Source organism: Dendrobates tinctorius, unplaced genomic scaffold (genome assembly GCF_039654945.1).
Source record: "Dendrobates tinctorius isolate UK_male_01 unplaced genomic scaffold, ASM3965494v1 ptg000075l, whole genome shotgun sequence".
Taxonomy (NCBI): Eukaryota; Metazoa; Chordata; class Amphibia; order Anura; family Dendrobatidae; genus Dendrobates; species Dendrobates tinctorius.
In genome coordinates, this window is record NW_027361743.1 from 35162429 (window position 1) to 35450786 (window position 288358).

The 288358-nt window shown below is 45.3% G+C and overlaps 1 protein-coding gene across 2 annotated transcripts; it reads right to left on the reverse strand.

Moving 5' to 3' along the window:
• Nucleotides 1–14444: 14444 nt before the first annotated feature.
• Nucleotides 14445–241145, reverse strand: KATNAL1 (katanin catalytic subunit A1 like 1). Of its 2 annotated transcripts, none has more exons than XM_073583164.1 (11): nucleotides 240735–241145; nucleotides 185142–185313; nucleotides 174563–174723; nucleotides 165645–165810; nucleotides 81918–82045; nucleotides 65012–65117; nucleotides 64440–64598; nucleotides 54112–54238; nucleotides 46787–46921; nucleotides 20494–20620; nucleotides 14445–14924 (listed from the first exon to the last, which is right to left on the reverse strand). In XM_073583164.1, the coding sequence occupies exons 2-11, from the start codon at nucleotides 185301–185303 to the stop codon at nucleotides 14726–14728; spliced, it is 1470 nt and encodes a 489-aa protein (XP_073439265.1). In that variant the 5' UTR covers nucleotides 185304–185313; nucleotides 240735–241145; the 3' UTR covers nucleotides 14445–14725. The 2 variants fall into 2 exon arrangements, with proteins under 2 accessions (XP_073439265.1, XP_073439266.1); XM_073583165.1 differs by lacking the exon at nucleotides 240735–241145 and adding an exon at nucleotides 240406–240586.
• Nucleotides 241146–288358: the final 47213 nt, after the last annotated feature.

Below are 288358 nucleotides of genomic sequence, written 5' to 3' on the forward strand. Positions count from 1 at the left end.
TTCCATGTACCACGAAGAGGGTGTGGTCCCGGACTTGCCTTATCCTATGGTAATAGGTCTGGACTTGAAAGCACTGTGTGACTAGTGGATAAAGGGAGAAGCGTCTGTAGAGGTAATGTGTATAGGAGGTAATAACATGGAGAATGCACCATCTAGAGTCGACAGTCCTAAATTATGCATGACCAAGGAAAATGGTGGACCGGCCCAACTTAGTGACATGACGGTGGCAGCCATATCAGAAAGTACGACTGTTAGAAGGGGGGGTAGCTCCAGAAGAGGGGTCTAACACCCATTTGAGTGGGGACTGCCGGTTCCAGGATGACAAATTGAGTGGTGGTGACTCGCATTCAGACGGCAACGCAAGGGGAACAGAGTGCAGTAAGGTTCAACCGGGTACAAATGGCAAGTCTTCCTGCCGTCACCGGAGATGTAAAAGGTGCAAAAAGGCTGAACAAATTACTCCCTTTGAGGATATCAATAAAGAAAAAACAGTGACTTATGCTTTATTTCAAGATGTGAGTACTCTTCCAGACACTGAAGATGTCGGGAAGGAAGGTGACGAGTCATTGCCAGTAGCAACCGCTAGGGCTGAGTACGATGTGGTGCTGTCAAAAACACTGACGCAGTGTAACGGCAATGCTCCACAAAGGGAAGGCTCCAGAGAAACTGAGGCTGAAGAGCTGGAGAGTATGGAGTTCTCTGAAGTTCCAGAGAGTCGAGAGGTACCTAAGTGTGACTGGGCAGAGCCTCAAGAGAGGTTGAAGGTGTAGAGTATGGAAGCTGCCAACTCCGCGCAGCTGTATCAGGTGCGTCACCTGGAGTCCGAGCTCTCGGCAGTCAAAGCCCAGCTCAGAGAGAAGGAAGTACAGGAGCAGAAGCTGCTCCATACCATCCACTCCACCAAAAAGAAGCTGGGCTCTGCTTGGCGGGAAGACACAGAACTTGTGTCTCAGCTGGAAATGGCCTGCTGCAACAAAGAGCAGGAGTTCCAGGACTTTGTGAAAGAGTTGTCTCGTGAGAAGCAAAAAGTGACAGACTTACAGGCCGAATCAAAGCATCTGAAAGAACACTAATCTGAGGAAATAGCGGCTTTGGAGTCTGGGAGCAAGACCAGTGATTCTTCAGAGAGCCCAGCAGAGACCCTAGAGGCAGTTGAAGGTAATGGACCCAAGAGAAAGCTGAACCTGCTGATGAAGGAACAGGTAGAACTCTGAAGTGACAGAGTATGGGTGGGCAAGCTGGCCCACCTGAAAATATAATTAAAGAAGTTATGGTGTGACACGTGATAGCCAAAAGAGAACATGATCACAAAATAGAGATGCTTAAAGAGACAGTAAAAGTGCATGTCGAATGAGAGAACGTCCTGAGACAAGCGGCTGAGCACAGAGTGGATGAGCTGGAGAAGGAAGTCTCTGAGCTGAGGTCACCTGTCAAACCGTGAACAAGGCCATATTGGAAGATATGGAGCTGCATAGAGAAGCATTAGGAGGACTTCTGCAAGAGGAGATGGTGGTCGCAGACTTACAGCGGCAGTGCCAGAGTGGTAAGGAGGCGGAGCTGCAAATGCCCATCTTGGTGAAAGGGCTTGAAGAGTGTGAAGCTCAGGAAAAGCTTGCACTAAGAGCTGAACAAGACAATCACCCGGTCATGGCAGGTGACTTGAGGGACATGTCCAAGGCAAAGCAAGCGCCGTCCGTCCTTGAAGACCTCGCTCTTTAAATGCATGGTAGAGGTACCAGAGGACATGTGGGAAGCTTGTGCCAGGGAGGATGTGCACGAGGCGTTTAGAAAGGCGGTAGAAGCGTGTAGTGGGTACTGGGCACCCAAGACTCAGCAGTTGGTCATACTGTCGACTAGGGAAGTCACAGTGAAAAGGGTGGCTATCCTGGGGGATATGCACCTACAATGCCTACTATGCCTCCACATGAAACAGATGATCTTGTTGAGGAATAAGGAGCCGCTCGACGTCTAGAGCATGCGAGGAAAGCTCAAAGTCTGCTGGGCTTTATGGAAGACATAGTTCAAGTGCCCAGAAATTTGGTGAGGAAAGTCATTGGGAGACTCGGAAAAGTGATGCAGGAAATCGTGAATAAATCCGGTGTGGCGAGAGTGAGGATTCCAGCTGATGACGAAGCCCATGCAGCTTTTGAAGAGGGGATGGTACCATTCATCATTGTCGGCTCAATGGAAAGCCTTACGAATATCCGAATGCTCCTGGAATATTGGGTGACATACCTAAGGGAGATAGAGCAGCTAAGACTGGACATACTGCAGATTAATAAACAGCTGCAGGACATAAGTTAGCAGCCACCTTCATCCCAAGGTAAAGGGAACAGAAGGGGCCCTCCAAATAATGGAATTGCTGACAACCAAAGACATCCAGCAAGAAGAGGCCTTGGTAACTCAGCAAGTCAAGAAGGCCGAGAATCTGAAAGTGGCAGTTCTACTTAGCACAAAGCAGAGGGAACTGGACAGTAGCCCCTGTAGTGTACTAGGTGGGTCAGACTCAGACCAGACAGTAGGCTTGACTATAAGTGGGTCTCCTGACCGCACCAAATGTTGGAGGCGGCCATGGGGAGAAAGGTCAGGTGGAAGGGAATACTTGAGAAATGTGGAGACTAAAAAGGGTCTGATGACACAGACAGACTGTGATTTAAGGACCAAAGCTCAAGGCCTACATAATAACCGCTGGGGTGGGGGAAGGCCTAGCAAAGGTATGACGCTGAATGACGCTCAAAGTCGACTGAGACAATCCTCTCGACTGGTAGGGCAAGTTAACATGCGTGACCCATCTCGAGACCCCTGGTGTATAACAAGTGTTCAACCCCACAAGTTTGAACGTGGGGGATACGTGAGAGTCACTGGCACTGTTGTAAATGGCCAGTATGTGTCGCAAAGGAGGCTCTTTGTGCTGTAAGCCTAAAATGTTGCGCTGGGACCTGTAGTTCTATGAGCCTTGCTTTTGTTTACAAGGGGGTCTTACAGGGTTAGCCGGAGAGCTGGATGGGAGAGGCTAACCGCGCAAACCTCTCACCTATGGGGATGGTTTCAGCTACATAATGTGATTGTGGTTTGGTCACATGATCTATGTTGTAAGGTCCTGAATAGGACAGGTCTCTGTGCTGGAAGGTCCTGCAAGTGGACAGACTTCCTGAATAGCATGTGGTGAGACCGTATACTTCTAAGGGTCTGGACTGTCGGGTGGGGAGTTGCAGAGCAAGTCACGGGACAATGATCCTAGTAAGGCAGCTTCCCTGGGAACCGAGGACCAACAAGAAGTCAGCATGTCGAGCAGAGCTCCTGGAAGGTAACCCGGAGTATGGGGGACTGTGTGCACTGACGAGGGTCAATTAATGAACTGTGCGGTCACCCACGGTAACTGGACGGAGTAAGGTCCAGCGTGTTTAAAGACTGCAACCTAATGTCGTGGAGTTAAAGCCGTATGCTATGAAGTGCTATGGACTATGTGTTAGGCCTTTGATGTGTAACATGGCCTGCAGTGCTGAGTAAAATAAACCAAATAGACTGTTTTTGTGAGGAAAACGTGCCTGTGTGCCTTCATCCCTCTGCCAAGCGAATGTCTCCCAACACACTCAGTAAGCGCTGCATTACACAAGTGAACACATTACTTAATAGTACTGTAATGCTTACCTGCATAGATCTTCACTTCTGGGGCAGCAGGATCACAATGGGGCTAATACTCACCCACTTGCTGCCACTTGCTGATAAAGTCCCACCAATAAGCAACATAATGCTAAGTCTTGCCCCTAATCTAATGCCCCACAGGTACCTTTCATTATATTTTTATCCAGGCCTCTGCTGACAGTATTTATTTTACTCACTTATCCCCTTAGTGAGAGGGACAATTTTTTAAAATCTGACATGTGTCACTTTATGTACTATTAACTTTGCAATACTTCAACATATCCTATTGATTTTGAGAATGTTTTCTAGGGACACATCATACTTTATGGTAATGGTAAATTTAGGTTGATATCTTTTGCATTTATTTATGAAAATATCAGAAATTTGACAAATTTCCATAAAATTGCAATTTTCAAACTTTGAATGAGTATCCCTTCAATCCATACGGTCATACCACACAAACATTAATAAATAACATTTCCATAATGTCTGCTTTACATCAGCACCATTTGTAAAACAATGTTTTATTTTGTCAGCAGGTTTATATAATGCCATTAATTCCACAGCAATTTGCAGACATTATCATCACAGTCAGCTCACAATCTAGATTCCCTATCAGTATGTCTTTGTATTGTGGGTGGAACCCGGAGAACCCAGAGGAAACCCACGCAAGCAAGGGGAGAACATGCAAACTACTTGCAGATGTAGTCCTTAATAATAATCTTTATTTTTATATAGATATAGCGCTAACATATTCCACAGCGCTTTACAGTTTGCACACATTATCATCACTGTCCCCGATGGGGCTCACAATCTAGATTCTCTATCAGTATGTCTTTGGAATGTGGGAGGAATCCGGAGAACCCAGAGGAAACCCACACAAACACCGGGAGAACATACAAACTCCTTTCAGATGTTGTCCTTGGTGCGATTTGAACCTAGGATGCCAGCGCTGCAAAACATCAGTGCTAACCACTGAGCCACCGTATCGTCAGTATTGCCCAGATGGCAGCCCTGCTTCAACAATCCTTCAAATTAGTAGGAACTTTTGAAAGTAGACAACCCCTTTTGTGTGACAATGAGTTCAATAAGATTATACGGTCTTTCAGTAGTTAGCTCTATCAAAAACCTTGTATAAATCAGTATAAATAAGAAAAGTGCAGGTTTTATTCTAAATTTGAAAGATTATTGTGTCATTTCATGTGAATTTATGACATGTTGTATAATCCCAAACGGGGGAAGAATTGAAGTTATCATGTGTCCAGTTCAATCTGAAAAATTTAGTGAAAGAGCGTCATTAAAGGGAATCTGTCAATAGGATCAACCCTCCTAAGCCTTCTGTAGGTCATAGGAAGCGGAATAAAATGGTACATTGATATCTGCGATCCGATGTCTTATTCAAGAGAAATCCATGTTTTTTTTTTTAATATGTAGATGAGCTGCTCAGGACTATGGGCCAGACCCTGATTTGAATGAGAATTTGCCTCCAGTGATAATTTTATGATACCAGTGTGAGACATATATCAACACCGAACCATAGAAATTAAGTTTGCCTCATGACAAACACGTTAGTAGCTGCAGCTCTCACAGCTCTGCTGTATTACAACTATATTACAACCCTGTCTACCTGTGAATAGAGATGAGCGAATATGTTAGGAAAACAATCGCCCAATCCGAATGTGCCATATTTTTTACCATATCCGTGCCAAATTTATGATTGTTTCTGAACATATTCGCTCATCTTTACTTCCATTGACTCCAATGGCGTTTGGCTACGTTCAGCGAATATTGCACATATGGCGATCATAATCTGAACCGAATATTAAAATATTTGCTCATCACTACCTGTGATATGGAAGCTGAGAGGAACCCCCAGATGTGTCAGTTATAATCACACACAGCTCTGCAGTGAGATCAGTAGAGCAGAGAGCGGTTAGCCACTACATGTCTCACATGGTATTGTCCCCCTTTTATTTAAATTATGTTCCAGAGTCAGATTCCCAGGGAGATCTATGTCCAGCCCATAAATCTTAACAGTTCATTTACATGTTAAGAAAAATATGAAAAATATGGATTTCTCTGGAATAAAACATCGGATCACAGATATCAAATACAAAGGTGTATCAAAGGTGAGAGGTAGTCTGCACAATAAATGAAAAACAATGATAAAAAAATAATTCAAAACGAAGGCGCATCTGAAGAAATTGTATTTATATTGCATAACAGCAATTATATGGTTATCTAGGGTTAGACACCAACAATCTACATTCACACGTCATAGTGCCGTCCATTTGTCTCTCAGACAGCACAATGACTTATAGAGTGTTATTGATTTGCACACATCAGTTTCAAAAACAGGTCTATGTCTCCAGTCCGTGAGACTCAGAACATTAAAGCCTATGGAGATTCATGAGACACAGATAAAACACATAAGACAGACTTTGTGCTTCGACGTTTCATCCGTTGTTAACGGATCCATTATAAAAAGTCAATGGATAAAAAAAAAAAAAAAAAAAATTCACACAGTCCACCTGCTTTAGTGAAAAGGAGAGATGATAAGAAAAAATTCCTTGCTAATACTCTGATTATGTGATACTACCCCCCCCCCCACACAAGATCCCTAGCGATTAACTATGGGAAAACCTAGCAATAAGTGTTCGATTTCCTAGCAACACCGCCAAAGGGGTACACCAAGCATTACATAGTACTTATTTAATTCAGTAGGTCGTCTGTGTTGTGCAGAAAGGACAGATCTTCCAGAGTGAGAAACCCTCTTCATAACTACTCTTCTACTCTTCTCCACACTGGGCATTTAACAAACATGGGACATCCTGTCATATTGACTCAGAATTGCTTAAAAAGATTTATGAAACTGGATTTTCTACACTGTGGCAACCCGTTTGAATGTTTTCACACAATACTAAAGGACTGACCTTCAAATCCTCAACATGAAGGAGCTCCAGCAATAATCTGCTACCAATATAGATCTGTGTAGAGCTCCATGCATAGGAAGTGGCTAGAAATGTGGACATGCAGGGAATAAAGGTCCTCATAATAATTTTTATTTCTATAGCGCCAACCTATTCAGCAGCACATTACATTTCTTACACATTAGATTGCTGGTGGCAGAATGCTCTCTTAACTAGAGATGAGCGAATTTGGCTGGATTTTGGCCCCAAATCTGATTTTGACATATTCGGGCCATATTCATGCTGAATATATGTCTTATGATCGGTTCCGCACATATTCGGTAATTTCTACTCCCATTGACTCTAATGACGTTCGGCTGTGTTTGACGAATATTGCAAAAACAATATTCGATTCCGATCATATTCGGAATCGAATCCGAACAAATTCGCTTATCTCTATTCTTGACTCCCTCCCCATACATACTTAGGTAGGCCGCTCTGAAGCTCCTCTTAGGCTATGTGCACACGCTGCGGATTCACCCGTGGATTTGTATCTGTAGACGAATAAGGAGGCAAATCCAGAATATATAGGAAAGGTTCAGCCGAATTTGTTGGGTTCACCCAACTGGTGCCATTAAGCCATCAGTTCCATTTTTGGCAGCGTCCCAAAGATTGGATCCCCACTGGTGGTAATATTGAGAAGTGTCTTGAAAAAAATGTCATAAATGTACTAGATGGGAATAGCCCTGAGCATATTAGTAGTGGAATAAAGTAATATTGGACACAAGTTATCCTGCTCTTCCGATGAGCTCTTGGTGTCTTTGGTCCAACGTCGAAAGTTAAGCTACCATGGTGTACACACATTAAAACACGAGCTGCATCTATCGTTGTCTTCCACCATAAGCTGTTCCGTGTTGCGGGAATGAAATGTGTCAGTACTCCGGGAACGATGACAATCAGGGACTCAGTGGAGCGTAATTAAGCATCTCTGCAAGCCATATGTGACAGCTTTAACTAGGATCCTTTGTTTTATCATAACAGTGCAAATTGCATTTCATAAGCATGGCAGAGGTCAGAGAGAATCAGCTGCGACTGCCATATTTAATTTGTAAGTCACTGAACTACTGGGCAACAAATCTGCCACTCACATCTAATCAATTGCTAATTTGATCCACGGTTTCATCTAAGATTTCTAGACACATTACAGAAAAGTAAAGAGATGCAAAGATGTCTTTTTCTGTGCAGGTTCCACTCCTGGTGTTCGCTTACAAATGCGGATGGAAAACACTGACGAAAGATTTAGCAGGTAGCGTAATCTGCAATCTAACAACTGGACCTTGGTGGTCATCTCACCCTTACAGATGCAGTTTTGTGGTGTACTTTAAGGGCTTGCATATGCTATTACTAAAGGAATAAACCTGATAGAAACTTGCGCTAATTAAATGTGTCTTGGTTAAATAAAGATATCTTATGAAGAAATCTATTACCTTTACTGAAGCTAAAAACTGGCGAGGCAGGGAAAAAGGTCTTCAGAATGCAGGGTGGATTTCCAGGTCCTTTCCCAATAATACTCCCCGACACAGGTATATAAAAAGTTACTGGAGCTAAAGGGTGCTACCTCCTAGCATGCCGCCGTCCCGGCCGGTGACTGGGGCGCAGCTGGAGGTGTATATCGGCAGGCTGTAAGAGTACCAGCCGCCGCTTGCAAAAGCAGGCCTGCAAGGTCCGAAAAAGCTGAAGGACCTTGCGTGATGTCACAGTCACGTGATAGATCACGTGACAGGCAAGAAAGCCCTATGGGGCGCTGATGGGGCCAGAAAGCAATGGCAAATCCTACGCGTTGCGGAATTCACCGATTCCTTCTTCAGGGATGGCCCCATCAGCGCCCCATAGGGCTTGCAAGCGGCGGCTGGTACTCTTACAGCCTGCAGATATACACCTCCAGCTGCTCGCCAGTCACCGGCCTGGACGGCGGCATGCTAGGAGGTAGCACCCTTTAGCTCCAGTAACTTTTTATATACCTGTGTCGGGGAGTATTATTGGGAAAGGACCTGGAAATCCACCCTGCATTCTGAAGACCTTTTTCCCTGCCTCGCCAGTTTTTAGCTTCAGTAAAGGTAATAGATTTCTTCATAAGATATCTTTATTTAACCAAGACACATTTAATTAGCGCAAGTTTCTATCAGGTTTATTTATTATTATTATTTTATGGGGACAACTTGAGTGGTGTGTTGTCTTATTACTTGCTGCTTTGTGTTCTGTGGGTGTACGCTTTAGCGCCATTGGTATATACATATATTTATTACTAAAGGAACCATGCAGAATATTTAGAGCTAAAGATCCCCATCCAACTTTTTTCAAAGAGATGATGTAGGAAAAGAGAAGAATCCTTCAGAAGTAGGTTTAGTTACAACTAGGGATGAGCGGGGACCCGTAGATGATTGGGTTCGACCCAACCTTAGCCCAAAGTTCGGATCTGGTACCAGAACTCTACGCGAACGTTAACGCAACCCCCATAGAAGTCAATCGGAACCTGAAATCTATATCTCTATGGAGGGTTAGGGTCCTGCGGTGATCAAAAACTTTACAGTTCGGGTTTGCTCATCTCTAATTACAATGCTCTGTCATGCTGTTTCATCGAGATAAGCAGATGTGCCTGGCAGCAGTTCTTCAAACTGAAAACATATGATGGCTCATCTGAAAAAAATGTGCATGTGGTAGGGGGTCCAAAAATCACTTTAACTAGTTTGTATAGGCGCCTTAATTATGGCTGTACAACTTAGCCAATTTACACTCCCCTCACCACTCTTGTATAGCACCAATCCACCCAGAACAACTTCTTTTGGACAGGGTTTACATAAACCCAGCCCACCCAGAGAGAAGTACGCCTGCACAGGAGCATGATTGTTGGATATTGTGTGGATGACATAGGACGTATCATCCACACGAACCAGTGCAGAAGGATGGCGATCGCAAGAAGAGAAGAGTGGCCGAATCCAGACCAGCTATGCCCATTTGACCTGACCGCCTCCATAGGAGAGTGTACTAAAAAGCTCCTTTCTTGTCTTGCAGGCCGGATTGGGGTCATGTATACAGCATATTAGAATACTGTGTATGGGGCCTTACTTCATATGGGAAAAACCTGGTGTCAGGTTCCCTTTAATAACCAAGCTGCGGTACCAAAGAGCGGCCACTAATCAGTGTGCAGAGCTGTTATTATGGCCCCTAAACTTTCCATCTGGCCGCAACAATCTAATACTGATGACCTATTTCATCAATATGAACCAATCAATGGATGACAAGTGGACTATATAAGTACTGTAATAACTAATAAAACACACACATACAATTATTAGTATACTTTTATTAAATTAATGGTAAAATAATAAAACCTCTGTATTTTCTAGCACATTATGAGTGTACAATTCATCTGGTCAATAAATAAATTTAGTAACACAAATATTAGCAATGTGTCCCAGAGTAAAAATAATAGCAGTACCACCTATAATATTACAGTACTCGTTGTAGAGGTAAACGAAGAAATGCTTTAGTGGCATGGGTCATCCTACCCAGAGGAGGAAGTCATATTTCAGAAAAATCCACGGAGCGCCCACAAAAACTTGCAATTTTTTTTTGAGCTCCTGTAGAAATAACGGGAAAGTGCTGCGCATACGTAACAACCTCTTCAGCCTGGACCCATTCTCAAGTCCAATAGATGCAGATCCCGCATTGATCATCATGTCAGTATATTCCTGACATGTCCCAGATGGTAATACTTGATGTATGGGATTAAGCTGCAATGCCATGCACAACCTGTGAGTCAGAGTGGCGCTGTATCTTCGTAAAAAGAATTTACTTGTCAGTTCATTTCACTTTCCACCTATGGAAGTAAATGGATTATCAACGTAGATGTGAAGATTATTGCGCTGACCTCTAAATGTTAATGTGCTGGCAGCGCAAACCTAACAAATTAAACTTCATTAGTTGGTTACGTCTTGCAGGAAGTGTTAAGACTTATGTGTCTCTTGTGAAGTAATGCTGTTAAGTCGGAAAAAGAAAAAAAAAACAAAAAAAACTTCTCTGCCGGCACAGAACATCCTCGTCTCAAATTTTGCAGGAATGCTATTATAATTGGATTAGTGGCAAGAGTTTACCAAACAGGCAGAAATGTAATTACGCCTGTAATATCTGTACAACTGGAAGGATTTTAGCAGAGCAAATTGAATTATTGCCTTATCTTTGCTACAGAGGTTCAAATTGTATAATGGATCACAACAGGCGTGAAATATGATCTAATTGTGTCCCCAAGAAGGTTACTTTTGCATTTAAGGTTGGGTGAGAGAAAGGCTCCGCTCATAAGCATGTAAAAATAAAATAAAAATGGCTATAATACTCAGAAAATGCGCGGACCTGGAGTAATGTGATCAAGCGGAAATGGTCATGTAATAATTGTTCATGTACAGTAACGTAGTGAGTGAACGGTGGAAATAAACCCATCCTTTGTACGTAAAAATCAGCGAATAAAAGGAACACACAAAGCAAATTTACTGTACTGTTATACTAGTGCGGTGAGTCGGGGTGACATATGACAAAGGGGGTGAAAAGCTCCAAGCATAGAAGCCCTGCGGCGACCCATCAAACAGCAAGTATCTGTTTTACCAAATTTGTTTCTCTAAAGCGAACCGGTCGCCTGAAAAAAAAAAATGGGGTCAATCTGCAGGTTAATACCTTTGTGAATCTGCCCAGTGCCCGCACTTAGACCCCTGCCGCGAGGAGGAAATTAACTTTATTCCCACCCGGCAGAGTTCCAGGTTCAGTCACGTCTACGCGGCGTGGGTTCATTCACCTCTGTGTATAGAGCGCGGTGGCAGGAACTGTGCCACCTGCCATGACTGACAGCCAAACCTAATGCTGAGCCGGTCAGTCAGTGACGGGGGTGCGGTTACAGCCAATAATCTTTATACACAGATGGATGGCTGAACCCGCACGGCACAGTCTCCATGACTCATACCTGAACGCTGCTGGGGGGCAATAAAGTTATTTTCTCCCCAGCAGTGGTGGTCTAAGTGCCGATGCCGGGCAGGTTCATAGTGCTATTATCCTGCAGAATAACCCCATATCTGCAGGGAAATCGTGATTTTTCAGGTGACAGGTTGTAAATTATAAAGTACTAAAATAATGAATAAATTATCACAGAATGTTAGAATTCACTACCAGTTGTAAATCAGAAAAAAACATAAGGGTGTTTTTTTAATGTAATCATGAAATAATGTATAACCTTTCTTTAAAAGGAGTTTCCCAAATGTACATTTCAATCAATTGATCTTATAATAAAAATAAGTTCCACAATTGGATGTGTTAAAAAAAAAAAAAATGTTCCTGTGCTGAGATAATCTTATAAATGTGCCCTTGCTGTGCACTGTGCATTGTCTGTGTCTGACCGTACAGGAACATGGTCTGATCATACCACAGCTCCTGGGCAGGGGAAGAAGCAAAAGAGTATACAGACAGGACTGCACGGGATCACAGCTGATTTATTTTGTTAAGTAGAACATTTGCTGATTTTAAACAGGCGGCGAAATATTTTACCCACATAAACCAGAAGCTGTGATCCTGTGCTGTAATGTCTGTATACTCTTTTCCTTCCTCCCCTGCCCAGGAGCTGTGGTGTGATCAGACCATCTTCCTGTACGGTCAGGCACGGCCATTACACAGTACACAGCAGGGGCACATTTATAAGATTATCTCAGCTCAGGATCATTTTATGTAAATCACATCCAACAGAGGAAATTATTATTATTCCAATATCTATTGTTTAAAATCTATTTTAATCAATGCCGGAGTCTGCAAATGTGCTTATAAATCATTAGATTTTTATACTAAAAGTTAGAGACACATTTATATAATTTTAGACCCGATTCACTAAGAGCGTTGTGCATGCAAGTCTTAATGAAGGGCATGCATAAGTATGTGCATGTCACAAGTTCCATTAACATCCACTAGACGTGTACTCCAGCCAGTAACTGGAGTACATTTCTAGCAAAACGTACTTTTATAACTTCTCAGGAATTAGATGGGCGGGTTAAGCCCTTTCGATGAAACGGGCCAGGAATGGTGTGAAAACGACTAGAGTCGTAAAATGATGTACAACTTCCAGGTTGTACAAAGATTTGGAGACTTATTAAAGTGTTTTACTCCAGAAAATTGGTGAATGAATAGGGGCATTTGTAGTTCTCCAATGTCAAAATGAACAATGAAAAACTCTGCAAACTGTGCTGTGTATACAGCTCTTATGCAGACCAATGTGTCTCAATGGTGTATAGCCTGATCCTAACAAGCTCCAATTCATCAAGAGCAGCATTGTTCACACCTCTTAATGAATCAGCGGCATCTGACAAGTGGGGTGCACCTCAGTGTGCACCACACCACAAATCTTACTCCTGTCGGGATTGGGGTATGGAATGCTGCTGCTTGTTATGGATTCATGAGCTGGTGCTGCCCCCACCCACTTTGTCAGAGCTTGGCGAAAATGGAGTGAGAACACTATAAGTTGAAAAATTTGGTATATAGCAGCCTCTGGGGTAGAAGCTTTCGTGAATCTGGCCCAGATTGTGCACTACACTTTCTATATTCCTTCTTCTTGCCAATCTACAGATAGAAGTACAAGCCAGAAGTGGAGCATCACATTAGATGAGTTGCTTCGCCTCGGTGCTTCCCGATTGCTTTGGCAATCGGGGTAATGGTTTTTGGAATTGATGTCAGCTACGTAGTGTCTAAAAACACACCTGATATCAAGCCCTGGTGTTGGTAATGGAGAAGTGTCTATCGTGAAGAAGACTCCCCCACACTTTCTCTCGTTCATCACTTTATTGAACGGAAAAAGTCCCACGCAAGTCCGCTTTAGTCCACCGAATGTAACATAGTCCAACGATTCCGACAAAGGCTATGGAGCCTTGCCCTGCCGCTCTATAGCCTCTGCCTACAGCCACTGTTGGGTCCCACAGCACAGATCGAGACCCGGCGACTCTAAAGAGCGGTGACGTCAGTAACATTACCGTTCTTCACAGTCTCCGTGCCATGCAGCTCAGCAGAACCCAACAGTGGCTGAAGGCGTTTGTGGATTTTTTTCCTTTTTGAACAAAGTGGTGAATGAGGGAAAGTGTGGGGAAGTCTTTATTTCAATAGTTTTTTTTGTGTGTGTCTTTTTTTTGTTACCGGGTTAGTAATGGGGGTGTCTGTTAGACACCTCACCGTTACAAACACCAGGGCTTGATGCTAGCTGTGTTTTTGGTCACTACACAGCAGACATCAACCCAAAAAAAAACATTGCACTGGTGCTTTGTCAATCGGGGTAATCAGGAAAAGACAAAATATATCTGCCCAAATATTTAAAGAGGTATTTCCACCTGGGATATTTATAGCATTATTACAGGACAGGCCATAAGAGTCTGATATGTTTGGACACGCATCTATTACGGGAACATGAGTCCCATAGCACAGTTCCAAGCTGAGAAGTGGTTTCACATGTGTAGCTTTCACTTTTTATTTTTGAAGCCGTTCCTAAAACGTTTTTTACGTTTTCCTGCATTTTCAGAACTCCTCTAAAAGTTAATGCAGAGTTGCACATGCTTGGGAACCATTCCATTATGGACATTTATGGCACATGTTGTAGATATGCCATAACAGTCCCAGATGGAACAGCCTCTGCAATTAAAGCTCCTCAAAGCGGACATTGGAGTAGAAGTTCTAGACTCTAGAGGTAGAAAGTGGTTGGGTTTAAAGTGGACACAAAATAAGTTTCACTTATGTTTCTTAAGGCCATCCAGTTTGCAGAGAATGGGAGTTCAGTGAATTTCATAGACAAGAAGGGATCACAAGTTCAAAACCAAATGGATCTCAAAATATATATTTTCACATTATGTAAAAAGACTCAACAATCCTCAAGATAAATCTTAGCTACAAAGTGAAAACCCAATTAATGAATTTGGATACGTGCGTTCTGGCATTGTTTTTGCAAAGGATGGTCTCTGGTCACAAAAAGGGCCCCTTCCTATGGATATGTAATATCGTATGGCATCAAAGCAAAATTGTTAGGTCATACATGATTCATCTAAATTTTATTGTCTTCACAAGAGCTGAAAAATCTATTAATACAAAATACAGTAGATTTACTAAGCTGAACCAAATTCACCCATCCACTTCTCATACTTCTCCAAGTCTTGAGCTGAAACAGATTTTGAGATTTTCTTTAGTGTTAAGTCAAAGTCTGTCATTGTCACAGGCATCTGTAGCTCATCCTTGGACAAAGCCCGGATCTGTTCTGGTGTCAAGCCCTGGATACGTCGGCGCATAGCCATCATGGAGGCGTCCCTAAAAAACAAAACACAATGTTTATCTAGTCCCAAATAGCTAGAAAAATTGGAGAGAGGACTTCATGGACACCTAAATGAGTTAGACAGCTGTACTGTAAACAGTTGTGGATAAGGATTGACGTGCACAACTATAATAACCACATTAAAAAAGACATTTTTCAGAAATACAATGCATACAGTTTTCTTGCACTGGCTTTGGTTGTAATGTGCACTGTGTACAAACAGCTTGGAAGTTCTACAGTTTTTGATTCACAGTGTTCTTGTCATTTCAATTAAGTATTCTAAATACGCTTTCCTAAGTGTGAATATGAGAAGTCACCCTATTTTTATACTGCTTTTTTTCGCCAGATTAAACTTTGCAGGCTCTCTGTCTCTCCAAGGGAAAAGGCAGTCGGCCGTATAACTCAGACGAGGATAGCAACAACGCTTGGACTGGCCAGCGGCTCTCCCAACTTAAGCAAGGCACCTGCATTGAAATACATGCTGTCATGCTTGGGCCAAGAGAGCAGACGGCCAGTCTGATTACCGAGTTGCGATTCCCATTCAAGTTACACAGCTGTTTGACTCTTCCCTAATGTGCAGTTGTATCTGATCTAGTGGGTGGAGACTAGCTGCTATTCTTTCTCTGAAGCACTTGATCAGAGCCTGCAGTAGCATGGAAAACAATATATAGCTGTATTAATCTATGTGGCTGTGAATCCAGCACTGACGTAAAACAGGTTTTTCTAGAAGCTGCAGCTTGATCTGCATGCACACTTCTGGTCTCGCAATGTGCTGGGTGTTCTTCACTCCCCCTCTCAAGGACTGCGTCAGAATGGAGCATCTAGACATCAGATGATTCTCCAGGGGGTTCGGGTCCTCGGCAGGAATTCAAGCAGGCTGTAGAGGGTGCCAGCTGGTTTCAAATGAATGTGCGTCAAAGGACGCTCATTCAGCGGAAATGTATTTCAGTGCAGAAAGTCTGCACTCCAATAGTTAATATGGTCCTCAACCTATTAGATGCCGGTCGCAGATACCAGTGCACCTGTCACAGGCAGTGTATGAAATGCACCTTGAGGGTCGCATTGATGTTAGCCTCCAGCCTCTGATAGGTCGGTGGCCATTTTAACATGACCGTGCTGGATCTGAAGGGAGAGGATGCCGAGTAGCGCTAGAATCGCAGGCAGATAAGATGATTTTTTTTTCTTCTTCTGTGTATGCGGCATGATGTGGGTCCAGGACCAGAAACATGGAGTCAGGACCAGGGCCATCTTTTATCTTCATTAGTTTTTTTCTGAAAGCCTCAAAGAGAATGAATGGAGCTGTGGTCAGATATTCCACCAAGACTTCTCAGTTCTTCCAATTGGTGCTGTTTCCAATGGACAGACTCAAACGGTCAAAAAGTTATCCACTATCCTGTGGAGCCCATGGATCACTGTGGTTTAACCAAATAACCCCTTTAACGCAAACTACCGTAATTGTACATCCCAAATATGGTGGCGCACCGTAGATGTGCACGAGCCGCCTGTGTTTTACAGTCGATGCGCCACTATAACGGGGATAACGGCTAACAGGCATTTGCATATAGCTGTAGGGTGGACCCTAGGGTAAATTCCTCCAGTGGGCCCCAGACACCCCAATCTGATGCTGGTCAAGGACTACACACCATGTAACTCAACAACTCACTGTCCGCCTTGCTTTGATCAAAACAAACTTGAATAGTTTTTTTTCCCCAGAGTGTATGATAAGTTAAAGAGGTAGGAAGAAGTTGCGCACAACTGGAAAAAAAAAAGCATATTTCTCTTAAGATATATTACAAAGTTTCTTATAATCACTTGTAATATTGATGTATGCAAAATTGGTTGAAAACTACAGTGACCATTTAATTGTTAACAATAGTTGATAAAATTGTTCTCTTTTTATGCAATAAAATCTAACACTTTAACCCCTTAACCCCCAAGGGTGGTTTGCACGTTCATGACCGGGCCAATTTTTACAATTCTGACCACTGTCCCTTTATGAGGTAATAACTCTGAAATGCTTCCATGGATCCCGGTGATTCTGACATTGTTTTCTCGTGACATATTGTACTTGATGTTAGTGGTAAAATTTAATTCAAATAATTTGCGTTTATTTGTGAAAAAAGCAGAAAGTTGGCGAAAATTTTGAAAATTTCGCAATTTTCCAACTTTGAAGTTTTTTGCTCTTAAATCATAGAGATATGGCACACAAAAAACTTAATAAATAACATTTCACACATGTTTACTTTACATCAGCACAATTTTGGAACCAAAATTTTTTTTTTGTTAGGAAGTTATAAAGGTTAAAAGTTGACCAGCGATTTCTCATTTTTGCAACACCATTTTATTTTTATGGACCACATCACATTTGAAGCCACTTTGATGAGTCTATATGATAGAAAATACCAAAAAGTGACACCATTCTAAAAACTGCACCCCTCAAGGTGCTCAAAACCATACTCAAGAAGTTTATTAACCCTTCAGGTGCTTCACAGGAATTTTTTGAATGTAAAAAAAAAAAAAAAAAAAAAATGAACATTACTTCAGGTCCAATTTTTTTTTATTTTACCAAGGGTAACAGGAGAAATTGGACTGCAAACGTTATTGTGCAATTTCTCCTGAGTACGCCGATACCTGATATGTGGGGGGGAACCACTGTTTCGGCGCATGGCAGAGCTCAGAAGGGAAGGAGGGCCATTTGACTTTTTCAATGCAAAATTGGCTGGAAGTCAGATCGGACGCCATGTCACGTTTGGAGAGCCCCTGATGTACCTAAACAGTGGAACCCCCCGACAAGTGACCCCATTTTGGAAACTAGACCCCCCAAGGAACTTATCTAGATATGTGGTGAGAACTCTGAACCCACAAGGGCTTCACAGAAGTTTATAACGTACAGCCGTACAATTAAAAAATCATATCTTTTTCACAAAAATGATCATTTCACCCCCAATTTTTATTTTCCCAAGGGTAACAAGACCCTAAAAGTTATTGTGCAATTTGCCCTGAGTACGCTGATACCTCATATGTGGATGTAAACCACTTTTGGGCGCATGGCAGAGCTCGGAAGGGAAGCAGAGCACAGAAGTTTGTAACGCCCGGGCGTGAAAATAAAAAAATCATTTTTTCCCCACAAACATGATCTTTTAGTCCCCAATTTCTTTATTTTCCCAAGGGTAACAGGAAAAATTGGACCCCAAAGGTTGTTGTCCAATTTGTCCTGAGTACGCTGATACCCCATATGTGGGGTTAAAACACTGTTTGGGCACATGGCAGAGCTTGGAACGGAGGGAGCATCATTTGACTTTTTCAACGCAGAATTGGCTGGAATTGAGATCAGACACCATGTTGCATTTGGAGAGCACCTGATGTGCCCAAACAGTGGAAACCCCCAATTCTAACTCCAACCCTAACCCCAACCCTAATGGGAAAATGGAAATACATTTTTTTTTAATTTTATTATTTTTCCCTTACTAAGGGGGTGATAACGGGGGGTTTGATTTACTATTTATGGCGGTTTTTATGTTTGGCAGCTGTCGCACGCTAAAAGACGCTTTTTATTGTAAAAATAGTTTTTGCATCACCACATTTTGAGAGCTATAATTTTTCCGCATTTTGACCCACCGAGTCATGTGAGGGCTTATTTTTTGCGGGACGAGTCGACGTTTTTATTGGTACTATTTTCAGGCACATGACATTTTTTTTATCGCTTTTTATTCCGATTTTTTGGACGCAGAATGAACAAAAACCAGCAATTCAAGAATTTCTTTTGGGGGGGGTGCTTTTACACCGTTCCGCGTGCGGTAAAATTGATAAAGCAGTTTTATTCTTCGGGTCAGTACGATTACAGCGATACCTCATTTGTTTTTTTTATGTTTTGGCGCTTTTATGCAATGAAAACAATTTTATATAAAAATAATTATTTTTGGATCGCTTTATTCTGCGAGCTATAACTTTTTTTATTTTTTCGATGATTATGCTGTATGGCGGCTCGTTTTTGCGGGACAAGATGACGTTTTCAACGGTACCATGGTTATTTATATGCGTCTTTTTGATCGCGCGTTATTGCACTTTTTGTTCGGCGGTATGATAATAAAGCATTATTTTTTGCTTTATTTTTTAAGGGGTTCGCTAAGGGGGTTAATTAATGGGACAGTTTAATAGGGCGGGTCGTTACAGACGCGGAGATACCAAATATGTGTAATTTTATTGTTTTGGTTTTTTTATTTCCAAAATATGTATTTATTAGGGAATGTTTTTTTTTTTTTTATTTAGCGATTTTTTTTAGAAATTATTTTTACACTTTTTTTTTTTTTTTTTAAACTTTATTACATTGTCCCAGGGGGGACATAACTGTCATGTGACAGATCGCTTATCTGTCACATCACAGATTGCTGTGACAGATCAGCGATCTGTCACAGGCAGTGCTGCAGGCTTCCTCGTGCCTGCGCTTTTGGATCCGGGGACCTGCAGGGAGGGAGGCCCCCGGATCGGCGCTGCACATTGCGCTGCTGTGGGGGTCGCAGGGAAGCACGGAGGGAGCCCCCTCCCTCCCGATGCTTCCCTAAACCCCCGGTACACTGCGATCGTGTTTGATCGCAGTGTGCCAGGGGTTAACGTGTCGGGGGCGGTCCGTGACCGCCCCTGACACATAGTGCCGGGTGTCAGCTGTGATAATCAGCTGACACCCGGCCGCGATCAGCGGCGCTCACCATGTGGGCGCCGCTGATCGCTATGACGTACTATCCCGTCCCTGGGAATTAAGTCCCAGAGCACATGGACGGGATAGTACGTCATACGGCAGAAAGGGGTTAATAGTGGAAAATTTTCACTCTGAAGTCTACAGAATTATGAATACAGCTCAGAGATGAAAAAAATACAACGCATTTACAAAGTTACTGTGTATGGATTAATGGATTACTGTGCTTTAAATCACTGGTAAACTTTCATTCATAACTGTCCAGAACTTAGTCCCTTCATTAGGAACAGAACGTTTCAGAAAGTATGGCTCCCGGAGCTTCGTATTTTACCTTCTGCTCTAATAACCACAAATGCAATGCCAAATAATCCAAGGAAACTCAACATTAATGACAATGGACATTAATTGGGTAATTTAGTCTACTTTTGACACCATTTCAAGGTTTTGATGATACAAATTCACTTTGCTTTTCGAAAGCGGCGCTGATAAAAAGTAATTAGACAATCGAAAAAAGGCCTTCTCCAGATATTAAATCTGTAATTACATTTCTAAGGAGCTGAGAGCAGTTGATTAATTGAACGAGCAGAATGGCTTAAGACAGCTAACAGATTGCTAAATTATTTACGAAAGGTTAAAGGTTTTACCCAATGAGTCTGCACCTTATTAAAAAGGGGGAAGAATGGGGAATGACAGGAAAGAAAAAACAGGAATATTTTGCATCTTTTTTTTAACTCCTTGGCAACTGGACTAATGAGTGTAACATCCATTACATGACGGCAAACAAGAATATAAAAATACACAAAGAATAATCTAGATTTGCAGGGATTGTATCATCACATTAGGACTCAGATTCACGTACGTCTGTACTCTACCTGCAAACATTGGTGATGTCAGCGCCAGAATATCCCTCAATCTTCTCCGCAATGACCTCCAGGTTTACTGCTGGGTCCAGCTCAACTTCTCGGAGATTTATTTTCAGCAGCTCGGCTCTTCCATTAGCTGTCACGGAGAGAAAGAGCAGACTTAACTTTGTAGAGATTAACAACAGTAAGGTTTCCCAAAAGTACTGGAAACGTAAGGACGGGTGAAATTTTGCCAAGATTAAATCAATTAAATACAAATAATATTCTCCCGTGAGATTTCGCTTGGCAGTTGGGTGCGAAATCCTGATAAAATGCCGTTCCAAACTATCATTGCAGATTTAGCTGAACCTATGTTCATTGAATAAAAATAATAATAAAGGCAAAGATACTGATAGCCACATAATAGATGTTCTAGTGTTCTTAATTTTTATAAAGCAACAATTTCTAACTAAGTTATTATACCTAGACCACAACATGCTACATCCCTAAATAAACACCAAATGTAGAAAAATCACAAAAATTAAATATAAACAGCAATTAGACATTTTACCTTCTTACAAATGATCTCTCTTTAAAATAGTTGTCCACCCTAAGGCTACATGTCTGGAGTCACTGTATGCAAGGCCTCACAACTCAAGTATGTGATTTATATACATGTGGTCATGTGCCGACTAGTCGTGCGTGACCTTGCTCAACGCAAGTGTGTTGAGTAAGGCCAGACGCAGTCTAGTCGGAATGTGGCTGAAAGAATACAAACCGAATACTTGCGGTCACATGACTCTCAGCAACGGCCTCGGAGAATCCTCACAGCACGCGAGATGTGAGTATTCCCAAGTTTGCCGCCACAAAGTGCTCAGTCCGACTTAATTTTCGTCAGCATCCGCCTTTCTGAGCAGGCACAAAACTGCAGTCAATCACGTTTTGGTGCCCACCAAGAAAAAAAAAAAAGGAGAAAACTGCAAAAGGTCAGGTCAGACAGAGCACTAAGTGACTCCATCTGTTTTATTAATCAATGGCCTTACTCCTGAATCCTGTTTTTTAGGGCTTCTGAAGCCCTTATAGAGCCACTGTAGTGTGGCTAAAGCAACTGTAGTGGGAGCCTTGCCTCGCTGCTCATTCTGCTAGTATAAACCAGGTTTAAAAAGCTCTGCCTTAAAATATTTTACCTCTCAGCCACCTGTCAAATAAAAACTAAATGATCGCCAAAGATTTTCACAATTTTTTTTGCAATATTTCAACAAAATTCCTGATTTAAAGTTTTTATCCCAGAATTCTGTTGTAAGACACTTTCAAAAGTTGCCAAATTTTTGCACCATGCGAAGTTATGAGAAAATTGTGTGACTTTTTTCTGTCTTTACAACAGCTATCAAAGTTTTGTTAAAGTGTGTGGAGCTGGAGTGCTTTAGGGCGTTGTGATGCCAACTCAGCAAATTCATCAAAAGCGACGCCACTTTAGTGGATTATGTCTATTGATGAGTCGGGTGAGGCAAGTAGTGGCGCGTGCTGCTATGTGAACCCCGCCACAAATCTTACTCCACGATCTGCTGGAGTAAGATTGGTGGCATAGTGAAGGCCGCTATTCGTCATGAATTTGATGACCAGTGGGTGCCATGCCCCATCCTGCTCCCTTCCATTTTGTCGGTGCTTGGGCGAGAATGGTGTGAAAAAGCCAGAAGTCGCTTTTTTTTGTGCAATTACAAAAAAGTTTCAACTTTTCAATGCTAGAAAGCTTCTTTTTTTCTGCTAGAAATCTGGAGAAAAAGCTTAGATGAATTGACGCCAATGTTTATTCTAAAATGCCGCAGCATGAATCACCTGACAGGTTCCCTTCCAAATACATTAACCAGATACAAAAAGCTGTCATACAATTAACTGTCTTAATTCATAATGGGCTTTTACAATTTTTATTTTTTTTTAAAAAAATGTTGTAATCCAGTCTATTTCAGTTGTGACCCGCTAGCAGCCCGAGCCCCCAAAAACTAACCACCACATTTTTATTGAACTCTAGATTTATTTACTTTCCAACAAGCCCTTTTTCGGGGATTTTTCATTTCTGAATCACCATAAAATCAATTTTAAAATTGCATCACACATGGATGGTAAAAATGGACGGACGAAACTGGATCCAGCACACCGCTGAAAATTGGTCTTTAGTTGAGCATGAGAACAAAGTTGTGTGTTAATTAGGAATTACTCATAGATCTGAGCAGGAAAAGTACCCAATGTCAATATACCAGAATGAGTCCTGAGGCTTGGAGCTACACTACAGGCTTGGATTAGGTGTGGTGGCTGTGTGTGGGGAACCATTATACTGTGTGGAGTGGCCGTGGGGAGACCATCATACTGTGTGGAGTCGCTGTCGGGAGGGCATCATACTGTAAGGAGTGGCTGTGGGGAGACCTTTATACTGAGTAGGGTGGCTGTGGGGAGACCATCATACTGAGTAGGGTGGCTGTGGGGAGACCTTTATACTGAGTAGGGTGGCTGTGGGGAGACCATCATACTGAGTAGGGTGGCTGTGGGGAGACCATCATACTAATTACAGTGGCCGTGCAGAGATCATCACACTGTGGGGGATAGCTGTGGTGGATGAATGTGTTTCCTTTGATGGCACATACTGTATGTTAAGTCACAGCCAACGTATAGATTGAGAATGGGGATGGTTAGTTGCTGAAATGGGCCAGTTAGCCAACACCCTTCAGACAAAGACACATGCCAAAACAGGAAACGCTCTCCTGTGATCAACCAAAGCTGACAGTAGAACTGCCGCTACCAGTTCTCATATCTCAAGATTAGGGCATCTTACTGAATTCAAATCTAATTGTAAATTATAGATCTTCTATTTTAAACACATATAAAAAGATAATTTGAGCTTGACAACACCATTAATGATCTCAGTCCTGTCTCAACATTTCAAAATTTAAATTTGGCAGGATTCTCAAATGGTCTCAAACCGAGACCATGTAGTACATGGATGGGCCAGCTCTTTGCTGGTTATTGCTTTGGCTAAAAGATGAAATGGGTCCAAACCAATGGCTCACACGTAACATCGAAATAATGTATCTCCATGTGGCCCTCATAAAGTTGCAATGAAAGGAGAGAAGAGAACTGGGATGATGACGATAACGGGAGAAGGCGGTGATTGGATAATACAGTAAGACCTACAATGTGTAGAGCATATTCACTTACATCAAAATTAAACATTACATAGTTAGCAAGGCCGAAAAAAGACATTTGTCCATCCAGTTCAGCCTATATTCCGTCAGAATAAATCCCCAGATCAACATCCTTCTAAGAAACCTAATCACTGTAAGATACAATATTGTTACGCTCCAGGAAGACATCCAGGCCTCTCTTGATCGCCTCAACTGAGTTCGCCATCACCACCTCTTCAGGCAAGTAATTCCAGATTCTCACTGCCCTAACAGTAAAGAATACTCTTCTATGTTGGTGGGAAAACCTTCTCTCCTCCAGATGCAGAGAATTCCCCCTTGTGACCGTCACCTTCCTTGGTATAAACAGATCCTCGGAGAGATATTTGTATTGTCCCCTTATATACTTATACATGGTTATTAGATCGCCCCTCAGTCCTCTTTTTTCTAGACTAAATAATCCTAATTTTGCTAATCTCTCTGGGTATTGTAGCTCCCCCATCCCCTTTATTAATTTTGTTGCCCTCCTTTGTTCTCGCTCTAGTTTCATTATATCCTTCCTGAGCACCGGTGTCCAAAACTGTACACAGTACTCCATGTGCGGTCTAACCAGGGAATTATACAGAGGCAGTATAATGCTCTCATCATGTGTATCCAGACCTCTTTTAATGCACCCAATGATCCTGCTTGCCTTGGCAGCTACTGCCTGGCACTGGCTGCTCCAGGTAAGTTTATAATTAACCAGGATCCCCAAGTCCTTCTCCATGTCAGATTTACCCAGTGGTTTACCGTTCAGTGTGTAATGGTGATATTGATTCCTTCTTCCCATGTGCATAACCTTACCTTTATCAATGTTAAACATTAATACTAGAGTGATACGTTTGGGGGCGAGAGTCTACACATCAAGCCCATTTTCATCATAAAAGACGAATCTTTAAGATCTATCAGAATATCTTCTACACTTCTTAGTATTTCATTTGAAAAATCCTTTTTTTTTTCAAAGTCAACTTTAAAGCCCTTGAAAACCCTCCGAGTGTTCATTGTAATTCACTTTTTATGTGTGTTAAGTTATAAGTTCTCACAGCAGCAGGCAGCATAAAATACATGTATGAATAAATCTGTTCTAATGACATCACTTTCCAGGAAAAGCCAAAAAAAAGTCATATACTTCAGCCAAGTCCTCACTGGGATCAAATCTACTTTACATGCAGCCCGTACAATGCTCTAAATTGTTCCAGAAGCCGCAGCAATCCCATAATTCATACATCTATTCCAGTCTGGATGTAAATACCCTTGAGCTAGAAGATTGTTATCAGAAAGAGGATTAATACCGTCCTCAGTAATGTCTTTTGTCTGGATATTTGGTTAAGACAGAAGTCCTGGCAGAGACGTGCCGTTGTATCAGCACTGCAGACTGTACCATACGCACAAAAAATGTAGTAAGAAACTCTAAGGCTATGTGCACACGCGCGGAATTGCCGCAGAAATTTCCGCGGCAATTCCACCACTCCCTGCATAGTGTTTGACGAGTGTGACCAACTTTTTACTTTTGAGGCTGCCTATGCGGCATCAGTAGTAAAAAGATATATGAGGCCGAGTCACATGGGGAGTGGGAGGGAAGGGGAGAAGGGATAGGGTTGTTATGTTTGGATTTAAGACATAAGAAACTGTTGAAGGATGGGAGGAGGAAAACAGGAAGGAAGACTATATAAGGAGGAGGAGGTGAAAGAGGCAAATTGGAAGGATTATGTGAATTTATTGAGATTCCTTGATAACTATTACAACGTTTGATATATTTTTGTACGGTAATACTTATCCTTTCTATTCTATAATTTGTATATTTTATGTAAGAAAATCAATAAAAGGTTGTTTAAAAAAAAAAAAAAAAAAAAAAGATATAATGTTAAAAATAATTAAAAACATAAAAAATCGTCATATTCTCACCTTCCGGTGTCCCCCGCAGCGTCCCCAGGCCTCAGCGATGCTCCCGGAAACTCCCGCTCGCAGTGATGCCTTGTGACAATGACCCCAGATGACGTAGCATCTCGCGAGACCGCTACGTCCTCACAGGTCATTGTTGCAAAGCATCAGTGGGAACGGGAATTGGCGGGAGCATCGCTGAGGCCTGGGGACGCTGCGGGGGACACCGGAAGGTGAGAATATGACGATTTTTTATTTCAATTCTATTTTTTACAGGGATATGGTACCCACAGCCCGGGGGACAGTCTCCTCTCCTCCAGACCCTGGATACCATCCGCACATTTTCTGCTTAATTTACGCATGGTTGGCATAGCCACAAGTGGAAAGTAAGGGGAACAATGCATTCCTATGTGTGCGTAATTCCGCAAAAAGAATGAGCCTGCTGCGTATTTTTCCGCGATCCGACTCCGCCGCGGAAAAATACGCAGCATTAGCACAGTATGTGCGGAATGCCATTGAATACAATAAGTTGCTTATTTTATGCATTTTCTCAGCAAAAAAACACGGCAAAAACGCATAAAATCCGTAGGAATTCCGCACGTGTGCACATAGCCTAAAAGATGGAGAAGGTGGAGATTACATTAGAAGATCCCTCTTTAAAGACATAGGCGCAGTACTATGGAACTTCATGGCTGCTATTCATCTCCGCTGATGCAGAATACTTGAAAGTTCCAGATATAACCACAAAAACAATTGAAAATTGACTTAGAGCAAACTTATGAGAAATTTACATAGGCCTCTATGTTTATTTCACACTGCGTCCTGAAACTTCACCTAATAATAAAAAGAGCTCATGTGACATGCAGGACTCAAATTTTAAGGCGGTAATTTCTAAACCCATCCCTAATCCTGAAGTAAATGGTCCAGAACACCCCACAGATTGATGGAAAGCAATCTCCCACCACACAATGTTTACCATCCACCCTATTAGGATGTCTGTCAATAAACACTGTTCCGTCTCAAATCACTGACAGACTGAAACACGTTCTGATCAAGAGTATCCCTGTATTTCGCACCATCTATCTTACCCTTAACTCAGACCATTTTCCCTGTCACTACTGTTGAAAAACATCCCCACAGCATGATGCTGCCACCACCATGTTTTACTCTGGGGATAGTATTATTGGGGTGATGAGTTGTGTTGGTTTGGTGCCTGATATAGCGTTAAAGTCTTGCCTCATCTGACCACAGCACCTTCCGCCATACATTTGGGGAGTCTAATACATATCTTTGGGACAAACTCAAAATGCCTTTACAATTTCTGCGTGTAAGTAAAGGCTTTTTTTCTACCCACTCTTCGATAAAGGCCACCTCTATGAAGTGTATGGCTTATTGTAGCTGTATGGACAGATGCTCCAGTCTCTGCTTGGGAGCACCGCGGCTCCTTCAGGGTTATCTTTGGTCTCTGTGCTGATTCTCTCTGATTAATACCCTCCTTGCCAGGGCTGATAGTTTTGGTGGGCGGCCCTCTTTTGGCAGGTTTATTGTGGTACCATGTTCTTTCCATTTGATGATGATGGATTTGATGGTGCGCTGGGGGATCATTAGGGATTGGAGGTGAATACTTTCACAAGTCACTGTATTAATGAACCAGACACTTCAGCCTTCAACTGACTCATGCACCACTGATTGACAAGCTTAGGCCTAGTTATCAGTGAAGCCTCAAAACAGGTTTTGTTGGGCACACATACACAATATCTACAATCACCCGCTTGGAGCCAAACCACTCTTATCAGCTCCTCTCTGCCCTTTCTATTGTGGGGTAATGTTCCAACATCAAAATGCATACAATGATTTAAAAGGGATCTTCTTGAGCACCACAGAAAAGTAGTTACCGTACATCTTAGCCTTTAGTTCTATAAGATAAAAAAATGGCAGAATGTGCACATATTAAAAAAACCCATAATGCCAACGCGTTTCGGGTAGAAAAACCCTTGATAATAATCATGTGCTATGTAAGAGTTTTTCTAACTGAAAGGCATAAGCATTGGTTTTTTTTAACATGTGCACATTCTGACTTTTTTTATCCTATATGATTAAAGGCTACGCTATCACTACGGTACTTTCCTTCGGTGCTGGAGAACATCCCCTTTTGGACCACTGAGAGCTATTTGATTTGGAAGTCAGACCAGTGCATACTCCGTGCACCACACCCAGACCACAGACCGTCTACCCTAGAAGTATCCTGAGATACTTATCCCTAACACAGAAGGTGGAGAGCCGAACTGACAATTTTTCTATTTTTTAAATCAAAACACACATCCACAAACCTTCCGGGGCCCATACTAACACTTCCTACTGTAGCTGACAACTAGGAAGCCATCAATTCACCTAGCACTTACTGTGACAGGTCATAGTGCTGCTGCCGCTTACTGCAACCCACCATAATCAAGTCTACCGTACAATAACAATAAAATAACTTAAAAAGGGGTCTTGCCAGCTCAAAGATCCCATCCCATTATATATTAGGTGTAATAATAATAAAATTAGCAAACACCTCCAATTAGAAATGAAGTATAGTTCTTCTGATAAGCTGTTGCTTACCCCATGTGCTGCGTTATGTATCCATCGTTACGACCACTCATATAGTGACAGCGAGTTGATAGTGGTTGTAACCATGGATACCTAAGCTGCTGCAATGCCCTGCACATGGGGTTGGTGACCTAGTTTATCAGAAGAACTATACTGCATTTCTAATTAGAGGTATTTGCTAATATTATTGTTACACTTACTATATATTGGAATAGGATCTCGCAGATAGGAATACCGCTTTAACTTGAAGCTAACTGCATCGGGTCATAGCCATGAACGAGTCATACATATGTGATGAAACCATAATAGGAAAGGTGAGGCAGCTGCAGTCTGATGCAAGGGAAGTCTAGACTGTGCAGACACAGAGACCAACCATCGGTGAATTACAATGATCTGATTACAATGATCTGTGCCTCCGAGTGAAAAAAAAAAAAATCGAGACACATCTGTTCTTTCATGGAGAACAGTAGACTTTAAACACTGAACTTTTTTTTTTTTTTTTTTCTTTTAACAGTCTTTGTGGCAGCTCCCAGTGATGTTGCAATGATGTTCGGCAAAGATGCCCGACTGTGCCGGTAAATATTTAAAAGGAATTACAGATGTATTAACGTCTGTGAATGGCAAATAAGCCAATGTCAGGACTACCCTTTGGGAAGTTTGCCTTTCAGTGCTGCACTTTATATTTACATATAGATATATTTCTGCTTCGATAACCTGCAGTTCTTTGTTGGCTTACTTCATCTCCTTTATTTACTGTGTGTAAGGAGCAATGGGCACTCCCTCAAGACGCTGCCTTCCTTGGATGAATAATTCGTACACAAGAAAAGAATGAAAGCAGATCAAGTCTTTTTAAAAAGATAGGCACTACTTTGCTGAGCAGTTCTCCCAAATACTTAACCGAGCACAGCTATTAAAGGTAATCTGAGCGTAACATGATGTAGGTAGGGGCTGAGACCTTGATTCCAGTGATGTGTCACTGATTAGGCTGTGTGCTGTAGTTTCAATGAAATCAGCAGGTAATCACTGCAGGACTAGTTGTCTCCTGCCTCCTAGTCAACTGCTCTGTGTAACCCCGCCCCCACCACCGGTTAGCAGCTTTCTGTCGATATACAGGCTACAGCAAGCTGCCAATCAGTGATGTGGGTCTATGGCAAGCTGCCAATCAGTGATGTGGGTGGGGTTATACATGGCTCAGCATTCAGAGCACTGCTAAATCTGCAACAGAGAAAACTTATTTTATCTATAAAGCGTAAAGTTTAAACTAAATGATACATTGCCAGAATCAAGGTCTCTGCCCATACATCATGATGCTCTCAGATGAGGTAGCAAAAACCAGACGCCAGATTCCCTTTAAGTCTACACGCACACAAGAGAACCTCTGCACAACCACATATGGCACCATGATACCGGGTAACATCCTGTTTTCTATACCGCGGCTCTCCTCTTCTGAGAGATCATCGACATGAGCTTGTCCGGAGAACTGGTGCTATTGAATAATGTTGGGTTTGGCACCCTATTTAAATGGGAATGCAGGCCGTCGTACCTCTAGATTGAGGAACAATCCTTTCTCAGCTATTGTCGCTGTGTTTCGCCATCGCTGATTAATTCTGCATCTAACCCTGATCCCACTTTGTGCTGTTTGGCCTACGATAAAATCCATGTATAAAAGTTGGAACAGCAAAATATTACAACTTCGGGTGCACAGGCCTCTCCAGCAATTCATCACGGACTCGCCAAAAAGTCCATAAACAGGGAAAACTAAGGCAGCACTCCATATAATTTTAGGTGTAAGGCTATGTGCCCACGTTAGCGTTTTTAAACGCTCAGGAAACTGATCCCCTTCCCAGAAAACGCGTGTCTTTTTTCCGCGCGTTTCTTGCACGTTTTTTGCAAAAAAAGCCGCGTGTTTTTGATGCGTTTTTTGACGCGCGTTTTCTGGGAACATTAGGGAAGGCTAAAAACGCTCAGCAATGCGGAAATTAATGAGCATGCTGTGTTTTTAGCCGCTAAGCAATTCCTGAGCGGTTAGAAACGCATGCATTGGCACAAAACGCCAAAAATGCATGCAAATTAATTTGAAGCTTCTTTTAAGCGTTTCTGCAGCGTCTGAGCCGGCACAAACGCTGCGGAAACGCTTAAAAAAATGCAACGTGGGCACACAGCCTAAAAGGAGGCTTTTTATTCAGACCCACATGGCGTGGCGACATTTCGTCTCACACTGAGCCTTTTTCAAGCCCACCACACACATATATAGATAATTGTATGTAGAGGGGAGGAGGAGCTAGAGTTAGTGCGCCTTCCCCTGGGGTCCAGAGAATCCTATCACTAGAAACTGTCGTCTCCTATCAGCAGTGTAAGGCTACTTTCAGACTTGCGTTAGGACGCGCAGCGCAGGGCCGCCGCTATGCTCTGCCCCCGGCCGCGCCTCCTCCGGTCAGCTCCTCCTCTGGATGCATGACGCTGCATGGACCGGCGTACCCTTTATTTAGCGTTGGCCGTGCGCTGGTATGTTTTTGCCGGCGCATGCGCCCTTTTTGCGCTGCGCAGGCGTGCGTCAAACGCACCGTGTTTCATTTTTGTGCACTTGGCGCAGTGCAAAAAGGGCGCATGCTCGGCAAAAGCATACTAGCGCACGGCCAGAGTACCCAACGCTAAATATGGGGTACGCCGGTCGCATGCAGCGTCATGCACCCAGAGGAGCTGACCAAAGGAGGCGCGGCCGGGGGCGGAGCTTAGCGGCGGCCCTGCGCCTCCTATCGCAAGTCTGAAAGTAGCCTAACAACCTGTAGGTAGATTTTTCACCAGAATTCAGAATTTTGAGAATAAATGATCAGTCCAGGAGGAGAAAGAAGCAGATTTCTCTGATAAGATCTATTACAAGGTTTCTTATTTTCAAGTGTTTAATTGATTTATGAAATAAAAATTTCCATAATAGTTACTCTGGTGCATAGCTATATTGCTTGAGATCAGTGTAATATTGTCCAAAAATTCTATTGTTTTTCTTTAAAGGGAATCTGTCACCTCATTTTTCCCCTATGAGATCCGGCAACCGCCATCAGGGGCTTATCTACAGCATTCTGCAATGCTTGCGCAGGAGCCGCAACAGAAGCAAGGAGGAGGACGTCGTCGCTAGAAGATGGGAGGCGCCGGACCCGGACCGCCCTCCGGGTGAGTATAATCTAACTCATTTTTCTTACCTATCAGATTACATCGGGGGCTTATCTACAGCATTACAGAATGCTGTAGATAAGCCCCTGATGGCGGTCGCCAGGTGACAGATTCCCTTTAAAGAGGAAAGACAAGTCCAGCATTTCCAGTAGAGTCTGTACATTCATGTATAGTGAAAATACTGAACAGAAATAAAATGGTGAAGGATATTGTTATTCTTTGGGCTTTTTCTGTGGACTAATGATATCAACGGAGTTCATATGTGTATTTCTGTGCAAAACAAGAACACACTCTCTACAGAGTTAAAGGAAAACGCAAATCTCAAACCACAGGGATTATGGCTGAAGTATTCCGCCTGGAAAAATACTTAAACAGTAATCCTTGAGGTTTGAGACTCACTTTCTCCTTTAAGTCTGGAGAAATAGCAATGTACAAATGAACTGAAATGACACTGTTACTCATAGAAAACAGTCCAGCCGAGAGTAATACGGCTCTTACCATATCTCTACAAGTATTCACGATGGGACATTATTGTGGCCTACCCCTGAGAATTGTAATAAGGAGTATATATACCGCACTTGTCTAAAAAGAGGGCAATCAAAATAGTCAATAAATGTTAAAAAAAATATTGCTGCCTTTACCAATCGTTTTCAACAAATTCATAAAATGAAACACTTTAAGTTGTAAAATTTGGCGCAACTCTGCTCCAGCTCCCTCCCCTTTGTACTGATACTATGTACGCCATTGCTTTTTTATTGCAACATTGTTGTGAAATGTGCAACTTTTCCTGCAAAAAAGGTTGGAAACCAGTTAAAACTGTAAAAAACAAAACAAAAAAACGACAATTTGGGGCTTTAGGCAAGATTCTTGAATCACATGTTCCATTTTGATGAATTAGGTGTAAAAAAAAAACCGTCAGCGAAGACCACGTCAAAAAAGGGAAATGTCTATAAAAGAAAAACGCAGAATGATGAATTGGGCCCAAAGACTGTGGCTGCGAATGATAGATTATGGTTAACTGAGGATTAAAGAAGTTGTCCACTACTTTTTCATCATTGTTTGATCAGCCGGGGTTCGACACCCGGCACTCTCATCAATCAACTGCTATCGGTGTTAGCGGCCGCTGGCTGGAAGTACTCACTGCTCAGTCTTCTGATATTGGCCGAGGCTTGGAACTCCTGTTCAAATCAATAAGAGGCGGATATTCAGTACCCGGGTGCAGACACAAACAGAAGACGGTCAGCTCCACAAGTGAGTATTTCCGTCCACCGCCGTCGATAACAGCTGATCGGCAGAAGTGCCGTGCTGGGTGTCAGACTCCAGCCGATCAGACATTGAGGACTTATCCAAAAAATAGGTCATCAGTGAAAACGTAGTCTTCAACCTCTTTAATATACTTGCAGACACAAGCTCCAAGCCTATATGTTATACTCATGTGGCTGACGTATGGGACATTCTCCACATGAAATAGAGGGAAAGGGGCTGCATACTGAGGTGCGAAAGATGGTTCAGGAATGTGCATAGGACCATTCGGTGCGGTAGATTTTTGAATACACCGTTTGTGCAGACACATGCACATTTGTGGCCTGCTGGAGGTCATTTTGCAGGGCTCTGGCAGTGCTCCTCCTGTTCTTCCTTGCACAAAGGATGAGGTAGCAGTCCTGCTGCTGGGTTGTTGCCCTCCTATGGCCCCCTCCACGTCTCCTGATGTACTGGCCTGTCTCCTGGTAGCGCCTCCAGCCTCTAGACACTACGCTGACAGACACAGCAAACCTTCTTGCCACAGCTCGCATTGATGTGCCAACCTGGATGAGCTGCACTACCTGAGCCACTTGTGTGGGTTGTAGAGTCTGTCTCATGCTACCACGAGTGTGAAAGCAGGGCTGTGGAGTCGGTAAGCCAAACCTGCGACTCCGACTCCTCAATTTCCCTTACACCGACTCCACGACTCCGACTCCCACATATATTACTTATACTTAAGTGAAAAATTTATTGTAGTATAATGTGAACATCAGACATTTAATCATTTTTATGATACAATAATCAAGATATTTAGATAGAACATAATATATATTTATTGGAATACAACTTTAGAACACAAAAAACTGTAATAAATTGTAAATATATACAATATAAATATATAAAGGAATTGCCTCATGCACAGTCAGTTTTGATGAACGGTTGAATTTTTCTATTTCTTTGAGAGCAAGTGAAACATTTTGCCGAAATCTGGTCAATCTGCTTGCTATAGGAGACGGAGTGAAATCTTTTTCCTTGCGGCAACGCTTTGCCTGCTCCATGTCATCCAAATACTTGTCAAAGTCAAACTCCTTATCTGATGAGGATGAAGATATGGCAGCAGTAGCACTGTCACGACCCAAGTCCTCTTGCGCCTGGCAGTCCTCCTGTAGGCCACTCATCCTAACTGCTACCTCAGTCAGAGCTTCTTTTCCTTTAGTAAGCTGTTGATCATCAAGCAGTATACGATGATTTGGGTCCACATAAACAGCTGCCAGAAAAATTTTATTTTCCAATAGCTGTGTCTCTCTCCGTTTCATTGAAGCAGAAATGCCATCTGAGATTAAACCTCCTCTTTGGGACAGGCAAAATAGCAAGTTCTTCCACTCCCTTATGAAAATGCCAGGAGTTAAATCCTCAGCTTGTAATTTTTTAGTCACAGTAAATGGGTGATTAAGCAATTCCTTCAATTCAGCCACCTGTGTCCATTGACCTTCATTTAGGTTACCTCAGGGTTCGCCATATCTATAAGAAACGGTTTTATTTCAAGCAATCGCTCAATCATTGAATAAGTGCTGCCCCACCGAGTGGCATGATCAACAATTGCCCCTTTCCCAGCACGTCTCTTCAAGATGGAATCAATTTTAGGGGTTCTGGCGGCAATAACCAATTTCCTCACTTTTCCAATCAGATTTCCAGCATGTCCCTCTTGCAGACTATCTCTTATTGCCAGCTGCAGCGTGTGCACAACACAGCGCATGTGATGAATAGGAAAGTGTTTTAAAGCAGCTTCAACAAGATCATCTATTTCTAAAGCATAATTTTGCTGTTCTTCAGTTGTAATATCTGTTTGCTCCTCAGTTACATGAACAGCACTGTGGCCTTCCATCTCATACTGAATCCTAAATGTTCCTCTAGCTGTTGTTCATTACTCTCATTCATCAGTTTAATTGTACTTATGTTTGAAGCATTGTCCGTTACAATAGCAAGAACCTGTTCTTTTTTGAGTTCGTAATCTTACAGAACTTTTTCCACTAAGGCCTGGAGAAACTAGCTGCAGTGATGAGCTTTAGTATCTTTTACTGCCAGCGTGTTGGTAACAATTTCTTTGTTGTCACAAACATATCGAACATTGATGGCAAAATAGTTCACTCTGTGACGTGTGCAGGCATCCATTGTAAGAAACATGAAGCGACTTTTGAGTCTTTTTAAGATCTTCCTTTTGTTTAAGGGCTTCTTCAATCACTAATTTTCTAATACTTTCTCTTTCCAGTGAAACACCAATGGATAGATCCCAGCAAAGAGCAAACAGATGAACGGCATACTAGGGCACACAAATCACCACATTACCAGACGGAGCTATTTATCTGAAGTATTGCGGCATATAATTCAGTCAAAAAAATGGAGGTGCTTGCATGAAAAAACATGAATATTTCAATGTGAAGCGAAAAAAGAAGAAATATGCAGCACCTGGACCCGTAGAAGCGAGTAATCCTGTTATCTGGCACCTCCCTCCCCTAGCATTCCTCTACGTCCTGCATGTCCACACATTTGATGGAAATTATGTGAAATAAAGACTCACAGTTTTTCAGCTACATCGATGAGTGCTGCATAATTCTTCTTTTTTCGCTTCACACCAATGGATAGATAGAGCAGATTTCTAATCTGCTTTTGCTATTGAAAACATTATCTATGAACTCAAAAACCTTTCAGGTGATGCGGTTTTTTAAAAAGCTGATCTGCTTTTGCAGCTGAAAACCGTATCCTCAAAAAAGCACACGAAAAACGCTGTGTGTGAATGTAGCCTTCGATCAGGAATAGAACAGCCATTTATAGGACATTTCATAACTTTCCCAAATTCCTATGAAAAAATATTCAGCATATTCTGCATTGAACTACTGTACCCAATTTATTATATATTTTAGGAGTCGGAGTCGGACCATTTTATACAGACTCCACCAAAATGAGCACCGACTCCACAGCCCTGTGTGAAAGCACTACCAACATTCAAGTGACCAAAACATCAGCCAGAAAGCATTGGTACTGAGATGTGGTCTGTGGTCCCCACCTGCAGAACCACTCCTTTGAGGGTGTCTTGATAATTGACAATAATTTCCATCTGTTGTCTATTCCATTTGCACAACAGCATGTTAAATTGATTGTCAGTGTTGCTTCCTAAGTGGACAGTTTGATTTCACAGAAGTTTGATTTACTTGGAGTTATATTCTGTTGTTTAAGTGTTCCCTTTACTTTTTTTGAGCAGTGTATACATAAGAAAAAAGTTCACACTAAAACACCAAACCCTAAGAAATACAGGCTTCTACAGAAACAAAAAAAGGGCATATATTGTCCAGGACACAGGCTGGGCTGATAGCCTCCCTTGTTGTCTGGCTGGCCGCTAGCTTCAAATACAAATTTTACAAATATCCATACAGAACAGAAATCTATTACCGTGGAGCGGTTTCCCTGCAGTGCTGCCCTATGTCAGATATCACATTAATCTGCAGCCGACATCAGCAACACTGAACTGTAGAGCTAAACACAAATACTCTGTAGAATCCATCACGCAGAAGATGAAGCGGTGGGCACAAAACAACCTTATCTGAAAAGTTTAAGAAAAATGTGTAAGTGTCAAAAAGGGTCAGAGTTAGTGTAGCATTGTAATTCTGGAGTAAGCCATATCTTGCATTCGGCGCTGCTGAACTCCATGTTTAAAGGCAATGAAGAATTAAACAATATCGTTGTGCAGCGTCTGGTACGGTGACACAAGTAATTTCTCTGCTTCACTAGCAGCAAATTACTTGTCAGTCTGAGGACGAGCACAGACCGGTGACAGGGGATAAGACACTAAGGGCTCCATTTATTATTTTTTTTTTTTTTTACTTGTGGTTTTCGCTGTTGGTTTTTTTAATTAAACTCGTCAAAATGGCGCATGTGATTGATAAATTTTGTGCAAAGCCCACAATTCTTTGTTTTTTCCTGCTGAACTGTTTTTGCAACCATTTAGCGTAAAAGTTGCATGTTTTGCAAAACGCATCAAATTTTGCGAATTTTTTTTTAAAGTAACATTTGATTAATCTAACATTTGGAAGAGTCACGCTGAAATCTAATTGAATAATAAAAGACAACTTGAAAAAAGGTGCAAATTGTTTGAAAAATTTGTAGCAAATCAATAAATCACTCCAAAAAAATGGCAGAAATGCAATGCTGCATCGGGCTCTAAGTTTTCTAGAAAACTTCTCTTGGTATTGCCATCTGTGTTCCTTTATTTGGTCTATTATAATACTTGGTAATGTGGCATCTTTAGAGATCCAAACTGTAAAATTATTGTCAGATGTGAGCAGTAAGGTACTTTAACCTCTTAATACCTGGGTGATTTTTCCTTTTTCTTTCTTCCAGTTTATGTTGATGGAAAAATAAACAAATGGTTTGTTTGTTTTTGCGTTTTTTCCACAGGAACAGTTATTGTTTTAAATCGAGATGCAGTTCTTACAACGGCTGAGAATTAGGGTATGTGCACACGGAGTTTTTGGGATCTGCGGATTTTGTAGTAAAATCCGCAGGACTAAAGTCCTGCGGTTTATCTGCGGATTTGCCTGTGGTTTTGCCCTGCGGTTTCACACCTCATAATGCATGAGGTGTGAAACCGCAGCGGTTCTGCACAAAAGAATTGACATGCTGTGGATTGTAAACTGCGGAAAAATCCGCAGCATGTGCACAGCGTTTTTTTTTTTTTTTTTTACATAAAGGTACTGTACAACGCAGCAAAATCTGCTGCGGACCCACAGAGCCAAAACCGCTGCGCATCCGCAGCAGAATCCGCAGCGTGTGCACATACCCTTAACATCCACCTCCTCTCCACTCCTCACACAGGTACAATCTCTGCTACTGCTTCAATCCCTGCTTGCTGTCATCTAGTGCAACATTTCTTTTAATGGTACAATCTCTGCTACAATCCCTGTTTGCTGTCATCTAATGCAACATCTCCTTTAATCGTATAATCTCTGCTACTGGTACAATCCCTGCTTGCTGTCATCTAGTGCAACATTTCCTTAAATGGTACAATCTCTGCTAGTGCTACAATCCCTGCTTGCTGTCATCTAGTGCAACATTTCCTTTAAAGGTATATAACAGTGCCTACTGAATGTTTGCTAAATTCATTTGTTGCATTGAACTCAATACTTACTGCTGTATATCCATGTTGGGGCCAGTAGAGATATTATCAGGTGCAAGGTGTTAGTAGCATATGGATGTAGCCAGGCCCAGTGCCTTTGATTGTGTAACCTCCCCTGGTGTGCTAGGAAATTGGTAATTTAGCACAAATCAGTGCCCACAATCGCTCTCACCTGATCCTCCACTGAGTCCTATATACCGACATGCCTCCTAAGGGGGCACGTGTGCGGGGTCAGGCACGTGTCTCCCTGCAGTAAAAGTATCATGAAGATGCAGTTATTACAACGGCAGTTAGTCACGGTAGGAGTCAGGACCCCACACTATGGACCTGTCTCTTTTGGGTATGTCTGCTGAGTAAGCACTTTTTATTACTTGTATCTAGCTTTTCTATTCACCCTCCAACTCCTTCACCATGTTTACATATGCCCTCACAATGTTTGCTCCTTTAATCCTAACTCTCCTTCGCTATCCCCAAACCACAGCACCTTCTAACCAAATAATCATCTCCGCTTCCCTCTTTCCTCCCCACCTGACCTCCTCTGCTGAACTGCTCCTCAACCTCAAATCTGTCCTAATGAAACCTAAAACAAGCTGCCCACTCATCTTCTCGCATCTGCTCTCCCTTTCTCTGCTTCTCCCCACTGCTGGCGACATATCTCCCAATCCTGGACCCCCACAGCTCATAACCCCCATTACTACCCCTTCCTACAACTCCCTATCTAATAAAAACAACCGGAATCTTTCCAACTTAAAACCCGTGCCATTGACACCCAACCCTGTTATGAATGGGTCACCGAGGCGGATGGCAGGAACAGGCTAAGCCACCAGAAAACTAGAGAGGTTGGTAACTAAGCGGATTGCAGACCCCTGATTGTCATGAACTCATTTTCTGCTCCACCAGTTGAGAGTTCCCCTTCCGTTCTCCCTCTGGTGGTGACAGGAGGTAGTGTGGTTGGTTTAAGTGGTAGTGATCTGCCACCTGATGAGGAAGATAACGATTGGATCTCTGGAGTATCAGACTGGATATAAGACAGCCGACGCCCTATCCGGGTGCTGGTGATTCAGTCTGCTTCTCAGGTCCTGGACTTCAGCTCTCTTCCAGTCTTCTCAAGTTAAGTTTGTTTTTTGCTAATGTTCACACTTGCGCTTGTTGGTCAATTCAGTTTGTTGTGTAATCAGCCTGCCCCTGCTGGGGCTATGCTGAAATTCCACTCCTATTAATCAGTATTTGCAATCTGCTTTTTGTCCCTTATTAGATTGGCCTCTTTTTTCTCTGTCTCAGAATATTTCAGAGTGCTGATATAGGTTTAGAAGTCTAGTGACTTCAGGGTTAATTTTGCTATCAGAAGTGTTGGACAATATTTTTGTAGGGTTTTTTTGGCAGATTGCAGACAGTGTCTTTCCTTTTCTGTCCTTTTTAGTTAGCCGGGCCCCATCGTTTGCTCAGCCTATTTTCCTGCCTTTGTTTGTATTTTCATCTTGTTCACCGTCAATACATGTGGGGGGCTGTCTTTCCTTTGGGGTCTGCTCTGGGGCAGTTAGTTTTCCTCTTTTCCTGCTTTAGGCTTATGTAGTTCTCTGGTTGTGACGAGGCGTTTAGGACCAACGTATGAACGCTCCATGACTGCTGCTAGTTGTGCGGTTAAGATCAGGGATCTGCAATCTGCATAGTTACCATCTTCTCTGGTTTTCTGAGACTTAGCTTGTTGTCTTGTTTTTCCTCCTCGGTTTCCCATTCATAACAGGAAGGTATCGGGAGATTAGTTCAGAGACATATGGAGGAGCCAGGTTATAGATGGCCTTGTAGGTCAGTATTAGTAATTTGAACTGGATACGCTGAGGGAATGGAAGCCAGTGAAGAGATCTGCGGAGTGGAGAAGCGGAGGAGTAGTGAGGAGAGAGATGAATTAGTCGGGCAGCAGAGTTAAGGATGGACTGGAGAGGTGCGAGGGTGTTAGCAGGGAGACCACAGAAAAGGATCTTGCAGTAGTCGAGGCAGGAGATGATGAGGGCGTGCACAAGCATTTTGGTAGATTGAGGGGTTGAGGAAAGGACGGATTCTGGAAATATTTTTGAGCTGGAGGCAACAGGAGGTAGAAAGAGCTTGAATGTGCGGTTTGAAGGACAGGGCAGAGTCAAGGGTTACTCTGAGGCAGCGGACTTCCGGTACTGGGGAAAGCGTGATGTCATTAATTGTGATAGGTCAGGTAAGGAGGATCTGTGAGATGGAGGAAAGATGATGAGTTCAGATTTGTCCACATTGAGCTTGAGGAAGCGAGATGAGAAGGAGGATATGGCTGATAGACACTCCGGGATTCTGGGCAGCAGAGAGGTGACATCTGGGCCAGAGAGGTAGATCTGAGTGTCGTCAGCATAAAGGTGGTACTGGAATCCATGGGATTTTATGAGTTAACCCAGGCCAAGGGTATAAATTGAGAAGAGTAGGGGTCCTAGGACAGAGCCTTGGGGGACTCCAACAGAGAGGGTGGGATGAGGAGGTAGTGTGAGAGACGCTGAATGTGCGGTTTGAAAGGTATGAGGAGATCCAGGATAGGGCGAGGTCTTTGATGCCAAAGGAGGAAAGGATCTGTAGTAGGAGGCAGTGGTCAACTGAGTCGAATGCAGAGGACAGGTCTAGAAGCAGGAGTATAGAGTATTGTCCGTTTGCTTTGGCTGTAAGTAGATCGTTAGTCATTTTGGTCTGGGCTATCTCAGTGGAGTGATGGGGGCGGAAACCAGATTGTAGATTGTCAAAGAGCAAGTTAGATGAGAGGTGGGAGGAAAGTTCAGCGTCTATGTGCAGCTCCAGGAGTTTGGAAGCGAATGGGAGCAGTGATATTGGGCGATAGCTGGACATAGCCGTTGGGTCGAGGGTTGGCTTTTTAAGGATAGGCGTGATTGTGGCATGTTTAAAAGCAGAAGGGAAGGTACCGGATGTTAGCGATAGGTTGAAGAGGTGGGTTAGGGATGGGATAAGTGTGGTGGTGAGGTTGGAGAGGAGATGGGATGGGGTCAAGGTCACAGGTTGTGAGGTGCGATTTGGAGAAGAGGCGATTAAGCTCCCCTTCAGTGATGTTGGAGAGGGAGGTTATGGGGTTTGGGCATTGGTCTGGTATACAAAGGGGTTGTGGTGGTTGAGCAATGAAGACTTGCCTTGTTTGGTCGATCTTATTTTTGAAGTGTGTGGCAAAGTCCTCAGCAGAGATGAGGGAAGTTGGAGGGGGCAGTGGTGGGCGGAGGAGGGAGTTGAAAGTTTTGAATAACTGTTTGGGATTGTAGCATGGGGAAGATATGAGGGTTGTGAAGTAGGCCTGTTTAGCAGAGGTGAGGGCAGATTTGAAAGCGAGTGTTGCCTGTTTGAATGCAGTGAAGTCATCTTGCGAATTTGTTTTCTTCAAACGTCGCTCTGCAGCCCTGGACACTTGCCGGAGCTTTTTAGTGGTGTTATTGTGCCAGGGTTGTCTGTTGGTATGTCGCATTCTGCCATGAACGAGAGGGGCGACCGTGTCAATAGCTGATGCGAGAGTGGCATTGTAGAAAGCAGTGGCACTGTATGTGTCTTGGAGTGAGGATATGGACGCCAGTGGTAGAATAGAGTCAGAGAGCGCGTGGGTGTCTAGGTGTGCAAGGTTTCTGCGGGGGGTGCGCATGTTGCTGGACATTGGTGCCAGGAGAGGAGGACAGGGATGAGAAAGTGAGTAGATGGTGGTCAGATAGAGGGAGAGGGGAGGTTGTGAAGTTAGATAGGGAACAGAGGTGGGTGAAGATGAGGTCTAGTGTGTGTCCGTCTGTGTGGGTGGCTGAGGAGGACCACTGAGTAAGTCCAAAGGATGAAGTAAGGGACAGGAGTTTGGAGGCTGCTGACTGAAGGGTATCAGTGGGGATGTTGAAGTCACCCATGATGATAGTCGGGATGTCAGTTGAAAGAAAGTGAAGAAGCTAGGTAGAGAATTGGTCAATGAAGGCAGTGGTCAGACCAGGAGGTTGGTATATGACGGCCACTTGGAGGTTGGAGGGAGAGTAGATGCGGACAGAGTGGACTTCAAAAGAGGGTGGGATTGGGTTTAAAGGTGCAGTTGGAAGAAATGAGAAGACCCACTCCTCCACCGTGTCTGTTGCCAGGGCGAGGAGTGTGGGTGAAGTGGAGGCTGCCGTAACACAGTGCAGCAGGGGAAGCGGTGTCAGAGGGTGTCAGCCAGGTTTCTGTGAGGCAGAGAAAGGCAAGATTACGAGAGAGAAAGAGGTCATGAATCACATGGAGCTTACTGCAGATGGAGCGGGCATTCCAAATTGCTCCAGAGAGAGGAGCAGGGGGTTGTGTTGTGAATTCCCTGGCTCAGACTTCTGAGCCGAAGCTCCCCCTGCTCCCTCCGGTGGTTACTGGAGGTAGTGGAGCTGGCCAGATTGACAGATCTGACATTTGATGACGATGATGACGATTGGAGATCTGGGGATACGGATTGGAGTATTTAAGTCTGCAGACTTCCTGCAATCCCTGCTGGTGAATGCTTTCCTGTGCATTCAGAGGTCTGATGTCTCCTGCCCTGTTCCTACATTGTTCAGCTAAGTGATTCATTTGCTAATCCTTTGCATCAGATCTGGTTTTGTCTATCTCTGCTTGTTGTGCGGGTTCAGCTTGCTCCTGCTGTGGGCTGTGCTGGACCACCGCTCTATATGTTACTGCTTGTATCAGTTTGTTCAGGCCCCTGTTATATTGGTCTCTTTTGCTTTGCTTCCAGTTAATACCGGAGTGCTGATAAAGTGGGGGTGAAGTCGTGTGACTTCAGTGTGTTTTTGTACATCAGATGTGTTGGATTTTTCAGGGTTTTTTGCGTGATTGCAGACAGTGTCTTTTCTTTCCTATCCTATCTAGTCAGTTTGGGCCCCATCATTTGCTCAGTCTATTTTTCTGTCTGCGTTTGTGTTTCATCTTGTCTCACCGACAATGTATGTTTGGGGGCCAACTACTCCTTTGGGGTCTGCTCCGGGGCAGTTTAGATTTCACCTTTCATGCTTTAGGCTGTTAGCTCTCCGGCTGTGCTGAGGCGTCTAGGGCATCGTAGGTACGCTCCACGGCTACTGCTAGTTGTGTGGATAGGATCTGGTGTTATGAATGGGTAACCGAGGAGGAAAAAAAACAACAAGCTAAGTCTCAGAAAACCAGAGAAGTTGGTAACTATGCAGATTGCAGATCCCTGATCTTAACCGCACAGCTAGCAGCAGTCGTGGAGCGTTCCTACATTGGTCCTAGACGCCTCGTCACAACCGGAGAACTACATAAGTCTAAAGCAGGAAAAGAGGAAAACTAACTGCCCCAGAGCAGACCCCAAAGGAAAGACAGCCCCCCACATGTATTGACGGTGAACAAGATGAAAATACAAACAAAGGCAGGAAAATAGGCTGAGCAAACGATGGGGCCCGGCTAACTAAAAAGGACAGAAAAGGAAAGACACTGTCTGCAATCTGCCAAAAAAACCTACAAAAATATTGTCCAACACTTCTGATAGCAAAATTAACCCTGAAGTCACTAGACTGCTAAACCTATATCAGCACTCTGAAATATTCTGAGACAGAGAAAAAAGAGGCCAATCTAATAAGAGACAAAAAGCAGATTGCAAATACTGATTAATAGGAGTGGAATTTCAGCATAGCCCCAGCAGGGGCAGGCTGATTACACAACAAACTGAATAGACCAACAAGCGCAAGTGTGAACATTAGCAAAAAACAAACTTAACTTGAGAAGACTGGAAGAGAGCTGAAGTCCAGGACCTGAAGTCCAGGACCTGAGAAGCAGACTGAATCACCAGCACCCGGATAGGGCGTCGGCTGTCTTATATCCAGTCTGATACTCCAGAGATCCAATCGTTATCTTCCTCATCAGGTGGCAGATCACTACCACTTAAACCAACCGCACTACCTCCTGTCACCACCAGAGGGAGAACGGAAGGGGACCTCTCAACTGGTGGAGCAGAAAATGAGTTCATGACACCTTCCCTCACGTAATCTCCGGTCATCCCAAGACCTCCTTCTCTCCTCCACACTTATTCGTTTCTCATCCAACCGCCTCCAAGACTTCTACCGAATAGCTCCCATCCTCTGGAATTCTTTGCCCAAACATGTCCGACTATCAATCACATTCTGATCCTTCAGACGGAACCTGAAAACCCACCTCTTCAAGAAAGTCTACAGCCTGCAATGACCCCGCTGCCTCCTCACCACTAACGGAGATATCACCTCAACCAACACTGGAACTGCTGCAACCCACCAACCTACTGTCTCCTTCCCCACCATCCTGTAGCATGTAAGCCCGAAAGGGAAGGGTCCTCTCCCCACTATACCAGTCTGTCATTGTAAGTTTGTTTACTGTAAGTGATATCTGTAATTTATATGTAACCCCTTCTTTTGTTTTTCAGATACTTACTGTGCAATAAAAATGGCTCAACAACATGATTCTTCAGATTAGTACAATTGTGGCAATACCCAAATTGTATTAGATAGATTAGGATAGAAACAATTAGTACAATTATTAGAAAATGGAACAAGCATAAGATGACTGTCAATCTTCCTTGGTCTGGGGCTCCATGCTAGATCTCAACTCGTGGGGTAAGGATGATACTGAGACAGGTCAGGAATCAGCCCAGAACTACACGGTCAATGACCTGAAGAGAGCTGGGACCACAGTCTCAAATATTACCATTCGCAACACATTGCGCCATCATGGATTAAAAGTCTGCAGGGAACGCAAGTTCCGCCTGCTCACACTAGCACATGGCCAGACCCGTTTGAAGTCACCAGTGACCATCTGGATGATTCAGAGGAGGCATGCATGGGAGAAGGTCATGAGGTCAGATGAGACCAAAATAACTTTTTGGTATCAACTCCACTTGAGGTGTTTGGAGGAAAAAAGAAGGCCGAGTACAACCCCAAGAACACCATCCCAACCGTGAAACATGGTGGGGAAATCATCATACCTTGGGAAGCTTTTCTGCAATTGGGACAGGATGATTGCACCGTACTGGGTTCGGACCTGGACCCAATAGAAAATCTTTGGAGTGAGCTGAAACTCAATGTTGCCCAACGACAGCCCCGAAACCTGAAAGATCTGGAGAGGATCTCTATGGAGTTGGCCAAAATCTCTGCTGCAGTGTGTGCAAACTTGGTCAAGAACTACAGGAAACGTCTGACCTCTGTAACTGCAAACAAAGGTTTCTGTACCAAATATTAAAGTTCTGTTTTCTATTGTATTAAAGACCTATTTCATGCAAAAAATGCGAAGTATTTATGTAAAAACCATACAATGTGATTTTCAGGATTTTTTTTTTTTTTTTTTAAAGATTCTGTCCCACAGTCCAAGTGTACCTACAATAAAAATTGCAGACCTCTACTTTTACCAATGTGTGTGTGTGTTATATATATATATAAGGGAAACGGTACAATAAAATTAAATAAAGTGGACTTTATTGCCCAATGGCGTGGCAACGTTTCGGATATAGTATCTTTTCGCCCACAGGGTGGGCCTTTTATATGGATACACCTAAATAAAATGGGAATGGTTGGCGATATCAACTTATCAAATTCCTGATTGTGGCACATTAGTATATGGGAGGGGGGAAACTTTTCAAGATGGGTGGTGACCATGGTGGCCATTTTGGATCCAAATTTACTATTTTCAAGAGGGAAAGAGGATGGGAAGAGGGTCATGTGACACATCAAACTTATTGAGAATTTCACAAGAAAAACAATGTTGTGCTTGGTTTTAACGAAACTTTATTCTTTCATGAGTTATTTACAAGTTTATGACCACTTATAAAATGTGTTCAACGTGCTGTACATTGTGTTGGATTGTCAATGCAGCTCTCTTCTCCCACTCTTGTCACACTGATACCAACACTGCAGAAGAAATGCTTCCAGTGTCCGTTGTTTCAGATGCTGCACAACTCGTATCTTCACAGCATAGACAATTGCCTTCAGTTGACCCCAAAGATAAAAGTCTAAGGGGGTCAGCTCAGGAGACCTTGGTGGCCATTCAACTGGCCAACGACGACCAATCCACTTTCCAGGAAACTGTTCATGTAGGAATGCTCACACCTGACACCCATAATTGATGGTATGATGTGGTATATGGGGTACAAAGATAATGGGGCCATCCTTCATCAATGGAAACTTCAATGCCACAGGATATCTGAAATTGCTACATGATAATGTGTTGCCCTCTTTAGGCACTTAAGATTGCACGTTCCCTGAGTTTTTCTGTGCTCTGTCTTTCTCACCCCTGTGCCTGACTGTGTATAGAAGATACCACAGCTCCTGGGCAGGGGAGGAAGCAAAAGACAATACTGACATTACAGCAGGAGATTGCAGAGGATACATTTTGTGAGGTAAAATATTGTTTAAAAACAGTGAAATATTTTACCTCACAAAATGAATCCTCTGTGATCCCCTGCTGTAATGTCAGTATTGTCTTTTGCTTCCTCCCCTGCCCAGGAGATGTGGTATGCTCCGTACACGGTCAGATACAAACAATTTTTAAAATTAACTTTTGTTTGTGGGAAAACCCCTTTAATGTGACCAGTTTCCTCTGCCTGTAGACATGTCGCGTATCTGCCGCAGGGATCAGCCAAATAATTCACTGTGCCTGCGCAGAATTCACGCAGGCGCAGTTCGACGGTGTTCCGCTGGTGGTACTGCGCAAGAGGATGCGTGAGTGTGAGAGTGTGTGAGAGTGTGAGAGTGAGAGAGTGTTTGTGTAGTGCGTACGGCGTATAGAGTGAGTGTGTGTGTGCTTCCCTTTTAAAGTGTAAAGATTTCTAATAAGTGCTGATGGAAAATATAGAACTGTCAATGCCGCAGAATCTCATCAGACCAGAAATAGGTTGGTGCAGTTGTCCCACTTTTCTGATTTTGCACTAGATAAAAACTGGAATCCATTTTAAACTTGGACACAGATCTGGACATATGAAGTATGTATAGATATTTTTTTTTCACTTCATCTACATTTTTGGATTTAGTCGCCCTTTTAGACAATGGCCCCTGCTTGTATCAGATAGGTATCTCAATACCTGTAGGTAATGGAATGTAGATCCTCTTCTCTAATCTTCTCCGTAAAGCCTCATCAATGTCCCACGGGAAATTGGTCGCAGCCAAAACCATAACCATTTTTGAGGGATCATCATTTTCTAGGGCGCCTCCAACACCTACAATATTAGAACATGGATTATGAAGTTAGCAGAATTGAACTGACAAAGAGTGTTGACAATGGGGAAACCATGATCTTTATTAGAACCACACTGTTCTGTAGACTTTTTAGAATTCTGAGACCACTCGCCATCAATCATAGGAGCTCTGCTTTCCCCGAACCGCTCTGCTAGTTCATCCAAGTAGATATTCATAAAACAGACTGTCCCAGGCAATTTCTCAAATGGCATCTGTGCACGGTGGTTTTGAAGTCTGATGCTGGAGGGCTTTACATAAAATAACTACTGTTGTACATTGCTCAGCCGAGGGAGACAGGTTATTTATGTAACTGTCTCTGCTGCTCTCAGACTAAAGGGGATGAAAAGTTATTAAAGGAAACACTCCGAAAGTTCTTTCATATCGAGATCAACAGTATAAAAAAGCAGAACTGCATCTAAGCACTTTAGTTCAGTAGAAAAAGCCAAATTCTATTGTGATGTTCAATAATAATGTAAGAGTTCTTTTAAATAAAGCAATATAGTTACTTTATTCCCAAAAGCATCTGAAAATTGCTAAAAACACATCCAAGAGCATATCAGGACTATGGTTCAGAACGGTAATTGGAGGAAACAATGAAGGGGGACAAGCCTCGGGTTCATACCGCCCTATTTTGGGATAAGAGATGAATAACCCCTGGGCCACAATGGGATGGAATATAATAAAATAATAATAACAACAACAACAACATAAAAAAATTCACCTTTTGAACAGGTCATCGGACATGTACAAGGTTTTTTTGCCATTACTAACCCACTTTTTGAGCCTACGCCCCCAAAGAAAACTTCTGGAATTGCTAGTTTACCAAAGTTTTGGAGAGGTGTGGCATGGTCTAGAAAATTTACAGACTTTTTCAGGAGGTCTTGACTGATAATCCTAATTAAACCACGACTATCCTAGTACTTGTTATTTCCATTTACAACTAACGAATAAGAATTGTGAAAAGGGCAAGAGAGAGCCCTTTAATGCCTTTTCCAATACTTTTTTTTATAATGCTTAAAAGTCATTGTTACATTAAGGGGGTTGTCTTCTACACATTATATCTCTATATATAAAAATCAATGTGTGTGTATCACCAACCAATCACGAAGCATCTTTCATTTCACCAGAGCTGTTGTTCAAAAGAAGCTAAGCTGTGATTGGTTGCAAGGAAAACTGTTGGTCATAGCAACCAATCACTAAGCATCTCTCATTTCACCAGAGCTGGTTAAAAGTAGCTGAGCTGTGATTGGTTGCTATGCGCAAATTTTCCCACTTGACAACACCTCAGCAGACACTGACATGGTGGGAGAAATCTAGCATCCCCAGGAACAAAAGCACCAGCCATCGTCTGTCCCCAAGAAAGGAGCAGTGAGTACATGACAGAAATGAATCCCCCCCTCCCTCCCCTGTGGTATCATTAAGTGACACACATGAATGTAGGAAAGTGCACATATTAAATGTCATGTGGATTTAATATTTTCTCACAGACACTTTTATGCATTATTGATGTGTTACTGTGCTCTGATGCTGTGAGTTTTTTTAAAGTGCTACTTTCCCCATAATTCTCCTGAATATACCCATATAACACGTAATGCTTTTCCCATAACAACCCATTAAATATGATACTATACCGCATACAGATGCTGTACATCCATGAGCAACTCAGCCGAACAAATTACAAGTTGACGGTGCATGAAAGTGTGTGAAGGTTTCTCTACTGTACTAATGTATAAGGTTTGTGTCTGTCCATTGGTGAAAAGCATGACTGTGATATTTATGGTGGCAGATAAGTGAGAATATCAGCCTGATCAGTAGAAAACCTGGGATCTTAGTGAACCATGTTTCTGTGCAATTTCACTATTCTACTTTTTCTGGCTCTGACGGGATGATGTGGGATATTAGGGGTAGTAGTCCGGTGGCTTTGAAGGGATGATGTGGGATACTAGTAGTCTGGTGTCTCTGGCTGACGGGACGATGTGGGATATTAGGGGCAGTAGTCCGGTGACTTTGGCTGACATGATGTGGGATATTATAGAGAATGTGGCTATGCGGAGTGGGCGGAGCTGTACACTCAGCTATAGCTATAACGGTGGGAGCGTCTCTCTGTCTGAAGCCTCTATAGACGCGCCTGCGCACTCTTGCTCCAGACAGAGTGACATCCCCCCACAGAGTTACGCAGACCCCCAAGAGATCGCAGTATGCGTACGCACTGAACGCATACCGCGATCTCTGCAACACCTTACCGAGCCAGTGTTGCTGTTGCCGTGGGGTCTTGCGCCTTCACGTGACGTCAGGAGAAAGGGCGGGTTATGGCCCCAGAATCGGCGCCTGCGCAGTCCGCGCGTACCGTCACCATTTTGTAGAAGACACACTGCAGGGTGTCTTCAAGAACATGGCGGCGGAAAGCGAGAACTGCGCAGGCGCCCAGTCCGGCACCACAACACGCCCAGAACAGGACAGTGCTGGACACGGGGAAGAAAGGTGAGTATAAATGTTTTTTGTTTTTTTTTAATGTGTGCAGTTTAATAGGGGTGAGGGGAACCATTCATATCAGGATTGGGGGGTGAGGGGACCATGCATATCAGGAAAGGGGGGTGAGGGGACCATGCATACCAGGATTGGGGTGTGAGGGGTCCATGTATACCAGGATAGGGGGGTGAGGGGACCATGCATACCAGGATGGGGGGGGGGGGTGAGAGGACCATGCATACCAGTATGGGGGGGGTGAGAGGACCATGCATACCAGTATGGGGGGGTGAGAGGACCATGCATACCAGTATTGGGGGGTGAGGGGACCATGCATACCAGTATTGGGGGGTGAGGGGACCATGCATACCAGTATTGGGGTGAGGAGACCTTGCATACCAGGATAGGGATGAGGGGGCCACGAATACCATAATAGGGATGAGAGGGCCATGCATACCAGGATGGGGGGGGGTGAGAGGACCATGCATACCAGGATTGGGGGGTGAGGGGACCATGCATATCAGGATTGGGGGGTGAGGGGACCATGCATACCAGGATTGGGGGGTGAGGGGACCATGCATACCAGGATTGGGGTGTGAGGGGACCATGCATACCAGGATTGGGGTGTGAGGGGACCATGCATACCAGGATTGGGGTGTGAGGGGACCATGTTTACCAGGATAGGGATGAGGGGGCCACGAATACCATAATAGGGAGGAGGGGCCATGCATACCAGAATGGGGGTGTGAGAGGACCATGCATACCAGGATTGGGGGGTGAGGGGACCATGCATACCAGGAAAGGGGGGTGAGGGGACCATGCATACCAGGATTGGGGTAAGGGGACCATGCATACCAGGATAGGGATGAGGGGGCCACGAATACCATAATAGGGATGAGAGGGCCATGCATACCAGGATGGGGAGGTGAGAGGACCATGAATATCAGGATTGGGGGGTGAGAGGACCATGCATACCAGAATTGGGGGGTGAGAGGACCATGCATACCAGGATGGGGGGGGGTGAGAGGACCATGCATACCAGGATTGGGGGGTGAGAGGACCATGCATACCAGGATTGGGGGGTGAGGGCACCATGCATACCACGATAGGGATGAGGGGGGTGCCATGTATACCACAATAGGGATGGGGGGGTACCATGCATACCAGGATGGGAGACCATATACCAATAAAAATGCCCACCACCCGGGCGTAGAACAGGTTCATAGCTAATATATATATATATATATATATATATATATATATATATATATATATATATATATATATATATATATATATATATATACACACACACACACACACACACACACACACACACAGTATATAGTCATTATAATTTGTTATAACTAACCGTAGTTAGTTACTATGCCCGGGCTGCGCCGGGCTCTTCAGCTAGTATAAAATAATTCTTGGGTGGTGGTCTTAAAACAAAAAACAGATACTCACCTACTGTATTGCCATCAATCTTCCATACCACTGCCCATGTCCCCGATTGGTCTCTTCACTTCCTCTTCTGGTGGGGCCGTCATATTACCATATTAATGGCTACTGATGTACTGAAGTGGTGACGTTGCATCAGAGTCAGAATAATGAGCTACAGAGTTTTAGGGGACAATGGCAGCGGTGCGGTACAGAGCAGGGTACTTTAAGTTTCTGGGGTTTTTTCTTGATTTAACCTCTCCATGGGCCCATTTTTTAATATAATAATGTAGTGGGCAACTCTTTTAAAAGTGGTTGCCCAAAAAGTGAAAAAAAAAAAAATAGACTAACTGCAGGAAAGGTTATAAATCCTCAGACTCCAGTGATGTTCTGTTGGTCCTAACTGGGTACACCAGAGTATCAGCCCTGGAGTGAAAAGGGAATATATCAGGCGAGTAATTTTTTTTTGTCATACAATTTTCAGAAGATAATTTCATAAACGCTCAAAATAAAAAAAAATTACATTAAATTTATGGTCCAGTCTAAGTAGCAAAGTCTGAAGTCAAGTCTGCCAAATCGTGACACTGTGATTCCCCTGAATCCTCTGTGACAGTCTGTATAATGAATATGCACCAGCCCATGTGTCTCTTATATGATGTATATACAGTAGTCTCAGGGAATCCTATGTGAGTTTTATATACAACGTACACTATACACAAAATAAGGTTGCACGCCATCATGCTAAGGCATGTCAATGTGGAATATGTGAAATCTGAATAGCAATTTGGCTTTGGAGTATTAGGAAAAAATATGAGACGCTCAACATTTTTCTAATTTTGGTTCTGGACATTACCACAATGAATTTTAAACAAAACAATTCAGATGCAGTTGAAGTTCAGACTTTCAGCTTTCATTTGAGGGTATCCACATTAAAATTGGATGAAGGGTTTAGGAGTTTCAGCTCATTAACGTGTGCCACCCTGTTTTTAAAGGGATCAAAAGTAATTGGACAATTGAACCCAAGGCTATTTCATGGACAGGTGTGGGCAATCCCTTCGTTATGTAATTGTCAATTAAGCAGATAAAAGGCCTGGAGTTGATTTGAGGTGTGGTGCTTGCATTTGGAAGGTTTTGCTGTTAAGGAAACATGCGGTCAAAGGAGCTCTCCATGCAGGTGAAACAAGCCATCCTTAAGCTGCAAAAACAGAAAAAACCCATCCGAGAAATTGCTACAACATTAGGAGTGGCAAAATCTACAGTTTGGTACATCCTGAGAGAGAAAGAAAGCACTGGTGAACTCATCAATGCAAAAAGACCTGGGCGCCCACGGAAGACAACAGTGGTGGATGATCGCAGAATAATCTCCATGGTGATGAGAAACCCCTTCACAACAGCCAACCAAGTGAACACTCTCCAGGAGGTCGGCGTATCAATATCCAAATCTACCATAAAAAGAAGACTGCATGAAAGTAAATACAGAGGGTTCACTGCACGGTACAAGCCACTCATAAGCATCAAGAATCAAAAGGCTAGACTGGACTTTGCTAAAAAAAACATCTAAAAAAGCCAGCACAGTTCTGGAAGAACATTCTTTGGACAGATGAAACCAAGATCAACCTCTACCAGAATGATGGAAAGAGAAAAGTATGGCGAAGGCGTGGTACAGCTCATGATCCAAAGCATACCACATCATCTGTAAAACATGGCGGAGGCAGTGTGATGGCTTGGGCATGCATGGCTGCCAGTGGCACTGGGTCACTAGTGTTTATTGATGATGTGACACAGGACAGAAGCAGCCGAATGAATTCTGAGGTATTCAGAGCCATACTGTGTGCTCAGATCCAGCCAAACTGATTGGTCGTCGTTTCATACTACAGATGGACAATGACCCAAAACATAAAGCCAAAGTAACCAAGGAATTTATTAAAGCAAAGAAGTGGAATACTCTTGAATGACCTAGTCAGTCACCTGATCTCAACCCAATTGAGCATGCATTTCACTTGTTAAAGACTATACTTCAGACAGAAAGGCCCACAAACAAACAGCAACTGAAAACCACCGCAGTGAAGGCATGGCAGAGCATCAAAAGGAGGAAACACGGCATCTGGTGATGTCCATGAGTTCAAGACTTCAGGCAGTCATTGCCAAGCTAACAAAGGGTTTTCAACCAAGTACTAGAAATTAACATTTTATTGACAATTATTTAATCTGTCCAATTACTTTTGGTCCCTTTAAAAACAGGGTGGCACATGTTAAGGAGCTGAAACTCCTAAACCCTTCATCCAATTTTAATGTGGATACCCTCAAATGAAAGCTGAAAGTCTGAACTTCAACTGCATCTGAATTGTTTTGTTTAAAATTCATTGTGGTAATGTCTAGAACCAAAATTAGAAAAATGTTGTCCCTGTCCAAATATATATGGGACCTAACTGTATACACAACAGTCTCGGCGTCTCCTATGTGATGTACAGATGCAACAATCTCAGCATCTATTAAATATAAATAAATTTTATATATATATATATATATATATATATATATATATATATATATATATATATATATATACACACACACACACACACATACATATATACATACACATAGGTATACATACACCAGTCCCAGTGTCTCCCATGTGATGTATATACAGCAGTTTCTGTCTCCTATGTGATGTACATTGCAGACCTCCCACTGCTTGCGTTCTATAAATGTGACGCGAGCTGAGCTGCATTTCCAACTTTGGAAAGACATGCAAAAACAACTTACTGTGTAGAAATCAGTTCTTTACAAAACGTATTGCAAAAAATCAATTGCGCTTATTTGATGATTCTGTCTGCATATGAGGTTATAAAAATTCAAATTGTCTTTAGCAGAAAAAAATGTTCTCTACCCTCTACTGCAATGTGATAGCATTTCATTAGGCTATTTTTTATGATTGGTGGGAGGTGACCTCTTAAGGGGTTAGCTGTAGTTCCCTGTCAGGTAGATGGCACTGAAACTGTTCAGGGAAATCCTAGAAGAGGATACGGGGCAGTTGCCCGCTGGTTCTCACAATCCAAACCTCATACTGTAGGGCAGAGTAAAATTTTTAGACATTCGAAAGTTTCAGTAAGAAGTGCTGGATTCAGAGTCCTCTGACAATGTATGAACCAATGTTTGGTAATCACATGTACTACAAATTCAGTGACTTCATGAGTGTTAAACAAGGATACTGGGGGGGATTGGAATCCACCATAAATGCTAAACATTAGTCATATCATACCATCCATTTGTATAAGCAGCTCCGATTTGACCCTTCGGCTGGCTTCATGTTCATCTGAAGTTCCTCTACGACTACATATTGAGTCAATTTCATCAATAAAAATGCTGGTGGGAGCATAAAATCTTGCCTATAATGACAGCAATTACAAAAAGAAAAAATAGAATTAGAAGAATATAAAAGGATTATAGAAAATACCAAATTTTAAGTGGGACTCCTTAATAGACATGGTGCAATGTACAAATAAAAGGCCTACCTATATCTCAGCAAACCATTTATCACAAATATAAGGAAATACAAATGTTCAAATTCTAAGAGGACAAACGCTCTCTCTAAAGAGACACCCCAAACATTGGCTGATCAAGTCAAGTCTAGCTCTTGAGATCCTGAGATGAAATTTGGATCAGCCTTACATTTGAAATGACTAGCTAGCTGTGTAAAGCATGGAGCGGCCAAGTAGGAGCTACCCTGATCTCACCTTTGTCTTATAGAGGAAAGTCCTAAGTGGGGGATTTGCCTCCAAGACCTTAAAGAAGCCTTCCCACTAAGTTCATTAAATGTGTGTGCACATGCACGTAATTTAGTGTGAGTGAATTAATATACACACCTACCGCTGCTCCCTCCGGTGTCCAGCGCCGCTCTTCTCCTCTTCTCAGTGATGTCACTGCAATTGTAGCTAGCTGGCTCGCTCTCTGTGTGAGCCGGAAGTCTCTTTGACCAAGAAGACCTAGTGGTCCTCGTTCTGACGCTCCATAGACTTACATTATAAATGTCACTTCTGGGTAACGCAGAGCACAGCGTGACCTGGAGGAGTCTGTAGAGCGGTGACGTCACTGAGAAGAGGAGAACAACGGCACTGGATAAGGAAAAAACGGCGGTAGGCGAGTATATCAATACGTTGAATTAATAAAAACCTTAATGGGAGTGCTTCTTTACTATGCAGTGTACCAAAACAAAAAGTATTCCACAATAACAAAGGAGACAACTGACTTGTAAGATAAAGATTTAACCTTTCAAACAAAAAAAAAATGTGCAGATAAAATTGAAATAAGGGAAATAATGTCTATCATGGCATTTTTTTAAGAAAAATTTGGACACACATTCATTTACCAAATCCTCTTACATCTAGAGAAGTATTAAGTGTGCTTTATACAGCCGGGTTTCGCTCTCACACCTTTTAGACGTGAGAAAACGTTCAGGAGAGCAGCACTTTACGAAGTGAGCTTTCCATTTGTGCTTCTAAAACACCTATTCAATTCTTTACTTTAGTTCGGAAAATGATTAGAACCCATTAGTAGATCAGTGATCGTAATGTCACAGCAAGACAAGATCGGTTTAACATGTGCAAGAATTATTATGACAGTCTATATTCAGATATAGCACGAAGCGAACACAAATCACAATTTTGCAAATAATTATTCTGTACACATCCTCTGCTCCTACATCCCAGCCGCTCCCTGTACACTTTACGCCAGAGCTGTCTCTAGTGATGTACACTCTGAGAAGTGCTGTCTACACCAGGTACACTACTGCAAATGGATAACCAAAAGGGAAAAACAGTCCACTAGAGGCAAAAATGGCACACAGTGAACAATACAGAGCTACGACACTTGCTGTCTTTCCAATCGTGGAGCCACGTAGTTTTCCCCCAGGTCGCGCATAATACATTTTATTTGCCAGGAGTTTAATGACATCCCTAAGATACGTCTTTGTTTTTTACTGACTATGACAAAAAAGTGTGATCTGTTAAAACAGTTTTTGATTTTTCAGATTTTTGTTTCACAGTATGTGTGTTCCTGTGATTGTTGTTGTACGCGGTCGTCTTAAAGGGAATCTGTCACCTATTTTTTCGACTATAAGATGCAGCCACCATCATCAGGGGCTGATCTACAGCATTCTGTAATGCTGTAGATAAGTCCCCGATGTAACCTGAAAGAGAAGAAAAACGAGTTATATTATACTCACCCAGGGACCTCTTCCGGCGCCTGCACACTGCAGTACTCTGCTCAACAGGGCAGAGCAATGCGCCTGCACCGCGACGGGAAGCAAAGACGAGGACGTCATCGCTAAAAGATGGGAGGCGCCGGACCGGAACCGCGACACCCTCCGTACCGCCCCCGGTGAGTATAATATAACTCGTTTTCTTCTCTTTCAGGTTACATTGGGGGCTTATCTACAGAATTACAGAATGCTGTAGATAAGCCTCTGATGGCTGTGGCCGCAGCTTCTAGTCGATAGTTGAAAAAATAGGTGACAGATTCCCTTTAACGAGTAGTAGATGTCCATTTTTGCGTTTTCAGTTTTTCGTCCACTTCTTCCAAGAGTCATAACTTTATTATTTTTCTGTCCACACAGACATACAAGGGCTTATTTTTCTGCAGAACGAGTTGTATTTTTGAATGACACCATTCATTTTCCCACATTTTACTTGACACTTGGAAAAATTCAAGGTGCGTGAAATTGCCCCCCAAAAAAACACAAATTCTGACATTGTGTTTTGGGAATTGTTTTTACAGCATGAATTGGGTGTTAAAAATGACCTGAAAATATGATTCTGCTCATCAGTACGATTATGGCGATACCAAAATTGTCCAATTTTTTTTTTTTTTTAATTACTTTAGTGGTAAAAAAAAAAAAAAAATGTGATTGCTTCATTTTTTGAGACTTGTAGCGCTTTCCTTTTTCAGTCGAAGCTAATTTTTTTGCAGGGAAAGAAAACTTTTTTATTGATACCATTTTGCGTAGACTTGACTTTTGATCACTTCTTACATTTGTTGTGGTATTACAGCAACAAAAAAATCAACGCAAAATGCAATTTTGGCATTTTTTTTGTCTATGGTGCTTGTCCATGAGGTTAATTATTTTTATATTTTAATAGATTGTACTTTTATGTATGCATCAATACTACATGTGTATTTTTTATTATCTATTTTTAAAGGGTGGTTATTTCAAGGTTAATGATTTTTTTCATATTTTTTAAACTTTTTTTAAATTTATTTTTTTACTATATTTATTAGTTCCCCTAGGGGACTTGAGCCTGCAATCGCCTGATCACTTCAGCTTTATACAGCAAAACCACAGTATGGCTACATTCAGTGAAAATCAAGGTCTCTGGCCACAGACTGGGTTTCAAAAGAGCTCCGTGATGACAAGCATGGAGATATTCTACAGACCCTTGCCTATCATAACCACTGGCGCCTTGGGATCGCGTAACTGGGGCACCAATTGGTGCATAGAATGATGTGCCCCCATACCGATGCGCTGTTCATGCCACTGTCAAGAGTTTGACAGCAGCATTTAACATTCAACAGTCACGGGTGACGGTTAACAACCATTTTCTGCTGGGAATGGGGCGAGCTCATCCCGTGAGTCTGCTCCATACGCGCACTATTGACTTGTGCTATATATGTACAGGGGATGTTGGTAAGGGGTTAAGAGGCGCATGTCACTTCGTGAATTAGGCTCATCTTCCAAGCGCTGTGAACTTTTGACAGAAACGAGTACATTTCTAACTAAATGTATGCCACTAAAATTGCATAAGTTTTGATGAATGGTTGTGTGTAGCCACAATTGTCCCAGCTACAACAATTTTGCTGAAACTGGCTGCGACTGCAAAACTTGTGCAAAACATGGATTTTTGTGAGTACTCACCGTAAAATCCTTTTCTCCGAGACGCTCATTGGGGGACACAGAGACTGTGGGGTGTGTGCTTCTGCCGTCTGGAGGCTGACACTAAGTATACAAAAAAAGAGTTAGCTCCTCCTCCGCCGCATACACCCTCGCCCCCAGACCGGGCGTAACTCAGTTTAGTGCATAAGCAGTAGGAGAACGCGCCTTAAACTCAGGCAAGAAATTATACGTCTGGAAAAGGGACCACCCTGATCCTTACATAAGGATTTGTATAACTTAAAATAAGCAAAAGCCAACTGGCTAGTAGGGTGGGTGCTGTGTCCCCCAATGAGCGTCTCGGAGAAAAGGATTTTACGGTGAGTACTCACAAAAATCCATGTTTCTCCTTCGTCTCATTGGGGGACACAGAGACTGTGGGACGTTCTAAAGCAGTCCCTGGGCGGGATCTTAGCTCACCCAATCCATGCTATTTTGCGCCCCTGATTAGAGGTGCGCAACTGCTGCCTGGAGAATCTTTCTTCCCAGGCTTGCATCCGAGGATGCCTGGGTATGTACGTTATAATGTTTGACAAACGTATGCAAACTGGACCAGGTAGCTGCTTTGCACACCTGTTCCGCTGAAGCTTGGTGTCGCAGTGCCCATGAGGCACCCACTGCTCGAGCCGAGTGTGCCTTGATCCCTGCCGGAACCGGCGTGCCACTGATTTCATAAGATTCTTGGATCGTCAGGCGAACCCATCTGGCCAAAGTCGCTTTGGACGCAGCAAGCCCCTTCCGCCGCCCTTCTGGGATCACGAATAGAGAGTCTGTCCGGCGGAAAGATGCTGTCCTTGTCACATACCTCCTAAGAGCTCTTACCAGATCCAGTGTGTGCAAAGCCTTTTCTACCCTGTGCACCGGTGCCGGGCAAAACGAGGGTAAGACAATGTCTTCGTTGATATGGAATGCAGAGACAACCTTCGGCAAGAAGGGAGGAGCTGGCCTTAAAACTACCTTATCCTTATAAAAAGTCAGGAACGGCGGTTTACAAGATAAAGCCGCCAATTCCGAAACCCGCCTAATAGACGTAATAGCTACCAGAAAAACGACCTTCCTGGACAGGTAAGGTAAGGAGACTTCTTGTAAGGGTTCGAAGGGGGGCTCCTGAAGGGCCCTGAGCACCAAGTTCAGGTCCCATGATTCCGTCGGCGCCTTATAGGGGGGTACTAAATGTGCGACCCCCTGCATAAACGTCTTAACCTGCCAGACCGAAGCGACCTTTCGTTGAAAAAGGACCGACAGGGCCGAGATTTGCGTCCTGAGCGAACTCGGAGCCAATCCTGCGTCCAGCCCTGCCTGCAAAAAAGCCAGTACGTTGGGGATTGAAAAAACCAGAGGAGCCACTCCGCGATCCCTACACCAACGGAAAAAAACTTCCCAAGTCCGATGATATACCTTCGCCGAGGAAGGCTTTCGGGCACTCACCATCGTGGCCACCACATCGCGCCTGAATCCTGCCTGTGTTAACAGCCAAGATTCAATGGCCACGCCGTCAAACACAGGGCCCCTAAGTTCGGATGGTAGATCGGCCCCTGGGACAGCAAGTCCGGCCGATCTGGTAGACGCCAGGGTACGTCCACCACTAGCTGAACCAGATCTGCATACCAGGCCCTCCGAGGCCAGTCTGGAGCTAGCAGAATTGCTGGAACCTTCTCTCTCCTTAACTTTCTGATGACCCTTGGAAGCAGAGGTAGCGGGGGGAACAAGTATGGGAGACGAAACTGGCTCCATGGAAGCACCAGAGCGTCTGCTGCGATCGCCTGCGGGTCGAGGGATCGAGCGACGAACCTTTGCACTTTGGCGTTCTCTCTGGATGCCATAAGGTCCACGTCTGGTGTCCCCCACCGTTGGCAGATCTGTTGAAAAACCTCGGGGTGCAGGGACCATTCCCCTGCCGCGACCCCCTGTCGGCTGAGAAAATCTGCCGCCCAGTTTTCGACTCCCGGAATGTGCACCGCTGAAATTACCACGTGGTTCTTTTCGGCCCAACGCAGTACCAGTCCAACCTCGCGCATGGCTGTTTGGCTGCGCGTGCCCCCCTGATGGTTGACATATGCTACTGCTGTAGCATTGTCCGACTGAATGCGCACCGGCCGGTGTCTCAGGAAACACTGAAAATGTTGCAGGGCCAATCGTATTGCCCGTATCTCCAGAATGTTGATCGGGAGAATTATCTCCTGAATGGACCACCGCCCCTGGGCTGTGTGCATCGGTCGTCACCACCAACCACTGTTCCGGGGGAAAGGGTTTCCCCTGGACCAGAGACGAGTCGCGAGTCCACCATCGGAGTGATCGTCGGACCAGCGGAGACAAATTGCACCGATGACTGAGGGATAGCAGCCTTCTGTCCCATGCTGACAAGAGCGCATGCTGAAGCGGACGGAGATGGAACTGGGCAAACGGGATTGCCTCCATCGCCGCCACCATTCTGCCCAACACACTCATGCCGTACCGGATGGATCTGGAGCCTGGCTGTAGAAGGTTCCGTACCCCCTGTTTGATCTTTCGCGCCTTGTCCTGAGGGAGGATCACCAGCCCCCGGGAGGTGTTGAAAACCATGCCTAGGAATACGATTCTCTGGGCTGGAACCAAGGACGACTTGTTCCAATTGATCAACCAGCCTAGACGCGCCAGGGTATCCAGCGTGATACTGACATTCTCCTGGCACGCCTGAAACGACGGCCCCTTTACCAAAAGGTCGTCCAGGTAAGGTAGTACCGTTATGCCCCGAGCATGCAGGATGGCCATAACCACCGCCATTATCTTCGTAAAGACTCTGGGAGCAGTGGCCAGACCGAAGGGCAGAGCAACAAATTGAAAATGTCGCCCTCCGATCGCAAAACGCAGGAACCTCTGGTGTGGAGGAAAAATCGGAATGTGCAGATATGCATCCTGCACGTCGATCGAGGCCAGGAACTCCCCTGGATCCATGGCTGCAATGACCGAACGGAGGGATTCCATCCGGAACCGCCTGACTCTGATGAATTTGTTCAGGATTTTTAGATCTAATACTGGCCTTACTGTCCCGTCCTTTTTGGGGACAGAAAACAGGTTGGAGTAAAAACCTTGTGTCTCTTCGCTTTTCGGTACTGGGACAATGACCCCGTTGCGCTGTAGCGTCATTATGGCCTGTAACAAACTCTCCGCCTGCGATTCTGTTCCGGAAAGCCGGGAACGGAAGAATCGCCGTGGCGGGAGTCCGAGAAACTCTATCTTGTACCCGGACGATATCAATTCTGCCACCCAAGCGTCGCGTGCCACTGCGACCCAAACGTGGCTGAACCTTAGTAGGCGTCCGCCCACTCTGTCGTCCGTAGGTACGAAGCGCCTCAAGTCATTTTGCTGGAGGCTTTTGGGATCTGGCCCCCCTTGTTCTGGGCAAACGGCCTCGGCCTCTACCCAGCGGATTGGCTCTGTAAGAGATTTGCCTTTCCCTAATCTGACCATCATTTGCGGAGGTGGATGCTCTGGCCGAAGTCCCCCTCCAGGGGTTACGAAAGGGCCGAAAACGCCTCTGTGTCTGCCTGAATGCTGGCCAAGTCCTCTGCTGCGGGAGGAAACTACTCCTCCCCCCTGTGGCTTCTGAGATAAGCTTATCAAGCTTCTCACTGAACAACCGATTGCCCTGAAAAGGCAATGAGGTCAAGGACTTTTTGGAGATAGAATCCGCTTTCCACAATCTCAGCCATAATGCTCGCCTAATGGCGATCGCATTTGCTGCTGCCACCGCAGAACACTCGGCCGCGTCCAGAGAGGCGCTGACGAGAAAATCACTTGCCCCTAAGATCTGATTTGTTACCTCCAAGACATCCGCAGGCAGGTCTCTGTTTTGGAGGGCATTCTGCAGAGCGTCCGCCCATGAAACCATGGCCTTAGCCACCCAAGTAGCCGCAAAGGAGGGGGCTAGGGCCGACCCCGCTGCCTCATACACCGAGCGGGCAAGCCCCTCTATAAGGCGATCAGTTGGGTCCTTGATAGAAGAACCGCTGGGTATCGACAATAGCGATCTTGACGCTAAACGTGATACCGGTGGGTCCACTACTGGCGACTCCACCCATCCCTTATGGAGTTCAGGAGGAAACGGATACTTAGCTTGCAGCGCTTTTTGCATTGCAAAACGCTTATCCGGGTGTTCCCTATGTTTCTGAACTAGCTCCTCGAACTCCGGATGCGTGGCAAACCTTCTATGCGGTCGCCTGGTCTTTTTGAAGGAGACCTTGTGACCTGAGGCCGTGGACACATCGTCCTCGATCTCTAATGTCTGGTTGACTGCCTCAATGAGGCTGTCCACCGAGTCTTGGTATCCCAGGCTTTCTGGATTCCAGGCCTCCTCCTCCTCCTCGCCCTCCTCCTGCTCGCTTCCTGAGCTCGGCGACGGGGAACGAGATACCCCAATACCCGCCACCGAAGCCCCAGAGGGTCCGGCCGACGGGGAACGAGCTCTTTTGCTATGAGCTTGTCTGGTGCTGGAGCGGCCTCTAACGGTCGGAGGGTCCTGAGACGTGGACGAGCTGTCTTCCGCTGGCAGACCACCATCCTTGTCCCTGCCTGGGCCTTGGAGAGACTCAATTGCCCTTGTAAGGGACATCATAGAGTGTGATAAAGACACCGCCCATTCTGGAGGGTCCTGACCTCTGGGCTCTGCAACAATGGGGGGCTCCTGGGCTCGCTCCGACTCGCAGGCTTCACAAAATTTACCCGGCTGTGCTTTAGGCAGCCTGACCCCACAGGAAACGCAAACAGCGTATAGGAAAGAGTGAGCTTTCCCTTTGCCAGACATATTGCAAGGTAGGGTAGGAGGAGGAGGATAACCCCTTCCTTGACTACTAGTGCGGCACTCGCAACGGGGATGCACTTACCCACCGGTAATGTCCCACCTTGCATCTCTTCCACGGGGCGTGCGGCGTTACTCGCCGGGGCACTCGCACTCCGGGAGATAGGGGGCGGCTTCCGGCCCCACTTCGGCGAGGAAATGCAAGGAGGGGGGCGGGAGGTCCCCGGTAACTGTGCGTGCCCGCCGCTCTCCGCCCCCGGAAGTTAGTGGGCGGGGCTTCCGCTACCCCCGGAAGTCGGCGGGCGCGCGGACTCCGGACCTCCCCATACAGAGGGGACCGTGGCCGCCCGCGGGGCTCTGGCCGCACTCCACGTGCGGCGTTCGAGGGAGGGGGGCGGGAGCTCCCCGGTCACTGTGCGCGCCCGCCGCTCTCCGCCCCCGGAAGTTAGTGGGGCGGGCGGGCACGCGCTCACGGATCTCCCTATACAGCGGGGGCCGCGGCCGCCCGCGGGGCTCCGGCCGCGCTCCGCGTGCGGCGTTACCCGCCGGGGGCAGCGCCGGGTGAGAGGCGGACTACCTGGTCCCGGCCTATTAACAAAAAAGGTGAGCCGGGCCGCCGAGGGGGCTCTCTAGAGGTGCTTCTCAACCCCATCCCTGGGCAGGGAGGGGGAGGCTACTGTACCGCTCTCCGCTCTCCGCTTCAATCCCTGGCTTACCTGCGCCTCCAACTCCACCCCTGGACTCACTACCTAGGGGTGGTAGGGGCATTTCCACGTTGCAGGAGAGAACAACGTGGAGGATCACTCACACGTGCTCGCCCGTTGGGGACGATGGGGAAACCGCAATCCTCTTATCAGGATGCGTTGCCGCCTCTTTACAAAATAAAAAAGAAAAATGGTTGTCTGGGGAAAAGTCCCAGATGTGTCCCTCGGTGCGGGAGAGAAACACGTGGAGGGTTACTCACACGTGGTCGCCCGTTGATGATTTGGGAAGATCGGACCCTCTCTATAGGATCCGTCGCCCCTGTCTTATCTTCATAGAAAAAAAGAGAAAAAAAAAAAAAAATCTAGTCTGGAGCTCCAGACTGCGTGTGCCTCCATCAGACACTAAGCAAAAAACTGAGTTACGCCCGGTCTGGGGGCGAGGGTGTATGCGGCGGAGGAGGAGCTAACTCTTTTTTTGTATACTTAGTGTCAGCCTCCAGACGGCAGAAGCACACACCCCACAGTCTCTGTGTCCCCCAATGAGACGAAGGAGAAAATGGTGTGACTTTTTGAAGTGTTTTAAGTGTGGTGAATACACATTAATGAATCAGGCCTTAAATGTCTAAGTCTAACATCTATCGGTCCTAAAGATGTAGCCCCCAAAACCTACCTCTAGCACCTCCACCAGTTTTGTCTGAGGTCTTTTATGGTCACTGCTCCTAGTGCCTCACCAGTTCTGCGCTGGGCCTTTTCTGCAACCTTCAAATTCTGTCCAAGGTCTTTTTTTGGCCACTGTTTTTTGTTCCTGCTAGTTCATTTCAAGTCTATTCCTGGATGCTGTTCCAGATATCGCCTGGTTTCATCCTTGGCCAGCGCCTGGACGCTGTGCTCCAGATATCTTTTGGATGTTGTGATTCTGGTTATCTCAGGGTTCCAACTCTGGTCTACGCATGGACGCTGCTCCTGATATCTTCTAGGTCTGTCCTTGGCCTGCTTATGAACACTGCACGTAGTATCACCTGGTTCTGACCCACCAGAGTGGTCCAGAGACGTCACTACCCATCTGCTTTTCATAGTCTATTCTTACCCTAAACCATTGTAGGAAAAAATTTGATAACTCTATTTTGGCATTACTATACCAATAACACATTATTAAGACATAACCTACAAAAAGGAAACCTTACCATTTCAAATAACAAGCGCACCAACTTTTCAGACTCTCCCCTATATTTAGATGTTAAGGTTGATGAGGAGACGTTGAAAAACGTTGTTCCACATTCTGTCGCTACAGCTTTAGCCAGCATGGTCTTACCCGTACCAGGTGGTCCGACCATTAAAACACCCTAAAAAAGGAAAGAATAAAAACAAATTACAATTTCAGTTACACTTTCTTATAAGCGATTAAAGTGCCCTAAACGGTATTTAGTGAATTTGAAGTCTCTTTTTTTCTTCTGATAATTGCTACGAGAAACAAAGTGATATGATTATACCATTAGCTCAGTTAGGAAATCATTTCCACAACATTTCGACAGCTGAAGAAAAACTAATCATGGTATTAACAAAGATGACTGTTCTAGGAGATCAGAGGAAGAAAGGAAGACACCTGAAAATCTCTGTACCCCAGAAAAAAACAAAACAAGATCTTTGTGCTAAAAATTTTGGAAATTAGTGACGTGACCCATCTCCAGGTAAGAAGAGTTTTGCTACAAAATCTCTGCAGAAAATAAATCAGAAATGGGTTTTATTTTTTTCTTACCTTCCATGGTCTTCTAATTCCCTTGAAAAATTCTGGCATCCACATAGGAAGGACTACAGCTTCTCTCAATAATTTCTTTGCCTCTTCCAAATCAGCAATGTCTTCCCTATTTGTAGGCAATTGGTGAAAAAGAAAAAAAAGAGATATTGTAAGAGGTTAGAGTATGAAAGAGACTGAAGAAAATGTTGGGAGGAAAAAGCTGCAAAATGTTAAAGGGAAACTGTCAGCTTATTCAGCCACCTCCGTTATTCCCCCCAAACTCCTTCAGCTCCAAGCTCCGTTCTCAGCCTAACTTCGCCCTCTACTAGGCGATTGATGAGTGGAGGGCAGCGTTAGGCTGGAGTCACACTGCCGAATTTCTCATGCAATAATCACATTGCATAGCACGGACTGGCCAGCACCTCTCGTGACCTGAGCATGACAAGCGTGATGTATTACCATGCTTCTGTCAAGCTCAGGTCAGGAGAGGTGCCGGCCAGGGCAAGTTTTACGATGCGATTCTCGGACGAAAAATTTGCCAGTGTGTCTCTGCCCTTATTCTGAGAACGGAGCTGAGGAAGTGGAAGTGCTACGTATCACCCAGAGCACTTCTAGTGTTATTTTGCATATCACTTTAAAATAGATTTCCCTGAAATGGAGTAGCATTGGACATCATTGGACGTCTCCCCCGCTTTGATGAGGGCTCCGGCGGTAAGCCCGCATCAAAGCCAGGACATGTCAGCTGTTTTGAACAGCTGACATGTGCCTGCAATACTCGCAGGTGGAAACGCGATCCACATGCGCCTATTAACTAGTTAAACGCAGATGTCAGTGGCATTTAACCAGCGCTTCCAGCCATGCGGCCGGAAGTGCGCGCATCGCTGACCCCCGTCATGTGATCGGGGGTCAGTGATGCATTGTTATAACAACCAGAGGTCTCCTGGAGACCTCTATGGTTGTTGATGCCTGATTGCTATGAGCGCCACCCGGTGGACGGTGCTCATAGCAATGCTGTATTTCTGCTACATATAAGCGATCTGAGCATCGCCTCTATGTAGCAGAGCCGATCAGGTTATGGCAGCTTCTAGCCTCCCATGGAGGCTACTGAAGCATGCCAAAAGTAAAAAAAAATGTTTTTAAAAATATGAAAAAAATAAAGAAAAAATACCAAAGTTCAAATCACCCCATTCAAAATAAAACAATTAAAAAAAAAAAAAAAAATCAGACAAACATAATTGGTGTCGCCGTGTTCAGAATCGCCCGATCTATCAATAAAAAAAAAAGGATTAACCCGATTGCTAAACGGCGTAGCAAGAAAAAAAATCAAAACGCCAGAATTAAATTTTTTTGGTCGCTGTGACATTGCATTAAAATGCAATAACGGGCGAACAAAAGAATGTATCTGCACAAACGTGGTATCATTAAAAACATCAGCTCGGTACACAAACAATAAGCCTACACCCAACCCCAGATCATGAAAAATGGAGACGCTAAGGGTATTGGAAGAGGGCACATTTTTTTTTTAAAACAAACTTTTTTTCATCACTTAGATAAAAAAGAACCTAGACATATCTGGTGTCTATGAACTCATAATGACCTGGAGAATCATAATAGCAGGTCACTTTTAGCATTTAGTGAACCTAGCAAAAAATCCAAGCAAAAAACAAGTGTGGGATTGCAATTTTTTTTGCAATTTCACCGCACTTGGATTTTTTTCCCCCATTTTGTAGTACACGACATGGTAAAACCATTGGTGTCGTTCAAAAGTATAACTTGTCCCGCAAAAAACAAGCCCTCACATGGCTATATTGACGGAAAAATAAAAATGTTATGGCTCTGGGAAGAAGGGGAGGGAAAAATGAAAATGCAAAACCAAAAATAGCCCTGGTCCTTAAGGGGTTAAAGGTAAGGATTCACTTGTCTTATAACCTATACACACATGTAACTGGTTGGGTAGGTGGTAAAATCAGCTCATCGCCTTTAAGTGCAATGAAGGAGTAATGAGACAGGGGCAGCAAGTAAAACATGAAAAGAAAAAGGAGGGTGAAATATCACAAAATTGCATTTCTGCTACTTTTTAGATTCACGCTCCCTGATCCATAAGTAGCATGAATCAAAGCCTGGCTGAGTAATTGCAGCAAGGTATACTGTAATCTGAAGTGCTGCGATATTTCAGAGAATACATGATTTGGAAGCCACAGGATTATATGGAGAGGCCTGAATAGTCGGATGACGTCACCGTCCGGCTTCTCCCTGCCTTGATCCAGTTCAATGAAAGGTCTCTCCTGTGTTTGTACAATAGGGATAGGGAGAGATCTGTCAATCAAACAACAGATTCCCTCTAAAAAGACAACACTTTCCAACTTGGACACAAAATATATTTGTTACTTGCTGTGATTAATTTTATTGTTGTTACTTATTTTCCACCGTTTCAGGAGTGTCTTGAACTGAAAATTGGGCCATAGAAAAGAACCTGTAATACAACGCTCCTGCAGAGATCGCAATCACATCCTGTCTGATCAATCCACCCGAGATGACCTCCCGCTCTTCAGCTTGCCATACACATGACACAGCGGTCGGCCGGACGTTCATTGCGCAGGGAGCTACCTTTCCCAGCTCCCTCTATACAAGAGCGCCAGGCTCAGTCATGCATTCACGAATTTTCAAAGGATAGAGCCGCTGCCAGACATCTCTGGTAGTGAATTTAGTTTTCAAGAGAGTTACTCTTGAAAAGAAAAGGATCCCAACAGACCCATACCAAAAAGTGCAGCAGTAAACGGCGCACGCCAAAATATGAACAAACATTGAAGTTAATCTTTCATATAGAATATACCAAGAAAATGAAAGGGATTGTCTGGCCTTCGAATGACTGCAGATCTGAAGCCTATGTGCCTACACACTGCATGCGGTGAAGATTCTCCGGTACAGGTGTTGGGAGCATATGGTGATGTGACTGCAAGTATGCAATTTGCTTACATACGGACACATTACGACTAGACGTGTCCAGCCTCACTCAATACACTTGCAGCGAGCGAGGCTCCGCACGTCTATCTAGCCGGCATGTCATCCCATATATGCAAATCTCATACACATGCCCATCGCGTAATGCAAGTAATGTGAGGATTCACAAGTCTGCAGCAACATAGGGTACAAGATGGCAGTCACTCTCTGTCTGGACAACCACTTTTAGCCACAACAAGAAGAAATTATTTTTGAAGGGACATACCATAGAAGAAAAAAAAGCAGGACAAAAAGGCACAGCTGTATGACCTCGGGTTAATGAAGCTGCACACACCCGTTGAAGCGCAATGTAAGCGTGAAACGATCGTCGTCTGTATTTGCTCTATTGTTTTATCTGCCTGCTGTTGGTAATATGATGCCACAATAAAGGATATTTTTTGCATGGTATGGATTGTGCCTATTCGCTTTCTTCTCTATGGATACACAGATTATTTTTGAAGGGACCCTAACCTTTTCTATCAAACATACCTTTCCTGAGCAAAAAAAGCCTACAAATTTAAATGGAAGGTGTGGTGTAGTGACCACTGTGTCCACTAGGGGGCGCTGTGTGGGTGTCCCAGGACGGACAGATAGCCATGTCCAGAGTGGTAACAGGAGCAGGGTCCTAAATGACCGTTATGTATCCCAAGGTGGGTGGCCTTGGGATGAAGGCTTGATTATGTGCTGATCAGCAGAGCTGAACTTTTGTTCCAATGTGTTAGGGAGAAGCCTACAGGTGATTGATGAGACGGGTGGGATCAATCACCTACAAACCCACCTAGGGGCGGGTGTCTAAAACGCCATAGTAAAAGTATGAATATGAGTGGTTGATGGACCCGTGATGAGGTCATAGCCATGTGATCCGGTGGGAGTGGCTACGGACCATATAAGGTGAACAGGGTAGGTCACGAGTGAATGCTTGGACCCAGGTTGGTCCGTATGGAAGGTCTCGTGCAGGAAGATGTGTCTGCCTTCCTGAGTGCACGTGGAGACGCTCTGTATCATGGCTGCACGGAAAGTCTGCACTGAGAAGCAGCCATGAGGTAACCCGAACAGGGGATGTAACGATGAGGCTAGAGAGCCTGTGTACCGGAGATAGCAAAGCCTGTGTGATCACGCGGTTAACAGAGTGGAGCTCTGTCATGGACGCTATGCTGATCTGACATGAACTTTATGTTGCTGTTGATGGTTTATGCTGAATAATAAACCACATGGACTGAGTTATGTTTGGGAAACCTGTGCCGGACCTGATTTATCGGCTGCCTAGCGAGTATCCCCTACCTTAATGATAAGCGCTACCTTACAAAGGTAACATCCAGAAGGAGTTAAAAACAGCCTAAGGTCTCGTGCTGATGACTGTATTTTCGGTCTTCGTGCAATCCGACAAAATTACGGTATGCTCGATTTGCATCCGACATTCGTATTGCACTCGGTCATTTATGTCAATGAGTCTGTGGAAAAAAATCGGACCGTGCTCGAGTGACATCTGAGTGCGGCACGATTTCCAATGACTGACAAAATGGAGAAGATGGAGAATTTTTTTTCCCCATCTTCTCCTCATCTCAGAAAATCGGATCACACTATGATCACACTCAGAGTGTGATTAGCCTAATCGGACCGATTTTCTCAGATGAGAGAAAATACAGTTGTGCGACCTGAGCCTTATGGGAGGCGTGTGAAGTGTGAACAGGTGCTATTTACTATGAATGTGTTAAACACATACCAAATACTACAAATACTTCATCATCCTTCAGGGGAGAGTCGTGGAGCTCACATAGACATCACATGATCCGCAATAAGTTACACATACAGTTGCGGCCAAAAGTATTGAAACCCCTGCAATTCTGCCAGATAATACTCAGTTTCTTCCTGAAAATGATTGCAAACACAAATTCTTTGGTATTATCTTCATTTAATTTGTCTTAAATGAAAAAACACAAAAAAAGAGAATGAAGCAAAAAACAAAACATTGATCATTTCACACAAAACTCCAAAAATGGGCCAGACAAAAGTATTGGCACCCTCAGCCTAATACTTGGTTGCATCAATGAGTTTCTTACAATGCTCTGCTGGAATTTTAGATCATTCTTTTTTGGCAAACTGCTCCAGGTCCCTGATATTTGAAGGGTGCCTTCTCCAAACTGCCATTTTTAGATCTCTCCACAGGTGTTCTATGGGATTCAGGTCTGGACTCATTGCTGGCCACCTTAGAAGTCTCCAGTGCTTTCTCTAAAACCATTTTCTAGTGCTTTTTGAAGTGTGTTTTCGGTCATTGTCCAGCTGGAAGACCCATGACCTCTGAGGGAGACCCAGCTTTCTCACACTGGGCCCTACATTATGCTGCAAAATTTGTTGGTAGTCTTCAGACTTCATAATGCCATGCACACAGTCAAGCAGTCCAGTGCCAGAGGCAGCAAAGCAACCCCAAAACATCAGGGAACCTCCTCCATGTTTGACTGTAGGGACCGTGTTCTTTTCTTTGAATGCCTCTTTTTTTCTCCTGTAAACTCTATGTTGATGCCTTTGCCCAATAAGCTCTACTTTTGTCTCTTCTGACCAGAGAACATTCTTCCAAAATGTTTTAGGCTTTTTCAGGTAAGTTTTGGCAAACTCCAGCCTGGCTTTTTTATGTCTCGGGGTAAGAAGTGAGGTCTTCCTGGGTCTCCTACCATACAGTCCCCTTTCATTCAGACGCCAACGGATAGTACGGGTTGACACTTTTGTACCCTCGGACTGCAGGGCAGCTTGAACTTGTTTGGATGTTAGTCGAGGTTCTTTATCCAACATCCGCACAATCTTGCGTTGAAATCTCTTGTCAATTTTTCTTTTCCGTCCACATCTAGGGAGGTTAGCCACAGTGCCATGGGCTTTAAATTTCTTGATGACACTGCGCACGGTAGACACAGGAACATTCTGGTCTTTGGAGATGGACTTGTAGCCTTGAGATTGCTCATGCTTCCTCACAATTTGGTTTCTCAAGTCCTCAGACAGTTCTTTGGTCTTCTTTCTTTTCTCCATGCTCAATGTGGTACACACAAGGACACAGGACAGAGGTTGAGTCAACTTTAATCCATGTGAACTGGCTGCAAGTGTGATTTAGTTATTGCCAACACCTGTTAGGTGCCACAGGCAAGTTACAGGTGCTGTTAATTACACAAATTAGAGAAGCATCACATGATTTTTCGAACAGTGCCAATACTTTTGTCCACCCTCTTTTTTATGTTTGGTGTGGAATTATATCCAATTTGGCTTTAGGACAATTCTTTGTGTTTTTTCATTTAAGACAAATTAAATGACGATAATACCAAAGAATTTGTGTTTGCAATCATTTTCAGGAAGAAACTGAGTATTATCTGGCAGAATTGCAGGGGTGTCAATACTTTTGGCCACAACTGTATTATTTCAATTTGATCATATTTGTTCTCTCTAAAATAGGGCACATTAGCAGTGACTTTAAGCACATAATGCAAATTATATGTAATGGCTTTCAAGACTTTATGCCTAGTAGCCAAAATGGCTGAAAATGATGATGTGCCATTTGGCCTAGTGGGATCACTAAGAATTAAATGGACACATAGGTTATGAATCCAGAGTATGAGGACAGCATTCCCTTCCCTTCTCTCTATAAAGCAGCCTGCTATCCTCTACCCTGATGGATGGGAAAGGTACAAATTATGTGTCCGGTGTATTCTGTCAGGGGCACATTTTTGTGTTTCGGCTACTAGAATTACAGAGCGGTAACAGCACTATGCTGCCAATGAGGATGACAGATCTTCTTTCACTTTATACCCGTTGCTATAGGATGAATATTCTGAGCCCATAAGCTTCCTATAGCGTCATCTGCAGACTAAATTTTATAATTTAACCAGTATTAGAAAAAAAATCCCTTGTTCTAACGTGAGCGCCGAAGCCGATACCTGATCTGCTGTTTGCCGGTTGACTGGTTGTCTTGTTATTTTTCTTTTTTAATATCAATAAATTCCCTTATGAATAAAACAAACATTTTATTACCGGCACACAAATCAGCGCTGAAATGTAGGTTTATAGTAAATATCATATTACATTCCAAGTGACGGAAATATAAATTCACAGCTAGGTGGAGGATTATTCTGCAGGCTTAAGTTCAGCTCAGTTATGTGCACACGTTAATCACTTAAGCCAGTAACAATTTCCAAAAGTATCTGTCTAAAGAGCGTGGATTTTCCTGCATTCGGCGCTCTACAGAGGGCGGCCTTCACACTGCATTCTCTTTACTTCAGTCCGGGCAGATATAATAAAATGTCAGGGCCACTTTCCTCAGAATGGAATATAAACCAGAGGAGAAAAAAATAAGCACAAATCCTGCTAAGGAGGTAAAAACAGAAGACTCCCAAAGAAGAGTAACCCCATTATTAACTAGCTATTCAAAAAGTTTTCATTTTCAAAAACCTGAACAGTTATGCACCCAAAGGGCAGGGAAGTGCTCTAAAAGTCCTTTTTAATACCTACTGTCAGCTTAGGCCTCTTTCACACTTCAGTTTTTTGCATCAGTCAAAATCCGCCCAAAGGACGGATGCTGGATCCGTTTTAGAACTGATGACAACGGATGGCACCCATCCGTTTTGTTGACGGATCCGCAAAATGAAGAAGTTTAAAGGAATCGCAGCCTGGAAAAGGAGAAAGGAGAGAGAGACAGAGAGACAGAGACAGAGAGACAGAGACAGAGTTTTTTTTTTTTCTCCGGCACCCAGAAAGAATTTCGGGTTAAATGAGTGTCTGGAGGATCCGCCAGAAAAAAAAACGTTACAAGCTCCGTTTTGAAATCTTTGAGGATGGTGACGGACAGCAACTTTTGGCGGATCCTCAAAAAAAACGGATGCAACAGACAGCAATCCGTCACAATCCGCCATTAATGAAAGTCAATGGAGAAAAAAAACGGATCCTCAAAAGAAAATTGAGGATCCGTTTTTTTCAAAACCTGGCGGATTGTGACTGATTGTAAAAAACTGAAGTGTGAAAGAGGCCTTAGGCACAAAATATCATTAAAGGGAATCTGTCACTCATTTTTAGTGATATCATGTAAAGATATCACTCAATTGTGCATCCCATAAGGACTTTTGGATTACCCCCGACCCCGCACCTTTGATGCATAAACACCTTTTTAATCTTGGTGGAGATGTATGGAAATCACCGCGGTCCGGTCCAATGGGCGGGGCTTATTCGCCTTCTTTCCGCCCCTCTTCGGCTTGCTGAATGTAATCTTCATCTGTGAATATCACAGATGCCGTAGTTTTCCACGCTTGCGCATTGAAAAGGCTTCCGGCACTTGCGCAGTATGCTTTGCCCAACTGTGGGCAAAGCATATAATCGGTACTGCGCATGCGCCGGTATTTTTCAGTGCGGGCTATTTCAGTGCATGTCTCCTGCATGTGAAGACTTCCGGGGCATAGATTGCGCTGAAAAATGCGATTAGCCTGAGTGATAGTTATCTCTAAGCAAATAAACAATTACTCATCAGGATTAAAGGGAACCCGACAGCTAATATGTGCTGACTGATTCACGGGCAGCATGGATCAGAAGGTGATTGGATTACTTCAACCATGAATGTTCAACATCGTTTAATAGCAATTTAAGCACAGAAAAAAGTGCCCCAAGTAGCAAAACCTGTAAGCTAGAAGGGTTAATGTACCACTGACAACTAATAAATCACTATATTGGCAACTATAAGTGAAATAATGGTCCCAATAAATGGTACTTTACTTTATTGATAAGACAATTAAAAACAAATTAAGAAAAGGTGCTAGACCATGAAAAGAGGGACTATGAAGCCACTATGAAGCCATGGGGTATCCCAATTCAAAAGCCATAAATAAATAATATAAACTTTAATATAAACTGCAGTGGAATGCATGTTATGAAAGAGGAAAATAGCAGGGGATTAGGTGTCATATCAATGACAAGTCTGATGTAGCCGCTATGTCTAGAGTGTAAACTGTACCAAATAGTCACTCAATAAGAAATAGGAAGTGGAGAAAGGGCATATCATACCCGAAGAAGCAGAGTGAAACGCGCGCCAGGGCAGAGGGACGCCCGGGGATCTCCACGTGCCCAACACTAGGTATGATATGCTCTGTCTCCACTGCAGTTTATATTAAAACAGGTTTTGTGTCTCCTTGAATACTGTTTACTGTCTCTTTTCATTGCTGCTGTTATTTATTCTTTGGAGTTTTCATGTATTCATGGTTGATGTTTACACACTTTGCACCTTAGATATATTTTTCATATGTGCAATTGGGCTATACCTTATTTATGGCTTTTGGATTGGGATACCCCATGGCTTCATAGTCCCTCTTTTCATGGCCTAGGACCTTTTCTTAATTTACATGTTTTGAACTGCCTTATCAATAAAGTAATATTTTTATTCGGAAGTACCATTTCTTGGGACCATTATTTCACTTATGGTTGCCGATATGGTGATTTAATAGTTTGATAGCAGTCAGGGACCGAGCTGCACATGAGACTATACAGACAGTCCCCAGTGGCTTGTCCCTGCCCGCTGCCCTGGAATGACAGGTCTCTCTACACACTCAGCTCCGTACCCAGCTGCTATTAAACTATGCTTTTCTCTTAAACGCTGCAGCGTTTCGGACTTGAACATACATGACTGAAGTCATGCAGCCAGCGTCTGATTCATGCTGCCTGTGGATCGGTCAGCATACATCAGCTAACAGGTTCCCTTTTAAACCCAACATCACTTAAAGTGATTTACAGTAATCGGCAGAATCAGACTTGAGGTCGGTGTACGCACCTATGTCCTCGTAAAAACAGTAATACGGATATTTTTTTTCTTTTCAGTACAATATTTTACCTCTCAATACAGATTGGACGGTCTTGGTGGCTCCAACAAGTGCTTTTGTGGCAATTAGTGCAAGTTTTTACTGTGTTTTAGTAGAGTAAACATTATATATTATTTTCATAGTATAGGAGTGTGGTCAGATATACATTATTTTGACCTGAGGCTGTTGTAGTGATGTAAGGTAGCGGCGCTGTTGTAATTTTTGCTTTGTTTTAGCTATTGTTAAGCTACACTACATTTTTACATTTTTAGGTCTTAAAAAGGGATTCTGTCAGCCTATACTGACAGAATAAAGTGATATGCTAATTAGGATGCTCGGTGCACCCTAGGTGTGACCAAGAAGTGCAGTGCACCTTTACGTCCACTGGTTTTGCATGCCCCTGCATCTTTCACCGGTAATTGAAAGCCATGGCTTGCCTGAGTTTTCCCAGCAGACAGTGCAGATGAGCCAAGCAAATTAGGGCTGTCAATCACCAGTGGGGAAAGCAGGGACATGCAAAACTAGTATAGATGTGGAATGGTGCACAAAGCCGCTTGGCCACAAAAAGGGTGCTCTGAGCATTTTGATTAATATATCTTTATTAAACTTCAGTATATATATATATATATATATATATATATATATATATATATATATTTTTATTACACACACACACACACACACACACACCGTATTTGTCCGTAAGAACCCAGCCAATCCACACAGGCAATCCATAGATGTCCATAAATTAAGTTATGTGTAATGAGAAATGAAACAAGGAGTAAGTATTGCACACGCTTACTGAAATTTATTACACGTACCACCTCTATCAAGACTGGCCATTGTCAGTCAAGGATTCTAAATAACCTATCCCAACACTTTACTCATTTTTGGGTCATGGAATCATAGAATCGTAGAGTTGGAAGGGACCACCTGGGCCATCTAGTCCAACCCCCTGCTCAAAGAAGGATTCGCTAAATCATCCCAGTCAGATGTCTGTCCAGTCTCTGTTTGAAGACTTCCATTGAAGGGGAACTCACCACTTCTCGTGGCAGCCTGTTCCACTCATTAATCACTCTGTCAAAAAGTTTTTTCTAATATCTAATCTGTGTCTCCTCCCATTCAGTTTCATCCCATTGCTTCTAGTCTTTCCTTGTGCAAATTAGAAGAAAGATGATCCTTCTACAATGTGACAGCCCTTGAGATATTTGTAGACAGCTATTAAGTCTCCTCTCAGTCTTCTCTTTTGCAAGCTAAACATTCCCAAATTCTGCAACTTTTCCTCATAAGACAGGGTTTGCAGACCGGTCACCATTCTGGTCGCTCTTTTCTGAACTTGCTCCAGTTTGTTGATGTCTTTTTTTAAAATGTGGCACCCAAAACTGGACACAATATTCCAGATGAGGTCTGACCAAAGAGGAGTAGAGGGCAATAATGACTTCACGTGATCTAGACTGTATGCTTCTGTTAATACATCCTAGAATTGCATTTGCCTTTTTTGCTGCTGCATCACACTGTTGACTCATATTCAGTCTGATCTATTAGTATACCCAAGTCTTTTTCACATGTGCTGTTGCTTAGCCCTATTCCTCCCATTCTGTATATGTTTTTTTCATTTTTATTGCCCAGATGTAGTACTTTGCATTTTCCCTGTTAAAAACGATTCTGTTAGTTGCTGCCCACGGCTCCAATTTATTTATATCTTTTTTGAATTCTCTCTCTCTCTCTTCACTAGTATTAGCTATCCCTCCTAGCTTTGTGTCATCAGCAAATTTAATCAGTTTACCCTCAATTCCTTCATCTAAATCATTGATAAAGATGTTGAACAATACAGGGCCCAGGCAGAGCCCTGTGGTACCCCACTTGAGACATTCTTCCAACTGGATGTGCAGCCATTTACGACCACTCTTGGGGTCCGATCACCAAGTCAGTTATGAATCCACCTAACAGTTGCCTTGTCCATTCCATACTTAGTCATTTTTTCAATAAGCATTGTGTGAGATACTTTGTCAAATGCTTTGCTGAAGTCAAGATATACTATATCTACAGCATTTCCTTGATCCACCCAATCAGTGATACCGTCATAGAAGGAAACTAAGTTAGTCTGACATGACTTATTAGTTACAAATCCATGCTGGCTCTGTTTAATCACCTCATTCTTATCCAGGTACTGACATACATGATGTTTAATAATTTGTTCAAAGATATTTCCTGGTATAGAAGTCAGACTCACCGGCCTATAGTTACCTGGGTCCACCTTCTTCCCCTTTTTGAAGATAGGAACAACATTTGCTCTCTTCCATTCTTCTGGGACTTCTCCTGTTCTCTAAGAATATTCAAAGATTATGGAGTGGGGTTCAAAAATTTCTTCTGCTATCTCCTTCAGTACTCTGGGGTGTAATTCATCTGGACGTGGAGACTTGAATTCATTTAGTTTAGCTAAGTGTTTCCTCACTATCTTTCTGTCTATAGATATCCTGGATTCTTCTATTCCCTTAATAGGACAGTGAAGAACAGTTGATGTTACATTTCCTTTCTGAGAGAAAACAGATGCAAAATAGGAATTTAAAAGTTCGGCCTTCTCAACATCCTGTCTTACCATTTCATCATTTTCATCTTGTAAAAATCCTATAGCATCTTTTACTTTTCTTTTACTTTTGACATATCCCCAAAATCCTTTATTATTGCTTTTGACGTCTCTTGCAACCCTCAGTTGTCAGCTTTAGATAATATGATTTGTGCCCTGCAGGTTCTGCAGACAGCATTATATTCTTCTTCACATATGCCTCTCTCTTTCCATTTTATAAACATTTCTTTCTTCCTTTTTAGCATGTGCTTAATTTCTGTGTTCATCCATCCTGGTTTCCTTAAATGCTTCCTATTCTTCCCTCTTTTCGGAATTGTTAACAATTGTGCTTTGAGAATTTCATTTTTCAAGATTTCCCATCCTTCCTGGACATTTTTGTCTTTAAGGATATCCAGCCATTGGATCCCTCCAATTCTCTGAGTCCCTTTAAAATCTGCCTTTCTGAAATCTAACCTTGACGTCTGAGTCTTCACAGGTCTTCCTCCTCTAGTTATCCAAAATTCTAAAATAGTGTCCTGTGTGCTTCACATTAACATTGAATTATTATTGTCGGTTTGCGGTAATAAAGCTTTGATAAGTAAAGCCACATTTATTGAATGGATGAAATTCCCAAAATTAATTTCTTGTGCCCCAGGATGGGTTGGAGAAGTTTCCCCAACATGGTTCAGAACTATCCATTTGCAAATGTCCCTCAGGAGATAAATGAAGTTATATTTCAACCCCTCCTTCAGTCTATTTGAAGCCTCAAGGCGACCTGATGCCCTGAGGCAGCACAGGAGGAACTGCCGCCCGCCTTAGGCTAGTTTCACACTTGCTTTTTTTTGCAGCGCGTTTTTCCCGCAAAAAAACGCATTGAAAAAACGCATACATAAGCATACAACTGCTGCGTTTTTTTCAAGCATTTTTATGAGCATGCATGAAAAAAACGCAGCGTTTTTATGCGTTTGTATGCGTTTTTAGTGCGTTTTTACCGCGTTTGCGTTTTTTTCCAACATTTTTAGGTGGCCCCTCACACTACCCAAACCATGACTTTACTAACCCTAACCCTGACCCTGACCCTAACCCTGACCCTAACCCTTAACCAAATCATACTTAACCCTAACCCAAACCCTAAACCCTAACTAACCCTAACCCTAACCCTGACCCTAACCCTGACCCTAACCCTGACCCTAACCCTTAACAAAACCATACTTAACCCTAACCCTGACCCTAACCCTAACCCTGACCCTAACCCTTAACAAAACCATACTTAACCCTAACCCTGACCCTAACCCTAACCCTGACCCTAACCCTTAACCAAACCATACTTAACCCTAATCCTGACCCTAACCCTAACCCTGACCCTAACCCTTAACAAAACCATACTTAACCCTAATCCTGACCCTAACCCTGACCCTAATCCTTAACAAAACCATACTTAACCCTAACCCTGACCCTAACCCTAACCCTGACCCTAACCCTGACCCTAACCCTAACCCTGACCCTAACCCTTAACAAAACCATACTTAACCCTAATCCTGACCCTAACCCTTAACAAAACCATACTTAACCCTAACCCTGACCCTAACCCTGACCCCAACCCTAACCCTGACCCTAACCCTAACCCTAACCCTGACCCTAACCCTTAACAAAACCATACTTAACCCTAATCCTGACCCTAACCCTGACCCTAACCCTTAACCAAACCATACTTAACCCTAACCCTGACCCAAACCCCAACCCTAACCCTGACCCTGACCATAACCCTAACCCTAAACCCCCTTAACTAACCCTAACTCTAACCCAAACCCCTAAATTCCATGGTTAAAAAAAAAAACCGCATATGCAAAAAAACGCATACATGAGCATGCCAGTGCGCACATATGCGCATCCATAGGCTATAATGGCCATTTTTAGCTCAAAACGTGCGCATATGTGCGCATGCGCTTTTTTGCAGGGCCAAAAAATGCAACATGCTGCGTCTGGAAAATACCAACGCACACCCCAAAAAAACGCAGCGCATGAAAATCGCATACATGCGCTTACCAGCGCGCAGGTATGCGCACCCATGTTAAATATAGGGGAAAAAACGCATGCGCAGGTATGCGTTTTTTTCCAGCGCTAAAAAACGCAAATGTGAAACCAGCCTTAGGTGGAAAATTTGTAAAAAAAAAAAAAAATTCCAACCGGCAGAGATCAAAGTTTCTTGAGCAAACAAGGAGGAGAGACAAAGAAGACACACTCCGGGTCCAACACAGGCAGGAAAAGACTATCAAAGGTTTGGGACAGTTTCATTAGACCCTCCCAGCACCCATGTTCTGGGGTTTTTTGTTGTTCCAAAACACACAGAAAAGAAATAATTTTGTGGGAGAAATACAGAATTTTTCGGATTGTAAGACGCACTTTTTTCCTCCCAAATTTGGGGGGTAAATGGGGGTGCGTCTTATAATGCCTTACTGATACCGTTGCAGCAGGCCGCAGGCTGGGATAAGGGGGTGTCCGACGGTGCTGCGGGTGCGCTGCCGACATTTTATGAAAGGCCAAAGTCCCTGCTGTTTCCTATGCGGTGGACTGCAGGAAAATGGCTGCCAGAGGCCAGATGGAGATTTCGGCTTCAAGATCTCGGGAGATAAGATCTCAGCGCTGGATACAAGTCTACAAGAGCGAGACGAGAAAGAGTCCAAAACAAGGCTCTCAAAGACTTCGATTGAAAAGTGACCTTTGCGCAATTCCATGAAACACTGGAGCTGCCAGCAAGTCATTTTTGCTGGAGACCGACGGGAGCAACGCTGGAAAACGATGAAGGTGGTGGCAGGCGAGTATGAGACAGGGGGCAGGGGAATTACATTTAAAGCACCACTTCAGCGGTGCAATTAAAAGGTAATGTTTTAGTTATACTCACTTATGGTAAGACGAGACCACGCCTGTTGAAATGTGTCAGAAAAGAATACAATTTTGATAGGGTATAGGTGGAATTCTAACAATCCCACTAAGGCCTCTTTCACACTTCCGTTTTTGACCATCAGTCAAAATCCGCCAGGTTTTGAAAAAAACGGATCCGCCATTTTTTTTTTACGGATCCGTTTTTTTCCCCATTGAGTTGCATTACTGCCGGATCTTGACGGATGGCCATCCGTTGGATCCGTTTTTGTGAGGATCCGTCAAACTTTTTTCGTCCGCCGGCATGCTTGGACGGACCTTGCAACGTTTTTTTTTGGTGTTGGATCTGCATTTTCCATTGCGCATGCCCGGAGAAAGGAAGTCAGGTAGAAAATTAACCCTGAAATTCATTCTCTCTCTCGGCCAGCGGTTCCTTTAAAATTCTTCATTCTGCAGATCCGTCACAAAACTGATCCTGTGGCATACGCTCACATCAGTTAGCAACGGATCCGCTTTTCCGCCTTTTTGGCGGATTTTAACTGACAAAAAACTGAAGTGTGAAAGAGGCCTAAGGCATAGTGAACAAAAGAAAATGGAGACCAATAAAAACCAAGATGGTGATAAAAGGGGTGCTGTGGAACGCTTCCATTGATGAAATTACCCAGCAGTTCAGCACAGTGCCGACATAAGGAAGACACTTGAGGAAAAAAAATGTATCTAAGTCTTGAGGCTAATATTTGGAGAATAACAGTATTGTCAAGAATAGAAGTTGACAGAAGTAAAAAGGGTTTCAAGAGCAGATTTATTTTACTCATGCCATTAATTCTACAGTGTTTCACAGACATCATCATCACCGTCCCCATTAGGGCTCACAATCTAGATTCCATATCAGGATGCCTTCAGAGTGTGGGAGGAAACCGGAGACCCCGAAGGAAACCCATGCAAACACGGGGAGAACATACAAACTCCTTGCAGATGTTGTCCTTGGTGGGATTTGGACCCAGAGCTGCAAAGCAACAGTGCTAACCACTGAGCCACCGTGCTGTCCATATAACAGGGGATGTATGCTGGGAGCTACAAACTGTAAAGCAGTCTTCCATGTTAGACAATTTCTTTCATAAAGTCTGCAATGTGCAATACACTGTACATAGGCGCAACTTAAAACATGAATTGGAGGAAGTTTGTACACAAACAGTAAACTTAAAGATGCATTCCTCCTCCTATAAACATTTTTAATCTCTTATTATTTTATTAATCTATTTAATCTATTATTGTTTTTTTCTTTGATCTATGTAGAAACAGGAAGTCTCTTGTCCCTGCATCTATCACTTCCCTCCTGACCTAGCTACACCTCCACTTTTTCAGTGACTCATGACTCATACAGGGGAAAGTGACCTCCTGTTTCTACATAAAGCTTAGAAGGATTCAGCTAGTCAAGTTTTAATCATGTGATGTCAGAGACCTAATGGAAAAGAGAAGAATTAGCTGGGTAGAAAGGGAAAATGAGCAATTGTAAGGGCACAGTGCTGTATAATATGGTGATTGCAATATATTAATAGGATAACAACTTTGATGGGAGGAGGAGGGATTCTTTAAGTATAAAAAAAAATGCAAGATAAATCAAGCTCCATGTATTATAGTCATTTTGAAGATTACTCAAACATACCAATGCACATTGGGATTCCTAGAGATGATGTCCCGCTCTAGTGCTTCAATTAGATCTTTGTCGTATCCAGCACCATCAAACTTTTTTAGCTCATTTTCTCCACCCACATCTTGATTATTTTTTCGCCCCTACAAAACAGGTATACGGTAATTATAATTAATACAACTCGGAAATACATAGGCTCTAACATCAATAAGTCCATTCATCAGTATACCAGGTATGCGTCTAAGATAAAAGGAACAATCCCTAAATCACATGAAGAGTGACGACAAAGTAGAAATCAAGATGTTTGATCTACTCTACAAACATACAAGAAAGCATTAGAAAAGCAGGCCTCATAATACACAGAAAAATAAAGAAGAAACGGCAACAAAACATTAAGGAAATTAAACAATAATGGGGCATGCTTATCATTAAAGACGACAATGCAAATCTAGAAGATATTCTTAAAATGTATCAAATTTATCAAAAGGAGTTCATGCTATGCAATAAGGCAAAACCAAAGGGGAAAAAAAACCAAAATGATCATATACCCTGTAGTAAGTACATAGAAATAGTACATGTAAATAATATAGGATACTTACGTTAAAACCATTTTGATAAAAAAAAGTAAACGTAAAAGCTATCCCATCGTAAGAAGGTGTACCCAAATCGAGATATTCCTATCCTTTCTCTAGTATTAAAATCTAACCTTGCGCCAGACGATTTCAATGTGAATAAGGGCAGAGAAGGACAGGAGCCCGACTGTTCAGACACCTGTCCATCGGAAGCTTTAGAGCTGAAATTCCCATGGACAGGCATCTATGAACAATTGGGCCCCTGTCCTGCTCTGCCCTTATTCATAGTAAAGTTGGCTGATACAAGATAAGGCTTTAACCCCTTTGTGACGTGCGACATACTAGTATGGCGCATGTCGCTTCTCTCCCTTGATGTTGGCTCCGGCAGTGAGCCCACATCCTTCACGGTACATGTCAGCTGTTTTGAACAGCTGACATGTGCCTGACACAGCCGCGGGTGGAATCACGATCCACCCTTGGCTATTACCACGTTAAATACCGCTGTCAAGCTGACAACCCGCCCAAAGGTGACCCCCGTCACGTGATCACGGGTCAACGGTGGGTTGGCAAGACAACCATAACTAAGATAATACTTTAATCGTCCCACCATTGGGAAATTCAGAGCATTACAGCAGCAAGGCAGGAACAAGTACAGATACAGATGCATAAAGGCATTACATTGACAGCAGGTAGGTACATATACGAAAAAAAGAAAAAAAAAAATGTAACCGGACGGTCACAACTTTGGATCTATCAGTTCTCTGTTTGGGTCTCCTCCATAGAGGTCTCCTGGAGAACTCTATGGTTGTCACTGTCGACTTGCTGTGAGCGCCACCCTGTGGTCGGCGCTCATAGCAAGGGAGTAATTCTGCTAAATACAGATGATCTGATCATGGCCAGTATGTAGCAGAACCAATCAGGTTATGGCAGCTTCTAGTTTCCCATGGAGACAATTGAAGCATGCCAAAAGTAAAAAGAAAAAGGTTTTTAAAAATATAAAAAAAAAATATTTACAAGTTCAAATCACCCCCTTTTGCCCCATTCAAAATAAAAAACAAACAAAATTTTTACATACACATATTTGGTATCGCCGGGTTCAGAATCGCCCGATCAATAAAAAACAAAAACGGATTAACCTGATTGTTAAACAGCGTAGCGAGGAAAAAAGTCAAAACGGCAGAATTACGGTTTTCTGGTTGCCACGATAATGTATTAAAATTCTAACGGTCGATCTAAAGATCGAATCTGCACCAAAATGGTATCAATAAAACCATCAGCTCAGCATGCAAAAAATAAGCCCTAATCTGAGAGTACGAAAAATGGAGACGCTACCGGTCTCAGAAAATGGCGCAATTTTTTTTTTTTTAAACAAACTTTGTATTTTTTTTTCACCACCTAAATAAAAAAGAACCTAGACATTTGGTGTCTATGAACTCGCAATGATCTGGAGAATCATAATGGCAGGTCAGATTTAGCATTTGGTGAACATGGTAAAAAAACAAAAAAAAAAAACCCCAAAAAAACTGTTGAGGAATTGCACTTTTTTTTTGCAATTTCACCGCACATGGAATTTTTTTCCCATTTTCGAGTACACAATATGTTAAAACCAATGGTGTCATTCAAAAGTACAACTTGTCCTGCAAAAAACAAGCCCTCACATGGCCATTTTGATGGAAATATAAAAAAGTTATGGCTCTGGGAAGAAGGGGAGCGAAAAACAGAAATACAAAAACGAAAAAGGGGTTAATACTAGCGATAGGCTAGGACCATCCCAAATTGGTACACCTTGTTGGGGTGGGATGGCTTTTACATTTTTTTAATCAAAATAGTGTTAAATAAGTAACGTATGCTAATGAAATGTACTATTACTATTTACTTATGACAGGTTGTACTCGTCTTGCTTTCTTCTTGGGTTTTGTCTGTAAAATGGTCACAGTGTGAACGTGCTCTTACACTTTGCATGATTACCAACTTATGCTCCGGCTCATTTATTTGGTTTTCAGCATGTGATAAATAAGTCTAATTTCTTTCTGCTCCAAGTTTACGCCACCTATTAGTTGGCTTACATTGAGGCAGAAATGTGCGTCACAATTTTGGCACTTTTATTTTTAAAAAAATGTATATATTAATCCACGCTCTTTTAACACTGTCACACCTCGTACTTGGCTAAATTCTAAAAAAGTGCTTAAAACACTTCATAAAATGGTGCAGCTTATTAAAGAAACATTTTTTTACAAATTAGTTAGAAATAAAAATTGTTGAGATTTAGGCTCATTAACACCAGATAATTATGCTCCAAATGTGTTTTTTTTTTTTTTTTTTTTACAAGTCATAAGAAAATTATTGTGTTGTCTGGGTCTACATTGACAATGCATGCAAAAAAATGATCAAATGATTGACAGTAATGGTGAATGAGAACACAACTTCATTTACACCACATATGAGTAACTAATGAGCATCTATCCTGAAATTTTAAACCAGGAAAAAACTATGGACCCTGTCAAGCAAGAAGAAATTCTCTGATTAATGTTCAAAAATGACCATTACATAATGACTATCAATCTGCCTCCAGAGATTATTTTAAATTAAATGGGGGGTTACCAGTGTGAGACACACAGGTCAGGATGGCCAAACATTAGATGTCTCACACTGGTCACGCTGCTTTTATTTAAAATAATCTCAGGAGGCAGATTCTCCGGGAGACCTATGTCCGGCCCAAAGATCTTAACAGCATATATATATATATATATATATATATATACATACATATATATACACACACACACACACACACACTAGCTTAAGAACCCGGCGTTGCCTGGGCAAAGTAACCAACTGTGGTTAGTTATAACAAATTATAATGATTATATTGCACATAAAAACATTTCACATCATATATTCAACATTACAGATTTGCAACACAAATTAACTAAACGATTACCCAAGTATTGATAGTATTTTATTTTCAACTCATTTAAGATTTTTGGTTTTTCCTTTCGGTGCAAAGATGAACAGATTTTTGGCAGTTCCAACTCTTGATCAGATCACGTAAAACTGACCATGAGAAAAGCATGGAGATTGCAAATCGATCCCTACTACTTTCAAGGACGGTCCCTGAGCATTGTTAATGGACATTGCAAATAGCAGTTGAACTGGAAACTGGAGGTGTTTAAAATCAAAAAACAAATCAGATGGAATGAGTGGAATTCTTGGAATGAAAATGTCCTCTCCTTTGGCACATCCTGTTTCTGAGCTGTGTATCTATCCCTATCCTGTGTGATAATGTCTGCTGAGCTGTGTACCTAATCCTCTCCTGTGTGATACTTTCTGATGAGCTGTGTAACTAATCCTATCATGTGTTACTGACTGCTCAGTCGTGTATCTAATCCTATCCTGTGTGATACCGTCTGCTGAGCCGTGTATCTAACCCTATCCTGAGTGATACCGTCTGCTGAGCTGTGTATCTAACCCTATCCTGTGTGATAGCGACTGCTGAGCCGTGTACCTAATCCTACCCTGTGTGATACTCTCTGCTGAGCCGTGTATCTAATACTATTCTGTGTGATACTGTGTGCTGAGCTGGGTATCTAATCCTATCCTGTGTGATACTGTCTGCTGAGCTGTGTATCTAATCTTATCCTGTGTGATACTGACTGCTGAGCTGTGTATCTAATCTTATCCTGTGTGATACTGACTGCTGAGCTGTGTATCTAATCTTATCCTGTGTGATACTGACTGCTGAGCTGTGTATCTAATCCTATCCTGTGTGATACTGTCTGCTGAGCTGTGCATCTAATCTTATCCTGTGTGATACTGACGGCTGAGCTGTGTATCTAATCCTATCCTGTGTGATACTGTCTGCTAAGCTGTGCATCTAATCTTATCCTGTGTGATACTGACTGCTGAGCTGTGTATCTAATCCTATCCTGTGTGATACTGTGCTCCCCCTGCAGTCTGTGTCAGAGGGTGGTCTGTGTTGGCACGGTAATAAATTGTGTTATTTCCAGCTTTACAGAAGGACGATAACACCATAGAAATGATAAGAATAATAGGCAAAATTGTTTGGAGAACTGGAACGCGCGGGGTTAAAATTTCGCCTCACAACATAGCCTATGACACTCTCGGGGTCCAGACGTGTGACTGTGCCAAATTTTATGGTTGTAGCTGCGACGGTGCAGATGCCAATCCCGGACATACACACATACATACATACATACATACATACACACACACACGGAGCTAATATATATATATATATATATATATATATATATATATATGAAAAATGTGGATTTGTCAGAAAGAAGACATCAATTCCCAGATATCAAGATATCATTTTATTCAGCTTCCTATGACCTATATGCCCATGTAGATGGCTTAAGAGGGTTGATCCTCCTGACAGATCCCTTTATCTCATCTTTAAATTAAGATGAAGCATCTTCTGCACATTTTATCTTTACTCATTTTATAATGATATTGGGTAAGGGGTTTCTTTTGACAACATGGATGATGGCAGATCCTATATTAGACAATTTACAATAATAAACTGTCAGATAATCGGCTTCACCTATTTGTAAAAACGGATTGTCACTCATTACGGCACTGGCATTTTTGCAGTAAGGGACGTGAAGCCTGTGTATTATAAGAGAAGCCAGGATTCTCAATGGAACTGTGAATAGACAGGTGACTTCGGAAGATGGCACTCAATTACAAGAGAAATTTGGTGCCATCCATTAGTTTGTACAGGAAACATTATCTCTCACAGCTTTGTCATGACAGCACTCTGAAAGACCAGAAAACATTAACTTATTTCTCCCAGCAAAAATTACTCAGCAGCACACTTTCACAAATCATTTTCTGCCCGCCATCTAGTGACCATGGCTTGGAACGCAGATATACAAAAGGTACAACCAGAAGAGTAGCATAATAGGTTACTCATCATCAGAGCTTACAGAAAACCTCTACATAACGCATTACTGGCACAACCGAAATTATAAATAAAACATTATATTCCACATACATATAGTCTGTAAAAACAAGCACATTGTTACAATACCATCCAGCACCTTATCATGGATGATTTTGTGCAATTTTGCAACAAAAGTAACATTTTTCTAAAAAAAAAAAAAAAAAAAGTAAAAGTCCATAAGAAATCATCCTCGTGGTTACAATAAGAGAAAGAAAAAAAAAGTCTGAAAAACACAATATTCCCTAAAAAAAAAAAAAAAGTTATTCGTACATGGCACCTAGGCAATATGTACATGCACTTACCTTTTTAAAACCATCAAAATTTAAAGAAATCCGTCAGTAGGATCAGCCCTCCTAAGCCGTCTATATGGACATGTAGGTTATAAAAAGCTGAATAAAATGATACTTTGATGTCTGCAATCTGATGTCTTATTCCAGAGAAACCCACATTTTTCTTACATGTAAATGACCTTTTCCAGACTATGGGCCGTACATAGATCTCCCTGAGAATCTGCCTCCAGAGATTATTTTACATGATGGGGCAGTTACCCGTGTGATGCATAATGGCTGCTCTTCTGATCTCACTGCAGAGCTGTGTGTGATTATAACGGACACATCTGCAGGTTCCTCTCAGCTTCAGCTTCCATTTTACAGGCAGACAGTATTGTAATGCTGTAATACAGCAGAGCTGTAAGAGTAGCAGCAGCTAACGTGTTTGTTGTGAGACAAAGTTCAGTTCCACTGTTCTGTGTTTGCTACATTTCTCACACTAGTAACTCCCACTATCATTTACAATAATCTCTGGAGGCAGATCCTCATGCAGATCAGTGTTCGGCCCACAGTCCTGAATGGCTCATGCACCCTTTTATTCAGCTTTTTATGACCTACATGCCCAAATAGACAACTTAGGAGGGTTGATCTTACTGACAGATTCCCTTCAAGAGACCAAAAATCTCTGCTATCTATATGTTGTACATGTTTATACCACTGAGCTGACAAATTAGACCCGGGCTAAATATGCAACTTATCATCCTCTCACTGAATCAATTAGAGAATCTAAAGTGAATGTGTATTTTCTCATCAGAGAGAACGTTTGTGCTTTTGGTCCACATACCAGGGAAGAAGTGACAGTAATAGACCATGATTTTCTTTCCTTTCATTTGCAGCTCAGTAGTGCTACCATTACCTCACAGGGACAAAAAAAATTAGAAAGTAAAAAAAATCCTTCCGTTACCAACTGGGCCTTAGTCAAGTGCCATAGGGTCAATTAGGTCCAGCTCAGGTAGCACGATGCGGCCTAAGTATTCAGGAACTTGCTGTTCCGTTTCACAACTATTCCAGGTCTCTACTATTCTGTTGCTAAGTTCACCTGAAGTCTCCAGCTTCGATGATCCAGCTATGCAACACAAGTTTGCCCTAATTCCAGTTACAACAGCTATCATTTTTCCAGCTCATCCTCTGCTGCATCAGCGCCATCTGTCCGTGCTGCATTAAAACCACTCATCCGTATCACGGGCTTCAAATATACACCGCACCTGGTAATATCCAACATTCTCATCTTGCTAGACACTTCAATATAATCCTGCGCCTCAAATATTACACCTGTAAGACCAGCATGACAAAAATGTAGGACGTTGTGATGGTGTGATATGTTATGTGGGTATCATTTTGTGTCTATTTATATTTTACGGATTTCCATAGTGTTCTCTTGTTGCCCTCTGTCATTCCGTGTATTCCCCATATTGTCTAGAGTCTTAATTACCTTCCAAAAGTCTGATAATTGAACTAGCTCACTTACTGTCTGCAGCCTGACTGTATCTATGCCTCTTGATGAACCCCCTGTAGTGCCTTAATCCCCAAGGGACCTTTGTCAGGTCTGGGAGGCCTGAAAACCGCTCCAACCTGTCTGACTACCCCTGGACATAAGGAGGGAGCTGGAGAGGACAGGAGCTGTACAAGTCAGACCCTGTGTGGTGATGATTGTGTGAAGACAGCACGTCAGAGAGAAGGGGAAGCATATGGACCCATTTTATCCTCTGTCTGCTGAATTATTGGACTCTCATCTCCTTGGACGTTCATGCTGTTACTGAACTGCATTTGTGTTCTGGACTATTGTATCCTCATTGTGGTGGATTGTTTAGTGTTCTGGACTATTGTATCCTCATTGTGGTGGATTGGACCTTTTAGTTTTGCCTATAATAAAGGTCTTGGGATTGTTCACACTTCCCTCGCTCTGTTGATTGTGTGGTATCGGAGAGGGACCTCGTGACAGACGTGAATTGGGAAACAGCGCCTGACCTCGACAAACATTGTCATCATGGGTTGTAAAGACATTAAAGATCTCCGATTGCTGTCAATGAGTAAAAACATTCCTGTTTACACCCAGAGAGGATGAAAACATCTACAGACCTAGTTGTTCTCTCAGATGAGAAACAGATACAATTGTATCCATTCCTATCAATCCATTGTGTGTCAAACAGCCTGGAATCCAGACAGATACATGTACCAAACATTGTTAATGTGGATACAGGCGAAATAATAAAGTCATTAATGTTTTTTGGGAACATTGTGAAAAGGGAGAAATATCTAAAAGGGGGGGGGTAAAGAAATTGTAATGCATCGTTATAAGCGATGCATGTGGAAATGTAGGTTAAATGAAAAGGATGAAACGATGAAATGCAGAAAAAAAAGATCTGAAGTGTTGAAGCCTCAAGGGAGCAATTGGGGCAGGAAAACTGAACTTTTATAGTTCTAAATTACTTTCTCTTGGATCTGCAAAAAACTTGAGGCTTCATTACTCCTTGTTGCATAATGAATGCATAGTATGCATTAAAAGCACGCCAGCATTAGAATGGACTCTTTCCATTAAACACGATATTAATGCACAAGGTAACAGCCAGCAAAAACAAAAACGATTAAGTGGCAATGTAACAAACCAGCTCAGCGCTAGCTTTATTTATTGACATTCATCTGTTCAGCTCAACTAACACCTGTAAATTGGGAATGAGCGGCTGCGGACCTGCACACGCTGAAGTTTTGAACGCTCCATTAGCCCTGTCTAGGAGCAGAGTTAGAGCTGGCCAAAAGCCCACAGACCTCGCGCTTAAACTTCAGGCATATCCCAGGGTTTTATGAAACAGCATATCAACAAAATATCCAGATCAGGATAAAAATCAAAGCTGCAAAATCTGTACCATGACTTACTACAGGGCAAGAAGTGTGAAAACCGTATTTTCTGGCGTATAAGACGACTTTTTAACCCCTGAAAATCTTCAGAAAAGCTGGGGGTCGTCTTATACACCGGTGTCGCCCTATACGGCGGCTGTGGAGCACTCTGCGGTCGCCTTATGCGGCGGTTGGCGCATATGGTGGGGGGAGCAGTCGACGATGAAGAGGTGAGGGGTTACCTTACCAGGGAAGGTGAGGCAAGTTGCAGGCGTCCCAGGGTATGGAAAACAGCAAGAGAGTGGCACTGTGCTCAGAAGACAAGCCTCTTTCACCCGTCTAGCCCGCCCTTGTATCTTATTATCTTCTCTGCCTCTCGGATCTCGCACATGCGCGCCTGCGTTGCTTCACTGCGCCCCCTCACCTAGTCACTGTGCAGTCCTCAGGAGCGAGAGAGGCGTGAGGCAGAGATACAAGGGCGGGCCAGATGGGTGAAAGAGGTCAGTTTTTCTGGGCACAGCGCTCTCTGGAGGTACCAGTAGTAGGTTCAAGGGTGGGCCAAAGGGATGCGCTCTGATAGTCTTGGGGACAGGGAGGGCAGGCAGGGAGAGCTGACCAATCCAAGTAGGATTTGTATACAACAACCAGCCAATCACCGGTAAGGTACATGGGCTGATTGTTGTATACTGCAGGGTTTCCCAACTCCAGTCCTCAAGGCACACCAACAGATCATGTTTTCAGGATTTCCTTAGTATTGCTCAGGTGATAATTGCTTCACCTGTGCAATACAAAGGAAATCCTGAAAACATGATCTGTTGGTGTGCCTTGAGGACTGGAGTTGGGAAACCCTGGTATACTGGATACTAGTACATCACCAGTATCCGTACCTGTTCACCAGTACATACAGTACAGTACCGGTATACAAATGACCAGCAGTCAAAACCCCATCATGGCTTCACCAGCAAGAAAGAAATATGAAGACAGTTTTAAAATTAAAGTTGTAAACTTTGCCATGGAACATAACTGCAATATGGAGTAACAGAAAAGATGGTTCGGGACTGGAAAGCAAATGAAAAAGCATTAAATAATATGCCAAGGGGTAAGTGTGCATTAAGAGGCACCCCACATTAGCTAGAACTTGAAAAACATGTAACAGACATGGTGAATGGGTATGAATTTGATGACATTTTTGTGTAAATATGGTGCTTGGGTGTACACTTTATTGAAAACTGTATGTGTACGTGAGGGGGGGGGGGAGTGATTGGTGTAAACTTTCTGTAAAGAAAAAGCTGTGGAAAAAAGTATAAAACAGCAGGCCCTAGCTGATAAGTGTCACTTATCAAAACTAGGCTGCTGGATGTGCGCAAGGGGTGGCGCAAGGGGGGGGGGTGGAAAAAAAAAAAAAGGAAAACGGCAAACTCTGATAAGTGAACTGTGTCACTTACCCAAGTTTCGCAGCTGCGGGATGTGTGTACGGAGGGGCTAAGGAAAAAAAAGCGAGCTCAAGTGTTGATCGGTGAACTGCGTCACCAATCAACGCTCGGCGGCTGCGCACGGAGGTGGCGCAAAAGTGGGGTGGAGGGGGGTAAAAATAGGGGGAAGGGGGATGGGGGGATTGGGGTGGATGAAGATAGATTGTGCAGGGATCAACAGTTAGGGTTGTAGTTAGGTGGCACAAAGGGGGGTGAAAAAAATTAAAAACGGCAGGCACAAGCTTGGATAAGTGACGTGTGTCACTTATCCAACTTTTGCGGCTGCGGAATGTGTGAACGGAAGTGGCGCAAAGGGGGCTAAGGAAAAAAAGGCGAGCGCGAGTGTTGATCGGTGAACTGCGTCACCGATCAACGCTCGCCGGCTGCGCACGGAGGTGGCGCAAAAGTGGGGTGGAGGGGGGTAAAAGGGGGTAAGAGGGGGGGTGGAGGGGGGATGGGGGGATGAAGATAGATTGGGGGGGTGAAGATAGATTGGGCAGGGGATCAGGGATCAATTAACACTTACAATTGTAGTTTTCTTTCTTCTTCTTCTTCTTTCTTCTGCAGGGATTGTGATGCTACAAGCTGTGGCACCACAATACCCAGCACAGGAGCTCTTGCTGCGTCCGACCTCTCTGCAGGAATCCTCAGCTAGAGTGAGGACCCCTGCAGACAGGTCAGAGGCAGGTCAGGGGGCAGGTCACAGAGCGGTCACATCGCTGCTGTGACCTGTCATTGGTGGGATCGAATGATTACATCGATCCCACCAATCCCTGATCTGCCTGGTGACCATGGCAACTGCCTAGAATCGGAGCTCACAGCTCCGATTACTAGGCAGGTCATGCCCAGGTCACCAGCACGGCACAGAGCGGTCACATGGTGACCGCAGCTGTGCCCTGTGGTTGGCGCGATCGCCGATCTAATCGATCGCGCCAGCCAACTCCTGCAGGCCCTGCTGGGCCTGCATCAGGCTCCAGCACGATCGGTGCTAATATAGCACCGATCCTGGCCGGTACTGGCAGGGCACAGCGGCGATATAGCACCGCTGTGCACTGCGATTGGCACGATCGATCAGATCAGCGATCGTGCCAATCCAGGTGCTTTTTGCCGGTACTCGATCCCCGCCTAGGACATCATTGTTTCAGCCAAGCTGATTGGCTGAAACAATGAGAAACGCTGCGATTGGCTGTTCAGAATTGAACAGCCAATCACAGCGCTCTGGATGCCGGGGGGGCGGGATCGCAGCCCGGGATGCCGACGCCATCTTTTCTAAGGTGAGATGGCGTCGGAATTTTAATGCGATCACCGCGACTTTAGTCGCGGTATCGCATTAAAGGGCCCGACGTACTATCCCGTCCCCGGTCATACGGGCCCGGGTACCGTGGACGGGATAGTACGTCGGATGGCAGGAAGGGGTTAAAGATCGCATTCGAGAACAGTGGAATGAATGGACGGTTAGCGGCAAAAAGTCGTTCACAAAAGGGGGAAATGTGAGTGCTCCAAAGTGGGATGTTTTGTGCAAGTTTCTCATAAAGGCCTGGAATGATATTGATGTAGAAAAAGTAATCAAGTCTTTCGAGTGTGGCATATCAAATTCATTAGATGGTATGGAGGATGACTACTTGTGGCAAGATGAAGAGGAAGCCGAAGCGGAGCCCACACCATCTGATTACAGAATTCGATCCATACGATGACTGCCTTACAGATGTATCACAACATGGCATTAATGTACTTATGATATCAGATGGCGAACAGGAGGATTTTGAAGGCTTTTAAAGGGAAACGGTCACGCCAGCAAAACCTGTAAAAATACCGTAGCTTGCAGTTATGATGGGCACGGCCATCAGGGACCTGCCCAGCACTTGCGCTCTCTCTATTGTTTGTTATCTTCCTCCTATCATTATTAGTTCCAGTTTGATTGACAGCTTAGAAAACAAACAGCATGACAGCTCCCATGGGTTTATTGTCTTATCCTTCCTTTCAGCTTTAAGGCCCCGTCACACTAAGCGATATCGCTAGCAATATCGCTATGTGTGATAATTACCTCCGACCGGCTCCCCCGCTGATTATCGCTGATCGCGCGAGAACGTCCTTGGCCGTTTCTCGTCGTCAGCTTCCTGCTGTGCTTCCTGCTGTGGAGACGAGCAACGCGTGGACACGGGCGGAAGGACGTCTTCATCGCCTCGTCTGACAGGTAAGCAGCGACCGCCGACCGCTGCTATGTCGCTGGTGAGATCTGCCTGTTTGGCAGCTCACTAGCGACCACTTAGCGATGCACCAGAGATCCTGACCGAGTCATATCGTTGTCGGGATTGCTGGTGCATCGCTAAGTGTGACGGTACTTTAAGAGTGAATTAGGAAAAGTTTAATCCACTTGCACTGTTTTATTCTACATGTATGATGATAAACAGCCTTATGTTGTGTGACTGTCTGTCCGCAGTCTCCAACATTATGTCCGCCCTCTATCTGAAACTCTGCTCCCGTTGTCTACTAACCTCCCTAAACCTGACATTTCCCTCTCCGTGGGTGGCACCTTAAAAACACCCCGGCAGCAGGTGCGCTGTCTGGGTGTTATGTTTGACACCAATCTCTCCTTCACATCCCATATACAATCTCTTGCCCGCTCTTGCCGCTTACACCTAAAGAACATCTCTAGAATCCACCCTTTCATCACCAAGGAAACAAAAACCCTCACTGTCGCATTGATACGCTCCCGCCTGGAATACTGTAACGCTCTATTAATTTGCCTCCCCCTCACTCGACTTTCCCTTCTCCAGTCCATCCTTAATGCAGCAGCCAGGGTCCTCTATCTGGCTAATCGGTACTCGGACACGTCCGCTCTTCGCCAGTCCTTACATTGGCTGCCCATTCATTATAGGATCCAATTCAAAGTACTTGTTCTCACCCACAAAGCTCTCCATAGTGCGGCAGCCCCCTACATCTCCTCTGTCATTTCTGTCTATCGGCCTGACTGCTGCACTCTCCAAACGACTTTCGACTAACCTCTGCACTAATCCGTACCTCCCACTCCCAACTCCAAGACTTCTCCCGCGCTGCGCCAATCCTCTGGAATGCTCTACCCCAAGATATTGGGACTATCCACAATTTGCACAGTTTTAGGTGCTCCCTCAAAACACATTTGTTCAGAGCGGCCTATCACGTTCCCTAATTAAAGTTATTTTATGTGCAAGTATGTGTGTGTAGCCCATTCACTATCTTCATCTAACCCTCACTCCCTCAAGATGGCTGGACCATCATTGTAAATACACACCTGTACTTTGTATCTCCCCCACCTCATTGTAGATTGTAAGCTCTCACGAGCAGAGTCGTCTTATTTTGCTTTAATTTTTGTATTGTTAATGTTGTTACTTATGACTTGTGTTTTGAAACTGTTAAACTGTAAAGTGCTACGGAATATGTTGGCGCCAATATTATGTTTATTAGTGACATTTTTCCTGCTAAGTACCTGAGTACCTGCATGTCATAAGTATTTGAATTAAAATTACCATATTGAAAATCGTAGTTACTTACCGATAACGGTATTTCTCTGATCCCATGACGGCACCACGGAGAGAGGGATCCGCCCTCAGGGACAGGAAACCTACACATGAAAAAGGCGGTACCTCTCTCCCACATCAGTTGGTTTACAGAGCATTACACAGAACTTTCAGCTGCAACTCAAATGGTTATAAAAAAATCCAAAATTAATCAATTTACTCAACTTAAGCTTAATAGAGGCACCGTGTGGCTAAGTACTAAGTTAACTAACTCACTCTAACGTGCACACCTGTGTGTGTGTGAAAGGGAGGGGATGTACGGGTGCCGTCATGGGATCAGAGAAATACCGTTATCGGTAAGTAACTACGATTTTCTCTTTCCCCCATGACGGCACCACGGAGAGAATTACAAAGATTGAACATCTAGGGAGGGCCCACCGCCTCCAGAACCCTTTTACCAAAGGTGAGATCTGAAGAGGAGGTCAAGTCTAGACGGTAATGTTTGAAAAATGTAGAGGGGGAAGACCAAGTGGCAGCTCTACATATCTGATCTATTGAAGCGCCGGCCTTCTCTGCCCAGGATGATGCCACTGCCCTGGTTGAATGGGCCCTTATGTCCTCTGGGATGGCCGCCCCGCCGGAGGAGTAGGATAAGGTGATGGCTTCTCTTATCCACCTCGCTAGTGTGGACTTCTATGCCTTCTGCCCCTTCCGAGGACCCTGAAAACAGACAAACAGAGCCCTATCCTTCCTAAATTCCCTCGTGGTTGTCAAATGATGGACCAGGCATCTTTTTACATCTAAAGTGTGTAACATCTCTTCTGCTTTTTTTTTGGGATCAGGACAGAGAGAGGGTAGGGAGATTTCCTGAGTCCTATGAAAGTGTGACGATACTTTGGGGAGATACGCTGGATCAGTTCTAAGAATTACCCTATCATCCAGGATTTGCGTGAAGGGTGAGTGGGCCGACAAAGCTTGTATGTCACTAACGCGGCGGGCAGAAGTTAAGGCCACTAGGATGGAGGTCTTAAGCGACAATATTTTTAAGGGAATTTCCGTTAGGGGTTCGAAGGGAGGTTTGGTTAGAGCATTTAGCACTAGGTTTAGATCCCAGGATGGGGTGGTATGTAGAGAGATCGGTCTAGATCTACTTGAGGCTCTAATGAATCTCTTAACCCATCTATTTTTAGCTAGATTGTGGTTATACAAAGCTCCCAAGGCCGCCACCTGTACTTTTAAGGTGCTGGTAGCTAACCCCTTCTCCAACCCCCTTTGTAGGAATTACAGAATTTTATCTACAGGGATTTCGCCTGTTGGGTCGGAGCCTGACACTGACATGAATTTTTTCCACACTTTGCCATATGCCTTGGTGGTTACTGGCTTTCTACTCTGTAGTAGCGTGGTTACCAAGTTTGATGAGAAGCCCCTGTTGCTTAGGAGCTCCCTCTCAAAAGCCAAGCTGTCAGGTGTAGGTTTTTTATGTGTGGGTGATAAACTGGACCATGGCATAACAGGTCTGGATTTTCTGGTAGGACTCACGGACATTCTTCTCAGCCAGGAAAACCATATTCTCCATGGCCAGAAGGGCGCTATTACCACTACTGTCGCCTTGTCCTCCCGTATTTTCCTCAGTACTAAGGGAATGAGCGATATTGGGGGGAAGGCGTAGGCCAGATGATAATCCCAGGGTATCGTGAAAGCATCTAGGGCTACTGGGCCCCCCCGGGGATCGATCGAGCAGAAGGTTTCCAGCTTACGGTTCTGACTGTTCGCAAATAAGTCTATTTGTGGCCGGCCCCAGAGTTTCACGATTTCATTGAAGATTAACTGGCTTAGTTCCCACTCCCCCTGTTTTAGACGTGTCCTGCTTAAAAAGTCCGCCGTTTGATTTTCTGCACCTTTTATGTGGAGGGCTGTCAAGGATTGTAGATTGTGCTGTGCCAGTTGGAAGATGGATTTTGTTACCTCCATCAGAGGTCGAGATCTGGTGCCTCCCTGGTGGTTTAGGTATGCCACTACTACCTGGTTGTCTGAGAAGACCCTTGTGTGATGGGAACGAAGGGAGTCCAGAAAATGATTCAGAGCTAGTTTTACTGCCAGCAGCTCCCTCATATTTGAGGAAGTGGACTCTCTTCCCTGGTACCAGGCCCCCTGTGCCACTTGGTTGTCTAGATGTGCACCCCACCCCCAGGGGCTTGCGTCTGTGGTTAGGATCTTTGTTGCCGGCAATGTCCAAGGCACCCCCTTGACTAGGTTGGCTGGATTTGTCCACCACTTCAAGGAATGTTTTGTCTCTGGTGAGATGTTTAACTGCGTGTCTAAATTCCCATGTAAGGAAGTGTTTGCGTCTAGTATTTTCCATTGTAACTCCCGCGTATGGCTCTGAGCCCACTGAACTGCTGGCATGCAGGCTGTCATGGATCCTAACAGTGACATCGCTTTTCTTAAGGTAGTGTTTGGGGAGGTTATCATTTGGGATGTCATTTGTGTCATTTTTTGAACCTTTGTCTGTGGCAGGTAACATTTCTGTTCGATTGAATTTAGTGTTATCCCCAAATACTCCTGCACCTGATCTGGTATGAGTTTGGACTTGGGCAAGTTTAGCATCCACCCTAGGCTCAGTAGGGCCCTCATCACTATGTCCAATTGTTGTTTGCAGTGTTGGGAGGTAACCCATATTATTAAGAGATCGTCCAGGTATGGGACTATCAGGATGTTTTGCTGTCTTATGTGGGCCATTACTTCCGACATTACCTTCGTAAATACCCTTGGAGCAATAGCTAGCCCGAAGGGGAGGGCTCTGAACTGATAGTGTTTCACCTCCCCCTGAATCGTCACTGCCACCCTGAGGTATTTCCTGTGGTCTCTGTGAATAGGCACATGATAATATGCATCCCTCAGGTCTAATACGGCCATGAAGCAAGCTGGGGGAAGCATGTTTATACAAGATTTTATCGTCTCCATTTTGAAGTGCTGAATTTCTAGAAATTTGTTCAGCCTTTTGAGATTTATGATCACTCTGTACGAACCGTCTGGCTTCTTGCGAAGGAAAAGAGGGGAGTAAAAGCCTTTACCCCTGTCTTGGTAGGGGACTTCTTCTAATACGTTTTTCTCCCTTAGGTTCGTTATTTCTTGTTGTAGAGCCAGCTGCTCTTGTGACGACCTTTGAGGGATTATTATGAAAGAGTTGTTTGGAAGGGAGATGAATTTTAGCCTCAGGCCTTCCTTTATTATGTCCAGTATCCAACCACTTGCGGATATTTTCTCCCAGGCCTGGAGAAAGTATGATAATCTTCCCCCGACCCGGGGAGTACCTTCATTGTGGCTTCTTGTTGTCGGGGGGGTTTGTTAAACATAAACCCCTTACTCTTGTTCCTTTTGTCCTCCCAACTTTCTTTGTTCCCTTTTGGGGGTTTACGTCGCATAAACCTCTTGCTCCGAAAGGGTCGTCTGTATGCCTGGCTGGGGAACCCGGGAAAGGATTTTTTCTTGTCCCCGGCCTTGTCTAAAATGTCGTCCAGTGTTGGACCAAACAAGAATTCCCCCTCGCACGGGATTGCGCACAATTTGGTTTCTGTCTGCAAATCTCCCGGCCAGCACTTCAGCCATAAGGCGCGTCTTGCGGCATTTGAAAAGGCCGCCGTCCTGGCTGCCAGTCTGGTTGAGTCTACCGACGCGTCTGCCAGAAACGCTGCTGCTCCCTTCATTACGGCAACTGACTTCTGTATCGTTTCTCTCGGGACTTTCTCCTTTGAGAATCTAAATGGTCCAGCCATACCATCAGGGCCCGTGCTGTACATGTGGCTATGGCTGGCTTTAGCCCCCCTCCTGCTGCTTCCCAAGCATTTTTTAAAAAGGTTTCAGCCTTCTTGTCCATTGGGTCCTTCAGGGTGCCCATGTCTTCGAAGGGCAGGGAAAACTTTTTTGAGGCCTTTGCAACCGCTACGTCTAACTTAGGAGCTTTGCTCCAAAAGGAGCAGGCTGGGTCGTCAAAGGGGTATTTCCTCTTTGGTGTTAGGAGGACTTTTTTGTCTGGCTTTTTCCACTCTCGCTTGATGAGGGAGTGGATTCTTTCATTAATCGGGAAAGCCCTCTTTTTCTTTTGCTCTAGCCCTCCGAACATTATGTCTTGGGCCGTTTTCTTGGGGCGTTCGTCTACCAGCCCCATAGTTGTCCTCACAGCCTTTACCAGGGCGTCCGTCTCCTCAATGGGAAAGCAGCTGCGTCCCCCTTCTGATGATGATGAAGAGGATTGGGAGGATGAGGAGTCACTTGAGTCGGATAGCTCCTTTTCTGACTCACTGGTGCTCGACTCTGGGGATCTATGCCTGGACCGGCGTTTCTTTTTTGAGGACCTGGCGCCCTTAAGGGTGTCTTCAACCTGGGTTTTTATAAACGTTCTGAGGTCTAGGGCAAACCCCGGGGATTCTTCCTGTATCGTCTGCTCTATGCAAGCCACACAGAGCTTTTTCTCCCATTTATGGGGTAATTCCTCCGTACATATAGCACATACCACATGTTTAGCTTTGGTTGTGCATTTACACCCCTGCAAGAGAAAAAATTAATGGTCGCAATTTAGCGGACGGCATTCACGGAGATCACTCACCCTCCTGTCGAACGAATGATACCCTCTCAGGCGTAGGGATTATTTCCACTGCTGCATCCACTTCTGGCTGCGCCGCCATGGTGGAGCTTTGGCTGCGCCGCGATCTCGTGTGACCGCTGCTGCTGCGCTGCTGGGAAGAGTCGCGCTGGCGCTGTTCTTGCGTTCGCTGAGGTCCCTGCTTCGGGGGCCGCCGCCGTGTCTCCTTCTGTGGTTTCCCACTCATGGTGACCGCTTTCCCCTCTTTTTTAAACTCTTGGAGGAAAAAGAAAATTTTTTTTTTTTTTTGAATTTACCGCCGCAGCCCCCTTCCCAGGGATCCCCGCGCTCCCAGAAGTACCGCGGCCCACCGGAAGTCTCGTGCATTCGCGGCCTCCCGGCGCTGCACACCTGGCTCCGGTGGCTGCCGCCGCCCCGCTGTGTGCCGTAGAGGCCCGCCCGGTCCGTGGCACTCGATGGGCCCCCACCTCCGCCCCGGTATGGCAGGCTCTGCCGTATGGTCCTCGGTGACCGCCGCCACCTGCCCGGCCCCTTATCAGATCGGCTGGGCTCTCCAGTAGTGACCACCGTCACTAACTGCTGGAGGCCCCTTTTTTTTTTTTTTTTTTCCTCCTCCTCTTTTTCCTGGGATCGGCAGGCTTCCAGGAGTCTTCACTGCCTTTCCCCACTCACCCTCAAGGCCCGCCGACCCCGATGGTGGTGCTTTGGGGGGGAGCCTGTTCAAGGCCTCGATCCAGCCGAGGCAGGGCGCCCCGCTGCCTTATTGCCGGACTGGATCGGTCCCCGGATCCTGCGACGACTCCAGGTACGTGCTTGTAGGTTCCCCGTCAGGGACAGGAAACCAACTGATGTGGGAGAGAGGTACCGCCTTTTTCATCTGTAGGTTTCCTGTCCCTGAGGGCGGATCCCTCTCTCCGTGGTGCCGTCATGGGGGAAAGAGAAATCAAATCTGTTGATTTTTTAAAAATTTTTCTGTATGTGCCTTGGAAGAGGGGTAGTCTTATATACGGCGAGTATATCCCAAACTATATTTTAACTGGAAAAGTTGGGGGTCGTCTTACACGCCGGAACCTACAGTACTCACCTTCATTTCTATCCTGCAGCTTACATGGCATAATATTTTATGTGATTCCAGTGGTAATAGAAGCACTTGGAGCAGTGACCCCTAAGTGGGAAGAATGGCTACAACAAATCCCAGGAGCATCACCTGAACTCTCTCTCCAGAAAAGTGCAATACTGGGAACAACTAAGATACTGCGCAAAACCTCTGGTAGAGGACCTGAGAATGAGAAAAGGACAAAGACCACCATTTTTTAATATACACATACAGTGGGGAAAAAGTATTTAGTCAGCCACCAATTGTGCAAGTACTCCCACTTAAAAAGACGAGAGAGGCCTGTAATTGACATCATAGGTGGACCACAACTATGAGAATCAAAAATGAGAAAACAAATCCAGAAAATCACCTTGTCTGATTTGGCAAGATTTATTCTCGGAAGATTTTAGACAGAGAAGCGAAAAGAAATATCAAAAGAGTTGTCCCAGGACCACCTGTAGAAAGCTACAGAAAAAACAGGAATCAACAGTAACAAAAGTTTCAAAGAAAACAATAAGTAATGCACTCAACCTCCATAGCCTGTATGCACGCTCATCGCACAACACTCCAATGCTGAACAAAAAGCATTTTTCAAGCATGTTTAAATTTTGCTCAAAAATATTTAGATAAGTCTTTGAAATGTAGTCTGGTCAGATGAAACCAAAATTGAACTATTTGGAAGCCATAATACACACCATGTGTGGTGGTCAAAAGGCACTGCAAAGCATCCCAAAGAAGTTTGGAGGTGGGGATATCATGGTGTGGGGCTCTATTTCAGCATACGGCACTGGTAAACTTCAAAATCATTGAAGACAAATGTACAGAGACATTCTAGGTAAAAATCTGCTGCCATCTATGACGAGGACAATGACGATACGAGGGTGGACATTTCAGCAAGACAATGACCCCAAATATACAGCCAAAGTATCTAGATTGCTTTCCAAAAAATAGAATGAAGCTGCTAGAATGGCCCAGCCAATCATCGGACCTGAATCCAACAGAAAATTTATGGAAGGAACTAAAGCTCAAGCTCGTAGTTCATGGAAGTGCAGAGGGGGGTGAACATGCAATATCTTTGTAAGTGCAATATTTTCTAAGTGCATTGCAGTTTAATAGGGCAGGAGAAAGGTAATCTATGCCAGATACTCAAACAAACATGCTTTTTGATTAGTTAAACTACATTATTTTCATCATCTCTCTGCTTCATCTATATTCTAGCTGCCACTTTTTTGTTTTTCCACATCTACTGCCCTTTTACCCATTCTGCACACAAGTCGCTCTCTCAACACTGAGGGTCTACAGATATTTCTCAATCACTCCAAACAATTCACTACCACCTTAAAGAGCACAAGATACTCCTATAAATCATTTAACTACCTGCTCTCTTTTCTTTTTCCTCCTTTTAGTCGCTGGCGACATCTCCCCTAACCACGGCCCTCCTTCCACTTTTATTTATAACTATTCCTCCTCCATAAAGAAATCCTGTTAGGCCGGGGTCACACTGACCTGCGCAAAATACGGTCCGTAGTTTACAGGCGAAATACGGATGAATGACCCCTAAATAGTGCTCCGTAGGTCATCCGTAAGCAAGGTGCGGTCGCGTATTTTGCGCATGTGAGCATCCGTATGTAATCCGTATGGCATCCGTATGGCATCCGTATGGCGAGATTTTCTCGCAGGCTTGACAAATGGACATATAATGGAGCCCTATGACAGGGTTTCTAACAGAAACGAAAGAATAGATATAGACACATAGAATGCATATATATATATATATATATATATATATATATATTCTATGTGTCTATATCTATTCTTTCGTTTCTTTATTAAAACTGTCAGTGTGAGTTTACTGTATAGCGCACTGAACTGCCGGCATTGATAAAAGACACCGGGTGCGTATTTCTCGCAAGTCACATGTGTGGTCCGTGTGTAATCCGTATTTTTTCAGCACCCATAGACTTGCATTGGCGAACTACGGGCGTAGTACGCTGACAATCGCAGCATGCTGCGATTTGCGATTGGCACGGACCGTAGAATACGGATGAGAAATATACGGCTGGTGCGAGTGACCCCATAGAGAATCATTGGTCCGTGTCTAATGCGTGCTTTTAGCGCCTCTGACTCGGCCGTATTCCTCGCCAGTGTGACCCTGGCCTTAATCTTATTAACATGCAGTATTTGCCTTCATTTTTTATTTGTAAACAAGGCAAACTTTCAGCTCTACAGTTTGAAGAAATATGTATTTCATAGAAATGCAAGGGTAAAATTCAGACATCAAATGTCAAGCTTGTGGTTTTCTTTTACGCTGTCTATTTTCCCCTGTTGGTCAGGTTTATCTTATTCCATACATACCTCTGTGGATGGGGGAGTAAACAGATAAGAGTGCATATAGGGGCATAGCGAAGAAAGAGATCCTGCCATCCCCATTATCAGGGGTAATCTGGGGGGACAGGGATAGTCTATGATCCTCCTAGCTTGAGGCACAGGGGAGGAGCCCTTTTTGTCCCTAAAAATCTTACTGTAATATTGTGACATTCAATTCACTTTATGTATTCCCATGCACCCCTTCCCACCCACCCAAAAAAAAAAAAAAAACCTGCAGCATACACATCCGACATTGAGATCACACTCGCCCATGCAAGTCACGAGTCCGTGGGAAACATATATTGCACATTTTCAGGGACTGACAGAATAGAGAAGATGGAGAAATTATTTTTTCCACCTTCTCTGAGAATTGGATCACACTATGCTCATACTCTGATCAGATATCAGTGTGATTAGCATAATCGGCTCGGTTCTCTCAGATGGTTAACAATACGGTGTCGTGACCTTAGCCTAAAGATAAGCCATAAGTATAAAGACAACCATTTTAAAGAAGATGAAAAGCTGTGTCCTGAGCCTATATTATGGATCATATATCTGAAGTCATAAACATTAGAATAAGGTCTGTGAATCACCAGTTCAACCATTTTTTTCTTTAGCCAAAGATATAAGTGTTCCAAATTGGGAAAGGGTAGGAAGCCACTACTACACACCACTAGGAGTGACTCATCTCCAATGAGAAAAAAAAAAGGATTAAAGGATCAAGCATGCTGAAATTCAACTGGTTTTCCCCCGACATGTGCCATTAGGAGAGAGTCCGGACATCCCCATACACATTACGTATATGGGGATCACATCAAATGGCCAAGTTCTCCAAAAATTATGACATAGTTGTCATGGGAGATTTCAACTATCCAGACATTTGTTGGGAATCTCTCTCAGGCAAAACTAACAGGTCAAGGAAATTCTTATCCTCTCTTGCTGACAACTTTATCTTCCAAAAGGTAGGGGAGAAAACAAAGGGAACTGCTACCTTGGATCTAATCCTTATAAACAGGGAGGAAATGGTTGAGGAAGTAAAAGTGGCTGGGACCCTAGGAGGTAGCGACCATGCTATTTTAGAATTTTGGATAACTAGAGGAGAAAGACCTATGAAGACTCAGATGTCAAGGTTAGATTTCAGAAAGGCAGATTTTAAGGGATTCAGAAAGAGAATTGGATATTCAGAAAGGAAATGTAACATCAACTGTTCTTTACTGTCCTATTAAGGGAATAGAAGAATCCAGGACATCAATAAACAGAAAGATAGTGAGGAAACACTTAGCTAACCTAAATGAATTCAAGTCTCCAGGTCCAGATGAATTACACCCCGGAGTACTGAAGGAGATAGCAGAAGAAATTTTTGAACCCCTCTCCATAATCTTTGAAAATTCTTGGAGAACAGGAGAAGTCCCAGAAGACTGGAGAAGAGCAAATGTTGTTCCTATCTTCAAAAAGGGGAAGAAGGTGGACCCAGGCAACTATAGGTCGGTGAGTCTGACTTCTACGAGGGGCGATCCAAAAGTAATGATAATCGGTTATTTCTATTGCACACAGAAATTAAAATAAAATGTTTTCTTCTCTCTTAGGTACCCACTAGTCCAGGAAAAAAAATCACTTAAATAGGCCACGATTCCCGGGAGCTACATTCATTTGAATATGAACTGCCAAGGAGTGAACATCAAAATGGAAAAAAACGAGCTCAGAGCTGTCATCAAATACCTCTGCTTGAAAAAAATGTCTACCAAAGACATACACAGCGACTTGGTGGAAACATTGGTGGACTCTTCTCCTCCTTATTCCACAGTTGCACGATGGGCCAAGGAATTTAAGCTGGGAAGAACATCGACGGAAGATGAACATCGCGAAGGATGCCCATCCACGTCCCTCAATGAAGAAAACGTGAAAAAAGTTGAAGAAGTTGTGTTGGCAGATCGAAGAGTGACTATCAGGCATGTAGCTGAGGTCACAGGGATCTCATATGGCAGTATTCAAAGAATCCTTGCAAAAGAATTGCATATGAGAAAGATCTCCGCGCGTTGGGTGCCAAAAATGTTAACCGACGAGCAAAAGAAGAAACGAGTTGACATTTCAATAGCAAATCTCGAAAAGTTCCAAGCAGACAAGGAGAATTTTTTGTCACGTTTTTTGACCATGGATGAGACCTGGATCCACCACTTTGATCCCGAAACTAAACAACAATCGATGACATGGAAACGAGCCGACAAACCGACGCCGAAGAAATTCAAAGTGTCAAGCTCAGCAGGGAAGGTTATGGCGTCCTTTTTTTGGACGCTGAAGGAATTATTATGGTGGACTATTTGGAGAAGGGAGCCACTATTATGGGCTCCTACTACGCAAAACAAATAAGAAGATTGCGGGAGGCTATCAAGGAGAAAAGGCGCGGCAAACTGTGGGCTGGAGTGCTGTTTCACCAAGATAACGCACCGGCTCACAAAGCTGCAGTTGCCATGGCTACCATTCAAGAAGCGGGCTTTGAACTGGTGGAACACCCCCCCTATTCGCCAGATGTAGCCCCCCAGTGACTTCTTTCACTTTCCTCGGCTCAAGGAACACCTCCGGGGCAAGAAATTTGACAACAATAGCGACGTGATAACCGCTCTTGGGGAGTTTTTTGAGGGTCAAGATCAAGAAATATTTTTCGAAGGGAATTCTAAGTTTAGAAAAGAGATGGACTAAATGTATAGACTTGTTAGGAGACTATGTAGAAAAATAAATATTTTTTTTTACTATATTCATTGTGTTTATTATTGATTATCATACGAGGGGCGATCCAAAAGTAATATCAGGAAAGATCTTTGAACAAATTATTAAATAACATGTATGTTAAGTAGCTGGACAAGAATGAAGTGATTAAACAGAGTCAGCATGGGTTTGTAACTAATAAGTCATGTCAGACTAACTTAATTTCCTTCTATGACAGAATCACTGATTGGGTGGATCAAGGAAATGCTGTAGATATAGTATATCTTGACTTCAGCAAAGAATTTGACATAGTCATTTTTTCAATAAGGATTGTGTGAGATACTAAGTATGGAATGGACAAGGCAACTGTTAGGTGGATTCATAACTGGCTTAGTGATCGGACCCAAAGAGTGGTCGTAAATGGCTGCACATCCAGTTGGAAGAATGTCTCAAGTGGGGTACCACAGGGTTCTGTCCTGGGCACCGTATTGTTCAACATCTTTAGCAATGATTTAGATGAAGCAATTGAGGGTAAACTGATTAAATTTGCTGATGACACAAAGCTAGGAGGGATAGCTAATAATAGAGAAGAGAGAGAGGATTCAAAAAGATAAATAAATTGGAGCAGTGGGCAGCAACTAAATGGTTTTTAACAGGAAAAAATGCAAAGTACTACATCTGGGCAATAAAAATGAAAAGCGCATATACAGAATGGGAGGAATAGGGCTAAGCAACAGCACATGTGAAAAAGACTTGGGTGTTGTGAGTTCATTTTCCCCTTCACTACTGAGGCCCGAGGAACTCCCTCTTCTGGTGAAGAAAGGTAGTGAGCCTGATTGTCAAACACCTGGGGCTGATTATGATGACTGGCTGAGTGGAGTTGATGACTGGAGATAAGGCTGCAGACGCCCTTCTGGCCTGCGGGTGATTTCTCTGTGGACTTCTAGGAAACCAGTCTGATTCCTGCTCATCTAAAGCTAAGATTTCTGCTTTGCCTTTTTGCATTAGTGTTTTGTTTTCCTTGCTTTTCTGGATTCTGCCATTCCCTGCTGGGGTTAGCTGAATCTCCTTTTGCCTGTTGCTCTGTCTTCAGAATATTCCTGAGTACTGACATAGCTTTTTTGAAGCCTAGCGTCTTCAGGGCCTTTTTTACTGTCAGTTTGTTGGCTCTTATTTTCATAGGGCTTTTCACGGATTGCAGACAGCAGCCTTCCTGTCCTTTCCTATCTAAGCTAGCGTGGCCCCATCTTTGCTCAGTCTATCTTTCTGTCTGTTTTGTTCTTTCTTCTTGCTTCACCGTCATTATATGTTGGGGGCTGCCTTTTACTTTGGGGTCTGCTCTGGGGCAGTTTAGATTTCCCCTGTCTTTAGGCTATGTAGTCCTCCGGCTGTGATCGAGGGGTCTAGGGCATCGTAGGAACCCCCCACGGCTACTGCTAGTTGTGTTGATAGGTTCAGGGGTCTGCAATCCGATAGCTGCCAACATCTCTGGTATTCTGGACTTAGCTAGCATTACTATTTTTGCCTCCTACGGTGACTCAATCATAACACTTGGGTATACTAATAGATCACAGACTGAATATGAGTCAACAGTGTGATGCAGCAGCAAAAAAGCAAATGCAATTCTAGGATGTATTAACAGAAGCATACAGTCTAAATCACGTGAAGTCATTGCCCTCTATCCCTCTTTGGTCAGACCTCATCTGGAATATTGTGTCCAGTTTTGGGCGCCACATTTTAAAAAAGACATCAACAAACCGGAGCAAGCTCAGAAAAGAGCGACCAGAATGGTGACCGGTCTGCAAACCCTGTCTTATGAGGAAAAGTTGCAGGATTTGGGAATGTTTAGCTTGCAAAAGAGAAGACTGAGAGGAGACTTAATAGCTGTCTACCAATATCTCAAGGGCTGTCACATTGTAGAAGGATCATCTTTCTTCTCATTTGCACAAGGAAAGACTAGAAGCAATGGGATGAAACTGAATGGGAGGAGACACAGATTAGAGATTAGAAAAAACTTTTTGACAGTTAGAGTGATCAATGAGTGGAACAGACTGCCACGAGAAGTGGTGAGTACGCCTTCAATGGAAGTCTTCATACAGAGGCTGGACAGACATCTGTCTGGGATGATTTAGCGAATCCTGCTTTGAGCAGGGGGTTGGACCAGATGGCCCAGGAGGTCCCTTCCAACTGTACGATTCTATGATACGTAAGTGATTGGTCCCACTGAAAGCCATGAGTATGGCCAACATTCATCTGATGTGTATAGCCACCCTAATAGTTTAGGGTCACCCCTGCTATTATGGAATTGTATAAACAGCAATTCCTTAAAGGGAACTTGTCAGGTCCCCCGTGCCCTTCAACCCAGCAGCATTCACCTATAATTAAACTCCCTCCCTAACCAGCCCTGTATAACGTAATTCAGTTAAATAAATATTTTAAAAAACATTAATTTGTCCCCATTTCCTATGCTATTGAGGGCTTGGACTAGTGGACTGGGGCATTAGTGCCCCAGTCTAGTCAGCCCTCTTTCCATGATATCACGCTCCTCTGGGCTTGATAACATAATTTGCACGAGCGGCGTCAGCACCAGCTCCTGCAAATCTAGCGCATGCGCGCCACTCATATCAGCAGCCTCAATGAGTCTCTGAAGCCGGGTTTACTCTTCCCGGCTTCAGGGGTGAACTGCGCATGATCGGAAGCCATCTTCTGATCTCCCGGACATGTGCAATGTGACTGAAGCCAGGAAGCGCACACCTGGCTTCAGAGACAAAGTGACGCTGCCGAAAGTCTTAGTTACTCACCGGTTAACGGTATTTTTCGGAGTCCATGACAGCACCACCTGAGAGAGGGGATCCGCCCTTCAGGAACAGGAAACCTACAGATACAAAAGGGCGGCACCTCTCCCACGCATCAGTTGGATTACAGAGCACAAGAGGACCACAATGGTTAATAGCAAAATTTATACACAGTGTTTTTTATACAACTATTCCTTACTAGTGTACATATAAGAGAAAGAAGTGCATATCCAAATTTAAACTACACAAAAAAAGGGGGGGAATATACGGGTGCTGTCATGGACTCCGAAAAATACCGTTAACCGGTGGGTAACTAAGACTTTATTCGGTCGTCCATGACAGCACCACCTGAGAGATTTACAGAGAGTAATAACTATTTTAGGGAGGGACTACAGCCTGCAGTACCCTTATACCAAAAGAGAGGTCTGTGGAAGCACCCAAGTCTAGCCTATAATGATTATAAAAGGTGCTCGGAGAGGACCAAGTAGCCGCCTTACATATCTGGTCAATGGAGACTTCTGATCTCTCGGCCCACGAGGACGCCATGGCTCTGGTGGAATGCGCCCTCAGTTTTGCAGGTGCCGGTCTGCCCTTTGAGGTGTATGCAATTGAAATAGCCTCTCTAATCCACCTAGCTAGTGTATTTTTTGACACTCTACAGCCTTTCCTGGGACCTTGATGGGAGATAAATAGGGCATTCTCCTTTTTCCAGGGGTCAGTAACCGCCAGATATTCTTTAAGGCATTCTCTAACATCTAAGGTGTGTAATTTCTCTTCCTTCTCATTAGCTGGATTAGGGAGGAAGGATGGAAGGACTATTTCCTGTGTTCTATGAAAGCTAGAAACTACCTTCGGTAAGTACGCCGGGTCAGGTCTGAGTATTACCCTATCATCCTTAAACTGTAAATAAGGAGGACGCCTAGATAATGCCTGGATGTCGCTTACTCTACGAGCTGAGGTTAGAGCTACCAGGAAGGCTACCTTGAGGGACAGGTTTTTTATAGAGGCTGATGAGATGGGTTCGAATGGAGCTTCTGTCATGGCTGTGAGGACTAGGTTCAAGTCCCATGGCATGAATCTATCCTTCACCACTGGCCTGGATCTACCTGCTGCCTTGATGAATCTACTGACCCAGTAATTACCCGCGATGTTGCAGCTAAAGAGGGCCCCCAAGGCTGAAACTTGTACTTTGAGGGTACTAGTGGAGAGCCCCATTTCTAGACCTTTCTGAAGAAATTCTAAGATTTGATTTATAGGAGCCGAACCCCCAGCGACTACTCTAGAGTTCTTTAGGAATCTCTTCCAAATTCTGACATAGATCTTGGTAGTAGTGATCTTTCTACTTTTAAGTAGAGTGTCAACCAGGTCTGGGGAGAAGCCTTTATCTTTCAGCAGTGTCCGTTCAAACTCCACGCCGTCAGATTTAGGCCAGCCACCTGAGGATGAAAGACTGGGCCCTGGGATAGGAGATCCGGGATCTCCGGCAGGACCCAAGATCGGACACTGACATGGTCCTGAGGCATGAGAACCAAGCCCTCCTGGGCCAAAACGGAGCGATCACTATAACTTTCGCTCTGTCTCTCCTGATTTTCCTCACCACTAGAGGTAATAGCGATAGGGGAGGGAAGGCATAGGATAGCCCGAAATCCCACTTTATCAGCAAGGAGTCTACCGCCAGGGGGTCTTCTCTGGGATTTAGTGAGCAAAACTGCCTTACTTTCCTGTTTTCTTTGGTGGCGAAGAGATCTATCTCTGGCAGTCCCCACTTCTGTACAATCAGGTCGAAGATAGAGTTTTTTAGGGACCATTCTCCTTGCCTTAAGAGATTGCGGCTCAGGAAATCTGCCGTGGTGTTTTCTTTCCCCTTTATATGTAGAGCTGTTAATGATAGGAAATGCTGCTCTGCTAGCTGGAACAGCCGTTCTGCTACATTCATCAGGGATTTGGAACGGGTCCCGCCTTGGTGGTTGATATACGCTACGGTGACCAGATTGTCGGAGAACACTCGCACATGATGGCCCTGTAGATACACAAGCAGTTCTTTAGCCGCCAGCTCTACTGCTGTCAATTCTTTCAAGTTGGATGACATCTCTATCTGATGATGCTCCCATAGGCCCTGGACCAGAATTTCCCCCATATGAGCCCCCCAACCGGAAGGGCTAGCATCCGTGGTGATTATGCGGGATATGTCATATTCCCAGGGAACCCCTCTGGATAAATTATTCTCATCTAGCCACCATTCTAGGGACTCCCTTGTGTTTCGGGACAAGGTTAGCTGGCCCTCTAAGTAACCCCAAAGCATTTTTTGATGCCTTAAGACCTCGCCCTGTAGAGTTCTTGAATGAAACTGGGCCCACTGGACCGCCGGGATACAGGAGGAAAGTGAACCTAGAAGGGACATGGCTTTCCTAAGGGACATGGTCGGGTTATTGGAAGCGTTCAGGACCTGATAGTGTAGGCGAACCAGCTTCTCCGGGGGCAGACGGCATTCCTGTTTTACGGAATCTAGGATGAGGCCCAAGAATTGTTGGATTCTCATCGGCTGTAACCGAGATTTTTTAATGTTAAGCAGCCATCCTAACCGTTCTAGGGCAGACCTTGCCCTTTGTAGCTGTTGCAAACAATGGTTAGCCGTTTTCCCTACAATCAAGAAGTCATCTAAGTAGGGAACTACTAAAATGTCTGATTCACGTAGATGGGCCATAACTTCCGCTACTACTTTAGTAAACACACGGGGAGCGACTGCTACCCCAAAGGGGAGGGCCGCATACTGGAAATGTTGAACTGACCCATCTAACTGCACTGCCACTCTGAGAAAACTCTGATGATCTGCATGAATGGGTATATGGTAGTAGGCATCTTTCAAATCTAACACCACCATGAAGAAGTTTTGAAACAGTAATTTTATTGTTGAATTAATTGTTTCCATCTTAAATGGACGTGTGACCAGGAATTCATTGAGGGATTTAAGATTTATTATGGTCCTAAAGGAACTGTCTGGCTTGCGGACCAGGAACAAAGGGGAGTAGAAACCTTTCCCCCTTTCTTCCTCTGGAACTTTAGTTAGGACCTTTTTATGGCAAAGATCCCGAACTTCAGCTTCCAGGGCAGACTGTTCTGATGAGGATGACCTAAGAGGAGTGACCTTAAAACGATCTTGGGGAACCCGGGAGAATTCTAGTCGTAGGCCCGCAGTTACCACCCCCAGTATCCAGTTGCTATTAGAGATTAATGCCCAGGCCGGGTAGAAGGCAGCTAGTCTCCCCCCTACCGGAGCAACTAGTCATTGGGGCGGCTTTTTAGTGTCCCGTGCTGGACCTTCCTGGCGCCCCCCTCCTCCGAACATGAATCCAGTACCTCTCCTTCTTTTGTCGTCCCATCTGCCCTGATCCCTGGACGGCCTCCTACGGAAATATCCTTTCCTGGTAAAGGGGCGTCTAAAAGAGGGGTTCGGCAGACTGGGGAACTTCTTTTTATCGTCCCCGGCCTTCTCTAAAAGTTCATCCAGGACGGGCCCAAACAGGTATTCGCCCTCACAAGGAATGGAACAGAGTCGAGATCTGGCCTGGATGTCTCCTGGCCAGCATTTTAACCAGAGAGCCCTTCGAGCTGCGTTGGATAAACCTGCGGTCCTAGCCGCCATCCTCGCAGAATCTGCTGACGCATCAGCCAGAAAAGCAGCAGCACTTTGGATAACTGGTAAGGCTTTTCGAATGTATGCTCTTGAGGTTCCATCCTTCAATTGGGAATCCAGTTGATCCAGCCAGACCATCAAGGATCTGGCCGTACATGTGGCCGCTACCGCTGGTCTCAATGCACCCGCTGACATCTCCCATGTTCCTTTCAGAAAAGAATCCGCTTTTTTATCTAGCGGGTCTTTTAAGGAGGCCATGTCATCGAAAGGTATGGAGGACTTTTTGGAGGCTTTGGCCACTGCCGCGTCCAGCTTAGGGGCCTTGTCCCATTTGGTTACCACTGGGTCATCAAACGGGTACCTTCGTTTGAAGGCAGGTGGCAAAGAACCTCTTTTTTCAGGCTTTTTCCATTCTCTATTTATTAGGTTCTGGACTTTATCATTCAACGGGAAGGATCTGCGCTTTCTGGGATCTAGGCCTCCGAACATCACGTCCTGTGCCGAAAGTTCCGGTTTTGTGTCTGCTACCCCCATAGTGGACCTTACTGCTTTAACTAACTTATCCATCTGGTCTAAGGGAAAGCAGAAACGGCTCGAGTCTTCCTCTGAAGATGATGAAGTGGAGGCCGGGGAATCTGAGGAGATATCGATTCCAGGTGCGGCCGAGGACTCTGAACCAGAGAGGTTAACATCTCTTCCCTTAGAGGAGTCTTTTTTAGATAGGGCCTTCATTTCTGTCCTGATTATCTCCCTCAGGCTTGTGGTGAAGTCCGGTGTTTCTTCCGCCACCTGTATGGACGGGGAAGAGTGTAAGGGCCTGTCAATCTACCCCTAGGGTACCCCTATCCAACCCCTACCGTTTGTCGCACGCATGGCTGACACAACTTTTTAGGGTGGCCGTCTGGCAAAGGGCAATTACAGAGGGCACATTCCCTGTGCTTCTGCTTCCCCGTAGCTTTCCTTGCCTGCGAAAGAACAAAAATAAAACACTGCATCAGGGTACATTCACGGAGATCTCTTACCCATGCAGATGAGGCAGGTACCGGGTCACGGAGGGAGGCAGGAGGGTCCTTTAGCCTGGAGGAACTTCTGTGGCTTTGTTCGCCCGTTCGTTTCTTCTTCTGCTGGCCACTCGCCTGTGAATTCACTGTGGCCTGTTTCTCTGGGCGCTCCTGCGCCTCGTCCTGCTGCTCTGTGGGGGCTTCTGTCGAATCCATTGCTGGGCCTTCAGAAGCACCCCAGCAGCGTCACCTCCTGTCTTTTAATGCCTCTCACAGTGTCCGGGTCAGCAGGGCTCTGGCGCGGCACCTCCCCCCGGGTCCTCCCCCCCGCGACTCCCCCCCCACATGCTCCGTCCCCCCCCTCCCCGGGTACCGCGCGCCGCCCCAGACCGCCGAGCACCGGCGGCGCATCCCGGAAAGCCGGCCGGCACCCGACTTCCGGTTTCGGCGTTCCTGGCCCCGCCCCTTCCGCTGCGTCACTTCCGCCATGCGATCAAGACCGCAGGAGCGCGCGGAAAGGAGCTGGCACGGCGCCCCCGGCTCCGGAATGCCCGCCGCCCCCACATGCGCCGACCTGCGCCCGCCGCACAGGCGCGACCGCCAGCCCCCGGAGAGAGAGAGCGAGAGAGAGGAGCAAGCGGAGACCGGGTGGATGCAACAGGAGGGGTTCCAGGGGTCATACATACCTTGTGCCGGCCCTATGGAGACGGCTGTCCACCGGACCCTCTGCTCCGCCTGCTCCAACCACTGTCGTGGTGACCTACCCGGCCCCACCGTGGCGCATCCAGGGACCCGAGCTTGACCGAGGTAGGAGACCCCCCCGCTACCTGGGTCGGTCAGCCGGCCTGGGAATCCCTCGACGACTCCATGATGGACCATCTGTAGGAAGTCCCGTCCTATAGGAACAGGAAACCAACTGATGCGTGGGAGAGGTGCCGCCCTTTTGTATCTGTAGGTTTCCTGTTCCTGAAGGGCGGATCCCCTCTCTCAGGTGGTGCTGTCATGGACGACCGAATAAACGAGCTGCGCGCATGCGCTAGATTTGCATGAGCTGGCGATGACGCCGCTCATGCAAATTACGGCAATATAGCCAGCTCGTGCAAAATATGTTATCAAGCCCACAGAGGCGTGATAGCATGGAATGAGGGCTGAATAGACTGGGGAAACGAATGCCTCATCCACTAGTCAAAGCCCTCATTAGCATAGGTAACAGGGACAATATCAATGCTTTTTTAAAGTATTTAACTGAATTACGTTATACAGGGCTGGTTAGGCTGGGAGTTTAATCATACATAGGTGAATGTCGGTGTGTTGGAGGGCATGGGGGACCTGATCGGTTTCCTTTAATAAACTTTTATTCACTCTTCAAACGCAAGCAATTCAATAATAGAGAACTACAGCAGGAAATCTGCAAATCCATAAGCAAAATCACTGTTTACAGACGCCCGTATTCTGTCTAGGCAGCAACTGATAAAGGTCGTCATAAAATATTTTCTACTTGTTAATGAGCGAATGCCACAGGGGAATTTATAAATATGCAATATACAGCGGGTGAAAGAAAATTGGTGACGTGTTCAATATTTAAGTAAATACACTGAACAAAAAAATAAAAAACAACACTTTGAGCTTGAAAAATGGGACCAAAAACCAAAGATCTAACACTCTATGTACACAAAAGGTCTTTTTCTTTCAAATATTGTTCACAAATTTGTCTAAATCTGTGAACAGACGGATGGATAATAAATGTATGTTTTATAAAAAAAAATGGCAACATCAGAATAAAACATGTACAACTGTAACAATAGAGCCAATGTCTGATTCATACGGCCCCGCGTGTCAAGCAGCAGGAATCAGCTGTCAGATTCCTTATCGTGTGGAAAAATAACATTGGAAGCCTCAGCGTCATACATTACAGTGCTGGTCACGGTTATTGGCACCCCTTCAATTTTTTCATACACTGTACAATATCTTCAGAAATAAATGGAAATGTACCAAAGTTTGTTCCTAAGGATTTTTTAAATAGTGGTCCAAAGTAATACAACAATAAAACACTGAAATTGGAACATGTAAGTTGAAAAACAAAGAAGAAACTGAATAAACAGCATGTGTAGTAATAAAGGCAGCCCTAATACTTGGTTACACACCCTTTGGCATTGAGGACAGCCTCCAAACAATTCTTGAAGCCATCTATAAGCTTCTTGAACTTCTCAGCTGGTATTTTCTCCCACTGTTCCTTTGCAGTTTGTTCCTGCTATTGAATGTTTGCAAGGGTTCTTTTCCCCAACGGCAGATTTCAGCACACCCCAAAGATTTTCAATGGGCTTGAGGTCAGGACTCATTGCAGGCCCATTTAACAGTCCATTTTTTCTTTCTCAACCATTCCTGTGTACTTTTGTTTGTGTATTTTGGGTCATTGTCTTGCTGGAGGACCCATGATCTTTGACTCAAACCAAGTTTTCTTACCCAGGACTGGGTAGGATATTTTGCGATTAAATCTCTTGATAATTCTCTGATTTCATGATTCCTGTGATACAGTCAATTCCACATCATTATGATTCCTCCACCATGCTTAACTGTTGGCAGGGTGTTCTTTTCCTTATAAGCTTCATTGCGCTATCTGTAAAACTGTTGCTTTACATTGTCAAAAAGCTACATTTTTGTTTCATCTGTCCACTGTACATTTTCCCAAATGGATTGTGGTTTGTCAAAGTACCTTTTGGCAAAGATCAGGTGTTCCTTTTTATGTCTTCTCTTCAGTAATGGTTTCTTCCTTGGCCTTCACCCTTGTTGAAACCATGAACCAAGACTGTTCCAGGTTGGCCTTCAGGTCTTTAGATGTTTGACATGGTTTTTTTTTTCCACCATTTGCACCAACCTTAGAAGACATCTCGTCAATTTTCCTCTTACCCCCGCGTTCAGGGAGGTTATTAACAATTCCATGCTTGGCAAGCTTCTTAATAACATTGTGAACTGTTGAAACTGTGATACTAAGATCTTTGGATATGGCCTTATACCCATTGGAAGTCTTGGGTTTGCTAATAATAGCAGTTCTGATGTCCTCAGGCAGCTCCTTTGCCTTCGCCATTGTGACAAAGAAACATGGCCTACCATGTGGCTTTTTAAAACACTGAAGTCTTCATTCATTGGCTAAGTTATGTCACATGGGAACTGACAATCACAGATGATTCTCATTTGTAATTTACCACAGGCGAGTCAAAATGTGTTTCCATGCTAATTTAATGTAAAGGGTGCCAATATAAGGTGTTACGTGTTACAGAACCACTTAGCACCCAGAATATGTTGTGCAGTTATATGTATGTATAATAGGTTCTATGTGAGATGCATGTCCCTAATGCATCAGCCCACAGGCTGCGCCCCTGGGTAGAGGGGGCACGATATTCTCCTTTTGTCCGCCCTCCCCCCACCTTTGTAATTCCCACAATAAACATCGGCAGGCTCCGGCCACCTGCGGCTTTTGTAATGCATGTCTGGCCTGCCGCTTTTCTATTGGCCTGCCCTCTGTATCTGTGTGAAATATTCTGTGTCCTGTGAGTAAAGTGTTGTCAGACTGGAAATACATGGAGAAGCAGTGATCTTTTATATGCACCCATGTAACCAAGGAATTCCAGCCAGCGTCATTCATTCAGACTCCAGCCAACGCAGAGCGGACCTCCGAAAACACGGGGTGGTACTGAAAGAGGTACCCCAGCCTGGGTAGACCCCGTTACATAAGGGTCACAGCAAGCTTTAGGTTTTTCCCTCCCATTGTTTTTTGCTTTAAATTATTGTTTATCATTTGCTCTTTTGTATTTAACTCAAGTGCTCTATACAAAAAGAACTTTTACTTCATTCATTTCTTCAGGAGATATTCCATATTATGTACTTACACTTCATGGGTGCCAATAACGATGAGCAGGACTGTATATACTGCTATCTCCAAATCACAGGTAATGGATCAATGTGGAAATAAAAGCCATACTATTAATTTAATTCAATCATATCAGCCAAGATGTATTATGAGGTTCAGCAGCAGCTGAGGTGTGTATTATGAGGATCTGCAGCAGCCGAGGTGTGTATTATGAGGATCTGCAGCAGCCGAGGTGTGTGTTATGAGATTCTGCAGCAGCCGAGGTGTGTATTATGAGGATCTTCAGCAGCCGAGGCGTGTAATATGAGATTCTGCAGCAGCTGAGGTGTGTATTATGAGATTCTGCAGCAGCCGAGGTGTGTATTATGAGGATCTGCAGCAGCTGAGGCGTGTATTATGAGGTTTTGCAGCAGCTGAGATGTGTATTATGAGGTTCTGCAGAAACTAAGGTGTGTATTATGAGGTTATGCAGAATCTGAGGTATGTATTGCGAGTTTCTGCAGTAACTGAGGTGTATTATGAGGTTTTGCGGTAGCGGAGGTGTTTATTGTGAGTTTCTGCAGCAGCTGAAGTGAGTATTATGAGGTCCTGCAGTAACGGAGGTGTATTATGATGTTATACAGGAGCTGAGGTTTGTGTGTGGGCTAATATATATATATATATATATACACACACATACTGCAGATGAATGATGTGATGTAGGGACATGTAATGCTCTTTCATCATTGTGGATGTGATGTGGGGACATGTGAGGTTCTGTCATCACTGTGGATGTGATGTGGGGACATGTGAGGTTCTGTCATCACTGTGGATGTGATGTGGGGACATGTGATGCTCTGTCATCATTGTGGATGTGATGTGGGGACATGTGATGCTCTGTCATCATTGTGGATGTGATGTGGGGACATGTGATGCTCTGTCATCATTGTGGATGTGATGTGGGGACATGTGATGCTCTGTCATCATTGTGGATGTGATGTGGGGACATGTGATGCTCTGTCATCTTTGTGGATGTGATGTGGGGACATGTGATGCTCTGTCATCATTGTGGATGTGATGTGGGAACATGTGATGCTCTGTCATCATTGTGGATGTGATGTGGGGACATGTGAGGTTCTGTCATCACTGTGGTTGTGATGTGGGGACATGTGATGCTGTCATTACTGTGGATGTGATGTGGGGACATGTGATACTCGGTCATCATTGTGGATGTGATGTGGGGACATGCGAGGTTCTGTCATCACTGTGGATGTGATGTGGGGACATGTGATGCTATGTCATCACTGTGGATGTGATGTGGGGACATGTGATGCTATGTCATCACTGTGGATGTGATGTGGGGACATGTGAGGTTCTGCCATCACTGTGGATGTGATGTGGGGACATGTGAGGTTCTTTCATCTCTGTGGATTTGATGTGGGGACATGTGATGCTCTGTCATCACTGTGGATGTGATGTGGGGGACATGTGAGGTTCTGTCATCACTGTGGATGTGATGTGGGGGACATGTGATGCTCTGTCATCACTGTGGATGTCATGTGGGGACATGTGATGCTCTGTCATCACTGTGGATCTGATGTGGGGACATGTGATGCTCTGCACAGCACAATATGGAAATGTCCAGTGTAACTGAAGAGTGGGGCGCGACCACTAATATGAGCCAGTCCAACAGTAATATGACGCAGATGTGCACAAGGCAGTAAATGTGGGAGTTCAGCAGTAAGTATGAGAGAAAGCACACTGTGTTTAATAAGGAAGTCCACCTATATTATGAATGAGCACGCACACAGCACTAAAAGTGTAGAAGTCCAGCAATCATAAGGGTGGAAATGCACATGGCACTTAAACGTAGAAGACAGCATTATATACGGGAGTGGCATTAACAGGAGAAGGTCACTATATGTACCTTTTTGAGCTGAATGTCCTGCACAAGTCCAGCACCGCAGCCCAACAAACACAAGCCTAGAGGAGAGGATGATGTCAGGATTCTTTACAGGCCACGGCAGATCCAGAGGCGAATAGCTCCACACTAGAAGTCCAGACAGCAGTTAAGCACAGACAGCATCAGGGAGACGCACAGAGGACTGTAGGCAACGTAACATGGAGAGGCAGAGCACCAAGTAACGAGCAGCAGCAGCAGGGAGTCCACCAGTAGAAAGGCAAGAGCTCAGGAACCAACAGCAAAAAAATACTCAGGCAAAGAGGAGCACACTACCCAGACTTAAATAATCAGGACAGACAGGAAGTTCCATGACAGGGCGAGATACAAGGCCATCTTGGAAAAGGGCGAACAGGCACAAAGGAAAGTCCAGAATCCTTACAGGGACATGTGATGCTCTGTCATCACTGTGGATGTCATGTGGGGACATGTGATGCTCTGTCATCACTGTGGATGTGATGTGGGGACATGTGATGCTCTGTCATCACTGTTGATGTGATGTGGGGACATGTGATGCTCTGTCATCACTGTGGATGTGATGTGGGGACATGTGATGCTCTGTCATCACTGTGGATGTGATGTGGGGACATGTGATGCTCTGTCATCACTGTGGATGTGATGTGGGGACATGTGATGCTCTCATCACTTTGGATGTGATGTGGGGGACATGTGAACATGTGATGCTCTGTCATCACTGTGTTTGTGATGTGGGGGACATGTGATGCTCTCATCACTGTGGATGTGATGTGGGGACATGTGATGCTCTCATCACTGTGGATGTGATGTGGGGACATGTGAGGTTCTGTCATCACTGTGGATGTGATGTGGGGACATGTGATGCTCTGTCATCACTGTAGATGTGATGTGGGGACATGTGATGCTCTTTGATCACTGTGGATGTGATGTGGGGGAAATTTGATGCTCTGTCATCACTGTGGATGTGATGTGGGGACATGTGAAGTTCTGTCATCACTGTGGATGTGATGTGGGGGAAATGTGATGCTCTGTCATCACTGTGGATGTGAAGTGGGGGACATGTGATGCTCTGTCATCACTGTGGATGTCATGTGGGGACATGTGATGCTCTGTCATCACTGTGGATGTGATGTGGGGACATGTGATGCTCTGTCATCACTGTTGATGTGATGTGGGGACATGTGATGCTCTGTCATCACTGTGGATGTGATGTGGGGACATGTGATGCTCTGTCATCACTTTGGATGTGATGTGGGGGACATGTGAACATGTAAAGCTCTGTCTTCACTGCTGATGTGATGTGGGGGACATGTGATGCTCTCATCACTATGGATGTGATGTGGGGGACATGTGATGCTCTCATCACTGTGGATGTGATGTGGGGACATGTGAGGTTCTGTCATAACTGTGGATGTGATGTGGGGGACATGTGAGGTTCTGTCATCACTATGGATGTGATGTGGGGGACATGTGATGCTCTTTGATCACTGTGGATGTGATGTGGGGGACATGTGAACATGTGATGCTCTGTCTTCACTGTGGATGTGATGTGGGGGAAATTTGATGCTCTGTTATCACTGTGGATGTGATGTGGGGACATGTGATGCTCTGTCATCACTGTGGATGTGATGTGGGGACATGTGATGCTATGTCATCACTGTGGATGTGATGTGGGGGAAATGTGATGCTCTGTCTTCACTGTGGATGTGATGTGGGGACATGTGATGCTCTGTCATCACTGTGGATGTGATGTGGGGACATGTGATGCTCTGACATCACTGTGGATGTGATGTGGGGACATGTGAGGTTCTGTCATCACTGTGGATGTGATTTGGGGGACATGTGATGCTCTTTGATCACTGTGAATGTGATGTGGGGACATGTGAGATTCTGTCATCACTGTGGATGTGATGTGGGGACATGCGAGGTTCTGTCATCACTGTGGATGTGATGTGGGGGACATGTGAGGTTCTGTCATCACTGTGGATGTGATGTGGGGGACATGTGAGGTTCTGTCATCACTGTGGATGTGATGTGGGGGACATGCGATGCTCTGACATCACTTTGGATGTGACGTGGGGGACATGTGATGCTCTGACATCACTGTGGATGTGATGTGGGGATATGTGAGGTTCTGTCATCACTGTGGATGTGATTTGGGGGACATGTGATGCCCTGACATCACTGTGGATGTGATGTGGGGACATGTGATGCTCTGTCATCACTGTGGATGTGATGTGGGGGACATGTGAGGTTCTGTCATCACTGTGGATGTGATGTGGGGGACATGTGAGGTTCTGTCATCACTGTGGATGTGATGTGGGGGACATGTGAGGTTCTGTCATCACTATGGATGTGATGTGGGGGACATGTGAGGTTCTGTCATCACTGTGGATGTGATGTGGGGGACATGTGAGGTTCTGTCATCACTGTGGATGTGATGTGGGGGACATGTGAGGTTCTGTCATCACTGTGGATGTGATGTGGGGGACATGTGAGGTTCTGTCATCACTATGGATGTGATGTGGGGGACATGTGAGGTTCTGTCATCACTGTGGATGTGATGTGGGGGACATGTGAGGTTCTGTCATCACTGTGGATGTGATGTGGGGGACATGTGAGGTTCTGTCATCACTGTGGATGTGATGTGGGGGACATGTGAGGTTCTGTCATCACTGTGGATGTGATGTGGGGACATGTGATGCTATGTCATCACTGTGGATGTGATATGAGGTAGACTATTGCACTACAGATGAGACACCTTTATAGGCCATCAGTTGGACCAGCTATTATTTTTCATTAAGTGGCAGGATTGCCTTCTAATTACTGCTAGATTTGAGCTGGAGTCATGACCTGCCATGGCTTTTTGCATATCTCTTTCTTTTCTTTTTCCCTGTGTCATTTCTCATTATTACATAAAACTTTAATTCATGGACTTCTATCGTATGATTTCTTTGCCTGTGTGGATTGGATGGGTTGTTACAGACATCTGGTGAGATTTTCATGTCAACAGCACCTTTAGAAATAGATCTACTTAGAAAATTGGTGATGTGTTCATTATTTATTTCATCCTCTGTAAGAATGTTGCTACTTAAGAAATTCTGATGTATACCATAATGGGAGGATCATTATAGGTGAATCCATGTAGGAGGTCACTAGCAAAAATATATTTATTCATAGATGATAACATTACTTTAGGTACGAACATTCTCTAAAAGTAGTGAAGCACCTGGTGAGGCTTTATGCATAACAAGTACCTGAATAGTATATTGTGAGAATCGGCAGTACCGAACTTTCAATTGCACAAGAAAGAGCATTCAATGGTTAAAAATCAATAAGCTCCTTCCAAGACCCTGACTGCATGGACAGTTTTTCATCCCTTTATGGATCATGTGTTCTTGCAGATATAAGCCAAGTACAGTCTAATGTCAAGTGCCTTTTACACTTGATTTGCTCAAAAAGCAAAAGGGTTTACAGCAGGTGGACTGCACGCAGAGAAAAGAGAGCAGCGGCGCCCTCATCTGTTTAATAATGAGAAAAATACTTTCAGAAAACAAAAAACATTTAATAAATGGAATTTATTATTACCGTTGTGTAATAATGATGAATATCCTATCAGAGCAATAATATTAAATAAGATATATTTAGTCTTAACTTTTTACCTTTTAGGTGGCAACGCCAGAGTCTTCTTTAAGCTATTATAGCAGGACTAGTGATGAGCGCAAGTGCTGGGAACTAGAGTTTGCCTATAGTGCTCGGGTATGCACCGAGTATCGCGGGTGGTCCAGTGACACGTTAGAGTCCTCGCGCCACGTTTCGCGGATGTTACGACAGCCACAAGCCATGCAGGGATTGCCCGTGTTTGTCAGGCAAGGCAATGCCCACGTTTTGAGGCTGTCTAAGGCTAGTTTCACATTTGCGCTTTTGAGCGCAGCGACGGCCTGCGCACGGCCGGCGCTAAGGCCGGTTTCACATTAGCGCATTTTCAGCGCGCGCACGGCCGGGGGTAGCTCCGCCCCCGAGCCGGCTCTCTGCCCGGCGTGCCCGCCCCTTCCTTGTAGCGCCGCCTCCTAGCGGACAGCGGCGCCTGCGATCGGCGCACCCTATCTTTAGCATAGGGTGCGCCGATCGTGCGCAGGCCGTGCGCTAGTTGCGCTTTGACCTGCGCTGCGCACTTTTGACGGTGCGCCGTGCGCGCCAAAATCGAACTTTTCGGATTTTGGCGCGCACGGCGCACCGTCATAAGTGCGCAGCGCAGGTCAAAGCGCAACTAGCGCACGACCTGCGCACGATCGGCGCACCCTATGCTAAAGATAGGGTGCGCCGATCGCAGGCGCCGCCGTCCGCTAGGAGGCGGCGCTACAGGCAAGGGGCGGGCACGCCGGGCAGAGAGCCGGATCGGGGGCGGAGCTACCCCCGGCCGTGCGTGCGCATAAAATGCGCTAATGTGAAACCGGCCTAAGCCCCGCCCCCTGCCACGCCTCCGCCGGTAGCTCCGCCTACCGGCGCATGACGCTGCATGCGTCCTGCGTCCCCTATCTTTATCACTGGGGGCGCAGGCCGTGCGCAGTATGCGTTTGGCGGCGCATGCGTCCTTTTCACGGTGCGCCGACCAGCGCCAAATGCAACCTGTTGCAGTTTGGTTGCGCTCGGCGCACCGTGAAAAGGACGCATGCGCCGCCAAACGCATACTGCGCACGGCCTGCGCCTCCAGTGATAAAGATAGGGGATGCAGGACGCATGCAGCGTCATGCGCCGGTAGGCGGTGCTACCGGCGGAGGCGCGGCAGGGGGCGGGGCTTAGCGGCGCCTGTGCGCAGGCCGTCGCTGCGCTCAAAAGCGCAAATGTGAAACTAGCCTAACAGCCGTGAAACATGCGGCCGTGGGGACTCCAATAGGTCACTCGAGCAGCCGCAATACTCGGTGCATACCCTAGGCAAACTCGAGTAAGGAGCACTTTAGTTTTCATCAAGAGTTTGATACGGCACTTAGAGGGGTTGTCTAATATCATGAAAGGTCACCTTGGAACATAATCTGGACACAACTAGTCTAAGGCTATGTGCCCACGTAGAGGTTTTTAAACACTCAGGAAACGGGTTCTCCTTCCCAGAAAACGCGCGTTTTTGCTGCGATTTTTGCACAAAAACGTGCATTTTTGATACTTTTTTTCCGCGCGTCTTTAGGACTATAGGAAATGGCCAAAAACGCGGACCTAAGAGGAAATTAATGAACATGCTGCGTTTTTAACCGCTAAGCGTTTCCTTAGCGGTAAAAAATGCATCCATTGGCACAAAAAGGCCAAAATGCATTTAAATGAATGGGCTGCTTCTTTTAAGTGTTTTTGATGCGGTTTGACCCCGAAAAACGCATCAAAAACGCTTTAAAAAAATGCTACGTGGGCACACAGACTTACAATTCTGCCCGGCCACCTTACTGAAAAAGTGACAACCGGGAGAAAGTGAACTTATTTCCTCCCAAAAGCAGGCTGCTTTCAGTTATAGGGGCGGAGAGCAGGGAGTTAACAGTCATCGCTCGCAGCACCGCTCAATATACTGTGAGTGGGGGCTATAAGTATGATCTGTCACTTTGTGCAGCTATGGTGCTGGACGATATACACAGTGATTGGAGCCAGAACAGTACAAGTGAAGTGAACAGGAGTGAAGCTGGAGTACTCAGAAATAGCCACTTCACATTGGCTGCAGCTGTGCTGTTCCAGCTCATACACCATTTTCATCTGGCTGCCACCAAATTTAAAACAGACAATCGGTGCAGGTGCTGGACCTGCTGCAATCTGATATTGAGTACCGCACCTAAAGAATGATACTCAATATCTTAAAAGGAATCTGTCAACTAAAACTAACAGTATAAACTAAGCGCACATAGTATCCTTATACTGAAAGTACAATTTGTACTATTAATAGGAAATACACAGTACATTTTTTTTTTTACAGTATCCAGGGTATGACATGCCGTGCTGCATTTTTTTGCCTTATAATGACCAGAAAGGATATGCAGGAGACTTGGCACAAAGACTCCGCAAAAACCCAGCCTAAAATAAAATGCTTGGATGTGTCCATAATGTCAAAGAGTTGCATGATGCAGCAGCGAACATGTCCGACTACTCCATACAAACTTCTCATTGTATGGTGGGTACGGAAAAAATTTTTCACTTTTTGTTTCATTGCAGCCATTTGGTAAATTCAAAAAAAAAGTTTATTTTTTTCTCTTTAATAATAATAATAATAAATTTTATTTTTATAGCGCCGACATATTCCGCAGCACTTTACATTTCAGAGGGGATTTGTACAGACAATAGACATTACAGCATAACAATAATCACATACAGTAGATTATAACAAATACCAAGAGGAGTGAGGGCCCTGCTCGCAAGCTTACAGTCTATGAGGAAAGAGGGAAGCACGAAAGGTGGGTGGTAACAGTTGCTCTGATTGTATGGACCAGCCATAATGTTAAGTGTGTAACAGTACAGACACAGAGGGCTAATGGATGCATAAAGCATGTGGGAACATGATGCTGGGAACCTGGTTATGGTAAAACTTTTGGCTCTGCCACACAGGGATAGGTTAGGTTAATGTGTTGAGGCGATAGGCCAGTCTGAATAAATGCGTTTTCAGGACACGCTTAAAATTGTGGGGATTGGGGACTAATCGTATTGACCTGGGAAGTGCATTCCAAAGAATTGGCGCCGCACGTGTAAAGTCTTGGAGACGGGAGTGGGAGGTTCTGACTATTGAGGATACTAACCTCAGGTCATCAGCAGAACGGAGGGCGCGGGTAGGGTGGTATACTGAAACAAGGGAGGAGATGTAGGGTGGTGCTGAGCCATGGAGGGCTTTGTGGGTGAGGGTAATAAGTTTATACTGAATTCTTGAGTGGATGGGTAGCCAGTGTAATGACTGGCACAAGGTAGAGGCATCGGTGTAACGATTGGCGAGGAATATGATCCTGGCTGCAGCATTCAAGACAGATTGGAGAGGGGAGAGTTTGGTAAGAGGGAGACCGATTAGAAGAGAGTTACAATAGTCGAGACGAGAATGAATAAGAGAAACAGTAAGAGTTTTTGCAGAGTCAAAAGTAAGAAAAGGTCGAATTCTAGAAATGTTTTTGAGGTGCAGATGACAAGAGCGAGCCAGTGATCGAATGTGAGGGGCAAAGGAAAGCTCGGAATCAAGTATGACCCCAAGACAGCGGGCATGTTGCTGGGGAGTAATAGTGGAACCACACACAGAAATAGCAATGTCGGGTATAGGTACATTAGTAGAGGGAGGAAACACCAGGAGTTCAGTCTTTGACAGGTTCAGTTTCAGATATAGTGAGGACATGATATTAGACACAGCGTTTAGACAATCGCCAGTGTTTTCTAGAAAGGCTGGCGTGATGTCAGGAGAAGAAGCGTATAATTGGGTGTCATCAGCATAGAGATGGTACTGGAAACCAAATCTACTGATTGTTTGACCAATAGGGGCAGTGTACAAGGAGAAGAGGAGGGGGCCTAGAACCAATCCTTGAGGAACCCCAACAGTAAGGGGAAGGTGAGAGGAGGAGGAACCGGCAAAAGAAACAGTAAAGGAGCGGTCGGAGAGATAGGAGGAGAACCAGGAGAGAACGGTGTCCTTGAGGCCAATGGAATGGAGCATAGTGAGGAGGAGCTGATGATCCACAGTGTCGAATGCTGCAGAGAGATCCAAGAGAATTAGCATGGAGTAATGACCATTTGATTTAGCTGTTAGCAGATCATTAGAGACTTTAGTGAGGGCAGTTTCAGTGGAGTGTAAAGAGCGGAAACCGGATTGGAGAGGGTCGAGAAGAGAGTTTTCTGAGAGATAGCGGATAAGACGGAGTGGACCAGGCGTTCCAGGAGTTTAGAGATGAAGGGAAGATTAGAGACAGGTCTATAGTTAGCGGCACAGTTTTGGTCGAGGGATGGTTTTTTAAGTAGTGGATGTATGATGGCATGCTTAAATGAGGAGGGAAAAATACCAGAAGAGAGAGAGAGGTTAAATATTTTAGTTAGGTGAGGGGTGACAGCAGGGGAAAGGGACTGGAGGAGATGTGACGGAAATGGGTCACTGGTGCAAGTAGTTGGGTGAGAAGATGCAAGGAGCCTGCTTACTTCTTCTTCTGTGACTGGTTCAAAATCAGATGTACACCCTGCACCCCATCTTGACTGAAAAAACAGAAATGTAGAAATTTTTGCAAAATTAAAAAATAAAAACTGAACTATCACATGGTCATAAGTATTCAGACCCTTATGTTTTTAAGTGGATCTACACAGTGGAAAAGCACTGAAAACGCATATCCGATTTTAACCAGCGGATTTTCTGCATCTAATGCAAGTCTATGGAGAAAGTCCACAAAAAACTCAGAACACCCATAAGAGAAATTGACATGCTGTGTATTTCTAACACGTGCCATAGGTCAGTTTATGCACCATAAAAAAAGCAAAGTGGGCATGAGATTTCTATGAATCCCATACAGTTTACTGGAACTGTAAGACGCTGTGTTTTTAGAGCAATGAAAATATGCAGCAGAAAAACTCATCATGGGATCTTATCATATGACTTTGCAATGTCATTGTCAGCTGCTAAATATTTTTCATCCCCGCTCTCCCAATTTTACGGTGGCTTGCAAAAGTATTCACCCCCTTGGATTTTACCTATTTTGTTACATTAAAATCTGTGTGTAAATATTTTTTAATCTCATAGGTGTGTGATGCATCAGCACTAAATAGTAAAGTTGGTGAAGTGAGAAAAATATAGGCATAAATTACATTTATCAAATAATCAAATAAAATTGGCATGTGCATATGTATTCAACCCTTTTGCAATGAAACCCCTAAAAGTGTTCTGGTGCAAGCAATTACCTCTATAAGTCACATGCTTAGTGAAAGGAAGTCAACCTGTGTGCAATCAAAGTGTCACATGTCTGTCAGTATATACACTTTGCCTTCACTGAAGGCCACAGAGGCTACAACACCATTAAGCAAGAGGCACCACTAACCAAACACCATGAAGACCAAGGAGATCTCCAAACAAGTCAGGGACAAAGTTGTTGAGAAGTAAAAGTCAGTGTTAGGTTACATAAAATATACCAATCTTTAATGATTCTTCAAAGCACCATCAAATGCATTATCATCAAATGGTAAGAACATGGTGCCTCAACAAACCTGTCAAGTGAGGGTCACCTACCAAAACGCAGAGCCTGCGTAAGGAGGGCATTAATCAGAGAGGTAGCAAAGTGACCAAAGGCAACCCTGAAGGAGCTGCAGAGACTGGTTTATCTGTCCATGAGACCACAATAAGCCATTCCCTAAATAGAGGTGGCCTTTATCGAAGAGTGGGCAGAAAAAAAACCACAAAAATTATAAGGCTAAGTGCACACGTACCGGAACTCTCGCGGAATTCCAGTCCGCGGGAAAATCGCAATTCCCGCGATTTTCCCGCGGAAAAACTAGCATTTTGCAAGCGTATTTAGCTTGCAGAATGCTAGCGTTTTCCAAGCGATCTGTAGCATCGCTGGGAGAACTGATTGACAGATTGGTCACACTCGTCAAACATAGTGTTTGACGAGTGTGACCACTTTTTTTTTAGAATGTAAAAAAAAATAAAAAAACGGTGTTATTCTCACCCTCCGACGTCCCGCGCATCCGTTCCCAGTAATCCTTTGCGGAAATGCCCGCGATGACGTCAGTTCTCGCGGGATCGCGACGTCGCGCGAATGACCGCGAGACTTCGCGATCCCGCGAGAACGGACGTCATCGCGAGCATTTTCGCAAAGGATTACTGGGAACGAGAGCGTGGAGAGAAGCGGGAAGGCTGCGCGGGACGTCGGAGGGTGAGAATAACAATATTTTTTATTTTAAATTCTATTTTTTACAGGGATATGGTACCCAAAGCCCGGAGGACAGTCTCCTCTCCTCCGGACCATGGGTACCATCCGCAATTGTTCTGCTTACTTTCCGCATGGTGTGCACAGCCACATGCGGGAAGTAAGCGGAACAATGCATTCCTATGGGTGCGGGATTGCCGCGATTCCGCAAATTAATGAGCATGCTGCGGTTTTTACCGCGAAGCGATTCCGCCGCGGTAAAAACCGCAGCATTAGCACAGCATTGTGGAATCCCATAGGAATGCATGGGATGCTTATTTTTCGCGTTTTCGCGGCAAAATCACGCGGTTAAAACCGCCGCGGAAACGCGAAAAAAAATGCAACGTGTGAACTCAACCTCAGGCTCGTTTTGAGTTTGCCAAAAGACATGTGGGAGACTTCCCAAATGTATGGAGGAAGATGCTGTGGTCAGATGAGACCAAAACTGAACTTTTTGGCCACCAACGTAAACGCTATGTCTGGTGCCAAACCAACACAGCTTATGACACCAAGAATCCCATCCCTAGAGTGAAATATGGTGGCAGCATCATGCTGTGGGGATGTTTTAACACAGCAGGGACAAAAAAAATGGTCTGATTCGAGGGGAAGATGGCGCGAAATACAAGGATATCCTTTAGGAAAATCTGTTTCAGTTTTTCAGTGATTTGAGACTGGGTTGGAGGTTCTCCTTCCAACAAGACAATAAGACAAAAGTATACAGCTAATGCTAGTTTCATACTAGCGTTTTGTGGCGCAGCGCACGCTTGCCATGAAGCTCCGCCCCCTGCCGCGCCTCCTCCAGCAGCTCCGCCTATGGATGCATGACGCTGCATGCGATCTGCGTACCCTATATTTAGCATTGGGTATGCAGGCCGTGCGCAGGGATGCTTTTGCCAGCACATGCATCCTTTTGACGGTGTGCCGACCTGTGCCAAACGCATCGTGTTGCATTTTGGGGCGGGCCGGCGCACGGCAAAAGCATACCTGCGCGCGGCCTGCATACCCAATGCTAAAGATAGGGTACGCAGGTCGCCCATAGGCGGAGCTGACCGGAGGAGGCGCGGCAGGGGGCGGAGCTTCACGGCAAGCGTGCGCTGTGCTTCAAAAGACTAGTGTGAAACTAATTAAAAACATATGTGACATGCACAAGTGTGAACAAGTGTCAAACTAGCCTAAAGCAACACTAGAGTGGTTTAAGGGGAAACTTGTAAATAATTTGGATGGCCTAGTCAAAGCCCAGACCTTAATCCAAGAGAGAATCTGTGGTCAGACTTGAAGATCGCTGTTCACCAGAGGAAACCATCTAACTTGAAGAAGCTGGAGAAGTTTGACCTTGAGGAATGGACAAAAATCCCAGTGACAAGATGTGGAAAGCTCGTAGAGACTTATCCAAAGCTACTTGTAGCTGTAATTGCCATAAAAGGAGGCTCTATGAAGTACTGACTTAAGGGGGGTGAGTAGTTATGCACACTTAAGTTTCCAGTTACTTTGTTCTATGAGGGGCTGCTGATAAGTCTTTGGCTTTACCCAGAAAGAAACGAGATAGGAAGATGAAACTTTGCTCCACCATAAAAAGAAAAACAAATGTTCATAGTTATAGGCATGTTCTTTACATGAACTAATGTAAATCCTCAAAAAAAACTGAAATTACGGTTGAGAGGTAACAAAACACAAAAAATGCCAAGAGGGTGAATACTTTTTCAAGCCACTGTATACAGATATGTCTCACCAGGTGGAACTGCTTTAATTAAGTAATTTACCATTAGCGGATTTAGCCTGTGATTTTTCGGAGCTGATCGTGAGCTGAACAAATTAATTGTCCACATATACCTCACATCACAGAGGTCTGTTTTATCTACACAGTACCACTTACAATCTGGACTCACACCGTCATCTCAAAATAGCACTTTTGGGGGCAAATGTTGCAGGTTATTTTTTTCCTCTTTGCTTAGATCTATTTTAAAACCCACGAGGATTCAAAGGGTTAAGCAATACCGCTGCTTGCCGAGACAATAAGGAAACGATAAGTCAAACCCCACAGGACAGATTCTTTTATGCGGGATCTGAAGACGATGAGAGCGGCAGTGATGTCTGCAACACTTCTGCTGACACTTGTGGTTGGTTGCTAAGCAAACCTGCTGTTCAATCACTCTGCCGCCATGCCGGGCGCACACACTAATGAGCAGCCCTCAAAAACCTTAGCAAAGAAAACCCGCATCAACTGCAGACTGGCGGTTAGATTTTTACAATCCTCTCGCATGCGTGGGGGAATAATTAGTTTTTGCACTTCATAAAAAAGAAACATAGCAAAGCAAACATGCCGTAAGTTCACAAGCAAAAACCAGAAATACGGAGTTCAGCTGTGACTGCATGCAGGGTAGAAAATATATAAAACATGAGCTCTGTACACTGGCATTACAGTAAAATAAAAATGAAAGTGTTTGTATCTGACAATACACATCAGATTGCTGTCCTTCATAAGCTCGGCCAAGAGCGCATATATCCTCAGGATGAAGCGGGAGAAAGTCGCCGCCAGACTGCTCTGACGCCGGCTTATCTACCAGAGAGGAAAAGGATTGGGCAGGTGACATCCAAGTCTATAAGGGTACCGTTACACATAGAGATGCTCCAGCGATCCCGACAACGATACGACCTGGTAAGGATCGCAGGTACGTCGCTACATGGTCGCTAGTAAGCGGTCAAACAGGCAGATCTACTCAACGATGCAGCAACAATACGGCGATCCGTATAACGACCTCGGCGGTCTCTGGGACCTTGTCACACAGCAGCGATTCTGACGACTCACGCCACCAATTTAATACAAGAACCACCCCTGCTTCTTTTTCTTTTATCTTCAATCAGAAGAGGCGTTGTGGATGCTGGCAGAGGTCCGAGCAGGGCTCCGGTAAGGGACTTTGTATGTGGCTACAGGACCATGGTCATGCGAATCTGTTTGCTCAACACTACTCCATACACCTTAGGAGCCCAATGATGTTCACAGGTTCCACCAGTTAACATTTTAGGTTTATGGCCTGCTTAATAGGATTTGTCTTAAATGTATCCATAGTGGTCAGATTGTCAATCCACCCAAATATCTTTAATCAAAGCACAGTATTACCTAGTAAAAGATCTCCCAAAATGAAAAACATGTTGAACGATGGCCACCAGGAGAACCCAACAAATAGCACTGACATATAACACAACATCAACATATGGAGACTACTTAATCCAGACTTCCTTTATTGATGACATGACATTACAATATGTCATCAATATCAGATGAGTGGGAAAGTGATACCCGGCATTAATATCTTAAGCCGCCTGGAAAATCAAATTAAAATTTCTTGTAGTGCTTTAGAGGTTACAATGCCAAGATTGGAGATTTGGAAATTGTGATGAGCATAAATCTATAAACTAGGGTTTATTTTATATTAATGATCTGCCATATGCAAGAGAGAATGAAGACAAAACTCAAATGGTTGAATCAAAATGGATCGGTCACCAGAATTCACAAAACAAAACCGCATACATTAAATAGATCTCTTAGATGTGATCACTCTGGTGTGCTCACTCATCAGAATGGTGGAAATTTTAGCACCCGATATTAAAAGTGAACATGCAAGAAACTTTAAAGGGAACCTGTCAGCAGGATTGTGCACAGTAACCTACAGACACTGTCAGGTGGGTGCCGTTAGACTGATTAAAATGATACCTGGGTGATGAAATCCGCCTTGTGGTTGTTTTAGTCTATATTTTCAGTTTTGTGTTAATCATATGCTCATGCTCCGGGGCGGCCTGTGGGGTCTTCATGTGGTGCTCTGATTAGGTATTCATCAGTATGGCTTCTAGCAGATCAGTGATGCCTCAGTTACCTGCTCCCTAGTTTACATACTAATTATTATATGTATTAAAAAAAAAAAATCACCCTCAGCAGGCAGGCGCCGGCGCTGCAGCATGATTGCATGTATAATGTGCATTATAATGTTTTATTTAATCATATACATTGATTCTAAAAAAAATAGATATCACTGCACAGGAGCCGCCATCTTGGTGGAGACAAATTTTTTGTTTCCTTCTAGCAAAATGGATTACCGATAGATGCTACTGAGCAAACACAGCTGGTGCCATTTTGTGAGATTTTTTTTTTCAGAATAAATGTATATATCTAAATAAAACAATTTAACGATTATTATAGTTTCAATACATATTATATTGAGTATGTAAACTACAGGGAAGGTCGCTGAGGGATCGGTGACCTGTCAGAAACCATCAGTATGAATAGCTAATCAGGGCACCACAAAGACTTCCCCTACAGGCCGCCCCGAAGCACGAGCATACTATTAACTGAAAATAAAGATTAAACAACCACCACAAGTTGAATTTCAATACCCAGGTATCATTTTAATCAGTATAACGGCACCAACCTGACAGTGTCTGTAGGTTACTCAGCACAATCCTGCCGACAGGTTCCCTTTAAACCCCTCACTACCCACTCCAATATCATTAATTTGACTGTGTAGCCCTTTAAAAGGTAAGCAAGTCGATCCCTTTCTGTCTCCATTTGCGTCTGCAGCAGGAAGAAATTACAGTGTGAATTGGAGTCTGGAAGCGCATTGGGGCAGGACGATGCACTTCTAGCGTCTCAGTCTAATGCTATATTTCTTACCTAGCTGTACCCTCTCCTTGCTGATGGACAGGTCAGTGGCCATGTACCTGAGCAAATTACCCATTAATAATCCAGGGGAGGGTGCTGCTACATAGGAAATACAGCATGAGGCTGAGAAGCTGTAAGTGCATCGTTGCACCCCAATGCACTTAGACACATACATACCTTCAAAATGTGATTTCTCTCTGCTGGAGCAGTGCGTTGGGATCAGTGTTTTGACTGGCCCAAGAAAGGGCAACACAATCATATTAAATTGATTGGATGGGTAAAGGGGTTAGATGGTTCTAACAGGTCCACGTTAACTCTTTATGCCCTTACCACCACAGACAATTTTCAATTTAGAGCTTTTGTTTTCTCCTCTTCTTCCAAGAGCCATAAATGTGTATTATTTTTCCAATGACATAGGAATATGAGGGCTTGTGTTTTTGCAGGACTAGTTGATTGTTTTATTAGAAATATTTTGTGATTGTAGGAAGGGGAGGGGGGGGAGGAAAAGGTGGGATTTTGGCTTAATGTCAAATATACTGTAACTGTCTGTACCTTTTCCTTGGTGTTAAAATTGTTAAATAAAAATACTTTTAAAAAAGAAATATTTTGTGATACATATGACAATATGATGACTTTTTATTGCATTTTTGGAGGAAAGGGGAGATTATGGTGACTGAAAAAAAGTAATTTTCGATTTTTAATTTATTATGGCATTTACTTAATTTTATACTTTGATAGATAGAACTTACACACACGGTAAGAGCAAATAAGGTTTACATTCTTTTTTTAATGTCTTTACTTTCAGAAGAAGAAAAGGGGGTAATTTTTAAGAGGTGTATATGTCATCTTTCCTCCATGTCACCTAACCCCTATTACCCGATCTATCACAATTAACGACATCACGCTCTCCTCAGTACCAGAAGTCCTCTGCCTCCTAGCAATCCTCATCTCTGCCCGGCACTTAAACCCACAAATTCAAACTCTTGCCACCTCCTGTCGCCTCAAACTCAAAAATAATTACAGAATCCGTCCTTTCCTCAATCCTGATAAAAATGTTAATGCATGCCCTCATCATCTTCCACCTCGACTACTGTAATATCCTCCTCTTTGGCCTCCCTGCTAACACTCTCGCACTTCTCCAGTCCATCCTTAACTCTGCTGCCCGCCTAATCCACCTCTCCCCATGCTACTCCTCTACATCTCCCATCTGCAAATCCCTTCATTGGCTCTCAATTGCCCAAAATCTCCAGGTCAAACTGCTAACACGGACATATACAGCTGTCCATAATCGGTCTCCTCTGTATATCTCTGAACTAATCTCCTGATATCGTCCAACACGCAACCTCTGGTCCTCCCAAGACCTCGTTGCCTCCTCCACACTAATACTTTGCTCACCCATTCGCCTCCAAGACTTCTCCAGAGTTTCCCACATCCCCTGGTATTCGGTGCCATAACACATCCGATTATCAGCCACATTTGGAACTTTCAAACAAAATTTGAAAACCCATCTCTTCAAGATATCTTACAGCCTGACCCGCTGCCACCTCACCACCACAAAAACTATTACAACCCCCAATCTACCATCTCTTTCCATAATATCCTGTAGTCTGTAAGCCCGCAAAAGGTAGGGCCCTCTCCATTCTGCAACAGTTTGTCATTGTCCTTCTGTTCACTGTAATTTATATTTGTATGTTGTATATCCCTTTTCATGTACAGCACCATGGAATCAATGGTGCTATAAAAATAAAATAACTTTCCCACCAGATCCCATCCTTGGATTTGCTGTAGCTATTCTTCCAACTTAGAAGTCATTGCTCAAAGTGCTTCTATCACCACTGGAATCACTGTTCCACCTTCACCTTCCACATGTTCTCCAGTTTTTCTTTGAGGCCCTGATATTTTTCCAGCTTCTCATATTTCTTCTTTCTGATGTTACCTGGTATTTCATGTTCCTATTCTTCCTTCCAGATCTGTTGCTGTCGCTGTCTTAGGCTCTCTCTCAGCATGTCATCCTTTGGTGCCATTTTTCTGATATAGTCCTGGACACCCTGTTTTACCCGTGATGGTGCCTTGCACCTCAACCAACCCTCCTTTCTGTTAGTATACAATCTTTGGATGTTACACTTGGGGTGGAGACCTCCATGCATTGTAAGGAGTTTCCATGTCTTCACATCTGCAGCTTCCAACTCTTCTTTAGGCCAGCACACTAGGCCAGCAGGGTATCTGATAACTGCCAGTGCACATGTATTGATGGCACGGATTTTATTCTTTCCATTGAGCGGTCTCTTCAGGATCTATCTTAGCCTTTGATGATCTATGGATGTTGCTGCTTTCCTTACCTCTTCATCATGGTTACTGTATCCCACTCCATCAGTCTCGATTATCTTGCCTTTTTGTATTATTATCAACCGTCTGGACTTCTTCAGTATGGAGGACATCCAGATGTCTTCGCTGTAGATCCTTGTCAGATGGATCAGGGAATCGATATTTTGTTCATTTTTCGCATACAGCTTGATGTCATCCATGTAGAGGAGGTGGCTGATGGTGCTTCCACTTTAACTATAGCCAGACTCTGATTATCTGACTAAGAAAGTTAAAGTTTATGCAGACCAGCAAAGGAGACAGTGCATCACTTTCGTATATATATTTCTAAAAGAAATATGATGTCACTGGAATCACTGAAACTTGGTGGGGCAATACACATGATTGGAATACAAGGCTAGAAGGATACAACTTATTTGCAAGAAACAGATTTGATAAACGAGGAGGAGGTGTCGCATTGTATGTTAGAAACGCGTATATCTGCACAGAGATTGAAGCTTCAGAGACTGGGAGTTCTGTGGAAACTGTTTGGGTAAGAATACAAGGACAGAACAATGGAAAGGACACCATTGTAGGCATTTACTACAGGCCGCCTGTGCAAGCTGAAGATATGGATGAACTCTTTATGCATCAAATGGCCAATTTCTCCAAAAAATATGCCATAGTTGTCATGGAAGATTTCAACTATCCAGACATTTGTTGGGAATCTCTCTCAGGCAAAACTAACAGGTCAAGGAAATTCTTATCCTCTCTTGCTGACAACTTTTATCTTCCAAAAGGTAGGGGAGAAAACAACGGGATCTGCTACCTTGGATCTAATCCTTATAAACAGGGAGGAAATGGTTGAGGAGGTAAAAGTGGCTGGGACCCTAGGAGGTAGCGACCATGCTATTTTAGAATTTTGGATAACTAGAGGAGGAAGACCTGTGAAGACTCAGACGTCAAGGTTAGATTTCAGAAAGGCAGATTTTAAGGGATTCAGAAAGAGAATTGGAGGGATCAAATGGCTGGATATCCTTAAAGACAAAAATGTCCAGGAAGGATGGGAAATCTTGAAAAATGAAATTATCAAAGCATAATTGTTAACAATTCCGAAAAGAGGGAAGAATAGGAAGTATTTAAGGAAACCAGGATGGATGAACACAGAACTTAAGCACATGCTAAGAAGGAAGAAAGAAATGTTTGTAAAAAGGAAAGAAGGAGGCATATCTAAAGAAGAATATAAGGCTGTCTGCAGAACCTGCAGGGCACAGATCAGATTATCTAAAGCTGACAATGAATTGAGGCTTGCAAGAGAGACGTCAAAAGCAATAATAAAGGATTTTGGGGATATGTCAAAAGTAAAAAGAAAAGTCAAAGATGCTATAGGATTTTTACAAGATGAAAATGATGAAATGGTAAGACATGATGTTGAGAAGGCCGAACTTTTAAATTCCTATTTTGCATCTGTTTTCTCTCAGAAAGGAAATGTAACATCAACTGTTCTTCACTGTCCTATTAAGGGAATAGAAGAATCCAGGATATCTATAAACAGAAAGATAGTGAGGAAACACTTAGCTAAATGAATTCAAGTCTCCAGGTCCAGATGAATTACACCCCAGAGTACTGAAGGAGATAGCAGAAGAAATTTTTGAACCCCTCTCCATAATCTTTGAAAATTCTTGGAGAACAGGAGAAGTCCCAGAAGACTGAAGATCAAATGTTGTTCCTATCTTCAAAAAGGGAAGAAGGTGGACCCAGGCAACTATAGGCCGGTGAGTCTGACTTCTATACCAGGAAAGATCTTTGAACAAATTAAAACAACATGTATGTCAATACCTGGATAAGAATGAAGTTATTAAACAGAGTCAGCATGGGTTTGTAACTAATAAGTCATGTCAGACTAACTTAATTTCCTTCTATGACGGAATCACGGATTGGGTGGATCAGGGAAATGCTGTAGATATAGTATATCTTGACTTCAGCAAACCTTTTACCAAAATATCTCACACAATCCTTATTGAAAAAATGACTAGGTATGGAATGGACAAGGCAACTGTTAGGTGGATTCATAACTGGCTTAGTGATCGGACCCAAAGAGTGGTCGTAAATGGCTGCACATCCAGTTAGAAGAATGTCTCAAGTGGGGTACCACAGGGCTCTGTCCTGGGCCCTGTATTGTTCAAAATCTTTATCAATGATTTAGATGAAGGAATTGAGGGTAAACTGATTAAATTTGCTGATCACACAAAGCTAGGAGGGATAGCTAATACTAGAGAAGAGAGAGGATTCAAAAAGATATAAATAAACTGGAGCAGTGGGCAGCAACTAACAGAATGGTTTTTAACAGGGAAAATGCAAAGTACTACATCTGGGCAATAAAAATGAAAAAAGCATATACAGAATGGGAGGAATAGGGCTAAGCAACAGCACATGTGAAAAAGACTTGGGTATACTAATAGATCACAGACTGAATATGAGTCAACAGTGTGATGCAGCAGCAAAAAAGGCAAATGCAATTCTAGGATATATTAACAGAAGCATACAGTCTAGATCACGTGAAGTCATTATTGCCCTCTACTCCTCTTTGGTCAGACCTCATCTGGAATACTGTGTCCAGTTTTGGGCGCCACATTTTAAAAAAGACATCAACAACCTGGAGCAAGCTCAGAAAAGAGCGACCAGAATGGTGACCAGTCTGCAAACCCTGTCTTATGAGGAAAGGTTGCATGATTTGGGAATGCTTAGCTTGCTAAAGAAAAGACTGAGAGGAGACTTATTAGCTGTCTACCAATATCTCAAGGGCTGTCACATTGTAGAAGGTTCATCTTTCTTCTCATTTGCACAAGGAAAGACTAGAAGCAATGGGATGAAATTGAATGGGAGGAGACACAGATTAGCTATTATAAAAAACTTTTTGACAGAGTGATCAATGAGTGGAACAGGCTGCCACGAGAAGTGGTGAGTTCGCCTTCAATGGAAGTCTTCAAACAGAGGCTGGACAGACATCTGTCTGGGATGATTTAGCGAATCCTGCTTTGAGCAGGGGGTTGGACAAGATGGCCCAGGAGGTCCCTTCCAACTCTACGATTCTATGATTCTATATATGCAGCATTTGATGGTCACTTGTGTTAGCTGTCTTGAGTTGACTTCCAGTGTTGTTCTCCATTGCCCCATTGTGTTTCTGAAGAAGGAAGGTCAGGAAGAGGAAGATTCTGCTGATTTTCATCCTGCAATATTTCCTCTAATGTTACAACCTCATCTGCTGTTTGTCATCCTGCAACATTCCCTTTAATGGTATATAACAGTGCCTGATGAATCTTTCCTAAATTCATTGGTTGCATTGTACTCAATACTTAAGGGGCCTTTACACATAGCGATATTGCTAATGCGTCACCGATTTTGTGACGCAGCAGCGATATTGCTATGTGTGATACTTACCTCCGACCGGCTCCCCCGCTGTCTGTCGCTGATCGTGCAGCCCCATTTCTCGTCGGGCGCTTACTGCTGGGCTTCCTGCTGGCGCGGACGAGCGACGCATGGACGCGGGCAAGAGGACGTCAGGATCGCCGCGTCTGAAAGGTAAGTAATGACCCCTGCTGCGTCACTACATCGCTGTGAGATCTGCCTGTGTGACAGCTCACTAGCGACCATTTAGCAATGCACCAGCGATCCTGACCGGGTCGTATCGTGGGGCCACTAGAGATGTTATCTGGCGCAAGGTGTAACAGCATATGGATGTAGCCAGACCCCGTGCCTTTGGTCATCTAACCTCCCCTGGTGTCCTAGCCAATTGGTAATTTATCCCAAACCAGTTCCCATAATCCTTCTCACCTGATACTCTACACAGTTTTATAAATTTAGGAGCAACCTAAGGGGGGCACGTGTGTCCCTGCAGCAAAAGTATCACTGCAGATAAAGCATCGAGAAGCTGCAGTTAGTCACAGCAGGAGTCAGGAGTCCACACTGTCTCTTTTGGGTACGTCTGCCGAGTAAGCACTTCCTATTACTTGGACCTGGCTTTTCTATTAACACATCTTACTCCTTCACCATGTTTACATGTGCCCTCACAGTGTTTGCTCCATTAATCCTCACTCTCCTTCACCATCTCCAAACCCCAGCACCCTCTAAACTAATAATCATCTCCCCTTCTCTCTTTCCTCCCCACCTGATCTCCTCTGCTGACCTGCTCCTCAACCTCAGATCTGTCCTACTAAAACATAAAACAAGCCGTCCACTCTCCTAACACCTGCTCTCACTTTTTATGCTTCTCCTCACTGCTGGCGACATATCTCCCAATCCTGGACCCCCACAACTCATACCTCCCCCATTACTCCCCATCCTACCGCTCCTTATCTAAAATGAACTACCGCAATCTTCCCAACATAAAACCCGTACCCTTGACGCCTACCCCCTGCTCCCTCTCTCTGAAGCACCTTGGAATGCCCGCTCCATCTGCAATAAGCTTCATGTGATTCATGACCTCTTTCTATCTCGCAATCTTGCCTTCCTTGGCCTCACAGAAACATGGTTGACATCGCCTCCCATGCTGCGCTGTGTTACGGCGGCCTCCATTTCACCCACACTCCTTGCCCTGACAACAGACAAGGAGGAGGAGTGGGTCTTCTTTCTTCTAACTGCACCTTTAACCGAATCCCATCTCTTCCCTCCCTAATCCTCCTCTCTTTTCAAGTCCACTCTGTCCGCATCTGCTCTCCCTCCAACCTCCAAATGGCCGTCATATAACAACCTCCGGGCCCGGCCACAGCCTTTATTGACCAATTCTCAACCTGGCTTCTTCACTTTCTTTCAACTGACATCACTATCATGGGTGACTTCAACATCCCCACTGATACCCTTCAGTCAACAGCCACCAAATTACTGTCCCTTACTTAATCTTTTGGACTTGCTCGGTGGTCCTCCTCAGCCACCCACATAGACGGACATACACTAGACCTGGTCTTCACCTGTCACTGCTCTCTAACTTCACCACCTCCTCTCTCCCTCTATCCGACCACCATCTACTCACTTTGTCATCCCTGTCCTCCTCACTTGACAACCCCTGTCCAGCAACATGCGCACCCCCCGAAGAAACCTCTCACACCTAGACACCCACAACCTCTCTGACTATTTTACCACTGGCATCCACATCCTCACTCCACGACACAGACAGTGCCACTACTTTTAACAATGCCACTCTCACATCAGCTATTAACGCAGTCGCCCCTCTTGTTCATGGCAGAGTGCGACTTATCAACAGACAAGCCTGGAAAAATAAGGCTGGTTTCACATTTGCGTTTTTTAGCGCTGGAAAAAAACGCATACCTGCGCATGCGTTTTTTCCCCTATATTTAACATGGGTGCGCATACCTGCGCACTGGTAAGCGCATGTATGCGATTTTCATGCGCTGCGTTTTTTTGGGGTGTGCGTTGGTATTTTCCAGACGCAGCATGTTGCATTTTTTGGCCCTTGAAAAAAGCGCATGCGCACGTATGCGCACGTTTTGCGCTAAAAGTGGCCATTATAGCCTATGGATGCGCATACGTGCGCACTGGCATGCGCAGGTATGCGTTTTTTTAGCGCTGCGTTTTTTTGGTGGTGTCCACTTGTTGTCCTAGTTATAATCTTCTAAAGTCAAAAAAAAAAAAGTCTATATAAAGGAGGTGCCTGCCAAAACTCTGCCACTACTACACTGACAGATTGAAGAGCAGACAGTCAACCAAGAACCCATTATATCAGCGAAGAATGTGAGTATATTACATTATATGCCTGTCCTTTTAAATTATGTATGTACTAATGATTTTTATTATTTTTACATGCAGTATGTCTTCAGAATCAGAGTATTCCCCATCGCGGCAGGAATTGGCGCAAGCAGACCGTGAGGTGATTATTTTTGTGCATCTGGTAAGTATATCTGCTGCTTCTCCAAATCTCTTACGTTTTTTTCAACTTTTTTAAGACATCGTCATCATCCTCTTCTGTGGACGGGACTAGTGAGGGCGAAGAGCAGGAGCAGCGAAGCCAAGTCCCGGTGGTGATACGGAATGTAAGTATCAAATGATTTGTAATGTTCTTTATTTTTTATCTTCTATTTTTACTCTTTTTTATGTTTCTTTTTTTGTAACTTTTTATTCAATTTAAATTGGATTATTCTAATGAATGTGTTTTGTCTAGGTTCCACAACGAGATGAAGACGTGTACCTGGATAATGAGCAGCTCATCAGCCTGGTCCAGGAGCGTTCGCAGTTGTGGGACAGCCGTGACCGGCTGCACAAGGACATTGTGGTGACCCGGCGGCTATGGAATGAGGTGGCCGCAGCGTTGATGGATGGCTGGGACAGCGCCACAGCATCCTCCAAAAAGGAGTTTAGTGAGTATTTCCCTGCTCTGTATTGTGCCGCAGTGACTGTTGTCCTTGACGGCACTGTTGGGTTTCGTGCTAGGTGTAGTCTAGCAGGAAACCCAACAGTGTCATCGGGGTCTACAGTGACTGCTTTGAGTATTGTATTGCTACATTGTGCCGCAGTGACTGTTGTCCTTGACGGCACTGTTGGGTTCCGTGCTAGGTGTATTCTAGCAGGAAACCCAACAGTGTCATCGTGGTCTACAGTGACTGCTTTGAGTATTGTATTGCTACATTGTGCCGCAGTGACTGTTGTCCTTGACGGCACTGTTGGGTTTCGTGCTAGGTGTATTCTAGCAGGAAACCCAACAGTGTCATCGGGGTCTACAGTGACTGCTTTGAGTATTGTATTGCTACATTGTGCCGCAGTGACTGTTGTCCTTGACGGCACTGTTGGGTTTCGTGCTAGGTGTATTCTAGCAGGAAACCCAACAGTGTCATCGGGGTCTACAGTGACTGCTTTGAGTATTGTATTGCTACATTGTGCCGCAGTGACTGTTGTCCTTGACGGCACTGTTGGGTTCCGTGCTAGGTGTATTCTAGCAGGAAACCCAACAGTGTCATCGTGGTCTACAGTGACTGCTTTGAGTATTGTATTGCTACATTGTGCCGCAGTGACTGTTGTCCTTGACGGCACTGTTGGGTTTCGTGCTAGGTGTATTCTAGCAGGAAACCCAACAGTGTCATCGGGGTCTACAGTGACTGCTTTGAGTATTGTATTGCTACATTGTGCCGCAGTGACTGTTGTCCTTGACGGCACTGTTGGGTTTCGTGCTAGGTGTATTCTAGCAGGAAACCCAACAGTGTCATCGGGGTCTACAGTGACTGCTTTGAGTATTGTATTGCTACATTGTGCCGCAGTGACTGTTGTCCTTGACGGCACTGTTGGGTTTCGTGCTAGGTGTATTCTAGCAGGAAACCCAACAGTGTCATCGGGGTCTACAGTGACTGCTTTGAGTATTGTATTGCTACATTGTGCCGCAGTGACTGTTGTCCTTGACGGCACTGTTGGGTTTCGTGCTAGGTGTATTCTAGCAGGAAACCCAACAGTGTCATCGGGGTCTACAGTGACTGCTTTGAGTATTGTATTGCTACATTGTGCCGCAGTGACTGTTGTCCTTGACGGCACTGTTGGGTTTCGTGCTAGGTGTATTCTAGCAGGAAACCCAACAGTGTCATCGGGGTCTACAGTGACTGCTTTGAGTATTGTATTGCTACATTGTGCCGCAGTGACTGTTGTCCTTGACGGCACTGTTGGGTTTCGTGCTAGGTGTATTCTAGCAGGAAACCCAACAGTGTCATCGGGGTCTACAGTGACTGCTTTGAGTATTGTATTGCTACATTGTGCCGCAGTGACTGTTGTCCTTGACGGCACTGTTTTTTTTTTATCAACAGTGGACAAAGTCCGAACACGTTGGCGTTCGATCAAGGACCGCTTCAACAGTGATGTTCGTGCTGAGGGCCAGGTTCGCAGTGGATCTGCGTCAAGGACCAGAACTAGATACCGTCACTATAACGCGTTGCAGTTCCTAAGACCGGTCCTTGCCACGAGATCGTAAGTATTATAAATTTTGGGTTTTTATTTTTATTAATCTGTGTTTTTCTAATCCACAGCTGATGCTTCTTGTAAAGGCATGGTAGTAATGATTTTCCTTTCTTCAACAGCACCTGGAGCAGCACCCTGCAACCTGGCCCTGGAGCGGTCCTTCCTCGGACGTCCTCTGACCCGTCCCAGCCATCCGACAGCCAGGAAGCACCTTGCAGGTCAACCACACACACAGCTGGTGACCAGGAAGCTGGGCCATCAGGTGTTCCCCTGTCCCAGGTCTCTGCCACTGGTTATGCGTGCACTACCCGCCAGCGGCAGAGGGCCTTGGACAGGAATGTCTTGCCCGAGTTTATGCATTTGAGCGAGACATTTAATTCCAGCCTCAAGTCACTGTCCGACAGAGTTGAAAGCGGTTTTGCACTCATGGAACGTGGTTTTAACCACTTTGAACACCGCTTCAATTCTGTAGAACAGCGCCTTGACCGTCTGGAGGCCGACCTCAACAGACCAGCACACCATTTTTTTAGTAAGATTGAAAAGGGCATGGCGGAACACCTTAGTCCTGATCAACAGCTGAATGTGCTGCAGGCCTGCAACAATGCTTTCTTGCAGGCTATGCAGCATAATCGGTACGGTCAGCAGTCAGTGGTGTCCTTTCCACCTGTGCCACCATTGACTCGCTTCACCTCACTACCGACTTGTGCTGCATACCACTGCACGGACACCTCTATTCAAAGCCAGGACACCCACCGTTACACCACCACAAGTCTGAGTGCAGCTGGTCACTTCACCGACACCACCATGGCAAGCGCTGCTCCTGTCTGGAGCACCACCGCCACTCCCATGCATGCGTGGAGCTCAGCCACCACTAGGCAAACATGGAACAGCCCTGCCGCTACAACAACGTGTAGTAGCCCTGCCACCACCACTCTGCAAACCTGGACCATCACTGCCGCCACCAGTCCTCCTGCAAGGACGAGCACTGACAACGAAGAGCAGCAGCAGCAGCCACCTCAGCAGCAGCTCCAGCCACCTCATCAGCAGCCACCTCAGCAGCAGCAGCCACCTCAGCAGCAGCAGCCACCTCAGCAGCAGCTGCAACCACCTCAGCAGCAGCTGCAACCACCTCAGCAGCAGCTGCAACCACCTCAGCAGCAGCCGCCACCTCAGCAGCAGCCGCCACCTCAGCAGCAGCCGCCACCTCAGCAGCAGCAGCCGCCACCTCAGCAGCAGCAGCAGCCACCTCAGCAGCAGCAGCAGCCACACCTGCAGACGGGGGACCTACACTCAATATTTGCCCCTACTTCAAGGCGAAATCCATCAAGGCGGGCATTGGGCCAAAGTCGGTCCAGGCACACAAGCCTACGGCGACATGCCATTACAACTAATGTACCTGAACAGATTTCCTCTCCTCCAAGTGTTCCTAGTTTGATTCCCTTAACTGGACTACCTTCCCCCACAAGTTTTGTTGCCCCTTCCCCTCAAACACCGTCTTCAACAGCAAGTGTTGCATATTCCCTGCACACCCCCAAATTGAAACCATCTGCCCCCAAACGCCGGAAAAAATAATTTTTTGGTTTATTTTTGTGATAAAAAATAAATTTACATTTGTGGTTCACCATTACTAAGTTTCATTAATGTTGTTTGCGCCGCTCACACACACTGATGGGTAAATACATGTTAAAAACCAACCCAAGGCCTAGTATAGTCATATGTGAAATAACACGGACTAGTATAGTCATACCAAGGCCTAGTGTAATAACTCGAGTTTTACCAACTTGGATCTGGTTTCATGAAAAACAAACTGTTGAAACTTGTCTTAAAAATAAGTTTCTTTCTAGTTTCACCAGTTTGTTTTTTGTGAAACAAGATGCTAGTTGTTAAAAATCGAGTTATTACAGTAGGCCTTGGTATGACTATACTAGGCCGTGGTATTTCACATATGACTATACTAGTAGGCCCAAGGCCTACTATACTCATATTTGAAATACCACGGCCTAGTATAGTCATTCCAAGGCCTAGTGTAATAACTCTAGTTTTACCAACTAGAATCTGGTTTCATGAAAAACAAACTGTTGAAACTTATAAGTTTCTTTCTAGTTTCACCAGTTTGTTTTTTGTGAAACAAGATGCTAGTTGTTAAAAATCGAGTTATTACAGTAGGCCTTGGTATGACTATACTAGGCCGTGGTATTTCACATATGACTATACTAGTAGGCCCAAGGCCTACTATACTCATATTTGAAATACCATGGCCTATTATTGTCATTCAAAGGCCTAGTGTAATAACTTGTAAGTTGGAATGGAGCAGATTACATTCATCCACTCAATGCTGACTTGTATTCCCCATGGACTTTCATTGGGGTTGGGTTTTGAGGGTTGTGTTTTGAGAAAATCACATACTTTGTTTTCAACTAGTTGCACAATTTTCTCTTGAAAAAAAATGGTTTCCTGATTCATGGCCTGCAGCTTTGCTCGTTCCAATATATTTCACGCAGACTAGCAATGCTGCATTTTAACTCATATGTGTATTTACCTGCCCAGGTGTGTGAACATCAAAAAATTCAGTTATACATGGGAAGTTTTTTATTAAATTGGAGTTTCAAAAATATAGTGCACTCAGTAATGGTATCAAATAAGGTTTTTTATTACCATAAACAAACAAAAACATTACACCATTTCATCTTGCCAGTGCACCCGTCCTACATCAGAAATAAAGTAGGCCGCAAATTGGTCCCTCATTTGGCCAACTTCAACGGATGACCTGAGAGTGTGCTGAGTGAATTCAGGCAATGGGTTAGGAGCATCATCGTCCAGTTCAAAGGTCGGGTGCTCTTTAGCCATCACAAAGTTATGTAGAACCACACAGGCCTTCACCACCTCATCGACTGTTTCAAGTTTAAGATTAATGGCCGTGCCCAGAATTCGCCATCTGGAAACAAGAATCCCAAAAGCACACTCGACAGTTCTTCTGGCCCTGGTCAGCCTGTAATTAAATATTTTTTTGGTGTGGTCCAAGTCCCGGCTGGAGTAGGGTTTCAGTAAGTTTCCGCACATTTGAAAAGCCTCATCGCCAACCATTACAAAGGGCAGTGGCGGAGCTTCGGTGTGAGGAAGAGGCCGTGGCATAGGGAAATTAAATTGGTTGCCATACAACCTCCGGCCCATGTCTGAGTTTTTAAAAGCCTGTGAGTCATTACCACGGCCAAATGCTCCAATGTCCACTGCTACAAACATACATCCGGCATCCGCAATCGCAATGAGTACTATTGAAAAGTACTTTTTGTAATTATAGTACTCAGATCCCGTTCTTTGGGGTTTGATGATCCGTATGTGTTTACCATCAACAGCTCCCAAACAGTTGGGAAAATTGCATACTTTCCAGAATTTGTCAGCAATTTCCATCCACTTTTCAGCGGTGGGCAGGGGCATAAATTCTGGGCAAAGAACATTCCAGAGAGCCCGGCAGGTGTCAGCAACAATTCCAGACAAGGTAGAGATTCCAATACGGTACCGGAAGTGTAGTGAAGATAGGGTTTCTCCAGTCGCCAGGAATCTGTGAACAGACAAAGAAGTAAAATTAATATTTATGTATATTATTTTAAAAAACTATAAAATAAAATATTAGTACATTCACGAAAACTAATTACCCACGGTTTTGAATACTAAACTTAAAAAAAAACCATCAGACCGCACCCCTTGGTTTTTAAAACATACCGTAATGTCACCAGTAGCCGTTCCTCAGGAGGAATCGCACGACGGAGCTGTGTGTCCTGTCTCCGGATGGATTGTTGGACACGAGCAAGCAAATCCATGAAACTTTCGTGGGACATCCTGATATAATCTGTAAATTTCTCCGGGTTTGCCTGTAGCTCGCTGTAGAGGGTGTGGTATGCCCCACGGCTCTCCCGGAGTTCAACAATCGGATGTATCCACATACGCCGCCGTCTTCGCTGCCTCTCTCTCTTCCTTTGTTCATGGCAAGCAACTGCATACGCCTGAGCCATCGCGATGTCCAAATCCAAGTTGAAGTGAAAACTCTTCCAGCGCAGATCCATGGTCACGAGAAGAATCAAGCAAATGTGAAGAATACTGTAGACAGGGTCTATATATTAACATACCACACCCACAATGAAGTCCCATTGGTCTTGTGTGTTGTTGAATGGTTGTTTTTTCATTTTTGTGGGGTTTTTCCAAAATCTGTAAAAAAACGCAAACGCACAAAAAACGCATACAAACGCGCAAAAACGCTGCGTTTTTTTCCTGCATGCGCACAAAAATGCTTGAAAAAAAACGCAGCGTTTGTATGCATTTGTATGCGTTTTTTTAATGCTTTTTTTGCGGGAAAAACGCGCTGCAAAAAAAAGCAAGTGTGAAACTAGCCTAACACCACTAAAAAGCTCCGGCAAGTGTCCAGGGCTGCAAAGCGGCGTTGGAATACCACCATGGTTACTTACCGGTAGCCGGTTTTTCCGGAACCCATGACAGCACCACCTGAGAGAGGGATCCGTCCCGCCAGGACAGGAACCTACTGAGACATAAGGGGCGGCACCTCTCCCCCCGCTTCAGTTGGGTTACAGAGCATTGAGAGGACTTCCCGGTTAGTTACATGTTTAATCCAACACCACAACACTCAAAACACCCTACTAATTGTGCACACCCATACAGTGAAAAAGGGGGGGAATGTACGGGTGCTGTCATGGGTTCCGGAAAAACCGGCTACCGGTAAGTAACCATGGTGGTTTTCCCTTCACCCATGACAGCACCACCTGAGAGATTTTTGGAGACTTCGAAACACCTTAGGGAGGGACCACCGCTTGCAGCACCCTTCTACCAAAGGTTAAGTCAGCAGAGGAGGATAGATTTAATCTATAGTGCTTAAAGAAGGTTGAAGGTGAGGCCCAGGTAGCGGCCTTACAAATCTGTTCGATTGATACCTCTGCCTTTTCAGCCCAGGAGGTCGCCACGGCTCTGGTGGAATGAGCCTTGATGCCGTCAGGAATCGGGATACCACTAGCTGAATAGGCTACACTAATGGCTTCCCTAATCCATCTAGCAATAGTCCCTTTTGAAACCCCATAGCCTTTCCTGGCACCCTGAAAAGCTACGAATAGGGACTGTGACCTCCTCCACTGGCTAGTGGCAGATATATATTCTACGAGAGCCCTTTTAACATCCAGACTATGGAATTTTTCCTCCCCCAGATTTTTCGGATTTTCGCAAAAGGATGGAAGGACAATTTCCTGACCCCGATGGAAATCTGATACTACCTTGGGCAAATAACTGGGGTCTGTTCTTAATACTACCCTATCCTGAAAGACTTGCATATAAGGAGGATTTACTGAGAGAGCCTGTAAGTCGCTTATCCTGCGAGCTGATGTGAGGGCTACTAACAGGATTGTTTTTAGGGTCAAGAACTTTAGGGGTAGCTGATGTAATGGCTCATACGGATCTTTTGTAAGGGCTTCTAACACCAGGTTTAAATCCCAGGGGGCTATTCTGGGTATTGGAATAGGCTTAGCTCTATGGCAGGATTTAATAAATCTGGCTATCCACCTATCTGATGCCAGTTTGCAATTGTAGAGCGCCCCTAGTGCCGACACCTGAACCTTAAGTGTGTTTACTGCTAACCCCATCTGCAACCCAGATTGTAAGAACTCTAGGATGGCCCTAATCGGGGGTTCTTTTCCTAACGGCTTACCCAAGAACTGTAGGAACCTATCCCATGTTCTGCCGTAGATGTTAGTAGTCACCGGTTTCCTGCTTTTTAGCAGAGTGGCCACCAGCCCAGGGGAGAACCCCCTATCCATTAAAAGCGACCTTTCAAATTCCACGCCGTCAGATGGAATCCTTTGACCTGAGCGTGCAATATTGGACCCTGAGCTAGTAGGTCCGGGATTTCTGGCAGAACCCATGGATCGGAGAGGGACATCTTCCGTAGCAGAGCGAACCAGGGCCTTTTTGGCCAGAATGGAGCTATTAGAATCACCCTGGCTTGATCGTTTCTGATTTTTCTTACCACAGTTGGGATCAGAGCTACTGGGGGGAACGCGTAAGCCAGTCTGAAGTTCCACTGGATGTGCAACGAGTCCACTGCCCATGGATTTTCCCTCGGGTTTAGAGAGCAGAACCTTTCTGTTTGCCTGTTGTGCTTGTTTGCAAAGAGGTCTATCACCGGTTCCCCCCAAAGCTGAATTATCTTTTGAAAAATGGACCGGTTTAGCGCCCATTCTCCTTGCCTCAGGGTATTGCGACTCAGGAAATCTGCCTCCATGTTTTCTGCCCCTTTTATGTGTAGGGCTGTCACAGAGTATAGGTGTTCCTCTGCACTGCTCAGAATGTCTGTTGCTGCTTCCATTAAGGAGTGTGATTTTGTCCCACCTTGGTGGTTGATGTATGCCACTGCTACCTTGTTGTCTGACATGATGCGTACGTCTCGACCCTGGAGTAGCGGAATGAAGTGGCTTAGGGCCTTGCCCACTGCCCACAGTTCTCTCAGGTTGGAGGATGCCTTCCTTTCTTGAGGTGTCCAGGAACCCTGACCTATGAGGCCCCTTAGGTGTGCCCCCCACCCCGAGGAGCTTGCATCTGTTAAAATTATATCTGTCGCCTGTCTGTCCCATGGTATTCCTAAGGTCAGATTTGTCCCGTTCAACCACCAGTTGAGAGAGTCTCTGGTTTTTGAGGAAAGCTCCAGCTTCCCTTCCAAACTCCCTCTTAGCGATCTTTGTGCTCTTAGTATCTCCCCCTGGAGTTGCCGGGTGTGAAACTGAGCCCACCTGACCGCCGGAATACAGGATGTTAGGGTACCTAGTAGGGACATTGCTTTTCTTAATGTCATACATGGTTGGTTTCGGCCCGCCAAGGCCAGATTTTGTACCTTCTCTATCTTGGACTCTGGGAGCAGACACTCTTGCCTTTCTGAGTCCAGTATAAATCCTAGGAAGGTCTGTTTCTTTAGGGGTTGTAATTTTGATTTTTTGAAATTGACTATCCACCCTAACTCTTGCAAGGTGTTGATCACCTGAGTCAACTGTGCTGTACAGTGGTCCTCTGAACTGCCCACTATAAGAAAATCGTCCAGGTATGGTATTATGACCGTATCGTGAATCCGGAGAAAGGCCGTCACTTCCGCTATGACCTTGGTGAAGACCCTCGGGGCTATGGATATGCCAAACGGAAGAGCCCTGAACTGAAAGTGCCTTAGTGTGCCCTGAATATAAAGCGCTACCCTCAGGTATTTCTGGTAATCTGGATGGATAGGGATGTGATAATACGCATCCTTTAAATCGACTACGGCCATGAAGCAATCTTGATGTAGCAGCTTCACTGCCGTAGTCACCGATTCCATCTTGAAGGTCGGGTTCCTTATCCAAAGATTGAGGCGTCTGAGATTTATGATTGTCCTGAACGACTGATCCGGTTTTTTTATTAGAGAAAGGGGTGAATAAAACCCCTTTCCTTCCTGTAAGCGTGGCACCTCGGACAGTACCCGCTTGTCTATCAGGCTCAGGATTTCTGTTTCTAAGGCCAGTTGTTCTTCGGTCATCTTCCTGATAGGTGTGATGACGACCACGGGTTTTGGCTGACGAATAAAGGGGATTTTCAGGCCTTCTTTTAGGATGCTCAGAATCCAGGTATTGGAGGAGATCTTTTCCCAGGCCTGGAAAAAGAGTGCCAACCTCCCTCCTACTGGAATACCGGCGTCATTGTGGTGACTTTTTTGAGGTGGAGGTGCCTCCACCAAACATAAACCCTGATTCTTTCTTTCTTTTATCCTCCCATCTTCTCCTGTCAGCGGGAGGACGCCCTCTATTGAATCTCCCCCTCCAAAAGGGCTGTCTCCTCTGATCCATAGGGAATCTGGGGAAGCCTTTTTTCTTATCGCCTGCTTTCTCCAGAATATCGTCCAAGTTCTTGCCGAACAGGAATCGACCATCGCAGGGGAGAGAGCACAATTTGGCCTTGGACTGAAGGTCACCCGGACAGCCCTTAAGCCAGAACGCGCGTCTAGCAGCATTTGATAGTGACGCTGCTCTGGCTGTCAATCGCATAGAGTCCGCCGAGGTATCTGCCAAAAAGCCGCTGCCCCGTGCAAGAGATACATGTCTGATAAGATCTTCTCTCTTGGGACCCTTGACGCCAGCTTCTCTTCTAACTGCTGCAGCCAGATCATGAGGGAGCGTGCCGTGCAGGTGCCCGCTATCGCCGGCTTTAGACCTCCTGCTGTCCTGCTGTCGCTTCCCATGCGTGCCTCAAATATGAGTCCGCTTTTTTGTCCAGCGGGTCTCTAAGAACCCCTGCATCTTCCAAGGGCAGGGCCGACCTTTTGGAAGATCTGGACACCGCTGCATCTATTTTTGGGACTTTGTCCCATACCTCCGTATCCTTGTATTCAAAGGGGTATCGTCTCTTAGAGGCGGATGGAAGGGCCCCCGATTTTTCAGGCTTTTTCCACTCCTTCTCAATAAGCGCCTGGATTTTCGCGTTTACTGGAAAGGTTCGTTTTTTCCTCTCCTGAAGCCCCCCAAACATGACGTCCTCTAGGGTTTTAGCAGCCCTTTCTTCCTGTAGGCCCATTGTGGTTCTAATGGCCTTTAGGAGGGCATCTGTATCTTCTACAGGGAAACATGGCTTACCCCCTGTGTCACTATCTGAGGAGTCTGAGGAGGATGATTTTTCCGCCTGAGATGATACTGACGCGGAATCTGAGGGGGAACTAGGGAAATCCTTCCTGCTTTTTTTCCCTTTTTTCAATAAGGACTTAATTGAGCCTTCCATTTCTGACCTGAGGGCAGATATTAGATTGGCTGCGAAACTAGGCGCTTCCTCCGCCATAGTCCGCTGAATGCACGAAGCACAGAGATCTTTTTGCCAGTCTCTTGCTAGGGGAGATTTACATATAGCACAACCCCTATTATTCTTCTTGCTTCCCGCTTTTCTGGGCCTTTCCTACAGGGTGAAGCATACAATAGAAAACCCCTATTAAAATACTGTTAACATTCACGAAGATCACTCACCACCCGTAATCAAGGGTACCGGACTTGGAGGCTGCATCGTAGCACCTGACCCGCGCTCTTTGGACCTTGAGGAGTGCCCCGACCTGCGGCTGGGGCGACTGCTGCTTGAATGGCTTCCATGCTTCCTGCCAGAGGGCTGTGAGGGAGGCAGGGACGCTGAACGTTCCTGCTCGGACTCCATTTTGCACCGCCGATCTACAGCTGTCTTCCTCCTTTTAAATTGCATGCCTCCGCCTGGTGAGCGTCTTCCTCCCCTCCCCCCTGCGACCGCCGGCCTAGCGCTTCAGAAGCCGGCTGGCGTCGCACCCGGCGCCATTACACCGTCGCCTTCTGCTGACGTCAGCCGGCGCACCCAGCATTCCAAGCGCCGCTGACGTCAGCGGCCGGAAGATGCCAGCGTCTCTCCCCTACCACGGGGATCGAGATGCGGCGTGCGCGAGGGGAGGGCGAACCCAGAGCCCCAGGGACCCCGGGGACTGCGCTTCCAGGACCCGACGGCCGGCGCTACAGGTAAGCTACCTGTTCTTCCCGCGCCGGGACGGGCCTGGGTCTTTTATCTTTTTCTTCGCCCATGACAGGCACCGCCACAGTGGGATTCCTTCCAGGACAGGAACCCAACTGAAGCGGGGGAGAGGTGCCGCCCCTTATGTCTCAGTAGGTTCCTGTCCTGGCGGGGCGGATCCCTCTCTCAGGTGGTGCTGTCATGGGTGAAGGGAAAAAAACAAATTTGCAAGATGACTTCACTGCATTCAAACAGGCAACACTCGCTTTCAAATCTGCCTTCACCTCTGCTAAACATGTCTACTTCACAACTCTCATATCTTCCCTATTCTACAACCCCAGTTATTCAAAACTTTTAACTACCTCCTCCGCCCACCACTGCCCCCTCGAACCTCCCTCATCTCTGCTGAGGACTTTGATCGATCTTATTTTTGAGGTGTGTGGCAAACAAGGCAAGTATTCATTGTTCAACCACCTCAACCCCTTTGTATACCAGACCAATGCCCAAATCCCATAACCTCACTCTCCAACATCACTGAAAAGGAGCTTGTCTCCTCTCCAAATCGCACCTCACCACCTGTGCACTCGACCCCATCCCATCCCATCCCATCCCATCTCCTCCCCAACCTCACCACCACTCTTATCCCATCCCTAACCCACCTCTTCAACCTATCACTAACTTCTGTTACCTTCCCTTCTGCTTTCAAACATGCCACAATCACGCCTATCCTTAAAAAAACCAACCCTCGACCCAACCGCTATGTCCAGCTATAACCCAATATTGCTGTTCCCATTCGCTTCCAAACTCCTGGAGAAGCACGTCCACGCTGAACTTTCCTCCCACCTCTCATCTAACTTGCTCTTTGACAATCTACAATCTGGTTTCCGCCCCCATCACTCTTCTGAGACAGCCCTGACCAAAATTACTAACGACCTACTTACAGCCAAAGCTAACAGACAATATTCTATACTCCTCCTTCTAGACCTGCGCTCTGCTTTCGACACAGTTGATCACTGCCTCCTACTACAGATCCTCTCCTCTTTTGGAATCAAACACTTCGCCCTACCCTGGATCTCCTCATACCTTTCCAACCGCACATTCAGCGTCTCCCACTCCCACAGTACCTCCTCATCCCACCCTCTTTCTGTTGGAGTCCCCCAAGGCTCTGTTCTAGGACCCCTACTCTTCTCAATCTATACACTTGGCCTGGGACAACTCAAAGTCACATGGATTTAAGTATCACCTGTATGCTGACGACACTCAGATCTACCTCTCTGGCCCAGATGTCACCTCTCTGCTGTCCACAATTCCTGAGTATCTATCAGCCATATCCTTCTTCTCCTCTCGCTTCCTCAAACTCAACTTGGACAAATCTGAACTCCTTATCTTTCCTCCATCTCACAGATCTTCCTTACCTGACCTATCACAATTAGCGATATCACTCTTTCCCGGTACCGGCAGTCCACTGCCCTGTCCCTCAAAAAGCACATTCAAGCTCTTTCCATCTCCTGTCGCCTCCAGCTCAAAAATATTTCCAGAATCCATCCTTTCCTCAACCCTCAATCTACTAAAATGCTTGGGCATGCCCTCATCATCTCCCGCCTTGACTACTGCAACATTCTGTTCTGTGGCCTCCCTGCTAACACCCTCGCACCTCTCCAGTCCATCCTTAACTCTGCTGCCCGACTAATTCATCTCTCTCCTCGCTACTCCTCCGCTTCTCCCCTCTGCAAATCTCTTCACTGGCTCCCATTCCCTCAGCTTATCCAGTTCAAATTACTAATACTAACCTGCAAGGCCATCTATAACCTGTCTCCTCCATATATCTCTGAACTAATCTCCCGATATCTTCCCTCATGTAATCTTCGGTTCTCCCAAGACCTCCTTCTGTCCTCCACACTTATTCGCTCCACACCCAACCGCCTCCAAGACTTCTCCCGAATATCCTCCATCTTCTGGAATTCTTTGCCCAAACACGTCCAACTATCAACCACATTTGGATCCTTCAGAAGGAACCTGAAAACCCACCTCTTCAGGAAAGCTTACAGCCTGCAATGACCCTGCTGCCTCCTCACCACTACCGGAGCTACCGCCTCACCAACACCAGAGCTGCTGCAACCCCCCAACCTACTGTCTCCTTCCACACCATCCTGTAGAATGTAAGCCCGCAAGGGCAGGGTCATCTCCCCCTGTATCAGTCTGTGATTGTTTGATTACTTTAAGTGATATCTGGAATTTGTATGTAACCCCTTCTCATGTACAGCACCATGGAATCAATGGTGCTATATAAAATATATATATATATATATATATATATTTGAATGTATGTATGTATGTATGTATGTATGTATGTATGTATGTATGTATGTATGTCACCAATCACAAAGCATCTTTCATTTCACCAGAGCTGTTCAAAAGAAGCTGAGCTGTGATGGGTTGCTATGAGCAACAGTTTTCCTTGCAACCAATCACTAAGCATTCTTCATTTCACCAGAGGTGTTTACAGGGAATCTGTGACCCCTTTTTTGAGATATCTTATAATGATATCATTCAATTGTGTGTCACATAAGGATTCTCTTAGTACTTTTGCTTCCCCCTGACCCTGCACCTTTCATGCATAAATACCTTTTTTATATTGGTTCAGATGTATGTAAACTGCCACGGTCCGGTCCGCTGGGCGGGGCTTATTCAACTGCTCCCCCCTCCCTGTCTTGTTCTACGCATTTCCTCTCCTAAAGTGATCCCCGGTATGGAAGTTAGGACCGTTCCACTCAGCGCTGTGCTTCTGACACCAGGGCCTCTTTAAAGGGATTATTGGTAAGGAAGTTAGGGCAATTCCACTCAGTGCTCTGATTCTGACCCCAGGCCCCTCTTTAAGGGATCCCCGGTATGGAAGTGAGGGCAAATCTACTCAGCACTCTGGTTCTGACCCCAGGCCTCTCTTAAAGGGTTCTCCGGTATGGATGTTAGGGTAAATCCCTCAGCGCTCTGATTCTCACCCCAGGCTTCTATTAAAGGGATCATTGGTATGGAAGTCAGGGCAAATGACTCAGCACTCTGGTTCTGACGCCAGGCCTCTCTTAAAACGGGATCCCCGGTATGGAAGATAGGGCCATTCCACTCAGTGCTATGGTTCTGACCCCAGACTGATGGGATGATGTGGGATATTAGGGGTAGTAGTCCGGTGGTGCTGGCTGACGGGATGATATTAGGGGTAGTAGTCCGGTGGCTCTGGCTGACGGGATGATGTGGAATATTAGGGGTATTAGTCCGACGGCTGTGACGGGATTATGTGGGATATTAGTGGTAGTTGTCCAGTCGCTATGGCTGACAAGATGATGTGGGATATTATAGTGAATGCGGCTATGCGGAGTGGGCGGGGCTATATAATATATATATATTTATTATCATTTGTTATAACTAACCGTAGTTAGTATGCTCGGGCAGCGCCGGGCTCTTCAGCTAGTATTAATAATAATGATTTCCTGTTGACATAGTAGTGCACCAAGCATTCACAGATCCATGTGTGTGGCATTGAGTCATAGGCTTTCCTATAGTCAATCCAGTCTGTGTTAGGGTTGATTTGTCTTGATCATGACTCTTGACTGGGCTGACCATAAGCAGCTGGTACTTGGAGCCTCTGGTGTTATTCCCAGTGCCTTTCTGAGCTGGAATTTATGTACTGACTCACATGGTTCTGTAGCTTGGTGGCCAGACAAGAGTTTCCATGTTGTTATTGGGCAGTAGTTGGTTGGAATTGTTCCATTGTGAGGATCCTTCATGATCAGAGCATACACACACACACTGAATGTTTATATTTTTCTACAACTTTTGACTTTTTTTTGCCAGCAATATTTTAGTATATAAAGCCAAGCCACAGTCTGCATTGGCCCTGTATGTATATTCCATAGACCAACACCCCATTTAGGAAGTAGAGGTAGGACCAATGTTGAGAAAGTTTTTTTGTTTTGTTTTTTTAAAAAAAGATCATTTTAGGAGTTAAGCTGGAGTTTCGATTCATAAACCATTTATTTAAATTATCATGATTATATAGCCATTCTGACATTTTCAATGTAAGCATACTAGCCTCATCAGGTCTGATATCTGTTTATCAGTTTATGAAGCTTGTATTGCAAAACCTGTGGCAGATCACTGTAATAACACTTCAGCCCTTTCTTTATCACTACAGAAATCTCAAGAGCACAGGTGGACTCAGACACTGCAGATAGGAGTGAAGAGGAGGTTTGGGTGGGATGCACAGATCCATGTGCTCCATGTGACTGCAGTACATTTGACGATGCCATTGAGCTACTAAAAATAAGGAAAACCAAGGCAGCAGCGGCCATTCCTATAAATGGAACAGAAATCTGACATAACAATGGATTCTTTCAAGAATTTACTAGTCTCAGTGGTGCAGCCTTCCTCACAGCTGGAGAAGCTCTGCTGCACAGAATTTCTAGCTTTCTACTTAATGAAAATGTGACTAACACGCTTCTCTGCAGACAACAATAACAACCATGGTAACGCAAAATCAGCAGCTTAAAAGTAGATGGAAATGCACTTGGTTTCTTGCTGTTTTGAAAAATGCTATACTTGTTTTCTGTGCAATTACAGGAAAATTTGGGGGGAAAAAAGCAAAAAGCATAAATACCAATATATTTGAAACCATGCTGGATGAAGGTGGACATTGTTTGCTCAACACGATGAATCAACACTGCACATAATGCTGGCATTCAGCTAAAAAGGAATGAGGGAGGAGCAGAGGAAGGCGAGCCCTGGCAGTCAGCTACTCTCAGCCAATCAGCATCATAGGAATATTCTCAGACTTTGTGATAGGGTGCTGTCACAAAGCTCCCCCCTAGTGTCACCTCCAGTAGGATGCAAGTATTAGCACACAGGCTTTCCTTACATAGAAGATTTACTTTGCACCCTTCAACCAGTGCAACACAGGTTGGATATACAAATTTGGCTTATATTCTTACAGTACTGATCCAGGGATAAGTAAAAAAACAAAACAAAACATAAAAACAAAAAAAACACATACGCGGTTGCAGAATTGCACTAAAATTTGCTCCAATAGAGAACATATGTAAACAATGTATGGAGTCAGAATAGATCTACTCTTGGGTACTGCAGCTTATGTACTATTCAAGTGAATGGGAGAGAAGGTGCAGTACCTGAGAGCGGCCAATAAGCAATGTATGGAGCCGCACTGCTCTGGCACCGTACACAATGTGAATTTATTTGCACGTCCTATTCCATCAGTCATGACAGTGGTCTGCGGCCACTAAAATGGAGGAGAGCATTCTGCCCCTTACATATCAGCATCCATTCTGCTTTTGATTAGCTGGCCTGTCATGACCTATTTGTTGCCATGACGCACATGTGACATGGCGCAAAGCCAGCTAATCAAAAGATAAGCTGCAGACTCCGACAGGTAAGTTCTCCCGCTCCTTTCCCATTCTAATGGCAACAGACCACTATCATGGATAATGGAATGGGATTGATTCGCACTAACTTTGATCCCAATTGTCGAGCCATCACCCCGGACGCTCCCTTTAATAAATCTGTCTAAAACTTTGAGGTCATGGCCATTCTTGGCATTGCACCACCACTTTTTTTTAGCTTTTGACAAGTGCAGAGCAATAGTGAAAATTTTCAAATTTTTGACTAAATTAGGAAAAAAATCCTTTGCTTTAAACTTGACCTCATTAAACCAATTACCCATCACGGCATCCTATAGTAGACAGATCAACTGTCTCACTGCTCTTACAGTAAAGAATCCATGTCTAGAGTTTGGTGAAAACTTTTTTTTTTCATTTTTTTCAAAGCTAATCCTTGATGATCACTGGAAAAAGTAAAACAGGATTTTTGGTTGCTTACCGTAAAATCTGTTTCTCGGAGCCTTCATTGGGGGACACAGGAACAATGGGTGTGTGCTGCTGCTACTAGGAGGTTGCCTTATGCCGTGAAAAAAAATGTTAACTCCGCCTCCGCAATATTCCTCCCCCCCGATCGGCTGTAGTACAATCAGTTAGTGAGAAAGCAGTAGGAGAATTCATCATATTGGCATAACAAGCCACTCAAATAATCATAACACATAATATAAACAAGGAAGGGTGCTGTGTCCCCCAATGAAGGCTCCGAGAAACAGATTTTACGGTAAGCAACCAAAAATCTTGTTTTCTCTATCGCTTCATTGGGGACACAGGAACGATGGGATGTCCTAAAGCAGGCCCTGGGAGGGAGAAAACAGGAACTTCATTCAGGTCGGAGAACTCACCACTGCCGCCTGTAAAATTCTTCTGCCTAGGCTGGCATCCGCCGAAGCGTAGGTATGGACCTTATAAAACCTTGAAAAGGTACGAACAGAAGAGCAGGTTGCCGCCTTGCACAGTTGCATGGCTGATGCCCTATGGTGCGCCAGACCCAGGAGGCGCTCACAGACCGGGTAGAGTAAGCCTTAACCCCAGAAGGCAGTCCCCTGTTCTTAAACCGGTAGGTCTCTTGAATTGCCATTCTGATCCAGCGGGCGATTGTAGCCTTAGAGGCTGGCAAAGCCTCTTCTCGCCCCACTTGGAATGACAAAAATTAAGTCTGTCTTCCTGAAGGGAGCAGTCCTAGCTTATTCAAAGAGCGCTCCAGAGGATGCGTTGGAGCAGGCATAACGAAGGATTATATCCTCATTCAGGTGAAAAGCGGACACCACCTTGGGAAGGAAGGAAGGGGGAGGCTGCAAAACAACCTTATCTTGGTGAAGAATCAAAAAGGGAGGGCGACACGAAAGGACATTGAAACTTCCCAGAGAGGTTCAAAGGGAGAATCTGTCAAAGCTCCCAGGACCAGATTAAGATCCGAGGGGGCCACTGGAGACCTGTACATAGGGGCTGTATGTGCCACCCCATGAAGAAAGGTTTTAACCTGCGGACGAGAAGCTAAATTCTTTTGAAAAAGAATATTGAGTACTGATACTTGGCCCTTTAAGGAGGAACTCAGGGCAAGACCAGCATCTAACCCTGCCTGAAGGAAGGCTAGGACAGATGGTAAGGAACAGGACATAGGTGTGATGTGATTAGATTCACACGAGCTAAAGTACGCCTTCCAGATTCGATGATAGACCCTGGAGAAAGAAGGCTTCCTTGCCTGGACCATTGTGCTAATCACCCGGTCCGAAAACCCAGCCGCTCTCAGTATCATGGTTTCAACAGCCACGCCGTCAAATTGAGAAACCGAGAATTCGGGTGGTAAAACGGTCCCTGAGCCAAAAGATCTGGTCTGTCGGGGAATTTCCAGGGGACTTCTGCGAGGAGATTGATTATTTCTGTGAACCAGGCCCTCCTCGGCCAATACGGAGCGATCAGTATGACCGGCACCCTTTCTGCTTTGATCGTCTTCATCAACCTGGGAAGGAGAGGAAGGGGAGGGAACAGGTAAGGGAGTCTGAACTGTGACCATGGAATGGCCAGCGCTCCGATCCCTACTGCAAGAGGATCGCGGGACCGAGACAAACTGTTGGACCTTTCTGTTCTGCCAGGACACTAGAAGGTCGATATCCGAGGTCCCCTATTGAAGACAGATCTGACGAAATACCTCCTGATGTAGGGACCATTAACCTGCCGTGAGCCCTTCCCGGCTGGAAAGTCGGCGGCCCTTTTGTCTATGCCGGGCATGTGAACTGCCGATATTGCCGGAATCGATGCTTCTGCCCAGCTGAAGATTTTGGATACCTTGGCTATCGCCCGGGAGCTCCGGGTCCCCCCCGGTGGCTGATATATGCCACTGCTATGACATTGTCAGTTTGAATCCGGACCGGGTGGCCTTTGAGGAGTCCTCCCGAATAAAGGAGGGATTGAAGGATGGCCCTTAACTCGAGAACATTGATCGACAGCGAGGATTCTTGAGTCGACCAACGTCCCTGAACCGTCAACTGACCAAATACCGCCCCCCAGCCTAGGAGGTTGGCATCTGTGGTTATCATCTGCCAGTGGACGGGAAGGAAAGACCGACCCAGATGAACAAGAGGGGAGGTTAGCCACCACCCGAGGGACTGTCTGGCCTGGATAGAAGGGCAAAAAAGGTGATCCAGAGAGGGGATGGACCTGTCCCGGTGCAGGAGGATGTCTCTCTGAAGTGTTCTGGAGTGGAACAGGGTAAAGGGGATTGCTTCTGAAGCTGCTACCATCCTCTCCAGAACCTTCATAGCTGAGTGGAAAGACAGGAGTCGGGATTCTAACAGAGGGAGAAAAACCCTTGAATGACTGGTGTTGAATAGCATGCCTAAGAACTCTAGGTGCTGTGTTGGCGTAAGGCAAGATTTTTCCCTGTTGATAAGCCATCCAAATCGGGTCAGAGTGTTGAGGACAATGGATATGTCTTCCTGAGCTTGAGTGAAGGATGGTGCCTTGACGAGAATATCGTTGAGATACGGGACTAGCACTATGCCCTGGACCCTTAAAATGGCTACCAGTACTGCCAAAATCTTTGTAAATACCCTGGGGGCTGTTGCCAGACCAAATGGTAGGGCCACAAACTGAAAATGATCCTGTTGGATAGCGAAGCGCGGAATTTCTGGTGTCCCGAAAAAATAGGAAAGTGCAGGTAGGCGTCCCGAATGTCTATGGAGCACAGGAATTCCTGTTCCTCCATAGAAGCAAATCACCGAGCGAATCGACTCCAGCCTAAAGCGACGTAGGCAAACCCACTTGTTCAACCTCTTGAGGTCTAGTATCGGCCAAACTGAGCCATCCTTCTTTGGTATCATGAACAGGTTTGAGTAAAAACTTGTGAAACACTCCTGCTCGGGAACAGGGATGATTACTCCTGAGCTGAGGAGGGAGGAGATGGCAGAAAAAAAACCCGGAGTCAGAGAAGCGTCTCTTGGTGGCCGGGATACGAAAAATGGTCTTGCGGAATCGATTTGGAGTCTATTTTGTATCCTATGGATACCACCTCTTTTACCCAAGCATCTTCGACAGAACTCAGCCAAATGTCCCTGAAGAAGAGAATATGACCTCCTAGCTTGGGAAAAAAGCTGGGATCCTTGTAAGCGTCAGGCTGAAAAGGATCTGCTTGGCCCAGTCCTGGCAGATTTGCTGTGGGAGCTACGGGAACGCCATGAAAAGGTGACCCGAAAGGACATTTTCTTTTTATCCTTAGGCGCCTGTGATCTCTGTGAGCCCTGGGCATAAGCGTCTGTCGTTGGAGTACGACGAAAGGAACGAAAAGGTTGGGCCTTTCATTTCAGGGGGTATCGGCGAGACTTGGACTGAGGGAAAAGGGAGCTTGTGCCCCCGGTAGCGTCTTTAATGATTTGGTCCAACATTGGACCAAAGAGGCGGAAACCCTGAAAAGGAAGACCAGTAAGGGATTATTTTGAGGATAAATCAGATTGCCAGGCTTTTAGCCAGACAGTCCACTGGACAGCTACCATGTTACTGGATGCTTGAGCTGCCCAAGACGCGGCGTCCAAGTCTGCCGATACCATATACCCCCCTGCCTGTGAGATCTGGTCCGCGAGATCCGCTAGTTATGTCGGTGGTGCCCCAGCCAGAATGCCCTATCTAAGTTGTTTGGCCCATTTTGTAATCGATTTAGACACCCAAGCTGAAGCAAAGGCAGGACATAATATGCCTCGAAGGCAGATTTCGCCAAGGATTCTACCACTCTGTCATTAGGGTCCCTGAGGGCTGCCCCACTGGCGAGTGGAAGAACTGTGTTGGTAGATAGTCTCGACACTGGCGGATCCACCAAAGGGGAGGCTGTCCAATTGGCAGTGAGTTCCGGAGGGAAGGGATACAGGGTCCCAAAACGACTTCCTCTCTGAAACCGCCTAGTCGGATTCTCCCTCTCCCTAAACAACACTTCCTCAAAATCTCTGTGGGAAGCAAAGACTTTGGAGAGGGATTTAAGCCGCTTAAACGAAAACGCCTGATCAGCGGGTTTCAATGCGGAGTCCTGAATATTAAAGGTCTCATTGACCGCTTCAATGAAGCCCTGGACCATATCATTGATGTCCTGGGAATGCTCTGGTCCATACTCCGAACCCTCCTCTGAGGGAGTCTCTGATAACGCCTTGCCTGATTCCGGGGAGGAGGATCGGGATGAGACAGACTGCCAGACAAACTCTGGTGGTGAGATGGAGCAAGAAGGGAACCTGGGCTGGTGGTCCTGTCTGAACCTCTTACAGCCTCTAGAAGACCCAAAAAAGGACTCCTTCGGCATACCGGAAGCCACTAGAGTTTGAAGTGGCAATTTGTCGAGTACCGTTACCAAGGTCTGCGACACCTTAGTAAGATCGGCCATGGGTTTAGACAAGGAGGAAGCCCAATCTGGACAAGGGATCGCACTGTCCCCTGAGGCAAAGGTTGACCCCTGGGCGGCGGGCAAGGCAGCATCATCAGCCTCTTGAGATAATGCAGGAGTTCTGGCAGGAAAGGAAGGGGGGCTGCTCCTGCTTTCCTGCGTAGGTGATACAGTGGGTTTAACTACAGTCCAGGCACAGAGGGGAGGACTGACCTGAAGGTAGCCTGCCATTACATGAGGTACATACAAAGTATTTAACCATTGTAGCAGATGAAGAGGAGGAAGAACGGGACCGCTCTCCCTTGGGCATACTGACTGTCCCACTAATAGATGCTGGCAGTTAGGGGGGTAAAGAGAGAGTGACAGCTGTTGCGCAACTCACGGTACTGATGTCCTGTGTCCCCAATACTCCGTCAGAAGGGCCAGCTGGATCCCCTTCAGAGAAAAACACCACTGACCCGAAGAGAGAGGGGGAGAGAGAGAGCCAGAATGGACAGCAGATGCAGCTGTCCAGAAGCATTATATGCCCACCGGAAGCCGGGGGGCGGAACCAGGCTCCGGGACCCTTGGAGTACCAAGATGGCGCCGTCCCGGAAGAAGACGCTAGGGTAGGGGGCAAAGCCAACCCCGGAAGTGCTTCACCTGAGAAACGCGCGCTGGGCCCGGCATGAAACCAGGGGCTGGATTTTTCGCATCCCTGCCCCCGGGGTATTGGCAAACCACACCGCAGACCCAGGAAAAAAGGACAGGGGGACACCAAGATGGGGCCGCTGTGCCGGAATGCGGGAAAGGAGCGAACCGCTGGGTTCTGCGTGGAGCCGGGGTCTAGATCCCCTACCCCTGCTCCGAAAAAGTAAACTTGTCAGTAGCCCTCCATTATCTTCTTTCTTCTTCCTGTATTGCGATAAGCGAAAGAGGGACAAAAAGAAAAAAAATAAATAATAATAATTAAAAGGCAAAATGCTGCAGCCTCTTGCTTACTGCTCAACCTGTGAAAGGGAGCAGTTTTACCTGAGAGAAAAGATTGCTGTCCCAAATCTTTTACTACAGGGCGTCTCCCTCAACCATCAGGCTCTGGTGGGCGAGTGGTAGGAGGCGGAGGTCAGGACCGGGTCCAATCACCTAAACACACTTCTGTGTTAGGGTATAAGGTCCTGCCTATGGGAACTATGAGAATACGGGTACTCCGTACGCCTTACTCATAGCTCCTGAGCGGGAATACAGTAGTGGTTACCTAAAAGGAAACGACGCACATTGGAGGTAGGTATGGGTCTGGTGAGAGACCCCTGTCCACCTCCTGCTGACACTAAGCAAAAAACTGATTGTCCTACTGCCGGTCGGGGGGGTGCATACAGCGGAGGCGGAGTTAACTTTTTTCACGGCATAATGTCAACCTCCTAGTGGCAGCAGCACACACCCATGGGTCCTGTGTCCCCTAATGAAGCGATAGAGAAATAAGTTCCTTACCTTGTCATCCTTTGCTCTTCCTCGGACATCTCTTTCCCGATTTGAAGCCTTGTCATTTTTTGAAATGGGATGCGCTCTACCAACAGGGCCATGTGGTTGGACACCTGGAGATTCTTTACGTGAGAGTTTTACATCTCTATTAGGTCTTCTGACCTGGGGAGGAGCCCTGATAAGCAAAAGAGGAAACCATAATTTTAATTTAAGCCCATCTACCAATGTCTTCAATCTTTACTATTTTTATGGCTGAATTGTTTGAATATAAAAACAGTCAAAATCAAAACACATGTTACACACATAAAAAAAAAAAAGGGTCAACATTGGAGTCCACTACTGCTCTGCTCCTGACTAGAGGGGCTTTAACCTGAGTAAATCCAACACTTTGTAGGAGATCCCAGCGTATCAGAGAGCAGGGTGGGGATGTGGATCATTTTACCACCATCCATCACCACCGTAAAACCACCTGGCTAATATTATAAGGACCCCTTGTGATAATGAATCTTTTATGTTCCACAGACCAATTGTGAAACTTTTTTGAAGTACGACAGAACACATTATCCTGCTGAAAGAGGTCCCTGCCATTACGAAATACCACATGAAGAGAGTACAATGTACAAGTACGTGGTAGAAGTCAACGTTTCCCAGCAGAAACATTTCCCAGAACATCACACCACCTTCGCCAGCTTGTGTTCATCCAATAGAGCAATCTGGTGCCTGCTTTCCCTGGGTAAGTGATGCACACACATGGGCAATATAAAAGGAAACATTCATCAGACCAGGCCACCTTATACCATTGCTCCATGGACCAGTTCTCATTGTAGGCATTTTTTCGACAGTGGCCTGTAGAGGCACTATAACTAGAGAAGGTCACAGACTGTTACTTTGGAGACCACTTTTTATAGATGGTAACTAATGCATACTCAGACCATCCAACAAGACATGTTTATATGGTTATACTTGTCCATTTTTCTACTTCCATTACATTGACAAAATACTACACAATATATCAAACCTACCCCTGGCAATGTCAGGTGCCATTGTAACAATAGAATAAATGCATCTCTCAGAAGTTTTAACTATTTTTTTGGGGGGGCGTGGCCTAGCAGAGCATGGTGCTGGTCACATAATCCAGGAGCTCTGACGACTTCAGGCGGTGAAGCGGCTCACACATCTTACAGGCAGTTCCTTCAGCAGTGAATCTTTCTCCAGGCACTTAGTATCACCCTGGGATCAGATGAGGCTGTCCAAAACTGGGCTCCAGAGCTCCCCCAGAAAGGTATCTGACTTCTTTGCCAGAGGCTCCAGGCTGGAGAGGAGTTCTAAGATGGCTGCTGCCTCCCCTCATGCTGCAAAGTCTGCAGGATCAGCATGTTCTGCTACTTCCTCTGCCTCAAGCAGAGAAGGCTCCATGGAGACTGCGGGCACTGTGGAAATGGCAAGCCCTGACAACCAGCCTGTCACAAAGGAGGAGATGAAATCCCTCTTTGCAGCTTTCAGGAAATCTATGCAAAATGATATAAAGAGCATGTTGGCAGAGCTGAATGGGGAAGTAGGAGCTATAGGGAACGGCACAGATCATTTAGAGAACAAAATGGAGGAGTTAACAGGGTCCCACAATGCACTGATAGATGAGCATGAGGAGCTTAAAGCTGAAGTCGCAAGTTAACATCTAAAATGCTGGACCTGGAGGACAGATCCAGGAGAAACAATGTTAGAATAAGAGGAATACCAGAAGAAGTACATGATAAAGATTTGCTCCCCCTGTTACAGGACTTTATTCAAGCTGTTGTGCCTGAAGCAGAAGGGAGAGATATCTTAGTGGACCGGATTCACAGAATCCCTAAGCCTCGAGGACTTAACCCTACGATTCCCAGAGATACTATTTCCCACATTCACTTCTATAAAACAAAGGAGGCCTTCCTGCTTGGTTTAAAGAAGAAACCTTCCCTGCCAGACAGATTTGCTTGCCTTTCGGTATTCCCAGACCTCTCAGCTGGCACGCTTGCGAGGAGGAGAGAATTCACCCCTTTTACAAAGATTCTACGGGATAAAGGCATTATATATCGTTGGGGTTTCCCTATCAAGCTCATTGTCAGTAAAAATGGTAACACTCGGGTTTGCTTCTCTACTGCGCAACTTGGGAAAGGGTTTGAGGACTGGGATATTCCACCCTCTCCGCCATCTTCCTTGGATAAAGGTTCACCCCAAAACAGGAGAATTAACCCTGAATGGTTTAAAGCTTGAAGTTCCCATAACTTTCGCCTTTTGAGGTTGTGGTCTCCTTTTTTCTGGATTTTTTTTTGTTTCTGCAGAGGGTGCTGACTACTAAATTTTGTGGCTGCATCCAGCCCACCTGCAGTTCCTGCCCCACGAGCATCTTTTTTTCGCTCTTACTGCTTTGACTGCTTGTCAGTCCTTGTGTAGCTCCGTCATGTTATGTGAGGAGCAACTTGTTTCTCAGGTTTTCTTTAATTGTTATGTCATGTTATTTGTTGATAGGTCTTGCCTGTTTGTACCGTTTCTTTCTGCAGGGTTAATACTCCAAAGGAAGCAGATTCTCGGCTATCACAGCCACTTCTGGCCTTACATACCATGGGTTTAAAGGTATTGTCTCTAAATGTAAAGGGATTAAATTCTCCACATAAAAGGTCATGGGTCTGGAAGGAGGCAGGGAAGGCGAGTAGTGATGTTTTGTGCATTCAAGAATCACATTTATTAGCCCAGGATAATGGTAGAATGAAAAATGTTAATTATCCTCATCAGTTTTTTGCCAATAATGTCCACTAAAGGGCGGGTGTGGGAATCCTCATTAAAAGCTCTGTAGCCTTCCAGCTTGAAAGGGTGGTGGGGGACATTGAGGGGAGATATGTCATTTTAATTGGTCTACTAAACAATGTGCAATTTACTATTGCTTCAGTGTATGCTCCCAATGTGGGCCAGCTGAGATTCATAAGTAAATTTTTGGAGACTTTTAGGGGAATAGCAAAGGGTTCCTCGGTGATATGCAGAGACTTTAATGTCCCTATGTGTAAATTCCTAGATTGTTCCCACCAAGCCCCGGCCAGAAAAGAGATGGGCCACCTGATCCGTGAGTTTCGTTTTCATGATATATGGCGATATGCTCATGCAGGAGAGAGAGACTACTCTTTTCACTCCCTAAGGTTTAATACCTACTCTAGAATAGATTATATCTTAGTAGATGATTCGTTACTGTTGGGTTGTGACCAGATTAACATTGGCCCCATTACGTGGTCGGACCACGCGCCCGTTATGTTAACAATTTCAGACGGGGGTCCTACCCGGTCTCCTTCCAAATGGAAACTGAATGATTATATCCTCACTAACCAAGATACCAGCGATGAAATCGCTCGGCAATTAAAATAATTTTTTGCCATTAATGATAATCAAATGGTCTCGGATGAAACGCTTTGGGCGGCCCATAAGGCCTTTGCTAGAGGTGTCCTCATCAAAATTGCAGCAATGGAGAACAGGGAAAGGTTAAAAACATTTAATGATATTTTGTCTAAACTCCAGCTCCTGGAAAGGACAAACAAGGTCCACCCCTCTGACATTTTCCTTGACTCTATTAGAGGTCTGAGAGATCAGCTGAGATCAATTATGCTGTATTCCTATGAAAAAAATCTAAAAAAGCTTAAATCCAAATTCTATAGCTTGGGTGATAGAGCCGGTAGGGTCCTAGCAAGTCGAGTGAAGAAAAGGGAGGCTCGGATGGCCATTCTCTTTTTGATTAAGCACGACGGGTCCAAAGTTTTAAACCCTACTCATATAGCTAGTGAGTTTAAAGAATACTATTCCCAACTATATAATCTCAAGTCATATCCTAAAACACACCAGTCCACGAAAGGTGAAATTTCTTCTTTCCTTGCTAAATTAAATTTGCCCAAACTTTCCCCCACGGCTCTGGCTGCTCTTAATGCCCCCCTTACTGAGGAGGAAGTAGTTCGGGTTATTAATTCGTCTAAGAGACTTTCTGCCCCCGGGCCAGATGGTTTTTCTAATTCTTACTACCGCCAGTTTGCGCACATCTTGGCTCCATTTTTGGTTAGAACGTTCTCACTATGGAGGGACTCATCTGATATCCAATCTGAAAGCTTGGCTGCGACAATCACTACTATTCCTAAACCGGGGAAGCCTCCAACCTCTCCTGGTAGCTTCAGACCTATCTCTCTTTTGAATAGTGATGTGAAGTTATATGCAAAAGTCTGGGCTAATAGACTCCTATCGGTTTTGCCGGCCCTGGTCTCTCCTGACCAAGTGGGATTTGTCCCAGGGAGGAAGGCTAGAGATGGCACTAGAAGAGTGATTTATTTGATGGATTTTCTTGAGTCCAGTGGTACCCCCGGTGTATTCCTGTCTCTAGATGCGGAAAAAGCGTTCACTGGGGCTATGTGGACGCCATTTTGGACACATTTGGTTTCTCTGGTAATATAAAGGGTGCTATTATGGCCTTATACAAAAAACCAAATGCTTCGGTCTGTGCAGCTGGCTTCTATTCTGATAGATTTGACCTGACTAATGGGACCTGCCAGGGTTGCCCCCTTACCCTTATAATTTTTGCTTTAGTCATGGAGCCCCTGGCGGAGTCCATTAGGCTCAACCCGGAAATCTCTGGAGTTAAAATAGGGCCTGTAGAGCATAAGATCGGTCTATATGCAGACGATGTAATTCTCTCTTGCACTGATAGTGAAAGATCATTGATAGGGATCAAAAACGCTCTCCTTGAATTTTCTAAGATTTCATATTACAAGCTAAACGAAGGAAAATCGGTTCTCTTCTCGGTTAATGTTCCACCATCTGTTAGAAATAGAATCTCCTCACTTGTTCCATATACTTCTCGTACCTAGGACTAAGGATTTGTAAACTTTCCAATATTGTCAAACAGAATTTTAATACTCTGCTTGATTCCATTCGAAAGGACATAGACAATCAAATACATTTACCCCTTTCCTGGATGGCGCGCATTCAGATAGTTAAGATGATGTTCCTACAAAAAATTATTTATTTATTCCGTTGTCTTCCCTTGAGGTTCCAGAAGAGGTTTCTCTCTCTTCTGCAGGCAGTTGTGAGCAGATTTATTTGGGCAGGAAAGAAACCTAGGGTTGGTATGTCTACCTTATTTTATAGTTGTTCGCATGGTGGTCTGGGGGTCCCGAATTTTTATTTGTACCATAAAGCAGCAGTTCTAGAGGCGTTAAGGGAGTGGTATGATGATTCTAGTACTCACAAATGGGTGCTTGTGGAGAAATACCTGGCCCCGCGTGGGACTTCGAGATTTCTACTGGAGGCCCGAGTGCTTAGTTCCTTTGCCACTTCTCTTCCCTTGTAGACAATGAAAGTGGCATTTTCTTACTGGTCTGATCTGGTCTCTACTCGTTAGGTGATTAAATTTGAGTCTATCTCTATTAGAGCCTCGGAGCTTCATGTGGATGGCCTCACGTTAGGCAATTGGGTGAGGAATGGTATTGTGGTCATGAAAGATATCCTCTTAATTCAGGAGTTGAAACCTTTCTCTGTCCTAATGGATGAATTTGGCCTTCACAGAAATAACTTCTACCAGTACCTGCAAATTCGGCATTTTTTAAATTCATGTGTATTTCCCTTATCCTGCCATAATGCTGTTTGCTCGCCAATACAGCGGTTTTTTAGTTCTTCCTCCTCTCAAAAACACGGCCTCTCGGTAGTATATAAAGTGTTTCATTCCCCTGGTAATGGTCCTAAACAAGCGTATATGAGGCGCTGGGAAGGGGCTCTTGCTTTCTCCTCAACCCCGGACCAATGGTGGTCCGCTTCTGGCGACTTGCAGAAATATTCCTCCTGTATCAATCATCTTGAGCAGCTTAAGAAAGTTCACTTTGACTGGTATTACACCCCGCTGAAGATTTCCAAATTCCGTGGTTCCTATCCCCGATCCTGCTGGAAGGGCTGCTCGGGTGTTGGTTCCCTAGGGCACGTGTGGTGGGATTGCCCGCTCATCCGGCCTTTTTGGGAAGAAGTGTCTAACATTATTACCTCAGTTACAGGCCTGGCTGGAAGTTTGAGCGGTCCGCTAGCGGTTTTGGGGATCGGTTTACATATCCCTGGCGATTTGAGACCAATTGTATCACACATTCTAATAGCAGCACGTATGTGTCTGGCAGACCACTGGAGAGAAATAACTAACCCCTCTAAATTGGAAATTATCCAAAAAAATCAATAAACATTACCAATACGAGCTCCTTCTGACCTCAGATATGTTTACCAAAACTAAATAAGGAATCGCTGGTTTCCCTGGGTGGTGTCCAAATTCTCGTCCTTCCAGTCCTGATTGGTGGACCTGTGATCTTATTACCTATCATCCCTACCATTGCTTCCTATGTTGCAAATTGTATCCCCTAACCCAATTTGCAGAATTTTCAGCTGTTATCTCTTTTTACTTTGAATTTTATTGTCCTGCTGTTATAGGACAAATTTTTCAACTGTCAGCATGTTTGTTGCGGTGTATAATCTGTTTTATATAAATTCTTAATAAAAATTATTGATCTAATAATAAGAAGTTTTAACTATTTTTGGACTCCCCATAGACTTGAAAAATTTGGAAGGTCTGCATATTACTATGCAATGACGTCTTAGAACGTCACCAAAGAACAACCAGCTGCAGGAAGATCATGAAGCTGCAGAAGAGACTAACCAGGTGTCAGATTCAGCCAGACTCACCACAGAAAAGGCAAATATGGTTTATTACCATCTCTGCCTTCCTGATCACTATATACACAGCTCTGAATGAACACTCAATATCAGGGGTCTCAAACACGCAGCCCCTCGGGCTGCTTCATGCGGCCCACAGGCACTGTAGACCTCTTGGCATCTCTGCCCGGTTCAGGGGGCTACACGATCGATTTCTCACAGGACAAGTTCACTTTCAGGAGCACCAGCACAGGAGAGACCTCTATGCACTGTGACACTGAGCAAATGGCACCAGTAAAACAAGAGGTCTGCCTTTTCTATAGCCAGGGACATGTGACTTCGGCAACCAATCACAGAAGACCTTGTGTCATGACATTGTGGATGGTTTCTGCGCCCTGATTTGTTGCTGGAATCCACACACAAAGTTAAGTGAAAAAGAAAAATAAAGCGCACGCCACTCCTGTAATCTCTTCAGACGTTCCTTTAACCTCTCCACACTCCCTCCCCTCAAACACATCCCCCCACTAATCATACAGCAGCACTATCGTAGCCAAAGTCATACAAGAGCATTAGTGGAAACACGATGATTATGAAACTGTGATCGACTTTTGCCAATTTGAAAAGCAAACAAACATCTGAATGTGCTACGTTCATGCCGAATTTGAGATTGGCGAACATTTTCCGAATGCGTACGTTCATCTCTACTGGTGATTGACTCAACCACTGCAGAATATTCCACCATCCAATCAACCATGTTGCATTTGGCTGAATATAAGCAGATGATAGTACCGCCCTGTACACTTCAGAATTAATCCGGTTGCTTCTGTCTCAGTCACATCATCAATAAACACTCGTGACCAAGTGAGTGCCACTGGAAGCCATGCATGCTCACGCCATCAAAATTGCCTCCACCATGTTTTACAGAGGATACTTTCCATATTTTCTTCTTCCCATCATTCTGGTACAGGTTGATCTTAGCTTCATCTGTCCAAAGAATGTTTTTACCAGAACTGGGCTGGCTCAACCGTGTGCTCTTTTTTTTCAGAACTGTACCAAACTGTTGATTTGGCCACTTAAAACATTTCTTCCCTCTCTATTGGGTTCCTTCTTTTTTTTTTCAGCCCAATGATGGTTTGCTTCTCTTCTATTCATAACTCTTTTGACAGCATTTTGTGGATTCACAGCAACAGTTGCTAAATGCAATTGTCACACATGGAATCAGCTCCAGACCTTTTACTTGCTTAAAGTAAACCTGTCAGCACCAGGGATCTTTTTAATCAGTATAATGGCGCCAACCTGACACAGTCTGTAGTTTGCTGACAGGTTCCCTTTAACTGATGATGGATTAACAAGGGAAAAGGCCATGCAGCCCATAAAAGAGATTTTGAGATAATTCTCCAATTACTTTTGGTTCCTTAAAAAAGAGGCAGCTACATATTAAAGAGCTGTAATTCCTAAAGTCTTAAGGGGGTTTTACACATAGCGATATCGCTATAACGTCACCGATTTTGTGACGTTATAGCGATATCACTATGTGTGATACTTACCTCCGACCGGCTCCCCCGCTGTCCATCGCTGATCGCGCGAGATTGGCCGGCTCCATTTCTCGTCGGGCGCTTCCTGCTGTGACGACGAGCGACGCGTGGAGGCGGGCGGGAGGACGTCAGGATCGCTGTGTGTGAAAGGTGAGTATCGTGCGCTGCGTCACTGTGAGATCTGCCTGTGTGACAGCTCACTAGCGACCATTTAGCGATGCACCAGCGATCCTGACCGGGTCGTATCGCTGGTGCATCGCTAAATGTAAAGGGGCCTTTACTCTAATTAGGATGTAAATACCCTCAAATTAAAGCTGAGAGTCTGCACTTTAAGTCCATATTTATAACATAACTGTATCTTGAATATGTTTTGATAAACATCTAAAATGCCACATTATTGGCAGCACAGCAACAATCAATGCCATAAAACAAAATAAATAACATTCACAATCTGCAAGGTGAGGCCTGTAATAAAATAACCCCAAAAACTCCTTTACTTTTTTTATATTGTCCACACAACAAACAAAACAAGAACATAGACAGAAAATTCGCCTTTGTGAGGACATGGCAAATAAAATGGCTTGATAAAAAGTCGCCTTGCAGGCGACTGTCACAAGACTGAAAGGTTAAATGCAGCTCTGCAGATGTCATGTAAACTCTGATTTTCCACACGTACTAAGAACGACACCATTATGCACACACCTGTGCTCTGCTGGAACAGGAGGCGGCCATACTGCTGGGTCCTTCACTGGTTCATCTTGCAAAGCGACGGGAAAGTCGTCAGGCTTTTCAATTTTGAAGGATTCCAGCGTACTTACAATAGTCTTTACTTGCTCATATTCTTCCACCAGATCCTGGCACACCTGCAGCAGTAAGGAAACACAATGCAGAAAACCTGCTGGCTTATATTAATCATTAATACACGCGCTATGTTCCCTACATGCCGACCGGATGGATAAGGCACCTGTCCGACACTCCGTAAAGGCCAACATCTCACCATGTCAACTTCACAGCAAGATGTCGTGATGCAGGTTACTAGATTAGAACTGAATGTTATAATAACAAACTCTAGGAACTGACGGATGGCTATAATATACAGTGGATCTAAAAAGTCTATTACAGCAAATCTGTCAGAAGGAGCAACCCTTCTAAGCCGTCTATAGGGGTATGTTGGTCATAGGACACTGAATAACATGATACCTTCATATCTGAGATCGGAAGTCTTATTCCAGAGAAATCCACATTTTTATCAATTTGTAAATGAGCTGTTGAGATCAATGTCCAGCCCATAGATCTTAACAAGCTCATTTACATATTAAGAAAAAAACGTGGATTTCTCCGGAAGACATCCAATGTCAGACATTAAGGGATCATTTTATTCAGCTTTCTATGACCTATATGCACATAAAGACGGATTCTCTCCCATGAACCTTTTTTTCCCCCTAAAACTGTGTATATGTAGTGTACTGTCAAGTGTGTTAATCTACTCACCTACCGCAGCCTTCTCTGGGATCCAGATCCGTTCTGCTCCTCTTCTCAGTGACATCACCTCTCTTCAGACTCATCAGGTTACTCTGTGCTGTGTCTGACCCTGAAGTGACTTTTACAATGTAAGTCAGAACACGGCTCCATAGACTTACACTGTAAAACAGACTTCCGGCTGCCGCATAGAGTGATCCGGAGAGTCTGAAGTGCGGTGATGTCACTGAGAAGAGGAGCAGAATGGCGCTGGATCCCAGAAAAGGCTGCGGTAGGCGAGTATATTAACACTACAGTACACTATATACACATATAGACAGGTTTAAGGAGCAAAAAAACTTAATGGTAGAGCTTTTTTTAACAAAAGTTTACATGTGATTGGTGTGTTCACACTTATGCAGCCACATTATTTTAGTTTTACTATTTTTAACTTCCCCCCCCCCCCCCCCGAAAATTATTTTAGTTTGGAATTGTACAGATAAGTGACATTAAAAGGTGAAAAAAGTTCCGGAATAATTCTTTTTGGGATGATTTTTTTTTTTACGTGACAAAAATCTGGCATTATAAAAGGGGTGTGTAGACTTTTTACATACACTGTATAAACTGAATGGCTGCGCAGAAATATATAGCTATTTCTTGGGCCAATGTTAAAAATCCTGTTTCCTACAAGCTTTGGAAACTGCACTATAACTAGTACATTAACGGCAAGCAGCGCATCATAAACATGGAGGGTAACGTCATGGAGACTTCAAAAATCAAAATAATGACATTTATGGACTTCATATAAAAGTCTTGAGCGGAATTTCTAGTGACATTAGTTAACCATAAAGTCTAGGCTTGACGAACGCTTTTGTCCTATGTGCAAGGATAGGCTCCCAAAGTACACATTAAATTTTCCCAGTCCTCTATTGCCCGATGATGGTAGAAAGAGTGGTTCTTTACCCTCCGTAAGGCCAGAATACTGCAAAAATAGTTGACAACCTAATTATTTCTCTCCTTCTAAAGTTGTATGTTTTTTTCCAACTGTTGAGGGCCTCTAACCTATGGTGAGTGACCATCACATACAGGTGCTTCTCATTAAATAAGAAAATCATCAAAAAGTTAATTTATTTCAGTTCTTCAACAGAAAAAGTGAAACTCATATTATATAGTCATTACAGAGTGATCTATTTCAAGTGTTTATTTCTGTTAATGTTGAGGATTATGGCTTACAGCCAATGAAAAATCCAAAAGTAAAAGACTGCCTTCTGGGAATCTGTCAAGTCAGCAGTCTTCCCCATGATTGTGGAGCCTACTGAAACAGACTAAGGGACCTTTTTAAACGCTTAGGAAGCCTTTGGAGCCAAGGTGTTTTTTTGTTAATTATTCTAATTTACTGAGATAATGACTTTTGGGTTTTCATTGGCTGTAAGCCATAATCATCAACATTAACAGAAATAAACACATGAAATAGATCACTCTGTTTGTAATGACTCTATATCAGTTTCACTTTTTGTATTGAAGAACTGAAATAAATTAACTTTTTGATGATATTCTAATTTTGTGAGAAGCACCTGTACATCTGTAAAATGGATATGTCATGAGATTTTAAATAATTTTTTATTATAGCCATTGTGTGGCACATGCTCTGAATGAAAACCTAAAAGTGGCATCCAAAACCCATGGGCCATTTGGACATATCTTTAAAGGGAATCTGTCACCTATTTTTTTGCATATAAGATGCGGCCACTACCATCAGGGCTTATCTACAGCATTCTGTAATGCTGTAGATAAGCCCCCGATGTAACCTGAAAGATAAGAAAAACGAGTTATATTATACTCACCCAGGGGCGGTCCGGGTCCGGCGCCTCCCATCTTCTAGCGATGCCGTCCTCTTCTTTGATTCCCGTCGCAGGTCCAGCGCAGACGTACTGCTCTGCCCTGTTGAGGGCAGAGTAGAGTACTGCAGGGCGCAGGCGCCGGACGTCTGACCTTTCCCGGCGCCTGCGCCCTGCAGTACTCTGCTCTGCCCTCAACAGAGCTGGAGCCGCGACGGGAAGCAAAGAAGAGAACGTCACCGCTACAAGATGGGAGGCGCCAGACTCGGACTGCAACACCCGTCGGACCCGGACCGCCCCTGGGTGAGTATAATCTAACTCGTTTTTCTTATCTTTCAGGTTACATCGGGGGCTTATCTACAGCATTACAGAATGCTGTAGATAAGCCCCTGATGGCGGTGGCTGCATCTTATATGCGAAAAAATAGGTGACAGATTCCCTTTAACTGAATTGTGATGAAAAGTTATTTGGAAGTTCAATACTTAATTTGGAAGGGAAAAGTCTCAAGATTGCAGGACAGGAGCATATACCTCCTGCTAGCCAAGGGGCAGTATGCTACTGATGATTGACAGTTTGGACCAGCGGCATGGTTGCACAGATTTGTGCACTCTCTGCAGCTGCAAGCAGAGACTGTTTTGTCTCTGTAGCATAGGAGCACAGCAGATGGTGCGCTGAAGATGGCCGGATCCAGCAAGCTCAATTGAAAAAAGCTTTGAAATCTAAAGTTCCTTGACTAGGAGACCATCAATTGCTGATAGACAGCAGAGTTGATTTGTAAACTAGGCCATGAGCAATACACAAATTTATAATAGAATAGCCTATGATATCGTAATCACCATGTACATTGATCTCTCAATATTACAATAGCCTACAAATCATTAAAGATACATTGGAGAGAGCAATAATTGAACCTCAGCTCAAAAGATCTTCAAAAAGGGCCTGTATTGGCATTTTATTTAAAGGGGGTTGTAAAGGATTCCAAAACCATGGTCCATTTTCTTCCACGAGTAGCAAACCAGTCCATAGGTGGTGTCTGACGTTGCAGGTCAGCTCCATTAACGTGAATGGGACGGAGCTGTCATGCTGAACACAATCTAGGGCGCAATACTGCTATATGGAGAAGGCGACAAAGGTTCTATAAGGTGAAGTTGGATTCCATTTGTCTGTCCTGTTTTAGACAAAGGCAAAAGGAGCTCATGTTCAAAATGGATCCGTTACACAAGTGGTGTGAACAAAATGAAGGGGCACCATTGGTCATCATAGGGTCTATCTGGGTTCCATTATACGGTAGCTTTTAGTATGGGTTGGCGAGGATTCAGCATTATGCGTTTTTTTGTCTATATAGTACACCGCTAAGCTTCAGCCGCCGTACATAAAATGTGTTATATTCTCTAACAGTGAAGAGGAAGAAGAGGCAGAGAAATGGGATAACGCAGTTTTCCAGGATGTCCTATCCTGACAGCACCATGGGGGTTGTCGTTCCTTCATCACAGGGACAGGAAATGCACGAGAGTTTAAAAGGTCCCCTGTCACTCTCAGACTCCAGTGTTTTTCCTGTCCGTGTAAGGACAGACACGAGAGCGTCGCGGAGGAAGATAGCCGCGGCATCCAAGAGAAGCTTACCAACGGGCCAGGGGGATCGAGGTCCAGACACCAGCTCTCCCTGTCAGATGGTCCGAGGCAGCACCCCCCTAAGGGGGGTTCTCCGCCAAGCATCCCGTGGAGCGCTGCTCCGGGACTTGGAGCCGCTTCCCCTCAGCAGGGCTCTCGGCTCTCGCCGTCACATCATCCCCAGGCCCACATCACTTCCGGGCGCCAGATGACAGCTTCCGGTGGCGTCCCAGCGTGGACGGAGCAGCGGCGCTCCTGGGGCAGCGACGGCTGAAGCGGCAGGGCGTGAGGATCAATCGACCCACTCAAGACAAGGTAGGACGATGGGGTGGGTCAGCGGCACGGGACACCGCCATGGAAGGCGCTGTGGAAACCTGGCGATCACCCTGAACCACCAATGTCTGTAAGTTGTGGACAGGATGGACATACTTAAGACAGGAGCTTTAACCAAAAAGGTCCTGTACTTTGATAGCAAAAGACAGCACCGACTCCTGCAGCTTCAACCTCCAGGAAACCAGGCAGAGCTAATACCCGTCCGTGCCAGCATGACTGCATTTGTCAAACGCCTAGCGTTAGCCGGGCAAATCACCTGGACCGACGTCTCTGCTGGGAAGGAACCTCGGCGGCTGCAAAGGATGGGAGACCGCAGAGGACAGGGCTTGAGATTCCCCCTGTGCAGTGGGGGAAACTTCATGCCTAATACATCTATCCCAGGTGCTGACAAGTCTGTAATCGCAGGTCGCACGGAGCTGAGATGCGCTTAGGGGTCAGGTAGGAGGTCCACACTTACGTCCCAGGATGGCTACCTTCTCAGTCTTCCTCCCCACACTAAGAGGTGTTAGGCTGAGCAGCCGTCGCTAGTCAGGTGTCAGCCGCTAGGCGGCCAGGATGAGAGTTCGGTCGATCATCGGACGAGTATAAATCATTCTAGAGGAATGGGAGGACGCTGAGAAGCGGCTCGTTGTCGCCTGAGACTTCAGGCTCTCCTACCGTCCACCAGGTTAACACTGGGGATGGAGTTCCTAGGATAAACAACCCAGGGGGGTGTCAGGGAACACTTCAATTCCCTTTGAAGATTCCTCTAGCCCCAAAAGACACAGGGACAGGCTCCTAAAGAGGGCTTGGGTCTGCAGTAGCAGATAGGCCACATCGGTCACCAGATCCACTTATATAGGATCAACCAGTTGGAGCAGCCACCGGCTATCCTAGGCTGAGCGTGCGTGTATTCGTCAGGTGGCAGCCGCTGAGCAGCTTGAGCCTGGGCTGGGACCCGAATGGGAGACAAGCCCATGCTCGGAGGTCCGACAAGTTACAGCGGAAACCCCTAGAAGTGATTTCTTAGAGGACCTTTCCCTGGGAGAGTTGCAGCTAGATTCCTGTTGGACGCTTTGGCCGTACCGGTGTTTGCGGCTAGGAATAATTCTGTACCCAAAATGGCTCGCCAGGCCTTATGGATGAAGATCTGGTCAGGGGTTTACCTTTCAGACAGGAAGGTAGTTGGACCGGTCTTAGATACAACACGGAAGAATGCCACTGATATTAAAAAATGGTCCCGTGGGAAAGCAAAGGTTTTCCCTTCAGAGGTCCCGTCCTTTCGAAAGGCAGGAAGATAGAAAGAGGGTAAATCGACTCTCTGGTATCACCAGAAGGGGGGAAGAGTAGGATCCCCCTTCTCACTCAGGACAAAGTTCCTCAACAGGCAGTGACACCATACTGGTTGGGGGCGCCTCAAAACACTTCCTGGAACCAAGGGCTCATCCCCCAGAACCAGCGGATCCTGAATACAGGTTCCCAGTGCTATACCTGCGAATTTATAACCCCCCAGCACGGTTTGTAGTTACGAATCCCGGGCCAAAACCCTTATAGACACTATATGGGCAGACGTAATAGATCTACTAAGATCAGAAGTAATGGTCCCGGTTCTAGGAACACCTCCGGTGGAGAGTCGGACCATTATAAATTTAGAACCACTAAACCATGGGATCCGATACAAAATTTCGAACGGAGTCCCGAAAACCACCATTTCCTGAATAGATCAGATCGCCACAACAGGCACAATAGATCCAGAGGCGCATACTATCACGTTCCCATCCACCCTGACCCTCAGAGGTTCCTGCGGTTCGCACTGGAAATAGGAAGTGGATACTACCGTTTTAGTTTCAGGCTCTGCCTTTCGACCTAGCTTCAACACCCGGGGTTTACGAAGCCGATCGCCAAGATCAGGGCACACTTAAGAGGCCAAACCTGTAGGACTTTCTCAGCATCAGAGCTAAGAAAACAACTCGATGGGGTAATCGCCATGCCCGGAGACCTAGGATTGGATCCTGAACAATGCAGCCCGGTACCCGGGAAGAATTCCTGAGAGTCTCGTTAGATCTCAAAACAAGAATCTCGTTTATCGGAAGAAAGAAAGGAGGCCATCAGGAACAGGGTTCATCAGCTATGGTGAGATCAAATATCCAAAAGACCACACTAAAAGGTCCTAGAGACCCTGACAGCAGGCATACCCTGCGTAAAGTGGAACCAGGCTCACACAGGAGTCTACAAAGAAATTCAGTCAAATAGGACAGAACAGCAGACCGCTCTGGACAAAGAGACTCGACCGTCCCCAGCCTAAAATCATCTCCGAGACAGGGAACGGGTCACAAGATCCATCAGCCCAGGGGACCTCGGATCCTATCACCATACAAGACTATCATCACGGACGCCAGCAGGAAAGGGCATCTGGAAGGTACCTTCAAGGACATGGCCGGGAAGCATCAGTTCACAGTCCTCAAACTACAGAGAGCTACGAGCAGTTGGGAGACACTTAAACGAAGCCGGTCGAGTCCATAGGGCCAACTTAGGAAAGCCAGGTCAAACATTGTAACCACAGTATCTTTCCTACACCACCGGGGGAAAGCTTCAGGACCTGGCAGCCTGCACCTTCACCCGGGCAGAGAACAGGGTTCGCCCCATATCTGTGATACACCTGCAGGGCCCAGGAACAATATAGCCGACTATTTGAACAGACAAGAAGTCTACGCCACCGAGTGGGAAGTGAGTGAGGAGACATTCATAGGCTTACGCCATCAGTGGAGAAGCCCTCAGCTAAACCTCTTTGCGACAAGGAAGAACACCAAGCTACAGAGATTCTTCTCTCGGTCCAGCAGACCATCCAAAAAAAGGAGTCGACTCCTTGAATTGGAGATGGAGTGGGGGACTGCTATATGGTTTCCCCCTATGCCTATAATACCGAGAGGCCTCAGAAAGATCCAGGGAAAGGCGAGTGACGCTAGTAATACTCTTCGGGCCCAGACGAAGTTAGTTCCACCTCCGGAAGGAGACTGCTCAGGAAGGACCGCTCCATCTACCAATGCCAGAAGATCTACTTTCCCAAAGCCCAGTTCGGCACCCAAATCTGGGGAACCTACAGCGGCAGCATGGATCCTGAGAGAGGGATCTTAAGATCCAGAGGTCTCTCCGACAAAGTGATCTCAACGATGCAAACCAGCTGTAAGCCCGTTACGAGGGCAATCTATCATAACTCTGGGAGAAGTTCTGCTCAGAAGGTGGTAGTATCCCCATAGATCCATCTCGCCCAGAGATCTCTCAAATCCTTGACTATCCCCAGGCAGGATTTAATAAAGGTCTAAGTCCAAAGCACATTGGAAGTTCGGAGAGCAGCTTGGAGTACTCTAATTCACTTTGGCCTCTCATCCAGGGATGCCTCGTTTTACAAAGGCAATACAGAGATTAAGAGCCACAGTGCTCTGGGGGACCTAATTCTGGTACTTACCGCTCTACGCAGACCCCCATACGAGCCAATATCAGAGATAAATGTCACAAGACTTACAAAAAAAAAAGGAAAAGAAAAAACCGTCCTTTTGGTAGAGATCTCCTCAGCCAAGCGGCTGGGTAAAAGCCAGACCCTGTCAGTCCAGAACTCCTATATTCAACTATTCAACGATTGCATGTTACTAAACGGAACTCAGGATTCCTCCCTAAGGTAGTATCTCCCCAGAATTTAAACCAGGAGATAGTCCTACCCTCATTCTGCCATCCACGGAAAACGGAGTAACATTCTTTCCCTCATTTGTCGTCAGACGAGCAGTCACATGCTACTTAGAGGCCATTCAGTAGTGGCAACAGGACGCAGAATTGTTTATCCAATACAATGGTTGAATAGGATAAAGGTGCATCTACACACACCCTGGCAGGGTGGATAAGTCAATTATCTCCTCAGCATACGACACTGAGGGATTACCTACCAGGGACCTTAGAGCTCATTCCACTAGGGCGATAGCAACATCATAGGCAGAGAAGGCGGGAGCCTCAGTAGAGCAAATATACTGGGCCGCCACTTAGTCTACACTAGACACTTTCTGTAGACATTACAAATTGGACACGCTAGCAGCTAACCAGACGACCTTCGGTCAGTCGTAAGATGCTAAAAGCAGTAGTCCCACCCTAAGCGAATTCCTACTTTGGTATTCCCCATGGTGCTGTCAGGATAGGACGTCCTGGAAAACAGAGATTAGACCTACCGGTAATGTTATTTCCAGGAGTCCATCCTGACAGCACTGGTAGTTCCCTCCCGAGGATTTGTATTGGTAGTAATATGCTTGTACTAAATCTAAATAAATAATAATTGCATCCATATGGTGTGGTACTTGGAAAATCACTGGAGTCTGAGAGTGGGAGGGGACGTTTTAAACTCTCGTGCATTTCCTGTCCCTGTGATGAAGGAAGGACAACCCCCATGGTGCGGTCAGGATGGACTCCTGGAAATAACATTACCGGTAGGTCTAATCTCTGTTTTCACAACAAGCAGGCTACTTCTCAAATCCAAGTGTAGTATTCTAAAGAGGTTTTTTGCTGGTTACACAAGCTCGTGAATATATTTATCTATGCAGAGTAGGGGTGTATTGATCGCAGTCACAGAGGTCGCGACCCGGCAGGGTTGGGGTCTCGGCGCCCACTCTGCAGAGCAGCCGGCTCCTGAGACAGAGAGGAGCTGCACTGTTGTTCCTGAACTTCCTGTACTCACATTCGCACTGCACAAGTGGTCCGGTAGAGCTTGGCTCCGCCCCCTCCAGCCTCTGCCTGTCTCCAGAGTGCTGGGCTGGCTGCTGTTTCTGAAGAAGGTAAAGCAGCCAGCAGGTGAGGTGAGGCAAGGTCTGAGACTCTGACACAATCTATGTATAATGTATGTAATGTGACTCCGTGTGACTCCTCATCCTATCCGTGTGCACTGTTGTGTTTGCTCTGACTCCCAGTCCCAGCTCTCTTCAGTGATAGTGAGGTACGGGGTGATAATTATTTAGGAATGTCTACACAGTACACCACAGACAGAGTAAAGTCTGTGCGATGTTTTGCGGACAAAGAGTGGTACCAAGAAGAAAGATGAGATATATTACAGAAACATGCAGCCATGCTTCCAGGCAGTGTGGATGTTGGCCTTTTTTGCAATATATAATGCTTATTGTAAATAAACACGGTTAAAGATGTGTCACCGTCACAAAATGCTTGGAACTCTGTGGTACCTGGAGAGGGGGATGAGGAGAGGAGGATGAGAGGCTGTCAGGAACGTAACAACCACGATCACAGCTGCAGTCGGGCCCGACAGGTTGGGCACCTGCCGATGGCAGCAGAAACTTCCGCTGGATGTGCGTCCTTGGTACATTATACTATATGGATGACTATGGGGGTGCATTATAGTACATGGATGACTATGGGGGTGCATTATAGTACATGGATGACTATGGGGGTGCATTATAGTACATGGTTGACAACAAGCTGTACATTATACTTTATGGATAATAGATGAGGTGCATTATACTTTATGGATGACTAATGGGGAGCATTATAGTACATGGATGACTACATTCCATGCATTATACTATATGTAGGACTATGGGCTGTGCATTATACTTCATGGATGACTAGGGGGTGCATTATATTACTATGGGAGGACTATGGGGGTACATTATACTTCTGGTTTGGAGCTTCATGACTTCAACATATGCCCCTGGTGAGTATAATGGTTAATTTTTTTCTATACATTAAGAAACACATACACCAAAACAGATACATCTTCTGCATCAGTGGCGTAACTAGAGTCTTATTGGCGCTGGTGCAAGATGTGATTCGGGCCCCCCCCATATATATAACATTTTCATTCAGGATGGGGGAAGGGACGCAACAGTTCAAAACTTCGACTGATGCCCATCGGCCTCTAGTTACACCACTGATGCAGAGCATTTTTCATTTGAACCGAAGAACCGAATTCTAATAACATAAACGAGTAGCAAATCTTACTGCAGAATGGGTATAATGACAAGGTTGGGGAAATCCACTGCCTACAGAGCTAAGAATATACGAGTAGCACTCACTTGCTGCCACTTGACCTTAACCACTGGATCCCTAATGTTCTGGAAGTGTTTCTGAATTTGTTGAATTACTCCCTGGTAATAAACCATGGATGAATCATAATTTCCGAGGAGGGCGTATTCTCTGCCTTTTTTAGCATTATCACACATCTCAGCCAAATTCATTTTGGTAAACCTACGGGGAAAAAAAAAAAAAAGACGACAACAAATATACATTAATTAGAAAGAAATACATAAAATAATACTTTAAAGGGAATCAATCAGCAGGATCAATAGACCTAAGATTATATGCGCAGGTAATGGAAAGTTAAAGGGGTGGTCCGGCACCTAAAATGCATTTTCTAAATAGCTATCCTTACACCCTAACCACATTTGTAATGTCCTTTATTACATAATACTCCAACTACCTAATCCTAAATGTGTGGTTCTTTTTTTTACTGCGCTTCCGGTGACAGTTCGTTTGAGAGGAGTCCCACACAGGACTTCACAGAAGACTGGGGCTGCACTAACTCCCCGCAACATCTATCAGGGGACAGCGCTGCAGTTACTTACTAGTGTCTTGCATCACCACCCCTCAGAAGACACACTGGATTCTGGGTGATGGACACTGCGGGAGATGTGAGCGCAGCGCCGGCACTCTGGTGTCACTCACTGCTTCTAGCACTCTCCTCAAATGAATCATCATCAGGGAGCAGTGATAGAAGCAATGAGTGACGCCCTTGCTGCCCTCTGATGACGATTCATTTGAGTGTGTTGCTAGAAGTTGTTGGACGTCACTCGCTGTTTCTATCTCTGCCCCGTCTACATCTTCTATGGCGGCGACAAAAGCAGAGTGCCGGAGCTGCACTCACGTCTCCCCCAGTACCCATCACATCATTAGAGGGGGCGGCGATGTAAGAAACTAGTAACTGCAGCGCTACCCCCCCCCGATGACTCCTCTCAACAACAAAAAAAAAGTCACAGGAAGTTTAGGGATTAGCTAGACAGGGAGAAGAAGTGTAATAAAAAAAATTACAAAAGTTGCTAGGGTGTAAGGTTGGGTGCCAGATCAACCCTTTGAAAAATGATACCTTGATATCTATGATGTGAGGTCTTATTCCAGAGAAATTCATGTTTTTCCTAATATGTAAATGAGCTGTTAAGATCTATGGGCCGGACATAGATCTCCTTCAATCTGCCTTCAGAGCTTATTTTGAATAAAGAGAGGCATTACCAATGTGAGACAAGTAGATCAGAAGAGCAGACTGTCAGTCATTACATGTCTCACATTGGTAGCGTCCCCTCTCATTTAAAATAAGCTCCGAGAGCAGATTCTCCGGGAGATACATGTTCAGGCCAGAGATCTTAACAGCTCATTTAGGCTAGTTTCAGTTTTGCGTCTTTGTGAGCAGCCCATCGTGCGCAAGTAGAAACGCATGCAAAAACACATCATGCGTTTTTGCATGCGTTTGTTTTTTATGCGCATTCGTTCTCTAGGTGTTAAACCAGTGTCTAGACATGTTTACTCGTAAAACGCATGCATTCGCATGTCCGTACGCACGCCTGCGTTCCCATAGACTGTATTGCGTTGTTTTGACGCATTCCGTGCGCAAGCGTACGCATGCGTTTTTTTTACGCCTTTGGGTGGACCCAAAAATGCAACAGGTTGCGTCTGGCACGTCTAGACACACACCTTGAAGAATCGCATGCGCACGAAAACGCAGACAAACGCAAGACCATGTGTACGCCATGTTAATCATAGGAACGCATGACGCATGTGCACGGATGAAAAACGATGCGCTGCGCAAAAAAACGCTAATGTGAAACCAGCCTTACATGTTAATATATAGATTTCTCTGGAATAAGACAATGGATCACAGATATCAAGGTATCACGTTATTCAGCTTCCTATGACCTACATGCCCATGTAGACTACTTAGGGGTGTTGTCCTACTGACAGATTCCCTTTAAATAAACCAAAGAGATAAGTATGAATGACAAATAGTAGTGCACCGATATATAAGACACATCAAATATGGAAACACATGAGATAATCGCCCCGTTCCTTGGGGTTTACTAATGAAATGGTAACTGCACTTCACTATTTTACATTTTTTCTCTCCAAGCTGAACTCACATTTTCAGAGGAACGCTTATATACTTTCTACTATTCACCTCACTGCTAACCTGCATTATCTGTCACTGTTTATTACTGAGATTCCAGAATCCACATTTTTAAAATGACCCAGAACTTACAACTTCCTGCTATATAAATCAGGGAGGATTCCGATACACTGTGTCTCCAGACATAGCCATGGACAGACGTGTGCGACTCTGGGAGGTAAAAGGAAGATTTTTTTTTTGCTTCATCCTGAAATCCCTTTAAAAGATCATCTTCACCTGCAGCACTTTTTCTGCATTATTTTCTACAGATAAAGTGTACAATAGCCACAATTTCACAACTGGAACTGAGAATTCAAATTTAATTTTTCTGCAATTATGATAAGTTTTCTACGAGGTTTTTCAATCTGCCGACTTGCTGCTCAGCCTCACTGATCTCAATGTGGGTGGTGACGGCGGGATAGGTACTACGTAAAATAAATTGCCAGAATGTACATACTGCATTTGTAAAAAAAAATAAAATATAAAATATAAAAAAATAATAACTACCGTATATCCTCGGGTATAAGCAGAGGCACCTAATTTTGCCACGGAAAACTGGGTAAGCTTTTTGACTCAAGTATAAGCCGGGTATGCATTGTCCCCTCATCCCTGTCCTGGTATGTGTGGCTCCCCCTGCTGTATGCACGGCTCCCTCGTCCTCCCCCCTGCTGTATGCACGGCTCCCTCGTCCTCCCCCCTGCTGTATGCACGGCTCCCTCGTCCTCCCCCTGTTGTATGCACGGCTCCCTCGTCCTCCCCCTGTTGTATGCACGGCTCCCTCGTCCTCCCCCTGTTGTATGCACGGCTCCCTCGTCCTCCCCCTGTTGTATGCACGGCTCCCTCGTCCTCCCCCTGTTGTATGCACGGCTCCCCTGTCCTCCCCCCTGCTGTATGCATGGCTCCCCCGTCCTCCCCCTACTGTATGCATGGCTCGGCACGGCTCCCCCCGTCATACTCATCCCCTTCTGGCGCCATCTCTGCACTTCCCTGCTTCTTCCTCTGCTGGTGGTACCGCTCATTAAAGTAATGAATATGCGCTCCACGCCTATGGGAGTGGAGTCGCGTGCATATTCATTACTTTAATGAGCAGTACCACATGACCGCTGAGCACACAAAGAAGCTGCTGGCGCCAGAGACCATCGGAGAAGCAGGGAAGTGCATAGATCGCACCAGGAGGGGGTGAGTATGATGTGACAGCTGCCGACTCCTGCCGCTCCCCCTCCCCCGCCGACCCCCTGGGACAATGACTCGAGTATAAGCTGAGAGGGGCACGTTCAGCCTATTCAAATCAGTAGGATAAGCAATTATGACTAAAACATAACTTTTTTCAGAAGGAAAACAAGGGAAAAAAAATTAATATGTCAAATGGGGGTCCGTCTTAAAATCCGAATTCAGCTTATCAATGGGGATTGGCAGCGCTGGTGGAGCGTGGTCACAGGGGTGATCGGTGGTCTGGCGATATGACTCCCATCCCAGACTGGTGTAGCAGGTTCGGCGGTGCTCGTGGTGCGGGCACTCCCGACACTTTCTGAAAGCCCGGAGCCCCCGCACATCCACTGCTGTGATGCAGTGATCTCCGAGAAATCCCATCCCAGGCTGGTGTGGCAGTGCTCTGTGGGGTGGAGGCCTCCGCCGGCATTTTGAGAAAGCCTGGAGCCCTCCGCACATCCATTACTGCGATGTGGTGGCCTCAGGGAAAATAGCCACTGGGGCGGATCTTGTTGCAGAGATCTCAATCTAAGCATGCGCCACCCCCGGCGGCCATTTTCCCGAAGGCCACCGCATCCCAGTAATGGATTTGGGTGGGGAGCCGGGCTTTCATAAAATGCCGGCGGAGCCCCCGGCACCACAGAGCACTGCTGAGCCTGCCGTACCAGCCCGGGAAGGGAGTGTGATCATCGCCCTGCAGCGTCGGACCGCCACAAAATCGCCCGACTCCTGCTGCCGGCTCACTACTTGTAAGTATATTCTGACTATAAGACGCACCTCCATTTTCCAAAAAAAATTTTGGTGAAAAAAGTGCATCTTAAGAGTCCAAAAAAAAAAAAAAAAATACAGTAGCTTCCACTCGAAGGAAACTGATGAAAAAAATAGTATGTCCCAAGTTGCTGTTTTTTTCCCCACTGCATTTTTTTTTAGAGTATGCACCAAAATATGCAAAAGCAATCTGCATTTTTTTCTTAGAAGTCTTCCCTTGATTTGATGCATTTGGATGCAAAAACTAAAAATGCAATTGGGATCTTATGTGTGCTTTTTCAGAATTCTCATAGAAGTCTATAAAAAATGCACAAAAATAATGAACAGTTTTGCAGAGCATTTACGTGCACAGTGAACAGGAGCTTTCAGGAAATCATCCACTTTGCTTGAACTGATAAATGTAAGATTTAAAAAAAAAAAAAAAAAAAGCAGTAGTCACACCTGGCCTAACAGGAGGTTGCCTTTTGCTTTAGGGGCACTTCACACTAAGTGAGATCGCTGAAGCGTCACTGATTTTGTGAAGCAACAGCGACCTCGTCAGCGATCTCGCTACATGGGACACTTAGCAGCGACCAGGCCCCAGCTGCGATGTCGCTGATCGTGCTCGAATGTCCTGGGCCATTTTTTCATCATCAGCGTCCCGCTGGCCAGCGCGCATCGTTGTGTTTGACACAGACGAGCGACCTCATTAGCGACTCACAAATCATGGACGCAGGCGGGAGTCGTCAGAATCACTGCTGTGTGACAAGGTCCCAACGACCGCCGAGATCGTTGCTGCGTCGTGGGGTAAATCTGACTGTTTGACAGCTTACTATCGACCATTTATTAAAGAACAAAAGAGAAAAGCAATATATCTACATATGGGAACTCCACAAATTGTACAAAAGGTAAATTTTATTTATACATCAATACCTGACACATACACAAAACAGCAAAAAACATTAAAAACACAGTGCGCCATACAGAATAATGAGCCCCATATATTGCTCCATACAGAATAATTGGTCCCATATAATATAAATAATCTTTTTTTTTTATATAGCACTAACATATTCCGCAGCTCTTTACAGTTTTGCACATATTTTCATTACTGTCCCTGATGGGGCTCACAATCTAAATTCCCTAGAGTGTGGGAGGAAGCCGGAGTGCCCGGAGGAAACCCACGCAAACACGGGGAGAACATACAAACTCCTTGCAGATGTTGTCCTTGGTGGGATTCAAACCCAGGACTCCAGCGCTGCAAGGCTGCAGCGCTAACCACTGAGCCACCGTGCTGCCCATACAATGTTCCATACAGTATATGATGAGCTCCACATGATGCTACAGTATATAATGGTCCCATATAATGTGCCATACAGTATAGGACGGTCCCCATAGAGTAGAATGAGCCCCACATATTGCTCCTTACAGTATAATGAGTCGCATATAAAGTTCCATACATACATACCTGTATATAAAGCTCCATACAGTATATGATGGGCCCCATATATTGCTCCATACAGAATGGGCTCCATATAATGTTCCATACAGAATAGGCCCCATATGTGCTCCATATGCTATATGATGCCCCTTAAATAATGAACCCCATATGATGCTCCAGTATATGATGGGACCCATGGATGATGCTCCACTGTATGATGGGCCTATATAATGCTCCATATATAATGGGCCCCATATAATGCTCTAGTATATGATGGGACCCATACGATGCTCCAGTATATGATAGGCCCCCATGGATGATGCTTCATTGTATGATGGGCCTATATAATGCTCCATATATAATGGGCCCCATATGATGCTGCAGTATATGATGGGTCCCTTGTATGATGCTCCAGTGCATTGATGGGCCTATACACTGTGTGCAGAATTATAAGGCAAATGAGTATTTTGATCACATCATCCTTTTCATACATGTTGTTGTACTACAAGCTGTATAGGCTTGAAAGCCAACTGCCAATTATGTAAATCAGGTGATTTGCATCTCTGTAATGAGGAGGGGTGTGGTCTAATGACATCAACACCCTATATAAGGTGTGCTTAGTTATTAGGTAACTTCCTTTCCTTTAGCAAAATGGGTCAGAAGAGAGATTTGACAGACTCTGAAAAGTCAAAAATTGTGAGATGTCTTGCAATTGCCAAACTTTTGAAGCGTGATCACTGAACAATCAAGCGTTTCATGGCAAATAGCCAACAGGGTCGCAAGAAGCGTGTTGATAAAAAAAGCTCAAAATAACTGCCCATGAATGGAGGAAAATCAAGCGTGAAGCTGCCAAGATGCCATTTGACACCAGTTTTGCCATATTTCAGAGCTGTAACATTACTGGAGTATCAAAAAGCACAAGGTGTGCCACACTCAGGGACATGGCCAAGGTAAGGAAGGCTAGAAAACGACCACCTTTGAACAAGAAACATAAGATAAAACGTCAAGACTGGGCCAAGAAATATGTTAAGACAGATTTTTGTAAGGTTTTATGGACTGATGAATTGAGAGTGACTCTTGATGGGCCAGATGGATGGGCCCGAGGCTGGATCAGTAAAGGCCAGAGAGCTCCAGTCTGACTCAGACGCCAGCAAGGTGGAGGTGGGGTACTGGTATGGGCTGGATCATCAAAGATGAACTTGAGGGACTTTTTCGGGTTGAGGATGGAGTGAAGCTCAACTCCCAGACCTACTGCCAGTTTCTGGAAGACACCTTCTTCAACCAGTGGTACAGGAAGACGTCGGTATCGTTCAAGAAAAACATGATTTTCATGCAGGACAATGCTCCATCACATGCATCCAAATACTCCACAGCGTGGCTGGCCAGTAAAGGTCTAAAAGAAGAAAAAATAATGACATGGCCCCCTTGTTCACCTGATCTGAACCCCATAGAGAACCTGTGGTCCCTCATAAAATGTGAGATCTACAGGGAGTCAAAACATTACACCTCTGGGAACAGTGTCAGGGAGGCTGAGGTGACTGCTGCACGCAATATGTTGATCGTAAACAGATCAAGCAACTGACAATGTATGGATGGAAGGCTTTTGAGTGTCATCGTAAAGAAAGGTGGCTAGGTTGGTCCCCTTTTTTTGGTTTTGAATGTCAGAAATGTTTATTCATTTTGTGTTGTTATATTGGTTTACCTGGTGAAAATAAACAAGTGAGATGGGTATATATTTGGCTTTTATTAAGTTGCCTAATAATTCTGCACGGTAATAATTACCTGCACAAACAGATATCCTCCTAAGATATCCCAATCTAAAAGAAACCCCACTCCAACTTCCAAAAACCATTAAGCTTTGATATTTATGAGTCTTTTCGGTTGATTGAGAACATAGTTGTTGTTCAATAATAAAAAGAATCCTCTCAAATACAACTTGCCTAATAATTTTGCAAACAGTATATAATGCTCCATATATAATGGGCCCCGTATATGATGCTCCAGTGTATGATGGGCCCCATTTATAATGCTCCAGCGTACGATGGGCCCCATTTATAATGCTCCAGTGTACGATGGGCCCCATTTATAATGCTCCAGTGTACGATGGGCCCCATTTATAATGCTCCAGTGTACGATGGGCCCCATGGATGATGCTCCAGTGTACGATGGGCCCCATTTATAATGCTCCAGTGTATGATGGGCCCATATAATTTTCCATATATAATAGGCCCCATATGATGCTCCAGTGTATAATGGGCCCTATCTATGATGCTCAAGTGTATGATGAGCCTCATATATAATTCTCCAGTGTATAATGCTCCCCATATATTGCTCCAAACACTAAAAAAAAAATGAAATACCTCGCCTCGCTGGGCACTGCTCTAATCTAGACTCCTCAGCATCACCATCTTCGAGCTCTCTGCACTTGGACTGTTCAGGCAGAGGGCGTACAGATGTGACGTCATCGCGCTCTCTGATATGAATGTCACTGTCAGGAAACGCGGTCACAGCAGTGGAGCAGGGAGAGGTAAGTATTGCAAGTGCTGGTGCCCTGAGCAAGCAGGGGGGTCCACTCGTGGGCGACGGCAGTGGCACAGGGCCCCTCATAGTACGACGGTGTCTGTGACGGCAAGTGGGGCCCCCCACCGTCAGAGACTTTTGCGTACTGTGAGGGGCCCTGTGCCAGTGCCGTTGCCCACGAGTGGGCCCCCCACCTGCTCAGGGCCCCGGCACTTGCTCGGGTGCACCAGGTGCTGACACCAGCCCTGGGGGGGGGGGGGGAGGGGGAGACAGCCCAGTTAGGGAGGTGGAAAAACTGGCATGTGTTGAGGTGTAGGCTGGATGTTCAGCAGCTGCAAAAGGAGGAATTGCAGAAGTCGGAGGAAGAGGAGGGCAAAGCGAGTCATTTTGCTGGCAACCTATGTGTCATCAGGAGAAGGTGGTACAAAATACTTTGAAACCCGGGCATGGTTCATTTTAATGAAGGTGAGATCACCAACATTTTGGGTCAACAACCGGGTCCTTCTTTCTGTCAGGATTGATCCAGCAGCACTGAAGACTCTTTCTGATAGCACACTACCAGCAGGGCAAGCGAGCTCCTGTAAGGCATATTGCACCAATTCAGGCCAGGTGTCCACTTTAGAGGTCCAGTAGTCAAAGGGGAATGAACTGTGAGGGAGAACATCGATAGGGGAGGAGAGGTAATTTTGAACCATAGTTGACAACTGCTGTCTCCTGTCTGTTGCAATCGATTCAGTATTAACAGTAGTGTGAGCGGTCCTCGAGAAATCAGTCCACAACATGATCATGAAACCCCTGTCTCCAACGCCAGCTCGGCTGTGTGCACCACGAACACCTCTTCCATTTGGCCCAGTACGGCTCGTGGTAGAACCTGCACCGCTGCTGTGTGCTGGGAATGCCTCTAACAAACGGTTTACCAGAGTTGCTTGTTTGTTTGCCAATATTAGCTCTAGGTTCTCCTGTGGCATGATGTTCTGTAATTTGCCTTTATAGCGTGGATCGAGGATGCTAGCCAACCAGTAGTCGCTATCCTTCATAATTTTGACAATGCGGGGGTCCCTTTTTAGGATCCGCAAGAGATAATCACACATGTGAGCCAATGTTGCAGGTATCAATGATGCACTGGCAGTGGTGGGTGGAGGAGCACTTTCAGCCAAATCCACATCCCTCCAGTCACGCACAAACCCTGTACCTGACCTTGGCAAGCCAACATTTTCTCCTGCCCCCCCCCCCCCCCCCCCCCGAGAAGCATCCTCCTCCCCAAAATAATCATCCCCTTCATCCTCCTCTTCCTTCCTCCACCTCGTCCAGGACAGTTCCCTGAGCAGACAATGGCTGACTGTCATCAAGACTTCCCTACTCCTCTGCTGCAGACGCCTGATCCTTAATGTTCGTCAAAGTTTGCATGAGCAGACGCATAAGTGGGATGCTCATGCTTATGATGGCGTCATCTGCGCTTACAAGCCGTGTGCATTCCTTAAAAACACTGAAGGACTTTACAGAGGTCTTTCAGCTTTGACCACTGCACACCCGACAACTCCATATCTGCCCTCAAACTGCCTGCCCATGTATCCTCCCACAAATGCATTACAGCCTGCCTCTGTTCGCACAGTCTCTCAACCATGTGCATGGTGGAGTTCCACCTTGTTGCAACGTCTATGATTAGGAGGTGCTTGGGGAGGTGGAGCGAACGCTGCAGCCTCTGCATACGACTGGAGTCTACGGACGAGCGACGGATGTGCAAGCATAGTCTTCGCACCTTATGGAGCAGGGCTGTTAACTCCGGATAATTATTTAGGAAGCACTGCACCACCAGGTTCAAGGTGTGAGCCAGGCAAGGTATGTGTCAGAGTTTTCCCAAGGACTATGGCCGCCACAAAATAACGGCCGTTATCACTGACTACCTTGCCTGGCTCAAGATGTAGACTGCCCAGCCATGACTCAGTTTGTCGCTGCAAGTAGTCGGCCAGTACCCCCTTGGTGCGTCTGTTGTCGCCCAAAGACAATATCTTTAAAACAGCCTGCTGATGCTTACCACTAGCTGTTCGATAGTGGGACACCTCGTGTGCAACACTGGCACCTGCGGATGGAGTGCTCGTGCGACTGCGCTCTGTCGACGAGCTTTCGCTTCTGGAGGAGGAGGGTCTAACGCCTACAGCCAACTGTTTCCTATACCATGGGCTAGGCAGCACTGTCCCACCATGGCTGTCCCCTGTGGACCCTGCATCCACCACATTAACCCAGTGCACAGTGATGGACACGTAACGGCCCTGGTCATGCCTACTGGCCCATGCATCTGTTGTGAGGTGCACCTTTCCACTCACTAATTGTTTGAGTGTATGGACAACGCGGTCCTTCACGTGCAGGTGGAGGGCAGGGATGGCTTTTCTAGAAAAGAAGTGCCGACTGGGTAGGTCATAGTGTGGGACAGCATAGGCCATGAGCTCTCGGAACGCTTCGCTTTCAACCAAATGGAAGGGCATCATCTCTAATGAGATCAGTTTGACAATGTAGGCGTTCAAAGCCACAGTACGTAGAAGAAAGAATGAGTACTTTCTTGTCCTACCCTGTGTCTGGTAGGGTGAGCTGGACTTGAGAGCTGCATATGGGGGAACTAGCGGTGGACCTGATGGACTGACAGGGGGTTGGTGATGGTGGTGGTGATGGCCTAGATTCAGTCTTTCATTGCAAAAACATTGTGATTCCCTGACTGCTTTGGCCTTGCGATGACACCTCAACATTTCTTGCTGATGGTGTGCTTACCGGTGGGCTTTGAGTGGGGGGAAGCGATGGAACGTTGCTGGCTACCTTCAGTCGGAGCAGGTGCACATATGCTACCTGAAGTTTTGTAGTCCATCCACGCTTGCAAGTGCATGGTGGTTAAGTGTCTAAGCATGCAACTGGTATTCAAATTTCGGATATTTTTCCCTTGGCTAAAACGTCCTTCTGCACTTCTTACAGATAACCTTTGCCTCATCAATAGGATTTTGGTCAAAAAAGTGCTACACTGCACTCTTCCTACTATGGCATAAATTTTCATAATTTGACCATCTGGCCAAGCTGTCCTGTAACTCTTTTTTTACCACGTTTTTGGACAGCTACGGGCCTGCCAGATAATCGCTGCTGCGATGATGATGCCTGCTGCGGATCCTTCTCTTCTGAGCTATTGCCAGCGGCACCCTCATCCCCCAATGGATGCCAATCCGGGTCAACAACTGGGTCATCCATCATCTCCTCTTCAATTTCATCTGCACCTTCCTCTGTGTCACCGCGTAAGGTGGTATAGTATGCGGGAAGGGGCACCTGAGTTTCATCAGGGTCAGATTCTGGCTCAGTAGACTGCGAGGGCAATGTAGTGCTCTGGGTCAATGTAACAGCAGAATAATCTAGCAGTGGCTGTGCATCAGTGCACTCCATGTCAGATTCATCTTGGACTGGGGAATTGAGGATTTGACTTGATAATCCAGGCATGGTATGTGAAAAGAGCTCCATGGAGTAATCTGAAGTGTGGCCTGCCGCATCCTTCACTTTTGGTGGGGGTGAAGGACACAAGGAAAGGTGTTGTTCCTGACCAGAAGTCTGCACTGATGACTCAGTGCTTGCAGTCTTTGAAACTTCAGAAGAGGAGGCAATAGAGCTGGAGGCTGTTTCGGCAATGTAAGCCAAAACCTGTTTCTAATGCTCCGGCTTTAAAAGCGGTTTACCAACTCCAAGAAAAGGGAACCTTTCAGGCCTTCTTGAGCTAGGCAATGACGCAGGCTCAACATCTCCTGCCTTAGCTGCTATTGTGCTTTTGGCATAACCAGCAGATGCACCACCACCACCACCACCATCAGTACCAGCTGCCCCCCCCTGCCCACATCCGTGGCCTCTTCTACCATACTTCATGTTTGGGAAAATGTACCAAAAATACCAGCAGATATATGGTACTATATGAGGAGCGTACAGCTGTATAAGGTGTAGTGAAAAATTTAAATTTCCGTATATATATTTCCTTAGTCACAGACGCTCTCCCACTATGTATTTGACCATAATCCAACCAGCAGATATACTGTACTGTATCAGAAACATACAGCTGTATACGGTTTAAGGAAAAATTTAAATCTTCGTATATATTTCCTTAGTCAGACGCTCACCCAGTATGTATTTGACTGTAATCCAACAAGCAGATATACGGTACTGTATCAGAAGCGGACAGCTGAATACGGTGTAGGGGAAAATGTAAATCTCCGTATTTTCCGGAGTCACACACACACACGCTGTCTCAGTATGGATTTGACCGTATTCCAAACAGCAGATATACAGTACTGTATCAGAAAAGGACAGCTCTATACAGTGTATGGAAAAATGTAAATCTACGTATATTGATTTCCGGAGTCACACACAGATAGCATGTATTTGTCCGTGATACCAGCCGGTATACGATAGTGTGTGAGGAGCGTACAGCTCTAGACGGTGTGGGAAAAAATGAACGCTCGGTAACTGTGCAGAAAAAAAGAATAAAAGTATGAGTGCTGGGTAAAAAGCAGTCTGCACAGCAGTGTGCACACAGCAATGCAGCTATCAGGCAGCCTAATAACCAGCGATGCTGCACACCAAAAAATCCTCCCCTGTCACTGCACACTAACTGTGTAGCACAATTGCTATCAGCAGAAGCACAGAATGTGTTTTCTTCCCTGCCTATGTTTTCTTTCCTGCCCAACACTCTCCCTATTGATAAACAGCGGGAGCACCTCTCCCTATGCTAAGATCGGCAGAAGTAAAATGGCGGTCAGGGCTTTTATAGCCACTGTGACGCCACACAAAGCAAGCCAATCACTGCAATGCCCTTCTCTAAGATGGTGGTGGCCGCTGCCCATGTCATTGCGCTGCTCACAGTGTGCGTCCTTGCTCATTGGCAGAGAAAAGGCGCATGAAAGCATTATGGGAAACGCGATTTTGGCGCTCAGGTCCGTGACCGCATGGCCGACTTAACACTATGGTCGGGTTTCGCTCGGCGAAACCCGACTTTGGCGAAAGTAGGTGACTTTTGAATTGGACCGACCCGTTTCGCTCAACTCTACTCTTGAAATAATCTGATCATAGAGCATCCTTGGGACTTCAGCAATCAGCGTTAATCTATTCCCTCTGGCTGCAATTCCCTGCGGTGACACCAACCACTGAAATAATCATTATGTACTGACAACTCAGATTAAGGCTGGTGTGAAAAGAGTCAGAAGCTGACTTCCTTTTTGCAGCCGCAGCACCTTGTGACTCACAATGACCTCACTCGCTTGCGTTAGGGCTCATTCACACCACTAATATATTGGGCTGTGCACATGTTCGATATTGCGGAGACATGTCAGATTTTGATCCAACAATCGAATAAAAGTTGGCAACGCAAGTGAATGAGTCAGTGAAAAAAAAAAAAAAAAAAAATCAGACAGCACTTGGATGACATTTTCACAGACCATCAGAATGGAGAAGGTGGAGAATTTTTCTTTTTATAATAACCACCAGTCCGTTTTGCTCATACGTGGAAAAATCGGACATTTGTATGAGACCTTTGCTGAGATGTAGCAGTGTCATACGGCAATCACTGGCCATGTGACCTGCGGCCTTTTAGTCCTAGCTTAATGGTCTATCCAAGTATTGCACAAATGGGCTAATTTTTAGACAAACTGCAGCATTTACATAAAGAACACTTTGTTGTTCAAAGCGCGCACAGGCTCTCCCCTGATGATTTTCTCCCGGTATCACCGGCTGGGTGTCTACAGCAGTCGTGATATATTTTAACGGATATACAATAAAGTTCTGGATTTTATTCATGTTTTCGTAGCTGGATCATTTCTTCGTTCAAAGTGTTTTCAAAGTGGATGACAAGTTCAAGAGGCGGGGTGAGGAGAAGTGTCTGATAAGTTGGGAAGTAAACCTTGCTCAGCATGGTTTGGGAGACCCCACCCCTCTCTTGTGTGACATGCACATAAATGAGCTGTCGTGCACCACGAGCCCATACTGGAGGGCGCCTGTCTGTATTCTGTTCATTTAGACACACTTCACATGTTCAGGTTTTAAATACATTAGATAGGGACTGCAGCGTGAAGGGTTACCGTGACGTGGTGGAGCAGCTTGCTATACATTTTTGCAAAAACTGTATCGACTAAATACCCTGTATTTGTTATCCAGCACTTGCTGATTACTGTCATTTTTTACTGCAGAGTATTTTTGCAAATTTGTCATTTTGTGTTTTCTTGTTGTGTTTAAGTGGGGAAGTAAGCAGATTTTTCTGATGAGATATTACACAGTTTCTTATATTAAATTTTGCATAATTCAATAGTAAAAATTATTGAAAGTACTTAGAATTCCTTGCAAATCTCCTTAAACGGTGATTTCTAAATTCTTTGCTATGAAATGAGGAGTGAACAGTGTATTGTCACATGCTTTACTATATTTTTGATCAGGTTGAGGCAAAATCTGAATATGTGTTTGACTAAGGTGGTGCTAAGGGGCGGACAGACCACATGTGCATCCAGGTCAGCTGCACAAGGGTCTGAGGAGCGAGGCGGGCCTCTCAGCTAAGAGCGAGTGACATAATACCTTGATGCCAACCAAATACACCAAGATGGAAGAGACCAACTCTGCCAGGCAGACTCTAGCGGTGTGCAAAGAATCATGCCGTCTTAGTGAAGAAGATAGTGACGCACCTACTCTCAAAGCAGACAGCTACAATTTAATGCTCTACTCTGTCCACAAAGCGTGCAAGGAAACCGTCAGCAGAGCTTAACAGACAGCGGAGCGCTCCCTCTGCTTCTCTCACATCATTGCACCATTACGCTCCAGCAACATGTCCGCTGTCTTGGTGTCATATTTGATTCAGATCTTTCCTGCACTTGCAATATCCGAATACTTGCCCGCTTCTGTCACCTCCACCTCAAACACAACTCTAGCATTCAACCTTTTACCTTGGACTCAGCAAAAACTCTTACTGTTGCTTCTATTCATTCTCATCTGGACTACTGTAACTCTCAACTAATCAGTCTCCCTCTTATCAAACTCTTCCCCCTCCAATCCATCCTAAGTAAAGCAGCCAGGATAATATTCCTGGCAAACTACTACACTGATGCCTCTACCCTGTGCCAGTTGTTACACTCGTTGCCCATCCGCTAGAGCTAAATATAAACTTATCACTCTCACCCACAAAGCGGTTCAGCGGTTTAGCACCACCCTACATCTCTTCCCTCACCTCAGTCAGTCTACCACCCTAACTGTGCCCTCCGTTCTGCTAATAACAAAAAAACAAAGTCCTCAATAATCTGAACCTCCCACTTCTATCTCCAACACTTCTCGCGCGCTGCGCCATTTCTCTGGAATGCACTACCCAGGATAATTTGATTAAATTTCAATACCCAAACTTTGAAGCTTGGCTTAAAATCATATTTCTTTAGACTGGCCTATCGCCTCACCTCACATATCTATCCCCGTTTGTCCATACAAAAATTTCTTCAAAATCATGACCCTCATAGCATCTGTTCTCACACCCTCCTTGTACTTAATAGCCCTGTGTGTCTGTGCTTATACTCACACTGGCTGGTGACCGGTTCATGCAGCGTTATGTGCAGACTCTGTTTAGTATATTATAGCTGGATGCATGAAGGTTCATTTTCCTTTGTGACCTTGGCTGCAATCAAAAAGATACTGTCCTTGATTCAATCGTGGCAACAGCATGCAGCGCTGATCCTGGTTTCCATTTTTGACTTATTATTGCTGACAGCTCTTTGGAAGGGGAGGTTTAAATTATGCACTGGACGCTTCTCGATGGGCAACGTTCCTCAGGTGGCAGTCTGCACTAGCGACACTTTACTGCAGAACAGCGTGTCCTGTGCTCCAATATCTGCCAGGAGAGAAGATCCCACAAACAGGTATCTTGGTGCTGCTCCTTACCTGCTGCACCTCCCCTCCTTCACTCAAGGAAGTGTATGAGAAGGGATTAAAAATGCATTTACTTATTTACTACTCTTCTATCCATCTATTGTACCCATCTCCCAGATCTCTCTCTAGCTGAGGCTCATTTATGGTTACTGAGGTGCTAACCCCTCCCTATTGCATCCAACATTTTTTGACAAAATGCCTATAATACATAGTAATTAAGGTTGAAGGAAGACTTTAAGTCCATCTAGTTCAACCCATATCCTATCCTAACATGTTGATCCAGAGGAAGGCAAAAAAAACCCATGTGGCAACAGTAAGCTTCACATTGGGGAAAAAAATTCCTTCCCGACTCCACATACGGCAATCAGACTAGCTCCCTGGATCAACGCAATATCGAGGAAGATGGCTTGCACAAATTAAAAACACACTCACTTAAATGGATTCTGGTTAATGCTCCTCAGTGTCCCACCGATCCCCATCAGTGGATCAGGACTAGTGGGGGATCAGTGAGGTTAGTGTTGTGGGGGGGGGGGGGGGGGTTCTCAAACAATATGAGAATTTTACAAAAAACAAAACGCCTTCCCTTACAACCACTCAACATTAAGTGGTAATCCTTTTACACTCTTTAATGTACAGTCGTGGCCAAACGTTTACATACCTGAAAATTTTGGTCTTCACATACAGCTCTGGTAAAAATTAAGAGACCACTGCAAAATGTTCAGTTTGTCTGATTTTTCTCTTTATAGGTATATTTTTGAGTAAAATGTAAATTGCTCTTTTTTCTATAAAATACTGACAACATGACTTCGAATTTCCAAGCACTAAATTTTGTGCTTATTTTCAGAAAATGAGAAATGGTCAAAACAAAGAAATGCAGTGCTTCCAGACCTCAAATAATGCTAAGAAAACAAGTTCATAATCATTTAGAAACAACAATACTAATGTTTTAACTCAGGAAGAGTTCAGAAATCAATAATTTGTGGAATAACCATGAGTTTTAATCACAGCTTTCATGCGTCTTGGTATGCTTTCCACCAGTCTGTCACACTGCTTTTGGGTGACCTTATGCCACTCCTGGTACAAAAATTTAAGCAGTTCTTCTTTGTTTGAAGGCTTGTGACTATACATCTTCCTCTTGATTTCATTCCAGAGGTTTTCAATGGGGTTCACGTCTGGAGATTGGGCTGGCCATGACAGGGATTTGATGTGGTGATCCTTCATCCACACATTGACCTTGCTGTGTGGCATGGTGTCATGATCCATGCTGGATTATGACAGGTTTTGAATAAGTAACCTTTTTTTTCCTTTGAGCTGGTTGCTTGGAGTTGGTTTTGCCCCCGGTGGCCATTGGGGTTATTGTACGGTGGTGTCTTTTGTTCTAGTTTGCCCCCGGTGGTGGTTAGTGTTATTGCACATGATAATGAAGCAGGTGTGATTCCTTGAGTCCTGCCTATAAAAGGTGTAGCAGGTGGTTTCACTCACTGTTGGTGATATTGGTCTTTTCCAACCATCCTTGGTGAAGGAAGGAGCTAGAGAGAGTTCCTGGCAGCTCAGTCAGAATCCTGGAGTGGCAGCTATGGTGTCAGGGAGGAGTTCTGGCAAAACTTGGTGGAGTGGCAGCTATGGTGAAAGCTGCACTCAGATGCTGGACTGTTGCTGGAAGAGAGCTGCACTCAGATGCTGGACAGCTGCACTCAGATTCGGGACTCTGTTGCTGGAAAGCTGCACTCAGGTGTTGGATCCGGTTGGAGGAAAAGATGCACTCGGGTGTCGGACTCTGTTGCTTGGAGCATTAGCAACAGAGCAAAGCTAAGTGGTGTTTCCCTGTTTGTCACTTTCCTCAACGTGTGTTTTAGTGCAGTGGTGGGATTAGTTTCTGCACCATCGACTTCACTAGTAAGGCCTCTTTCACACATCAGGTTTTCGCCGTCAGGCGCGATCCGGCGCTTTTGACAGAAACCGGATCCGGCGAAATGCAATGCCGGATCCGGTTTACCCCCCATTGACTTGCATTTGCGCCGGATCGCGGCGGATGGCCATACGTTTCATCCGGTTTTCGCCGGATCCGGCAATGTGTCGCAATGTGTCGCGATCCGGCGTCTGGAAAAAACGTCTACTGTAACGTTTTTTGTCTCCGGCGAAAAAGCCGGACACGCCGGATCCGGCGCGTCCGACTTTTTCACACAATGAAAGCCTATGAGCGCCGCAATGCGCCGGATCCGGCGAAAGCCTGATCCGGCGTCCGGATCCGTTTTTTTGGTCTGAGCATGCTCAGTAGCTCTGCCCACAAGACATATATAAAAGCAAGACAGTGGGACCCACAGCCACACCCAACATGCCACCCAAGACAGCAACCAGGCGCAGGAGAAGGCAGGAGACATCTGCAGCAGCACCATCAGCACCACCCCAAATGGAGCAGCATGCTGAACAACGGGAGGGGAGTCCAGCAGCAGATGAGAGACGGTAATTATCAAATCACCCATTCCTCCAAACAAGGGCTATTGAATATCAAGATATTCATTGGCCCTTTGTTTCTCTTTATTCAACAGCCGCCCAATAGATGCAGCAGCAGCAGCAGCAGCAATGGCAGCAGCTGGAACACCACCCACAGGCATGGAGTGTGGCCAAGACAGCACATCATCTTCTGGGAGCCCTCCCTCGCATCGTCAGCGTTTGACGGTAAGTTTTTATTTCCAAAATCCATCTTCTCTGTAATATATGTCTATTCATGGCCTTTTATTTCAAAACAGGAATCACAAGATGAAGAGGAGCTCCCAGAAGAAGAAGGAAGGGGTGGACAGACACCTGGAGTGGGCTCACAATTGGTAAGTTTTTTGCATCAAACGCAGAAACACAACATCACACTACACACAACACATAGAAAACAATGTTCTGCAGACCACACACAGCAAACAAATGCCTACATCCAAAGACATAACATTTTTTGTTTTCTTCTCTAGTCTTCCCAATCTGGTGCTTGGCCAAGAGGTCCTCGCAGTGCCTCCCAGGGTCTTCGGCGACAGCAACGCGGCGGTCACCAGCGTGTAAGTATAAATATTTTTACTTTGTTTTTTTGCACTTTTTATTTCATTTCTTTTGTGGAGGCTAATTATGTTATTTTTGTCTTTTTCTTTAACAGCCTTCACAGCGTGCTCCCGACTCTGACGTTGAGGATGGAGGGATTGATGTGGACCGCCTCATCGATCTCGTCAGAGAAAGGGAGCCGCTCTGGAATATGGCTGACCGCCGCCACGCTGACCTGATCGTTACCCGACGACTCTGGGAGGAAATCTGTTCGCTCCTTGTGGGCCGCTGGGAGGACCTCGATGTTCGGGCCCAGATTACAGAGCGCAAGTATATACAGTACCGGTTGCTTGATTTAAACCAGTGTTTCCCGAACTCCAGTCCTCGTGGTCCCCACGGATCATGTGTTCAGGATTTCTATTTACTATGGAAATCCTGAAAACATGACCCCTGGGGACCATGAGGACTGGAGTTTGGGAAACACTGATGTTGTATACTAACCACTCCTTTCTCGTTTCAGGGAACAGAATTGTGAATCGGTGGCGGTCTGTGAGGGATCGTTTCAAGAAGGAGTTCAATAAAGAGATGCGGGCCCCGAGTGGATCTGGAGGACGCAGGAGCAAGTACAAGTACGCAGAAGCCCTGTCGTTCCTCCGGGAAACAATGGTCACCAGAAGGTAAATATTACACACCACATGTGAAAAAAAATGTTAGATGTAAATTTTTTTTTTTCAGCCAGGGCCATACCATGTCAGTATTTTAATTTTTTTTTTTTCTCTTTATTCCACAGCACGGTGAGCAGCACTCGGGAGCCTGCACGATTGGACCCTTCTGAGGCGATCCAGGAGGAGACCGGCACCGAGGGACACTTCGACCGCCCCGGTACATCTGCACCTTCCCAGCCTTCCAACACATTCGACCCATCTGTCCCATCCACCAGCACAGGAGCATCGTGGCCGCCTACATTACATGAAGCTGCTGGTGAGGAGATCGCTTTCCCTTTACCCCACCCTTCTGCCCCTGCCACCTCTAGTACACCTGCGGGTACTGGGCGGCAGCGGCAGAGGGGTCAGGAAAAGACTTATGCGCCAGAGTTCTTGCATCTGAATGCATCTTTCCAGAACTGTCTAAAAGTCTTGTCAGAGCAAATCTCCGCAGGCTATCAGCAGATCAACTCCAGCATTCTGGAGGTGAAGACACTTCTGCAAACCATGCATTCAGAAGCAAGATCTTCGCCAAACCACACCTTTTTCAGGTCTGTTGTGGAGCGCATGGAAACGCTCTCTCCTGCCCAGCAGATGCATGTAATGCATTCATGCCACGCTGCTCTCCAGCAAGTTACCTCACAACCTCCTCCTCCTCCCACCACAGTAGTTCCTCCACCTGCACCCCCTCCAGCCACTTTCCATCCTCCCCCTCCTATTACATCTACACCCCCTCCAGGCACTTTCCATCCTCCCCCTCCTATTACATCTACACCCCCTCCAGCCACTTTCCATCCTCCCCCTCCTATTATATCTACACCCCCTCCAGCCACTTTCCATCCTCCCCCTCCTATTACATACCATCCACCTCCAGCCACTTTCCATCCTCCCCCTCCTATTACATACCATCCACCTCCCCAGCACCATCCACCTCCCCAGCACCATCCACCTCCCCAGCACCATCCACCTCCCCAGCACCATCCACCTCCCCAGCACCAGCAACCTCCCCAGCACCAGCAACCTCCCCAGTACCTGCAACCTCCCCAGTACCAGACATCTCCCCACTTCCAGCAACCTGCCCCGTACCAGACATCTCCCCACTTCCAGCAACCTGCCCCGTACCAGACATCTCCCCACTTCCAGCAACCTGCCCCGTACCAGACATCTCCCCACTTCCAGCAACCTGCCCCGTACCAAACTCCTTCCCCATACAACTTGCCATCAACATCATCTGCTCCTACAGTCCCTGCCCAACCCTCCACTCCACCACCCACCACCTCTTCTGCTTCCCACATGTCCACCCATTCTGTAGTTTTTTCCACACCTTCACCTCTAACTGTTCCTTCCCCACCACGATCCCAGTCCTCTCTCCACACTCCCAGTGTCGAAGTGTCCCGCAGCCCCTACAGCAGTATTTCCACCACACACTACACAGAATTATAATGTGTGTATTTAAATAAAAATGACCTGTTTTATGGTTTCAGTTTTATAGTTTCAAATTTTTATTAAACATGTTTATTAAAATTTTAAAAATTTACTAAAAAAAAACATTTTTCAATAAAAGTTAAATTATTTTACACTGGTTGTCTGTCATTTCTTTCTGCGGCGAAAAAGGTTAAATACAGGGTATTTAAAAGGTGAAATGGTATTCAAAACTAGGTATATAACTGTGGGTAAATTTTAGCTTTTTGCCACAGTTGTGTTCCTGGTTGTGTTTGAAGCAAAGTATTTCACCTAAAAAGTTGTGTTTATTGTTGGTGATTTCCTAACAATGTACACAACTTTTGTTAAAAGGTGAAATACTTTGCATAAAACACAACCAGGTACACACCTGTGGCCTAAAGGTAAAAATAGAGACCATGACAAGATAGCCAACTTTGGTTGGCAAAGGTATATACTGTTGGTACAGAAGGTACACAAGTTTGGTTAGCGCACAAATCTTTCACACTCTGTCATCCTGCCAGTGTACTCTGCCTTGAGGTGACAAAGTATAGTGCAAAATTGTCCCTCATTACTGAAACCGTCACAGAACTTCTAGTGGTAATGTCATGGTAATCTTGCAAGGTGGTTTCTTCAGAGGTGTCCTCAATGGAAATGGGTTCCTTGCAGATAACAAAATTGTGGAGTACCACGCACGCTTTGATCACCTCGTCCACAGTTTCTGTCTTGAGGTTGATCGCAGTCAATAGGACCCGCCATTTGGCTGTCAGAATACCAAAGGTACATTCAACCATTCTTCTTGCTCTTGTGAGGCGGTAATTAAAAATGCGTTTTGGTCTTGTCAATCCTCTGCTAGAGTACGGTTTCAAAAGGTGTTCTGACAGCTGGAAGGCTTCATCCCCTACACAGACAAATGGCATAGGTGGACCAGATGTTTGCGGCAGCGGTCTAGGGGGTGGGAACTGGAAGGTGTTTCCATACAGTTTACGCCCCATGGCAGACAGTTTGAAAACTTGAGAGTCATTGGAGCGGCCATAGGCCCCAATATCAACCGCAATAAATTTGTATTCCGCGTCAGCGATGGCCATGAGGACAATTGAAAAATATTTCTTGTAATTGAAATATTCAGATCCCGATCCAGCTGGCTTTACAATGCGGATATGTTTCCCGTCCACAGCGCCCAAGCAGTTTGGAAACTGACATATCTGTTGAAACTTGTCAGCAATTTCAATCCACCTCTCTGTTGTGGGCTCTGGTAAAAACTCTTCAGCTAAGGAGTCCCACAGTGCACGGCATGTGTACTTCACAATTCCAGATATGGTGGAAATCCCGAGTCTGTACTGGAAATGCAGTGACGAAAGGGATTCTCCAGTTGCAAGAAATCTGTGGGGAATTAACAAACAATAAATTAGTTTTAAATCACAGCATTACACACCAAAACTGACCTATAACACTTGGAGATACAAATTACCACCAACAAGATTGCAGTGAAAGTGTGCTCTGATGCGAGCACATCCAATAAATGTGGCTTACCTTAAAGTCACCATCAGACGCTCTGCGGGTGAAACAGAGAAGCGGCAATAGGTGTCCGCTTTTCTTATGAGGTGTGCAATGCGCTCCACCAAGTAATCAAAATTCTCCATTTTCATCCTAACATATCCAAAAAATGTATCCGGGTTTCGTCGAAGGTCCATGCATAGTGTAGAATAGACCCCACGCATCATTCTCTTGGCTGTGATGGGGTGGATCCACAAACGTCGTCTACGATGCCTTATGCGCTGCTGTCTCACTCTCTCCTTCTCCAGAACAATCACCCTCAAACGATTTGCCTCCGCTGTAAAATCCGCCAAATTCTTCAAAATATTTCCAATGACAACATCCATCTTCGCCAGTACTTGCTCTTCTCTCCAACCTGCACTTTCTCCTCTACAACCTGTCAAAGAAGGGCTGTAGGAACATGCTATATATAGTTTTCCAGTAGCCAATCCCGTTCGGAAGGCCACAAGGGTCAATTTTAAAAACCGGATCCGGCGTAATCCGTCGAAAAACGGATAGAAAAACGGATGAACCGGATGAGACGGATCCGGTTTTGTCTGTCAAGAAAAAGACGGATCCGGCAGAAAACCGGATCCGTCACATCCGGTTTTACTAAACATTTGCCGGATCCGGCGTTCCGGCACGACGCCGGATCGCGCCTGACGCCGAAAACCTGATGTGTGAAAGTAGCCTAAGGGATTGGTTCAGGGCGAGCTAGGGATTTCAGGTATCCTGATCGGCACCCGGTGTAGAACCGGCCTAGGGATTGTTAGGCGTGTAGAGACACTGACTCAGGGGAGTGCAGGAGGTCTCCACGTCCCTGTTCCCTATCGCAGGGCCTCCATTGTAATTGTTTTCCTGGTTTTCCCCTTTATTCTGAAATTCGCCATGCTGCAGGCGGTGCATCCAGACATACGTGTACTACTGAAATTCGCCTGCTGGAGGCAGTGTATCCGGCTGCACGTTCTATTATTTAAATTTGCGTGTCATATAAATTCGCCCTGCTGGAGGCGGTGTGTCCAGTCACACGTGACCATGACACATGGCACATTGTCCTGCTGGAAAAACCAGTCCTCAGAGTTGGGGAACATTGCCTAAGCAGAAGGAATCAACTGTTTTTCCAGGATAACCTTGTATGCGGCTTGATTCATACGTCCTTCGCAAAGATTAACCTGCCCAATTCCAGCCTTGCTGAAGCATCTCCAGATCATCACTGATCCTCCACCAAATTTCAAAGTGCGTGCAAGACACTGTGGCTTGTACGCCTCTCCAGGTCTCCGTCTAACCATTAGACGACCATGTGTTAGGCAAAGCTGAAAATTAGACTCATCAGAGAAGATTACCTTACTCCAGTCCTCTATGGTCCAATCCTCATGGTCTTTGGCAAACTGCAGCCTGGCTCTCGTTTGCTTCTCTCTGATGAAAGGCTTTTTTCTACCTTTACATGACATGAGCCCTGCCTCTAGGAGCCTGTTATGAACTGTTCTTGCCATGCACTTCAGCCCAGCTGCCATTTGTCATTCCTTTTGTAGGTCACTTGATGTCATCCTGCGGTTGCTGAGTGACATTCGAATAAGATGACGGTCATCCAGGTTAGTGGAGAGTCATTTTCGCCCTCTGCCGGTCTGTAGCTTTGTTGTCCACAATGTCTGCGGCTTGACCATGCTGTAATGGACTGCCGTCTTAGAAATTTTACGGATGGAGGCAACATGACACTCACTGTATCCCTCTGCTAGTAAAGCCAGAATTGAGCCCATCTTGTCCTCACTAAAGACTTTTCTTTTCAACTCCTTTGGCATGGTTAAACATTTTTTATTCCTAATACTTTTGGGATATTACTAGAACATCCAGCTTGTCCTATTGCAAGAGGATTGTGAACACCACAGCAGGGTTTTTTATACTTTCCTTTGTTAAATAAGATTTGGTTCAGGTGATCACCTAATCAGAAGCACATTAAGTAGAATGAGGTGTACTCTGGTTGGAATTCAACTGACACTGGCATGGAATGGCTGTCAGACATGTAGAGAAGCTGATTTTTATAAAACTGTGCAATGGTCTCCTAATTTTTGCCAGAGCTGTAGGTTCCTATGTCAGTGTTTTAGATCTTTAAGTCGGATGTTTCTACAGTTACTAGAGTACAATTATCAGCATTTCTTAAGTTCTTAAACATTTTTATTGACAAATGTATAAAGTTTATGCAAAGACCCAATATTTACAATGCTGACACTTATTTTTCAAGACCTCTGCAATATGCCTGGCAGCTGATTATTAGCTTCTGGGCCAATGAAATTGCTCCAAAGAGGAAATAAGGTGACCAAGCAACACTAACACTAATTACCTGCATACTAACCCTATATCTACAGGTAAGTAGTGTTTTCCAAAGGTGAAGGTACCTTTTAAAAAGGAAAATCTTTTGGCTCGATAGCAAAGTCATCCTTCTGTTAGGTCTCACCTTAGAATTTACCAAGATTTGATCCAGTGGTCATTAAACTAGACTTTATTTTGTAATGTCTTTAACTCACTTCATTCAGATTAGGTAATGAGTGCAAAAAGTCAGAAAAAAATGCGCCCAGAGATTAAAAGACAGTAAGAGAAAAACCTCCTCCTCGGCCCCTTGCTATCACTCCGCACCTAAGAAAAACTATATTTATTCTTCTCTCTGATAGCTGATTGCAGAACTTAAAAAAAATGAACGTGCAATCAAGTGACCTCAAGCCCCAAGGTTACTGATGTAATGTGCAGAAATTATACCGCCTGGACCAAATATTACATTGGTATAAAATTATATCAAGATGAATGAATATACTTTAACACCTTCACGACATGAGTCGTACATGTTCTGCGCACGTCGTGTCCCTCCCTTTGATGTGGGCTCCGGCGCTGAGCCCACATCTGTCCCGGCACATGTCAGCTGTTTTGAACAGTTGACATGTGCCTGCAACAAATGCAGGTGGAATCGTGACTCACCCATGGCTGTTAACCCATTAAATGTCACTCAATCTGACAGCGGCATTTAACGTGATCCCGCCCATCGGTGACCCAGTCACGTGATAGCAGGCCACCGATGGGTTGGCATGACAACAAGAGGTTTCCAGCAGACCTCTATGGTTGTCATAGCTAGATTGCTATGAGCGCCGCCCAGTGGTTGACGCTCATAGCAAGAGCGCATTTCTGCAACCCACAGGCAATCTGATCATCGCCTGTATGTAGCAGAGCTGGTGGGACAACTGTAGCTTCTAGTTTCCCATGGAAACTATTGAAGCATTCAAAAAGTAAAAAAAAAGTTTTTAAAAATATTAAAAATATATATAAAAGTTCAAAACACCCCCATTCGCCCCATTCAAAATAAAATAAAAAAAATAACACATATTTGGCCGCATTCAGAATCGCCCAATCTATCAAGCTATAAAAAGAATTAATGCGATCGGTAAACGACGTAGAGGAAAAAAAAGTCAAAACGGCAGAATTACGTGGTTTTTTTGGTTGCCGCAACATGGCATTAAAAAGCAATAACGGACAATCAAAAGATCGCTTCCACACCAAACGATATCATTCAAAACGTCAGCTCGGCACGCAAAAAATAAGCCCTCACCGAGCCCCAGATCACAAAAATGGAGACTCTAGGGGTCTGGGGAAAATGATTTAACATTTAACTTTTTTTTCACAAAAAAATTACTTCAGGTCCAATTTTTTTTATTTTACCAAAGGTAACAGGAGAAATTGGACTGCAAAAGTTATTGTGCAATTTGTCCTGAGTACGCTGATACCTGATATGTGGGGGGGGGGAACCACTGTTTGGGTGTATGGCAGAGCACGGAAAAGAAGGAGCGACGTTTGACTTTTTCAACGCAATATTGGCTGGAATTGAGATTGGACACCATGTCGCGTTTGGAGAGCCCCTGATGTACCTAAACAGTGGAAACCCTCCAATTCTAACTCTAACCCTAGCCCTAACGGGAAAATGGAAATAAATACTTTTTTTATTTTATTATTTTTCCCTAACTAAGGGGGTGATAAAAGGGGGTTTGATTTACTATTTAGGCTGTGTGCCCACTTTGTGTTTTTTATGCTTTTCCACCGCGGTTTTGCCGCAGCGGAAACACTTAAAAAATTCTAATAAAACGCATCCCCATGCAATCCTATGGGATTCCGCAGTTACTGTGCCCATACTGCAGATTTTACCGCTGCGGAATCGCATAGTGGTAAAATCCACAGCATGTTCATTATTTCTGTGGAATCGCGGCGATTCTGCCACCATAGGATTGCATTGAAACGCTCACTTTACGCATGTGGCTATGCCCACCATGCGTAAAGTGAGCGTTTCCTGTGTGGATGGTACCCAGGGCCTGGAGAAGAGGAGAGACTCTCCTCCAGGCCCTGGGTACCATATTCCTGTAAAAAATAGAATTAAAATAAAATAAAAAAAAAAAAAAATAAAAAAAAAAACAAAAAAACAGGATATACTCACCTTCTGATGATACCCCAGAATCCTCCAGCCGCTCAGCCTCGCTCTGCCAGCATCTTCCAGTCCCAGGGATGCATTGCACGAATCACCTCAGATGACGTCGCGGTCACGTGACTACATCATCTGAGGTGATTCTCGCAATGCATCCCTGGGAACGGAGCTTGCCGGCAGCGTCACTTCCTAGATTTGTTAGGAAGTTCGAAGGGTTAAAGGTTTATCAGCAATTTCTCATTTTTCCAACAGAATTTACAAAACAGTTTTTTTTTTTCAGGTCCGGGACTCACTTCATTACGCTTGAATTGACTTTGAGGGGTCTATATGACAGAAAATACCCAAAAGTGACACCATTTTAAAAACTGCAGCACTTAAAGTGCTCAAAACCACATTCAAGAAGTTTATTAACCCTTTAGATGCTTCACCGGAATTAAAACAATGTTTAAGGAAAAAATAAACATTTTAATTTTTCCCCACAAAAACGTTAATTTAGCCCAAAATTTCACATTTTTACAAGGGTAACAGGAACTGTCAAATTAGTTCTGCAACTTCTCCTGAGTGTGCGATACCTCATATGTGGTGAAAAACTACGGTTTGGGCACCCAGCAGGGCTTTGAACAGAAGGAGCACCTTTTGATTTTTGGAGAGTCAAATTGGCTGGAAAATATAGCGGACACCATGACGCGTTTGCAGAGCCGCTGATGTGCCTAAAACAGTGGAAACCCCACAGAAGTGACCCCATTTTGGAAACGACACCCCTCAAGGAACTTATCTAGAAATGTGGTGAGCAGTTTGAACCCACAGATTAAATTCTGTAAAGTACAACATTGGGCCGTGAAAATGAAAAAATAAATTTTTCCAGCAAACAGGAGAAAATGGACCATATAATTTGTGGTGCAATTTCTCCCGAGTACACCGATATGCCCTAGGTGGTGGAAAACTACTGTTTGAGCGCATGACATGGTTTGGAAGGGAAGGAGCGCCAACTGAATTCTGGCTGGAACGGATTGCAGATGTGATGTCACTTTTGAAAAGCCCGACATGCCAAAACTGCAGAAAACCCCACGAGGGATCACATTATGGAAACTACAACTCTTGAGGAATTAATCTATGTCTGTAGTAAGCATTTTAAAAAGACGGACACCCGCCAGATCTAAGTTCAGATAGCATCCACAGTACCTCCATCTGTCTTAGGCCGGTTTCACATTTGCGCTTTATGGCGCTGCGACGGCCTGCGCACGGCCGCCGCTAAGCCCCGCCCCCTGTCAGCTCCCTGCCCGCCCCATCCGGTCATCGCCGCCTACTAGCGCACATGGACGCTTGCGATATGCGCACCCTATCTTTAGCATAGGGTGCACAGATCATGCGCTAGCAGGATTTTGCCGTGCGCTGCGCACATTTGAAGGTGCGCTGAGTGCGCCGAAATGCTACATGCTGCGTTCGGCGCACACAGGCGCACCTTCAAAAGTGCGCAGCGCACGGCAAAATCCTGCCAGCGCACGATCTGCGCACCCTATGCTAAAGATAGGGTGCGCAGATCGCAAGCGTCCATGTGCGCTAGTAGGCGGCGATGACCGGATGGGGCGGGCAGGGAGCCGGCAGGGGGCGGGGCTTAGCGGCGGCCGTCGCAGCGCCATAAAGCTCGAATGTGACACCGGCCTTATTACTTGGAATTTTCTGCCAGGAGTTGCGTCTAAATCATGTATTTCAGAGATTTACATGGAAACCCCAGTGTAAGGCTAGTTTCACACTTGCTTTTTTTTGCAGCGCGTTTTTCCCGCAAAAAAACGCATTGAAAAAACGCATACAAAAGCATACAACTGCTGCGTTTTTTTCAAGCATTTTTATGAGCATGCATGAAAAAAACGCAGCGTTTTTAAGCGTTTGTATGCGTTTTTAGTGCGTTTTTACCGCGTTTGCGTTTTTTTCCAACATTTTTAGGTGGCCCCTCACACTACCCAAACCATGACTTTACTAACCCTAACCCTGACCCTAACCCTGACCCTAACCCTAACCCTGACCCTAACCCTTAACCAAATCATACTTAACCCTAACCCAAACCCTAAACCCTAACTAACCCTAACCCTAACCCTGACCCTAACCCTGACCCTAACCCTAACCCTGACCCTAACCCTTAACAAAACCATACTTAACCCTAATCCTGACCCTAACCCTGACCCTAACCCTTAACAAAACCATACTTAACCCTAACCCTGACCCTAACCCTGACCCTAACCCTAACCCTGACCCTAACCCTAACCCTGACCCTAACCCTTAACAAAACCATACTTAACCCTAACCCTGACCCTAACCCTGACCCTAACCCTAACCCTAACCCTAACCCTAACCCTTAACAAAACCATACTTAACCCTAACCCTGACCCTAACCCTAACCCTGACCCTAACCCTTAACAAAACCATACTTAACCCTAATCCTGACCCTAACCCTGACCCTAACCCTTAACAAAACCATACTTAACCCTAACCCTGACCCTAACCCTGACCCTAACCCTAACCCTGACCCTAACCCTAACCCTGACCCTAACCCTTAACCAAACCATACTTAACCCTAATCCTGACCCTAATCCTTAACAAAACCATACTTAACCCTAACCCTAACCCTGACCCTAACCCTGACCCTAACCCTAACCCTGACCCTAACCCTAACCCTGACCCTAACCCTTAACAAAACCATACTTAACCCTAATCCTGACCCTAACCCTGACCCTAACCCTTAACCAAACCATACTTAACCCTAACCCTGACCCAAAACCCAACCCTAACCCTGACCCTGACCCTAACCCTAACCCTAAACCCCCTTAACTAACCCTAACTCTAACCCAAACCCCTAAATTCCATGGTTAAAAAAAAAAAACGCATATGCAAAAAAACGCTTACATGAGCATGCCAGTGCGCACATATGCGCATCCATAGGCTATAATGGCCATTTTTAGCGCAAAACGTGCGCATATGTGCGCATGCGCTTTTTTGCAGGGCCAAAAAATGCAACATGCTGCGTCTGGAAAATCCAATCGCACACCCCAAAAAAACGCAGCGCATGAAAATCGCATACATGCGCTTACAAGCGCGCAGGTATGCGCACCCATGTTAAATATAGGGGAAAAAACGCATGCGCAGGTTAGCGTTTTTTTCCAGCGCTAAAAAACGCAAATGTGAAACCAGCCTAAGCGCTTAGCGCAGGATAAATGTGATCCGAGCCATACTGCGATTTTTGGGAGGTCGAATTAAAAAAAAAAAAAAAACACATCAGGTGAAGAATTAGTTTTCATTATTTTGTACGCTGTTCATCGGGCGATATAAGCGATTAGATGACTTTAATCTTTGGGTCGGTGCGATTACAAGATTTTTATTGTTTTTTCCTCTTTGGCTGCTGTCACACACTTAAGACGCTTTTTTTGCAGTCATGTGAGGGCGAGTTGACCTTTTTGTTGGTACCATTTTCGGGTAAGGTAAATTACATTTTTTGATTACTTTATATTCAGATTTAAGGAAGAATGAACAAGCAGCAATTTAGGAATGTTTTTTTTATGCCGTGCACCATATGGTAAAGACAGATTTATTCTTAGGGTCAGTACGATTACAGCAATACCTCATTTATATCTTTTTTTATGTTTTGTCACTTTTTCACAATTAAAACTATTCTATAGAGAAGAAAATTGTTTTTGCATGGATTTATTCTGAGAGCTATAGCTTTTTTATTTTTCCACTGATGGAGCTGTAAGGAGGCTTGTCTTTTGAGGGACAAGATGGTGTTTTCAGAGATACTATTTTTATTTACATTTGTCTTTTCAACCGCGTTTTATTCCAATTTCTTCTTTTGGCGGTATGTTGAAAAAGCATAGTTTTTTGCCTTGAATCCAAACAACCCTGAGGATAGGGGAAAAAAAGGGAACAACGCAGCGCATGATCTACGTGCAGTAGAAACTAGGTGTAAATTGCACGCTTATATAATTGCACTCACCTAGTCAAAGGCGAAAATTAAGCATTGACAGGGGATCCGACAAGAATCCAAGGGGAACGGTCTGCAGCTCGGCCGACTGAGCACACGGAAAAGGCCCTCAGACATCCGTGGTAAAACGATAGCTAGGAAAATCCCAGTGTTTAGCTGGCGCTCTCGTATAGAGATTCTCATAGATGTTATATACTGTATATACTCGTGTATAAGCCGAGATTTTCAGCACTTTTTTTGTGCTGGAAATGCCCCCTCGGCTTATACACGAGTCATTGGGCAAAAAACAGCGGGGGGAGCGGCGGCAGGAGCCAGTGGCTGGGATATCATACTCGCCCTCCTGTGCCATCGCTGATGGTCCCCTGAATCCTCCGTTGTCCCAGAGCTGGCAGCTTCTTCCTGAGTGGAGCGGTCACATGGTACCGCTCATTAAGGTCATGAATATGGACGCAACTCCTCTCCCATAGGTGTGGCGTCCATATTCATGACCTTAATGAGTGGTACCATGTGACCGCTCAACACAGGAAGAAGCTGCTGCACCAGGACAACGGAGGATGCAGGGACGTTCAGCAATGGCACAGCGGGGCGAGTATGGACGGGGGGGGGGACACGGAGCACGGAGGAGGACGGGGAGGACAGGGAGCTGAGCCATACATAGAAGGATGGGATGGGGGAGTCGAGCCATGCATACTGGGGGGGGGGGAGCCAAACAGAGCAGGACAGGGATGAGGGGACAATGTACACCCGGCTTATACTCTAGTCAATAAGCTTATCCAGTTTTCCATGGCAAAATTAGGGGCCTCGGCTTATACTCGGGTCGGTTTATACGGTATATATCACTGCAGCAAATAACTGCGCTCAGTTGCTCTATCCAAGCTGATGGTGCAAGCTACTAGGGCTGTGGAGTCGGTAAGCCAACCTCCGACTCCTCAATTTCCATGACACCGACTGCACCAAAATGGGCTTCGACTCCAACTCCATGACTAACTCCACAGCCCTGCTGTAGAGTCTGTAAGTAGGGATGAGCGAGCATACTCGTGAGGATTCGGTACTCGGCGAGTAATGTGGTACTCGCGGTACTCGAATCCTCGCGAGTATTTCTCTACTCGCCTCGCAATATTCGCAACAGCCCGCACAGCACGGCACAGTCCCTCACAGCCCAGCAACGCAACGCACAGTACCTGCAAAGCCCTTCACAGTCTCGCACAGCAGGGCACAGTTCCCGCACAGTCCCCGCACAGCCCAGCACAGCCCACCAGTCCCACACAGTACCTGCACAGCCCGGCACAGTCCCTGCACAGCCCGGCACAGTCCCTGCACAGCCCGGCACAGTCTTCACACAGTCCCCGCCCAGTCTATCACAGTCCCCGCCCATTAATCGCATTTCCCATAGACTTACATTGGACTCTGTACTTGTTACGAGTACCTGAATATTAGGAGGTACTCGTAACGAGTACAGCGAGTCCGAATACTATAGTACTCGCTCATCCCTATCTGTAAGCCAAACCTCCGACTCCTCAATTTCCATGACACTGACTCCGACTCCACAGCCCTGCAAGCCAATTGGGGCTATGTGTACAGCACTGGAGCCAATAACTGAGCTCAGTTGCTCTACTCAAGCTGATGGTGCAAACCACTCAGGGCCATTGAGCTCAGTTATTGACTATAGTGCTGTGAACATGAGGTCATTGCTGCAGACAATAACAGACACCAGGAGCAGCAGTGGAGACTCAGCACTGGATTCAGGGTGGAAAGGTAAAGGGTAATGTGTTTTTTTGTTGTTTTTTTTTTTTTTTTTTTTTTTTTTTTAAACAAACTAAAGCTGTGGACAGAGTTTTTCAAAACCAGAAAAGCCATTTATTTTTAGAGTTGGCTTTTTTTACCTGCTTAGTATCCGAATAGGAAATAGAGCCGTGGGGAGGGGTAATTGAGGCACGTGGCAGGGGGCACCAACAAGCCAGTCCAGTTTTGGGCACCACATTTTAAAAAAGACCAACAAACTGGAGCAAGTTCAGAAAAGAGCGACCAGAATGGTGACCGGTCTGCAAACCCTGTCTTATGAGGAAAGGTTTCAGGATTTGGGAATGTTTAGTTTGCAAAAGAGAAGACTGAGAGGAGACTTAATAGCTGTCTACAAATATCTAAAGGGCTGTCACATTGTAGAAGGATCAACTTTATTCTCATTTGCACAAGGAAAGACTAGAAGCAATGGGATGAAACTGAATGGGAGGAGACACATTAGATATTAGAAAAAACTTTTTGACAGTTAGAGTGATCAATGAGTGGAACAAGCTGCCACGAGAAGTGGTGAGTTCTCCTCCAATGGAAGTCTTCAAACAGAGGCTGGACAGACATCTGACTGGGATGATTTAGCGAATCCTGCTTTGAGCAGGGGGTTGGACCAGATGGCCCAGGAGGTCCTTTCCAACTCTACGATTCTATGATTCTATGCAATGGATAGGGCAGTGGACTGGGTGAAGGGAAGTCTAGCTACGGCCCTGTATTAACACATCACTGAAAATGCAGAAGAAGCATTATTCATGTAGGAGCTGACATCATCTTAGCTACCCTAAATGATGAGAATCACAAGGGCAAGCAGTTGAATAAAAGAGACAAGGCTGAAAAGATGAGATCCGATTTTCTGTATCATCCTTACATAATGTGCCGAGTTTTCTTAAAGCGTAAAAGATACAAAGTACGAGGCAAATATCCACCTGGTTTCCTTCCAAGAATAAGTACTTAATAAATCCTCCTTTTAAGTGCACCTCTCACATTTGTTTCGACATGCTTTCCCCCCCTACACTTCCCCTATTAGATGGCGTGCCTTTGTTTAAGATGTGTAGGAGTCCAAGATGAAAGGGTAAAAAATACGGAGGTTTCATTCTCTTCTTTAAGTGACTGATGTCAATGGAAAAGTGATCCATGCGATATAATGAAAGGAACAGGAAAACTGTATTATATGATGAATAGATCATTACAAATCCTCAGATACGCCTCTGGTAAAAGTACATCATTACCTCTCACTCTCCTATACCGAGGAACAGCTGAAGACCCACGAGAACCGGGCTGAAATCACAACGTTTTACAGAGCAATTTCGTACAATTTAAGTTGTACAATTTTCTTGTTCTGGCCATTTGAAAATAACTTATGAATTGCCCTACTGTGGAATCAGAGCCAAATTTATCTATGGACTGCAACAATTGCCCACAGTGACAAATCGCTCCAAAGTTGACGAATAATGCCAAAGCCAACTGGGGAAACTTTTTTTTACCCCTCATTATTGCGGACATAACACGGGCATCTCCCGTTGCAGTGAGGGCTGAGCCCCACCGGTTGTCATCGTTTGTTCCTTAACTGCAAAGTCTCACCTGGGCCTGCAATACAGAACCTTAAATACATCAGTGGGGTCATCTCACAAGGACAACCCCTGGAAGGAATGTCCCAAGGCAGATGGACTTTAAGGAAGGCTATCCCCCACATAGGACCCTCCTCTGAGCCAGAGTAGAGAACAGCATCTCAAACTAATGATGCAGGACTAGTCCAGCAGGGCATCTCTTACCCCACACTAGTTCAGCCCTAGATCCTGTAAAGACACCTGTTATGATGAGTCACCGAAGGAGGAAAAAACAAAATACCAGCTAAGTCCAGAAAAACCAGAGAGGTTGGCAGCTATCGGATTGCAGACCCCTGAACCTATCCACAACAACTAGCAGTAGCCGTGGGGGGGTTCCTACGGTGCCCTAGACCCCTCGAACACAGCCAGAGAGCTACATAGCCTAAAGACAGAAAGGGGAAAAACTAAAACTGCCCCAGAGCAGACCCCAAAGCAATAGGCAGCCCCCAACATATAATGACAGTGAAGCAAGATGAAGACACTAACAAAGATAGAAAGATAAGTTGAGCAAATGATGGGGCCCAAGCTAACTACACAGGACAGGATAGGAAAGCTGCTGTCTGCCATCGGCAAAAACCCTATCAAAATGAGCCAACCGACTGATAGGAAAAACAGGCCCTGAAGTCGCTAGGCTTCAAAAGACTATATCAGCACTCAGGTATATTCTGAAGACAGAGCAAAAGATCAACAGATCAGAGACAAAAATGGAATTCAGCTCACCCCCGGCCGGGGATGGCAGAACTCCCAAAAAACAAGGCAAAACAAAAACTAAACTGAAGAGTACAAAGCAGAGCAGAAAAACTTGGCTTTAAGACGCAGGAATCAGACTGGTCTCCAAGAATCCAGCAGGAAAATCACCAGCAAGGAAGAAGGGCGTCGGCAGCCTTATATCCAGTCCTCAATTCCAGCCACCCAGTTATCATCTAGCTGCCCAGGTGTTTGGTAATCAGTCTCAATACATTCCTTCACCAGAGGAGGGAGTTCATCAGACCTCAATGGTGAAGGGAAAAATGAACTCACAACAGTACCTCCCCCTTGAGGAGGGGTCACCGAACCCTCATCCATGCCACCAGGGCGATCCGGGTGAGCCCGATGAAAGGCACGCACCAATCTTTCAGCATGAATATCAGAGGCAGAGACCCAGGAATTATCCTCCTGACCATAACCCTTCCACTTAACCAAATACTGGAGTCTCCGTCTAGCCAGACGGGAATCCAGTATCTTCTCTACCTCATATTCCATGTTACCTTAAACCAATATAGGGTCAGGAGGTGCCACCACAGGAACTACTGGTTCAACAAACCTCTTCAACAAGGACTTATGAAACACATTATGAATTTTAAATGTGACAGGAAGAGCCAACCGAAAAGAGACCGGATTAATAATCTCCAAAATCTTGTAAGGTCCAATAAATCTAGGCTTAAACTTAGCAGAAGCCACCTTCATAGCGATATTTTTTGATGACAACCAAACCATATCACCCACCTTAAACTGGGGACCAACGGTCCTACGCCGGTTGGAAAACCGCTGGGCCTTTTCCTGGGAGAGAGACAACTTATCCACTACTTGGTCCCAGATCTGGTGCATTCTCTCCACCACAGTGTCAACACCTGGGCAGGCAGAAGGCTCCACCTGCCCTGAAGAAAATCGAGGGTGAAAACCAAAGTTACAAAAAAAAGGTGACATCAAAGTGGCAGAACTAGCTCTATTATTTAAAGCAAATTCGGCCAAGGGCAAAAATGAAACCCAATCATCCTGATCGGCAGAAATAAAACATCTCAAATACGACTCCAAAGTCTGGTTTGTTCTCTCCGTCTGCCCATTGGTCTGAGGGTGAAACGCAGAGGAGAAGGACAACTGAATTCCCAGCTTGGAACAGAAAGTCCTCCAAAATCTAGACACAAACTGAACTCCTCTGTCAGATACATTGTTCTCAGGAATCCCGTGCAAGCGAACCACCTGTTGCAAAAACAAGGGCACCAACTCAGAGGAAGATGGCAACTTAGGGAGTGGTACAAGATGGCCCATCTTAGAGAATCTATCACAAATCACCCAAATAACAGTCATTCTCAGAGAGACAGGCATATCAGAGATAAAATCCATTGAAATATGGGTCCATGGCCTCCTGGGCACAGGCAAAGGCATCAACAACCCACTAGAGCGAGAACAAAGTTTAGACCGGGAGCAAGTCCCACAGGACTGCACAAAATTCCTGACATCACGAGACAAGGCGGGCCACCAAAAAGACCGACTCACCAGATCTCTAGTACCAAAAATACCTGGATGACCAGCCAATGCAGAGCAATGAACTTCAGACATCACTCTCTTCTTCCACTGGTCAGGAACATACAACTTTCCACTGGGACAACGCTCAGGTTTGTCCTCCTGAAACTCTTCCAGAGCACGTCTCAAATCGGGCGAGATGGCAGAAAGAACTACCCCCTCGCCCAAGATGGCAGCAGGCTTAGTCACAACAGGAGAATCAGCAAGGAAACTCCTAGAGAGGGCGTCTGCCTTGACATTCTTAGTGCCTGGAAGAAAAGAGACCACAAAATCAAAACGTGTGAAAAACAAGGCCCACCTAGCCTGTCTGGGATTCAAGCGCTTGGCCGACTCCAGGTAAATCAAATTCTTGTGGTCAGTAAGGACCACGACTTGGTGTTTGGCTCCCTCCAACCAATGTTTCCATTCCTCAAATGCCCTTTTCATGGCCAACAGTTCCCGATTCCCCACATCATAGTTACGTTCAGATGGGGAGAACTTTCGGGAAAAGAAAGCACAAGGATTCATTTTAGATGTCACAGAATCTTTTTGGGACAACACCGCTCCTGCACCAATCTCAGAAGCATCCACCTCCACCTGAAACGGGAGTGAGACATCAGGTTGCCGCAAAACCGGAGCAGAAGTGAATCTTCGCTTCAGCTCCTGAAAGGAAGAAACAGCCTCCGGAGACCAATTCAGCACATCAGCACCCTTCCTAGTCAAATCCGTCAATGGCTTGGCAATACCAGAAAAATTAGCTATAAATTTCAGATAAAAATTAGCAAAACCCAAAAACTTCTGGAGGGCCTTCAAAGAAGTGGGCTGAACCCAATCAAATGGCCTGTACCTTGGCCGGGTCCATTTCAATAGTTAACGGAGACAAAATAAATCCCAACAAATGAAACCCTCTGTACCCCAAAAAGGCATTTCGATCCCTTGACATACAGGGAATTCTCCCTCAAAATCCGGAACACAGTCCGGACATGTTCCACAAGAGAGTCCCAATTCTTGGAGAAGATCAAAATATCATCCAGATAGATAATCAAAAATTTATCCACAGAGTCTCGGAATATATCGTTCATGAAGCACAGAAAGACAGAAGGGGCATTAGTGAGCCCAAAAGGCATCACCAGGTACTCAAAATGTCCCTCCGGAGTATTAAACGCCGTCTTCCATTCATCCCCATGCTTAATGCGAATAAGATTATACGCCCCCCTGAGGTCAAGCTTGGTAAACCAGCAAGCACCTTTAACTCTGGAGAATAGATCAGAAATCAGGGGTAACGGATACGGATATTTAACAGTAATTTTGTTGAGGGCACGATAGTCAATACAAGGCCTTAATGAACCATCCTTTCTAGCCACGAAAAAAAACCCAGCACCTAAGGGTGAAGAGGATGGTCTAATATGACCCTTCTCCAATGCCTCCTTAATATAGGATCGCATAGCCTCGTGCTCGGGTACAGATAAATTGAAAAGCCGACCCTTGGGGAATTTACACCCCGGGTTCAGCTCAATTGCACAGTCATAACTCCTATGAGGAGGTAAAGACGCAGACTCATTCTCACTAAATACATCATAAAAGTCAGCCAAATAGTCAGGAACATCATGCGACTGGGGAGAGGTGGAGAAAACAGGAGCATCACTAAGGGCACACCGACAACCCCAACTCACCACAGACAAAGATTTCCAATCCAGAAGTGGGTTATGGATTTGCAACCAGGGAAACCCCAGAACAAATGGTATCATGCAAATTATGCAACACCAAAAACCTGCAATTTTCTTGATGGTGTGGGGCGACCCGCATTACCACCTGGGTCCAAAACTGAGGTTTATTCTTCGCCAAAGGAGTAGCATCAATACCCCTCAAAGGGATAGGCGTCCGCAGAGGTGTCATAGGAAATCCACAACGTTTAGCAAAATCCAAGTCCATCAGGTTCAGAGCTGCTCCTGAATCCACAAAAGCCTTGGCGGAAAATGTGGACAGGGAGCAGATCAGAGTAATTGCCAGAAGAAACTTAGGTTGAACACCACCAACAGAAAACGTGTGTGCACAACGTTTCTCTCGTTTAGGGCAGACAGAAATAATATGCGAGGCATCTCCACAAAAAAAACACAGCTTATTACGCCTTCTGAACTCCTGACGTTGCACTCTAGACAAAACTCTATCACATTGCATAGGTTCAGACATTTGTTCAACAGGTGGCAACATCTCTCGTGTAGTTTTGCGTTCACGTAAACGCCGATCCACCTGAATGGCTAATGACATAGAATCGTCAAGACCAGAGGGAACAGGAAATCCCACCATAGTATCTTTTACAGTTTCTGACAAACCCTTCCGAAAGAGGGCTGCCAAGGCACCATCATTCCAGGTAGTAAGGAGCGCCCACTTTCGGAATTTTTGACAGTACAACTCTGCTGAATCCCGACCCTGGCTTAATGCCAACAGGGTCTTTTCAGCCTGATCAATAGCATTAGGTTCATCATACAACAACCCCAAGGCTTGAAAAAATGCGTTCACATTATTCACAATAGGATCATCAGGTTTCAAAGAAAACGCCCAATCCTGGGGATCGCCGCGCAGCAAAGAGATGACAATTTTAACCTGCTGCGCGGAGTTCCCCGACGAGTTAGGCTTCAAGGCAAAAAATAATTTACAATTATTCTTGAAACTCAAGAATTTAGATCGATCCCCAAAAAACACATCAGGAGTAGGAATCTTTGGTTCAGCAGCATGTGAATGAGCAAGATAGGCGGAAATTACCCGCACTTCAGCAGCGAGCTGCTCCACACTATCAGACAATTGCTTCATCTCCATTGAGAGAAAAATTCCCCCTACGGCCTCAGAGATATAGAGGAAAAAATATGCACACAAAAAAAAAAAATTCTGACACTTTTTTTTTTTTTTTTTTTTTTTTTTTCTTCAATTCTCTCCTGCTATTGAGTACCCTAGGACCTGCGGTATGGCTGGCGATTCTGTTATGATGAGTCACCGAAGGAGGAAAAAACAAAATACCAGCTAAGTCCAGAAAAACCAGAGAGGTTGGCAGCTATCGGATTGCAGACCCCTGAACCTATCCACAACAACTAGCAGTAGCCGTGGGGTGTTCCTACGGTGCCCTAGACCCCTCGATCACAGCCGGAGAACTACATAGCCTAAAGACAGAAAGGGGAAAAACTAAACTGCCCCAGAGCAGACCCCAAAGCAATAGGCAGCCCCCAACATATAATGACAGTGAAGCAAGATGAAAACACTAACACAGATAGAAAGATAGGTTGAGCAAATGATGGGGCCCAAGCTAACTACATAGGACAGGATAGGAAAGCTGCTGTCTGCCATCGGCAAAAACCCTATCAAAATGAGCCAACCGACTGATAGGAAAAACAGGCCCTGAAGTCGTTAGGCTTCAAAAGACTATATCAGCACTCCGGTATATTCTGAAGACAGAGCAAAAGATCAACAGATCAGAGACAAAAATGGAATTCAGCTCACCCCCGGCCGGGGATGGCAGAACTCCCAAAAAACAAGGCAAAACTAAAACTAAACTGAAGAGTACAAAGCAGAGCAGAAAAACTTAGCTTTGAGACACAGGAATCAGACTGGTCTCCAAGAATCCAGCAGGAAAATCACCAGCCAGGAAGAAGGGCGTCGGCAGCCTTATATGCAGTCCTCAATTCCAGCCACCCAGTTATCATCTAGCTGCCCAGGTATTTGGTAATCAGTCTCACTACCTTCCTTCACCAGAGGAGGGAGTTCATCAGACCTCAATGGTGAAGGGAAAAATGAACTCACAACAGACACCTCCCTGAGCAAGACTGACAGCCTGCACAACATGACTCCAATAACAAATATTGTATGCAGGAAGTCAGTCGTGTCCAAAGGGAGTGTGATTAGGAAATCCAGAAATAACTAGTTTTATATACAGAACAAAATTTACAAACTTCTTAGCAGATCAGCAAGAGCTGCTGAGTCCTAAATGACGAAAAAGCAAAAGGCGTTGAGGTATAGTCAAGCAAAAGTCTAACACGAAAGCCATAGCCTAACACTAAACTTTATTTAACCCCTTAGTGACAGAGCCAATTTGCAGCTTAACCCTTTTACCCCCAAGGGCGGTTTGCACATTAATGACCGGACCAATTTTTACAATTCTGACCACTGTCCCTTTATAACGTAATAACTCTGAAACGCTTCCATCGATCCCAGTGATTCTGACATTTTTTTCTTGTGACTTAATGTACTTCATGGTAGTGGTAAAATTTTATTCATATAACTTGCGCTTATTTGTGAAAACAGAAATTTGGCGAAAATGTCGCAATTTTCCAAATTTGAATTTTTATGCTCTTAAATCACAGAGATATGGCACACAAAAAACTTAATAAGTAACATTTCCCACATGTTTACTTTACATCAGCACAATTGTGGAACCAAAATTTTTTTGTCAGGAAGTCATAAGGGTTAAAAGTTGACCAGCAATTTCTCATTTTTACAACACTTTTTTTTTTTTTTTTTAGGGACCACATCACATTTGAAGCCACTTTGAGGGGTCTATATGATAGAAAATACCCAAAAGCGACACCATTCTAAAAACTGCACCCCTGAAGGTGCTCAAAAGCACATTCAAGATGTTTATTAACCCTTCAGATGCTTCACAGGAATTTTTTGAATGTTAGGAAAAAATGAACATTAACTTTTTTTCACAAAAAAATTACTTCAGGTTCATTTTTTTTTATTTTACCAAGGATAACAGGAGAAATTGGACTGCAAAAGTTATAGTGCAATTTGTCCTGAGTACGCTGATACCTGATATGTAGGGGGGAAACACTGTTTCGGCGCATGGCAGGGCTCAGAAGGGAAGGAGCACCGTTTGACTTTTTCAACGCAAAATTGGCTGGAATTGAGATCAGATGCCATGTCACATTTGGAGAGCCCCTGATGTACCTAAACAGTGGAAACCCCCGACATGTGACCCCATTGTGGAAACTAGACCCCCCCCAAGGAACTTATCTAGATATGTGGTGAGAACTTTGAACCCCCAAGGGCTTCACAGAAGTTTATAACGTACAGCTGCACAGTTAAAAAATCATATTTTTTCAAAAAAGATGATCTTTTAACCCCTAATTTTTATTTTTCCAAGGGAAACAGGACCCCAAAAGTTATTGTGCAACTTGTCCTGAGTACGCTGATACCCGATATGTGGGGGTAAACCACTGTTTGGGCGCATGGTAGAGCTTGGAAGGGAATGAGCGCCGTTTGAATTTTTCAACGCAGAAATGGCTTATCGGCATATAGCATTTGGAGAGCCCCTGATGTGTCTAAACAGTGGAAACACCCCACAAATGACATTTTGGAAACTAGACCCCCCAAGGAACTTATCTAGATGTGTGGTGAGCATTTTGAACCCCCAAGTGCTTCACAGAAGTTTATAACGCTCAGGCGTGAAAAAAAAATTATTTTTTCTACAAACATGATCTTTTAGTAGTGTTGAGCGATACCGTTCGATACCCAAAAATATCGTATCGGATGGTATCGCCCGATACGAAAAAAATATTGGATATCGCCGATTCCGATACCGGAAGTCCCATTCAAGTCAATGGGACTTCCGGTATCGGAATTAAAAAAAGGCCTTTATTTCCTTGTTGGCTAATTCTACATAATTGAAAACAAATAAGAATCATGTAGAATGTATTGTGGGAGGTGGAGGAGACATTAAAAGCATAGTGGTTTATTCAAATCACATGGCATAGCATTAATTCCAATTTTTTTTTTCAAGACGTTCGGAGTTAAAAAGATATTGACTATGTTAACTTTTTTATATTTAGTCAGATATGTATGTTCCATGCTATTCACCTTCTTTTGTACTTCTCCCACACTTTCTCCTTCATGATCCGCAGTAGTAGCATTTTTTTCATCAACTTTTTCTTCACCTTATTCATCTTCTTCTTCACCTTCTTCCCATTAATTTTTTTTTTCCATTCTTCATATTCAGCTATTAATAATTTTCATATGCTATTTCTTCATCTTCTTCCTATTCTTCTTTTTCTTCATTTTCTTATGGTGACAGGCATTCCTGTAGTACTTTTCTATAAAAGTTATAAGATTACACCTTACGTTCTGCCTGTCACAAAAGATTTACAACAGGATTTGTCCGCGTTCAGTTTGGCCTGCAGCAGCAGGCATTTTCCAGGGGCACCACGAGGAGGAACGGACTCACCCCCATTTACTGCTTAGTCTTCTTCTGCTTATAATTTTGATTTCTTCTATGCTGATTTTTTGTCTTATGCTTAATGTTCTTCTGCTTTTGCTTCTTCTGCTTCTTGTTCTTCTGTCTTTTGTTCTGTATCTTGGTGGTTGTCTTCATGTTCTTTGTCCTCTTGGTCTTATTATTTAGGGTCATATTTCTGGTCTTCTTTGGTGTGGTCTTCAGGGTCGTCATCATCAGGGTCATCGTCATGGAGATCAATAAGGATTACCAAAGACAATTTCAAAAAGCTTGATCTTGGAAATGTAGCAGAAGGTACAAGAAGGCTGAGAAACTGGCGAGAACCAGCAGACAGTGCTGGCACCCGGATGGGTAGCAGAAGGAACAAGAGCCAATGGCACTACCGAGGACCAACTGACGGTGCTGGACCATGGTTACTAAGCAGAAGGTACCTGTGCTAAAAAGCACTACCAAGGACCAGCTGACGGTGCTGGACCTCGGATACCGAGATGGAGGCACCTAGGCCAAAGGCTGTGGCGAGAACCAGCAGTCAGTGCTGGCACCCGGATGGGTAGCAGAAGGAACAAGAGCCAATGGCAGTACCGAGGACCAACTGACGGTGCTGGACCACGATTACTAAGCAGAAGGTACCTGTGCTAAAAAGCACTACCAAGGACCAGCTGACGGTGCTGGACTTCGGACACCGAGATGGAGGCACCTAGGCCAAAGGCTCTGGCGAGAACCAGCAGACTGTGCTGGAAACCGGGTGGGTAGCAGAAGGTACCCATTGAAAGCAAAGTAGCCAGGCCGCAAGCCGGCCGCAGTTACCGAAACCCACAGTCCTACAGGGGGTCCATGTCCCATTGGCACTACGGATCCAGCCTTCAGTGCCAGTTCCCGCAGCCCACATAGGAGTCACCTAACCTGCAGGCACCGTAGAGTCGGCTAACCCGGCCGCAAGACGACAGGACAACGGATTGGTGGCATAGTGACCTTGACACTACCCGGAAACAGCAAGCGTGCTGGAACCAGGCTGGGCAACAGGGAGTCCCCGTGCCAAAGACACTGCCGAGAACCAGGTGACGGTGCTGGAACCCAGATGGGTAGCAAAAGCTACAAGAGCCAATGGCACTACCGAGGAACAGCTGACGGTGCTGGACCACGGTTACTAGGCAGGAGGTACCTGTGCTAGAAAGCACTACCAAGGACCAGCTGACGGTGCTGGACCTCGGATACCGAGATGGAGGCACCTAGGCCAAAGGCTCTGGCGAGAACCAGCAGACAGTGCTGGAACCCGGGTGGGTAGCAGAAGGTACCCATTGAAAGCAAAGTAGCCAGGCCGCAAGCCGGCCGCAGTTACCGAAACCCACAGTCCTACAGGGGGTCCATGTCCCATTGGCACTACGGATCCAGCCTTCAGTGCCAGTTCCCGCAGCCCACATAGGAGTCACCTAAACTGCAGGCACCGTAGAGTCGGCTAACCCGGCCGCAAGACGACAGGACAACGGATTGGTGGCATAGTGACCTTGACACTACCCGGAAACAGCAGGCGTGCTGGAACCAGGCTGGGCAACAGGGAGTCCCCGTGCCAAAGACACTGCCGAGCACCGACTGGCGTTGTTGGAGCCCAGGGACAATCATGGTGTAGGCCGAGGCCTACTTGGTGGTAGTTTTAGATTGTTTGTAGGCTACAACAGACTGTCAACGTGCTCCAATTAGGCATCTGTCTCCACTCTGTTTCCAGGATTTCACGTGACCACCAACACCGCCAGTTTTTGCGTAGAGCAGACGTCTGCCCAATCCACACGTGTTGCTGTGTTACTGGGATTCTGTAATGTCAGCAGATCCCCTGATGTGTGTCTGCCACTGTCTCCTGCTCTGTCCACGTTCCCACCGCTTGCAGTGGGAAGGTGGACAGCGCAGGAGACAGTGGCGGACACATATTGGGCGATCTGCTGACGTTACAAAACCCCAGTAACACAGGAACACGTGTGGAATGCGTGGACGGCAACTGTGAGCAGGAACTGGCGGTGTTGGAGGTCAGGGAAAATACTAGAGACAGAGTGGAGACAGAGGCCAAATCAGAGAATGTTTAAATCTGAAGTAGTTACAATTTGGAGGCAGCAGCAGTTTGCCCTCCACACAGCAGGGGATCAGCTGACGTTACTGAACCCCACTTTCACATGAACGAGTGTGTTTTTCTGTGTGGACAGCACTTCCGAGCACCAACTAGCGTTGTTGGAACCCAGGGAGAACCAGGGTGCAGGCTGAGGCCTACTAGGAGCCAGGTGTAAAGCTGAGGTATTTTGACTTTGGAGGGAGCAGGACACTTTGCCCTCCACACAGCAGGGGATCAGCTGACGTTACTGACCCCCACTTTCACATGAACGAGTGTGTTTTTCTGTGTGGACAGCACTTCTGAGCACCAACTAGCGTTGTTGGAGCCCAGGGAGAACCAGGGTGCAGGCCGAGGCCTACTTGGTGGCAGTTTTAGATTGTTTGTAGGCTACAACAGACTGTCAACGTGCTCCAATTAGGCATCTGTCTCCACTCTGTTTCCAGGATTTCACGTGACTACCAAGAACGCCAGTTTATGCGTACAGTAGCCGTCTGCCCAATCCACACGTGTTCCTGTGTTACTGGTGTTCTGTAATGTCAGCAGATCCCCTGATGTTTGTCTGCCAATGTCTCCTGCTCTGTCCACATTCCCACCGCTTGCAGTGGGAAGGTGGACAGCGCAGGAGACAGTGGCGGACACACATTGGGGGATCTGCTGACGTAACAGAACCCCAGTAACACAGGAACACGTGTGGAATGCGTGGACGGCAACTGTGAGCAGGAACTGGCGGTGTTGGAGGTCAGGGGAAATACTAGAGACAGAGTGGAGACAGAGGCCAAATCAGAGAATGTTTAAATCTGAAGTAGCTAAAATTTGGAGGCAGCAGCAGTTTGCCCTCCACACAGCAGGGGATCAGCTGACGTTACCGAACCCCACTTTCACATGAACGAGTGTGTTTTTCTGTGTGGACAGCACTTCCGAGCACCAACTGGCGTTGTCGGAGCCAGGGGAAAATGAGGTAGTAGGCCGAGGCCTACTTGGAGCCAGGTGTAAATCTGAGGCTGTTTGACTGTGGAGGGAGCAGGACACTTTGCCATACACACAGCAGGGGATCAGCTGACGTTACCGAACCCCACTTACACATGAGCGAGTGTTTTGTCTGTGCGGACAGCACTTCTGAGCACCAACTGGCGGTGTCGGAGCCCAGGGAAAATCAGGTAGTAGGCCGAGGCCTACTTGGTGGCAGTTTGCGATTGTTTCTAGACTACTACTAACTGTCAACATACTCCAATTAGGCCTCTGTCTTCACTCTGTTTCGAGTATTTCCTCTGGCTTCCAACCACGCCAGTTGCTGCTCTGAAATGCCGTCTGCACAACCCACACTTGTTCCTGTGTTACTGGGGTTCTGTAACAGCAGCTTCTCCCTAGAGGTGAGTCAGGCAATGTCTCCTGCTCTGTCCACATTTCCACTACAAGTAGTGGGAATGTAGACAAAGCAGGAGACATTGCCGTGCTCAACTCTAGAGATGAGCAGATGTTACAGGACCCAGGTACCACAGTAACAAGTGTGGATTGTGCAGACGGCACTTGAGAGCAGAAACAGGCGGTGTTGTAGGCCGGAGGAAATACTCAAAACAGAGTGGAGACAGAGGGCAAATCAGAGAACATATTAAATCAGAGGTAGTCAGAAGTTGTAGGCAGCAGGAGAGTTTGCCGTACACACAGCAGGGGATCAGCTGACGTTACCGAACCCCACTTACACATGAGCGAGTGTTTTGTCTGTGCGGACAGCACTTCTGAGCAACAACGGGCGTTGCAGTAGCCCAGGAAATAAAGTTCAGGTCATAGAAACATGAACACAACAGGAGACCTGGATCCTGTTGCCAGCCAATTATTTATTCTGGAAGAGGACTGGCAAATTCAGGTGAGATCCAGGCCTTGTTCATTTTCACAAAAGTAAGCCGGTCAACATTATCGGCGGATAGTCGCATGCGACGGTCTGTTACCACACCACCTGCAGCACTAAGGACACGTTCCGATAATACACTGGCAGCAGGGCAAGCCAGCACCTCCAATGCATACTGGCTAAGCTCTGGCCATGTATCCAGCTTAGAGACCCAATACTTGAACGGGGAAGAGCCGTCTGGGAGAACACTAACAGGGCACGACAAGTAGTCTGTCACCATCTGACGGAAACGTTGCCTCCTGCTGACTGGAGCCGTCTGTGATGGTGTAGCCGTTTGTGGCGGTCCCACAAAACTTTTCCACATTTGGGCCATACTGGCCTTGCCTTGTCCTGCGGCACTGCCTCTGCTACCTCTTTGTGCAGAGCTTCCTCCACTGCCTCTACCCACATGGCTGCTTTGAAAAGCACTACCAGCAACACTTGTGGGGGGAATGGAGAACATGATGGCCTGCACAAGTGTTTCTTGGTACTCCCGCATTTTTCGCTCCCGGTTCAACTGTGGTATGAGGCTTTGTAAGTTGTCCCGGTAGCGAGGATCTAGGAGGGTGTACACCCAATAATCAGCCGTGTGGAGAATGTTGGCGATGCGGCGGTCATTTAACAAGCACTGCAGCATGAAATCAACCATGTGCTGCAGACTGCCAACTGGACCGGAAACGCTGTCCGCAGCTTGAGGCAGCATCTCTGCCTGCTCAGCATCACCCCACCCTCGCTGTACACACTGACTACTAGAGCCTTGTGTACCTCCCTCCTCTGGAGAGATGTGTTCCTCCTCCATTGACTCCTCGTCATCCTCCTCACTAAGTGTCCCCTGCCTGGGCCTTTGTGTGGAAGCACGTTGCGCAGACTTGCCAGAAGCAGATGGCATTTCTGACTGCTCATGCTCGACCTCTTCAAAAACCTCCTCACTTAGTGCTTGTAAGGTTTTTTGAAGCAGACAGATGAGGGGGACAGTCATGCTGATTAGTGCATCATCTGCACTGGCCATCCGCGTGGAGTCATCGAAGGCACGCAAAACTTGGCAGATGTCCCTCATAGTGGCCCACTCAGTGGTGGTGAAGTGTGTCCGGCGCACAGTGCGACTTGTTTGCGCCTGATGCAGCTGGTACTCCATTACTGCTGCTCACACAACCGCTCCAACATATGTAACGTTGAATTCCACCTGGTGGGGAGGTCACATATGATGCGATGTTCTGGCAGGCGGAATCGGCGTTGCAGAGATGCAATGCGCGATCTTGCCATGCTGGAACGCCGCAAGTGAGCACACTCTAGGCGAACCTTGTGCAGCAGTGCATCAAGATCCGGATAGTCCCTCAGAAAGCTCTGCACGACCAAATTGAGCACGTGTGCCAGACATGGTATGTGAGTGAGGTTGCCTAGGCCCAGAGCTGCCACTAGATTTCGGCCATTGTCACTCACTACCAAACCTGGCTGGAGATTCGCTGGCACAAACCACACATCGCTCTCCTGCTTGATGGCATTCCAAAGCTCCTGTGCTGTGTGGCTCCGATTCCCCAAAGAAATTAATTTAAGGACGGCCTGTTGACGTTTGGCCACACCTGTGCTCATATCTGGCCTAACAGGCTGACGCAGTGCTGATTCCGAGGAACTAGAGTAGGAGGAGGACTCAATATGTACAGACTGCATTCCTGCAATCCTTGGAGTTGGCAGAATACGTACAGAGCCACTCTCCAGATCTGTACCCGGCTCCACAACATTGACCCAATGGGCAGTGAGGGAAAGTTATCGTCCCTGTCCATGGCTACTGGTCCACGCATCGGTGGTCAGGTGGACCTTGCTACTGACGGCATTTAGTAGCGCATTTTTAATTTTTCCCTCCACATGCTTTTGCAGGGCAGGGACAGCTTGCCTGCTGAAATAAAAGCGGCTGGGCACATTGTATTGTGGAACTGCCAATGACATAAAGTTCCGGAAGGTGTCAGTCTTCACCAGCCTGAATGACAGCATCTCAAGGGCCAGTAGTTTGGCAATTCCGGCATTCAGAGCCAGTGCTCGGGGATGGTTTGCCGAGTATGGCCGCTTTTTCTCCCATGCCTGTGCTACCGATTGCTGGTGAGTGGCCTGGGAGTGTGCTGATGACTGCGAACGTGGTTCAGTGGATGGAATTTCACTGGGTCTCTGGACAACAGTGGCAGTGGTTCTTCCATGGCGTTCCAGTGAGGAAGCCGAACCAGCTGTGTGTGAGCTGGAGGAAGAGGCCCCAACACGAGCTGAAGAGGTGGTAGGTGCTGCTGAAGGTTGGCCTACATCTTCAGTGTGTCTGTGTAACTCCACCTCGTGCTTGGTACGCACGTTTCCACATATTTGTGGTATTGAGGTTGGTCACATTTTTCCCTCGTTTCACTTTCTGATGACACAGCTTGCATTTGACAAAGCAAATGTCATCTGCAACTGTGTCAAAAAAAGACCACGCACTGCAAGTCCTGGGAGCGCCCGTTTTGTGTTTTGGAAGAGGATTGCTCCTCACGGGTGCCAAAGTGGAGGCTACAGGCAACCAAGTCTGCCCCCGCCCTCTCCCTCCTCTTTTGGCCGTTCGGGGAATCTCTTCCTCAGAGCTGCTCCCACCACCTTCCTGTGGCTGGCGCCATGATGGGTCAAGGACCTCATCATCTCCACTCCCCTCTTCAAGCACCGGCTGGTCCTGGGTTGTCTCGCCAGCACCGTACGCACCAGAAATTGGCAATTGAGTCTCATTATCATCTGATGCATACTGAGGTGTGCTGACCATAGGCACTGGCCCACCCGCCTCTTCAGATTCAGAGGGACAAAGCAGTTGCGCATCACTGCATACTCCCTCTTCTTCACGCTCTAGAATGCTGCTTGGCTGGCCACCTCTTTCCAAGCCAACAGATTCTGAGAACAGAAGTAAAGATTGAGATGGCTCCTGTCCAGGGCTCTCAGACTGCCTGGGCAATTTGGCAGGTGGTGAAGAGACAGATGGTTGCTCTTCAGTGCTCTGACCTTGGGAGGATGCGGAAGTCATTGAAGTGGATGCGTTAGCTGCCATCCATCCGACAACAGCTTCAATTTGTTCGTCACGCAGCAGTGGGGTACGGCGAGGTCCTACAAAGCTGCGCATGAAGGACTGTTGCCTGGTAAAAGTGGGGGATGCCGGGTCACTGGTGGCCGCAGCAGATACCGAAATCCCCACGTCCTCTCCCTGCTGAATCCCCCCGTCCTCTCCCTGCTGAAACTCCACGGCCACGACCACGTGCCTTACTCCCTGCCTTCTTCATCTTGGTAGACTGATAAAGATAGGCAGAAAAGTAAAAAAGGGGTGGCTTAGTGTTCTTATTCCTGAACACCTGCTAACCAGTATAAGAAACACTAATTTGGCTAAGAGTGTGTGTACTACACTTTAATATGATCTAATGTGGCCTAGACAACTGTAAAGTGGAGTGTTTGGTGAACTTTATTTCCTTTTTTTTGGGTGGGGGGAAAGGAAAGGATGTGACCAAAGTTTGAAAGCTATAGTATCACAAACTTTTTGGAGCGATTACAATGCAGGAAGCTAACCTACAATGCAATTGATGAGGCTCCAAAAAAATAGGGTGATACTAGCCTGGCTGGCCCTGAAGGGCACAAGCCAGCAAAAAGGCTCCTCTATCTAATCCTATACAGTGTTTGCAACCAACCAATGACAATGGATGCGGTTGGAAGCACACTAATATAGGAGCAAAAATCTGGCTAAATTAGCTGCAAAAAAAGGACTATGTATGAGGCAGTGACGCACGCTGAGCAGACTACAGCTAGCGGTGGCTGTAGAACACACTGCAACGTGAGCTGCACTCACACACAGAGAGACCTGTCAGACAGCCAAAAACAGTGCAGAGAAATGGGCTATAGCACTGAAAGGCTGCTGAAAGGCTCCGCTGTCCACTCCTTTAGTGTTTGCAACCAACGTATATGGATACGTATGGAAGCACACTATACAGGAGAAAAAAAAAGCAGCAATAAAAGAAAAATGTGTATGAGGCAGAGACACACGCTGGCCGGCCTACAAGCAGACGTGCCTGCAGGACACACTACACAGCGTGGGTCTGCACTCACACAGCCCTTGCAGACAGCTGTGAAAACAGCGCTGCTAGGGAAAAGCAAGCTACAGTGGTGGTTTATGTAGCCTGGATAAAGCACAATATGTTTTGTGGAATCACTATTTCTAACTGTCCCTCACAGTCTTCAACAGCAGCCTGTCCCTAACTGAATTCACAGCAGAGTGACCAGAAATGGCGGCTGCAGCGCTTTTTATAGTGCATCATGACATCGTTTCAGCAGCCAATCACAGCCATGCCAGTAGTTAACATGCCTACATGCCTAACAGGATATGCCCACACTTCTGAGGATCCCCATTGGCTGAATCAAATCGAGCGGGCTCCTAGCATTATGGGAACTTCCGATTCCGGTATTCGATATGAAAAAAGTATCGGAACTAAGTATCGGAATTCCGATACAGCTAATATCGGCCGATACCCGATACTTGCGGTATCGGAATGCTCAACACTATCTTTTAGTCCACAATTTATTTTATTTTCCCAAGGGTAAAAGGAGAAATTGGACCCCAAAAGTTGTTGTGCAATTTGTCCTGAGTACGCTGATACCCCATATGTGGGGGCAAACCACTGTTTGGGCACATGGCAGAGCAAGGAAGGGAGGGAGCACCGTTTGACTTTTTGAACGTAGAACTGGCTGGAATCAGTGGTGGCACCATGTCGCGTTTGGAGACCCCTGATGTGCCTAAATAGTGGAAACCCCCAACTTCTAACTCCAACCCTAACCCAAAAACATCCCTAATCTCAACCCTAACCCCAACACACTACTAACCCTAATCCCAACCCTAAGGGTATGTTTCCACGCTGTGTGCTGGCAGCGCTTTGGATACCCGGCTCCGCACTGCCGGATTTTGTACGTGCGGTGATTCCGGATGTGTTCATTGAACACATCCGGAATCACTGCACCCTATCCATAGACTGGGTTATAGAATGTCTCCGCGAGATAAAAAGACATGCTGCGGTCTAGAAAGAAGCGCCGCATGTCCGTAATTTCGGGTGTGACACCCGCGTCCCTGCACGCATAGTGGAGATGAGATTCATAAAATCTTCTCCACTATGCTGTAACATGTGGACGCTGCGGATTGAATGCTGCGGCTGTACGCAGCGTTCAATCCGCAGCAAATCCTTACAACATACACTACTTGGAAACATACCCTAACAATAACCCTAATTCCAACCCTAACTCAACTCACTTTAGCCCAATTGTAACCCTAATGGAAAAATGGAAATATATATTTTTTATTTTGTTATTTTTCCCTAACTAAGGGGGTGATAAAGGGGGTTTTTATTTACTTTTTTTTTTATTATTTTGATCACTGTGACAGGGTCTATCACAGTGATCAAAATGTACCTGGAATGAATGGAATATGTCGGGTGCTGGCCGGCAAATCTCGGCGGGCGCACTGTGCATGCGCCCGCCATTTTCTTCACAGGAAGAAGACACAGGGAGCTGCGGGAGCCGTGGGAGGATGGGGGAGGGGGACACCGGGAGGTATGGGAGACAGATCAGGGAACCCGGGGACTCTATTTCTCTCCCCTCTGATGTGCGATCTCAACAGAGGAGAAATTAAATGCTAAATTGGGGCTTTTCTTTTGCTGCGGTTGCCGTTACACGGTTAATAACGGCGATTGCAACACCAGGGTCGGTAAATACCGGCCAGAGTCATGTTCTGTGGGGTCTCGGCTACCTCCAAGGCCCCGGAGAAATTCTGACTTGGGGGCGCTATTTACTTTTTCCACAGCGCCGTTAATTAACGGCACTGTGGGTTAAGTACCCTTAGCGGCCGCCATTAAAGGGCGTATCGGCGGTCGTTAAGGGGTTAAGGAACTTATCTAGATGTGTGGTGAGCACTTTGAACCCCCACGTGTTTCACAGAAGTTTATTATGCAGAGCCGTGAAAATAAAAAAAAAAAATCTTTTTCTTTTCCTCAAAAATGATTTTTTTTAGCCCGCAACTTTTTATTTTCACAAGGGTAACAGGAGAAATTAGACCCCAAAAGTTGTTGTCCAGTTTGTCCTGAGTACGCTGGTACCCTATTATGGGGAAAATCCCATGGTCTCACAGCTTTCGATGGGGATTTGCATATGCTTGGATAATATATATATATTTTACACATATACACACACGTTTTCTAGTGATTCAGAAGCCAAGTTCAGAGCGTTATTCAAGCAGAAATGCCAGAGGAGTTGACGTGTTTTTTTTCTTTTTCCAGGTGGAATAAAACACCACCAAATCCACTACAGGCGTGCGTTCACATTTAGGCAAATAGGACGTTTACTTAAAAAAAAAAAAATGCTTTAACTTCTCTTTTTTTTTTTTTTTAGAGGGGGGGGGGGGGGGGAATTCTATACCAGAAACTGCTCCAAAAACCAAGTCAAAAAGCTCCGGATGACCATACCCAAATATATCAGCCCCGGCTAGAGGAAATCCACAGGAAGAAAACAAACTAAATGAAATAAAAGAAAAGAAAAGAAAAAAAAAACAAAAAAAAACACACACACACACACACACACACACACACACACACACACACACCCCAAGTACAACTGATCGTCCCACAACCCAAAATGACAATTTTCCCTATATAAAAAATGACAGTCACAGTAAGGCTATGTGCTCAGGAAAAGGATCCCCTTTCCCAGAAAACGCGCGTCTTTTTCTGCGCGTTTCTTGCGCATTTGTGACGCGTTTTTTGACGCGCAATTTCTGGGAACATTGGGGATGGCTAAAAACGCTCAGCTATGCGGGAATTAATGAGCATCCTGCGTTTTTAGCCGCTAAGTGATTCCCGAGTGGTTAAAAACGCATGCATTGGCACAAAAAGCCAAAAACGCATGCAAATGAATTTGATGCATCTTTTAAGCATTTCTGCAGCGTCTGATCTGGCACAAACGCTGCGGAAACGCTTAACAAAACGCATCGTGGGCACACAGCCTAAGGCTACTTTCACACATCCGGTGTGATTGTTCCGGTGGAAAGCCGGACCGCCGGATCAGGCGTGCAGAGGGTGACAGCGGATGCAGGTGCGGCGCCTGATCCGGCTTGTAAAACATTTAAAGGAGCCGCAGCGGGAGCAAGCAAGAGAGGCAGCACCGGGTAAGCCAGTATGTACGGAGGAGAGAGAGGTAGCACCGGGGAAGCCGGTAAAGGTGCCGCAGCGGGAGCAAGCGAGAGAGGAAGCACCGGGGAAGCCGGTATGTACGGAGGAGAGAGAGGCAGCACCGGGGAAGCCGGTAAAGGAGCCGCAGCGGGAGCAAGCGAGAGAGGAAGCACCGGGGAAGGCGGTATGTACGGAGGAGAGAGAGGTAGCACCGGGGAAGCCGGTAAAGGAGCCGCAGCGGGAGCAAGCGAGAGAGGCAGCACTGGGGAAGCCGGTATGTACGGAGGAGAGAGAGGCAGCACCGGGGAAGCCGGTAAAGGAGCCGCAGCGGGAGCAAGCGAGAGAGGAAGCACCGGGGAAGCCGGTATGTACGGAGGAGAGAGAGGCAGCACCGGGGAAGCCGGTAAAGTAGCCGCAGCGGGAGCAAGCGAGAGAGGAAGCACCGGGGAAGCCGGTATGTACGGAGGAGAGAGAGGTAGCACCGGGGAAGCCGGTAAAGGAGCCGCAGCGGGAGCAAGCGAGAGAGGCAGCACTGGGGAAGCCAGTGGGGGGGGGAGCGCGCGCTGCGCCGGGCACTTGTGGGGTTAAAACTCACAGTGCCCGAGCATGCGCTGTTGAAAAAGCCGGTCCGGCGCTGCAAAAAAAGTTGCAGCCGTTTTTAGCTGAAGCCGGACGGCGCAGGTTTGCCGTTTCCAGCAAAAAACGGAGGCGCCGTATGTCACTTTTCACCACATCGTGCCAGATTTAAAAAAACGGATATGTGAAAGAGGCCTAAGGGTATGTGCACACGTAAAGCTTTTGGTGCAGACATTTCTGCATCTCTTGGCAGAAAAAACGCAGCGAGACAGGAGCTTTTGCCACATTTTTTTACTTGCGTTTTTGGTGCAGATTTTTCCCCAGTCATTATTATGGCCGAAATCTGTAGCAAAAAATGGCTACAAGAATTGCCAGGCTGCGGATATAAATCTGCACCGAATCTTCTTTTGTGACAAATCTGCACTGAAAAAACGCAATAAAAAATGCAAAATGTGCACAAGGGGCAAACACTGAAACCTGCACCTTCGTGTCGAGTTGTGCATGACTACAGGCGCTCTGCCGGGCAGTATCTGGGTTACCTGCCCGGTCTCAGCCGCGATGTTTCGGGGATGTGGCTGGAAGGTGACTCCCCCAGTCTCCATGGAAAGCCGCCATAGGCCGGAGCCGTTGTCGTGGTGACGGAAGATAGCGGCTGAATTGTGAATTAAAACATTAGGATTTTTTTTGCTCTGGAAAAAAAGCAGCCAAAGGCAGGGCATGCTGAGAGTTGTAGTGCCCCAAGAGCTGGAGGAACAGTGAATTAATACACCACCATGCCACAAAGCAAATAGCACAGACACTTGTCAGCAGCATGGCTGAGCTCACCTGCGCCCAGGAGCCACACCTGCAGCCATCACTGACCACTCACCTGCTGGCCGGCCTCTGGCCTCACAGTCCAGGCTCTGATCCACTGTAGCCTCTACAATAGGGATAAATGCACAGAAGGGATAAGGATGGAGGATCCCTGCATGGAGCGGTGGATTGTGGAGCTTGTAGTCTTTGTTCACTAGCTCCTTCCACCACCGGTAACGAACAAACTACATGCCCCAGCATGCCCTGCGCGCCCGATGAGGGGGTCAGAGATACAGCTGAGTGTATGGGATGAGTGATGGCAGCAGAGTTCAGGCGGGAGAGCGGAGTAATGGTCGCCAGTGTGGCGGAGGCCCCGCTCCGGGATTGGGACCCGGCCTGCTCCTTTTTGGTTTCTAGCAATTAATAAGTTCTCCGCCTTGGCCGTTACCACAGTTGTGTTTGCGGCGTTGTTGTCATGGCTGCGGGCGGCTACAGAGCGCAGGGCTGGCGGGGGAGGAACTTATACTGCAGCCACTGCTGCCTCCTCCAGGGGTCGCTGCCTGCACAGTGATGGTTCTATAAAACCCACAGACTTGGTGACTGATACAGAATGGAAATCTCTACTGGCTAACACGGTACAAAGATATACATCTTTCCTATGCGCTAGTGATGGGAAGTTCGGCTCTTTTTGGTGATCCGGTTCTTTTGGCTCTTTAAACGACTTTTTTTAAATAAAAATCCGTTTTCCACAGTCATCGTTCTAGGTCTTTGCCTGTACAGTGAGGCCTCATTATACCCCTGTATAAGGATCTAGTGACGCAGTGTAGACTGTTATTCAGCATTGCTGTTTCCCCAGATTGTCAGCCCTTGTGATCAGGCCCCTGCTCCTCGCTCCGGTCTCTCCTGTACAGTGAGGCCTCATTATACCCCTGTATAAGGATCTAGTGACGCAGTGTAGACTGTTATTCAGCATTGCTGCTTCCTCATATTGTCAGCTCTTGTGATCAGGCCCCGGCTCCTCGCTCCGGTCTCTCCTGTACAGTGAGGCCTCATTATACCCCTGTATAAGGATCTAGTGACGCAGTGTAGACTGTTATTCAGCATTGCTGCTTCCTCAGATTGTCAGCTCTTGTGATCAGGCCCCTGCTCCTCGCTCCGGTCTCTCCTGTACAGTGAGGCCTCATTATACCCCTGTATAAGGATCTAGTGACGCAGTGTAGACTGTTATTCAGCATTGCTGCTTCCTCATATTGTCAGCTCTTGTGATCAGGCCCCGGCTCCTCGCTCCGGTCTCTCCTGTACAGTGAGGCCTCATTATACCCCTGTATAAGGATCTAGTGACGCAGTGTAGACTGTTATTCAGCATTGTTGCTTCCTCAGATTGTCAGCTCTTGTGATCAGGCCCCGGCTCCTCGCTCCGGTCTCTCCTGTACAGTGAGGCCTCATTATACCCCTGTATAAGGATCTAGTGACGCAGTGTAGACTGTTATTCAGCATTGCTGCTTCCTCAGATTGTCAGCTCTTGTGATCAGGCCCTGGCTCCTCGCTCCGGTCTCTCCTGTACAATGAGGCCTCATTATACCCCTGTATAAGGATCTAGTGACACAGTGAAGACTGTTATTCAGCATTGCTGCTTCCTCATATTGTCAGCTCTTGTGATCAGGCCCCGGCTCCTCGCTCCGGTCTCTCCTGTACAGTGAGGCCTCATTATACCCCTGTATAAGGATCTAGTGACGCAGTGTAGACTGTTATTCAGCATTGCTGTTTCCCCAGATTGTCAGCTCTTGTGATCAGGCCCCGGCTCCTCGCTCCGGTCTCTCCTGTACAGTGAGGTCTCATTCTACCCCTGTATAAGGATCTAGTGACGCAGTGTAGACTGTTATTCAGCATTGCTGTTTCCCCAGATTGTCAGCTCTTGTGATCAGGCCCCTGCTCCTCGCTCCGGTCTCTCCTGTACAGTGAGGTCTCATTCTACCCCTGTATAAGGATCTAGTGACGCAGTGTAGACTGTTATTCAGCATTGCTGTTTCCCCAGATTGTCAGCTCTTGTGATCAGGCCCCTGCTCCTCGCTCCGGTCTCTCCTGTACAGTGAGGCCTCATTATACCCCTGTATAAGGATCTAGTGACGCAGTGTAGACTGTTATTCAGCATTGCTGCTTCCTCAGATTGTCAGCCCTTGTGATCAGGCTCCTGCTCCTCGCTCCGGTCTCTCCTGTACAATGAGGCCTCATTATACCCTGCAACCCTATAACCTGCAGTAACCACCGATCGACCAAACCGCTGCACGACCAGCTCTACCCTCGCCTACTGTATTATCACCCATCCCTTGAAGATTGTGAGCCCTCGCGGGCAGGGTCCTCTCTCCTCCTGTACCAGTTATGACTTGTATTGTTTAAGATTATTGTACTTGTTTTTATGTATACCCCCCTCACATGTAAAGCGCCATGGAATAAATGGCGCTATAACAATAAATAATAATAATAATAATAATAATACCCCTGTATAAGGATCTAGTGACGCAGTGTAGACTGTTATTCAGCATTGCTGCTTCCTCAGATTGTCAGCTCTTGTGATCAGGCCCCTGCTCCTCGCTCCGGTCTCTCCTGTACAGTGAGGCCTCATTATACCCCTGTATAAGGATCTAGTGACGCAGTGTAGACTGTTATTCAGCATTGCTGCTTCCTCAGATTGTCAGCCCTTGTGATCAGGCCCTGGCTCCTCGCTCCGGTCTCTCCTGTACAATGAGGCCTCATTATACCCCTGTATAAGGATCTAGTGACACAGTGAAGACTGTTATTCAGCATTGCTGCTTCCTCATATTGTCAGCTCTTGTGATCAGGCCCCGGCTCCTCGCTCCGGTCTCTCTTGTACAGTGAGGCCTCATTATACCCCTGTATAAGGATCTAGTGACGCAGTGTAGACTGTTATTCAGCATTGCTGTTTCCCCAGATTGTCAGCTCTTGTGATCAGGCCCCGGCTCCTCGCTCCGGTCTCTCCTGTACAGTGAGGTCTCATTCTACCCCTGTATAAGGATCTAGTGGCGCAGTGTAGACTGTTATTCAGCATTGCTGTTTCCCCAGATTGTCAGCTCTTGTGATCAGGCCCCTGCTCCTCGCTCCGGTCTCTCCTGTACAGTGAGGTCTCATTCTACCCCTGTATAAGGATCTAGTGACGCAGTGTAGACTGTTATTCAGCATTGCTGTTTCCCCAGATTGTCAGCTCTTGTGATCAGGCCCCGGCTCCTCGCTCCGGTCTCTCCTGTACAATGAGGCCTCATTATACCCCTATATAAGGATCTAGTGACGCAGTGTAGACTGTTATTCAGCATTGCTGTTTCCTCAGATTGTCAGCTCTTGTGATCAGGCCCCTGCTCCTCGCTCCGGTCTCTCCTGTACAGTGAGGCCTCATTATACCCCTGTATAAGGATCTAGTGACGCAGTGTAGACTGTTATTCAGCATTGCTATTTCCTCAGATTGTCAGCCCTTGTGATCAGGCCCCGGCTCCTCGCTCCGGTCTCTCCTGTACAATGAGGCCTCATTATACCCCTGTATAAGGATCTAGTGACGCAGTGAAGACTGTTATTCAGCATTGCTGTCTCCTCAGATTGTCAGCTCTTGTGATCAGGCCCCGGCTCCTCGCTCCGGTCTCTCCTGTACAGTGAGGCCTCATTATACCCCTGTATAAGGATCTAGTGACGCAGTGTAGACTGTTATTCAGCATTGCTGCTTCCTCATATTGTCAGCTCTTGTGATCAGGCCCCGGCTCCTCGCTCCGGTCTCTCCTGTACAGTGAGGCCTCATTATACCCCTGTATAAGGATCTAGTGACGCAGTGTAGACTGTTATTCAGCATTGCTGCTTCCTCAGATTGTCAGCTCTTGTGATCATTCCCCGGCTCCTCGCTCCGGTCTCTCCTGTACAGTGAGGCCTCATTATACCCCTGTATAAGGATCTAGTGACGCAGTGTAGACTGTTATTCAGCATTGCTGCTTCCTCATATTGTCAGCTCTTGTGATCAGGCCCCGGCTCCTCGCTCCGGTCTCTCCTGTACAGTGAGGCCTCATTATACCCCTGTATAAGGATCTAGTGACGCAGTGTAGACTGTTATTCAGCATTGCTGCTTCCTCAGATTGTCAGCTCTTGTGATCAGGCCCCGGCTCCTCGCTCCGGTCTCTCCTGTACAGTGAGGCCTCATTATACCCCTGTATAAGGATCTAGTGACGCAGTGTAGATTATTATTCAGCATTGCTGTGTCCTCAGATTGTCAGCTCTTGTGATCAGGCCCCTGCTCCTCGCTCCGGTCTCTCCTGTACAATGATGCCTCATTATACCCCTGTATAAGGATCTAGTGACGCAGTGTAGACTGTTATTCAGCATTGCTGCTTCCTCAGATTGTCAGCTCTTGTGATCAGGCCCCGGCTCCTCGCTCCGGTCTCTCCTGTACAGTGAGGCCTCATTATACCCCTGTATAAGGATCTAGTGACGCAGTGTAGACTGTTATTCAGCATTGCTGTTTCCTCAGATTGTCCGCCCTTGTGATCAGGCCCCTGCTCCTCGCTCCGGTCTCTCCTGTACAGTGAGGCCTCATTATACCCCTGTAGAAGGATCTAGTGACGCAGTGTAGACTGTTATTCAGCATTGCTGTTTCCCCAGATTGACAGCTCTTGTGATCAGGCCCCTGCTCCTCGCTCCGGTCTCTCCTGTACAGTGAGGCCTCATTATACCCCTGTATAAGGATCTAGTGACGCAGTGTAGACTGTTATTCAGCATTGCCGTCTCCTCAGATTGTCAGCCCTTGTGATCAGGCCCCTGCTCCTCGCTCCGGTCTCTCCTGTACAGTGAGGTCTCATTATACCCCTGTATAAGGATCTAGTGACACAGTGTAGACTGTTATTCAGCATTGCTGTTTCCTCAGATTGTCAGCTCTTTTGATCAGGCCCCTGCTCCTCGCTCCGGTCTCTCCTGTACAGTGAGGCCTCATTATACCCCTGTATAAGGATCTAGTGACGCAGTGTAGACTGTTATTCAGCATTGCTGTCTCCTCAGATTGTCAGCTCTTGTGATCAGGCCCCTGCTCCTCGCTCCGGTCTCTCCTGTACAGTGAGGCCTCATTATACCCCTGTATAAGGATCTAGTGACGCAGTGTAGACTGTTATTCAGCATTGCTGCTTCCTCAGATTGTCAGCCCTTGTGATCAGGCCCCTGCTCCTCGCTCCGGTCTCTCCTGTACAGTGAGGCCTCATTATACCCCTGTATAAGGATCTAGTGACGCAGTGAAGACTGTTATTCAGCATTGCTGTCTCCTCAGATTGTCAGCCCTTGTGATCAGGCCCCGGCTCCTCGCTCCGGTCTCTCCTGTACAGTGAGGCCTCATTATACCCCTGTATAAGGATCTAGTGACGCAGTGTAGACTGTTATTCAGCATTGCTGCTTCCTCATATTGTCAGCTCTTGTGATCAGGCCCCGGCTCCTCGCTCCGGTCTCTCCTGTACAGTGAGGCCTCATTATACCCCTGTATAAGGATCTAGTGACACAGTGTAGACTGTTATTCAGCATTGCTGCTTCCTCAGATTGTCAGCTCTTGTGATCATTCCCCGGCTCCTCGCTCCGGTCTCTCCTGTACAGTGAGGCCTCATTATACCCCTGTATAAGGATCTAGTGACGCAGTGTAGACTGTTATTCAGCATTGCTGCTTCCTCATATTGTCAGCTCTTGTGATCAGGCCCCGGCTCCTCGCTCCGGTCTCTCCTGTACAGTGAGGCCTCATTATACCCCTGTATAAGGATCTAGTGACGCAGTGTAGACTGTTATTCAGCATTGCTGCTTCCTCAGATTGTCAGCTCTTGTGATCAGGCCCCGGCTCCTCGCTCCGGTCTCTCCTGTACAGTGAGGCCTCATTATACCCCTGTATAAGGATCTAGTGACGCAGTGTAGATTATTATTCAGCATTGCTGTGTCCTCAGATTGTCAGCTCTTGTGATCAGGCCCCTGCTCCTCGCTCCGGTCTCTCCTGTACAATGATGCCTCGTTATACCCCTGTATAAGGATCTAGTGACGCAGTGTAGACTGTTATTCAGCATTGCTGCTTCCTCAGATTGTCAGCTCTTGTGATCAGGCCCCGGCTCCTCGCTCCGGTCTCTCCTGTACAGTGAGGCCTCATTATACCCCTGTATAAGGATCTAGTGACGCAGTGTAGACTGTTATTCAGCATTGCTGTTTCCTCAGATTGTCAGCTCTTGTGATCAGGCCCCTGCTCCTCGCTCCGGTCTCTCCTGTACAGTGAGGCCTCATTATACCCCTGTATAAGGATCTAGTGACGCAGTGTAGACTGTTATTCAGCATTGCTGCTTCCTCAGATTGTCAGCCCTTGTGATCAGGCCCCTGCTCCTCGCTCCGGTCTCTCCTGTACAGTGAGGCCTCATTATACCCCTGTATAAGGATCTAGTGACGCAGTGTAGACTGTTATTCAGCATTGCTGTGTCCTCAGATTGTCAGCTCTTGTGATCAGGCCCCCGCTCCTCGCTCCGGTCTCTCCTGTACAGTGAGGCCTCATTATACCCCTGTATAAGGATCTAGTGACGCAGTGTAGACTGTTATTCAGCATTGCTGTTTCCCCAGATTGTCAGCCCTTGTGATCCGGCCCCTGCTCCTCGCTCCGGTCTCTCCTGTACAGTGAGGTCTCATTATACCCCTATATAAGGATCTAGTGACGCAGTGTAGACTGTTATTCAGCATTGCGGTTTCCTCAGATTGTCAGCTCTTGTGATCAGGCCCCTGCTCCTCGCTTCGGTCTCTCCTGTACAGTCAGGCCTCATTATACTCCTGTATAAGGATCTAGTGACGCAGTGTAGACTGTTATTCAGCATTGCTGTTTCCCCAGATTGTCAGCCCTTGTGATCAGGCCCCTGCTCCTCGCTCCGGTCTCTCCTGTACAGTGAGGCCTCATTATACCCCTGTATAAGGATCTAGTGACACAGTGTAGACTGTTATTCAGCATTGCTGTTTCCCCAGATTGTCAGCTCTTGTGATCAGGCCCCTGCCCCTCGCTCCGGTCTCTCCTGTACAGTGAGGTCTCATTATACCCCTGTATAAGGATCTAGTGACGCAGTGTAGACTGTTATTCAGCATTGCTGTGTCCTCAGATTGTCAGCTCTTGTGATCAGGCCCCGGCTCCTCGCTCCGGTCTCTCCTGTACAGTGAGGCCTCATTCTACCCCTGTATAAGGATCTAGTGACGCAGTGTAGACTGTTATTCAGCATTGCTGCTTCCTCAGATTGTCAGCCCTTGTGATCAGGCCCCGGCTCCTCGCTCCGGTCTCTCCAGTACAGTGAGGCCTCGTTATACCCCTGTATAAGGATCTAATGACGCAGTGTAGACTGTTATTCAGCATTGCTGCTTCCTCAGATTGTCAGCCCTTGTGATCAGGCCCCGGCTCCTCGCTCCGGTCTCTCCTGTACAGTGAGGTCTCATTATACCCCTGTATAAGGATCTAGTGACGCAGTGTAGACTGTTATTCAGCATTGCTGTGTCCTCAGATTGTCAGCTCTTGTGATCAGGCCCCGGCTCCTCGCTCCGGTCTCTCCTGTACAGTGAGGCCTCATTCTACCCCTGTATAAGGATCTAGTGATGCAGTGTAGACTGTTATTCAGCATTGCTGTTTCCTCAGATTGTCAGCCCTTGTGATCAGGCCCCGGCTCCTCGCTCCGGTCTCTCCAGTACAGTGAGGCCTCGTTATACCCCTGTATAAGGATCTAATGACGCAGTGTAGACTGTTATTCAGCATTGCTGCTTCCTCAGATTGTCAGCCCTTGTGATCAGGCCCCTGCTCCGTGCTCCGGTCTCTCCTGTAGAGTGAGGCCTCATTATACCCCTGTATAAGGATCTAGTGACACAGTGTAGACTGTTATTCAGCATTGCTGCTTCCTCAGATTGTAAGCTCTTGTGATCAGGCCCCGGCTCCTCGCTCCGGTCTCTCCTGTACAGTGAGGCCTCGTTATACCCCTGTATAAGGATCTAATGACGCAGTGTAGACTGTTATTCAGCATTGCTGTTTCCTCAGATTGTCAGCTCTTGTGATCAGGCCCCTGCTCCTCGCTCCGGTCTCTCCTGTAGGAGTGAGGCCTCATTCTCCACCTGTATAAGGATCTAGTGACGCAGTGTAGACTGTTATGAGCTCATTTTCTGCTCCTCCAGTTGAGTTCTCCTTCCGTTCTCCCTCTGGTGGTGACAGGAGGTAGTGAGGTTGGTTTAAGTGGTAGTGATCTGCCACCTGATGAGAAGGATAACGATTGGATCTCTGGAGTATCAGACTGGATATAAGACAGCCAACGCCCTATCCTGCTGCTGGTGATTCTGTCTGCTTCTCAGGTCTTGGACTTCAGCTCTGTTCCAGTCTTCTCAAGTTAAGTTTGTTTTTTGCTAATGTTCACCCTTGCGCTTGTTGGTCAATTCAGTTTCTTGTGTGGTCAGCTTGCCCCTGCTGGGGCTATGCTGAACTTCCACTCCTATTTTTATCTGTATTTTCCAATTTGCCTTTTTGTCCCGTATTAGATTGGCCTTTTTTTGCTCTGTTTCAGAATATTTCAGAGTGCTGATATAGTGGGAGAAGTCTAGTGACTTCAGGGTTAATTTTGCTATCAGACGTGTTGGACATTATTTTTGGTAGGGTTTTTTTTGGCAGATTGCAGACAGTGGCTTTCCTTTCCTGTCCTTTCTAGTTAGTCGGGCCCCATCGTTTGCTCAGCCTATTTTCCTGCCTGTGTATGTGTTTTCATCTTGCTTCACCGTCAATACATGTGTGGGGGGCTGTCTTTTCCTTTGGGGTCTGCTCTGGGGCAGTTAGTTTTCCCTTTTCTTTCTTTAGGTTTATGTAGTCCTCCGGCGGTGAAGAGGTGTCTAGGAACAACGTAGGAACGCTCCACGGCTACTATTAGTTGTGTGGTTAAGATCAGGGATCTGCAATCTGCATAGTGACCAACCTCTCTGGTTTTCTGGGACTTAGCTTTTTTTTGTTCCTCCTCGGTGACCCATTCATAACAGTAGACTGTTATCAGGATTGCTGTGTCCTCAGATTGTCAGCTCTTGTGATCAGGCCCCGGCTCCTCAGTTGTAGCCTTACTATGTATTGTGGCATTTTTTGTTCATGTGCTTTGTGAATTAGTAAATGCTGTGATATGTGTCAGTGCACATGATGCAAACGCAGGTCCGTGCGTCCCTATGTTAAGTATAGGGATGTACTCTGGATCAGGATTGCTACACATCACAACGCACCGTACCACAACGCTAGTGTGAACGCAGCCCCACTCGTGCAGCCCCTAACCAGGTGCCCCCATGATATATACATGCTCCCAATACATTTTATTAACATAATAATAATTTTATTTCTATAGCGCTGACATATTCCGCAGCACTTTACATTTCAGAGGGGACTTGTACAGACAATATACATTACAGCATAACGATAATCACATAGATCATAACAGATACCAAGAAGAATGAGTGCCCTGCTCGCAAGCTTACAATCTATGAGAAAAAAGGGGAGACACGAAAGGTGGGTGGTAACAGTTGCCCTGATTGTATGGACCAGCCATAATGTTAAGTGTGTAACAGTACAGATCCAGAGGGCTAATGGATGCATAAAGCATGTGGGAACATGATGCGGGGAACCTGGTTATGGTAATACTTTTGGCTGTGCCACACAGGGATAGATTAGGTTAATATGTTGAGGCGATAGGCCAGTCTGAATAAATGCGTTTTCAGGGCACGCTTAAAATTGTGGGGGTTGGGGACTAATCGTATTGACCTGGGAAGTGCATTCCAAAGAATTGGCGCAGCACGTGTATAGTCTTGAAGACGGGAGTGGGAGGTTCTGATTATTGAGGATGCTAACCTCAGGTCATCAGCAGAACGGAGGGCGCGGGTAGGATGGTATACTGAAACAAGGGAGGAGATGTAGGGTGGTGCTGAGCCATGGAGGGCTTTGTGGGTGAGGGTAATAAGTTTGTACTGGATTCTGGAGTGGATGGGTAGCCAGTGTAATGACTGGCACAAGGTAGAGGCATCGGTGTAACGATTGGCGAGGAATATGATCCTGGCAGCTGCATTCAAGACAGATTGGAGGGGGGAGAGCTTGGTAAGAGGGAGACGATTAGAAGGGAGTTACAATAGTCGAGACGAGAATAAATAAGAGAAACAGTAAGAGTTTTTGCAGAGTCAAAAGTAAGAAAAGGTCGAATTCTAGAAATGTTTTTGAGGTGCAGATAACAAGAGCGAGCCAGTGATCGCATGTGGGGGACAAAGGAAAGCTCAGAGTCAAGTATGACCCCAAGACAGCGAGCATGTTGCTGGGGAATAATAGTAGAACCACACACGGAAATGGCAATGTCGGGTATAGGTACATTAGTAGCGGGAGGAAACACAAGGAGTTCAGTCTTTGACAGGTTCAGTTTCAGATATAGTGAGGACATGGTGTTAGACACAGCGTTTAGACAATTGCCGGTGTTTTCTAGAAAGGCTGGCGTGATGTCAGGAGAAGAAGCGTATAATTGGGTGTCGTCAGCATAGAGATGGTACTGGAAACCAAATCTACTGATTGTTTGACCAATAGGGGCAGTATACAAAGAGAAGAGGAGGGGGCCTAGGACTGATCTTTGAGGAACCCCAACAGTAAGGGGAAGATGAGAGGAGGAGGAGCCAGCAAAAGATACAGTAAAGGAGCGGTCAGAGAGATAGGAGGAGAACCAGGAGAGAACGGTGTCCTTGAGGCCAATGGAATGGAGCATAGCGAGGAGGAGCTGATGATCCACAGTGTCGAATGCTGCAGAGAGATCCAAGAGAATTAGCATGGAGTAATGACCATTTGATTTAGCTGTTAGTAGATCATTAGAGTCTTTAGTGAGGGCAGTTTCAGTAGAATGTTAAGAGCGGAAACCGGATTGAAGAGGGTCGAGAAGAGTTTTCTGAGAGATAGCGGATAAGACGGGAGTGGACCAGGCGTTCCAGGAGTTTAGAGATCAAGGGAAGATTAAAAACAGGTCTATAGTTAGCGGCACAGTTTTGGTGGAGGGATGTTTTTTTAAGTAGTGGATGTATGATGGCATGCTTAAATGAGGAGGGAAAGATACCAGAAGAGAGAGGTTAAATATTTTAGTTAGGTGAGGGGTGACAGCAGGGGAAAGGGTCTGGAGTAGATGTGACGGAAATGGGTCACTGGTGCAAGTGGTTGGGCGAGAAGATGCAAGGAGCCTGCTTACTTCTGTGACTGGTTCAAAGTCAGAGAGTGAGCTAGATGCAGTGGGGGAGGGAGGACAGTGCATGGTATGAGGTGATTGGGAGATAATTTCCTGTCGGATCTGGTCAATTTTTTCTTTGAAGTAATTGGCCAGATCATCAGCTTGAAGCTCCGTGGTATGGGCCTGTACTCTTGGGTTGAGTAGAGAATGAAAAGTGTCAAAGAGACGTTTCGGGTTATTGGACAGTGAGGTGATGAGGGTGTTGAAATAGGTTTGTTTTGAGAGATGAAGGGCAGTGTTGTATGTTCGAAGCATAAACTTTTATAATGGATGAAATCTTCGGGTAGGTTGGATTTTCTCCACAGACGTTCGGCGCACCTGGAGCACCGCTGCAGGAAACGTGTTTGCAGGGTGTGCCAGGGTTGTCGCCAGGGCTGTGGAGTCGGTAAGCCACAGTTGCGACTCCGACTCCGACTCCTGGATTTTATCAGGCTCCGACTCCGGCTCCGGCTCCGACTCCTTCATAAATGGCCAATTCATAACAACAAATTTACTGTTGTAAAATATTAAACATCGTGCTTATTCAGTTTCTCACCATCATATAAGTAATCAGACCACTTAGAGCAAAAACTACATTTATTAGAATACAATTAGAATATAGCAAATAACTTTTATAAACTTTTCTAAACTGTAAGTAAATATGCAATAAACACTTTTATGCAGTTAATAAGAAGAAATCTATAAATTTGTCCTCAGAAAAAGTATTGCCTCTGTCAGATCCTCCTTCATGGATGCCCTCAAATCTGATCTAATTATTTTGAGAGCAGAGAACAACCTCTCTACACTAACTTGTGTTGGTGGCAAAGCAGTAACCACTCGGGCAACATCTCTGACAATGTCAGGATACAGAGGAATCGCTTGTTGCACTGTTATTTTTGATGAACAGTCAAATTTCTCAATTTCTTTTAGTGCACATGAAAAATTCTGCTGAAATGTACTGGCTGTGTTCCTTGATGGGGATGACTCTTCTATGCGGGAACGCTTTGCACGGTCCTTGTGATCCAAATATTTTTCGAAATTAAATTCTTCATCAGTTGATGATGAGGGTGAAGATGTGGCAGGACGACCAAATTCTTCTTGTTCCTCCTGACTGTTCTGCAACCCTTTCATCCTTACTGCTATTTCAAACAGAGCTTCTTTTCCTTTACTTAGCTGTTGATCATCTAGAAGAATCCGATGCATTGGGTCTACATAAACAGCTGCCAAAAGAATGTTATTTTGTAATAGTAGCTCCTCTCTCCATTTCATTGATGTAGCAATGCCACTTGCAATTAACCCTCCTCTTTGGGACAGGCGAAACATCAGGTTCTTCCACTCCTTTAAGAAAATACCTGGAGTTAAGTCCTCTGCTTGTAATTTTTTAGTCACTGTAAATGGGTGCTCTAGCAATTTTTCCAGCTCAGTCACCTGATTCCACTGACTTTCATTTAGCGTCAGTTGAGGGTTAGCCATGTCTACAAGAAAGGTTTTCAGTTCAACCAAGCGCTGAATCATTAAGTAAGTACTGCCCCATCGTGTGGCTTGATCAATAATTGCCCCTTTTCCAGCACGTCTCTTCAAAATTGAGTCAACTTTAGGGGTTCTGGCAACAGTAGCCAATTTTCTCACCTTGCCAATCAGTGCAGCAGCATGTCCTTCTTGCAGACTGTCTCTTATAGCCAGCTGTAGCGTATGCACAACACAGCACATGTGATGAATGAAAGAACATTGACACAGTTTCAACAAGATCTTCTAAACTATCATGTTGCTGTTCATCTGAAGCAACTTCAGTTTGCTCCTCAGTTACAATACTGTGTTCCTCTATTTCAAACATTTCTGTGTCTGTGGACCCAGAATGTTCTTCTAGCTGCTGGTCACCATCATTACTCTCATTCATTAGCTTAATAGTACTTATCATATTTGAAGCATTGTCAGTTACGACAGAAAGAACTTGCTCTTTTTTAAGTTCATAGTCTTGCAGAACCTTTTCCACCAAGACCTGGAGAAACTCACTGGTGTGATGAGCTTTGGTGTCTTTTACTGCCAATGTCTTGGCAACTATTTCATTTTTGTCACAAACAAATCGGACATTGATGGCAAAATAGTTCACTCTGTGACGTGTGCAGGCATCCATTTTAAGAAACAGAAAGCGTCCCTTGAGAGTTTTTTTAAGTTCTTCCTTTTGTTTAAAAGCTTCTTCGATTACTAATTTTCTAATACTCTCTCTCTCCAGAGAAACACCAAGCTTGCGGGCCATTTCCCCATTCAGACACATAAAAGCTGGTCGTGAAAATAATGAAATAGGCACACTATCCTTTACAACAAGCTCTATGATGTTTTTTAAATGTATCTACTGTCATTGTCAAAGAAACTTTGTCACTGACAAAATATCTTGCAACTGATGGCTGCAAAGTTCTCTGCTCCTTTGTTTGGCTGGAAGAGCTGGGCACTGGTTCATTGGTTTGGATGCAGTCTTTCTCATCCACTGCTTTCAGTACTTCTGGATGAAAGCGCTGTAAATGTCTCTTTAGATTAGAAGCTCTGGTAGGAGCATTTTTATCTTTGCCTGAATATGCACTCATCTTGGCTTCACAGCATTTGTTTTCGTCTGGATCATTTGTCATACACTGACAGACATAATGTTTTCTATCTTGAGTGATGGTGAAATGTTCAAATACAGCTGATTTAATGTGATGCTTCTTTGACATTCTCAGGTTTTTAATTCTGCATTCACAATCCAAATGACAATTGTTTTTCCTAAAAACAATTGTACAAAATTATTGCCAGGTCGTACAACTGATATAGTGGTCAGTAATACTGTTATTATTCCTCATGTACTCACAGTTAACTGATGCAAAGTTTGTTGAAAGGATAATACTTCTTACAGTCTTCCTCTTCTGAGTAGCAGGCAGCTGTGAGATGCTTGGAAGACGCACACCTAGTATGATCTAGTCTAGAGGAGGAGCTTTACTACTAAGAATTTGCAACACATTTTCACTTTCAGTTTCATACATTGTAAGTAGGGGGGTTGGGGCAGCATGAGGTTAACCAAGTATAAGATTAGATAAGGGCAGTGGAGAACAGTGACACACAAGAAGTAAGAAATGTCTCTATCTCCAGCAGAACTGCTTATCACTGTTGTTCATAGTTTGATAGAACATATATATTTGAGTAACATTTATAAAATTCATATGAAAGTTCAATTCTGAAATATTAATACATTTTTTTTAAAGCTGGAGTCGGTACATTTCTACCGACTCCGACTCCAACCAAAACTAACTCCGACTCCACGACTCCGACTCCACAGCCCTGGTTGTCGCCGTCTGTGTTGTGGTGTTCTGTGTATAGGAGGTGCAAATTCATCCAGGGCACTTTGAAGTGTTTCATTGTAATGCTTCAATGCAGAATCAGGCCATGAGAGGGAGGAGATGGGGGGCCAATGAAGACTGCAAGTTCTTCATAAGTTTCTGGGTGTTAATGGCCTGTATGTTTCTATAAATATGGGCAGAGGGGGTGACCTGAGCAGCCTGGCAGTTCTTGATAGAGAATGAAATAAGGTTGTGGTCAGAGAGCGGGAGAGGGGAGTTTGCAAAATCATCCACTGCATAAAGCCGAGAGAAGACCAAGTCGAGGGAGTCCCTGTCTTCATGCGTTGGAGAATTAGTAAGCTGCAAAAGGCCAAACGAGGAGGTTAGAGATAAAAGGTGAGTAGCAGATGGGGAGAGGGGAAGAGCAATGGGGATGTTGAAATCGCCCATGATGAGGGTAGGGATGTCACAGGAGAGAAAATGTGGAAGCCAAGTGGCAAAATGATCCAGGAACTGATGGGAGGGGCCAGGAGGACGATATACCACCGCCACTCGCATGGAGAAGGGGGTGTAGAGTCTGACGGCATGGACCTCAAAAGAAGGGAAGACAAGTGAGGGTACTTGAGGGATAACCTGAAAGGTACATTTGGTGATAGGAGCAGACCAACGCCTCCACCTGCTCTATTGTCTGATCTTGGAGTATGAGAGAAATGTAGCCCCCCGTATGAAAGAGCAGCAGCAGCGGTAGTATCTGACTGCTGGATCCAGGTTTCAGTAAGAGCCAGGAGGTTAAGAGAATTAGAAAGGAAGAAGTCATGGATGAAGGAGAGTTTGTTACACACTGAGCGCGAATTCCAAAGTGCACAATTAAGAGAGACAGATGGCATGCAGGGAATATTGATAAGATTAGAGGGGTTTCTGAGTGTAGCAGTTGGGGGGTTACATTACCACACTATAACACAGGGCATAAGCCCTTCTAGTGAGGCAGGAAAGATCACTGTATGACAGAGCAGCATGCGGACATAGTCTATATTATGTCTGCATACTGGTCCCATACAGCACATCCCTCACTTCCGAGCATGCTCAGTGCCGCAAAACCGATTCCTGCACACGGAAGCACATGGATCCATGTTGTCCTGGATCTGTGCTCCATAGAACTCCATTTTAATTCCAGACGGGTAGCCGCAGATCCGTGCGTCTCCCTGCGCCTGCGTGTTTTTCAGTTGACACAAAACTGCAACAAGTTGCATTTTTGTGCATCTGATAAAATATGCAGACATGTGGATCTGTGGGAAAACGGTGACAACTGGATGCACATGCAAGACCCATCCGTCACCACTGAAAGTCAATGGAGACGAAAACGGATCCGTGTGCATCCAAAATATGCAAGTGTGAAACCAGCTTAACCCTATATAATGATTGGAGCTGGACCTAGATCTCTCCACAGGTTTTACCTAAAATCACTTTATATTACTTACGCTACACTTAGGGCTCATACTCACTTGCGAGAGACTCGCGTGATTCTCGTGTGAGTCTCTCGCATGGAAACCTGGCACTGCCGCCAGCACTCGGACCGGAGGGGGTGACTGCATAGAAGTACATGTAACCGCACGCTCCGGTCCGAGTGCTGGTGGCAGTGCCAGGTTTCCATGCGAAAGACACGCACAAGAATTGTGCGACTCTCTCGCTAGTGAGTATGAGCCCTTAGCAGCAACAACTGCCGTCGTCTATCCTCCTCCCTGTAGTGTTGTCCTGAATCCTCCTGGCCCTGCGTTCAACGGGATCTGTTACATAGCAGCACTAACGCACCCTTTGGCCGCAATGATACTATCGCATCCAAAATCGGCATAATGCGTTACTTCATGACGTACCCTTGAACGCGGTCTGCTGCAGTCAGGGGTGCGTCATAAAGTAACACATCATGCCGATTTTGGCATCCGTTTGGATGCGTTAGTAGCATTGTGGTCAATGGGTGCGTTAGGGCCGCTTGCTATGTAACGGATCCTGTTGAACGCAGGGCCATTAACACAATGTGAACCTGGCCTAACACTATGAGAAGATGATATACCAAACAATGTGCTGAGTCTCTCCTCTTACACATACTATATACTGTATGTATATGCCATGGATGAGGGGCCAGTAAAGTAGATCTTTATTCGGGACTAAAGGTAACGCACAGATCATTGCAGATGATGATGATGACAATGTGCTGAGTCCCTCCATGCCATATATGCCATGGAGGAACTGGCAGTGTATATTTGGGACTGAAGGGTTAACTCCCCTGCATTTATTCACAGTTCTCTCCTGACCGCTCCTCCCCCAGATGAGTCACAGTCAGGCTTCAGTAAGGCTACTTTCAGATTTCCGTTTTGAAGCATAAGGCGCGATGCGGCGAAAAATGTAAAAACCGGATCCGGTGCCTGTTGCCACCGGTTCCGGCTTTCTTCCCATAGACTTACATTATCGCCGCATTGCGCCTGATGGCCATGTGGTGTGTCCGGCGTCTGCAAAAAAAGTTCCATGCAACGTTTTTTGACAGCGCCAGACCGCTTTTTTGCAGAGCGCATGCGCGAAGACTCTCTCTCCCTCTCCCTCTCCTGCAACGTATCCGGCAAAAACAGATGATCCGGCGGGCTGCGGCTTCTACCGGATCCAGTTTGACAACTTTTCGCCGCAGCCCGCCGGATTTAAAATCTAGAAATCTGAAAGTAGCCTAAGCTGGGTCTGATAAGCTGCTGAGGCGCCAGGAAAAATCAAAAAAACGGCTCGTTCACCCTGCAGAGCCGGCTCATTTCGTTCACAGCAGGGAGCCGGCTCTTTGAATCAGGTCGTTCATGAACGACACATCACTAGTCTGCGCACAGCCCCTCAGTGGTCACAGCAGCACCCTTGTTTGTTGTAGTATTTGGTCACTATGTGGTTTTAAAGGGAGTCTGTCACCCATTTTTGGCCTGTAAGCTGCAGCCACAGCCATCAGGGGATTATCGACATCATTCTGTAATGCTGTAGATAAGCCCCCGATGTAACCTGAAAGAGAAGAAAAACGAGTTAGATTATACTCACCCTGGCGTCCGCTCCGGTCCGATGGGTGTCGCGTTCCAGTGCCTCTGATCTTCATGCGATGGCATCCTCCTTGCTTCTCCCTTGGCTCCTGTGCACGCGTACTTTATCTGCCCTGTTGAGGGCAGAGCAGAGTACTGCAGTGCGCAGGTGCTGGACCTCTCTTACATTTCCCGACGCCTGCGCACTGCAGTACTCTGCTCTGCCCTCAACAGGGCCGATAAAGTACGCCTGCGCCGGAGCCGAGGCAGATGCAAGGAGGAGGACATCATCGTATGAAGATGGGAGGCGCCAGGCTGCGACACCTACTGCACCGGACCGGTGAGTATAACGTGTTTTTCTTATCTTTCAGGTTACATCGGGGGGCTTATCTACAGCATTGCAGAATGCTGTAGATAAGCCCCTGATGGCGGTGGCCCCAGCTTATAGGCCGAAAATGGGGTGACAGATTCCCTTTGATATGTAGTCTGGTCACAATGTGGCAGTATTTCTCCCTTGTATGTTGTGTATTCAGTCACTATGTGATGGGTATATGTAGTTTTGTCACGGTGTTGTAATATTTCTACCATGTACAGTATGTGGTATTATTCGGTCACTATGTGGTGGTAATATGTGGTCAGGTCATGGTGTGGAGGTATTTCTTCCCTCTGTCGTATTATTGGTCTTAATATAGTGGATTGTGTTGTGTATGGCGGTCATTTGTTCTCTCTGATATTAATTAGGAGAAAATTCTTTATTTCTATTAGTGATACTCCAGTGAAGACAAGTAATCACCTCTCCACAGGATAAGCGATAACGTATTGATTGGTGGGAGTCTAACTGCTGGGTCCGCACCAATTAGCAGAATGTGGAGCTTTTATCATTAGACTGTAGCGGTATGTGCAACTTGACCACTGATCCATTCATTTCCTCAGTGGCTGTGAGATCTGTGCTTGTTTTTTCTGGAAGCCCCAAAGAGAGTGAATGGAGCTGTGGTGAGACATCCCACCTGCCACTCCATTTTAAAATGGGGATAAAAGTATCCTGTCAAGGATAAATACCCCCACACCATTACCGGTCCACATTTTTTGACATAGTGACCAAATATTACAATACTGATCATTAATAAAAACCAAAATACTAGCCACACTGTTATTACCTCCAGTTACATTATACACTGAAGTTCTGTATATAGTATACAGTGTAAGTGTACAGGTAATACAGTGACTGAGCAATGACAGTATACACAGGAGCTCTGTATATAATGTACAGGTAATACAGTGATCGCCAGTAACATTATGCACAGGTGCGCTGTATATACTAATTGTGTAAGTGTACAGGTAACACACTGACTTACCAGCAGTGTCAGACTGGGGTGCCAAGAGCCCACTAGTAACATTGAGTCTGGTGGCCCACTGTTCGGCTACATGCAAATATCACATGACCTCACTCACAAATTTGCCTATATTTCTAGGTAATGATAAACAGTAGTTTGTTAAATGAATGTTGAGATAATGCCCTTGTCTGTACATAGTGAAACATGAATTGTGCCAACTACTTCTCATATAGATGGCATGGAGAGCCCATCACTACATGGGGGCCCACCAGAGGATCCTCCTGTTCTCCTGTGGGCCAGTCCGTGCCTGCTTACCAGTGATGTCAGGTAACACAGTGACTTACAAGTGATTTTTCTAGGTGAAGTCCTTCATCTTAGCTTTTCTTCTTCATCTGGCACAGACCGCCATCACTTCTTCCAGCCAGGACTCGTCTCTGCAGAAAATACCACACAGTTATCAACAGCTGATCACTTCTAGAGCACATTCCCTGACTTATACATTACGCTACACCAGATGAAGAAAAAAGCCTCATAGTGCCACCCTGCAGAGTAACAGGACCTCCCTTTTGTTCCCCCCCATGGAAAACAGTTTTATAAAAAGTAAATTATGCTCCAGCAGTAATAATGTTCCCTAATTGGCCCCTACAGTAATTACGTCAATCCACTTGCCACCATACACTAATAATATAGGCTCCTCATTTTGGCCTCCACACATTAATTAAGTCCCTCAACCTGGCCCTTTCTATTAATAATATTCACCACCTTAGGCCCCTATGTCCCTGATGCTGTGCCTTAAACCCCTTGTGTTGGCCCCTATGTCCCTGGTCTTGGCCCCATGTCCATTGTGCTGGCCCCATGTTCCTGGTCCTGGCTCCATGTCCCTAATAATATACAGTAGGTTCCTTATTTTGGCCTCCATACAGTAATTAAGTCCCTCAACTTGGCCCCTTTAATTAAATGGCCCCTATGTTCCCCCATCTTGGACCCCTATGTCCTGCTCGGGAACCCACTGAGGACCCAGGCCCCCTAGAGAATCATTCAATGTCCCGGTGCTCCAGTCCGACCCTGGCGTAGACCTAAGTCCAGCACTGTTCGCTGTATACAGGACAGTTAGGACAAGAGATGAGTGAATCGATTCAGAGGACTTCGGTCCGGCGACAAGAGGCCACAAATCTCTTGCCTTCTGGCGTCAGCGCTGCTGCTTTTGCTTTGCCAGGGCTGACGTCATCTGTGCTTCCTGCTCATCTCTAGTTGGGACCTGTGAATTACTTTTTGTTCATTTATTCACAGTCGTAGCCCCCAGAACTTTGTCATCTTTATGTAACTTCACTATGCGGCGTCTGGCTTTTTTTTATGTCTGTAAGACCATGTTCACCCGCTGGGTAAATACAGTGATTTTGTGTTATGCAGGTGTCAACACCAAACTGCACAATAATAATCTTCTCTGGTTATTGTATTTTTGCCTCATATTTTTATGCCTTTTCACACTTACTCGTCCGTTTTTGGTTTTTGCTATCCACTGAGCCACCCCATATATTTTTTTAGGCTTCACATAGAAGCCTCTAGAAAAAAAAAAGCACGAAAACTGCACAGTTCAGCAAGTCAACTGACTTAAATGTGAATAAGGGCCTGGTCCTGCTCAACCCTTATGGGACCTACCGGATCTCTCCATGATACCAGCTTAAAACATGACTCCGCCATCTCTTTGCTGACGTTGAAGTCTTGTTAGTACATGGTATCCATCCATCCATAAACCATCCACTACTCCATCCACCTGGACCATCCAGGGTTGCTTGCAGTCATCAATAAACAAGACTGCTTTAACCTCTTAACAACTGCCGATATTCATTAAAACGTAGGTCGTTAAGGGGCTCTTTTCTCCCATCGGCAATTGGGAATAAGGGTACAGCGCCACCAGGACGCCACAATTCCCGTGGATGTCGTCTGTACTTGACAGCTGACACACTGCGGTATCGGACTTGGCCAATTTTGTATCTGATCGGGGCCGATTAACTCCTAAAATACCGCTGTCAATCTTGCAAGGGGGTTATAAGACCCCTTTTGTAACCATCGAACCGCTACGATGAGAATTGCGGGTGCCGATGGTTACCATGATACCCTGATGTCGTGATGACCCCAGGGTACGGTGACATGTGAAATTCAGCTATAAGCAGGATCTCACAGGCACAGTCAGTGAGACACTGACAGTCTCATGCACTACAGTACACGAGACCAGTAATCAAAATAAAAATACATACCCCACAGTTGGACTAAGTAAAAAAAAAAGAAAATATGTAAAAAAACAAAGTGCACACACATCATGAAAAGTCGTTTCGGCATTCAAAACACAAAAATAAACAAAAAACATACACATAATTGGTATCACTGTGTCTGGAACAATACACTGTATAAAACTGGCAAGTTATTTATCCCGTATGGCAAACGACAGAAAAAAAAAGAATAAAAAACATTAAAAAGTCACTTTTTCATCATACTGACTCACAAAAAAATGAATAAGCAATAAAAAAAAGGCATAAATGAAAACGCCAAACCGTCCGGCAAAAAAACAAGCCCTAATGTGGCTCATGGCAATGCAAAAACAAATTCATTTTTGTAAAATATTGTTTTTAGTGTGTAAAAATAGCAAAGCATAAAAAAATATTTAAATCTGGTGTCGCTGTAATCATACCCACCTGACGAACATATTGGTCTTATCACTTTTACCGCATGGTGAAAGGCGCAAAAAATTAAAAATAACTGAATTACTGGTTTTTGTTGATTCTCTGTATAAAAAATTGGAATAAAACGAGATAAAAAAGTTATATACCCCAAAATGGTACAAAAAAATGTGCAACTCGTCCCGCAAAAAATAAGTCCTCAAACGGGGCTGTTCGCCTAAAAATAAAAAAGTTACAGCTCTCAGAATAAGGAGACGAAAGAAATACTTTTTATAAAAGACCATTTTTACTGTGTGGTAGCAGCAAAATCATAAAAAAAAACTATATAAATCTGTTATTGTTGTAATCGCACTGACCCGAACAATAAATCCGCCATATCACTTGTACCGCATGGTGAACTATGCAAAAATAAAAATAAGAACATTCTTGAACTGCTGTTTATTTATTCATTCAATTCTAATTCCCAAAAATGAGGACAAGGCTCGGCTCACTTTTATCCTGCGCTCTTCACTGAGCGCTTACATCGAGGTTTCCGTGTAAATTCCCCAAAACCGCAATTCAGACAAAACCCCCACCAAACCATTCATTTTTGAGGCAGATGGAGTCACTTTGGACTGGTCTATGTTCCAGAGGTGTCCATCATTTTATGTGTCTGTTTAGTTCACAACTGTGGGTGACCACAGATTTGTGCACACCTAAAAAGATGGATACCATCGAAGCAGATGTCAAACGGACTCCAAATTGACGCCATCTGCCTCATGGTGGGTGTTTCTGTTGGAGGTTTAGTCTGAATTGCATTTTTGTGGGATTTACAAGGAAACTCCGATAAGTGCTTAGCGTAGAATACAAGATTGTGATCCCAGCCTTATTCTCGAAGTGATTGAAAAATATGTACCCCAAAATGTTACCAATTAAATCCCTAACTTTACCCACACAAAACCAGCCCCTACTCAGGTCCATCATCTGTTACTGAAAGTATAAGGGGCTTCCACATTACTGGTAGAGCAAACATTCTGGAAAAGTGACATGGCTCCCGCCCCCTCAATTAAAATCATGTCAATTCTGTGCTCCCAAATTCCCCCCCTTCTGATCCCCACTGTGCCTAAACCACAGTTAGTGGCCACATCTTTGGCATTATTGTAGTGGGGACAGAGCACTTAACAATTTACGGGGTACGTGTTTCCAGAAGCACAAGCTGGGCACAATATATGAGGCACTTCACTGTATGGAGCAGAATGTATGGACACTAGCTGGCATATTTGCAACTCCTCAGAATAAAATATAGTGTGGATGTTACAAAACATTCACTGCAGCCATAGCTCAATTCATTTAGAGGTGCAATTTCTACAATGGGGTCACTGTTGGGGTTTTCTGCTGTAAAGTGGGGCTCTGCAAATGTCGCCGTAAACTATTCTACCAAAATCTTTGCTCCAAAAGCCAAATAGCGCTCATTCCTTCTGAGCCCTGACGTGTGACCAAACAGTCATTTCTGACCACCGCATTCTGGAGAAGTTGCATAATAAATTATGGGGTCCAGTTTCACCTATTAACCCTTGTGTATCTGACAAATTTGCAGCAAATATAAAAATTACATTTTTACCTCCAAAAATGTCATATTTCCACTTCTCAATGTTACTGTATAAAATTTTGTAAGGCACCTATGGGTTCCAAATGCTCACTACACCCCTAGATTAATTCCTTAGTCAGAGAACTTTCCAATATGGAGGTCACCTGGAGGGGTTTCCGCTGTTTGGAACCTCAAGGGCTCAGCTAATGCAACCCACAATCTATTCAAACAAAATTTGCATTCTAAAAGCCAAGTAGCAATCCTTCCCATCCCATCCCTGCCGTGTGCTAAAACAGTAGTGTACTAGCACATATGGGGTACTGCCTTTTTTGAGAAAAATTGCATAACAGATTGTGGGGTCCAATTTCTCCCATTACTCCTAGTGTAAATTATATATTTGGTGCAAAGTATTTTAGTAGAAAAAAAATATTCTCACTTCTAAATGTTATAAAGTTTTGTGAATCACCTGTAGGGTAAAAATGCTAAGTACACCCCTAGATGAATTATTTGAATGGTCTAATTTCCAAAATGGGGTGACTTGTCAGGGGTTTCTGCTGTTTTCACATGACAGGGGGCTCTCCAAATGCGACATGGCATTCATAATCTGTTAAAGACAAATAGCGCTTTTTCCTTTCCTAGCCCTGCCATGTGCCCAAACGGAAGTTTTTGACCACATATGGGGTACCATCACTTTCAAGAGAAATTGAGTAACAAACTACGGGTCTGTTTCATCTATCATTCATTGTGAAAATTAGAAATTTTGGGATGAAACATTTTCGTGAAAAAAAATTAAAATTTGCAGTATGACAAGCTAATGTTATCAAATTATGTGCAGTATCTGTGGATTCAAAATGCTCACTATACCCCTGGATAAAATCCTTCAGGTGTGTAGCTTCCAAAATGGGGTCAATCGTGGGGGGGGGGTTTCTACTGTTTTGGCTCATCAGGGGATCTCCAAACATGAAATGACGCCCGCAGACCATTCCATCAAAGTCTGCATTCCAAAACATAACTCCTTACTTTCTAATGCTTGCCATGGACCAACACTGTAGTTTTCTCCCACATATGGGGTATTTGAGTACTCAGGAGAAATTTCACAACAATCTTTGGGTTCCATTTTCTCCTGTTAATCTTGTGAAAATTAAAAAATTGGGGCTAAAATAACATTTTTGTGGGAAAAATTGGATTTTTTTTTATTTTAACGGCTCTACGTTATAAACTTCTGTGAAGCACCTTGCTGATCACACATCTAGTTACATTTCTTATGGGGTTCTAGTTTCCATAATGGGGTCACTTTTGGAGGGTTTCCACATTTAAGGCACATCAGGGGCTCTCCAAATGCGACATGGCATCTGCTAATTATTTCAGCCAATTTTGTAGTCCCAAAGTCAAAGGGCGCTCTTTCCCTTCCATGCCTTGCCAGCCCCCAAACAGTAGTTTTCCCCAACATATGGAGTATATTCAGGAGAAATTGCACAACAAATTTTGGGGTCCATTTTCTACTGTTACGCTTGTGAAAATAATAAAAATGCAAAATTTTGAGTTAAAACAACATTTTTGTGAGAAAAATGTTAGTGTTTTTAATTTTCACAGTTCAACTTTATAAACCTCTGTGAAGCACCTGGGGGTTCAAGGTGCTCACCACACATCTAGTTACATTCCTTGAGGGGTCTAGTTTTTACCATGGTGTCAGTTGTGGGGGGGTTTCCACTGTTTAGGCACATCGGGGGCTCTCCAAATGCAACATCCCCTCCGCTATTTATTCCAGTCAAATGGCGCTCCTTACCTTCTGAGCCCTGCCGTGTGCCCAAACTTACCCCGGCATATGGAGTATTGGTGTACTTGGGAGAAATTGCACAACAAATTGTATGGTGCAATTTTTCCTGTTAGCCTTGTGAAAATGCTAATTTTGGGGCTAAAAGAACATTTTTTTGGTAAAAATTTGACTTTTATTTTCAAGGCTCAACGTTATAAAGTTCTGTGAAGCATTTTGGGGCTCAAGGTGCTCACCACACATCTAGATAAGTTCCCTGTGGAGTCTAGTTTCCAAAATGGTGTCACTTGTGAGGGTTTTCCACTGTTTAGGCACATCAGGGGCTCTGCAAACATTACATGGCATCCGCTAATCAGCAAATTTTGCATTCAAAAAGTGAAATGGTGCTCCTTCCCTTCCAAGCCCGGCCATGTGCCCAACAGTAGTTTTCCCCCACATATGGGGTATTGGCATGCTCAGGAAAAATTGCACAACAATTTTTGGGGTCATTTTTCTCCTTTTACCCTTGTAAAAATAAAAAATTTGGTTCAAAGTAAAAATTTAGTGAAAAAAGTGATGTGAATGTCAATTTTTTCCTTCTACATTCTATTAGTTCCTGTGAAGCACCTGAAGGGTAAATAAAATTATTGAATGTGTGTTTGAGCACCTTGAGGGGTGTAGTTTTTAGAACAGTGTCACTTTTGGGTATTTTCAGTCATATAGACCCTTCAAACACACTTCAAATGATGTGATCCCCCTTCAAGTGATATGGTCCCTAAAATAAATGGTTTTTCAAATTTTGTTGGAAAAATGAGAAATCGCTAGTCAACTTTTAACCGTTATAACTAACAAAGAAAAAATTAAATTTCAAAACTTGTGTTCATGCAAAGCAGACAGTGGGAAATATTATTTATTAACTATTTGTGTGGCATAAAAGTTTGAAAATGTAAAAATTTTTCAACAAATTTCAGATATTTTCACAAATAAACGTGCATCATATCAAACAGATTTCACCACTGTCATTGAGTACAATATGTGTCGAAAAAACGTTCTCAGAATCAGTGGGATCCTTTGAAGTGTTCCAGAGTTATTAACTCATAAAGTGACACTGGTCAGAATTGTAAAATTAGGCCTGGTCATGAAGTTGAAAACTGGCTTGGGGGTTAAGGGGTTAAAATTAGTCTTCATGCAAGTCTGGGAAAACTGTTTCTTCTTGTGAGCAGGGGTGGCTAAATAGTAGGTTTATGCACAACTGCTTCAAATACTTGTTTGCTGCTTTGTAATGGTATTTTAGCAGCTGCTCTCTTAATCCCATGAATTTGTCTGCCACAAACCTTCCTCATTATGCATTTATCTGCATGAATCCTTCTGTGCTGTGTATCAGGCACAAATCTCTTTACAGTACGATGATCACGCTTACGTTTTCGTGAAATATCTAATGTCTGCATACCTTGTCTGAAGCATTGAATTATTTGAAGCTCTTCGGCAGCATAGAGATCCCTTTTCTTTCCCATATTGCTTGAAACATTTAGCCTGCATAATAGTGTGGAATGTCCTTATTAAGTAGTTATCCATTAATTAGCTCAATTGGCAAATTAATTATCACAGGTGTTTGATTTTAGTGATCCAAAGAGCCCAGAGAAACATCCACGAGTTTATTTGAAAAGCAAAAAAATACATCTTTATGACTCTTAAAACCAATTTACATAATTTACAAAGCAGTAGTATATTGCCACAGCCTGTTTTCACCTTTCCGGATAAATTTTTAAAATGTGAACGTTCAAATTATATGGCGATAACTCTGAAATACTCCTCTGTATCACAGTGATTATCAAATTGCTTTTCTTCAGACATTGTACTTTATGATAGTGGTAAAATTAGGTCAATATGTTCAGTCTTCCCAGCCTGGTGCTGGGCTACAATTTTGTTTCTGGTGTCCTTCGACAGCTCTTTGGTCTTCACCATAGTGGTGTTTGGAGTGTGACTGTTTGGGGCTGTGGACAGGTGTCATTTATACTGATAACAAGTTCAAACAGATGCGATTACTACAGGTGATGAGTGGAGGACAGAGGAGCCTCTTAAAGAAGAAGTTACAGGTCTGTGAGAGCCAGAAATCTTGCATGTTTTTAGGTCACCAAATACTTATTTTCCACCATAATTTGAAAAATAAATCTTGCCAAATCAGACAAGGTGATTTTCTGGATTTCTTTTCTAATTTTGACTCTCATAGTTGTGGTCTACCTATGATGTCAATTACAGGCCTCTCTCATCTTTTTAAGTGGGAGAACTTGCACAATTGGTGGCTGACTAAATACTTTTTTTTCCCACTGTAGTTTATTGGTGTGTTTGACCAAACTGTGGCCAGTGTGCCCAGCCACCTGCGAACGGCTTTGCAAAAGTCACCCTCCCGTTAGTAGGAGTGCGTGAAGAGTATTCTTGGACCTCAAAGTTGTGCATAAGCTTGATGGATTGCGCCAAGTGTGTTTGGCATACTGCTGGAGTTCAGTCCGGTCATCTCACTACTACTCGAGTGTTACAGGTATCAGCTATTGTACACTGCATTTTCACTCACTGGGGAAAGTTAATCTATTATTTCTCATTAAAGGGTTAATAAGAAATAAGCACAAGGAGCAATAGTACAAGACAGAAGATATGCTAGAAGCTTTCCCCTAGCAACCAAAGCAAGGCTGAAAATATTCCTTCTAATAGATGAAATGATGCAGACAGAAAATATCAGTATTTGTACTGCAATAAAATCTTTACTCGAGAACTGGAAGTTCTAGAATTTCTTTTAATTAGATATCCAGTAGAAATAGTCTCACATTAGAAGAAAATCTACTCTGGTATGACTTGGCTTAAGTTTTTCCGTGTCTTGATTTCGAGATAAAAAGCAGCAGGGAACATCAGAAACAGGTTTGCAAAATCATGAAACACAAAGATGATCAGTGATTGGAGACATCTCATGGAATATATAGTGCCTTGAAAAGTATTCATATTCCGTAAACGTTTCCACAGTTTTCATATTACACCCACAAGCTTAAATGTATTTTATTGGGATTTTATGTGGTATAACAAAACAACGTGGTAAGTGTTTTTGAGGAGTAAAGGAAATTATACGTGATTTTCTAATTATTTTTAAAATATAAATCTGTAAATTGTAACGTGCATTTGTATTCAGCCCCCTGTAGTCTAATACCCCTAAATAAAATTCTCAATGACCAATTGCCTCAAGGTTTGCTTGAGAACATATGGATGAAGCAGCATTATGAAAACCAAGGAACACGCCAGAAAGGTCATGGACAAAGTTGTGGAGATAAGTAAAGCTGGGTTAGGTTATAAAAAAAAAAAAAAAAAAAAAAAAAAATCGCCTAAGCTCTGGACATCTCAAGGAGCGCTGTTAAATCCGTCATCCAAAAATGGAAGGAGTATGACAACTGACATACCAAGCGATGAGAGCTCTGATTAGAGTACCATCCAAAAGGCTCATTGTCACTCTGGAGGAGCTGCAGAGATCCACAGCTTGGGTGAGAGAATCTGCCCACAGGATAACTGTAAGGGCGCAGTCAAGACAGTCATATAACAAAGACGATAATCGCATTACAGTGCATGGACTGGCTGGTGGGTCTCCTGACCCGTGCATGACAGCTGTATAGAAATACATGCTGTCACACTCAGGCAGAGGAGCCGCCGGCCAGTCCGAGCACTGAGATGCAATCATCGTCCATGTTATATGGCCGTCTGACTGTGCCCTTAAACATATATTCCACAAATCTCGCCTTTATGGAAAAGTGGCAAGAAGAAAGCCATTTTTTAAAGCAAGTCATAAGATGTCCAGTTTGCAGTTTGCAAAAAGTCATATAGGGGACACAGCTAGCATGTGGAAGTAGGTGCTCTGATCAGAAGAGACCAAAGTAGAACTTTGAATGGTGTTCCTGGAGCATCTCAGACATGGATCACGGAGTCATTGATCTCCTGGACAGGCTGTAGACCTACTTGGCATAATATCAGAGGTTCTTAATTGGATTCAGGTCTGGGGAACATGGGGGCCTGTCAATGGCATTGATACCTTCATCACACAGACACTAATGCGGCCAGACATTGCCCTAAATTTGGAGGAACCCATAGCACCCTACACTAAGGTGAGACAATGACTCTAAGGATTTCATCCATGTACGTATTTGCAGTCAAGGTGGCAATTGCTATAATGTGAGGGTTTGTGAGACCAAAGATATGCTTCCCCACTCCATCACTGACCCACTGTCAAATCAGTAATGCTTGATGTTGCAGGCATCCTTATATTCACCATGACATCTTCAGATTCATTAATGGGTGTCACAAAGTTTCAGTGTGAATCTGCTCTCAAAAGTGAAGAGAAAGAGGCATCAGTGTTGGACCTATGTATCCGGGTGTTCGCTGGCAAATGCCAATAAAGTTTCACTGTGCTGGGCTGTGAGCACCGTTCCCACTACAGGATGTCAGACCTTCATATAACCCCTATGGAGTCTGTTTCTGACAGTTTGGTCAATAACATGCACCCCAGTAGTCTACTAGTCATTCAGTAAGGATCTGGCAGCCTTTCTACTGTTCCTTCTCACAAGAAGGAACAGAAACCGGTCCTGCTGCTCAGTGCTTCTCTCGTTGTGTAACATCCAATGTCCTGGTATCTGCTCCATGTTCTTGACATCATGCTGGGAGACATAGCCAACTTTCTTGCAATGGCACGTATGGATGTGACATCCTAGGGAGCTGAACTTTACAACACCGATGGTCTTCAGGTGCCGCCTCATGTTACTGCCAGTGACAAGGGCACTAGCAAATGCAAAGCTGAAGATTTGTAATGAAAGTGATTATTAGCTTTTCATGTTATGGGTTTAAAAATGTTCTATAAAACTCAGTTTTATCAAAATTTTGGAAATTGTTCTTGTATTCAGTGAGATATTGATTAAAATCTTATTTTTCCAAGGGGATGTACTCATTTATGCTGAGGACGGTATAAATGCTACTTCTGTACTGGCCGCATGCATATTTTCCAGTACCGGCATCCTTGCAACAAAAATCGTTCTGTGCATGGCATCCACTATCAAATGAAGTCTTTAGTAAACTTAGATTTACTCTTCAAATTACATTTTGTCATCTGATTTTTCCATCTACTTCCATCACTTAAAGAAACCATAGCTGTTATCTGGTAAGGATTTTTTTTTCATTAGCGATTGAGAAATCTGCATATTACAATAAATTCTGCTCTAACTAAAATAGAAATTAGCTCTCCATACATCGATATCTACTGATCTTATTATAAACTTGTGTTTCTGCACAGAAGCCAAGCACAAGAGGCAGAGATGCAAGAGAAACCGGGAGAAGCAGCAGCAGCTTGAACCAATGGTGATACAGGAGGTGTGTCACAGACTACTACAAACTCCCTGTAGATGTTGTTGATTAACTGTCCAAACTGAATTAAAAAGCAACCCATGCACTTAATAGTAGAACATCCACTATAGGTACTTACAGTGGGGAAAAAAAGTATTTAGTCAGTCAGCAATAGTGCAAGTTCCACCACTTAAAAAGATGAGAGGCGTCTGTAATTTACATCATAGGTAGACCTCAACTATGGGAGACAAACTGAGAAAAAAAAATCCAGAAAATCACATTGTCTGGTTTTTTTTTCATTTTATTTGCATATTATGGTGGAAAATAAGTATTTGGTCAGAAACAAAATTTCATCTCAATACTTTGTGATATATCCTTTGTTGGCAATGACAGAGGTCAAACGTTTTCTGTAAGTCTTCACAAGGTTGCCACACACTGTTGTTGGTATGTTGGCCCATTCCTCCATGCAGATCTCCTCTAGAGCAGTGATGTTTTTGGCTTTTCGCTTGGCAACACGGACTTTCAACTCCCTCCAAAGGTTTTCTATAGGGTTGAGATCTGGAGACTGGCTAGGGCACTCCAGGACCTTGAAATGCTTCTTACGAAGCCACTCCTTCGTTGCCCTGGCGGTGTGCTTTGGATCATTGTCATGTTGAAAGACCCAGCCACGTTTCATCTTCAATGCCCTTGCTGATGGAAGGAGGTTTGCACTCAAAATCTCACGATACATGGCCCCATTCATTCTTTCATGTACCCGGATCAGTCATCCTGGCCCCTTTGTAGTGAAACAGCCCCAAAGCATGATGTTTCCACCACCATGCTTTACAGTAGGTATGGTGTTTGATGGATGCAACTCAGTATTCTTTTTCCTCCAAACACGACAAGTTGTGTTTCTACCAAACAGTTCCAGTTTGGTTTCATCAGACCATAGGACATTCTCCCAAAACTCCTCTGGATCATCCAAATGCTCTCTAGCAAACTTCAGACGGGCCCGGACATGTACAGGCTTAAGCAGTGGGACACGTCTGGCACTGCAGGATCTGAGTCCATGGTGGCGTAGTGTGTTACTTATGGTAGGCCTTGTTACATTGGTCCCAGCTCTCTGCAGTTCATTCACTAGGTCCCCCCACGTGGTTCTGGGATTTTTGTTCACCGTTCTTGTGATCATTCTGACCCCACGGGGTGGGATTTTGCGTGGAGCACCAGATCGAGGGAGATTATCAGTGGTCTTGTATGTCTTCCATTTTCTAATTATTGCTCCCACAGTTGATTTCTTCACTCCAAGCTGGTTGGCTATTGCAGATTCAGTCTTCCCAGCCTGGTGCAGGGCTACAATTTTGTTTCTGGTGTCCTTTGACAGCTCTTTGGTCTTCACCATAGTGGAGTTTGGAGTCAGACTGTTTGAGGGTGTGCACAGGTGTCTTTTTATACTGATAACAAGTTTAAACAGGTGCCATTACTACAGGTAATGAGTGGAGGAAAGAGGAGACTCTTAAAGAAGAAGTTACAGGTCTGTGAGAGCCAGAAATCTTGATTGCTTGTTTCTGACCAAATACTTATTTTCCACCATAATATGCAAATAAAATGAAAAAAAAACAGACAATGTGATTTTCTGGATTTTTTTTTCTCAGTTTGTCTCCCATAGTTGAGGTCTACTTATGATGTAAATTACAGACGCCTCTCATCTTTTTAAGTGGTGGAACTTGCACTATTGCTGACTGACTAAATACTTTTTTTCCCCACTGTACATACATAACATTTTTCTTTAGCTCAGTACTAGACAATTACTTAGAGTCGGAAGGGACCTCCATGGTCATCGTGTCCAACCCCCTGCTCAATGCAGGATTCACAAAACCATCATCGGGCAGATGTCTGTCTAGGCTCTGTTTGAAGACGTCCATTGAAGGAGAACTCACCAGATCTCGTGGCAGCCTGTTCCACTCATTGATCACCCTCACTGTCAAAAAGTTTTTTTTTCTAATATCTAATCTGAACTTTCTTCCTTTCAGTTTCATTCCATTGCTTCTCGTGTTTCCATGTGCAAATGAGAATAAGAATGATCCCTCCACTCTGTGACATCTCTTCAGATATTTGACTAGCTATTAAGTCTCCTCTTAGCCTTATTTTTTGCAAGCTAAGCATTCCCAGATCCTTTAACCATTCCTCGTAAGACATACTTTGCAGTCTGCTTACCATCCTAGTAGCTCTTCTCTGAACTTGCTCCAGTTTTTCAATGTCTTTTTTAAAATGTGATGCCCAGAACTGAAAGCAGTATTCCATATGAGGTCTGACCAAGGAGGAGTAAAGGGGAATAATTACTTCACGTGATGTAGACTATATGCTTCTTTAAATACATCCTAGAATTATGTATGCCTTTTTTGCTGCTGAATCACACTGTTGACTCATGTGCAGTATGTGAGCTATTAGTATACCCAAGTCTTTTTCACATGCTGTTGCTTAGTTCTATTCCTCCCATTCTGTAGATACCATTTTCGCTTTTCTTGCCCAGATGTAGAATCTTGCATTCTCCCTGTCAAAGAATATTTTATTAGTCACTGTCCATTGTTCAAACTTATTTAGATCCTTCTTCAGTATATTGTTTGTTTTTGTGCCATTTATTGCTCTTGATATCTAGGTTGTTTGGATATCTCAGTAGCAACAATGTGGATAACATTTCACAAAATCTCATTAATAGGTTTGTACTCCATAGTATGTCAATGTATGTTTAATATTTCACCCACTGCAATGCAAAGTGAAAACTATGGTGTCAGTCCGTAGCACTCCCACAATGACATCTATAGAATTCCAACCATCATCTTTTTAATATACAAAAAACTGACTGATAAAAAAACAATGTTGAGCTTTTGTCATGAGGGTTTCACATTCTCCTGGAAGACTTGGAGTAAGCGATCACATTGAGCAATGAATCACAGGTCTTCTTTTAGAGATGGTGTGATTTGTGTCCCTTATTAAATGGATTTAGTTTCTTCTGGTGCTGAAGAAGCTAATGACTCGACTCTTTCTATGCTGGTCAGAAACATGCAGCTCTTCCTATATAAACCGGTCAGACCTTCTTGTCCCTGCCGGTGAAAGATTCATTTTCCTGTGCTATGTGCTAAAGCAGTTGGAGTAGAGTTGTTGTTGAAGTGTTCTGTGGTACGCGTGTGTTTATCTCCTGGTCCCTGTTACCAATTCATTTATTCCTCCCTGTCTCTATCATCCTACCTATGGTTGGTTAGTGCTTTTGTATGACAGAGATTTTCTGTGATCCCTGTTTTTGTCTTCATGTCTTGTTTACTGTTGTGAATTCTCTTGCTCGGAGTTCTGAGCCGAAGCTCCCTCTGCTCCCTCTGGTGGTTGCTGAGAGTAGTGGAGCTGGCCAGGTGGATGGAAGTTCCCCACCTGACGACGATAATTGGAAACCTGGGATTATTGGCTGGCAGCATATACTTGAGCTGGCTGCTCTTGGAGGTTGCTGGTGATTTCCTCCCTTTGCCTTTGGAATTATTTTGTCCCCTGCCTGATCTGCATTGTTCAGCTAAGTGATTCTTTTGCTAATCCTTTGCATCTAATCTGGTTTTGCCTTTTTTTGCTTTCTGCTTTGTTGCTAGGGTTCAGCGTGCTCCCTGCTGGGGGCAGTGCTGGGCCCTGCTTCATATGTTGCAGCTTGTTCAGTCCCCTGTTTGTTAATATCTTTTTGCTTTGCTTCCAGTTTATACCAGAGTGCTGATCTAGCGGGGGTGAGGTCGTGCGACCTCAGATTTTTTGTATATCAGAAGTGTTGGACTTTTTTAGGGTTTTTTGTATATCAGAAGTGTTTGGACTTTTTTAGGGTTTTGTGCATGATTGCAGACAGTATCTTTTCTGTCCTGTCCTGTCTGTCTGTCCTGTCTAGACAGCTTGGGCCCCACCGTTTCCTCAGTCTGTTTTTTGCCTGTGTTTGTGTCTCATTTTGTCTCACCGACAATATATGTTTGGGGGCTGTCTATTCCTTTGGGGTCTGCTCCGGGGCAGTTTAGATTTCACCTTTCTGTCTTTAGGCTTAGTTAGTTCTCCAGCTGTGACGAAGCGTCTAGGGCATCGTAGGAACGCTCCACGGCTACTGCTAGTTGTGTGGATAGGATCAGGGGTCTGAAATCCGCTTAGTTACCAACCTCTCTGGTCTTCTGGTGGCTTAGCCTGTTCCTGCCATCCTCCTCGGTGACCCATTCATAACAGTTTACATTACATCTCTATCCCATGCCTCATGGGGTGGGGGGGTACAGATCAGGGTTTAACAGGAGCACAGTAAGTTCAAGAGTACTTCAAGAGTACCCCCGAGACCTGGATAGTTAGGGTCCCAGTTCCAGGGACAGTTTGAGGCCCCCCTTCCTTATCGAAGATCATCACAGCGTGAAAACTTCCTTCAGGTGTTTCCTATTTCAAGTGATTACATAGCTACTTAGCTAAGCTATCAGTCCCAGAGCATTTGCTCAGTGATTTTCCTTGCATTCCTCTGCTCTAGTGATCTATTGCTGCCTAAACTTGGACCTCGTTCTGATCATCTGTTTGCCTAGCCCCTTTGCACTGATCCACTATCTTCCTGGTATTTTGACCTCAAACTGTGACCTGACTTCACCTTTGTCTTTCCCCTTTAGTTTACTACATACTCTCTTGATGTCTGACCCCAGAACATATGACTATCCTGCATCACGGCTTGTCCGTGAGCAGTGACTAGCGTCACAATAACATGTCATTGAGTGAGATTGAGATGTAAGGAAAGAAACAATTTTCTACATAAATGGATTTGTTTCTTACCTTTAGTAAGACCTATTTAAAATATGCTACTTTTTTTGTAACTTTATATAGATATACATTCATGAATAGGTTGTACTTCACACCAAATGGCAACTTAAATCCCATTTTCTCTTCATCATTAACTTTTAATGCAGTTACTAAAAGATGGTGTATTAAATGGTGTAATAAATTGATAAATTTGGAGTACAGATTTACAACAAAGGCTATGTTGCAAATTGTGCAAAATTTGGGGCATACGACAAATGAGAAGTGTCCTCATCTATGTTTAAAATAGGATTAAATATACTTGCATTGGTCACACACATCCTGTGTCCTTCTGGCCTTACAGTAATGGAATGACGATACCAACATAGGGAAAAGTGCATCCAGAAATGTCACAGATCAGACCCAAGGAGCTTCTTTTAAATGCATTGATCAAATGTTTCATCTCCCTTTTATCTCTGTTCAGGAACTGGAAAGAATTGCAATGGACATCACAGTTTTAAATATAGTCCTGGTTCTCAGATCTTGAGATCTAAGGAATCATAGGATGATAGGTAACATACCGCAGACAGGCCAGGTTTACTAAAGCACCCACGTCATTCCTCATTTATCATGGCTGTTTTTGAACTAGCTTTGAAGATAAATTCTGCTGAAAACAATAAAAAAAGCTGAAGAGCTATTAAATTGGGAGCTGAAAAGAGAAAAAAGGCATTGTGATTAGTTATGAGCGAACGTGTTCGATAACTGGACATCCGAGCATGCTTGGATGTTATCCAAGTATCTCAAGCGTGATCGATTAATATGTGTGAGTCCCTGCGGCTGCAGATTCGTGGCTGTTAGACAGCCGCCAACACAAGTGGAGTTTGCCTAACAAACAGTCAATCTCACATGTGTTGCGGCTGTCTAACAGCCACGAATCTGCAGCCGCAGGGACTCGAACATATTATTCGAGCACACCCAAGATACTTGGATAACACACAGGCAATCCCTGCATGTGTTGCAGCTGTCGAACAGCCGTGAGACATGCAGCCACAGTCATTCGAAGAGCACGCAAAAGACACTCTATTGGAACTCGAACATGTTCGGATAACACCTTATCCGAGCACAAAGTTATGTTGCAATTGTCCATCACGGTAAGCAGAAATTCGGCTGCATGCATGTATGCACCATTTCTGCAGCAGCTGAGGGCTGATGTTGGTACCATGGGGGGATAATATCCATGACTCCATTGCTATTACTATCAACCCACAGCTGTCTGTTTAGCCTTTGCTGGTTTGAATTTATAGGGGGACCCTATTTTTCTTCTTGAGTACTCTGTAAATTCACCAGAAAAAAGGTTAAGCAAACAGCTGTGAACACGTATCAATAGCCCAGGAACCTTTTGGGATATTGTCACCGTTCCCATATTTTTAACATCAGCCCCCAGCTGTGGACTTTCCCTCTGCTGGCTAGGAAAATTGCGCTGAAGTCCATGCCGTTTTTTTTATTTTTTTTTATTTTACATAGGAGGGACACAGCTGCTGCTGAATACAACTCTCATCATTGTCTCCTGGTCGTGCTGATTTCACGTTATTGGACAGTGTTTGGAGTGTCTTCCATAAGACAGATTGGAGTGTTTTCCATCAGAATATGCTTCATAGAAGTGACATGCCCTTTCCTTTCTCCCACCTGACATGTCTCAAAACATGAAGCAGAAGAAAAACGTTCAAGCATTTATTTTTTTAGCATTTTTTCAGGCATCTTTTGTAGTGCAAAACAATTCTCAAAGAAAAACTCTATGTGCACATACCCTGGCTTTACGTAAGAAAGGTTAAAGGGAAACTGTCATGCTATTAATGCTGCCTGAACCACAGGCAGCATGAATAAGAGCCGGGCTGGACGATTGCAGCTAGGTACGGTATATTTCCCTCTGAAGCACGCCTTCATTTCATAGAAAATAAACTTAGAAGATCTGACTGAGGGCCAGAGACAAGATTAGTCTGGCACTGCCACCCAACAGATAGTCCCAACGTTGCTGCAGGTGATTGACAGGTCTCTCCCGTAGGTAGGCTGAAAACTCATCCTGACCGACATAGTCATGCACCTATTTCCCAAACAGTTGACATGAGATTTTTGCAGCCACACAGTGACCTCAACCAGCACATGCCGTACTCCTGTAACCAGGGCTCCTATCCTTGGTGACATCATCGCTGGGGCCACCAATTTGGCTGCCGTGGTCATGTGCCATCTGTTTGTAAATAAAGACAAATGGGACCAGCTCAACTTCTGCCCTGGATTGGCCACAGATTGGAGAAGAGAGGTTTTATTTTTTTTAATATATTTTAAAACACTACTTCTTTTTATTTATTACAAAATTTGAATCACCTCTTTAAGTATGTGTGGAATGTAAAATGAAAAATAGTAAATCACTACTTGGGGTCGATGCTTGAAAAGGTTACACTTTTTACTAGATAGGTTTCAGAGCTTTCATACTGTCATGGGAAGATGGTTTCACAGCTTGATGTATATGATTTTCTCGGTACATTCATGGTCCAATTGCACAATCTATAGCTACTCCTCGGTATAACATTTTCGTTAATAAAATGAATGCGCTGTTCTACACATATGTTTTATAAAGTACTGGACTGCGTATGTGGCTCAGCATACCATCATTTTTCTCCACAGGATGGCGCTCACTCCCTGGCATTCAGGCCAGCTTCTGAGTATCAAATTCAGGGGTTGGTTAGGTTGAATCTTACTTGTTTTGCAATATTCCAGTTAACATTAAAAAAAAAAAAAATAAACTCATGACTTTGCCATCTCTTAAAACCAATGTTAAATTCTATGAAAAAATACATATATTTAATCATCGTAATATACCTGAAAATGTCACTTTTGTGTGCAGTATTTTTATAATAACTAGAATGTGTTTTTACAAAATACACAGTATTATACATAAAAAAAAGACAGGCCAGTAAGTTTAATCTCAACTTTGAGCAAAATCGTTGAGTATTTTCTAAGAGATGCTATCCTGGAGTACCACAATAAGGATATACTCTTGACGCAACATCAACATGGGTTTATGAGGGATCGGTCCTGTCCAACCAATCTGATCAGCTTCTATGATGAGGTAAGTTCCAGAATGGTATTGAGTAATGCCGTGAATGTCCTCAATCTAGACTTTTCAAAGGCATTTGATACAGTGATACATGAAAGGTTGGCACATAAAATAAGAGTGTTACACCCAGTCCCCGTCCTGGCGCTGCACCCAGGTCTGCCGCTGTTACATCTGGCCCCCGTCCTGATGCTGCGTCCAGGCCTGCCGCTGCTCTCCATTCTGGGCACTCACCTCGAGCCTCTCATGCTGCTGCTCAGCATTCTGTCCTCCCTCCTGCCTCCTCCTCTTGGCGTCTTGTGAGGAGATCTGTAACTAAGGCTATTAGGGCACGCCCGCTCTCTTGCCTTCTTAAAGGGGCGGCGTGCATTATTCAAAAAAATGCAATCAACCAATGGCAGCGTACTGGCTGCTATTTCTGGCCTCTCCTCCATAGGGAAAGCGCCGGAGCAATGAGTATCTATCATTGCTACATCCGGTTCTCATGCTAACCTGTCTGCACTGCATCTGCAGTCTCTGTGCATTGTCTAATGCTCTCTGTTTCCACAGCATATCAGTATCCTGTGTTACCTGGTTATATCAGCAACCATCTGGGCCTAAGCCATCCCGTTCCGCCTACAGCTATCCGAGTCCAAGGACTGTGTGAAGGTCACTGTAACCGACTCCTTACCAACTAACCGGATCCAGGACCCAGCGCATTATGGACTCTGCTGTAACTTTTGTTATCCCTTTTGGTCCCGCTGGGACAGCTGCCACGTGTTTGGGGTCTAACTGGAGGTAGGACCTGTGTCCTCCGGGTATTCCATTCTGGCCCTGCCTGAGGGGCTTTACTACGGGTGCCCGGGGCTCACAAGTCACGCCCCCTTCGGAGCCCCCCGGACCGTGGTCCTGAGGTTCCACTTAAAAAATAAATACGAATGTGAACTTTACCATCTCTGCCTCCGCTTCCATTCGTTACAGATTGCGCCGGCCATGGAATCCGCTGGACCCCAGAGGCCTCCGACGTTAGAGTTGTACCAAGAGGTGACCCGTTTAAGAGATCAACAGGATAAGATCACGACGTATCTACGTAACCTGTCCACCCGCATGGATTCTCTGCAGAACCCGGCTGCTCCTGATTCACCTAGCAACACCCAGGTACCTGCTGTCATGACAAGCAAGGGCCCCCGCCTGGTGGCTCCTACCGCTTCCATGGTGATCCCACTCAGTGTCGGGGTTTTCTCAATCAGTGTACCCTACACTTCGAAATAAAGGGGCATATGTTTGCTTCTGACCGTGCCAAAGTGGGCTTCATTATGTCACATCTAGCAAGAGAGGCTCTCGCCTGGCTGAATCCGTTATGGGAGAGAGGAGACCCGCTGGTTAATGATCTTCAATCTTTCCTAGAAACTTTTCGCAGGACCTTTGATGAACCTGGCCGGGTCACGTTGACCGCTTCTGCCCTGCTTCGCTTGCGCCAAGGAACCCTCACGGTGGCTCAGTATGCTGTTCAGTTCCGCACCCTCTCGTCTGAGTTATCTTGGAACAATGAGGCCTTGCTGGCTACCTTCTGGGAGGGCCTATCTGGAAAAATTAAGGATGAGCTGGTGGGACGGGACAGGCCTACCATCTTGGATGACCTGATTTCCTTGGCGACCCGGACTGACCTGCGTTTTCCGGAGCGTTCCATGGAGATTAAGCGTGACAGGAGGTCCTACCACCTGGACTCTAATTCTTCCAAGACGTCTACCTCATCCTCTTCTCCCGAAGCTATGGAGGTAGAACGAGTAAGTCTGGCCAGACGCTGCCAGGAGGCGCGTCGCAAAAACGGAAGCTGTCTGTACTGTGGTAGTTCCGAACACCTGATCCGCTCCTGTCCAAAGAAGTCGGAAAACTCCTGTGCCTAGGCTCGGTAGGAGAACGTTCCTCTCCTTCATTGCAGATCTCAGTCTCCGTGACCTGCGGAGCAATAAAATTTTCTGGACTCTGTCTGTTGGACTCCGGAGCCGCCAGAAGCTTTATCCAGCAGATGCTTGTGGATCGCTACCACTTACCAGTTCAGGCTCTTCCCAACCCGTTGCGGGTAACCAGTGTATATGGCCAGTCTCTGACCAAACCCGTCCAGTTCCAGACTGAGCCAGTGGATCTCCGGGTAGGTCTTATGCATTCTGAAAGAATCCGTTTTTATGTGTACCCTGGTTTGTCTCACCCCTTGCTTCTAGGTTTGCCTTGGTTTCAGAAACATGAACCAGTCCTTAATTGGAGTACAGGCGAAATTCTACGTTGGGGAGATTCCTGCTCGGACCATTGCTTAACCCGGATTGAACCAGCTTCACCCCCGGTTCAACCTGCTACCCTGCCTGGATTACCATCCGCTTACTGGTCCTTCTCGGATGTCTTCGGGAAAAAGGAGGCAGAAAAACTTCCTCCCCACAGGTCGTATGACTGTCCAATAGACCTTCCTGGAACATCTCCCCGTGGGAGAGTTTACCCTCTTTCCCAGGCAGAGACTCAGGCTATGTTGGACTACATCCAGGAGAACTTGGCCAGAGGGTTTATCCGAAAATCATTGTCACCGGCAGGAGCAGAATTCTTCGTGAAGAAAAAGGATGGATTCCTGTGGCCCTGTATCGACTACCGAGGACTGAACCAGATCACGGTAAAAAACAGGTACCCTTTGCCTCTAATTTCAAAACTGTTTGACCGTCTCCGAGGGGCCAGGATCTTCACCAAGCTGGATCTCAGAGGGGCTTACAATTTGATCCAAATCAGAGATGGAGATGAATGGAAAACTGCCTTCAACACTCGTGATGGCCACTACGAGTACCTGGTAATGCCGTTTGGTCTAAGCAATGCTCCCGCTGTTTTCCAAGAGTTTGTCAATGACATTTTCAGGGATCTGCTTTACACCTGTGTTGTTGTCTACCTAGACGACATTCTGATTTTTTTCTACTGACCTTGGTCTCGCATCGCAGACAAGTGCGCCTGGTCTTACAGAGGCTCAGGGAGAACAGACTGTACGCCAAGCTTGAAAAGTGCCTCTTTGAACAATCCTCTTTGCCTTTCCTCGGTTACATTGTTTCCTCCACAGGATTAAAAATGGATCCAGACAAGTTATTGGCTGTTCTCAAGTGGCATCGTCTGTCTGGGTTGAAGGTCATACAGCGATTCCTGGGCTTCGTCAACTACTACAGGCAATTTATTCCTAACTTCTCCACCCGAGTGGCGCCCATCTCAGCTCTAACCCGGAAAGGTACAAATCCGAAGGATTGGCCTCCTGAGGTTGAGGAGGCCTTTGTTTCTCTCAAAAAGCCCTTTGCTGTCGCACCTGTTCTTCATCGTCCTAACTTCAATGAACAATTTTTTCTTGAGGTCGATGCCTCTTCAGTAGGTGCGGGAGCTGTACTAACCCAGAAATCGTCCTCCGGGCGAATGCATTCCTGTGGTTTTTTTCCCAAGGTTTTTTCTTCCGCAGAGAGGAATTATTCTGTTGGAGATCGGGAATTGTTGGCTATCAAATTGGCTCTGCAGGAGTGGAGGCATCTTCTAGAAGGAGCTCTTCATCAGGTACTCGTATACACCGGTCACAAAAACCTTGCTTACCTCCAAACTGCACAAAGGCTGAATCCTCGTCAAGCCCGCTGGGCTTTGTTTTTTGCTCGTTTTAACTTTGCTCTTCATTTTCGCCCAGCTGACAAAAATGTCAGAGCAGATGCACTTTCCAGAGTCTTTCTACCTCTTGATCAAGAAAAAGAACCGTAGCACATCATTGAACCCTCAAGGTTAGTCGCGGTCGCTTCTACTGATCTTGCCCGGCTGCCTCCCGGGAAGACTTTCGTGTCAGCTTCTGAGCGTACTTGTGTCCTTCGGTGGGGTCACTCGTCCAAGTTGGCTGGTCACGCCGGCCAGAGAAAGACTCTGCAACTCATCTCCCGGTACTACTGGTGGCCTGCCATGGCTAAGGACATTCTGGAGTATGTCACAGCCTGTCCTTCCTGTGCTCGTAACAAGACGGCCAAGCATCTACCCGCAGGTAGGCTCCAGCCTCTTCCAATTCCGTCTGCCCCCTGGCAGCATATCTTGATGGACTTCATCACAGATCTCCCGATCTCACCTGGCTGTTCTGTGGTGTGGGTAGTGGTGGATCGCTTCTCTAAAATGGCTCACTTCGTTCCACTACCTGGTCTTCCAACTGCTCCTGAGTTGGCGGACCTGTTCATCCGGCACATCTTCCGTCTCCATGGTTTCCCTCTCCACATCGTGTCCGACAGAGGAGTCCAGTTCACCTCAAGATTCTGGAGAGCAGTTTGTAAACTGGTAAGAATTGAACTGGATTTTTCCTCAGCGTACCATCCCCAGTCCAATGGACAAGTGGAGAGGACAAATGAAATCCTGGCTGGATTCCTGCGTCACTTTGTCAACGCCCATCATGACGACTGGGTAGACTTACTGTCCTGGGCCGAATTTTCTTACAACAATCAAGTAAGTGAATCTTCTGGAAAGTCTCCCTTTCAGATTGTCTTCGGATTGCAACCCGGAATACCTCTTCCCATCTCCGGATCATCTGGCGTTCCAGCTGCCGATACTTTCTCCGAAGATTTTTCTAAGGTCTGGAGGGATACCAAAACTGCTCTGGAGAAAGCCTCCCAGCGTATGAAAAGGCATGCGGACAAGAGACGTTTGGATGCGCCTATCTTTCGTCCCAGAGACAAGGTATGGCTCTCTTCTAAGTACATCCGGTTAAAGATGCCATCCTACAAATTGGGTCCCCGGTTCATCGGACCATTTGAGATCTTGAGACAGATCAATCCAGTCTCGTACAAGCTGAAGTTGCCCACTTCCCTATGTGTACCTAACTCCTTTCATGTTTCTCTCCTCAAACCAGTAGTTTTGAGTCCCTTCTTTAAGGATCCGGGTACCACTCCTGACCCTGTCTCGGAGGATGATGTTTTTGAGGTAAAACATATCCTGGCCATAAAAATAGTAAGGGGTAAGACCTACTACCTGGTGGACTGGAAGGGTTTTGGTCCTGAGGAGAGATCTTGGGAGCCTAGGGACAACATCCAGGCTCCTCTTCTCCTTAAACGGTTCTACGTAGGCTTGAAGAAGAGGGGGTATAAAGAGGGGGATACTGTTACACCCGGTCCCCGTCCTGGCGCTGTGCCCAGGTCTGCCGCTGTTACACCTGGCCCCCGTCCTGGCACCGCGTCCAGGCCTGCCGCTGCTCTCCGTTCTGGGCACTCACATCGAGCCTCTCATGCTGCTGCTCAGCATTCTGTCCTGCCTCCTCCTCCTGGCGTCCTGTGAGGAGATCTGTAACTAAGGCTATTAGGGCACGCCCGCCCGATCTCTTGCCTTCTTAAAGGGGCGGCGTGCATTAATCAAAAAATGCAATCAACCAATGGCAGCGCACTGGCTGCTATTTCTGGCCTCTCCTCCATAGGGAGAGCGCCGGAGCAGCGAGTATCTATCATTGTTACATCCGGTTCTCATGCTAACCTGTCTGCACTGCATCTGCAGTCTCTGTGCATTGTCTAATGCTCTCTGTTTCCACAGCATATCAGTATCCTGTGTTACCTGGTTATATCAGCAACCATCTGGGCCTAAGCCATCCCGTTCCGCCTACAGCCATCCGAGTCCAAGGACTGTGTGAAGGTCACTGTAACCGACTCCTTACCAACTAACCGGATCCAGGACCCAGCACATTATGGACTCTGCTGTAACTTTTGTTATCCCTTTTGGTCCCGCTGGGACAGCTGCCACGTGTTCGGGGTCTAACTGGAGGTAGGACCTGTGTCCTCCGGGTATTCCATTCTGGCCCTGCCTAAGGGGCTTTACTACGGGTGCCCGGGGCTCACAAGTCACGCCCCCTTCGGAGCCCCCCGGACCGTGGTCCTGAGGTTCCACTTAAAAAATAAATACGAATGTGAACTTTACCATCTCTGCCTCCGCTTCCATTCGTTACAGATTGCGCCGGCCATGGAATCCGCTGGACCCCAGAGGCCTCTGACGTTAGAGTTGTACCAAGAGGTGACCCGTTTAAGAGATCAACAGGATAAGATCACGACGTATCTACGTAACCTGTCCACCCGCATGGATTCTCTGCAGAACCCGGCTCCTCCTGATTCACCTAGCAACACCCAGGTACCTGCTGTCATGACAAGCAAGGGCCCCCGCCTGGCGGCTCCTACCTCTTCCATGGTGATCCCACTCAGTGTCGGGGTTTTCTCAATCAGTGTACCCTACACTTCGAAATAAAGGGGCATATGGTTGCTTCTGACCGTGCCAAAGTGGGCTTCATTATGTCACATCTAGCAAGAGAGGCTCTCGCCTGGCTGAATCCGTTATGGGAGAGAGGAGACCCGCTGGTTAATGATCTTCAATCTTTCCTAGAAACTTTTCGCAGGACCTTTGATGAACCTGGCCGGGTCACGTTGACCGCTTCTGCCCTGCTTCGCTTGCGCCAAGGAACCCTCACGGTGGCTCAGTATGCTGTTCAGTTCCGCACCCTCTCGTCTGAGTTATCTTGGAACAATGAGGCCTTGCTGGCTACCTTCTGGGAGGGCCTATCTGCAAAAATTAAGGATGAGCTGGTGGGACGGGACAGGCCTACCATCTTGGATGACCTGATTTCCTTGGCGACCCGGACTGACCTGCGTTTTCCGGAGCGTTCCATGGAGATTAAGCGTGACAGGAGGTCCTACCACCTGGACTCTAATTCTTCCAAGACGTCTACCTCATCCTCTTCTCCCGAAGCTATGGAGGTAGAACGAGTAAGTCTGGCCAGACGCTGCCAGGAGGCGCGTCGCAAAAACGGAAGCTGCCTGTACTGTGGTAGTTCCGAACACCTGATCCGCTCCTGTCCAAAGAAGTCGGAAAACTCCTGTGCCTAGGCTCGGTAGGAGAACGTTCCTCTCCTTCATTGCAGATCTCAGTCTCCGTGACCTGCGGAGCAATAAAATTTTCTGGACTCTGTTGGACTCCGGAGCCGCCAGAAGCTTTATCCAGCAGATGCTTGTGGATCGCTACCACTTACCAGTTCAGGCTCTTCCCAACCCGTTGCGGGTAACCAGTGTATATGGCCAGTCTCTGACCAAACCCGTCCAGTTCCAGACTGAGCCAGTGGATCTCCGGGTAGGTCTTATGCATTCTGAAAGAATCCGTTTTTATGTGTACCCTGGTTTGTCTCACCCCTTGCTTCTAGGTTTGCCTTGGTTTCAGAAACATGAACCAGTCCTTAATTGGAGAACAGGCGAAATTCTACGTTGGGGAGATTCCTGCTCGGACCATTGCTTAACCCGGATTGAACCAGCTTCACCCCCGGTTCAACCTGCTACCCTGCCTGGATTACCATCTGCTTACTGGTCCTTCTCGGATGTCTTCGGGAAAAAGGAGGCAGAAAAACTTCCTCCCCACAGGTCGTATGACTGTCCAATAGACCTTCCTGGAACATCTCCCCGTGGGAGAGTTTACCCTCTTTCCCAGGCAGAGACTCAGGCTATGTCGGACTACATCCAGGAGAACTTGGCCAGAGGGTTTATCCGAAAATCATTGTCACCGGCAGGAGCAGAATTCTTCGTGAAGAAAAAGGACGGATTCCTGTGGCCCTGTATCGACTACCGAGGACTGAACCAGATCACGGTAAAAAACAGGTACCCTTTGCCTCTAATTTCAAAACTGTTTGACCGTCTCCGAGGGGCCAGGATCTTCACCAAGCTGGATCTCAGAGGGGCTTACAATTTGATCCAAATCAGAGATGGAGATGAATGGAAAACTGCCTTCAACACTTGTGATGGCCACTACGAGTACCTGGTAATGCCGTTTGGTCTAAGCAATGCTCCCGCTGTTTTCCAAGAGTTTGTCAATGACATTTTCAGGGATCTGCTTTACACCTGTGTTGTTGTCTACCTAGACGACATTCTGATTTTTTTCTACTGACCTTGGTCTCGCATCGCAGACAAGTGCGCCTGGTCTTACAGAGGCTCAGGGAGAATAGACTGTACGCCAAGCTTGAAAAGTGCCTCTTTGAACAATCCTCTTTGCCTTTCCTCGGTTACATTGTTTCCTCCACAGGATTAAAAATGGATCCAGACAAGTTATTGGCTGTTCTCAAGTGGCATCGTCTGTCTGGGTTGAAGGTCATACAGCGATTCCTGGGCTTCGTCAACTACTACAGGCAATTTATTCCTAACTTCTCCACCCGAGTGGCGCCCATCTCAGCTCTAACCCGGAAAGGTACAAATCCGAAGGATTGGCCTCCTGAGGTTGAGGAGGCCTTTGTTTCTCTCAAAAAGCCCTTTGCTGTCGCACCTGTTCTTCATCGTCCTAACTTCAATGAACAATTTTTTCTTGAGGTCGATGCCTCTTCAGTAGGTGCGGGAGCTGTACTAACCCAGAAATCGTCCTCCGGGCGAATGCATTCCTGTGGTTTTTTTCCCAAGGTTTTTTCTTCCGCAGAGAGGAATTATTCTGTTGGAGATCGGGAATTGTTGGCTATCAAATTGGCTCTGCAGGAGTGGAGGCATCTTCTAGAAGGAGCTCTTCATCAGGTAGTCGTATACACCGGTCACAAAAACCTTGCTTACCTCCAAACTGCACAAAGGCTGAATCCTCGTCAAGCCCGCTGGGCTTTGTTTTTTGCTCGTTTTAACTTTGCTCTTCATTTTCGCCCAGCTGACAAAAATGTCAGAGCAGATGCACTTTCCAGAGTCTTTCTACCTCTTGATCAAGAAAAAGAACCGTAGCACATCATTGAACCCTCAAGGTTAGTCGCGGTCGCTTCTACTGATCTTGCCCGGCTGCCTCCCGGGAAGACTTTCGTGTCAGCTTCTGAGCGTACTTGTGTCCTTCGGTGTGGTCACTCGTCCAAGTTGGCTGGTCACGCCGGCCAGAGAAAGACTCTGCAACTCATCTCCCGGTACTACTGGTGGCCTGCCATGGCTAAGGACATTCTGGAGTATGTCACAGCCTGTCCTTCCTGTGCTCGTAACAAGATGGCCAAGCATCTACCCGCAGGTAGGCTCCAGCCTCTTCCAATTCCGTCTGCCCCCTGGCAGCATATCTTGATGGACTTCATCACAGATCTCCCGATCTCACCTGGCTGTTCTGTGGTGTGGGTAGTGGTGGATCGCTTCTCTAAAATGGCTCACTTTGTTCCACTACCTGGTCTTCCAACTGCTCCTGAGTTGGCGGACCTGTTCATCCGGCACATCTTCCGTCTCCATGGTTTCCCTCTCCACATCGTGTTCGACAGAGGAGTCCAGTTCACCTCAAGATTCTGGAGAGCAGTTTGTAAACTGGTAAGAATTGAACTGGATTTTTCCTCAGCGTACCATCCCCAGTCCAATGGACAAGTGGAGAGGACAAATGAAATCCTGGCTGGATTCCTGCGTCACTTTGTCAACGCCCATCATGACGACTGGGTAGACTTACTGTCCTGGGCCGAATTTTCTTACAACAATCAAGTAAGTGAATCTTCTGGAAAGTCTCCCTTTCAGATTGTCTTCGGATTGCAACCCGGAATACCTCTT

What these genes read in the sequence shown, in the direction of transcription:
- KATNAL1 (XM_073583164.1), bottom strand. Translation starts at nt 185,303, where the DNA reads ATGAATTTGGCTGAGATGTGTGATAATGCTAAAAAAGGCAGAGAATAC. An exon ending in GAATTAGAAGACCATGGAAG is followed by an intron (nt 64,599 to 65,011) that starts GTAAGAAAAAAA and finishes TTCCTTTTTTAG; the next exon opens with GGTGTTTTAATGGTCGGACC. An exon ending in TGCGCTTGTTATTTGAAATG is followed by an intron (nt 54,239 to 64,439) that starts GTAAGGTTTCCT and finishes CTGTCATTATAG; the next exon opens with GCAAGATTTTATGCTCCCAC.